At 48.2% G+C, this 288358-nt stretch overlaps 1 pseudogene; it reads right to left on the bottom strand.

Moving 5' to 3' along the window:
* Positions 1-253332: 253332 nt before the first annotated feature.
* LOC146860972 (2',5'-phosphodiesterase 12 pseudogene) lies at positions 253333-266632 on the bottom strand (annotated as a pseudogene).
* Positions 266633-288358: the final 21726 nt, after the last annotated feature.

Here is a 288358-nt window from a genome sequence, read left to right as displayed (position 1 = left end):
GGGGGGAGCTACGGGGAGATGAAGGGTGTGGGTGGAAAGTGAGGGAGTCAGAGGAGGAGGTCACGGGGTGGGACGAACTACAGAGAGCTGAGGAGCACTAGTGGAGAGTGGCAGTGAGGGAAGTCAAGGAGGATGTCATGGGGCAGGGGGAACTACAGAGAGATGAGGGGCACTAGTGGAGGGTGGCAGTGAGGGAATCTGAGGAGGAGGTGGGTCACAGGCTGGAAGGGAACTACAGAGAGATGAGGGGCACTGGTGGGGGTGGCAGTGAGGGAATCCGAGGAGGAGGTCACAGGGTGGGGGGGAACTACAGAGAGATGAGGGGCGCTAGTGGAGGGAGCAGTGAGGGAATCCGAGGAGGAGGTCACGGGGTGTGGAGGGGAAACTACAGACAGATGAGGGGCGCTGGTGGAGGGAGCAGTGAGGGAATCTGAGTAGGAGGTCATGGGGTGGGGGGGCTACAGAGAAATGAGGGGCACTAGTGGAGGATGGCAGTGAGGGAATCTGAGGAGGAGGTCATGGGGTGGGGGGGCTACAGAGAAATGAGGGGCACTAGTGGAGGGTGGCAGTGAGGGAATCCGATGAGGGGGTCATGGGGTGGGGGAACTACGGAGCGATGAGGGGCGCTGGTGGAGGGTGGCAGTGAGTGAATCTGTGGAGGAGGTCATGGGGTGTGGGAGCTACAGAGAGATGAGGGGCACTGGTAGAGGGTGGTAGTTAGGGAGTCTGAGGAGGAGGCCGTGAGGGGGAGTGGCTACGGAGAGATGAAGAGCACTGTTGGAGGGTGGTTGGTAAGTTATCTACAGAGAAAGAGGTCAAAAAGACTTTTGCACCAGCACTAAAGCCGGCCCTGTCAGGGCCTTTCTATTTTTGTTTATTTAATTAACAGTCATGTGATCAGGACAACTGTAGAGCATACTTTAACATGCATGCTGATTACCTTTACTGCTATATTCAATGTTTCAAGTTTGAAGGTGATTTTACTTTTGTTTTTTACTGGGAATAATGAAAGTGGAACTGAATGGTGGCTGATATGGGGCTGGGTCCCAAGGTCAGCTGTGAGATAAGGTGTAATGGAGAGGGGTGGTACAAAAGTGGATAATCAAGCCTGTAAGGGAGTGCGCTGCAGAGTCAGGGGTCAGGTGGAGGTAGTAATGAAGAGGGTTTCTCCCTGAAGGCTCGCACAGAGGGAGCCCGAGTAGAGTCACTTGCTAGATACTCCCACCTTAGAAACCTCCTCTTCCCATCAAAGGGACATTACATGGAAGAAAAGCACTTTTTTAGAGTGATAACATTTAGAAAGAGAGTGTGTTTTACTGTACCTTGTAAGACTAAGGAGAGATAAAAGGAGGGCCCAGAAGCAGGCCTGGCTAGATATATATACGCTAAATCAGGCCAGCAGTGGCCCACCCAAATGTACCTTTGGCCCACCCAAACAAAATTCATGGAGCCGGGCCTGCTACCTACACCCCCCTTTTGCAGGCAACCCTTGGGTTCCTCCTTCCACCAGCGGAGTCCACTGCTGTCGGAGCGAGGTGGTGGTGGTGGGTGGGTGGCTGCTTGCCTGTGCCTGCGAGAGTCTGGCTATGCTAGTGCAGCACTGTGGATATGTGTGACTGTGCTCCCTTTGGTGGCGCTGTTGTGCTGCTTGACTCTTGGGGGTCTGTAACTGGGGCGAAGGTTGGGGTCAGCAAGTCTGCTTAAAATATATTTTTCAGCACAAGCCCCAACTTGGGGCTTGTGCTGAAAAATATATTTGAAGCAGACAACAGGGCTTTCTAGAGTTTATTTATTTTTTAAAAAATTTAACACGACTGAGTCCTTTTGTTTTGTTTTCCACTGGCCACTGCCAGGTGTTGCCACTGGGCTCTGGCACTTGCGCCGCTTAGGCTAACGTGGGGGGCCTTTTTTAGCTCATGTTCAGGACAAAGGCTTTGTCCTGAACATGAAAGATAAGTCTGTTTTTTGGGAAGGAGTCCGAGCCATGTGGATTAGCGAGTTTAGCAGAACATACTGCCAACACGTGGCAGTCAGCCTGGTCGACGCCGCGTTCAATCCTTACATCAGGGTGGTTGTTGTAGTGTAGTCCGCATTGTTTCCTGAATTAGGTTAGATGTTTCAATTCGGTGTCAAATTATTGTGTGGTGCACATGGATTTTTCTTGTATCTAGATGTCATTGTGATTGTGATTGTGCAGTCAGTATTCACGCTAAATAACCAATGTAGTGTGCTGAGAGACAGCGCCCTTAACCGGCTGCTAACACGGTGCCTGATTTTGTATTCGCTGTAGGAAGTGTGCTTCGTATTCAAGGCACACAGCGACAAGATGATTACTTATCTCAGTAATTTCAGCATTGCATCGACAATATCGGCGAGTGACCTCAACTTAGAAGAGGGCATTGCATTGAAACACAGACAGGCAAGTCAAAGGTGGCAGCTGCTTTTCTTTTAAGATGGTGTTTATTTTAGGGCCACACCCTTGCAGCAACATTCGCCTCTCGCTACCATTATGGGGATACATTAAATAAAAACAGTACTAGACAAATCACATCTCTCGGGAGAGCAGCATTTTATTAAAGCACTCCAAAGTGTGCCCCTTGTGCACGTTCTTATTAATAAAGTTTTCACCAACTAATGCGAACAGAATTTGAAGCTAGCCTACAAGAAGGGTCTTATGGGCTCCAGGATCATTCGCGATTCTGATATAGGATTGTAATTTAACATCTTATGGTGCAGGTTATAGAGTAAAGGGATTAGCGCTGCTACCATCTTCTTCAATGTAACTTTTGACCTCTAATGGGCCTTTGTACCCTTGTATCAGTTCCATCTGTTGAAGGTCACCCTCGGTGCGTTCCCTATGTGCTGGCTCAGTTGCTTCATGAATCATGACCTATATTTTGTTTAATTTTCCGGATTTCAGGACGGATTTCACAAGAAAGGAGTTTGCGCTGGTAAAATGCACACTTGCGTGTTCAGTGCTAGTGTCTCTTTTGAAAGTCGCCTCCTGCTGCTAGGGCCTGCTCTTTTGCTGTGTGAGGAAACCGAAACGGCCCCAATCAGTTCCGCTTGGCTAGCGAGTTAGCACTTGGCAGCCATGTGCCAAACAACACTCTCCCTCCTGACCCTGGCACACATAAACAGACACACACTCAGGGAGGCGGTGACGTGCTGGTGGGTGCAGTGAGGGAGGTTTCAGGGGGTGGGGGGTTCAGGGCGTGACTATACCTCCCCCTAGTAGTGGTTGCTCACTGCGCTTGCTCGCTACACACCATGTGGGGGCTGGTCTCACTTTTACTTCTCTCTGGTTTACTACTTGTGCCTATTTTTGGTGCTCTCTGAAAGAATGTCTATGGGTACATATGACTGGGTGGGTAACCTGGTGCTCTTGAAGGTCATCATCTACTATTTACTGTGGTTTGAAAGTTGATACAATTGAATATGTAATGAAACACGTGCTGTAAAATTCACCATTTTGGTCTGTTGTTTTCCAAAATTTTCTTGGGGGGAGCACCCCCACAAACCCCCCTACTAACAGTCGGGCTCGCTCGCTGCACTCGCTATGCGCCTGACGGGGGCTGGTTTGGCAAATTTTGCCAGGGCTGCTTTCAGATCCCAGTCCGGCCCTGGGTAAGAGTCGCTTTGTAAAGGCTGTTTCATGTAATTTGAAGCTAGTGATGAACATTGACAACCTGTGTCAGCTCCTCACAGTGTAAAGAGCTGGCAATAGTGTAGAGTTACATGAAAGAGTTTTTATAGAGCACACTTACACCCAAAGTAAACAGAAGAAACAACACTAATTTTTTTTCTCTAAAGTTGTAGATTTCCACGCCTCAGAGCTCCTAGGAGTGAATGTCAGTATGTAGCTCATTGAACACTAAGGGGCTTATTTACAAGCCCCTTGCACCACTTTTGCGTCACCTTTCCCATGTTACAAATGATGCAAAAGTGGCGCATGGGGCTTGTAAATCTGCCCTTAAATGCTTTGCTTCCTGCGCTGCCTTGCTTTTTCAGACAATATAGTGGAATCATGACAGCTTAGAGAAAACGTAAAGAAAGCGTGATAATAGATGTATCAAGAATGTCCTTCTTTGGTTACCTTTTTAAGAATTTTACTCTAAAAAACACAGCACTGATTAGGAAACAATACACTGATCTGGAGCTGCCCCTTTAACCACAATGAAGCACGGACCACAATAGAGAACAAACCCGCACGTGGTATAACTTTGCACAGAATTGTTTTTACAGTAGAATACCTAGATCCTCATAGGTAGGAAACCAAGAATTCCACTGTTGTTTCCTATTGTTACAGATTAGGAAAGCCCTATGTATAAAACACCGGGCCACATTTACATATGGGTTGTAACTGGGAATCTACCTGCTAAAGGATTAGGAGGATGAGAAACGAAGGAAATGAAAGAGAAGCGTAATGAACAAATGCTAACTTGTACTGGGGCAGAGAAGGAGTGTTAAGAGGAGAGTGACTGGACAGAAGGGAGAGACGAGTGACGGGCGGGGAGGGTGATGGAGACAATAGGGGGCAATGGAATAGGAGAGACTAGAGGGAGAAAGGAGGAAGATGAGGGAACATGCCAGTTACATTTTAGAAAATACCGTTTAGTCTTGAGGCACTCGTATGAGCTACACATTTGAACATTGTTCCAGTTAAAATACTTTCCATTCAAAGGCCTGACAGCCGACCATTGGCTGAAGAGCTAGCCACCAAATTACAATTCCAGTCGTCATCCTCAGACTGCACTCTTGGCACAGTGGGGAGCTAAGGGAAGAAACAGGCATACATTTGATGCTTGGCCAGTTGGAAACTTTGGTTGTTCTTTCAATTGTTAAGAGACTGATTTGAAATAAATAGACAGAAGGCACTATCAACAACATCAACAAGTCGCACAGCCATTTATGATGTCTTTAAAATGTGCATGTCCCCCAGGTCTTTGTAGATCTTCTGCATACACACACTGTATGATACAGGGCTTGGTGCTGCCGCTGTTTAAAATGTTGAGAGCTGTCGGTGGAGAACAAGTTCTGGGCAGCAGGATCACTTACGCACACCCACACAAGAACAAAAGCTTGTAGGGAGGCAGCTCGAGCTTCCTTTAAATACACAAAAATGTTACCCCACGAACAGCAGCAATGACAGTGAGGCTGACAGAAGAGGGCGAGGTGGAGAAAAGTCAAGTTTTAGATGACGAGAGAGGAGGTTGTGTTTCAAAGAGGGGATGTTGAAGCAGAACGAGGGAATGGAGGTAAGTAGTAGTGTGAGAGGGTGAGAGATGGTGAGAGTGAGGAACAGAGATTGAGGATAGTGAGATGAAGAGAAAGAGGAGGTGGGTGAGGAAGAGAGTGATAATAAGGCATGGCAGAGAAACAAAAAGGTGAAGCGAGAGAAAAGAATGAAGTGGAAACAGAAGAATAAGGTGGAAGTGGAAGTACAGTGAGAGGATAGTGAAGTAAATAAAGAAACATTTGAGATTGAGGCAGAAAGAGAGGAAAGTAAGGAGAGAAAAGATTAGAGTAAGGTAGAAAGAGGAGACGGATCACTGACAGAATATCGATGAGGAAAATATCAACCTGACATAATATCGAGGACAAAATATCGAATACAAAAATATCAAATTCCTATCTACAAACAGGTAAGTACAAAAATATCGAATCAAAAATATTGTTGTAAAAAATATAGTTAGTCAAAATATCGAATTTTTTAAAATGTCTTAAAAGTAATTTAAAATTAATGAAATAATAAAAATAATTAACTAAAACATACTTAAAAATACTTAAATAACCTTAAAACAATTAAATAATTAATGTAAGTAAAAAAAAACATACATTTTTATTTTTTAATACATATATATATATATTAACATAATATTAATAAAAAATATTCAATATTTTTACCGTAGGATAGCGAGAGGGTAAAATGTACTAATACCACGCCAGTGGGTGCAACAGTAGGGAAAGCGTTGAATAGCGGGAGGGTAAAAATTACTATTCCCACTCCAGTGAGTGCAACAGTAGTGAAAGCGTTGGATAGCGTAGGGGTTAAAATTACTATTCCCACTCCAGAGAGTGCAACAGTAGGGAAAGCGTTGGATGGCGTAGGGGTAAAATTTACTATTCCCACCACAGAGAGTGCAACAGTAGGGAAAGCGTTGGATAGCGGGAGGGTAAAAATGACTATTCCCAAGCCAGAGAGTGCAACAGTAGGGAAAGCGTTGGATAGCGTAGGGGTAAAAATTACTATTCCCACTCCAGAGAGTGCAACAGTAGGGAAAGCGTTGGATAGCGTAGGGGTAAAACTTACTATTCCCACTCCAGAGAGTGCAACTGTAGGGAAAGTAATGATTCAATATATTAATAAAAATAAATTAAATATCAATACCAATAAAAAATTAATTAAAATTAATTACCAATTACATATGATTTAATAATTATTCAATTATAAATGCAAAACAATATTAGTTATTAAACATTTATTACCTACTCAACTAATTAACAACGAATTAATTTTAAATAACAAAAATTAATAAATAATAAAAAATACCAATTAATAATTAATTAACAGTAAATTAATTATCAATACATAGAAATAATTTTAATATGTAATTAATTACTATTAAATTACTTCCCACCCTATTCCCCTATAAACCCACAACCCGCTACGAAAATTAATTAATACAATTTACATAATTATCAATTAATCAATTAATAAAAATTCATTACCAATTAATAAAAATTCATTACCAATTAAAAATTAATCAACAATAAATTAAAAATCAATACCAATAAATTAAAAAAAATATTTACTTAATTACAATAAAATTACTTCCCACCCTATTCCCCTATAAACCCACAACCCGCTACACAACTAAAACGCAAAATTAAATAAAAAATCAGTAATAATTCCTAAAAATTATTATTTAATTTACTATAATTAAATTACTTCCCACCCTATTCCCCTATAAACCCACCACCCGCTACGGAATTAAATTACACAAAAATTAAATAACATAAAATTCATTAGTTAAAAAAATATGTTACAAAAATAATATACACTTTTAACACATATACTAACATACAAAACACTTTAAAAAATTCGATATTATTAAAAATTCGATATATTTTAATGCATATATTATATACTTCGATATTTTGACAATCGATATTACTTACCTTCAATTCGATATTTTTAACGACTATATGATGTCCATTCGATATTTTGTCCATTCTATATTTTGACTTCGATATTATGTCCATTCGATATTATTTTTTCGATATTATGTCTAGTTACCAGAGGGGACCACTGCAGGGAGACAGGAGATGGCAAAATAGATGTAAGGCAGAGAAAGAGGTGGGTGAGGTGAGGAGAGACACTGATGAGGCAGGATGATGCACAGTGTGAGAAGAGCAAGGTGGGGTGGAGACAGAGAAGGGTGAGGTGGGCAGAAAGGAGAGTGACAGAGCGGGAGCAAAAGAGATAAATAACCTAGGTACCAAATAAACCTTTAGAAAAAAAGTTAAAACTAGTAAGTACTACCCCCACAGTAGGCAGAGCATGCAGCTTATACCCCGGCCCCTACAAGACCATCCGGCATGCCCAAACATAGGTTTCATATACCCAAGAGACGCTACACAAATCCATTTATCATCATGGCCCACCTATCCTTCTTCATGGCCCTTCCTGATCTCGAATCCTGGAGCCGGGCCTGTTCTACTGCTAATTTAGAGGTGGGGTCACTGCTGATTTTCTGATAGCAGAGCACCAGCCAGCTCCGTGCTAGAAACACCTGTTGCATCAGAACCACAGGATCCACGGCACTGGAAGGCCTGTCCTATATAAAGTGGAGCTTGCATCGGTGTTTATTTCTGCCTGGGTCTGATATGCCCGGTATGGCACTGAAGCAGGGGGGAAACAAGCATCGGCAAAGTCAATAGGTCTTGCCTTTTGGACTTAATGACTTTGACAATGTTTTTTAACAATGCTGTGCAACATGGCTAAAGAGTAGACAAAAAACAAAGGCAAAGTGACGAATCTGCCTGCATGCATGTGCCTCGAAAATGACACAGACACCTTTTCTTTTTGTTCACAGATCCAGTTTGGATCAGTAAATAAACATTTTTTAAAGTAGTGCAAAATACTTCCTTTTGAGGTACAGGTTGGTGGGAAGCAAACTGGGGGTGCCAGTGGGGGGAAATAACAATGATGAATGGGTGGGGAAGCAAGCAATATGGGAGACAAAGCAACACGAAGCACAACCATTATAGTATAGCACGTGTGGGAAGAAATATGGAGGGCAGGGGGAAGCAAAATGGCACTAAACAGAGGAACATGGAGTTCGGGGGGAAGGGAAGCACACAGGCTAGAAAGAGGAAAGTGGAGCTGCTAGTGGGAAGCACACAGGTGAGAAAGCAACGTGGGGGAGAGAAGCATAAGAAGGCGAGCACAACACGGACAATGGAAGGGTGAAGTATAGGGGTAAGAGATATCAACAATCAGCGTGGTGGAGGGGAAAAGGTCAGTGCATAGGTCCATTGCTGAAATACACATGGACTCTTGTGGAGTGCTTACATTAAAAAAAAAGTAGTGGTCAAATGTAGGCAGTGGAAGGACACAAGTGATGTGTCCATATTCCAAGGGAGGGACAAACATAAGACGAGGAAGTAAGGCCCACACAAGCTGACAAATAAAAAGCAAGCAAATAAGAGTGACAGCAAAGCCACGCAAAAGCAAACAATGGGTGGGCTCTAAGACCACTGTAAGCTGACAATAAAAAACAAAGGCAACGTGATGCATCTGCCTGCAGGCATGTGCCTCGAAAAAATGACACAGACACCTTTTCTTTTTCTTTACCGATCCAAGTTGGATCAGTAAAGAATTTTTTTAAAGTAGTGCAAAAGCCTTTCTTTTGAGGCACAGGTTGGTGGGAAGCTACACGGAGGGTGCCAGTGGGGGGAAACAACACAGATGAATGGGTGGGGAAGGAAGCAACATGGGAGACAAAGCAACACGGGGCACAACCATTATAGACGGCGCATGTGGGGGAAGCAATATGGTGGGCCGGGGGAAGCAACATGGACGAAAGAGAGGAACATGGAGTTCGGGGGGAAGAGAAACACACAGGCTAGAAATAGGAAAGTGGAGCTGCTGGTGGGAAGCACACAGGTGAGAAAACAGCGTGGGGGAGAGAAGCATACGAAGGCGAGAACAACATACAATGGAAGGGTGAAATATAGGGGTAAGAGATAACAACAATCAGCGTGGTGGAGGGGAAAAGGGCAGTACATAGGGACACTGCTGAAATACACATGCACTCTTGTGGAGTGCTTAAAAAAGTTGCGGTCAAATTTAGGCAGTGGAAGGACACAAGTGATGTGTCCATTTTCCAATAAAGGGACAAACATAAGAAGATGAAGTAAAGCCCACACAAGCTGACAAATAAAAAGCAAGCAAATAAGAGTGACAGCAAAGCCACCCAATGGTAAACAATGGGTGGGCTCTAAGCACAGTGTAAGCTGACAATAGGTCTTTTCGGCAACAAACAGCTTGAGCTGTCTGGTAGGTGAGACTTACAAGTACATTGTTCCCAAAAATCATCAGTAATGTAAAACTATTGATTGATTTGAGTAGTTTTAGCTAGGGATACACAGCTTTGCTATAGTAATTATTTGTGTATCTAAATTGTGCTTGCTCAATCAATCAAGTCAAGTCACTTGTAAAGCGAGACTACTCACCCATAAGGGTCTCAAGGCGCTGGAGGAGGGGACACTGCTGATCTGTCGCAGGCACTGTGTTTCTGTCGAAGAGCCAGGTCTTGAGGTACTTCCTGAATTGGGGCAGTGACGGTGATTGCTTTAGGTGGAGAGGCAGGGTGTTCCAGGTCTTTGCTGCGAGGTAAGAGAAGGATCTTCCTCCGGCCGTGGTCTTGAGAATAAGTGGGATGGCGGCCAGGGCCAGTTGGGCAGCGAGGGTCTCTAGTGGGTGCTTGGAATTCAAGGCGGTGGTTGAGGTATGCAGGTCCTGCGTATTGTAGGGCTTTATGGTCATGTGTGAGGAGCTTGAAGGCGATTCTTTTTTGGCTGGGAGCCAGTGGAGGTCTTTCAGGTGGCTGGTAATGTGGCTGTAGCAAAGGTTATTGAGGATGAGTCTGGTGGAGGCATTCTGGTTGCTCTGCAGTTTCTTAAGGAGTCTCTGGGTGATGCCGCTGTAGAGTGTGTTGCCATAGTCGAGTCTGCTGCTGATGAGTGCATGGGTGACCGTCTTTCTGGACTCGGTGGGGATCTACTTGAAGACCTTTCAGAGCAAGCATAGTGTATGGAAGCAGGATGATGAGACGGCGTTGATCTGGCGGTTCATGGTGAGCGAGGAGTTCAAGATGATGGCAAGGTTTTGTGCGTGGTCTGTGGATTTGGCGGGGATCCAATATCTGCCGTCTACCAGGAGTCCGCCCAGGCAGATGGGGTGGAGCCCGGGATGAGGACTTCGGTATTCTCTGAGGCAGCTGTTTTCCATCCAGGTGGCGATAAACTTCATGCCGTCGTGGAAGTTGGTCTTGGCGACTGTGGGTTTGTTAGTGAGGAGAGGATCAGCTGGGTGTTGTGGGCGTAGGAGACGATGTTGAGTTCCTGACGATGGCTGCAAGCGGGGCAATGTAGATGTTGAAGAGAGTGCAGCTCCAGGAGGAGCCCTGAGGCACTCTGTAGCTGATCTCTGTGTGGTAGCATGACTCTCTGTGTTCGGCCGGTGAGGAAGGAGCGGATCCATTCAAGGGCTTTTCGCCAATTTCGGCGGCGTTGAGTCTTGTGGATAGGGTGCAGTGGGAGACGGTATCGAAGGCGGCCAAGAGGTCCAGGAGGATGAGGGCTGCAGTTCTGCCTTGGTCGAGGAGGGAGCGGACGTCATCTGTGGCAGCAAGGAGGGCAGTCTTGGTACTGTGATTCCTTGGGAAGCCGGATTGGGAGAGGGAGATTGCTGGCTTTTGCATGCAACTCTCTGATTTTGCACTCAAATGGTTTTGGGGCATAGGCCACCTTCAAGTAGTTTTTTTTGCCTGTCCTTTGCACTATTATTGCTTGGGACGTGACTGTCTTACTCTGCGTGAGATTACAAGAAGACATCCAGATTTCTGTTTTAGCTATGTAGTGTTTAATGCAGTTGATTGATACAATATTGCTGATATCTGCACATTGTCTGCATGTTGGTGATATGAAAGATGAAGTGTAATTAGGAAATCTACCAGTGGTTAAATAAACAAGTTAAAAAAGACGAGTGCAAGTACTGAGCCCTGAGAGAAATGAAAATAATTTCTTATAGGCTGCGCGTTGTAAGTTTAACAATTTAGATATGGGTTACTAACATTTTGACTTCTATGTACCCCCACTATATCATTACTTTAGTCAGAGGACCCACACCGAATCCTTATTGGGTCCAGGGCCCCCACTGAGTCATTGTTGGAATTTGGGGACCCGGTCCTAAAAAATGTAGAGGATTTGAACCACAAAACAATACACAGTATTACAGAAACAATCCTTCATCAAACAAATATTTTATTTACTTCTATGTCAGGACTGGAGGTGAGGGTTATACCTTACTTTCTTCACTTTTTTAAGATAGAAGCCATAACTTTAATAACATCATGTCTTCAACAATAAACTACTTTCCCCAAGAACCTCAGGAAAAATTAAAAGTAAGAAAGTCCATCCAATCCCCTTGCTGGGCTTGTCTTTATAGTCCTTGGTCTCCTTCACTCGTCCTCTTTCTTCGCTGCTCCAGCCAGCCAGTTAAGTACCTATTAGAAGGGTCTCCCTGTGACTGGGGGGTTCCTGACTGGTTTGGACTGTGTTAGGTATTTGTACTGTTGTGAACTAACTTGTTGTTGATTACAGATTATCTTGTCTCTGTAGAAGCACTTCTTGCATGCTTCTATGCAGAGTATCAGGCTGACATCGGCCTGCGGGCCGCGTGCAGAGGTGAGGTCCTATGGCCTCTAGAGGGAGCTGCTTCTCAGAAGCACATGGCATGCTCCTCGCAGGATCCGCATGTAGGGAAGAGAGATCAAAGAGATTGCATGCCGATCTTGGAGTCCTGGCTGAAAACGCCCGCTGCCTGGAGTCTGAGGCCCCGTGGGTGTACGTATACATTTCTGAGCTCAGTAGATTTTTCCTGGCAGGCGCTTGGGATACTGATCCAGGCTGTTTATACCCTGTGTATTATAAAAGGTGACTGGTGTCCATGGCAGTAGCCTAATCTGGGCCCCTGTGTGCCCCCATATTCTACTGGTCTCCCAGTACCACTATAACTACATCATGCAAAATACTCAGGTGGCCCCTCTGGGTATGAGGCGGAGCAATACCTCCCCTTTAATGATGATTTCTGCAGGGCAGTGGATGCCTTGATATTCAGGGCGGCCTCATACACCATGGCACTCTATGAGAAGGCTCTACATTAGCTCATCTGACAGCTGCCAGGCACCCCTCTCTTGGAGGGAAGACTCTGCCAGACCTTCTGTACCACTATCTCTAGGGTCGCCAGGAGTGAAGCCTGTTAAGGCGGCTACAAAGCATAAACATGCCAGAGGGTAGATACCAACACTTTTGCTAGGCTTAAGAAATCATTTCTGGCCCTCTGGATTCCCCCTGTTCGATTTTACAACACCAACCCCCTTCACTGAGTGCTCAGACCGAGGGGCCCATGTCCTCGATACATCTAGGGCCCCCTCACTGGATCCGGACGACGCAGATGACTTGATCGGGGATCTGGGACACCCCAGACCATGACACCCATCCCCAAGTGGTTTCACACCGGCTCCCTCCAATGATAGTACATCTTCCAGTCTAATTAGAGACATGCTGGATCCAAAGGACCTCACCCATCCCCATCTTACGACAAAGTGGCGGGGGACAAAGTGGCGGCTTATATTGCATATCATTTGAGGAACCTTCTTGACAAAGAAGTGCACAACTGTCTTAGGGTGGAATGCCCATGCCCATTTCCAAGTTGAGGATCTTCTTCCCCTCTAAAGGGTGGCCACGAAAACAAAGCTCCAGAGGAACCTTCAAGGGGAACGCCAAACAAGGATAGGCCCATGGCAAGATTAACTCTTTATTCCCACTTAAGGGTAGGGGGCAGGTTGGCACTGTTCCTACACAACTGGATGGTGCTCACTTCTGACACCTGGTTGCTGCAAACGGTGCGGGGTTTCCACATAGATGTTTAGGCTCCCCACGCTGGACCAAGTGCCCTCCCCTCCAAGTTCAGTGCACATGATATAGAGCTGGTTGACAGGGAAATCTGGGCACCCCTGGGAAAAAGTGCTATTGCCCGCTGATCCTTGCATCCCACAGGTTTCCTCAGCAACTTGTTTCTGGTGGAGAAAAGAGACGGAAGTCAAAGCCCAGTCATTGACCTAAAGACCTTCAACGAGTGGCGGGTATTCCGCCATTTCAAAATGGAGGGAATTCACTTTTTGAGAAGCCTCTTCTGCCACCAGTATTGGCTCGTCTGACATGATCTCAAGGATGCCTCTCCATCTAGCATTCACAACGTCGATTCCTTCAGTTTATACGTAGAGATCAGGCTTTTGAGTTCACGTCCATTACGTTCGACTTATCTTCCATACCGTGGTGCTTAACCAAGGTACTAAGGCCAGCAATAAAATACTTGCGAGTGCAGGGGATTTGCCTCAACAGTCTTCTGATGAACCAATGCCCAGGAAAACTCCGGAACACTTCCAGCTGTCTGTCTTGTTATTAATTCCCTAGGGTTTATGATCAACAGAGACAAGTCACACTTGACCTCAACCCAGAGATTGACCTCCCTGGGGTTTGTCAGATTCAGTTGATGCAACCGTGAGCCTTTCCTCCAGGTAAGTGGCGGAAATCAAGCAGACACTGAGAAATACCCTCAAGGAGAGAAACTACCTCCACCAACTCGCAAGAATAGCAGGCCTCCTATCCTCATCTATACAGGTCATATTCCAAGGGTTGCTTAATGAGTGTTGCAGCAACTAAAAGTGTCTCACCTACAAAAGAGCCTCACATACTCCCAGGTGGACCCCCTCTCCTTGGAGACTAAAGAAGAAATGCAATGGTGGTTGACTCACTATGAATCCTCGTATGGGAGCACCATATTCGGATCCAACCCGGACATAGTGATAGAATCTGACAACAGTAGTACAGGCTGGGGAGCCCGCAGCAGAGATTTGTCCACAGGCGGAGTCTGGTCATCTCATGAACAGAAACTTCATATCAATTGTTTGGAACGGTTGGCGGGCTCATTTGCTGTCTACTCCTAGACCAGGGGCAAAGTACAGTGTTGTGTATTCTTGAAGATGGACATCGTCTCAGTGGTCTCGTATATTAATCACATAGGCAGGAAAAAATCCAAACCACTGTCGGATCTGGCCAGGAATCTGTGGGAGTTCTGCACAAACAACAAGATCTCGCTGACAGCTGAATATCTTCCAGAGGCACAGAACAAGGTTGCGGATTGGCACTCCAGACATTTCAACTATGTCAGGATATGAAAACTGAATCCACAGATGCTCTGTCTCAGATGTGAAGACTCTTTTCGTGGACCTATTTGCATCCGGCTGGACTTCCAACTGGACAGGCTCTTCAGCTGGAAACCGGACCCTCTGTCAGCGGCAATGGATGTGTTTCTCCACGATTAAAGCAAGGAGAAGGGATACACATTCCCTCTATTCTCTATAAAAACATGGGTATTCGCACAATTAAGGAGACACCAAGCAGAAACAGTGGTCGTGACACCTTTCTAGAGAACTCAAGTATGGTATCCAGAATAATGGAACTTTCCTGGGATTCTCCAATCCGTCTACCCCTGTTTCAGGATCTCCTGCACGATCCATTGGGGAATCTTCAAGGTTGGTGATCAAGGGTTCCATGAAACTGATGACATGGTGGATTACAGGCAGAGATGGAACATCCTGAGACTTTCAGGGCAGGCTCAATACCTTCCTTCAAAGGCCTGGGCAGACGCCACCTGCAAACAGTAAAGATTAGCCTGGTCAAGATGACACGGTTGGTGTGTTCTAAGGGGTATGGATCCTGCGGGGTCTGACATTGTGCATATGCTAAACCTCCTATCAGAGTTGTTGTCACAGGGCATGGCCTACAGGTCTGCAAATGCCATCAGGACTGCCATTTTGGCAGAACATAATCCTATTTATAGTAACTTAGTGGGTGAGCATTCAATGGTGAGGAAGTTGTTGGGGGGCGTATGCCTTGCAGAGTCCTCAACCTGTTCTTATCCTGGCCGAATAACAAGTACCTTTTAAGAAAGGAAATATCAGGTAAGCTAGTGATGTTGCTTTGCCTTGTTGCCTGTAAGAAGATATTGGATGTCAAAGCCATGGATATTACAGGTAGGGTTTTTACTCCGGAGGGGATTACCTTCTATATACATACGCGAACAAAGAAAAACTCTAGGGTGGTGTCCTACCCCTTCTTTCAGGACACAAGCTTTACGTAGTGAATTGCATTAAGGCATAAGAGGAAAAGACAAACGATATCCGTCCTCCTGGGAAACGCCAGCTTCTCATCTCTATGAAGAAACCTTTTGTAAGGAAAAGGGTTTCTGTTGCAGTAACCCCCCCCCACTTTTTGCCTGATAAATGATGCACTTTCCTTGTTGTGCCCTGGGCTCCTGCCAATCAGGTGGCAGGGTCTGTGTTCCTTCCCTAAAAACTGCCTAACAGCCAAAACCCAATTGGCATCTCTGGTCACATGTCAGCCCCTGGTAAATGGTACCCTAGGTACCCAGGGCCTAGTGACCAGAGAAGGCCCCTAAGGGCAGCAGCACTTATTGTGCCACCCTTAGAGGCCCTGTACCCGGGGACACACACACTGCCTTTGCAGGCTGAGTGTCTTGGTGCAGAACAAAACAAAGAGTCGACATGGCACACATCCCTGTGTGCCATGCCCACAACACACACTTCCCTGGCATACCTCAGTCACCCCTCTAGCTGGGTGCCCTATGCCAGTGGTGTGGGCACAGGTGCATGAGCCCTGTGCCCCTAGAGTACCCAGATCCATTCCTGGGCACTGTAAGTGCAGTGCTGCCATTAAGAGTATATGGTGCTGGGAGCTCGTCAACACGAACTCCACGGCACCATGATGGCTACACTGAAGACTGTTAAGTTTGGTATCAAACTTCTCAGCACAGTAAACCCACACTGATGTCAGTGTGGGATTTACTGTAAGATGCGTGACAGAGGGCATCTTAGAGATGCCCCCTGAACCTAACCTACAATCCACGTCTTGTCTGAGGGGCTGCCTAGGCTGCCACAGACCAGACATGTTGCTGGACCCCTGGGTAGAGAGCCATCTGCTCTCCTGGGCCTGCAACAATGCACATCCTGGGTGAGGTGCTAAGTCTCCTCCCCCAGGATGGGCAGGGCAAGCTTCAAAGGCATTCCGCCTTTGTGAGCTTCTCCAGGCCACTTGCTGTACTCAGCAACTGGTCCCTACCGGTTCTGACCCCCACTCTGGCGGGAAGACTGGCCGGAAATCCCAAGGAAGGAAAGGGGGTGTGCCAGCCTATGCCAACCCCATCCCTCAGGTGGGGGAGGCGAGGTGAAGCACATCTCCGGGCTCTCGCCATCTTGAAGATGGGAAGACCTGCCCAATCAGGACTAGGCTACTGCCCCTCTCCCACAGGAGAGTGGCAGGATAGGGGGTGTACCCACCCCAGGGCAGGGACCCATTGGTCCCAGCCCTTTACCTACCTGTAACACCCCTAAATCTAGTATTTAGGGGCACCCTGAACCTTCCTTCATTAGATCCAGATTCTGAAACAGCAAAGAAGATCAAGAAGCAAGAAGACCTGTTGTGCAGCTGCTAACAAGAGGAAGACACCAATTGCTTTGGCCCCAGCCCTACCGGCCTCTCGACCCTCAAACCTGCTCCTGCTAAATCCCAGCATCTCCCGTGGCCAGCAACCTCACAAACCCCGGAGGACCTGGCTACCTTGTGACTCTAAGCATCTGGGACTCCCACGAGCAGTGGTACTGCTCAAAGCAAGTAACTGACCTCTGGCATCAGCCAGGAACCGCGAACCCTGCATACTCTGCACCCACCAAGCCTGGCCTGTGCTGGAGTGGACAAAGACCACGAGGGCATCCCCCCGGAGACTGTGACCCCAAATCCAGCGCCCAAGGACCCACCTTGACGCTCCTGACGAAGCCTGCAGCCTCAGAACCAGGGCCCCCCCCAACCGCGATCAACAGAGGGTAAGATTTCCCGACACCAAAAGGCACCCCTGCACCCGGCGCCCTGCGGCCACCTGTGCCCAACTCCTGGGTACCTACCTATCCTCCACCTACCCAACTTACCTCTCGAAGTGGTGGTCGCACCTGAAGAATCTTCGTCCACGAGCTTGCAGCCTTTGTTCGCTCTTGAGCTTCTCCATTGCAATCCATTGAGCGCCCGACGGCTCAAAAGCACCCTGCACCCAGCCGCCCGAGTGCCCCTGGCAGTGAAACCTCTGCTCCAATCTACTTCCCCATTTGCCCTTAGCAAGTGACCAGGAGCCCAGCTCCCACAGCCGTGTGGCCTGCTAGCCAGCAGCCACCAACCAAGGGCCCCCTGCCTGCCATAAGATAACATTGGGCCTAACTCACTCTGCACCCGGCTGCCCCTGTGCCACTGAGGGTGTAACAACTGTACTTACCTGATCCTGGGAGACCCCGGAGTCTATTCCCAGAACCTTAACTCTGCCAGTCGAGTACTTACCCAAAAGCCGATAACTCACTTTTCTTCCATAGGGTAACATTGACTGGTTTCACTTGAAATTTCTTTTAAGTGTAGAGTTTCTAAACTTTAAAATATTCACCTAAAATCAACCGAGTAACGCAAACGAAAATACTCACCTGCTATCAGGAGAGATCCCAGTGCTGGATCTTGGTGCCCAGACCTGACCCTGAAAAGTAATTACAACCACACTTACCGCTAACTCAATTTTCTTCCATAGGAAACCATTTACTGTTTTTCTGTGAAATTTCTTCTGTCGATTTTTGCAAACTACAAATATTCTTTAAAAATCGCACCAACTGTGAAAACGTAATTACTTACCTGTTTTAGACAGATGTCCCAGTGCTGAACCTAGGAGCCCAGCACTGGATAACAAAAGTAACGAGAACATACTTTACCTGTTACTTGAATTTTCTTCCATAGGAAACCATTGACTGATTTTCTGTGTAATTTCTTCTGTCGATTTTGCAAACGTACAAATATTCATTAAAAATTGCCTGTATAACCTAAACGCATTCTATCAACTGCTTACAGGTGGTACACTAGTGCTGGATCCAGGATTCAACACTGAACTAGAAAAAGTAACAGTTAACCCCACTTACCTGCTAAGTGAATTTCCTCCCATGGGATAACATTGGTGATTCTATTAGAAAAAGTTTCTAAGTGTCAACTTTAAAATACCAAAATATTGCTTAAAAATCACAACAGTAACTAAAACGTATTTACTTACCTGTTTCCAAGAACTGTCCCAGGACTGAATCTAGGATCCAGTCCTGGAGTTAGAAAAGTAATCCTAAAAGTAATCAATTGCATTTACTTAGAAATTCCCATTGAGCTCAATGTATAATTGTGTTTGAATTGTGTTGCCAATTGCAAAAAACTGTAACTATTGCATTCAAAAGTCTATTGCCTATTGCAAAGTATTTAACTAAAGCATCTCATTCTGAGAAAGTATATTTTGATACCTATTGTTGGTTCTAAAATAAAACAATCATATATTTGTATATACAAACCATTGGCCTAGAGTTCAGTTCTTGAGTGTGTGAGAACATTTGCTGACTGAGTGTGTACAACAAGTGCTTTACACTGTCCTCTGATACTGCCTTACTGCTCGACCAAGCTACCACTTTAGAGAGTAAGGTTATATCTAACTTTAGCCTCTGCCAAACCTGGGGACTGTGGACTCTGTGCACACGGTACCTATTTGGGAACAGTATATACAGAGCCACTTTCCTACACCTTTGTAAGGCAGTTTCATCTCCCACTATTGCTACATGGGTTAGATGGATGCTGCAGGAGGCAGGTATTGACACAAGTGTTTTGGAGCCCATTCAGCAAGGGGGCAATGGTGTCTAAAGTGGCAGTCCTGGGCACCAGAAGAAGACATTATGTCTGCAGCAGACTGGTCTTTGTATTCGGTATTTAAACATTATTATTTCTAACCAGTGATGGCTATGGCTTCACTGGTGGTGAGCAAGTTTTAAAGTAGCATAACCCTTGCCTGCGGTCCGGACATAGAGTGTAAAATTTCCTAGCTATTGTAATGGAAAGTTTCAACTCTATAGAGGACACGGAGGCGAGGATTATCCCACCCTGGGATCAGAGACCAAACTACCCTCCGACAACATACAACTAGGGATTGGCATACTGAGGTAGGTTTTTCCTCTCTTTTATGGCATACAGTTTCACGATGATGTGCTTTCTAACAGATTGAGGCATTTGACTATTGGTGCACATTAAGGCATGTTATTGGAAGAGTAAATAAGTTCAACTCGGTAACACATGTCATTTATTTCTAAGGAATGATTAATCAAAACAGGATTAAATGTCACGGCTGGTGTGTTGATGGTCGCGCGAAGAAAGAGGATGAGTGAAGGAGACAAAGGACTCTAAGGACAAGCCCTGCAAGGGGCTTGGATGGACTTTCTTAGTTTTTACTTTCTCTGAGGTTCTTTGGAAAAGTAGTTTATTGTTGAAGACATGATGCTATTAAAGTTATGGCTGCTATCCTAATAAAGTGAAGAAAGTAAGGCACAAGCCTCATCTGCGTGTCCTTAAAAGAAAAAGGTAACTTTCAGTTACGATAGCTAGGATAGAAATTTTTTAATTAACAAATATAGAAAGAAAACTCAATTTTCATTGTAATGGAAGTTTGGAGCGTTTCTAAATTCAATTGAGGCCATCCTTTATCCATACTATATTTTGTCTGATGCACTTGCACTGCTCCTACAAATCATATCTGAAGATATCGGCTTAATTTTTAGCCTCCAAATTTCAAATTCCTTCACATTTACAAAGCATTCTAAAATGTTCAACTTTACATTTAGCTTCGTTATTTTTATTTATTCACACTTTATTAGTCTGTTAATATTATTTAATTTCCCTAGCAGCCACAGACACCCTGAATAGGATTCGCGGACCCTCAGGGGTCTTCGGACCACAGGTTAAGAACCACTAATATGGGCCATTTTAGTTCTCCTAATACTGAAAGGGGGGCAAGGTGTTAGGAAGTAAGCCATTGTTAATTGCATCAAATGTCGCTGACGAGTCCAGTAGGATTAGCAGACAAGCTTCGTCTTTGTTTCACATTTCATGGAAGTCATCAATGATGTTAAGCACAGCCATTTCAGTGTTTTGCCCCGAAGGAAACCCAGCTGGGAAGTGTTCCATAGTTCACTTCATTAAAATATTGGGTAAATTATTTTTCCATTATGTTAGGTATGAAAGGTAACTTGGCAGCCCATGATATGGCAATATTTTTCATTGCCGCCAGTTCCCGCTTTGTTATTATTCAGAATGTGTCCTTTGATGCCTTTCTTTAAGGCAGAGGGAGGTGTCAATGACATTTTTTCAAAGTGGGAGGAAAAATGGAACTGATGGCTGTGCTTAGGTTAGATGAATTAGGGTCAAGAGAGTAGCTGAATTTGAGTTGGTAAAGAAAATGAGATTTCTTACAGGGGGTGAATAGTTGTAATGTCCCACGAGGAAGACACCTGTATAAGTAAAATCTCAGAATTAAGCTAATATTATGAGTGGCATGGTGATATAAAATGAACACCACAGTCAGAATTGCCAATATTGTACGGTATTATATATCTTTATCGGACTGTTCAGACACCGGCAGCAGGAATGGGAATAACATGCAGGAACCGATGAGTCCTCACCACGTCATGCATTTTATTACACATTTGCAGGTAGGTTCTCACCCAGACTTTTAGCATTCTTTGAGCTGATGAAGGCTCTGGGTTGAAACTAAGAAGTCACTGTATATGTTTGCAGCATTCCTGCCTCATTTGCACGCCTGATGCCAACAGTTACTCTCATTTTTGAGCTCATCGATATTCCCGGCTACTTGTAATGAGGGCCATACTTCACGTCAATTTAGGTACATTTGTGGAAACCCGCCATAGAACAGTCTGCACATAGTGCTGAACTGATTTTACTTGCTATGCCACCTGCTTCATTCTAAGACTGGATATCTGCTGCACCTAATTAGGGTATTCGAAAAATGTCACTCTACTATCTTCACCCACAATGGTGAAGATGATGCAGCGGAGTTTACCAGCTCTACACATACATACACAAAACACTCATTTGGGTCCATATACATTCATACACTCAATGAGCTAGCAAATATCCGCTGGTCATCAATTTTGATTTACCTTAGAGAACCTTTATACCAGTATTCTTACCAACCCTGTCTCCTAAGTAAATGTACGTGTCGAAAGATCTAGTAGTAGATTAGAATAGGGAGGAAACGATAATAGTAATAACAATACATTTAACTTTTATTCAAAATACCGCAGACTCAGAAGGAGTTTCAAAGATTTATATGAATTAATAATTTTGTGAGTCAAATCAAAATACAAGTAGATGCACCACAATCCTCCATCAGGTAAAAGTAGTACAGTTAGCTTATAATTCAATTCACGTTAATTAAATTCTTGTGATGACAGTACCTGAGGAGAAAAAGAATAGAGAGCAAATATGTAGCATAACCCCACTGAGCAATATTTACCTAGAATGGTGTGAGGACCTAGACATCAGAGTATCAAGGTTTCAGGATAGGTTCAGGACCGGAAAGGTGATCTCTTCTAGTGTAACGCCAGCGTTACACCCCTCTCTGGTGCTACTCTCTCCGGTTCGGGCTCGTCCGGACCCCTTCCTAGATGTGCCTCCTCGGTTGTTCCGCGATTTTTCCCTAGTGTTAGATTCTTCAGTCAGATTGCAGCAAAATCAGGCAGCATCTCAGCATAGCATTGGCATCAAGTGGGTCAAGTGTGTCTAACTAACTAGAACTTACCTCGGTTATACCAACTCAAATGTATGATCCTCCCCCAAATGTTTCAATTCTATGTACACCCCTCAATTTGATTGGGCCAGGCAGTGGGGTGAGGACATCACCCCATACTAAGTGCAATAACTTTCTTTAGTTCTATTGTCTAACTACCCCGCCCCTTAATTTTAATACCCACAAGCTTTATTCCCACAAGCATTTCATATGTGGATCGATAAATCTGTAATACAATGTTTCGTCTTCTTCCTCTCATAGGGTCATAAGTTGATCTTCCCATGTCCTTGCTGGGCACATGAGTTGGCAGTCATTCAATGTCTCTATCGGTCTCCGAACAAGGAGGTATCATGCATGCGTAGTTGCTGCAAAGGGACAGGGACGTTGGTCACCCTCCAAGGCCCAAATACGAGCTATTAATAAAGTCAGAGAAGAACATGTTAGAATACAAAATTATATGATTTCACTGTATACCGCTTACTTCTACACTAACCCCATTTACTTAATATATCTTTTGCATTAATGGCTTAGTAAAACTTGCATGGGTTAGTTTCAGCACAGCATGTGCGTTGATGCAAGGGTTTCGAGCAGCCATGTTAAAAGCTATTGCGCAGCTGCAAAGATTTCCCACCAAGCGACAGGAGACGTCATACTATGTAGATGTAGTAGACGCATGCGCAGAAGATTTACCGCATTTTTGGCAGCCATTTTAAGGACACTCGGGTTACTTATTAGTAGAGCACATAGAAAAGCTTCCCCTAGATACAATATGTAAAATGTAATGCAAAATTAATATTCACAGACATGTTGATTATAATGTTACAGGTTATTCGAGAGGATTGCATACGAGCAAGTTTCTTTTCTCACGAAACCTTGCTCCATCAAAGATAATAGTGAAACAAGAAAGCACATACTGCAGAGCACTGAAAAGGACATAATGCACAGGCCTTTAGAGGCTACTCAAAAGTTAAAAATGGCACAGCAGGGTACGAACGACAATGGACAAGGGGATGGCTGAAAGGGTCGAACTCTGACAATCCAAAGGCGTCAATACTGCAAAACTAGTTACCTTCCATTATATGATCACCCAGGACTGCCATTACCACAGCTTTAGGGCTCATACCTGGGAGAAAACCCTCTGTGTATGAAACGGCCAGTGTGGGCAGAGTGTTAAATAGGCACTGGTAGGCAGGGCTAGAAGCATGCCATGGCTTGGAGTATGAGGAGAAGGCATTGGTTGGCAGCTTGGAAAAAAGTTATAAATGTCGGAGTTTGAGGTGCTGGCACGAACTGACTGTGCAAAGCAGACACATACCTGGAATATGAGGCACTTATATTGATTGGTTTTGTTAGAAGCATGTGCTGTTGGGCAGTATGAGGTGCTCATGTTCATGAGTTTGAGGACTTAGCACTGGAGGTAAATGTAAGGAGCACACAATGTTCGGAAGGGTGAAATGTGGGCACTGGGAGAAATGGGCACAGGTTGGCAAAATGAAGAATAGCAGGGCCGGACTGAGAATCAAATGCAGTGCTGGCAAAAAAGTCCAGATGGGATAAATGGCCAGTCCAGTTTGAAGGTCACTTATCCAAGGCAGGCAGCGGCGGTTTCTTCATGAGGGTGGGGGAGCCCGCCCCCGCCTGCTGCAAGCTGCGTTAGTGTTAAAAATAAAATAGCAACGAAATTATTTCTTTGCCATTTTTTCCACAAAGGCAAGCCATAGCCGTCCCCCAACACAGAGAAATGGGAGAGAGTACTCTGCTGCTAATTGGCAGCATAGAGGACCAGAGCAGTGGCTTGACTGAACACTCCAAAATGCGCATGTCACTTTGGCCGGCAGTCTTGCACCTGCCAAAGTGACATGCGCACTTTGAAGCTCTCAACCCAGCTGTCTTAGACAGATGGGTGGAGACAAGCACAGGCTTCCAGGGCCTGAAGTAGAGTGTAGCCACCCATCCAATCCAGCGACTGCTCTCATGCTGTGTAGCAGCATTACAGTAACATTATAAATAAAATTATTTTATTTTTATTTATAATGTTACTGTAATGCATGCCAGTGATTTAGTGTTTATTTAGTGTGCATATTTTTTTATTCATGTCTTTTGTGTGGTGGTGGCGCACTTCACAAGCCCTACCACTTTCAAAGGATATCAGCCGCCCCTGCAGGCAGGGGTTGGCACGGTGAGTAACTGGTGCTGGTGAGGGCTCGCACACTAGACAGAAAAAACTTATAAGAAGACAGTGCTACAATAATATGAAAGCAAAGCTTTTCATTCCTGTTAAGCACCAATTTTAATAAAACAGGTTCAATCAGCATTGCATAAAGATATTCCATATGGCATGCAAAACAGTAATGCAATAGCTCCTTTGCACTTTTTCGAAAGCAGGGTGGGTGATGCAGGTGGCCACTGTTCCTGTAATTACATTGCAAGAAATTCTGGCCAAGATGGCGGCCACATTGAACGGTCTGTGCCAGTCCTAACAGTTATCTTGTACTCTGGCGTCATCAGTTTGTTAATGGACCCACCCTGGGCTGCTCAAGCCCTGACGGATGCCCTTGACACTCAAGCTGACCGACTGCCACTGGATTCACCCTAGAAGCATTGCAACAGTGATGGGGTGGCATGTGGCCTTGCAAACTGCAGGTGGAGGCGGTCGGGGAGCTGTGGTGGGGGCAAGCAGCAAACCTGGTGGACCTGAGGTGCTCCTGCCCTGAAGGCCGTGGACCGAGGATCGATTGGTGCGGACGGCAGAGCGGACCTGATGCGGGGGTGGTTCTTTCCCTGGAGGTAGCAATGCCTTGCCTAACTTCGCTGCCTGAAGGTTGTGGAGACGCCTGGGGAGCGACTTGGAGGTGCGGTGTGGCACTGAAGAGCCCCTGTCAAGCGGTAAGCTGAGGCTGGTGGGAGGCAGAGCCGAACCCAACAGAGGGTTTGAGCTGGCCCCAGGCCGAGATTTTGTGGCCGAAGGAGGGCTGGGCTAAGGGCCGGAGCGGGGGAAGCCGGGGGACGGCCCAGTTGCAAGTACTGCTGGGCGCTTAAAGGAGGTGCCGCCCTGCCTGTCTCTACCAGTGCATACTTCGATGGGCAAGCGAATGGCGGCACAGCCTCGGCGGCTGTGGATAGCTAGCAGACCTGCCTGGTAAGGTTGGGCCACAGCATGCCTCCAGTGTCTTCTCCCTCTGGGATGCAGTTGTGGCTGGGGAACAAGGCTTGTGGCCTACAGGGCAATACCTGGTCTGCGTTGCCCAGAGATTGACGCGCTCCTGGGGCACCAGGGCCAGCAGAGAGCCCACCAACAACATCTGGTGACTCAGGCCACTCTGACATCAGCAGGTGTGAGGGGACAGACTCTGTGGCCCCCATAAAAAAATGGGGCCTGTATGCCCCCAGCAGGTGCCACTGAGGGTGCGCAGACCATGAAAGGCCCCTCTAGAGACACAGAGGGATACTCACACCTGCTACAAGTCATGTGAGACACCTGTGATAGCCTTACTGAGCAAGAGGAATGGCCACAGGAGACATCTTCACCCTTACTATTTCTACCCTGGGATTGAACCTTCGGCCATACACAAGGTAGGAGGGCCCCCATTGATGGTGGGTCACTGCTGTGAACCCCCCAAACACCACAGGAACAGCCCTTCTTGAACTGAGGTCTGCCTGACACACCCCACTAGAGATTGGGGGACATTGTGCTGTGTTAACGGACATCCTGTAAGTCTCTCTGCAGCTCTCTGCTCTCTGTGTCAAGCCTGTGATTTGTTGGACTGCTTTCTTACTGTCTTGAGATATTGGCGGGACTGGGTGACACAGCCGACCACATAACATGCCTCTAGTGTCAGAGTGGGGATCTGTCCGCGCCACATCAGAGGAACTGCACGGGATTTACCAGATACCCCCACCTTGTTCGTGATCCTTTATCCCCCACTGCACTGATAGGAAAAGCAAAAGCCAAACTAGCCATGGCCTCATCCGAGGCTCCTGATCCTTCCCGTGGTACCACAATGACTGATGATGATACTGTCCCACCTGTGGACCCCATACGGCTCAGTTGGACAAGATCCTAGCGGCCATAGCTGATAGTAAGGCCACACTTCAGCAAGAAATAGGCATGGTCACGTTGGGCCTTGACCTATTGCAGGAAAAACACCACAAGTTGGCGCACTGAGTCAAAGGGGTAGAGACCTCCATCACAGAACTCCGTCCTGAAGGCACAACACTTACGAGCCAGGTGTCTGACTTGAGGGGCAGGGTGCAGCTCCTCAAAAGGTGTGCAGAAGATGCCGAAGGTCGCAGTAGATGTAATAGCATCAGGGTAATAGGCCTTCCAGAGGGAACTGAAAAAGCCTATCTGGTGGACTACCTGGAGGGCTGGATATGGAACGAGGTGGCCCCAAGATAGCTTATGTCCTTCTTGGCATTGGATCGGGCCCATCAGGTCCCGGTGCAGCCACCGGCCCGGGCAGTCCTCCCAGACTGGTGGTGGCCCAGTTACTACACTTTTGTGACAGAGATACTAAACTGCAGAAGGCACACTCCAAGAGCCCCTACACGGCGGACAATGGCAGGTTCTCCATATTTTCGGACTTTACGGCAGCAGTGCAGGCCAGACAGGCCTCCTTCCTGGATGTCAAAAGAGCTCTCCGTGAATGTGACATTCAGTGCTCCTTGATGTTCTCCTCCAAGTTTCAAATTATTCTCAACTGTTCTACACACCTTTGTGAGGATTCGGAGTCTGCTTGGGCTTGGCAGGAAGCTTATCAGGTGGGGATGGCTCCCCTCACAACACATTTGACTCCATAGGTGCCCAGGCGGAGGGTGCAGAGACACCCGCACAGAGATGCGGGTGGTGGCCCCAGGAATGGTCCATCACCTTCACAGACCAAACTGGAAGAGACAGCAGCTCTGCAGACAGTGGCGGACATAGTCATGAGAACAAGAAAATCTTGGGAGCTGAGCCCTCTTCAGACCACAAATCAGTGCTCAATGTGCTTGCATGGTGGTGACACCGGACTCCCAGTGCTAACACTCAAAACAGCGGATGACCTCTTTTGATATTCTTAGACACATGTGGCCCTGTTGATGCGGGGACAGTGGGGTGTTTGGGGGGGAGGATGGTAAAGGGAGGGGTTTTTGAACTAAGTCCCATATCCTCATGTGTTCCATGTATGCATTCCATGGTATGTAACTCAGATTGATCGCTAGAGAGACTTGTGGACTGATTATCGTGTTCTGAGCCAGTAATGCATGGACTTAGCACACTCGTCTTGGCCCTCACCTCACGGAGACACACTTGTAAGCTGACTGGGGAAGGTATTCATATAGAGTAAGCTTGAAGAATTTGGTTTGGACAGCCGGCCATTGCTGTGCTGCCCTGGGGTTGGGGAGTTCATAGTTGGGGGTTGTTTATGCTTTTCGTTTCTTCTTTCCTCCTTTTGTTTGCACAGGGCATGCACCACATGATACAAGGTTGCAAGGGACGGTGGGGGGACCTTGAGAGACTGTGGAGGAGGTGGCGCTTTGTACCCCCGCATGTCTGACCGCCTACAAGCTCTAACATTCATGCCATTGAACATTAAGGGGATGGGATCGGCCTCCAAAAGATATAGAGTCCATAGATACCTCATATGGAGGGGAGTACAGATGGATATGCTTCAAGGGACTCTCTTGGTTGGTGCTGAGATTGATCGGTTGAAATGCAGGTGGCAAGACCAGCTTTATGTTACTTGCTATTCGGCTTTTGCCAGGGGGAACTCTAATATGGATCAGGGCAGAGGACCCCATAGAGCTCACCCTCTCTATTAGACGGGGATGGTAGATATGTTTTTGTGGAGGGCAGATTGTTTGGGAGGGAGGTTGCACTGGGGAGCATCTCTGCCTCGAACCAGGACGAGATTTCCTTCCTTCACTACTCTCCACCCACATAGCGGGCCTGCCGACTGACAGCCTACTGCTTCGGGGCAATTTTTATTGTGTGTTGGATGTGCTGCTGGACAGCTTGACTCCCCTGCTGGCGGGGGGAGCCAGCTGGCAGGGGGCCTGTGCGACTGGGTGGGTCAGTGGGAAATGGTGGATGTTTGGAGAGCCCAGCATGGAGAGGTGTGTGACTTCTCATACTTCACCCATATTCATACTCTACACACCCAGATAGATTGGTTTGCGTGCTATTAAAGGCTTGCCCAACATGTTGTGTACTCTGATAACTTGGGGCGCACCTTATCCGATCATAGCCCTGTCTTGCTGGGGTTTCAGCCGGTTGGGTAGTGCTTGTGGATCCCCACGTGGAAGCTCAGTCCCACCTCTCTAGAGCACGCTTGCTACCATGATTCCCTGACAGGGTGATCTCCGAATATTTCACCTAGAATCAGGACTCCACATCCTCAAGCATAGTGGAATGGTAGGCTTTCAAAGTTGTGGTCCGGGGTCATTGTATTGGTCAAACGGTTGGAGGTCAAACGTTTCCGAGAGGGAGTTGTGCAGGGAACTCCAGACGCTGGAGGATAAACTACATAGGTAGGATAATGCGCTCGCTACCAGACAGAGATATTGGATGAGCTCCAGAAGACAAGATAACGGTATAATGTTACACTGGAGAGGATGCACAACCACGATTACAAACAGTATATTCACAGGGCACATGATGAGGACGGGAAGTCTGGCTGACTACTAGTGTGGCTCATTAAACCGGAAACCCAGAGGGCCCCATCACGCACATCCAACAGATGGATGGTCAGTCTCTGTATGCGCCCATGTCCATTAATAGGGAGTTTTGAAATTATTACAAGGGATTGTATGTTGCCCCTAGGCCTCTCTCGGCGGAGGCTCAGTCAGCAGGAGATCCGGGTAGCCATTAAGGGGATGGTGGAGGGCAAGACACCAGGTCCGACAGCCTGATGGCTGAGTTTTATGCAGCTTATGCCAGGACTTTGGCCCAGCGGCTGGAAAAGTTATACGCAGATTCTTGGTACACTTCCGGTATACACCAATGGCGCTGTAGTTATTCCCCTTCCCAAGACTCAGACGCAGGGGGCCCGGGTCACCAGTTTCACCCCCTCTCCATGATGAACTTAGACTTCAAAATTCTTAGTAAAGTGCTGGCCCACCGAATACTTCCACGCATGTGGACTCTGATCCATGTGGATCAAAGCAGCTTTATCCCCACCCGTAACACCTCTCAGAATCTTAGAGGGCTTTACCATGTGATGTATCACCCTGAGGCCCTCGGAAAACAGGATGCAGTGCTGATGTCAATGGGCCATGAAAAAGTGTTCAACACAGTGCAGTTGGACTATCTATTCAGGATGATGTCACAAATGGGCCTAGGAGAGAATTGGGTTAAGTAGGTCAAATTGTTTTACACCGCTTCAACGGCATGGGTTAAAACTGGTGCCATACTCTCCCCACAATATCAGGTATGCAGAGGCATGAGGCAGGGGTGCCTTCTGTCCCCTTTGCTGTTCGGCCTGGCCATTAAGCTTCTTGCAGAGCTCTTCAGACAGGAGGGCCGGGGCTCTGGAGTGATGATTGAGGGACGAGAACACATTATCTCCCTCTATGTGGATGATATATTCTTTTATTTGAGAGATGGAACCAAAGGCGTGGCCGAAGCCCTGGAACTCCTACGGGATTTTGAAGCGGTGTCAGGCCTCCAGGTAAATAGGACCAAGATGCATATATTCCCTGTCTCTCCGGGTGCAGCAGAGTCAATGGGTCTTCCTACAGACCTGATGTGGTCGCCTATTTCCTTTCGATATCTGGGGATCCAGATTTTTCATACACTGGAGGATCTCGGGGAAGCTAGTTTAGGAAAAGCTCTTTGCTCTCTGAAGTCCTGTGTCACCTTCAGGCGCTCACTTAAGCTGCCCATCATGGCTAGGATATCGATCACTAAAATGGTCATGCTCCTGAGGCTCCTGTAGTTTTTTTTAAAACCTGCCGGTGGGAATGCCGGTCACGTGGTTCACGCAACTGGATACTTTGTTACGCGATCTGATATGGGATGATGGTCGGCATAGGTTATCCCTGGCTGTCCTCCGGCGGCCCCTGGAAGGCAGAGATCTAAGTGTCTCAGATTTTGAACTTTATTTTTTGGCCTCACAACTCCAGTGGATCACATTGTGGCTTGACAGCGCTAATCAAAAGCAAACTGGGGATGACTGGACTCTCGGCACACATGAAGGATTTACTGGCAAAACTGCTCTGCCCTTCAGTGGCCATCCAGTGCCCAGGGGTGTTACTATCTGCAGCATTGAAATGTTGTCGCAGATGCATTTTAAAGACTGCTGGAACACCATTGTATGCACCGGCATCTTCCTCATGGTGAGCCTCTCTCCTACTTTACTGCTGGGCAGTTGTCGCCATTGACGGATGCTGGGTTGCTTACGGTGGGAGACTGCTACTAGTACGGCACCCTACTACCTCTAGAGGACCTGGCACAAGCGTTTCTCAATTTGTGGGCTGGAGAACGGGAGGAACATGTGACACATGCAGTCCTGCAGTTGTTGGTCTCTATGGGTGCAGCTAGTCACCTGGTGACCTGGTTCTACAGGTCTCTCTCTTCAATGGTTTGTAAACCCTCGACTATTTTGCGGGACAGATGGGAGAAAATACTACAACGGGAACTTTTAGACCACGAGTGGGAGAGAATATTGGCCTCCCTGAAGAAAATCTCCAGGAATACGAGGTCCAACTATCTCCAATTTAACTATATACACGACATGTATGGCACAGCATAAAATCCAGGTGGTCTAAGGAGGCAAGCCTCACCCCTGCCCCCGCTGCGGGCATTTAGATGCTGATTTTACCCATATGGTGTGGTATTGCCCTAGACTGTGACCCTATTGGTAGGCAATACTTGCTGCACTGGAGGCTGCGCTTTTGAGTTTCCCCCCTTGTTCCCTGGAGGCTTGTGTTCTGGGGCTGATCCCGAGGCTTGCTTGAGGAGGGGGAGGTTGAGGTGCCAAGAGACCAGAGTGCCGAGACAGCTGCGGGGTGAACTGGGTCATACACCTAAGACCATGGCTTTGGTACAATAGTTTGCTGTAGTGAACGGGGGCAAATACACCCCCGATCCATATACAGGACAGACGTTGTGGGCATGGCCACAGGGGGCTTTCGTTAAGACGCTGGGAGAAGACTACCCGGTGATAGGTGCCCGGCCCCTCCCCCCCTTCCCCTTGATCGTTGATGGACGCCGCTCACCTGTATTACGGGTTGGCGGTGCAGATTTGACTGAGTCTTCTCTCCGTGCATGGTCACCCTGCTTCCTTCTATTTTTGTTCTTTATATTTTCCTACTCCTTGTTCTATAAATGGCACTTCACTTCTCCTCGAATATTATATTATATTCCTCATTGTAATGTAAGCATACACACCCTTTGTAAAAATAAGGGGATATTATCTGAGAACAGCAATGGTGTAAATGGATAGTTACAGCCAGATAAGACCAAACCCGAATGTTATATATTGATAATGTGGATGGGCTATGTTTTGGTTGGTTTATTATTACGTGACACCCTGTTGTAATTTGATAAAAAGCAAAATGCCAATAAACAGAATAAAAAAAAAACAATGAAAGAAATTCCATTCGTCAGGTTAAGTCCTAATACACCAAAAGGAGAAAGAAAGTTCCTTCCTTCGCATTGGAAGCGCAGAAACTTCAGGAAGGGGGAGTGTCTTACAATTCTAGTTCTCGTCATGGGACTCTTCATTGAAACAATATAAATATCTCTTTGCATGCATGAGATCCAAGTGCACTGCCATTAAAAGACATTTTTTTTAAACAAATACTGGCAAAGTCAATAGGTCTAGTGTTGCTCATGTAAGATTTGCTTTGTCATGGGTTTTGCTGAACTTTGATGGAGAGGCTGCCAGTCCTTGATCAATCTAAATAGACGTTGGCTACAACCAGACATTGCCAAACTAGTCTCTGACGCTTAAGGGAACTACTTTGTGTGTGGATGTACCCTTGTGAAACATCAGTATGCCGTCACTCATACTTAAGATAACAAGTGGCTGACGGAGGCTACCCTATGCTATATGCTGTAATGGGCGGAAGAAACATGTGAAAGGCACAACACTAGACCAACAGTTAAAGAGGACTGGCTGAAAGCCCCTATAAGTATATTATATATACAATTTTAGTAAACACAAAAGGTCTGACTAATGCCAGATCTAAAAAAAGAATGGAGTTTCCATAATATGAGGTAAGATAGAAGCCTTACAGCGCCACCTAATGGTGGCACCAAATTACAAAAAAATGCCCCAAAATGGCCTTGCACCTTAGCTGCTTATAAATAGATACATTTTATCTGTCAGTCAGCTGAAATTAAATCTATGTATTTTTTGTTTACCATTAATCCCACAATAAATCCAAAATACCATGTAGCAGAAAGTATATCTTGTGCACTGCTGTGTGCAGTTTCAAATAAATAAAATAAATCTTTACTTGCAATCCTGGTTCTGTATCGTAGGACTCTTTACTGCAGTAATTAACGTTGAAATAATTCCCTGATGTGTGCTTGTACCCCAAAACACTTCATATTCAATATCTGTCCATAGAATTATGCACATGGCGTGCCACTAACCAAATGTTCATATGATGAGCAGTACCCTTCAGATGTCTATTCAAGGTAAATTGTTTCCTAAATATAAACAGATGTGTACTAAAAATAGAAAGTTGTAGGACAGAGATGAGTATATATATATATATCATGTATTGTTCTATAATTTGCGTAAGTTCTAGAACTCAAGAAGTCTTGCATTTGTGCAAAGTACTTTTTATTCGTTTCTTTGGACAAAGTTCCAATGCATGTGAACCATATCATGAACAGCCAAACGGTGTTTCGCCCCTTCCCGGTGCGCAGTCCTGGAGCTTTCGCAAGGCTGATATCATGGGCAACATAAAGTACAACGAAAGACAACAACATTTATGTACAATAGGTCATGTCAAGAATGAAGCAGACAAGAATGAAGCAGACAGGGGGAGAGAGACAAGAAAAGAGCAGAAAGGAAAATAAGAGCATTCAACCCCAGAGAGTAGGCTCCAACGGTGTAGGGAATATTTAAACAATATGTTGTGGTGTAGCAAGAGCCCAATTATATCACATAAGAAGAGAGATACAGGGCATTAGTGGGTTCACGACAGCCCTTAGTTACTGATAAAATCACAAAATCGGCGTGACACCCCAGTATTTCACTCAGTACGCTATTTAGCTATGCATTAGAGAGAGAGAGAGAGAGAGAGAGAGAGACGTATTGATATCCCAGCAAGCGCAATCTATTTTTCTCCCAGTTTTTTGGCAATTCCAAGAATTGGACGAGGATGGCACACTCACGTAATGCCACATGCTTCATCATTTGCCACCTCGTCCCACCCTGGTAAGATGTTAATAAAGGGTGGACTCAACCTCAGGCTGGGGCTTACCCAAGAGAGTTCTTAGATACTACTTATCTTTTCTGGATAATACTATGATCCAGTTGACAGGTTAAAAATACCTTAGGATAGACCACAAAATTGTCCTTTTATTCAGGTGGTATCCTAGGTATATTTAAAGGTTACTAAAGGGGTAACTATAGGACGCATGTGTGGGTGTAATGCCCACTATGCGTCTCTGTATATAGAAAAGTATCTATACCTCTATATTACAGGTAAATCTTTTTTCCAACATGTTTCTGTCTATGGTTGGCCTAGTCGCCGATGGCATTCAGCAGGGCTGTCTCTGTGAGTCCCTAAACTCCAAGTAGTCAGTGCAGAGTGCCCATAGAGAAAAATATTGTGTTAAATGAAAGGACCTTCTTCTCACATAAGGTTTTTTCGTATTTGGAATAACCTAAAGATCCAAAAGATAAAGCTAAATAGCAAGACACATCATAAATATAATAATAAACAATGAAAGAGGAAGAATAATTTACTCAAATCCTCAAATGTTCGAGGGAGTCAATTAATGCTGTGCCCCGATGTGGATTATAAATTAAAAAACTTAGTGACAGCATACCAAATGTGATCCGGTGATTTACAAAATATATATATTCTTTGACACAACATGCATAAGTGGCATAGCCACACGTGAAGACACAGTGGTTATTTTTACCTAATCTTTTAGCGCTACTTGCTGCATGGTCTGTTCAAGGTGGGTCTCTCCTGTAGTCACACTCTGGTTACAGGGATATATGTGGAGTTGTTAATGATAAAACATGAAGGTTTTTTAAACGTTATCTCAAAACTGACCTCTGTTCCACAATGAGAGCCCAGGGCCTTTGTGTGCTTTTTAAAGATTTTAGTAAAATCATTTTTTTCAACTTACTTTGTCAAGGATGAGTACCCACGTATATCCTACCAGTGCCCCTACGAACAGCCGTCTGTTGGAGGTCCCTACACCGGAAGTGCTTCCTCATGAACTGTCGGTGGTGTAGCAAGAGCCCAACCCAGAAAAAGTAAACAAAGAATCATTCAATATTGAAAGTGCAAGCCAAAGATTTTATCATGTAGCACAGTACAGAGGTCGGTATACAGGCAGTTGCTTCTTTTACAATTTTCATACAAACAGGTGGTGAATTGAAATACCCAAACTGTCTGACTTCAAGAGCTATGCTGACAAATTCAGAGATGTTATATCTGGATGTTGGACTTGCCCCTGAAGTCTGGTGAGGAGATTTGGTTAGTTTGGTAATTTCTTAAGAGGTCTGATTCACAACTGAATCAAGTCCTGGTACTTCAATTGCCTTGGCCAGTCTGGAGTTATCAGAATCATCTACAACCGAGTGTTGCACAATATCAACAGCATCATTTAAATTGGTGAAATCAGTGGAATAATGTGGAGAAATCTCTTTTACCAGTTTATTAAAAGGATACTCCCTGGGCGCTGCCAAGCCACCAAAGATGAGGGACACAATTCCCTGATGTCCCAGCCGCTGCCGAAATGCCCCAAAAACACTGCACACAGTGAACACATGAAAGATACTTTGTCAGTTAACCCCCAATGTGTGATATTCGACCAATGGAGTAAAGAAAAAACTGTCTTAATTCACTGATGCATCCAGATTCTGCTGGAGAGACCGCATTGGGAGTGATTACAAGAGCTAGAGGTCGCAGGAAGGTCATCAAAATGCCAGTGACAAAATGGCAGAAATGGAAAGCAGTATCACATCCCTACAAGAAAAGTGCAAGGACATATAGTAAGAAGAGAAAACATCTGAATTCACGTCATCAAAGAAGACGAAGATTAAGATATTTCATGCTATTAAATTCACTGTTCAAGCAAATACTGCATCTCAAGGACAGAGAAATAACTGCCATTGAAAGAGCCCAAATGGTGATTCCCAAAAGGCAATAGGTTCAACAGAGACTGTGGGACATAGTGGGCAAGATGTCTTGTTCAGGGAAGCAAAAAACAACTTGCCTCTGAGCAAGCAAGGAGCCCCAATCTTTCTGTTACAATATCCAGAACCTTTTAAACTAGTGAAGAGGGAACAATTGCGGGCAACAGAGGAGAGCTGAATAACAGATGTGTCGGATACTTTGTCTTTGTATAAGCTTTATTCGAGACAATTCTCATAAAAGCACATAAAATCAACACAGTTATACAATAATACATTATTACTGATTAAAAAATCATTAAACATAGAGTACAGCTCATACAACATTTGCATATAAAAACCATATTTACAAATAGTATTACATTAATCATTGTTGAGAGGAATACCTTGTTACCTGCTTCCCCCCAGGGACCGTCTTCTAATTGCCCATGCCCAACCCAGGTATTTAGCTACCCCTATGACTATCGAATCCTGAGTTGTTGTACGTAGGATTCTTAGAGCCACTGTGCTGTCTCGTGTCCCCAGGTTTTTGCATACCGGCGAGAGCCATTTTCTCCTCGGATTCACATAAGCGTGGCATACGAAAAGAAAATGGCCTATGCTCTCCTCGGCATTTTCGCATGCTGGACATAAGTTATTGGTGGGTCTGTGCCAGCCAGATGTCAGTTTCTTGAGGGGGATAGATCCTGATCTTAGCTGAAATACAAGTTTCCTGTCCATTGGTACCGTGATGTTGTCCCAGTAATTTTCCAGGGCAGGAAAAAATTTTATCTCCAGGAAGCGACCAGTCATAGAGTCGGCCCTGGTGTCATTCAGCATCTTACCGCCAACCCAATCCCAGTATTGTTCTTTAAGGGCTTCTTTGCTAGGGAAGATCTCTCCCTCAGGGTTATTCCAAAGATTTGAAAACCCTAAGTTTACTAACATGGACTTCAGATGTTTTAGCCATTTTATCTTATGGAAGGTATCTTCCGTGATAATCCATTGAAAACCCTCCGCATATTGTCTTATTTCTGGAGTCGTCCAGAGACGTCTCCAGTAAAGGACTGGGCGCAATCGGGCTCTATCTACAATGGTGCGTCTACCTAACTCCAAAAACAGTGGGGTTAAGGGGGTACTCTGTGGGAGTCTTGTAATCCCTCGCATAAACTTGTTCTCTGAAGTCTGAAGAGCCGCTAAACCATCTCAGGCCCATAGCTCCGCGCCATATAATGTGGCACCCAAAACCTTCGCGTCGTACACTATTAATGCGGGTTTTATGGGTTTTGTTTTGGATTTGCGGTGTTCCCCCCTTAAAGCACCAGAAAGCTGCTGGTGCTTTAAGACCACTTTATCTACATGATGCGTCCAGCCAATGCCCTCTGCGATCTGTACACCCAGGTACGTAAATTCTTTGACAATGTCTAACCTACTGCTGTTTAAGGTTACCTTGGGGTAGTTCCTGCGTCCGGGGGAAAAAGCCATTAGTTTTGTTTTTCCCACATTTACCTCTAGCCCATGCTCAGTGCAAAAAGCATCAAAAATGTTTAATGCACGTTGCAGCCCCATGGGGGTCTTAGACAAGATAAGAGTGTCGTCAGCGAACATCAGGATCGGAACCCTGGTGTCCGCTAACGATGGGGCATCAACACTAGCCTTCAGCATCCTCTCAACGATTCCGTTAATAAATAACGAGAAAAGTAAAGGGGCCATGGAACAGCCCTGTCGAACACCCCTTTCCACTGGGAAATCCTCTGTTGTCTCTCCACTTCCACCCCACTGGACTCTAGCGAAGTTGGATTCGTGCAGTCGCATAATTAATGTTAGCAGATCAGCAGGGATCCCCAACTTTTGCAAAACCAACCATAACTTAAACCGGGGGACTAGGTCGAACGCCGTCCGCAGGTCGACGAACGCGACGTACAGGCAGCCCCTTCCCAGTACAACGGTCTTCCACCTTAATATGGTAAAGCGGAAGACCTGATCGATGGTACTGGTTGCTCGCCTGAATCCCGCTTGGTAAGGAGAAAGGGCGTTGTTGTCTTCAACCCAGTCCATAAGCTGGTTTGTTACCATTCTCCCAACTACTTTCTGTATGGTGGCTATTAAGCTTATGGGCCTATAGTTTGCAGGCAGTGAACGATCTCCCTTCTTGTGGATGGGGATAATGGTTGCGCCTTTCCAGAGGTCTGGGACCACTTCCCCCTTGGCTAGGGCATTCGCTACAAGGAGGGTATATCTCGCCCATCTGGTCATATCGTGTTTAAAAATATCAGGTGGAATGCCATCTGGACCTGGCGCCCTCCCACATTTCGCGGAACCAATGGCAATTTCCACTTCTCTAAGGGAGAACAAATCGTCGGTTGCATAAACCGGTGTTATACAATCAGCTGCCACAGGATGGTTAACTTCCGCGTACTGAGGTCTGAAGTAATCAACCCAAGCTTCCTCTGCTACATTGTTGTCTGGCTTCGCAGGACCGGCTCCACTACCCCACTTGATGATTTTCCAGAATGCCCTGGAGTCTTTACTATCAGAGGCCTCTTTTAGTTCGGCCCAGTGGCCTTCATCCCAATTCTTTTTTGCACGATAGATGGCCATCTTGTACAGTTCCCTATTCTTTGTCACAGCGGCGCGGTCCCTATTCCTTATGGCTTGTCCCAGGGCTAATCGTGCTGATCTACAATGACTATCAAACCACCTTCCCACTTCTTTAGATTTCTTCCCTTTCCTTTTTTTAATGAAGAAGCATGGTCTCAGGAGGGAGAATAACTTATTGTGGATTTCGGTGATTCCACTATCCCCTGGAACCACTGGAACCGCTGTTTCCATCGCGGAAATTGCACAATCAACAGCATTATTGATGTAAGTCATAGTGGCCTCGTTTGCCAGTACCTTGGGCCATTTTAACCTGCGTTCATCATTACTCATAACAGGGGTTTCATCGTATATCACTAGAGGGTTACCCGCACCAGTATTCCACCACCTATGAGTCACACAGAGGGGGTTGTGGTCACTTTCAACCCGGGGCCTAACTGTCATGTCAACAACCCCTTTCCACAGTTGGAGACTGCACAAAATGTAATCGATTCGGCTCCTGTTGATGCCATTGTCAAAAGTGTAGCTGCCCTCCTTGTCCCCAGGTGTCCTCCCGTTCAGTGCTCTTAAGCCATGTTCCATACAAATTCCATTCAGTGATAAGATCTCTTTTGTCCATCTCCTTACAGGTTTTAGGCATAGAGGTGGTACTCCCCAGAGATTGTCCTCTTCGCTCTCCAAGAGGTCATTTGTACAGTCCAGAGGTTCAAATGTCCTGTTGAGGTCCCCTACAAATATCGTTACACTTTCCTGGGACTTGGTCTCAATGGCAGTAGACAACAGCTCAATGGTAGGTAAATTGGTTACGTTGCTACCTCTCACGTAGACATTGTACAAATCTATTAGTTGACCCTTTACTACGGAGATTCTTAATAATTGCAAATCACAATTTCCCAGGTCCAACATTTTGATGTTGACCTGCAGGTCCTGTCTAACCCAAACAGTTAAGCCTCCCTTGGGCCGCCCTCTTCCCCCTTTTGACGCTGGTATACAATAGTTCAAATAACCAAGACAGAAAAGGGGATCACAAGCCCAGGTTTCTTGGAAGCAACAGATGTCATACCCACTTATAAAATCCACCCAGGATTGGGAATCCAATTTACTTGCCAGCCCAGCGACATTCCAAGATAAAAGCGTACCAATGCTAGCATCTAGCCCATCTCGGGTGTTAGTCAATGGAAATACTTGGGCTAACATAGGGCTTTCAGTAGAATTAGTCTGCCTTTCTTGGTCATCTGTCGGATCCACTGTCGTATTGGCTGGGTATGTTATCTTGGCATTTGTATTTAGGGTTCCCAGTCTAAAACCACCTTCTTCGACCAAACCCCCCGTCTCGATGTAATTGACCAATGAGTTTGTAACAGTTGTATTACCATGAACGTCACATTGCCCTTCTGGCTCGTTAGTGTTCCCTCCTAAACTGTCAGTACTGGTTTGTCAATATCCCCATCCCGGCTCCTGCCATCCTACATGAGGGTTGTAATATGTGTAAGTGGTATGATTATGACCTACAGGAGGAGGTGGTAAGGGATTGACTGGCCATGGTACAGTAGGGGGAATAAGGGGTTCATTGAGTAAACTAGTCATTACACTAGTCGGTCGGGGGTAAAAAAAGGTAAGGTCTACAATTCCGATACCTCCCTTATTTGTTCCCCATCCCAGCCTTGTTATCCATCCCGCCACCCTTGGGTCTTGGAAATTGACCACTATGCAATCCCCACCCAAGGTTTTCGATGTATATCCCATCCAATCTATTCTCCTTACCCCTATGATTAGCCCGTCGATGTCACCAGGCAGAGGACGGTTTTCCTTTAGCCAGTGCATGATCTTGTTTTTGAGCATCTGGAAAGTTTCTCTCTGTCCTGGGGGTAATGGTGGGACGTTTATAAGAACTGCTACATAGGGAAAGGAGTCTGGGGTGAGATTAATTGGTGGTTTTCTGTAGGGTTGTTTTGCCACGGGCGGTGGGATAGATTTGGGAACTTGGGGGACATATTGGGGGACAGGCTTCAGCGCCTGTTGTTTGTTATTTATTTGGGACGGTACTGAAGTTTTACCTACCAACAAACCTGTGTTAGCCCTATTCCCTCCCACCGGAATATTCTGAGCTTTCTGCGTGCTATTAGTTACGTTTGCGTTTGTTGGTACTATTCCCGCTTGGTGACGCACTGTAGCCTCAGCACTCGTTGCGATTGGTGGATTTTGTGTCGGGGGGATTGTGGGCTGTGTAGGGTGTATTATGGTCGACTGAGGTAAATCAGGGCCAACGTTTGCTCTCTCTGTTCTGTCTGAGGATTTTGTAATGGCTTTAACTGTAGGTTTGCTCAGTTTGGGAGGTAAAGGAGAGCTATTTCGGGGATTTCTTCCCTTATCCTGAATAACAGGGTTGTTTAGGACCTGAGAGTTTGTGCTTACTTCCACCCTATTCGCTTTAATCAGTGATTTTGTGGAATAAAAATTGTCTAAGGTAGTCTGTTCAAAATGGTTTAGCCTATCTACAAGCTTTGCAATTCTATCCTCAATGGGGGTGAGTAGTGATCTAAACAATTTTTCCAGTTCAGGGAGAACAATTACAAGTGATTGCTCCTTATCTTTACATGGTACAGTGGAGTCGGTACAAGGATTGTCATCTCCGTCCTGGCTGTTCAAGGAGACAAGATTAGTAGGTGTAACACTTTCTGTGCTTTGAGTTTCGTTAGTAGCTACCTCTCCTGTGTTCACGAGTTTATGTAACTTCCTGAGTTTTTGAGGGGGTTTGACCACCCTTTTACATTTTCTTACAGATGCTGGTCGTTTCCGTTTGGACCCGATTTTGGGTTGGGCCAATGTAACCTGGGCGCCAGAATCAGTGAGCGGTGCTGGTAGAATTTTGCCGCCACAAGGATTATTTAGTTCTATCACAACATCCTTGTTTGGTTTTTGGGCCTGGACCTCAAAATGGTCGTTTACAACTGGCAGGTTCACTGATGACAGAGGAGTTACCAGGGTGGGGTAAGCTAGATTTAAAAACTTATCCGTTGAATTCTTAAGTATTTCGATTGACAGCCTACGCTCTGCGCGCTTCTCTGCCAAGGTCAACTCTTTGTCTATTACCAGTGAACGATTAAAGAAAAATTTATCTAAGGGGCCAATTGCCAGTGGACCAGACTCTACAGGAGGAGTTATTTGATGGCTATTTACAGAGTTTGTTGGTGTAGACGTTGCCATGTTAAACACTAAACAAATCCAACTTTTCTAAGCCACTTACTGGAGGTGATACTATATGTCACTGGTAAGGGGGGTGGCCCAGCCCGGCCTCCTTCGGCCCCGGACGGCCACAGACGGTCCCGCCCTTGTCCCGGGCTTCTCCCGCGCGCTCTCCCGCGCTGCTGGAGTACTTGTGGCTTAATAAGGAGTATGAACACAATAGGTGGAAGGGGTAGGAGGGGTCGGGGAGAGCGGCCCAGGTGTAGCTGATCAGGGCTGGCGGGTGCTCCTGGGAAATGCAGTCCCAAGGACCTCACGCACTCGCTCGCAGCCCCGTGCAAGTACTTCCCTCGGTGTCCCCTTCAAGGCGCTGCGGTCAACACTCCTCACGCAGCGGGACCCGCGGAGCGGGTTCCGCAAGAAGTAGGCTGGCAGCAGGCGATTCCAAACGGGCAGAAACAAAAGCAGCAAGGCGTCCCACTCGCCGTCTCAGCGAGAGCAGATGATAAGGGCTCGGTGGAAGGGTAGGAGGGGTCGGGGAGAGCGGCCCAGGTGTAGCTGATCAGGGCTGGCGGGTGCTCCTGGGAAATGCAGTCCCAAGGAGCTCACGCACTCGCTCGCAGCCCCGTGCAAGTACTTCCCTCGGTGTCCCCTTCAAGGCGCTGCGGTCAACACTCCTCACGCAGCGGGACCCGCGGAGCGGGTTCCGCAAGAAGTAGGCTGGCAGCAGGCGATTCCAAACGGGCAGAAACAAAAGCAGCAAGGCGTCCCCAACAAAAGCAGCAAGGCGTCGGATACAGATGGACATACCCTAGTGGGCTTCAGTTAAAAGATGTTGGAGTAAATCACCAAGTCACACCGAAACAAGAAGGCAGCAGCCACTAAAAAACAAGAAAAACAAGCATTGGCATAGTCAATAGGTCTCGCTTTTGGGACCTTATAAGTGTTTAGCCATGCAACAGTTGATGTTGTTGCACCAAGGATATTGTGATGCATAACTACTTATAAGGTCCCAAAAGCGAGACCTATTGGCTATGCCAATGCTTGTTTTGGAAGATGTATCTAGGTAGATAATAATCTATGTGATGATACAGATGTTGCGAGTTGAGTATGAGATCTCTTTTGAGTATGTAGAAAAGACAATGATCCAGAATGTGCAGTACTGCAAATGCAGTGTGTGCTTATTGGGTGGGAAATGTTGGCTACTCACCCAAATATAGCCCTTGTTCTGCTAATTTCCCAAAGCCTTCGTGTTTCCCAGACAGTTGCCCAAAATGTGAGAATGGGATAAGCGGGTCCTCAAATTGTGCGTGGTATGTGCAATATCGTTAAAGGTTTGAATTATTACAACTCATAAGACAATTATTTTGCAATAACGGAGGGATGTTTAAAATGAACAATAAAAGAGTTTATCATCTTCATGAGTACGACTCATAGGATCACATAAAACATGCAAATGTCACACATATGCAAATACGAAGAATGGAAATGTCTCCTATAAGCAAACTGAGAGGTTGGCAGCTGGTAAAACCCACTCACCACGAAGTATTGTCAATAAGAACCTCTACTGCCTCTTGTTCGGCTTGGGCATCAACAATCCTACCTTCTGCCAAACAACGACTGGAACCCTTCAACTGATCTTTATTATATGATTTATTTTGCAAACACAATGAGAATGTATTAGAGTAAAGGTCGCTGACAAACTCCCGTTGTCACTCGTGAAGCTCTGTACTAACATGCCGTGGCCACAGGGACAGCACAGATAACCAAACACAGAAAAGGGACCAACACATCTACGACCCCTGCAACAGTCTGTTTTACAAGATGGCGCCCCTAGACCTGGATAAATATGCGGAGATTAAGCGGCAGTGCAAGCACCTGCCCGAGAACGAATTGAAGGTGAGGTGCCCGGGAGTTCCCGTGGAGGCGTGGGTTCATGGCAGCAAGGATTGAGCAGGTGGAGCTGGGGTTGGGAGAGACACCTCTATAGGGAATGATTTGGTGGCAGGAAAGGGAAGAATGCCTGCATTCTCGACGGGCCAGTGATGAGTGCTTGATGGTCACTACAGCATCAATGGGGCGGGGTTCTTCCTTTGGTATAGATCCTGTGAATGGGTGGATGTAGACGGCAGGGCATCTCTGTTGCCCTGGGAGTGGACTGGATGGTGGTGAGAAGAATATCCCGGTGTCAGGTTCGTATTTACCCCCTCAAGTGGCTGGTCAGGTAGCTCTCCCTGCTCACTTGGTATATGAGGAGCAGGGTCACAGTCTTCTTGAGCGGCAATCAATGAAAGGGGATTGCCCAGCCGCTCCGGTCTCCAAGAACAGAGTAGTCTGTGGTCACTGCTGACTTCACCTGGGATAGTAAGGGCCATCATATGAATGAGGGAAGTAGAGTTGATCTGTTACAAGTAGATTGGCAGTAGACTGCAGAGTTTGAAACGCCCCAGTGAATGTTCTCGTATGAAGGCTATCTCCCTATTGTAGGCAGAAAGGGACCGGGTTCTAAGTGGGATGTAAAAAGTGGATTCTGTAAAAGGGGTGTAATCAGAGGTGTGGTCTATGCAATTTAGGGTGGGTTTAGGTTCTAGGCTGATGTATAATTGGCTCCTTTCAAATTGTGCCGTTGAAGTTATACACATTTACTATGATGGCATGCTATCGACAGTGCTGTTACTAATTTGTTTTGAAAGTAGTCACATTTCATTTAAAACAAGCATTGGCCGCGCGGCCGTAAAAGTAAAGCCGCGCGGCCGCGAAAGTGATCGCGATCACGGTGAAAGCGAAAGTGATCGCGATGACGCGCTCTGTGCCCGCAAAACTGAAATAAATTTTAAAAACGCGAGTGGTGCGCGCGCGCGATGGGAAAAAGTGCTGTGCACGTCGCGCGTGCTTGTGCGCGTAATAGCAAGATGGTGGCCGGCAAGGTAGCACTTTTGAAGCAGGTACTAAGGTGCCGATCACGATCCGACAAAAACCGGGTACGAACCGTCGGACGGAGCATATTCTCCGTCCGACGCGTACCCGGTCGAAAAAATATACAAACATGGAATTACGATTCGCACGGAAACACCATTTCCGTACGAATCGTACAAAACCCCGACCGACGAAAATAAACATACAAATGTGATCCGGGAAAGCGCCGACGTGACGTCGGGACGCACGCAGCCTGCCATTCACGAACCAGGAATCACGATTCGCACCGACGTCATCCCGCACGGTGAATATTTTCCGGCTGCCAAAAACTGCCGGGAAATCAGGACGACGCGAACAAGGAGTACCTGTACGCGACGGACAGACATGGACCCGAACCTACGTGTCATCCCGGCCCTCATAGCAGTCGACCTCCTCTACAGGTTCGGACGCAGACGCCGCAGAAGGTCAGAACAACAAAGGGAGGGGGGTAAGGGGGGGGCAGGACCAGGGGCAGTCCACCAAACCCCCACCAAAGTCACACAGCACACATGCCCTGGACATACCTGACCCCCAGGCCCTGGTCACTACGAGGGGGTGGGGGCGTGTCCAGCAAAGCCAGCGTCCGCCACAACGGAAGTGCTTGACGACGCGAACCGGCAACACAACAATACAGATACGTCCCGTACCCACGCCTTAAGAGCATGGGTACGAGTCTTACCCCGCCCACACCTACGTCATCCCAACAATGGCGGGACGGCTGTACCCACGTGGCAAAGGCCTGGGTACGGGCCGCACAAGCATCACATAGCGTGGGGACGCATATGTACGGACCGTACCCCCACCCCCGTATGCATGGAGCGTACCCCCACCCCAACAGTGTAAGTACGACCCGTACCCTCACCCGCGGATGTATGGAGCGTACCCCCACCCCAACAGTGTAAGTACGACACGTACCCCCACCCGCGTATGCATGGAGCATACCCCCACCCCAACAGTGTAAGTACGACCCGTACCCTCACCCGCGGACGTATGGAGCGTACCCCACCCCAACAGTGTAAGTACGACACGTACCCCCACCCGCGTATGCATGGAGCGTACCCCCACCCCAACAGTGTAAGTACGACCCGTACCCTCACCCGCGGACGTATGGAGCGTACCCCCACCCCAACAGTGTAAGTACGACCCGTACCCTCACCCGCGTACGTATGGAGCGTACCCCCCACCCCAACAGTGTATGTACGACCCGTACCCTCACCTGCGGACGTATGGAGCGTACCCCCACCCCAACAGTGTAAGTACGACACGTACACCCACCCGCGTATGCATGGAGCGTACCCCCACCCCAACAGTGTAAGTACGAACCATACCCTCACCCGCGGACGTATGGAGCGTACCCCCACCCCAACAGTGTAAGTACGACCTGTACCCTCACCAGCGGACGTATGGAGCGTACCCCCACCCCAACAGTGTAAGTACGACACGTACCCCCACCCGCGTATGCATGGAGCGTACCCCCACCCCAACAGTGTAAGTACGACCCGTACCCTCACCCGCGGACGTATGGAGCGTACCCCCACCCCAACAGTGTAAGTACGACACGTACCCCCACCCGCGTATGCATGGAGCGTACCCCCACCCCAACAGTGTAAGTACGACCCGTACCCTCACCCGCGGACGTATGGAGCATACCCCCACCCCAACAGTGTAAGTACGACCCGTACTCTCACCCGCATATGCATGGAGCGTACCCCCACCCCAACAGTGTAAGTACAACCCGTACCCTCACCCGCGGACGTATGGAGCGTACCCCCACCCCAACAGTGTAAGTACGACCCGTACCCTCACCCGCGTACGTATGGAGCGTACCCCCCACCCCAACAGTGTATGTACGACCCGTACCCTCACCCGCGGACGTATGGAGCGTACCCCCACCCCAACAGTGTAAGTACGACACGTACCCCCACCCGCGTATGCATGGAGCGTACCCCCACCCCAACAGTGTAAGTACGACCCATACCCTCACCCGCGGACGTATGGAGCGTACCCCCACCCCAACAGTGTAAGTACGACCCGCACCCCCACCCGTGGACGTATGGAGCGTACCCCCCACCCCAACAGTGTATGTACGACCCATACCCTCACCCGCGTACGTATGGAGCGTACCCCCACCCCAACAGTGTAAGTACGACCCGTACCCTCACCCACGGACGTATGGAGCGTACCCCCACCCCAACAGTGTAAGTATGACCCGTACCCTCACCCGCGGACGTATGGAGCGTACCCCCACCCCAACAGTGTAAGTACGACACGTAGCCCCACCCGCGTATGCATGGAGCGTACCCCCACCCCAACAGTGTAAGTACGACCCGTACCCTCACCCGCGGACGTATGGAGCGTACCCTCACCCCAACCGTGTATGTACGACACGTACCCCCACCTCGTATGCATGGAGCGAACCCACACCCGTGTATGTTCTAAGCGTACATATCGTGAAATAGGAGGGGTGGGTGCAGAGTCCTCCAGGCAGTGCCCAGACACAGGAGGGGTGGGTGCAGAGTCCTCCCAGCAGTGCCCAGAGACAGGAGGGGTGTGTGCAGAGTCCTCCCAGCAGTGCCCAGACACAGGAGGGGTGGGTGCAGAGTCCTCCCAGCAGTGCCCAGACACAGGAGGGGTGGGTGCAGAGTCCTCCCAGCAGTGCCCAGAGACAGGAGGGGTGTGTGCAGAGTCCTCCCAGCAGTGCCCAGAGACAGGAGGGGTGTGTGCAGAGTCCTCCCAGCAGTGCCCAGACATAGGAGGGGTGGGTGCCTATCACTCCCAGCAGTGCCCAGAGACAGGAGGGGTGGGTGCAGAGTCCTCCCAGCAGTGCCCAGACACAGGAGGGGTGTGTGCAGAGTCCTCCCAGCAGTGCCCAGACACAGAAGGGGTGGGTGCAGAGTCCTCCCAGCAGTGCCCAGACACAGGAGGGGTGGGTGCCTATCACTCCCAGCAGTGCCCAGAGACAGGAGGGGTGGGTGCAGAGTCCTCCCAGCAGTGCTCAGACACAGGAGGGGTGTGTGCAGAGTCCTCCCAGCAGTGCCCAGACACAGGAGGGGTGGGTGCAGAGTCCTCCCAGCAGTGCCCAGACACAGGAGGGGTGGGTGCAGAGTCCTCCCAGCAGTGCCCAGGCACAGGAGGGGTGGCTGCCTATCACTCCCAGCAGTGCCCAGAGACAGGAGGAGTGGGTGCAGAGTCCTCCCAGCAGTGCCCAGACACAGGAGGGGTGTGTGCAGAGTCCTCCCAGCAGTGCCCAGACACAGGAGGGGTGGGTGCAGAGTTCTCCCAGCAGTGCCCAGACACAGGAGGGGTGGGTACAGAGTCGTCCCAGCAGTGCCCAGACACAGGAGGGGTGGGTGCCTATCACTCCCAGCAGTGCCCAGAGACAGGAGGGGTGGGTGTAGAGTCCTCCCAGCAGTGCCCAGACACAGGAGGGGTGTGTGCAGAGTCCTCCCAGCAGTGCCCAGACACAGGAGGGGTGGGTGCAGAGTCCTCCCAGCAGTGCCCAGACACAGGTGGGGTGGGTGCCTATCACTCCCAGCAGTGCCCAGAGACAGGAGGGGTGGGTGCAGAGTCCTCCCAGCAGTGCCCAGACACAGGAGGGGTGTGTGCAGAGTCCTCCCAGCAGTGCCCAGACACAGGAGGGGTGGGTGCAGAGGCCCCCAGCATTGCCCATGGAAAAAAATAAGGGTGGAGTACCCACAGATCCAATTGCCACAATTGTCAGTCAGGTGCACAAAGACCCTGCAGTACATGTAACACATGTGTGCGAGGCTGGGAGTACACACATGCATACAGCCTAAAAGGGAACATGTCCACATGAAGTCATGTCAACAGACTACATACACAAGTACAGTGATCACCAAGGATGCCACGAATGATGCAGGTGGAGACATCGCTCTGCATGCATGGCCAAAGTTGAAGGGGTCCGTCACACACCCAGCTAATGTAGACACAGCTCAGCGCTAAATATTGGGAACACCTTGCAGGGAAGATGTCAGGGTACACAGAGGAAGGAATACACCTTGGGACAATTTCACCATGCAGTAACTGCTTACATGAACAGAGAAACCTAGCTAACACCTTGTGATGGCACACAGATACCAGGGTCCCCCCTATGACCAGCACACTACTACATTTCCCACACACCCAACACATGATCACCACCCAAAATCATGTAGCAGCCCCACCAACAGCAACATCACAAAAGCAGTAGTGTTCTAAGGAAAAAAAAAAAAGGCTTTATTCAGCATTTCCAAATAATGTGTGTGGATCAAGTTCAATATTTACAAAGCCTATAGGGCAGTCCATGAGTCACAGCTGGATGGGGGACACAGTGGGACGCGTGTCCCCTAGCTTGCCTGCACAGACTCCTTCGTCTTCCACAGCGGGGAGGGCATCATGTGGGGGGGAAGGACCAGGCACCGCAGGGACATGAGGGCGAAGGGTAGGCGTCGTGGGTGCAGGGATGGAGGACTCCACCACAGGGGGTGGGTCAGGGCCAAAGGCGGAGGCCAGGATGTCGCTGCACACCTTAGCAAGGTCCTCCAGCGTCTCCCCTGCACCCGAAGGAACCACAGGCCCCAAGGAGGGGGGGGGGGAAGGAGGGATGGGTTGCAGCGCCACTGGGGGAGGGTGTGGACAGGGGGGGGGACTCAACCACCCTGACCGGGGACTCCCTTGACCGCTTGCGGGGTGGTGTCACAGTGGGGCTCAGGGACAGAGCAGCCATGAAGGAGTCCTTGCCGGATATGTGGCCAGGAGAGCTGAGGGGAGGGGATTTGGAGGGAGTGGATTTGGTGGAATGCGGACTCCCACTCTGGCTGCGTGACTAACGTTTGCCCCCCGACCCAGTGGGTGTGCCTACTTCACCCTGTGTGTGCGTGCCAGGAGGTGTGCGTATGACCTTCCCTGCTGGTGTGGTGCCTGTGTCTGTTGTGGTGGGTGCATGCTGACGTCTGGGTGTACGTGGGACAGGCATGGGAGTGAGAAGTGTGGATGGGGCAGGGGTAGGGGGTGGGACCTAGCGCTGCAGGAGACCCACTGCTGCAGTCAGTGTCGAGTCTATGGACCTCAGCAAGTTGCGTTGGTCAGCCTGCGATGAAAAAATGCCCTCCAAGTATGCCTCCATGTTGTGCAGCACTTGGCTGTGGCCATGGAGGACATTAAGGATCGCAGCCTGACCAACCTGCAACTGCCGCTGGATGTCCACAGACTCGGCATTGGCGGCAGCAGTGGAGACAGGGGCAGGGGATGCGGTGCCTGGCAGGAAGGAGACATGTGGTGACCGGGCACGCTGGGAAGGGACACGAGCAAGTGGGAGGCGGCTGATGGCAATGGAAGGGGCGGGGTGCGATGTTGTGCCGCTGTCAGCTGCTGGTGCAGCCTCCGCCCACTCGGAGAGATCATCCTCGGACCCGCCAGCTTCATATTCTGTCGTGCCAGTGGACAGGTCCTCGGCCTCACTCTCCTCCGCCTCAGTACCACTCAATGTGCCAGCCACGATGTCAACGCTGGCACTGGTGCTCGGTCCCTCCGCTCCGTCTGTGCTCATGTCTCCCTCCGTGTCCCCCGACGATGCTGTGGGCAAGGTGAAGAGACAGCAATTAATCACACACCTGTATACATATGTCACATGAGTCCAATCTACATAGGTTACAGTGCATAGCCTGCAAAGAAAGATCAGTAACATCTACAAAACAAGGTACAGATGTAGGGCATGCAACACACAGGTGGTTGACCCACCATGCCACTGAAAATCCATGGAGAGCATGACACAATAGCAAATGACATGAAATGGAGTTTGACATAGGAGCCAGGCCCTGGGGACAATCCAGCACTGCATCTGCACCACACAGCGGTGCCGAAAATAGGGATGAGGAGGGACCATATCCATGAACTTGAGGCACATGCTGCATAGGTAATACTGAAAACATGCCCACCATGACTGGCTCACTGCACCTTGAGTGTATGTCCAGACAAACATCACACACTGGCCAGACCTAGCAAGGAGAATTCTGGTTTTGACATGTAGGCTTGGCCCGCACCAACCACCCTCTACATGAGACAATTTGTTGAGACACAGGTGGCACTTACATCTCTTAGTCTGGGTGAAATACACAGGGGCTGCATAAAATAGATTGGACGCCAAATACCCAAGGTGCGCCTGTCCAAATAATCATGTACAAATGGCCATCATCAGATGATTGTAACAAGACACACAGGCACTGGCCACTGTGAGTATGAACAAGGAAAATCAGGTCAGGCTGTACAGTGGACACTTGTACTACATTTCACGTCAATATACATGGTGCCAGGGGACAATGGCACAGAGCACAACCTATGCTGTAGACACTGAGAGTGTCCACGTTTTGTGATGACACACGACACCTATGAAAATATGCCCCAGGGAACAGTAGTGGCCACACAACTCCATGGTCCTGAATGGGAATGACTGCAACACACCCCACCATCCCTGCACTATGCGTATCGCACACTCATGCACATCATGTCACAGGCCACAACATAGGACATGCGCGCTGTAAGGCATGACACTTGAGAGACTAACTCCCATGTCTGGACTCAGCATCAGTGCCAACTGACATGGAACCCACATGTACTGAACTGGACAGGGCACAGGCAAGGTCCCCAAACCTGTAACACACCACCGCCACACATGATGCTACAAGGCATAGTTCACGTTGAGAAAGCGCCAGCCTACATTACCTTGTGAAGGAGTGACTACACACAGACCAGGGAACACATTGCAAGGAGGGGAAGGGAGGCAGGAGAGCACAGCTATACTGTGGGTAACTGGATCTGCACAGCACCTTTAAACCCTGGCAGTGTATCCATGCAACTGTGCACTTACAAATGCTGGTGACACACAACAAACACACATGTGATGAGTACAGGCCCCAGCTAGGCCCGCAGGACACAAGGGTTCGCTCTCCTGCAATGGAATCTATAAGGAAGTTGGCACGGAAACTGCAAAGTACAAAGACAAGGTTTATTAACCCTTAAGGGTGGTCCTACAATCCATACAATACCCTTCAGTATTGCATAGAGTAGCACAAAGAACTTGCATACACGGTCCCCTTTTATACACAACAGAGGGGCTCATAAGTGGGAGGGCACGACATGAGACGAGGAATGTTACCTTTTATGGACATTTGCAATACAAGATCGATATGTGGGCGGAGCTGACAAACTCCTTAAGCCCGCGAAAACATGGTCAAGCAAGGACTAACTGATAACAGATGTGGTCAAGTCTGGGTATGCGCCAGACGGACAAAGGGACTATTTATAGACTGTTACTAGGCAGATTACAAGAGCAACTAACATAAAGATAAGACTCTCCTCGTGTTGAGCACGTGGAGACATGACAATACAAAATGGAGTCCAGACTTCAGTCAACATAACAAAAGGAACATGTGTAAGGGAGGAGAATTCATGTCTTTAGTAAATGCTTAATCACATCGAAGTTGCAATTTACAACAGACGACCCTTTCAGCATTTACTGAAGACATCCGGCTTGTTAGAATAATCATCATATATATCAATTATCATCATCTCTTCTACTTCCTTAGCTAAACGTTTCTGATAAGTGACATCGGCAATAGCTTTCTTATCGGGGATACAAAATGATACACATACGGAACAGAGCAAAGGAAAACATTGAATACAGATACAGCAAGAAAACAGAACTGCTATAATTATGCAGAGACCAGTCAAAACCTTCCAACCCCAAGCAGTGATCAATGCCCAAAACCATCCAGAAAAGGACCAAGTGCCGTTTTCTGTATGGATTTCAGCTGCAATTTTATGCAACCTGTTAATTGCATTGTAGACCGAAGGTGTGTGGTCAGGAATAAACACACAGCAACTACTTCCGATAATTTTACAAGCTCCACCTCGATCAGCTAACATAACATCTAACACCATACGATTCTGCAATGCAACAATTCTGGTAATCTGTAATTCTTCCGTAAGATTCCCAAGAGCAGCAGCGGTTTGGTTTGTCACAGCCTCTACCACTCGTGTTAATCTTCGAACTTTCCTACTATTTAGGGCAGCTCCAACGAAGAAAAACAATCCTAGATTGAAGTCGATATACTGCTGTAAACTGGTGTCAGTTTGATCCACATCATCAATTGATAAAGTACGTTTATACCTATTTACAGTCACATTATTCAACAACTTTAAATCCTTATGATAGGATGCGGGTGCCAGAAATACAAGAGGTAACAAAAATGATACATAACATACTCCAGACCAACCGGCTGGCAAACGATAATAACCCTTAGTTCCACACACGAAGTACGTATTATGGGATGCTAAAAAAGTACTGTTATTCAATCCATCGATGTTTAATATGGTAATACAATCGCTAACACCGACGGGAATATAGCCCACACTTTGGACACACAGGTCCGCTTGAGCTTGTGCCACTTGAATCACAAATGTATCTTTTCCCACAGTGTCTCTGGTGTTCGTAAAAACATATGGAATCGATTCATTGTCTGGTCGATACTCTTCCCATTCCCAAATTGTCCCATTTGCTTGCGGATATCCATCTTTATCCTGATGACATTCTTTATTGAGCCTGAAGAGTAATCGTCCCACTGTGGGTTTCCGTGTGGCAAAAAGCAAAGTGTACCATGCTCTACAAGAGCCATTATGAGAGAAAGGAAGAGGTATAAATGGCGTTCCTCCCTTCTTCTGATGAGCTGGCATCATACCACATATCCAACAGTTCGTAGCATTGGTGGCAACATGGGTATGATGTAACATCTGAATGAAAGTGTTATTCAAATAAGACTGACGATGCTTCAATTCTTGATACGGAAGGGTATAGAAATAGTGCTCCGCAGGCACTGGAGTGGTCAACACAAGCAACTCTCGGGCAGGAGTCACGTTCTCCACAAACCATGTGGTTATCCCAACAATAGTTACTGTGAGCATAAAACCTGTTGCACAGAGGATCTTCTTCTTCTCCATGTCAAAAATAGAAAATCAATATCTTCCTGAAACTAAAGGTTTGTCAGAACTCTTCCCCTTGGGCAGCGGTCGATTTCTTCACCAACGGGCCAAGACGGGTGTCACTACACTAATGCAGGGCTGATCCCCCCCCCTTGCCTCACTGGCTCTCCGTTTCACTAACCCAAGGGCCGCTCTGACAACATGTCCCGATACTGAAGGATTCACTTTCTTGGCCTCAGATGATATCGCCTTCCTCCAGGAGTCGCGTGGTCCGGAAAGAGCTCCTCAGCGTCGTTCGATTCCACAGCACGGCCTTTCTCTGTGGTCAGAATCTCTCGTTGATCGGTCAGTACAGCGGGCTCCACCAATCCGGGCGGTACTTTGCGGCAGTGCAGGGAATGGATCCAATTCTTTCTATTGGAAACTCGCACAGCCGTCCTTGTTGCCAGCAGGACTTGCTCAGGGCCCACCCATCTCGGCTCCAGGCTGTTCGTTCTGTCGAAGATTTTCAGCATGACATAGTCTCCAGGCCGGAGACTATGTCCTTCGCCGGTGGACCGATCAGGGAGCGCCTCCCGGACCTGTTGATGAATAGAAACCAAGTTATCCGTTAACTGTGCCAAATAATCATTCATCATTACGCAAGGTACATCATACACAGTCTTAGGTTTTGGTGGACCCCAAATATTCATTGGACGTCCAAAGACAATCTCATATGGTGTAAGACCGATTCGAGAGTGCGGTACCGACCTAATTGACAACAATGCCAGCGGTAAAGCGTCTGGCCAAGTCAAAGACGTTGAAGCTTGAATTTTAGCGATCTTGAGCTTCAGTGTACCATTATACTTCTCGACTAGTCCCGCAGATTGAGGGTGGAATACTGCATGGAACTTCTGGGTGATGCCTAGACCCTTCAGAACATACTTCATAACGTCCGCTATAAAGTGGGGCCCGTTATCACTCCACAGAAGTCTACAAACGCCATATCGAGGGAAGAACTCCTTCAACAGCATCTTAGCGGTAGTCATTGCAGTATTGTCTTTCGTAGGGTAGGCCTCAACCCATTTGCTGAAGGCACACACCACTACTAGAACATACTTCAAATTGTTACAACGCTCCAGCTGGATGTAATCCATCTGTAACACCTCAAAGGGTGCAGTAGGCGTTACGAACCCTCCTGCTGGGGTCCGAGTCCCCTTTCCTGGGTTGTACCGCAAGCAGATCATACAGGTCTGCACCACTCTCTTTGCCGTGCTAGCAATCTCTGGATGCTCCCAAACTTGGGTAAGCAATTTGACAATTGCGGAAGCTCCAACATGTGCTAGCCCATGTGCCATCTGAACCATAGGTTGTACAAATGCCGTGGGCAATTTCCATCGATCCATCTGCTTATTTCTCCAGCAACCCTCATCATCCAATTCTCCCTCACTGGACCATTGCTCCCGTTCTTTATCAGAAGCGGTCCTCTGTATTTCTCGCACTTCTTCCTTCGCATCATGCCATCTTTCTACTTGCGACTTTACTACGTACATGGCAGTAGCACCGGGCTGCATCGCAGTCTCCCGCGCCACTCGGTCTGCTAACGCATTCCCTTCTCCAACTTTATCGACTATTTTCCTATGGGCGCTACATTTAATGATAGCAATTTTCTTCGGATATGTCAATGCAGTTAAAAGATTATGAACTAACTCTCCATGCATTATTTGTACTCCATGCGACGTTAAGAACCCTCCTTCCTTCCAGAGCAGGCCGAAATCGTGCGCTACTCCGAAGGCATAGCGGCTATCTGTATAAACATTCACACACAATCCTGTACTGAGCTCACATGCTCGTGTTAATGCTATCAGTTCCGCTGCTTGAGCTGATTTCTGTGGTATGCGTGCTGTCTCCACTATTGTTTGCAATGTGGTAATCGCATACGCTGCTGAAGTCGTACCATCTGGTAGCTTCAGGCATGACCCATCCACCCACAGTTCTCCATCTACATCTGAAAAGGGCGTATCCTGGAGATCAATACGACCCTTTGTTTGTTCCTCGGTCATGAGGATACAATCATGTGCTTCTCGTGCCTCAGACCGAGTCTCGGGGTATGGCAACAATGTGGCAGGATTTAACGTCACGCACCTCTTCAACGTGATATGAGGAGCCAAAAGCGTCAGCTCATATCCCGTTAAACGGGCACTGGTCAAATGCTGCGTCTTTGTCTGATTCAGCAGGGCATCAACAGCATGGGGGACTAATACCAACAGCTTATGAGATAACACAATTCCCTCGCTCTGGCGTATTGACACAGCTGTCGCCGCAACCGAGCGAAAACAACCAGGCAATGCTCGGGCAACAGGATCAAGTACAGCCGAAAAATATGCACAAGGGCGCTGCTTATCGCCGTGCATCTGCACTAAAACTGATAATGCACATCCATCTTTCTCATGCACATACAACGAAAAAGGCTTGGTATAATCAGGTGTCCCTAATACTGGTGCTGAACAGAGGGCCTGTCGCAATTTCTGAAAGGCAGTGTCACACTCATTCGTCCAGGGGAGCGGGATAGGTGTATCTTTTGTCAAAAGGGCTAACAATGGCTTGGCTATATACGAAAACCCTAATATCCACTGCCTGCAAAAAGAGATAAGACCCAAAAATGCGCGCACGTCCTTCTGCGTGGACGGCGTCGGTGTATCCAGAATCATTTGAACACGGTCTGGTGTGAGTGCACGTCCCTCCTTAGACAAAAGGTGACCTAGATAAGTCACCTTTGGTCTACAAAATTGCAACTTTTTCCGAGAGACTTTGTGATTGTGGGATGCCAAAAAGGAAAGCAAAGACAACGTACTCGTTTCACACAACTCCGGGGTGTCAGCCGCCAGCAAGATGTCATCGACATATTGAATGAGGGCGACACCCTCGGGCAGAACAAAGGAGTCCAATTGTCTTTTCAAGGCTTGACTGTAGATGCTAGGGCTTTCCGTATAGCCCTGGGGAATTCTACAAAATCGGTAAGACCTATTATTGAGAGTGAAACCAAAAAGGTATCGACTATCGGGATGAATGGGAATTGAAAAGAAGGCATTTTTCAAATCAATGACTGAAAACGTGGTCGCCGTAGGCGGGACCAAAGTAAGCAACGTCGTGATATCCGAAACCACTGGGTACTGAGGTATCACGATCTTGTTTACTTCTCTCAAATCAATGATAAACCGATAGACTTTTGCATCCGTATCCTTTTTCAGAATGGGTAGAATCGGGCTATTACAAACATTATAGGGAACTTCTTCCACCACTCCCACCTTAATCAAATCCTGCACAATCTGTATAAGAGCCTCTTCCCCCTCCTGCGAAATACGATACTGTGGAAGGCGTGGTAACACCGCCCCCTCCTGGACACTAATGTGAACAGGCGGAATCACCATCTGTCCCACATCAGTATCCGAAGTGGCCCACAGAGCACGGGGGAGGGCAGCTAACACAGCATCTTCTGTAGCCACACACATCCGTTCAGACAGGGGGTAATTGTCATTCAATATCACCCGCACTCCAGCAGGGGAACACCGGATCGTAGCTCTGAAGTGCTTCAACATATCAAGGCCCATAATATTATCCGGCGTGTTCGGAGCTAACAAAAACGGACAGGGTGCAGAAAAGGAATTAACCCGAAATGTAAGGGGCTGCGAAAGAGGGCTTCGGGAGAGTGTTCCATCAAACCCTACCGATGTAACCATTAAGCCAGATGGGGGAGCCCTCGGAACCAATTGTTTAGACAGCGCACTACGAGTCGCTCCTGTGTCCACTAGAAACTGATCAGTGGAGCCCAAAACCTCAGCTGATACGTAAGGACCCCTCTGATCAACTGGCACCTCAACTGATTCTAACCCCCATCCAACGCATTCCTATGCATGCTGAGAATCATGATACCCAGACCGGTCAATCCCCGACACTTGATACTGATTTTGTCGATCAAAAACATTAGACCTATCTCGTTGCTGCCCAGCAAGGTCAAAACGAGCGTGATCAGTAGAATTCCCTCTAAAATTCGAGAAACCCCCTCTACCTCTGGGGCCACTCTGAGTGTGTCCCTGACCGTGCCCCTGCCGTGAAGCATGCAACGCTGGGCATTCTCTGGCCCAGTGCCCCGATTGCTTACAATACGCACATTGATTCCTATTCAGATCAGATCGGCCCGAGGGAGGACCATAAAATCCTCCCCTACCTCTATTTACACCCCGTCGGGGCGGACCATATACTTGTGCTAACATCACCTTCGTTTTTAAATCCTTCGATTTCTTTTCCTCCTGTCCCTTCGCTTCTAGCTCCTGGCGCTCATAGTACTGAGCTATAGTCAGAAGGGCTGTCGGGGTCGTAGTGGACCAGGAACTTTCACTCGCTTTGAGGCGAGCTGCAATTGCCGGTAATAAATTCGCCACATATTTGTCAGCAAAAAGGTGCCGACCCGTATCATCCGTAAGAGACTGACCACTAAAATCATGGAACGTCTCCTCAAAACGCGCAAAGAAATCTGCAACTGATTCATCGGCTTTCTGCTTACACGAGGCTAGCATATTCCAGTCAATCTTTTTAGGGGGAATGATGGTCTTCAACTTAGTCAAAATAGCAGCGGGGAGATCTAAAATAATCTGAGGTGGTTTCTGCGCGGGCTTTCTCTCCCTATCCTCATCCTCAAGTTCAGACCATCGAGCCTTAAAAGCGGCAACATCATCTACCTTCCGCACGGATCGCCACATATCTGGTGGTAGAATAAGCCCAAAGAACCAATCTATATCCGCTAAGGTCATAATACAAGAATTCAAGGCCCCCTCGACTTCTTCGTAAAAGGCCGCTGGATTCTTGCGGGGATCAGGCAACGCATTCTTTAATGCCATGACGTCAGCCCTGTGCCAGGGAGTATAAACCCAATTATACACAAAATATCCCTTAGCATCGGCGGAGGTAATATCCGAGCTAGTCCCCGCTCCCTTAGGAGGAACATACAAAGGCGCCGCCTCGCGCATTGGTTTAGCATGCACTGGATCGCTCTTATCTGATTGAGAGATGGATGAATGGCCGCCTCCAGTACGCGAATCCGACCGCCTTTCCTCCTCAAGATGTTGGCGCGCTTTCTCTTTAAGGTCTGCTGCCGCATCCCGCAACGCAAACAGTCGCCGAACCGCTTCAGGCGCCTTAGAGGGAGAGAAAACACCATTACGCAATGCTTTAGCATCCAATACCACATCGTCAGGTTCAAAGACGCTGGAATATTTCCGAAAGGCACCAATCACTTCATCAGAAAAGTGTCCCAAGAAATACAACCTTTCTCTATCCTGCCACGACTCCCAAGAAGCCAACAGTTCATCAAGGGATAACTTGCCCTTACATGCACGATAAGAAACCTGCCGAAGCTCACCAATACGCTCAGTCGATAACATGGACCGCGTGTCTACCTTACTCGAACCCGATCCAGAATCTTGTGGCCTCGGGGCAGGCGCGCCGACATAAGGAGGCGGAGAACGATCTAATAAATAAAAATCATCGTCATGATTATTAAGGACAGGATAGAGTGGCTGACGAACAGCATATTGACCCGAGACTTGTAACCTATGTTCTTTCTCTTGTTTCTCCGTCTGTTCTCTTTCCTCCCGACGCTTTGCTTCCTGTGCTCTCACATGATCATTCTTTCGTTGCTCTTTATCAAACAGCGCTTTCTCGCGTTTCTCTCGCTCACGCACTTCCTTCACCCATAATCGCACACATTCAAACATGTCTTGCCGCGCACGCCGTTTACACATACACTGTTCCACATACTCAATCTTACGTATATCAAACGACCCATACAACGGCCACCGTAACTCAGGATCCTTCTTGGTATATTTCCTCCATACTGTACTGTACATTATGGAGGAAAGACCATGCTTCACATACATATCCCTATTAGGAGTCCCCTCTGGGGGAGCTGGAGCAGATTCCTCGAGGTTTAACCGGTTTCCAAAGCAGCAGCACCACTTACGGAGTGCGCTAAAAGCAGGCATGCTCAAAAATAATGCAGAATATGCAGTATTATCAAAAAAATGGCACTTAAACGTTGTGCTGGTCAAAGTTACACAGTTCCGGAGAAATATCTCCACATTACCTGCCTATATGTGTTGCAACGCATATATTCTCACAATAATCAATACAAGATATGACCGGTCATCACAAATCAAACTCAAATAGCCAACCCAGGCTTCAAAAACTCGGAGCAAGTACCGTACAACGGTTCTTACCAATCAAGAGTCCAGATTCCAACTGCCAAGCTCCGAAATTCACCCAAACGGCTGTCACGGCAGAACCGACAGAAGAGGTCTCAGTCGAGGACCGGCGCCACCCAGATGGTCAGCTCGGAAGGGAAGGAAGAAAAACCTCGGGATGCCAGGACTAAAGTGCCTCTGGCAGTGATCACATCCCCGGCCAAATTCCTCACCTTCGTCGCGACCAATCCTTCGAGCATCCGAGTCGCCGATGAGCCCCACGTGACGGGCGCCAATTGATGAGTACAGGCCCCAGCTAGGCCCGCAGGACACAAGGGTTCGCTCTCCTGCAATGGAATCTATAAGGAAGTTGGCACGGAAACTGCAAAGTACAAAGACAAGGTTTATTAACCCTTAAGGGTGGTCCTACAATCCATACAATACCCTTCAGTATTGCATAGAGTAGCACAAAGAACTTGCATACACGGTCCCCTTTTATACACAACAGAGGGGCTCATAAGTGGGAGGGCACGACATGAGACGAGGAATGTTACCTTTTATGGACATTTGCAATACAAGATCGATATGTGGGCGGAGCTGACAAACTCCTTAAGCCCGCGAAAACATGGTCAAGCAAGGACTAACTGATAACAGATGTGGTCAAGTCTGGGTATGCGCCAGACGGACAAAGGGACTATTTATAGACTGTTACTAGGCAGATTACAAGAGCAACTAACATAAAGATAAGACTCTCCTCGTGTTGAGCACGTGGAGACATGACAATACAAAATGGAGTCCAGACTTCAGTCAACATAACAAAAGGAACATGTGTAAGGGAGGAGAATTCATGTCTTTAGTAAATGCTTAATCACATCGAAGTTGCAATTTACAACACATGTACCTACCCCCTTCCTGCTGCTGCTTCTCCTGTAAGCGCCTCTCCAAGTCTGGAAATACCACCGCCAGCACACGCTTGTGGATGTGGGTCAGACGGCGGCGCCCGCGGTGCTTATGGGTCTCAGGTGAGTTCCCCAGCAGGACCCGTGCGATCCTCCGCGTCCAGCACCGGATATCCTGCCAGCGTTTCCTCACCTGGGCCAGGCGCCGCTTGGGACCATCCGCACTCCTCACGGCACTGACGGCGGTCAGCCATATCTGCTTCTTGGCAGAGGCGCCTACCTGTGAGGATGAACAAGTGACACTACATCAGTACACCAGGCACATATCACAGAGAGACATATTAGAACAAATTTGCTGGTTACAACAAGGCATAGTATGCATCCAACGCATTGCACCTTTGTCATAGGGACATGATCCTCTGGGGAAGGGCAAAAGCAGTACGTGCCTTTGAAAGTACACAGGTGGAATGAGGGCAACTACACAATCAATGATCCAGGCTCACACTGTGCATCACAAGCTACACCAGGATAATGTGCAGCACCTCTAAGCAGTCACATGCCACAGGCCACTGACGCTACCGCAGCAGAGTACACAGACACACACAGGCACAGGACATTCACCTGCCATTGCCAAATGCAGCGACAAACCTCACTCTGCACATGTGCCACTAGACGGGGGGGGGCTCACAGGTGTGGGGCTGGCTCTGCACGTCAGACACACAGCACTGCTCCCTGCTCACATCACATGGGCAGGGTATATCCATCCCTCATGCAGCCCGGGTGCTACACTCCACATATGCACCCACCCACATGACAGGGGACTTACACACACACCGATGTCCAGGGTATGAACACATCATGTGGACACTCTCAGCACAGGTACACAGAACTAACACACATCTGTGGGTACAGTCACCTGTCACACTGGGCTGACCACATAATCACATGAGGACTGTAGAGGCTACATTCCCAGGAGGACAAGACAGGCAGAATGTGGCATGCACCATGCAGTGATTGTCACAGTAAACACAATACTAGTGAGGACGGCAGACATGCACCACAGCATGCTCTGGCTGGGAGACATCAGGCATTCCCCCCCTGGGACCCCCCCCTACAGTACATAGCATGTGTGTCACACCTGGACACAATGGCAGAAGTCACACTCACAAAAAAGGGACACAGTCTGTGCTAGTGGACTCTGCACTCACCTGATACCCTGGTCGCCCATACAGCAGGGGGTACTGTGGGAGGATCACATCCAGCAAAGCCGGGTTCTCCTCCAGGGTGAAAGGCTGTGACCTCTCCACAGACCTTGACATGGTTCCAGGGAATCAGTAGCAGCAGCTGGGTCGTCGAATACAAAGATGTGCAGGCAAGTGCTCCCTCATGGGACCTGGCTGCCTTATATCTGCCTTGCTGGCCTGTTTCATGCACAGGAGTACAGAGTGATTGGTCACTCACATTTGCATCCTATGTTTCCTCCAATCCCTTCAAACCTAGCACAGTCAGTGGGTTCTTATTGTGTTTTTTTCTTCAGCATGATGTCAACTCCAGAAGCACATTGCAACAAAGTAGATTCATTCAAACTGACTACTGCTGTGCACCTGCTTAAAAAAATTCTAACTTTAAACTTGGTCTCCATGAAAACCAGCATGAATGTAGGCCTTTATACTTGTCCCTCATGTGTCCCCTATGTAATTTGGAGCTTCACACACAGGTACGGTGCGTCCCGGGGCCCTAGGGCACCCCAAATGCATATCAGCGGCCCGTACAGGCGTGTGTACGGTCCGTCTCACTATGGGTGTTCTCGCGTATGCGTACTCATAGTGATAGTGAGCGTACAGGCGTGTGTACGGTCCGTACCACTATGAGTACGCATACGCGAGAACACCCATAGTGATAGTGAGCATACAGGCGTGTGTACGGTCCGTCTCACTATGGGTGTTCTCGCGTATGCGTACTCATAGTGATAGTGAGCGTACAGGCGTATGTACGGTCCGTACCACTATGAGTACGCATACGCGAGAACACCCATAGTGATAGTGAGCGTACAGGCGTGTGTACGGTCCGTCTCACTATGGGTGTTCTCGCGTATGCGTACTCATAGTGATAGTGAGCGTACAGGCGTGTGTACGGTCCGTACCACTATGAGTACGCATACGCAAGAACACCCATAGTGATAGTGAGCGTACAGGCGTGTGTACCGTCCGTCTCACTATGGGTGTTCTCGCGTATGCGTACTCATAGTGGTACGGACCGTACACACGCCTGTACGCTCACTATCACTATGAGTACGCATACGCGAGAACATCCATAGTGAGACGGACCGTACGCATGCCTGTACGCTCACTATCACTATGGGTGTTCTCGCGTATGCGTACTCATAGTGGTACGGACCGTACACACGCCTGTACGCTCACTATCACTATGAGTATGCATAGGCGAGAACACCCATAGTGAGACGACTGTACACACGCCTGTACGCTCACTATCACTATGGGTGTTCTCGCGTATGCGTACTCATAGTGGTACGGACCGTACACACGCCTGTACGCTCACTATCACTATGAGTACGCATAGGCGAGAACACCCATAGTGAGACGACCGTACACACGCCTGTACGCTCACTATCACTATGGGTACACATACGGCAGCACTCCCATAGTGATAGGGAACGTACACAGGCCCTCTTAGCAAAAGTACGGTGCCTTTCACACATCACAGTGGTGACAGGCAGCACACAGGAAGGAATAGGGCTGACATACTTGTCCATGGATGGACATCAAGGCATTGTCTGGGCAGTACTACATGTGTGGGGCACAGGTGTGAAAGGCTGTGATGTGGCACATTACTCCTGAGCCGAGAAGGCACCAGATGTATGATGAGATGTGTACAGATGTTATGTGTGACGGTGCAATGTGTGCCAGGCATGCCCTTAACTCCTTTGACATGTGTGCATGTCGTACTGCACACTTGGGATGAGCGTCACTGGCATGGCACGGTCAACAACACACGCAAGTGTCCCCTGATGCCCGCTACAGGGGTTACCACACCAGACATGTCACTACCCACGGTGCACGATGTGACTATGTCATGTATGTGTGGGGGGTTCCCATTAGGTTGATGTTGGAGCTCCCTCAAAAGCATCAGCTGTTGCAGCAACCAACATGTGTCTGTGTGTAGATGGACATGGCACTGTTCCGCACACCAGGCCACATGTGGTATCGGATGTGAGGTGCGTATGTATGCATGGGACACAGAGTAGCGTAACAAGGACATGTCTGCATCCTCTCTATGAATGTGTGGTGAGTCATCACATGTACACCTTCATGGCAAGGTGTGTGGGCTGTCCTAGTGTAATGTCATGTGACCTGTGGCTCTAGTGTTCTGCTACCAGTCTCTGCAATCGACATCCTACTTCTGCTGATGTGTGGATGTATATCAACAACTCAAGTGAAAATGCTCTACCTTGACGTATATGGATGGATCAAAAAGATCTCTCTGATTAAACAGCCAAATCAGCCACCATTGGGAGAAGAACACAAACACATGAATGGCAATAAGGGGTTGATGATAATATTATTATATTTTTATTTTTTTGGATACAAAAGTTCGATTAGTGAATCTACAGATAACTCATAGGTTAGAAATAAACAATACAAAAAGTATGATGATTGATAGTGATATATACACAAAATAATCAAAAATGGGCCCCCATCAGGGATTGAAGAGAGTATATGTACAATTAAATAACAATCATATAATCAGGCATACTATACATTCATACAAAGTCAATCTTAAAGGGTAAAACATACATTTACTCTTCTTAAAAGATAAGAGAAAAGAGGTGAGCAGAGGGAAAATCTCCTCGTAGTGTAAGGGTGTCTCGGAGTTAGACACCGCTGGGTAATTTAAGGGGGATGCGCCAAATCAAAGACAACAGGACACGCCGACGCGCGTTTCGGTGCAATCACCCACTTAATAGGGTGCCACCTTCTTCAGGGCGTTTTCTTTAGTTTCAGGGGGCCCAACTCGAGTTAGAACGAAACCTCAAGGATGGTAGGAATCGGTAGCAACAGATGCGAGGGATAGTTCCACTGGCGATGGGTATCCTTTCAATTTAGGCGGCCGAGTTTATCATAGGAAAAATCTTCGGAGTTCATAGAAATTCCACAAGGTGAGTTGAAAGCGGTAATTGGCTAAGTAGTTACCTAGAGGTAAATATAACAATAGTTAAGAGGCGGCTGTGTGCTCAATGATAAAAACTCTTGAATCCTGAGGGGAATGTCCCCTCGTGTTTGGAGGTCGGCTCCGTGAAATCCGGAGATAGCTTGTGGGAGGACGTACGATGTTCAACGGGCAATGATAATCGTGTTCGGATCACAGTGGAATTGATGCATAGAAAAAACCGGGGGACGGCCACTCAATAGCGGATGATGTTAGTTATCAAGAACGATGAAACTGGATGTGAGCTTCATGATGTCCAGAGCCGACGAGGGGCACACGGGCCGAGGTTCAAGTGGAAAGGTTACCGTAGCCGGGCAAGGTGTGTGGGCTGTCCTAGTGTAATGTCATGTGACCTGTGGCTCTAGTGTTCCGCTACCAGTCTCTGCAATCGACATCCTACTTCTGCTGATGTGTGGATGTATGTCACTCCTGTGTTGCGTCTGGCTGTTCACTTACACTGGGACACAGCTAATCCCATGCCATGGCATGTGGAGGTTCACAATCTCCGTGTGTAGCTGGGTCTTGGTGGGAGTGTCACCTGCCAGCCATACGTGTCCAGGGCATGTGGCACATACCTGACTCCGTATGTCGCATATGTGTATTGACAGATTAACATGTGCTCAGCACCAAAAAATTGTTGTTGTAGTGCACTCACTCTTCCTTGTCACTTCCAAATTACTGCAGAGCGCCGCCTCTTCCCCGAGCACTTCCGGACTTGGCTGACATGCAGGAGAACGGCGAGGCTGGCACCACACCTGCAACCGCTGCACAGGTATCCTACGGCACTGACACCCAAGCTGAAGGTAATGGCAGCCCTACATTTTCTTGCCACGGATACCTTTCAAAATACCATAGCTCATGTTGGTGGCATGTCCCAGAGCATGTTCTGCCGTGTGCTGCATGATTTCTTAGAGGCCATGTTGCTTCATCTGGATGAGTTCATCCATTTCCCAACCCCTGAAATGTTGACTGGGGTCAAGCGTGGATTCTATGCCCTGGGAGGGATGCCCCATGTCATTGGGTCCATAGATGGGACACATGTGGCTTTGGTACCACCACAGGCACAGGAGGTAGTGTACAGGAATCGCAAGCACTACCACTCCATCAATGCCCTTGTGGTGTGTCTGTCCAACATGGTGATTTCACATGTCTGTGCTCGTTTTCCAGGATCAGCACACGATGCCTACATCATGAGGCGTAGCAGGGTGCCTGAAATGATGACGCAGCTGCGCAACGAACGAGCATGTGTTGTTGGTGGGTACACTCTGTCTGTCCTGTATTTTGCGTAGACTTCCAGCACGACCGCTTCTCCTGTCCTACTTATGTCCATGTGGTTTCCATGTAGGGGACGCTGGCTATCCCAACATGCCATGGCTGATCACACCTCTCCGCAACCCCATCACGCCGGCCCAGCTCCGCTACAACACCGCCCATGGCCGGACAAGGCGAGTGATAGAGAAGACATTTGGCCTCCTGAAGAGCCGATTTAGATGCCTCCACAAGACCGGAGGCGCCCTCCCATATGCCCCGGCGAAGGTCTGCAAAATCTTCATGGTCTGCTGCATGCTGCACAACATGGCAGTTGAGAAAGCTGTGCCACTCATCCTGGATCAAGATGATCAGGACCATCCACCCGTGGAGGACGAAGGGCTTGGCAATGAGGCTAGTGATGTGGAGGATGTGGGTCCGCAAGAGGACATCCGGACTCGGCTCATATGCGACTTCTTTGCTTAGTGGTGAGTACCAGTGTCTGTGTGTGCACGCATTGGTCCCCGTGTGGCATGTGTTGCGATGTGTGTGTCCATCTGCATGTATGCCACGTGAGTCAGAGGTGTGTGTGGATGTGTCACTGGAGTGATGGTGCCAGTGATGTGTATTTCCCCAGTCATAATTGTGACCTAGCATGTTGTCATCCTTACATGTGTCGAGTACATGCACATGCAAGTGGCAGTGCTTTTTGTGGCTGACTTCTTGTGTGTCTCTCTTCCCCAGGTACTTGCGCATGCCGTCTGCTGGTTGCATTGTTGTGGCACTGCTATTCCTCATGGACACGTCATCGTGTGCTGACTCAGCGTTACACGCACAGACAAGTTTGGAAGTCTCCTTAGGGTAAGGGATGCATCAGGGGTGTATTGGGTGTGGCAGTTGTATACGATGTATGCACACTGCCCCTGTCGATGTTTGGTTCCTCTGCAGACATGTCGCATCACCATGGTACACATGACATGCAGCTGGGTACACCTGAATAGATGGTCAGACTTGTTGACAGTCATCAGTGATGGGATTGTGGAATGTGATGATGGCATCAATGTGTGTTACACTGCCCTCGGACACATACGGTTTGCATTGGCTTGACATGGTGTGGGACTTCCACATCAGCGGATCAATGGTGTATGGCAGTCTCTCCGTGAGCAGCAGGGGGTGTTTAGCTGTTACCCGACACTTGTGTGCCAGTTCCATGGCTATCACGCATTTGTGCTGCTGAAGGGGGGTGCCAGTGTTGGACCCACATGTTACTCCACATGACCCGTTCATGTGTACTCCGAGTTGCCTCTGCAATCCCGAATACATGACTAATAAAGGTGTCCCTATGCCTCCAAGGTGCCTCTTCTCAGTCAATGCTGGTGTGTTGCCACGGTGCATCCGGCATGTCTGGCATGGTTTTCCGTGATAGTGGCTATGTGTCTATGTGTCGAGTAGCAAGATGCAAGCTGTTTGTGTGGGATTAGACTGTGTATTGTGCATGATGTCCATGACTGTGTGTGTATTGTGACATGTGCCATCCCCATGCATCCAACGTTGGCCAGGCCACCATTCTCTGCATCCATCTGACTCAAGCTTGCAGGACATGGTTCGGCCACCTGTCCACACATATCTGGGTGCCCCCCAGGACACTCCACATGATCCCTGACCTCTGCGCATGGCTGTCGCTGTACTCAATGTGTCTGTCGGCACGGTTGTGCGGCCGCCCCCTCAACTGGTTGGGCCCATCACGGGTGTGTATGGTGCTCCATGTCTGTCTTGCCTAATACAATGTGACCCATGTGTGTCCTGTGCCAGACTCAGGCCCCAGGGTGTGGATGGTTGAAGTCAAATGAGAACTCAGGCATGGTTAGACTTTTCAAGACACATGTAAGGTAATAATGCAATCAGTAGGCATCTTCTCTTTACGGTGTGACTTTTTATTTTGGTTGGGGTAGGGGGGGGGGGGTTGACATGAGGGGCTTTCCGGGTGTGTGGAATCCAAAGTTCACTAGGGGAGTTGGTGTCCTTGCCATTTGAAATCCTCAGAGTCCATGCCACAGTCTTTGTCAACATTGGTCAGACAGAGACCAGCAAGTCCATGTGGCAGAGAATGTCTTTTGCTGCTGTGCTGCTGTTGCTCCAGTGGGCCAGGTGCCAGGCCAGGTGTCCTGGGAGATGGTGCTGTTGCGCCGACCCTCACGGTCTTTTCCGTGGACGACCCGCCCTCCTGCGGGGACCCTCAGAAGCAGGCCGTGACGATGTTTGGGATGCTCCGTCGGATGTCTCCTCCTCCTCCTACTGATCCCTCCCTGTGGGTGGTGATGTTCTACGCCTGATGGCACAGGGAGGGTTGCCCATGTTGTCGGCCATCCGACGGAGTGTACTGTGAATTCCCGTGAACACCGTCACGAGCTCAGCCTGTCTGTCCTCCATCCGCCGTTGGTGTCGCAGTAGACAGGCATGTTGCTCCGCATGTTGCTGGGCCTGCTGGGTCTTGATCTCCTCGAGGATGGACACAACCTGGGCCATGCCCGTGGTGTTTTGCCGGTATGTGTCCAGGATGTTTCGGACATGGGAATATACCGGTTCCCCAGCCAACAGGTCAGGCTCGCGCCTCCGCCGTCCTCCACTCCCACCACCCCTGCCCACCTGCACCTGGCCTGCCCTTGTGGGCACATCGGGTCTCCGGGACCCCTGAGGGGTGGCATTGGCGTTGTCGCCTGCCTCCTCCTGGGTGCCTGGGACACCGTGTCCCTCCTGGCCAGCCTGGCTGCATTGTTGTGGTGGGGCAGGGATCCTGGGTGTCTCCTGGGATGTGGCAGGAGTGGGGGTGGTGGTTGGCCGAGTTGTATCTGATGCAGGTGCTGCAGGTTGTTGGACACCAGAGGGGCCAGGTTGGTCGGGGTCGGGTTCATCCACAGAGTGGTGAGAGTCGTCGCTGCCGGTGGCTCCGTCATCCCGCCGAGCCGGGTCCTGTGAGTCTTCCCCCCCAGTGTTGGGGGTGATCCACGACGTTGACCTGTGTGTGAGAGAGACAATGTTAATTTTGTTCCATGCAACATGCATGTTTCATTCGTTTCAAAGTTGGCACATTTCCTCTGGGAATTTGGATATGTCTTGCATTCCACTCACAGTGCACTTGTGCATGGGTATGTCCCTTGGCCACAGCTTTTGCGACTTTACCTATGTGTGGCACAGTCTTACTTGCTGCGTCAATTGTGACTGCAGTCAGCAGAGGAGTGGGCAGGTGTGGCGAGCCATGCATTGGCGCCTTCCGTGTTGCACTGTACGTGGGCACATGGAGTGGTTCCACACACTTAGATAATGCAGGTAGCTGGCGTTGTGCTCGTGCACAGGTTTTGACATGGCCCTGTGTTTTGCCATGGAGAAGAGGGGGGGTTCTGGCACTGGCCACCCTTGTCTACATGCACACAGTCCACCTGCTGACGAGCAGACATTCCCACACCCCACAAGGCTGATTTGCTCTCCCTGTGTGTCCCTTTCTCGCTCCCTCTCTGTCCCCCTCTCCCTCCCTCTGTGTGTCAGCCTCCTCCCTCTGTCCGTCTCCCTGTGTCTCCCTCCCTCTCTCTCCCCCTCTCCCTCCCTCTGTGTGTCACCCTCTGTCACCTCAGCCCAGCTTCCTAGGCACACACTTTTTGCAGATCTTTGAATGGCCCTTGGCTTGTTGATGTGAGTTTGTTTCTGATCTCCAGGCAGCCATTGGGTGTAGTGTCTGTGTGTGCGCTGCTGCTGTGGTGGTGTGTGCTGCCACTCTTTCACAGTGTTGGCTGTTCATTAGCTGCTGTCATGTGCAAAAAGCGCCTTCACCCCATGTGTTAATGCAAGGCGTGCGCCATTTGCTGGCAAGTCTTTCCTGTGTGGGGACACACTGTTTGTCTGGCTGTGACCTAGGCCATATGGGCAGAGGGCATTGTTGTCTGCTTCTGAGTTGCACTATGTGATTTTTGGGGCCCACACTCCCGCCATCCGGGTTACCGTGTCTTGTGTTGGTGTTTTCTGTGGCCTGTGACTTTGCATTGTCCACCTGGGTGCATGGGGCATGGTGGCGCCAGTGGCATGTGCGTGTTCATGGAGTGTGGTTGAGTCATGCGATAGCTTGGGGTGGTTGCGTGCCTGTTTGTGAGTTTGGTTGTGGATGATGTTCCCCCCATGTGAGGTGAGTTGTTTGTGTACTCACCGGGGTCTCGGAGTCCGTCTAATCCGTCCACTGCCACCACCGGCAGTATGGCCATCACCCTCTCCTCCCAGGGATGGTATTCTACGCGTCTGCGGGGCGGCCCTCCTCCAGTGACGTTGGCCTGGTTGTGTTCGTCGGTCATTTTGGCTCGGACCCTCCTCCGCAGATCGTACCACCTGGCTTGGCATTCATGCCTGGTCCTTCTGGTGGCCGCAACAGCATTCACAGCATCGACAATCCTCTGCCACATGGCTGTTTTATCGGAAATGCTGGTCTGTCTGACCAATGTTCCAAAGAGGTGTGGCTCGACTCTGAGGATTTCGTCGACAAGGACCTCCAACTCTCGGCTAGTGAACTTTGGATTCTTGTTAGTGGGCATGGTGAGGGGTGTGGGTGTGGATGGTTGGGGGGGGTGTGGGTGTGGATGGTTGTGGGTGTGTGTGGTTGTGCAGGTGTGTGTGTGAATGTGATGAGGGGGTGTTTGTGAAGGTGTGTGTGTGAAGGTGTGCAAGTGTAAGGTGTAGTAAAGGTTCAAGTATGGTGCTGTAGGTTGTCTGTGGGGTCTGGCAGCAGTGAGTCTGTTGCAAAGGCTCATGGTTTGTGTGTGTGGGCCCTTTTTATTGGTCCATTGGTGGGTGTGGCTGTGTTTGAACTTTGGGTGGGTGTGTTATAAGGAGTGGTTGTGTTTTGGGCCTCTGTTTGGGATTTTGGCAGTTGCAGGTCAGTGAATGTGTTGTTTTTGTGCTTGTTGGATATGTTTAGTGGCTTTGTGCCATTCGAATGGTGTATTCTTGTGTTGTTTTGCTTTGTCCTGGTTGTGTACGTGCGTTTTTAACGTGGGTACGGTGTGTACTTCGGGCATTTTGTTGTACAGTGCTGTCATTGTGTCTGGCTTGGTACGACTCGTACATGCGCGATGTTGTGTGAAGGTGCTGGTGTTGGGGCCTGGGGTGCGCTCCATGCATACGCGGCTGAGGGTACGGGTCGTACTTACACTGTTGGGGTGGGGGTACGCTCCATACGTACGCAAGTGAGGGTACGGGTCGTACTTACACTGTTGGGGTGGGGGTACGCTCCATGCATACGCGGGTGAGGGTACGGGTCGTACATACACAGTTGGGGTGGGGGTACGCTCCATACATACGCGGGTGAGGGTACGGGTCGTACGGGTCGTACATACACGGTTGGGGTGGGGGGACCGGTCGTACATACACGGTTGGGGTGGGGGTACGCTCCATGCATACGCGGGTGAGGGTACGGGTCGTACATACGCGGTTGGGGTGGGGGTACGCTCCATGCATATGCGGGTGAGGGTACGGGTCGTACATACGCGGTTGGGGTGGGGGTACGCTCCATGCATACGCGGGTGAGGGTACGGGTCGTACATACACGGTTGGGGTGGGGGTACGGTCCGTACATACATGGTTGGGGTGAGGGTACGGGTCGTACATACACGGTTGGGGTAGGGGTACGCTCCATGCATACGCGGGTGGGGGTACGGGTTGTACTTACACTGTTGGGGTGGGGGTACGCTCCATACGTATGCGGGTGAGGGTACGGGTCGTACATACACGGTTGGGGTGGGGGTACGCTCTATACGTACGCGGGTGTGGGTACGGGTCGTACATACACGTTTGGGGTGGGGGTACGCTCCATACGTACGCGGGTGAGGGTACGGGTCGTACATACACGGTTGGGGTGGGGGTGCGGTCCGTACATACACGTTTGGGGTGGGGGTACGCTCCATACGTACGCGGGTGAGGGTACGGGTCGTACATACACGGTTGGGGTGGGGGTACGGGTCGTACATACACGGGTGGGGATTCGACTCGTACATAGGAGGGCTGGGGGGGTGTTGGGCGCGTATGCGGGCACATGTCTCCATGGTTGCTATGGGGGTTCGGTGCGGACAGTGTTTTTTCCATCCGGTTGTAACATTGGACGCACGGGATGGATCGTGATTCCGCGGTCGGACTTCACTTTTCACATTTGTACGGTAAATCGTCCGAGGACGTGTCGGACACAGTTTCCGACCCGAGGACGTGTGGGGAATAATTCCCAATGCGGTTCGTATGGACTTTTTACCATGCGAATCGTGATTGGCAGTTTGTACGGCACTTGTACGATTCGTACGGTAAAAAGACCGGATACGAGTCGTACGGGCAATTTTTTTACCGGATCGTGATCGGCACCTTAATGTCTCGCCAGTGCAGCGCATGCGCTGGCTCAGGCGAGACCTAAAAAGAGCACACCTAAAGGAACTATTACATTGGGGCATATCTGGTGCCCCACAAGACACCTCAGAAGAGAAACGATTCACACAGAGAGCTAGGTCAACGAAAAGAGTACAATTACGTGATTGAGAGGGACATTTTGGAAACTAAGTAGAACAAGACCACGGAAGAGCCATGCAGATTGCTGGCCTGAATGGTATGGCCTGAGATAAGTGGGCCCCAATTACGTGCTTAACCAGGCCGGATTGGAGGCAGGTGTACTCTCAAGTGGATATTAATGATGACTTGCAGGATTACTATACTGGATTAAATGGGAGACGGTCTGGAGAAAGTATGGAAGCTTTTGCCCCTGCAGAGCCTTGATCCAATTGCCGCGGAGGAGCTTGGGGATCCCATTACACCTCAGCAAGTTATGCGACCCAGTACATGGTGCAGGGAAGACGTCTGGATATGATGGCTTACTGATGGAATTTTATTCTGTGTTTGCTAAATTGCTGGCCCCACGGCTAGCTGACATATAATAAAGTACTGGAAAAACGTGAACTTTTGACTAGCAACAGAGATGCACTGGTTCTCCCCCCGCCCCCCCCCAAGACAGCCACGCAGGGGGCACCCACCATGGCATACCGGCGGCTGTTCTTGCTGAACATGGGTTTTAAGATCTTAAGCAAGATTCCGGCATGCGCATAGTCCCGTATATTCAAGTGTCGGTCAACCCCGACCAAGGTGGTTTTATTCCGCAAAGTATTACCTCCCTTAAACTACGCTGCTTGTGCTTTTTGCTCATCAGCAGGATGGAGAGGATAGGGCGAGCCTGATAGCTGCTGACCTAGAAAAGGTGCTTGTACTATCAAATGGGGTAAACAGACATAATATCGAATAAAAAATATCGACCGGACAGAATATCGAGTTTTTAATCTAGAATGGACAGAATATCGAATTGCCAAAATATAGTGGTGAAGAATATCGAAAATCAGGTAAGAAATATCGATTTAAATAATATAGAAGTAAGTAATATCGACAGTCATAATATAGTTGTTACAAATATAGTTTTTTTTTAGTGTTTTAAGTGTTAGTATATGTGTTAAAAGTATGTATTAACCTCTTCCATGCTCATGACGGCTCCCGGCCGTCATGAGTCACGGTGGGCGTGTGCGCACGACGGCCGGGAGCCGTCATGACCACGCCCGCAATTGGAATGTTCAGCACGCTGCGGCGGAATTTGTGCCGCAGCGAAGAGGTTAATATTGGAATGTATGTTTGAATATATTTCCGTAGCGGGTTGTGGGTTTATAGGGGATTAGGGTGGGAAGTAATTTAATTATAGCACATTAAATAATAATTTTTAGGAATTATTAATTATTTTTAATTTAATTTTGCGTTTTACTTCTGTAGCGGGTTGTGGGTTTATAGGGGAATAGGGTGGGAAGTAATTTAATTGTTATTAGGTAATTATTAATTGGTGTTGAAAATTAATTGGTTGTTGATTAATTATTAATTGGTAAATAATTTGTATTAATTGGTAATTAATTTGTATTAATTGTTTAATTGATAATTATGTTAATTGTATTAATTTATTATTTGTATCGGGTTGTGGGTTTATAGGGGAATATGGTGGGAAGTAATTTAATTGTAAAAAAATAATTATTGAAATAATTTTTCAATATTGATAATTAATTTATTATTAATTAATTATTAATTGGTATTATTTGTATTTATACATTTTTGGTATTGAAAATGATTTGGTTGTTAATTAATTATTAATAGGTAATTAATTAAACAAAAATTTATTGATATTTATAACTAATTAATTATTAAATATTGTCTGATTGGCAAATAATTTTAATACTTTTTTTGGTATTAATAATTTATTTATTTTTAATAAAATATTAAATTATTTTCCCTACTATTGCACTCACTGGAGTGGGAATAGTAATTTTTCCCCCTACGCTATCCAACGCTTTCCCTACTGTTGCACTCTTTGGAGTGGGAATAGTAATTTTCACCCCTACGCCATCTGACGTTTTCCCTACTGTTGCACTCACTGGAGTCTGAATAGTAAATTTTGCCCTCCCGCTATCCAACGGTTTCCCTACTGTTGCACTCTCTGGAGTGGGAATAGTAATTTTTACCCCTACGCTATCTAACGCTTTCCGTACTGTTGCACTCTCTGGAGTGGGAATAGTAATTTTTACCCCTACGCTATCCAACGCTTACCCTACTGTTGCACTCTCTGGAGTGGGAATAGTCATTTTTAGCCCTACTCTATCCAATGGTTTCCCTACTGTTGCACTCTTTGGAGTGGGAATAGTAATTTTTACCCCTACGCTATCCAACGCTTTCCCTACTGTTGCACTCACTGGAGTGGGAATAGTAAATTTTACCCTCCCGCTATCCAACGCTTTCCCTACAGTTGCACTCTCTGGAGTGGGAATAGTAATTTTTACCCCTATGCTATCCAATGCTTTCCCTATTATTGCACTCTCTGGAGTGGGAATAGTAATTTTTACCCTCCCGCTATCCAACGCTTTCCCTACTGTTGCACTCTCTGGAGTGGGAATAGTAATTTTTACCCTCCCGCTATCCAACGCTTTCCCTACTATTGCACTTACTGGAGTGGTAATAGTAAATTTTACCCGCCCGCTATCCTACGCAAAAATATTGAATATTTTTAATTAATATTATGTTAATATATGTATCATTTTTTTTTAACTTACATTAATTATTTAATAATTGTAATGTTATTTAAGTATTTTTAAGTATGTGTCAGTTAATTATATGTATTATTTCATTAATTTTACATTACTTTTAAGACATTAAAAAAATTCGATATTTTGACTAACTATATTTTTTACAATGATATTATGGATTCTATATTTTTGTACTTACCTGTTTGGAGATAGGGATTCGATATTTTGCCATTCTATATTTTTCCCTCGATATTTTTGTAGGTCGATATTCTTCTTCTCGATATTTTGTCAGTGATCCATCAAATGGGCCTAACTGGAAGCAGTTATGGTGAGGATGCGGATGAGTGCCGCATGAGACGGACCAGACTGTGACCAACTCCTAAAACATGTGACGCGGTACCAAACAAGGGTGGCTGCTGTCACCGTTCTTGTTTGCTCTTGCATTTGAGCCACTAGCGAAGCTATGCAGGTTACAGGGACAAGGGGGGTTATTCAGTTGGTCGGTTTTGAACATTTAATATCACTATATGCTGATGATTTGTTGCTGTATGTGTCGGACATAGTTGTTCCATTCATGTTGCAGTTTCTGCATGAGTTTGGAAAAGTATCGGGGCTTAAGGTAAACTTGGCGAAGACGGGTCTTCCCAGTGCTGACCCGCTGGAACTGGCTGTGGACTCTGCTGCCAGGAATCAGCTGGGTCCCTTCAATGTTCCAATATATGGGACTCCAAATATAACCCCCCTAGAGGATCTGAAAGAGGGCAATCTGGGGGTGGTGTTACGCTCCTTGCGGGTTGTGTGGCCTGTTGATGATCGCTACGACTCCCCATTATGGCACGGATTGCGCTAGCCAAAATGATTATGTTACTCCGGTTGCTTTAATATTTCACCAAGCTCCCCACCTAGGTGCCTATTGTGTGGTTTCTATAATTAGACTCGTTGTTAATACAGCTTATATGGGAAGGGGGTAGACCCAAGGTGTCTTTGGACACTCTTCGGTGGCCCATTATGGAGGGGGCTTGGAGTGTGCCAGACTTTGAGTTATATCATCTGGCTGCTCTGGTGCAGTGGATTACACTTTGGCTGGATGGTGCAAACCTGGCTGAAATGGGACCATGGGGTTTGTGCCTAATCAGCGAGCGCTCCTGGCTCAGATTTTGCACGAGTCTAGGGGGAGATGGCTTGCTCTTGGCCACAACGCTTCGTAGCTGGAGGTACGGTGTCTGGTGGGTGCTGGGGTGCCTGTTGTACATGCCCACCCTTCCACTGATGGGGCTTTCACATGGGGACCCTCCTTCTTTTTGCTCTGCTGCGCAGCTGGAGTTTTGGACGGAAGTGGGACTGGTGACAGTAGGGGACTTTTATGACATCGCCACATTGCTGCCCTTGGATGCCCTTGTTGAGGTGCAAGATTTCCCCCCTGGTCAATTTCTTAAATATGAGGCATTAGCTTGGGCCTCTCTTTGGGATACAGGGGTGAACCAACCGCAGACGCATAGGGGCCGATTCCGATCCGTTAAAAATGTCCCCCGTACGAATCGTATCCGTTTTTTTTACTGTACAAATCGTACAAGTCCCGTACAAACTGGCAAGTACGATTCGTATGTGAAAAAATCCATACGAATCGCATTGGGAAAATTCCCCGACACGTCCTCGGGTCGGAAAAAGTGTCCGACACGTCCCCGGACAGTTTTACCTACGAATCGGGAAACTGAAGTCCGAGCGCACAAGTACGATCCGTCCCGTCCGTCCGAAGGCACAACCGTATGTAAAAAACACCGTACGGTGCGAACTCCCATAGCAACTATGGAGACGTCCAAATAGTTGCCCGCATACGTGCCGAACACCCCCCCAGCACACCCCCCCACATACGCGCCGTACCCCAGCACCACCCCATGTCCGCGCCGTACCCCCACCCCGTAGGTACGGAGCGTACCACCACCCCAGTAGGTACGGAGCGTACCACCACCCCGTAGGTACGGAGCGTACCCCCACCCCGTAGGTACAGAGCGTACCCCCACCCCGTAGGTACAGAGTGTACCCCCACCCCGTAGGTACGAAGCGTACCCCCACCCTGTAGGTACGAGGCGTACCCCCACCCCCCCTATGTACGGTGCGTTACGTGCTGGGGCGTCCACAGCGTACCTACAGGGGTGGTGGTACGCTCCGTACCTATGGGGGGGTGGGGGTACACTCCGTCCATAGGGGGGGGCTGGGGGTACGGCGCGTACATACGGGGGAGGCGGGTGTACGGCGCGTACATACGGGGGCTGGGGGTACTGCGCGTACATACGGGGTTGGGGGTATGTGCTGGGGGACGGTGCGTACATATGGAGGATGGGGGTACGCACCGTCCATACGGGGGTGGGGGCACACACCGTACCCCCAGCACCCCGTATGTACGCGCCGTACCCCCAGCCCCCCCCATGTACGCGTCGTACCCTCGGTTCACGTATGTACGGCATGTACCCCCAGGCCCCCACACCCTGCCCGTGCCTGTACGCACCCTACCCGAGGGCCCTACACCAGCACCCTCACCCAGCCGTGCGCATGTATGAGTCGTACCAAGCCATAGCAAATGTGAGCACTGTACAACAACATGGCCGATGTACGCACTGCACAGACGCGAAAAACACACGTACTGAACCAAGACACTGCAAAACACCACAAGGAGAGTCAATTCGAATCGCACAACACCACAAAACACGTCCAACAAGCCCAAATACATCCAATACACTGACCTGCAACAGCCAAACAGGTAAACAGAGGCCCAAAACACAACCACCCCTTATAACACCCACCCAAAGTTCAAACACAGCCACACCCACAAATGGACCAATAAAAAGGGCCCACAAACCATGAGCCTTTGCAACAGACCCACTGCTGCCAGACCCCACAGACAACCCACAGCACTAGACTTGAACCTTTACTACACCTTACACTTGCACACCTTCACACAATCACCTTCACAAACACCCCCTCATCACATTCACACACACGCCTTCACAACCACACACACCCACCCACAACCATCCACACCCACACCCCACACCATGCCCACAGACAGGAATCCAAAGTTCACAACAGCGGAGCTGGAGATCCTTGTCAACGAAATCATCAGAGTCGAGCCACAGCTCTTTGGAACATTGGTCAGACAGACCAGCGTATCAGAAAAATCAGCCATGTGGCAGAGGGTCATCGAGAGGGTGAATGCTGTTGCACCCATCCGAAGGACTAGGCATGAATGCCAAGCCAGGTGGTACGATCTGCGGAGGACGGTCCGCCGCAAAATGACCGACGAATACAACCAGGGGAACATCACTGGAGGTGGGCCGCCCCGCAGACCGGTACACTACCATCCCTGGGAGGAGAAGGTGATGCGCACGCTGCCGCCGGTGAGAGTACACGGAGTAGAAGGACTCGCCGAGCCTGGTGAGTACACAAACAAATCACCCCACATGGGGGGAACCGCATCCACAACCCAACTCCCGATAATGCACGCAACTACCCCAAAGCCATCACCGGACGCAACCACATTCCAACAACACGCACATGCCTCTATCGGCTCCATGCCCCATGCACCAAGCAAGGCCATGCCAAGTCACAGGCCACACAAAACACCAACACAAGACAGGATGTCCGTGATGCCGGGAGGGGGGGCCTCCAAAATCACATTGTGCAACTCAGAAGCAGACACCAATGCCCTCAGCCCATATGGCCTAGGGCAGAGCTATACAAACAGTGTGTCCCGACACTGTACTGTGTCGCCTGCAAATGGCGGCCGCGTCGCAGGATGACATGGGTATGAAGGCCCAATTCGCACATAACAGCAGCTAATGAAGAGGCAACACTGTGAAAGAGTGTCAGCACACACCGCCGCTGCAGCGCAGACTCAGACACACTCTGCCCAATGGGGTCCGGGAGATTCTAAACAAAGCCACATGAACAAGCCAATGGCCTTTGAAAGACCTGCAAAGTGTGTGTGCCCAGGAAGCTGGGCTGAGGTGACAGAGGGTGACAGACAGACGGAGGGAGAGGGAGAGGGAGGGAGACAGAGGGAGACAGACAGAGGGAGGGAGAGGGAGAGAGAGGGAGGGAGACAGAGGGCGACAGAGGGTGACAGACAGACGGAGGGAGAGGGAGAGAGAGGGAGAGAGACAGAGGGCGACAGAGGGAGACAGACAGAGGGCGGGAGAGGGAGAGGGAGGGAGAGGGAGATAGAGGGAGGGAGACAGAGGGCGACAGACAGACGGAGGGAGAGGGAGAGAGAGGGAGGGAGACAGAGGGCGACAGAGGGTGACAGACAGACGGAGGGAGAGGGAGAGAGAGAGAGGGAGACAGAGGGCAACAGAGGGAGACAGACAGAGGGCGGGAGAGGGAGAGAGAGGGAGGGAGACAGAGGGAGGGAGAGGGGGAGAGAGAGGGAGGGAGACAGAGGGCGACAGAGGGTGACAGACAGAGAGACGGAGAGGGAGAGAGAGGGAGGGAGAGGGAGAGAGAGGGAGGGAGACAGAGGGCAACAGAGGGTGACAGACAGAGGGAGGGAGAGGGAGAGAGAGGGAGGGAGAGGGAGAGAGAGGGAGGGAGACAGAGGGCGACAGAGGGAGACAGACAGAGGGAGGGAGAGGGAGGGAGACAGAGGGCGACAGAGGGTGACAGACAGAGAGAGGGAGAGGGAGAGAGAGGGAGGGAGAGGGAGAGAGAGGGAGGGAGACAGAGGGCGACAGAGGGAGACAGACAGAGGGAGGGAGAGGGAGGGAGACAGAGGGCGACAGAGGGTGACAGACAGACGGAGGGAGAGGGAGAGAGAGGGAGGGAGACAGAGGGCGACAGAGGGAGACAGACAGAGGGAGGGAGAGGGAGAGGGAGAGAGAGGGAGAGAGAGGGAGGGAGACAGAGGGTGACAGACAGACGGAGGGAGAGAGAGGGAGGGAGAGGGAGAGAGAGGGAGGGAGACAGAGGGAGACAGACAGAGGGAGGGAGGAGGGTGACAGAGGGAGGGAGAGAGAGACACAGAGGGAGACAAAATCACCCTTGGGTGGTGTGGGCATGTCCGCTCATCAGCAGGTGGACTGTGTGCATGTTGACAAGGTCTGGCAGTGCGTGAAACATCCCTCATTTGTTTGGAAAGCACTGGGCCATGTGTCAAACTGTGCACGAGTCGATCCTCGCTGCAGACACAAACCTAACCTCACACCCAGTATACCCACTCACTGTGTTTGTTAGAACCCAGTCACAAATGCATAAGTTTCCTACCTGCATTCTCCAATAGACATGACAAAGCAACATTTGGCCGCGTACAGTGCAACACGTAAGTCGGTTCTGCAGCGCTCGCTACGCATGCTTGCTACACTGCTCACTGCGTTCAAAACTGATGCAACAACAAAGAGTGTGTCACACATAGGAAAAGTGTTGACAGCCGTGGCCAAGGGACATACCCATGCACCATGCACAATGCACAGGGACTTGCCAAGTACAGACAAGGTAGATGACACTTGGCCCTGCTGTAGACAGCACAAGGCAAACCTGTGACCACTGTACACTGAAACACCAACTCCACATGCCACCTACCTACCACAGGAACTCACATTCACTGTCATGCCAGCAGGCACCATGAGGGGATAGACACATCACCTGGTAGACCCAATGACAAATCACACCACACCCAACAGCATGCCCGGTCACACCCCCCCCCCCCCTTACACAAGCACACACCCCCGGGGCAGCCAACACAAATTGGCACTCCCACAATGGATATGTGACACAACAAGACCAATCCATAGCCAAATAAGCATCCCAACACTCATTAGACAGGCCAAATAACCAGGAGTACATATCAATCGGACCCCCGCAACATACCCATCCACAAGTGCACTGTGAGAGGAATGCTAGACATATCCAACTACCCAGAGGAACTGTGCCAACTTGAATATGTATGAAACATGGATGACGCATGTAACACCATTAACATTGTCTCTCTCTCACACACAGGGCAACGTCGTCGATCTCCCCCCAACACTGGGGGGGAAGACACACAGGACCAGGCTCGGCGTGACGATGATCCCACCGGCAGCGACGACTCTCACCACACCGTGGATGACCCCGACCAACCTGGCCCCTCTGGTGCCCAAGCACCTGCAGCACCCGCGTCAGGTACAACTGTGCCAACCACCACCCCCATTCCTGCCACATCCCAGGATACACACAGGAGCCCTGCTCGCACACAACGCAGCCAGTCTGACCAGGAGGGACGAGGGACCCCGGGCACCCAGGAGGAGGCAGGCGACCCCGCAAATGCCATCCCTCAGGGGTCCCGGAGACCCGACGTGCCCACAAGGGCAGGCCAGGCTCAAGTGGGCAGGGGTGGTGGGAGTGGAGGACGGCGGAGGCGCGAACCTGACTAGACAGCTGAGGAACCGGTTATGTCACACGTCCGCCACATCCTGGACACATACCGGCGTGACACCAGTGGCATCAGCCAGGCCGTGGAGGCCCTCAACCAGATAAAGAACGTGCAGGCCGAGCAATATGCCAGTCAACAGCAACACCAAGGGCGGATGGAGGCAAGACTGGCAGAGCTCGTGGCGGTGCAAACGGACTTGACCCGTCGGATTGCCGAAAACATGGGCAACCCTCCCTGTGCCACCAGGCGTAGATCACCACCAGCCACAGGGAGGGATCAGGAGGAGGAGGATTCGTCCGACGGAGCATCCCAGGTATCGTCACGGCCTGCTTCTGAGGGTCCCCGGAGGAAGGTGGGTCGTCCACGCAAAAGACCGTGAGAGTCAGCGGACCATCACCATCTCCCAGGTCACCTGGCCTGGCACCTGGCCCTCTGGCGCAACAGCAGCACCTCATCCAATGACATTCTCTGCCACATGGACTTGCTGGTCACTGTCTGACCAATGTTGACAAAGACTGTGGCATGGACTCTGATGACTTCCAATGGCAAGGATACCATCTCCCCCTGTGAACTTTGGATTCTATTCCCCCGGTACAGCACCTAATTGCATCCCCCCAAACACGTACCCCACCACCAATAAAAATATTAGAAATCACGAGATGATGCCGTCATTTAGCATTATTCCATTACATGTGTGTGTTGGCAAGTCAAACCATGCCTGAGTTTTGAAGTAACTCCAACCATGCATACCCTGGGGTCTGAGTCTGGCACAGGACACACATGGGTCACAATGTATCATCCAATACAGACATGGAGCACCATACTCACCCGTGATGGGCCCAAACAGCTGAGGGGGTGCCTGCACAACTGTGCGGACAGACCTATTTCGAAGAGCAACAGTCATGCGCAGAGGTCAGGGATCATGTGGAGTGTCCTGGGGTGGGAGTCCCAGGTATGTGTAGCCAGGTGGGAGAACTATGTCCTGCAAGCAGGAGTCAGGTGGATGTGGAGAATGGTGGCCAGGCCAAGGTTGGATGCATGGAGATGGCACAATGGGGTCTTGGATGACAGTGCCACATGGTTGTGTTGGGGGCGTGGTCGGGGGCTGCATCCTGAGTGTGGCCGTGGATTGTGAAGGTCATCCTGCAGATGACAGTGATCCATTGCCGCTATCCCTGTTGGACGGTGATGTGGCTGGGTTGCCGGATGTTGAAGCAGAGCTGTGCAGATGCACCCTGGATGTGGACAAGTGTCATGGGAGTTGTAAGGTACTTCTCCCTAGAGTGCAGGGTAGGATTGGACATGGATGTCGAAGTTGACCGGGGGATGGTCTGTCTTGCCTTGAGGTGGATCGAACAGTGGACCTTGTGCATAATGCTGAGTGTGCTAAGGCCTGAGGTACAGATGCTGGTGATCAGCATAGCACATGTGAGCAAGCATTCCATGATGCACACCAGCTTGTGTGTGTGGACACTGTGTGCCTGTGCAGGGCCCTTGCGGGTGGGACACAAGCAGTTGACCTCAGTCGTGTACAAGTCCAGCATCAGGTGGCCAACGTGCAGCCATCTGCCAATGGATACCATGCATTATTCAATATGAGAACTGGCAAGGACTGCGTCTTTGGGGAGGGTTAGGAGCACCTGCCTGTCAATGGGACACCAGATGATGATGAGATGCAGTGCGCATGTCATGGTGTAGAGGGGTATCCTGGACACATTGTAGACTGACACGCTGAGACATGATACCTGTGCCATGTGTCCCACAACGACACCATACTACATGCAGAGGCCTGGAGTACCACTCACATGGCCATGTTGGGGTACAGAGCCGGTGGTGAGTAGGAGGGACATGACCTGGTTGGTGTGACAGGGCCTGGAAGGCGTGCCAGCGCTGTGTAGGCAGTTGGAGTTGCACACTCATTATGCAAAGGTGTTGTGTGGGCGATGAGTGCATGCCTGAGTGCATGCAACAGATGTATTGGATGGACATTGCTTGGTGGGTGGCCTCAACATCATGGTGTAGCGTGATGTGGCACATGCAAGGACATGAGGCACGTGCAATGTGCACGTAGCATGTGCAGACGGTCCAGCCTTTGCCACCGCAACTGTGTCACACACAAGCAGATTACACCAAAATGAATGGGTGGAGGGAGGAAGGGGGTGCGTCCTAGAGGCGTGTGTGTGAGGGCAAATCTAGAAACTCTGTGTGCCCTTGCTGCAGGGCCTGCAGCAGCAGGCGCCATGTCCTGGACACCATGTCACAAGTTGCACACTAACACAAGCATGTCAGAAAGGACTACTGCAAAAGGTGTATGAGAAGGGAGGAGTGTCTGGTTCAACATGGCACACACACAGACAATGGATGCACATGCAGCAAAGTGGCCATTGTGGGGACTGAGATGGCAAAATACCTACACAGCCATGTACATCGTGCACAATACATATCATAATCCCTGACAAACAGCTTGCATCTTGCTACTCTACACATAGACTCATATGCACAATCTGTGACAACTATGCCAGACATGCCGCATGCACAGTGGCAAGAGACCTGCATTGACAGAGATGATGCACCTTGGAGGCTGAGGGACACCTTTATTAGTCATGTTTGCCGGAAGGCAAATGCATCTATATTAACAGATGCACAGGTCATGTGGATGAACATGTGGAACCTACACTGGCACCCCCCTTTGCACCACAGATGCAGGAAGCCCATAGAACTGGCACACAAGTGACAGGTTTGAGGCAAACACCCCGTGCTGCTCACGGAGAGGCTGCAATTCACCATTGAACCACTAATGGGGATGTCCCACACTATGTCAACCCGGTGCATCCCGTATGTTTCCGAGGGCAGTGTTACACACATTGATGCCTTCATCACAATCCACAATCACATTACAGATGACTGTCACCAAGTGTGACTATCAATTCAGGTGAATCCAGCTCCATGTCATGTGACCCATGGTGATTCTACATGTATGCTAAGTAACCAAACATGAACAGGAGCAGTGCACACACATTCCAAACACATAGCACACCCAAAAAGCCGTGGTGCATTCCTTACCCTAAGGTGATTTTTCGACATGTCCGTGCATGTTACGCTGATTCAGCACACGTTGCTGTATTCATGAGGAATAGCAGGAGCACAACCATGCCACCAGCAGACAGCATGCACAAATGCCTGTGGATGAGAGACACACAAGAAGTGAGCCAAAAGAAGCACATCCGCATGCATGGGCATGTACTCGACACGTATAAGGTTGTCAACATGCTAGGTGAAAATAGTGTCTCAGGTAAGACATACTGTTATTACACCATCACTCGAGTGACACATCCAAACACACCTCTGACTCACTTGTCAGACATGCAGATGGACCCACACATTGCAACACATGCCACACAAGGCTCAATGCGTGCACACTCAGACACAGCAACTCACCACTAAGCAAAGAAGTTGCGTATGAGCCGACTCCGGATGTCCTCTTCCTCCTCCTCCTCAACATCACTTGCCTCGTCACCAAGCCCCTCGTCCTCCACGGGTGGATGTTCCTGCTCATCCGGATCCAGGATGAGTGGCACAGCATTCTCCTTCACCGGTGCATATGGGAGTGCGCCGCCGGTCTTGTCGAGGCACCGGAATCGGCTCTTCAGGAGGCCAAAGGTCCTCTCTATCACTCGCCTGGTCTGCCCATGGGCGTTGTTGTACCGGTGATCGGCAGCCGTTCTGGGGTTGCGGAGAGGTGTGATCAGCCATGGCATGTTGGGATAGCCAGAGTCCCCTACATGGAAACATCATGGACAGAAGTGGGTCAGGAGAAGCAGTAAGACAGAAAGATGACGCTAAATACAGGAGTAACAGAGTATACCCACCAACAAGACATGCTCGTTCGTTGCGCAGCTGCAGCATCATTTCAGGCACCCTGCTACGCCTCATGATGTAGGCATCGTGTGCTGATCCTGGAAAACGAGCACAGACATGGGAAATCACCATGTTAGCAAGACACACCACAAGGGCATTAATGGAGTGGTAATGTTTCCTGTTCCTATATGCTACCTCCTGTGCCTGTGGTGGTACCAAAGCCACATGTGTCCCATCAATAGACCCAATGACATGGGGCATCCCTCCCAGGGCATAGAAGTCACCCGTGACACCTGTCAACTGCTCAGGAGTTGGGAAATGAATAAACTCATCCAGGTAAACCAACATGGCCTCTAAAAAATCATGCAGGCCACGGCTGAACATGGTCTGGGACATGCCACCAACATGAGCAATGGTATGTTGGAACGTACCCGTGGCAAAGAAATGTAGGGCTGCCATCACCTTCATCTTGGGTGTCAGTGCAGTAGGATACCTGTGTAGCGGTTGGAGGTGTGGTGCCAGCCTTGCTGTCAAGTTCAGAATCAACCATTGGGTGAAGCGGTAGCGGCGTATACAGTCACGTTCCCTCAGGGCAGCCAAGTCTGGGATTGGTCGGGGGAGAGGCGGAACCCTGCAGTAATTTGGAAGGGACAACGAAGAGTGAGTACAGTACAACAACACTGTCAATGTACTGAGCACATGTTGAACAGCCAATACACATATGCTACATGCAGAGTCGGGTCTGTGCAATATATCCTGGACACGTATGCCAGGCAGGTGACACTCCTACCAAGAGCCATCTACAAACGTGGATTCACAAGCTCAACATGACATGGCATGAGACTAGCTGTGGGCCAGTGTAAGTGAACAGGCAGACGCATTACAGGAGTGACAGACATCCACATGTGTGCAGGAGAAGGATGTTTATCATACAGACAGTTTGCAGAACACTAGAGGCACAGGTCACATGTCCCTGAAAAAAGGACAGACCACACACCTTGCCATGAAGGGGTACATGTCAAAACTGATCACACATACATTGATACTACGCAGATATGTCCTTGTCTCGCAAGTCCATGTTCGATGCATACATACACACGTTACGTCTGATTCCACATGTGTCCTGGTGTGCATAATAGTGTGCCATGCCCATCCACACACATGCACATGTTGGATGCAGCAACTGCAGATGCATTTGACGGAACACCAACAGCAAGCTTATGGGAACACATGACATACTCACATCGTGCAACGCCGGTAGTCACATGTCAGGTGTCATTATCCGTGTACCTGGCATCAGGGGACAGTTGCGGGTGTTGGCGACTGTGCCATGACAGTGACGCAGTGCTCAACAAGTCTGTACTACATGCACACATGTCAAAGGTGTGAAGGGTATGTGTGGCACATAGTGCAGCTTGACACATGACATGTGTACACAGCTCATCACACATCTACTGGGTTCAAACATGAGGAGATTTGTGCCACATCACAGCCTGACACACCTAGGCCCGAGACATGTAGGACTGCACTGACAATGACTTGATGTCCAGCCTCGGCCAATAATGACAGCTCAATTCCTTTCTGTGTGCCGCCTGTCACCAGTGTAAGGTGTGAAACGCACCGTACACACGCTCTGAGGGCATATGTAGGGTCCTTATCACTATGGTAGTGCAGCCGTAGGCGTACGCCATAGTGATACAGTCCGTACACGCGTGTGTAGGGTCCGTACCACTATGGTTGTGTCACCGTAGGCGTATGCCATAGTGATACGGTCCGTACACGCGTGTGTATGGTCCGTACCACTATGGTTGTGTCACCGTAGGCGTACGCCATAGTGATACGGTCCGTACACGGGTGTGTAGGGTCCGTACCACTATGGTTGTGTCGCCGTAGGCGTACGCCATAGTGATACGGTCCGTACACGCGTGTGTAGGGTCCGTACCACTATGGTTGTGTCGACGTAGGCGTACGCCATAGTGATACGGTCCGTACACGCGTGTGTAGGGTCCGTACCACTATGGTTGTGTCGACGTAGGCGTACGCCATAGTGATACGGTCTTTACACGCGTGTGTGAGGTCCATATCACCATGGCGTACGCGTACGGCAACACTACCATAGTGATACGGACCCTACACACGCGTGTACGGACCGTATCCCTATGGCGTACGCCTACGGCGACACAACCATAGTGGTACAGACCCTACACACGCGTGTATGGACTGTATCACCATGGCGTACACCTACGGCGACACAACCATAGTGGTACGGACCCCAAACACGCGTGTACGGACCGTATCACCATGGTGTACGCCTACGGCGACACAACCATAGTGGTACGGACCCTACACACGCGTGTACGGACCGTATCACCATGGCGTACGCCTACGGCGACACAACCATAGTGGTACGGACCCTACACACGCATGTACGGACCGTATCACTATGGCGTACGCCTACGGCGACACAACCATAGTGGTACGGACCCTACACACGCGTGTACGAACCGTATCCCTATGGCGTACGCCTACGGCGACACAACCATGGTGATACGGACCCTACAGACGCCTGTACGGACCGTATCACTGGAGTAGTGGTGCCCTAGGGGCGTGGAACGCTCCGTACCTGTGTGTGTATAGTGAAATTACTTAGGGGACACACGAGGGACAATTATAAGGGCCTAAATGCATGCTGGTTGTCATGGAGACCCAGTTTCAAGTTCAAATTTTTTCATCAGGTGGCCAGCAGAAGTCGGTTGGAGACAATATACAAAGTTGCAAAGTGGTTGTTGACTTGACATCATGCTCATTTTTTATAACATGCAAAGGCACCCACTGGGGTAGGTTTAAAGGGATTGGAGGAAACGTAGGATTCAAGTGAGGTTGACCAATCACTCTGTACTCCAGTAAATGAAACAGGCCAGCAAGGCAAATATAAGGCAGCCAGGCCCCATTAGAGAGCACTTGCCTGCACAACCTTTCATTCCACACCACTGCTGCTGCTCGTGATTCCTCTGGCACCATGTCCAGGTCTGTGGAGAGGGCCCAGCCATTCACCCAGGAGGAGAACCAGGCCCTGCTGGACGTGATCCTCCCACAGTACCCTTGCCTGTATGGGAGACCAGGGGAGCAGGTGAGTGCTGACTCCATTAGCTCAGACTGTGCCTCTTTTTGTGACTGTCACTTCTGGCATTGTGTCCAGGTGTGACAGACATGCAATGTTCTTCAGAGTGGGTCCCAGGGGGGGAATGCCTCATGTCTCCCATGCAGAGCATGCTGTAGTGCATGTCTGCACTCCTCACTTGCATGGTGCTTACTGTGACAATCACTGCATGGTGCATGCCACATTCAGCCTGGCTAATCCTCTTGGGAATGTTGTTTCTACAGTCCTGATGTGATTCTGTGGTCCCCCCAGTGTGACAGGTGACTGTACCCACAGATGTGTGTGAGTTGAGTGTACCTGTGGTGAGAGTGTCCAAATGATGTGTTCGTCCCCTGGACATTGGTGTGTGTGTAAGTCCCCTGTCATGTGGGTGAGTGTCTATGTGGAGTGTTGCACCCCAGCTGCATGAGGGATGCATATACCCTATCCATCTGATGTGAGCAGGGAGCAGTGCTGTGTGTCTGATGTGCTGAGCCTGCCCCACACCTGTGACACCCCCAAGTCTAGTGGCACATGTGCAGAGTGATGTTTGTACCCGCAGTTGCCAATGGCAGATGATTGTCCTGTGCCTGTGTGTGTCTGTGTACCCTGCTGAGGTTGCATCAGTGGCCTGGGGCATGTGACTGCTTTGAGGTGCTGTACATAATCGTGGTGTAGCTTGTGATGCACAGTGTGAGCCGGGATCACCTGTGTACTTCCAATGCCACGTAGTGCATTTGGCCTTCCCCAGAGGATGATGTCCCTATGACAAAGGTGCAATGAGTTTGCTGCATACTATGCCCTGTTCAAACCAGCCAAATTGTTCAAATGTGTGTCTCTGTGACATGGAGCAGGTGTATTGATGTTGTCTCACTTTGTCATCCTCACAGGTAGGCGTCTATGCCAAGGGGGAGATCTGGAAGCAAGCCGTCAGTGCCGTGAGGTTGGTGGAGGGTCGGAGGTGGCGCCTGGCCCAGGTGAGGAAACGCTGGCAGGATATCTGGTGCTGGACCAGGAGGATCGCCCGGGTCCTGCTGGGGGACTCACCAGAGAGCCATAAGAACCGTGGGTGCCGGCGTCTGACCCACCAGATGAAGCGTGTCCTAGCGGTGGTCTTCCCTGACTTGGATAGGTGCTTAGCGGAGAAGCAGCAGCAGGAAGGGGGTAGGTACATGTGTGTTTGTTGTGTGTCACCAGCTATTGGAAGTGCGCAGTTGCATGGATACACTGCCAGGGTTCATATGTGCAGTACATATCCTGTTCCCCAAAGTCAACCGGTGCTGTTCCTCCTCCTTTCCCCTCCTTGACATGTGTTCCCTGGTCTGTGTGTAGTCACTCTTGCACAAGGTTATCTAGGCTGCCAGTTAATCGAAGTGCCCAATGCTTGCAGCATCATGTGTGGGGGTGGTGTGTAACATGGGTTGGGTCCTTGCCTGTGCCCTGGCCAGTTCAGTCAATGTGGGGTCCATGTTAGTTGGCACTGATGCTGAGTCCCGACATGGGAGTGTGTCTGAAAAGTGTACTGCCTTACAGCATGCATGACCAATGTTGTGCACTCAGACATGATGTGCATGAGTGGGAGATATGCATGGTGCAGGGACTATGCTTCTGTTGCAGTCATATCCATCCAGGAACATGGAGGAGTGTGGCCACTACAGTCCCCTGGGGCACCTTTTCCTAGGTATCATATGTGTCATCCAACAATGTGGACATTCTCTGTGTCTTCAGCATAGGTCGGGCTCTGTGGCATTGTACCCTGGCCTCATTTGTATTTACGTTGAGTGTGCTACATGTGTCCACTGTACAGGATGACCCAATTGGGCTTTTGCATACTCACAGTGGCCAGTGCCTGTGTGTCTTGGTACAACTATCTGATGATGGTTGTTTGTCAATAGTATGTGTGGACAGGCGCACGAGGGTTAGTTCGTGTAAATTCAGGATTTATTGAAGGTCATTTTAGTAATCCCCGAGTAAGAGGTGTAAGTACTTCCTCTGTGTCACTCACATTGTCTCAGGTAGGGGGGGGTTTGTGCGGGAAAGGCCTACATGTCCAAACCGTATGTGTCCTTGCCAGGTCTGGCCTGTGTGAAGATCGTCTGAACATACACTCAACATGCAGGGACCCAGTCATGTTGGGCAGGGTTTAATGTATTTGCTAAGCAGCATGTGCCAAAAGTAGAAAGACATGGTTCCTGCTCATCCCTTTTTTGGCTACGGTGTGTGGTCCAGATGCAGTACTCGACTGTCCCCACAAGCTAGCTCCTCTGTCTAATTTGATTTCAAGTTCTTTGCTGTTGTGTCATGCTCTCCATTGTTTCTCAGTGGCATGGTGGGTCAACCAACTGTGTGGTGCAGGGCCTACATATGTGCGTAGTATTGTAGATGTTACTCATGTTGCTTTTCATGCTATGCACTGTGACCTATGTAGTTTTGAATCATGTGTCATATGTATACAGGTGTCTGATTCTTTCCTCTCCCTTCACCTTGCCCACAGCATCGTCGGGGGAAACCGAGGGAGACACTGGCACGGACCTTGAGGAGGGATCCAGCAGCGGTGCCACCAGTGCTGGCGAGTCTGGCTCAGCGAGTGGTACGGAGGCGGAGGGGAGTGCGGCGGAGGACCTGTCCAGTCCCACCACCGACTATGACGCTGACAGGTCCGAGGCTGAGCTCCCAGAGGGGGCGGACGCTGCTCCCAGAGCTGAAAGCAGCACTCCATCTGTCACCACCCCCTCCATTCCCATCACCCGCCTCCCAGTTGCTCGGGTCCATTCCCTCCGTGCTCGGCACCAACAGGTCTCCTTCGGGCCAGGCACCGCACCCCCTGCCCGAGTCACCCCTGCTGCCGTCAATGCCGAGTCTGTGGACATTCAGCGGCAGTTGCAGGTTGGTCAGGCATCGATGCTTACTGTGCTCCATGGCCACACCACACTGCTGACACAGATGGTGTCGTACTTGGAGGGCATGTCAGCAGCGATGTCTGATCAACGGAGGTTGCTGAGGTCCATAGACTCGTCACTGACTGCAGCATTGGATCTCCAGCAGCGCTCCGTCCCCCCCCACCCCTGCACGATCCACACTTCCCACTCCCATGCCTGTCCCACGCACACCCAGACGTCCCCATGCACGCACCCCACCAGACACAGGCAGCACACCACCAGGGAAGGCCAAGCACACTCCTCCAGTCATGCACACACAGGGGGAAGTAGGCACACCCACTGGGTCTGGGGGCAAACGGCAGGCACGCAGCCACAGTGGGAGTCCGCAGTCCTCAAGACCCACTTCCTCAAAAACCACTCCCCTTAGCTCTCCTGGCCAACTGTCAGAGAAGGAGTCCCTCGTGGCCAGTGTGTCCCTCAGCCCCAGTGTGGCACCACCCCGCAAGCGGTGGAGGCAGTGCCTGGCCAGGGTAGTTGAGTCCCCGCCCCTGTCCACACCCTCCCCCAGGAGCGCTGCAACCCATCCCTCCGACCCCCCCCCCCCTCCTTGGGGCCTGTGGTTCATTCGGGTGCAGGGGAGACGCTGGGAGACCTTGCCACCGTATGCAGCGCCATCCTCACCAGCACCTTTGGCGCTGCCCCACCCCCTGTGGTGGAGTCGTCCGCCCTGCACCCACAACACCTACCCTTGCCCCTCCTGTCCCTGCGGTGCCTGGTCCTTCCCCCCCACATGATGCAGCCCCTTCTGTGGATGATGTGGTACAGTGAACTGTGCAGGCAAGCTAGGGGAGACACGTCCCTAAGTGTCCCCCACCAGGACTTAGCATATGGCCTGGCCTATGGGCCCTCTAGTTTGTGTACAATCATTTTGACATTTTTGATTTCTGCTGAATAAAGCATTTTGATTTTCTTTTGCACACTAATGCTTTCCTGGACTTGCTGTTGGGGGTGCTGCTCCATGATTTGGGGTGGTGATAATGTGTTAGGTGTCTGGGAAATGTTGTAGTGTGCTGCTCATGGGGTGGACCCTGGTATCTGTGTGCCATCACAAAGGGCTCTGCAAATAATCTTTGTTCATGTGTGCTCTTACTGTATGGTGATATTGTCCCCAGGTGTCTTCCTTCCTCTGTGAACCCTGACATCTTCCCTGCAGGCAGTTTCCTAATTGTTGTGCTGAGCTGTGTCTACATATCCCGGGTGTGTGACGGATCCCTACAACTGTGGCCATGCATGCTCAGCAATGTCTCCACCTGCATCATTTGTGGCATCCTTGGTGGTCACTGTACTAGTGTATGGAGTATATTGACATGACTTCATGTGGACCAGTTCCTTTTAACGCCCTATGCATGTGTGTACTCCCAGCCTCGCACACATGTATTACGTGTTCTGCAGGGTCTTTGATCACCTGACTGACAATTGTGGGCATTGTCTCTGTGGGTACTCCACCCTTTTCCTTCCATGGGAGGCACCAACTTGTTGGCTGCCCCAGCACCTGTACATTCCTATAAGTCCTGGAATGTGTGTGACAGTGTGTGTTCCCTTTGGGTCTCTTAGTTTAGTAGGGTGGCACATGAGTATACAGTCTTGTTGCATGCTCTCATTGTGTGTATTGTGCTGGCAGCACCAGGGGTGGGTATGCATGTGTCATTTGTCATCACACCCACATGTGGTGTGTCATGCAGTGGGGGATGGACATCCACCCTCATGGGAGTGGGACACTGCTGTCAGTGATGTGTTGCCATGTCACTCTCAATATTGTCGCACTTTGTGTATGCCTTCATGCACCCATGGTGTTTTGCTAATTGTAGGATGGTGTACACACCACCATGTCTCTGTCCACTGCTGGGGGGACTCTGCACCCACCCCTCCTATGTCTGGGCACTGCTGGGGGGACTCTGCACCCACCCCTCCTATGTCTGGGCACTGCTGGGAGTGATAGGCACCCACCCCTCCTATGTCTGGGCACTGCTGGGGGGACTCTGCGCCCACCCCTCCTATGTCTGGGCACTGCTGGGGGGACTCTGCACCCACCCCTCCTATGTCTGGGCACTGCTGGGAGTGTTAGGCATCCACCCCTCCTATGTCTGGGCACTGCTGGGTGGACTCTGCACCCATCCCTCCTATGCCTGGGCACTGCTGGGGGGACTCTGCACCCACCCCTCCTATGTCTGGGCACTGCTGGGGGGACTCTGCACCCACCCCTCCTATGTCTGGGCACTGCTGGGGGGACTCTGCACCCACCCCTCCTATGTCTGGGCACTGCTGGGAGTGTTAGGCACCCACCCCTCCTATGTCTGGGCACTGCCTTGAGGACTCTGCGCCCACCCCTCCTATGTCTGGGCACTGCTGGGGGGACTCTGCACCCACCCCTCCTATGTCTGGGCACTGCTGGGAGTGTTAGGCACCCACCCCTCCTATGTCTGGGCACTGCTGGGAGTGTTAGGCACCCACCCCTCCTATGTCTGGGCACTGCTGGGAGTGTTAGGCACCCACCCCTCCTATGTCTGGGCACTGCTGGGGGGACTCTGCACTCACCCCTCCTATGTCTGGGCACTGCTGGGAGTGTTAGGCACCCACCCCTCCTATGTCTGGGCACTGCTGGGGGGGACTCTGCACCCACCCCTCCTATGTCTGGGCACTGCTGGGGGGACTCTGCACCCACCCCTCCTATGTCTGGGCACTGCTGGGGGGACTCTGCACCCACCCCTCCTATGTCTGGGCACTGCTGGGAGTGTTAGGCACCCACCCCTCCTATGTCTGGGCACTGCTGGGGGGACTCTGCGCCCACCCCTCCTATGTCTGGGCACTGCTGGGGGGACTCTGCACCCACCCCTCCTATGTCTGGGCACTGCTGGGAGTGTTAGGCACCCACCCCTCCTATGTCTGGGCACTGCTGGGTGGACTCTGCACCCACCCCCTATGTCTGGGCACTGCTGGGGGGACTCTGCACCCACCCCTCCTATGTCTGGGCACTGCTGGGGGGACTCTGCACCCACCCCCCCTATGTCTGGGCACTGCTGGGAGTGATAGGTATCCACCCCTCCTATGTCTGAGCACTGCTGGGGGGACTCTGCACCCACCCCTCCTATGTCTGGGCACTGCTGGGAGTGTTAGGCACCCACCCCTCCCCTCCTATGTCTGGGCACTGCTGGGAGTGATAGGCACCCACCCCTCCCCTCCTATGTCTGGGCACTGCTGGGAGTGATAGGCACCCACCCCTTCTATGTCTGGGCACTGCTGGGGGGACTTTGCGCCCACCCCTCCTATGTCTGGGCACTGCTGGGGGTGTTAGGCACCCACCCCTCCTATGTCTGGGCACTGCTGGGGGGACTCTGCACCCACCCCTCCTATGTCTGGGCACTGCTGGGAGGACTCTGCAACCACCCCTCCTATGTATGGGCACTGCTGGGGGGACTCAGCACCCACCCCTCCTATGTCTGGGCACTGCTGGGGGGGACTCTGCACCCACCCCTCCTATGTCTGGGCACTGCAGGGAGGACTCTGCAACCACCCCTCCTATGTATGGGCACTGCTGGGGGGACTCAGCACCCACCCCTCCTATGTCTGGGCACTGCTGGGGGGACTCTGCACCCACCCCTCCTATGTCTGGGCACTGCTAGGAGTGATAGGCACCCACCCCTCCTATGTCTGGGCACTGCTGGGAGTGATAGGCACCCACCACTCCTATGTCTGGGCACTGCTGGGAGGACTCAGCACCCACCCCTCCTATGTCTGGGCACTGCTGGGGCTGATGGCCACACACCCCTATGTGTCTGGCCACTGGCGTGGTACGACCCGTACCCACGTCCTACGGCCTGGGTATGGGCCCTACCCCTACGTCACCCCAACAATGGCGGGACGGCCCGTACCTATGTGTTTTGGTTGTGGGTACGGGTCGTACCCCCATTTTTGGGGTGCCGTAGGGGTACGTACCGTACCCATGCCTTTATGGCGTGGGTACGGCTCGTACCAAGCGTACCCCTACATCACCACTGCAATGGTGGTATGGCCCGTCCCCATGCCTGTGGGATGTGGGTACAGCCCGTACCACCATTGTTGGGGTGACGTAAGGGTACGAACCGTACCCACGCCTTAAGAGCGTGGGTACGGGTCGTACCACGCCCACCCCTACGTCACCCCACAATGGCGGTACGGGCCGTACCCACGTCCCACAGGCATGGGTACGGGCCGTACCACCATTGCAGTGGTGATGTCGGGGTACGCGTGGTACGGCTCGTAGCCATGCTCTGGGGGCGTGGGTACGGCCCGTACCTCCATTGTTGGGGTGACGTAAGGGCATGCACCGTACCCACGCCTTAGGAGCGTGGGTACGGGTCGTACCACGCCCACCCCTACGTCACCCCACAATGGCGGTACGGGCCGTACCCACGTCCCATAGGCATGGGTTGGGGCCGTACCGCCATTGTTGGGGTGATGTTGGGGTGGGCGTGGTACGACCCGTACCCACGCTCTTGAGGCGTGGGTACGGAGCGTACCACAATTGTTGTGTTGCCGGTTCGCGTCCGTGTTGACTTCCGTTGTGAGGCCCTGGTGGAGACGCCCACCCCCCCGAAGTGACCAGGCCCTGGGGGTCAGGTATGTGCAGGGCATGTATGATGTTGGACTTGGGTGGTGGTGATGTTTCCTTCCCCTGCCCCCCCTTTGCCCCTGGGTGTTGTTCTGGCCTTCTGCGGCGTCTGCGTCGGTTCCTGTACACCAGGTGAACTGCTATGAGGGCCGGGATGACACGTAGGTTGGGGTCCATGGCTGTCCGTCGCGTACAGGTGCTCCTTCTGCGCGTCGTCCTGATTTCCCGGCAGTTTTTGGCTGCCGTAAAATATTGTCCGTGCGGGGTGACGTCGGCACGAATCGTACTTGCAGGTTCGTGAAAAGCTGCCTGACTCCGTCCGGACGTCACGTACTTGCCTGTTTGTATGGTATTTTTCCCGGGTACGAGTCGGACGGAGAAAACGCTCCGTCCAACGGTTCATACCCGGGTTTTACAGGATCGGAATCGGCCCCATAATGTCTTACATTTACTATTGACACTGGGAAAGAGTAGACACCTCATAAAATGCCTATATGCTGCCCTTAATAGGATGGTGCAGAAGCCTTTGATTACCTTCAGACAGAAGTGCAATGGAATACTTGGCAGACATGTTTTGGATCAGGAACGAGGAAAGAAGTTGGCTTACCCACAGAGAGTCTCCCAAAATATCTGTTTTAATGTCATAGAATTTAACTACCTCCATCACAACTATCTCACTCCGAAGAATATGACTGCAATAATAGGGGGAGGCTAAACGTTGCCCCAATGTGCACTGGTGGAGGCAGAACGAGATGCACGGCCGTACCGTGCCGTGCCGTATATAAGTATGTTTGCTGAGATCCTTTCCCCACCCAAAACCCAAGACAGACAGGAATCGTTTTCTTGATTTGGCCTTTATATTGGCCAAAAGGCAGATTTCTATGACATGGAAATCAGTGGATGGACCAGTGATAGCCCAGTGTAAGGCCGCTGTCAAGAAATGGGCTCAGGTGGAGGAGCAGGAACTCCACAGAGAGGAGGCACAGGGAGTAAGGAGAAGGCCAATTGCACCTCTTCGGGCAAAAGTACTGGATTCTTTGGGCAGAAGTGCTGGATGCATTTGATATTTCTGGGAGCCAGAGTCACACCCTCGGGAAGGTTGGGGTCTGGGGATGAGTATGAAGTGACTGATTAGGGGCAGGCTTGATGGTATGGCAGAAGCTTCAGGAAGCAAATGGCACTGAGATTGGTTGCGTGTAGCTCCGTCGAGCCGCACTTGGGGTGTGCTGCTGCTTGATAAGGTAGGTGTGAATAAGCCCTATTTTGTAAAACTACACACTGAAATGAGGGGGCTCCACTGGCTCTTTTAAAGTGTGTATGTGTGGCTGGCCACCGCAAGACAGCCGGCCAAAAAGACATGCACACTTTAAACAGTGCATTAAACAGCCCACCATCCTCCCTGCTGCTGTCAGTCAGCAGCGGCCCGCTCCCATCCTGATGCTCGGCTAGTGACTGGGGATGGAAAATAAAATGGGTAATGAGCTATCATTTTATTATTAATCTCTGGGGCTTTGGGGGGATTTTAAGTGGGGTGATGCTCCTCTGCTCCAATGGAGGTGCCATGTTTGACCAAAGACAGTGACGACTTCCTTGCTGTGTTTATTGAACTATAAGAACAAAGACTGTCAAGGAATTACACGTGCCTAAGACTTAGAGCTTATACACCTCTCTGAATAAACTGTACATTAACCAAATTCAAATAGGAAGCCTTTCAGAAGAGTGTCCACCCTTCAGAAGAGAGGGAAGGAGTAGAAGAGAGAGAGAGAAGAGAAGAAAAACGATATAAGGATATGCTTATAAATAATGTAATTTAAGTAAAAATTAATTTAAAAAAGTATTTAAAAAACGTTATTCCACATTGATCTCAATTCTGGACCCATGGACGCCAAGTCTCACCATTGTTTGCTTCAAGATGCTGCAAACAGATCTGTTTTCCTTAGACTCTGAACTGACAAATAAGTGTTCTGGGTGTGCTCCCCATCTAGGTGTGTGCCGCCTAATTTTAACAGCGCATCTGTAACAATAGTCTAAAACTGTGCTAGTGTTTGAAAATGAACTCCCTGTAAAAGATGCCTCTCTCTGCCCCTCTAATAAAGAGATCGTTTGGCTGGTAAAGTCACCAGCAATCTGTCGAGCCATCTGCTGTGCATCATGACTATTGGTTCACAATTAACTACTGCGATGGCCTTGTATGCAATCTTGCATTTGGGACAATGTAAATACAGGATGTGATGGAGTCGAGCAGTGAGGGACGTTGTTGATCCGTTGGTGACATCTGTCCTTGATGAAAAACAGCCTCTTCTCCGAAGGTCAAGCTTTTCCTTTGATGGTATCTACTGTGGGACCTAAATAGGTTAGGCTTTGTACAGCGGTTGCTATTGACTTTTCAGAATGTATTTGGAGACCACATTTTGTAGCAGGGAGACAGTCTTTTGAAAATCCTGTTTCAGTTCCACCCCTTCCAATATAGATTCACTCTGGCCTAACTGTTTGGGCCCTCCTCCTGCCCCGAAAAAGCACATTAAGAGCCTGGGGGTTTGGCTTGATTGGAACCTTGACTTCAAGGAACAAACCCGGAAAGTAGCAGCCAGCTGCTATGGTCTCTTGAGGATGATTAGGAAGATTCTCCCTCTACTACCTTTCACGGCCAGGAGACTGCTAGTTCAAGCTCTGATTTTGTCACAGCTTAACTATGCCAATGCTCTATACTTAGGAGCGCCTCACTCCACAACCAAAATACTGCAGACAGTACAAAACTGTCCAGCCCGTCTGCTCCTGAACATCCCTAAAAGTCTCTCAGCCAAACCTGCCCTGACCTCTTTGCACTGGTTCCCAATTCAGGAGAGAATCCAGATTAATGCCATGTGCATTGCACATACAGCACTTGCGGGAGAAGGATTCTCAATGATTTGTTCTATGATCCACCCATACCAGCCCAATAGAGCCCTGAGATCCGAAATGAAACATCTGGTGACAGTCCCAAAAGTTAAACGGGTTAGAAGTGGAGGCCGTCTTTTCTCATATAATGTTGCTACGACCTGGAACAGCCTCGCCCTCTATATCCATTCGCAGTCAAACTACCTGAATTTTCGCAAGCAACTGACAACTCTACTCTTCCCTTGATATGTTTGGAATGTGTAGGCACTACTTTTAGCGCTGGGATGCCCTCAGGTAACCAGGCGCTCTACAAGTGCTAACTCATTCATTCATTCAGTTTGGACTGGCTGTGGGACTTTGAGAAACCAGTTATCTAGAAATAGATGAATAGGCCTATCCTTAAATGAGCTGCAACTGCTTCCATACACCTTGAGAATATGTTTGGTGCTGACTTCAGGCTGAATGATAGGACTGTGTAATGGAAATGTGAGCGTCCAACCACAAACCTCAAATGCTTACTGTGTTGTTATGCTAATGGAATCCCTCAGTGGCCCTTAATGGTCAAGCCCCATGTTGGGCACAATGCAGTGAACCCCTCACTTAAATGGCACACACCAAGATAGATCTCCTACGTTTACGGGGAATAATAAGTAGCATACCGGAGAAAAGGAGATCTGGCTGGTCTCTCATGCTTTCCTCTACAACCATAATGCCAATTCATATAAGGAGCGTTAGGAGACAGACAACCCTGTTGGACTAACTCATCTGCAGAATGGAATATTGTATATCAATACTGAACCCCTCCCTGCCCCTAGAAATAGATACAGATGCAAATACACATACATTTGTTGGTATTTTACAAAAGTCATTTATTCCATTATAAAACTTGCCTATCAAAATGATGGTAAATATTTGTGACATGTTAACTTCAAGTTTGTCCCTACAGCCTCTCCAATAAATGTTTGCCTATACATATACATGTACAAAAGAATGTGGTTAGAAATGGGGTCTCTAGTTCGCAGAGGTATACACCTTGTCCAAGTAAGGACTACCTCTCTATTGAGGGTAAGCTAGATACACACTGAAGGATATCCTGTGCTCACCCTCTGGTAGCTTGGCAGAGGGCAAAGAGGCAATGTGTGAAATATTTGTGCAACAAGCATACAGTAACACAATGAAAACACAACTAAAATACTCCACACAGATTTAGACAAATAGACGATAATTGTAATTCAAGGCCAAAATGACAAAAATCCAATAGGTAGAACAGGAGTTTTAAGATTAAATCAAAATATAGTGCTTAGAGTCAAAAAGTGCCAACTGGGGAAATCTGATCACGCTAGACCTGTGTAAATCCAAAGTTCAGGCTGACCGCGATGGAGGGCAGACCGGCTACAGGGCTCACGCAGGTCCCAATAAAAAAGATCTTGGATGGAGGAAGCGTTGATGTTAAGGACCTGATGTGAGCAGGGCAGGTGATGCATCAGTTCCGATCCGCGCAGTCAGTGAAGTCTCGTCAACAAACCCCTTTGCGATGCATTGTCAATGATGAGCCGCACAGTACATCGTCACCGAGACACGCAGTCTGTTGAATCGATGTCGCTGGGCAGCAGCTGCGCCAGCAAAGGGCGATGCGTCAGTTTCGGTTGGGCCAGCACAGAAACAAGCACGTTACCTTGGGCCTACCTTAAAGGTGACTTATGTGAGATAAAAAAAGGAGTTTAAGGCTTGGCAAGTAGTTTTAAATACCAAGTCGAAGTGGCAGTAAACTGAACACATAGGCCCTGCAATGGCAGGCCTGAGACAGGTTTGAAAGGCTACTTGTGTGGGTCCACTAGTAACAATTAGGTTACAGGCCCTAGTTATATGGTATATCACTTTAAAAGGAACTTACAAGTAAACTAAATATGTCAATTGTGTATACACCAATGTTACCATGTTTAGGGTAAAAGCAGATGCACTGTAGCACTGGTCAGCAGTGGTAAAGTCCTAAGGCCAACAAAAACAATCACCAAAAAGAGGGGGTAAGCAGGCAAAATGTTTAGGGGAAGACTACCCTAAGGTTAACATGTCTCACACGTGTTCCCACCCAACTGAATGTGGGGACATCTACTCAACCTCCAGGGAGTTCTTACCACTAAAGTGGAAAAACCTGGATAGACCATCAGCATTGGCGTGGTCTATCCCTGGTCTGTGTTCCCCCCTAAAGTCCAAATCCTGTAGGGAAATGGACCACCTCAACAAGTTTTGGGTTCTCACCACTCATTTGCATGAGCCCCCTGAGGGGCTTGTGGTCAGTCTGAATCAGGAAGTGAGTACCAAATAGCTGTGGCACACGACAGCAAACTCTTCTCTTTCTATATCAGTCCACCTTTATTCCCTAGGAGATAACCTCCTGCATATGAAGGCTACAGGTTGATCTAGGGCCTCTTCATTCAGCTGTGAAAGTACTGCCCCTATGCCATTTTCCGAGGCATCTGTTTGTACGATAAACTACTGGGAGAAGTCATGGGCCTTGAGCACAAGAGCTGTGAACATGGCCTGCTTAAGGGAGTAAAATGCTTTTTGACATGCCTCTGTCCAAATCACATTTCTGGGCTGCTTCTTAGAAGTAAACTCTGTCAAGGGGGCAACAATATCCCTTAACAAACCTCCTGTAGTACCCGGTGAGGCCCAAGCATCTTAGACTGGGTTTTGGGGTCTCCCAGGCCATGATAGTCTTTATCTTGGCCTGGAGCAGCTCACCTTATCCCTGCCTACCAGGTGCCCCAAGTACACCGCAGACCCCTGCCCTATTTGGCACTTGGGCTTAATAGTCAGGCCTGCCTGTTGCAGAACCTGGAGCACTTCCTGGAGATAAACAATCTTTCAGCTGCTACTGTAGGCAGCTATGTAATCCAAATAGGCAGCTGAGAAGGCCTCCATACCAGCAAGGACCTGGCTCACCAACGGCTGGAAGATGGCGGGGGATTTTTGAGTCCAAAAGGCGTCACCCTTAACTGGTAGTGGCCCTCTGGAGTGGAGAAGGCTGACCTCTCCTTGGCTCCTTCTTTTAGGGTGATATGCCAGTACTCAGATGTAAGGTTAAAGGTTCTTAAGTACTGGGCAGCCCCTAACCAGACAATCAGCTCATCAGCCCGGGGAATGGGATGAGCATCTGTCTTAGTGACTGAGTATAGCCCTCTATAATCCACACAGAACATGAGTTCAGGAGTGGTGCCCAGTGGGACAGCTTTAGGAACCAGAATCACAGGACTGGAACAAGGGCTACTGGAGAGTTCTATCAACCCTAATTCCAGCATTTTAGAGAATTCGCTCTAAATGATGGCCCTCACCTTATCAGACAACCTGTAGGAGTTATTCTTGATAGGGAGTTTGTCTCCTGTGTCCACATCATGGGTACACAGGTGGGTAGTCCCAGGGTTGAGGGAAAACAGACAGGAGTATGGCTCCAACACTTGGTGGCAGTCCCTCTGCTGTTCAGGAGTCATATTGGGGGACAGGATTACTCCCTCCTTAGATCCATCTTTCTTCTTGGAGTCTGAGGTCAGGGAGAAGTTCACTCTCATCCTCCTCTTCTCTGTCTGTCACCAACATCATGGTGAGCTCTGACCTCTCAAAGTGGGGCTTGAAGTGATGGATATGGAGCATCTTGTGAGGTTGCCTAGGGGTCTTGAGGACCACCAGGTATGTGGACTCAACTTTTCTCTTTCCCTCAAACACCTCACACTTTCTGCCCAGAAGTCAATACCACAGTGGTAGAATTCTGGTCATACCACTGCTTCATGACATCCTGCCTAGCTTCTGAGTTGTTGGAAGCTTCTGATAGCCAGCATATAGCTCACCTCATCCTGGGGAATCTTCCTTGGAGCTTGCTCCCACCCCTCCTTCACCAAACGCAGAGGTCCTCTGACAGGGTGCCTATACAGAAGCTCAAAGGAACTGAAGCCCACTACCTTATGTGGTACCTCCCTGTAGGCAAACAAAAGGCAAGGCAAGAAGATGTCCCACTTACTCCTCAAGGCCTTAGGTAGGCCTGTAATCATGCCCTTCAGGGTCTTCTTGAATCTCTCAACAAGCCCATTTGTTTGTGGGGGGTAAGGAATGGAGAACCTGCAGGTTACCCCACATTTCTTCCACATTGACTGCATATAAACAGACACAAAGTTGGGGCCCCTATCAGACACCATATCCCTGTGGAAACCCACTAGGGTAAACATCCCCATCAAGGCCTTTGCCACTACAAGGTGCAGTCATAGTCCTCAGAGGGACTGTCTCTGGTTACCTATTGGCATGATCCACCAGAACAAGGATACACCTGTTACCTTAAACAGTCTGGGGATCCATAGGTCCAACAATGTTGATGCCCACCAACTCAAATGCTGTGCCAATAACAAACAAGGGATAGGGTGGGGCTTTCAGCCTCTGCTCTGTCTTCCCACTGGCTTGGCAGGTCACAGAAGTCCCACAGAACGCAACTGAGGAAGCACTGATCCTAGGTCAGTAAAAGTAGAGGACACGACTTGCAAATGTCTTCTCTTTTCCCAGGTGACCTGCTAGGGGAATTCCGTGAGCCAGCTCCAGTAGAAAGGCCCTGTAGCATTGGGGACCATCAGGGCCCTTGTTGTCCTATGCACAGTCTCTTAGGCCCTTTGTAAAGGAGGTTGTCCTCCCAGTAAATGTGATGACTCCCTGAGGCATCACCAGCTGCTTGGGCTTCAGCCTGTTGTATCCCACAAGGGTTGAGTGCTCCACCTTTGTGCCCTACAGAACTTCTCCTTGGCGAGTCCTCATTTTATATGCCATGCAGAAAGCTCAGGCAGGTCACCAAAGGGAGCACTGCCCTCCCTTTAGCGGACTCCAGGGCAGCCACTGCAGGTGTCCCATCCATCTCAGTGGAAAGACATTCAGGGGCTGGCTTCACACATACAATGCCTTTTCCCTTCTTAGCAGCTGGCTGGGTCATTCAAGGCACCAGCCCTTTTTACTCTAATCCTGGGTAGCCATGGATCCTGTGGTTGCACAGATCCAATTAGGTAACCCCAACATCTCCACACGAGCTCTACTTCCTTCCAGGCAGTGTGCTCAAGGTAATGATCAAGCAAACAGTCCACAAGCATGGCAGGGCTCATAGCAACCTTCAGAAGACCTGCCCCCCACTCAAATGAACATGGGCCACTGGATAGTGACCCTCTCTGTTGTCAGCCACCAGACCCTGGTGAAGTGCATTGGGAATCACCTGCTCTGGAGACACCAGCCGACTCCATACCATTGTCATTCGGGAACCTGTATCCCTCAGAGCATCCCATTGATGGTGACCCATTGCTTATACTTTGTAGGATTTGAGGGCACATGAATCTTAGGAACCATCTCACTGTCACCCAGAGACACTACGATAAGCCCACTAAACTCTGCCCATTAACTGGAACAAACCCCTCCGCCAGCACTACACTAGCCAACCCTGGAAACCTTCCTCCAATGGGAGGTGGTGCTTTTTGTTTTACACTTAGGATTCCCCTTGTAGTGTTCATACTCAAAACACTCTTGGTGCTTGATGGGCTTGGGCTGCTGACTCTTGTCCGGGTAGTTTTCTTCTATGGCCAGATTGGGAATGCGAACCAGACCCTTTCACCTGTGAGTTGTTTTGGGGGTCTTTCGTGAACTCTGTCTTTTTTATCTCCCCCTACCTCCTTCCTGGTGGGAACCTTGACCACCCTCTTGGGAGTGTCACCCCAGATACCTTCTTGGACACTCGGGTGCTGACCCAGATGTCCGCCTCAGCAAGCTTCCTGGGGTCAATAAGTTTGCTATCAACCAGGTATTGGCGTAGCTATGAAAAACAAATATCAAATATGTGCACCTTTAAAAATAAGTTGTACAGCCCTGAATGATCATCAACCTTGTTGTCCCTCACCCAGCCCTTCAGTGCCTTACTAGCATAATCCAAGAAATCCACCTATGTCTATGTGGAGAGTTTGTGGTTGACCCTGAACCGTTGCCTATAATTTTCAGGGGTCAACCCCAACTTGCTAAAATGGACTTCAAAGCAGTGTAGTATGTCTGGTCCTCTACCTCTTGTGTAAGCAGTGGTGGCTCCTCCGCTAAGGTGAATGAACATCGCCCCACTGCTCTGTGAGTAGTGCAACAAGGAAAAATAAAATAATATTACATTGTTATTATCATTTCATTTTTCTGCACTGAGCCAAGTTGGGACAGGGCTGGGCTGATTCACAGACGGAAGTAGTACTAAGCCACCCTTGAGTGTAAGAAGTGTGTCCCTTCCCACTGTGGGCATATACCTCCATAAACTATAACCCCACAGCTCCTCTGGGACCTTGTGGACTCTCAGAGCGACTTCATAGACTTCAAACCACATATTTATGTCATCCCCCACTTCATAACTGGGCACCAAATGCTTGGGTATCCTGACTCTGGACTAACAAGTGGAAACTGCAGGTATGCTGCCAACCATTGCTGTTGCCAGACCTGACTTGTAGGGCCCAGCTCTCTGAGACTCAGCTCATGGGACATCTTCCTCTCTTCCGTGGATAGTCTCCTCTTCTCCAGAGCTTGCTAATTCTCCAATCTGACAAGGTCCTACTCCTTGTCCACCAAAGTACGTGTTTATGCCTGCTCCAGTTTGGAAAGCTTTAATTGTAGTTTTCTCTCCTCCCTCCTTTCTCCCAGCTCCCCTGAGGACAGGTTTTTGTAGGAGACACTGCGCCCTCCGCTCGGGATCACCACTGCTACCAGCAAGTTGCTGCCCCCCTCTACAAGCAGTTTCAGAGCCACCTCAGACTCCAAAATCAGGTCATCCTCCTCCTCTGGAACTTCCTGATCCTCCTCCTCCCGGACCTCAGTCCCTGCAGTCTGGGCCTCTGCCCAGGCTCTCAGAGCTTTCTACAGCTCTACCTTAAGGGTGAAGCCTCTCTTGGATACATGAAATTCTTTGCATAAATCTTTAAGACAGGCCACAGTATAGGATTCTAACTTGCCCATTTCAAAATTAATGACTCCAGATGCAGGTGTGGCTTTTCCAGAGAGAGACATGGTTTAGCAAAAAACTTTAAAAGGTCAATCAGGGAGAATTGAAAAAGGCTTGATTTGATCTTAGCATGTAGTTGTAGTGAACAAAGAGTTCTTTATTGGTATTACACAAACACAAGTCCTATCCTCACCGCTGATCACCAATGTTGGAAATGGGGTCTCTAGTTTACAGAGGTATACGCCTTGTCCAAGTAGGGACCACCACTCTAGTCACTGTAAGCTAGATACAGACTAAAAGATAACTTGTGCTTACCCTCTGGTAGGTTGGCAGTCAGTTTTTCTGCAACATGTGCACAGTAACACAATAAAAACACCACAAAAAACTCCACACAGGTTTAGAAAAATAAGCAATACTTTTATGAGTAATTCAAGACCAAAACGACAAACATCCAATAAGTAGAACCGTAGTTATGAATTTTTAAAGATTACATTAAAACATAATGCTTAGAGTCATAAAGCGCCAACCAGGGACATTTCATCATGCGAGACCGGGGTAAATCCAAAGTTCAGGCCAATCACAATGGAGGGCAGGCCGGGTACAGGACTCACGCAGGTCCTGCTGAAAAAGTACCTTGGATGGAGGACGCATCAACGTTGAGGAACAGATGCGAGGAGCAGATCAGGCATTGCGTTGATTCCGATCTGTGCAGTCAGTGAAGCCACATCGACAAACTAGCTTGCAATGCAGGTGATACATCGTCATCCAGCCGCACAGTCTGGTAGCAGCTGCGTTGGCGTCAAAGGGCAATGCACTAGTTCCAGTCGGCACAAAGTCGGTGATGCATGAATTCTGCTAGGCCAGCATAGAAACAAGCACTTTTAAGGGCCCAGGACTGGATTGGCACCCATTGGCAAGGCATGACTCACAGACGGCAGAGTCCAGGTGCTGTTGCAGGGTTGTAGGAAGTCTTTGATGGCCCTGAGACTTCAGAAAAGGGGGCACTTCTGCATGCCCTTGGAGTCACTTTGGGTTCAAGTGGGATGGGTCCAGTCCTTTTACTCAGCAAGGCTAGAGGGTGGCAAGCAGCTAGTAACAGGCCCCAAATTAGAGTGAAAAAGCAGTTCTTCCAAAGCAGCAGTCCAGCAGAGTGGCAGTCCTTGTAGCAGCACTTAAGTGCTTCTTCATGGCAGAGTTATTCACAGGTCCAGTAGTGTACTGTCTTGGTAGGGTCAGAGACCCAGTATTGCCCAGTTGTGCCTTTGAAGTGGGGGTGACTTGAAAGAAGGGCCTTTGAAGTGCACACAGGTCCTTTCTTCACAGCCCTAGCTCCAGACTATCAGTAGGGAGTAATCAGCCCTTTGTATGGGAAACATGACACTGTTATGTTATGTTACAAAAATTTATAAAGCGCACGTATACCCGAGGGTGTCTTGGCGCTAGACATTACAGTGACCCGCTGCAACCTAGCCCCTAATGCTGAAAGAGCCAAGTTTTTAGTTGTTTCCTGAAAATCGTCAAGGAGCTGGCATTCCTGAGAGAAAAGGGAAGGGCGTTCCACAGTTTAGATGCTCCGTAATAGAAACTGCGTCCACCCCAGTGGGCCTTAAAGATCCTTGGAACAGCAAGTAATCGAGCTCCAGTGGAACGCAGCTGTCTGGTGGGACAGTACCAAGAAAAATGATCCTGCAGAAAAGCCGGACCAATGCCATGCAAGGCTTTAAAAACAATGCACAAGGCTTTGAAATCAATGCGCTGGGATACAGGGAGCCAGTGAAGATTGCGGATTTCGTTGGAGACTGAGTGGTGTTTAGGGATGTCCAGTATGAGACGAGCTGCTGAGTTCTGAATCATCTGTAGTTTGCGCAGGTGCTGCTTCTGGGCGTTAAGGAATAAACCATTGCAGTAGTCCAGCCTGGATGAAATGAGGCAAGAGACTACTGTTCTCTTGGTGTGATTGGGGATGTAAGGAAAAATGTTCCTAATTTTTTTAATGAGGAAATGCAATGCCGACACTACCGCATTTGTGTGATGATGGAAAGTGAGTTTATCATCCATAAGCACACCCAGGTTCTTTGCCTTGACCACCGGATTGGGCGGGGAGCCCAACTCGACAGGCCACCACAGATCGTTCCAGGGGGGCTGCACACTGCCGAAGATCAGGACTTCCGTTTTGCTGGAGTTAAGCCTCAGGCAGTGTGCTGTCATCCATTTATTGATTGCACTCATGCAACTTCTGAACTGCGTGGCGGAGATTGTTGGGATTTAGAAGCTGTCACCACAATCTGGGTGTCATCAGCATAGGTGGTCAGGCTAAAACCAAATTCCCGAATAAGGGGCGCTAGTTCAGAGACGTATATATTAAATAGTGTGGGGCTTAAAGAGCTGCCCTGCGGCACACCACATGGAAGAATGTAAGGATGTGAATTAAAGCCATCCATGGAAACGGTGGATCTACGATCAGTGAGAAAGGAGGCTATAAGTGCTCGTGCTGTATCTCCTAAACCTAGCCCCTCCAGACATCTCTGCAGAAGGCGATGATCCACCGTATCAAACGCCGCAGAAAGGTCGAGGAGCACCAGAGCTGCTGCACCTCCACAGTCCATAACTGCCATGATCTCCTCAGAGGCTTTGATCAATGCCAACTCCGTGCTATGATCCTTGCGAAAGCCAAATTGAGTGTGATCCAATAAACCATTAGCGTTAATAAATAGAGACAATTGGTTGTTCATTATTTTGTCTACTATCTTTGCTGGCAAAGGCAGTCTGGCAATGGGCCGATAGTTGGTAGGGTTGGTCGCATCGAGAGTTGTTTTTTTAAAAAGAGGTAAAATGGATGTCTCCTTCCAGCTAGTCGGGAAAACACCGGAGGAGAACATCAGATTAAAAATATCGGTAAGTTGAGGACTCACCGAGTTTACCAGTTCTTGATAGAACCTCGGGGGGCAGGGGTCTGAAGGTGAGCTCGATTTAGCTTGAAGGACATAGTTTCTCACTGTGTCTGTCGAAATTGGAGAGAACACAAATGGTAGGTGCTTGTTGATGCTTGGACTGTTTGGGCATAATAGAGGGCTAGAATCAGAAACCTCACTGAAAGCATTAAAAATGTCTAGGACCTTGGATTTAAAAACATCGGCCACCTTGTTGCAGAATTCCTGGTTGACCCTCCTGCCTAAGTTGTTGGGTATCGAGAGCTTATTAATCACTGCAAACAGTTCTTTGGAGGAATTAGCAGCTGACTCGATCTGGGAGGTAAAATATCTTTTTTTTTCAGAAATAAGAAGTTTTTTATATTGTAATAGTGCTATTTTGTACGCTAATTTTTCTGGCTCATCATAGTTTACCCGCCACCGTCGTTCTAGACGGCGACAATGCTGTTTTTCTAGACGGAGACAATCGGAGAACCAGGGGGCGGATGGTGTAGACCTGTTAGCTGAGAGAGTTCTTGGTGGGACTGAAGCATTAACTGCATCCAATATCCAGTTAGTGTAACTAGTCACAGCCAGGTCTACCTGATCCTGTGGGAAGGGGCAGGTGGTTTCTAGCAAAGCATTAAAGGACAATAGGTCTACTTTGTTCCATGCTAACCCGACAGAGGCAGAACATTTACCAGTGACCTCCTTGCCTTCACTAGGAATAGGAAGCGTGAATTTAATTAAGGAATGGTCTGACCAGATTAAAGGAAGCGTTTCCTTGATCATAAGGCCCTGAACTGAGGAAAACACGCCATCTAGTGTGTGTCCAGCTGTATGTGTGGGGTATTGCACCAATTGAGTGAGTCCAAAGGAGCTAAGGATATCCAATAGCTCTGCAGTGTCTTTGTTACCTGCATCCTCTAAATGAAAATTAAAATCCCCAAGGATAGTAAAATCAGAGTTTAAAATAACTGATTCAAACAGACTGTCCAAATTAGTTAAAAACGTAGTGCGAGGGCCAGGTGGGCGGTAGAGAAGAATTCCCTTAAATGTTAATTTGGGATGAAGAGTGAGCGAGAAGTGGAGGCCTTCATAGAAAGGGGAAGAGATGGGATGATGAACTGCCGGGAACTGATCCCTGAAGATAATGGCAACTCCACCCCCACGCTTAACAGACCTATCTTCTCTAATAGCTTTGTAACCCGTAGGTATGGCCGTGGGAAAGTCGGGATCAGATGCAGCGTCAGCCCAGGTCTCTGTTACAAATAATATGTCTAGGGCCAAGCACTCTATCATGTGAGCAATTTCATACTTGTGTTTGCCCAAGGACCTAGCATTAATGAGTCCACCTTGAATAACAGGCTGGACCCGTGCCAATGACTCCTCTAGCCGCTCATGAGCGCGAAATGCCATCACTGGTCTGGTGGGGGGGGGGGGAGTACAAATACACAAACACAACTGGTTGTAGCAGCCCCCGGATCTAAGATACGACATGTCAACTCCTTAGGTTGTCCCAGGGCGTGCAGAGAACTGCTAGTATATTTTAATATTGAAGATGTACAAAGCGGGGCCCAGGGCACGGACTTGGCGCGGACGGGCGCAGACGGGCTTGCCTTAAGCGCGCCTTCAGCGCGCCCGCTGCGCGCGTCCGCTGCGCGTCCGCCCCATCAATGCTTTTAAACCCTTCCGGTGTGCGCCGATAGCGCGAACCACCGGAAGCGGAAGGAAGGAAGCTGCGAAACTGTGTGTTGCGGGGTCCGCCCTCCACTCAATCGGCACAACAGCCGTGGCAGAACGGGGCGGCCCCAACACCAGCAACAATAGGCAGCGCTGAGACGGCTGAGCAGTAAGTAAAGTACAAACTAAAACAAGTTAAAACCACAGTTAAAATATTCAATATAAAATGCTGTTGATAGCCCCGGGCGGCAACAGTTCCCCAAACTTCTAAAAAAGTGCAAGATGGCAGGTAATGTGCAAAATAGCATCGGATTAGCAGCGTAGTCAGGCAAAGTGCGGTACAGTAAAATAGCGTTAGGAGGAGCGCGGTTCGTACAGGGCAGAGTTATGTCCGCTACGCGTCCGCCCCATCAATGCTTTTAAACCCTTCCGGTGTGCGCCGATAGCGCGAACCACCGGAAGCGGAAGGAAGGAAGCTGCGAAACTGTGTGTTGCGGGGTCCGCCCTCCGCTCAATCGGCACAACAGCCGTGGCGGAACGGGGCGGCCCCAACACCAGCAACAATAGGCAGCGCTGAGACGGCTGAGCAGTAAGTAAAGTACAAACTAAAACAAGTTAAAACCACAGTTAAAATATTCAATATAAAATGCTGTTGATAGCCCCGGGCGGCAACAGTTCCCCAAACTTCTAAAAAAGTGCAAGATGGCAGGTAATGTGCAAAATAGCATCGGATTAGCAGCGTAGTCAGGCAAAGTGTGGTACAGTAAAATAGCGTTAGGAGGAGCGCGGTTCGTACAGGGCAGAGTTATGTCCGCCGTCTGCCTAGTCAGGTGTGCCAATTGCACCCCCTCCCTTCCTTATCAGTAAGAACTATCAGAATGCAGATGAGTATGCAGACACACCTAACCTTCCTGTGTTTGTGGCTGTCTAGAAAGAATGCACAAGGTTTAGCTGTCATCAGCCCCAAATGTGTAATAGTAACAGGCTGCAGGCACAGGGAGCAGTAAGAGGAGAGAAATGCTCACTTTCTAAAAGTGGCATTTCTAAAATTGTAATGTTGCATCCAACTTTACCAGTAAAGAGGATTTATCAATGCCATTACAAAGATATAAAACATGATTCTACTACTCCTTTCTAATCATGAATTACAGCTTAAAAGTGTATTAAGGAATTCTCAATGCTAACCTACGAGAGAAGTAGGCCTCACAGTAGTGAAAAATTAATTTGGGTGTTTGTCACTACCAGGACATGAAAAACGTAAAGTTACATGCCTTACCCTTTACTTAACAGCACCCTGCCCTATTGGCTTCCAAGTGCCTACCTTAGTGGTGACTTTAATTAAAGGGGAGTTTAAGGCTTGGTAAGTAGTTTTAAATGACAAGTCGAAGTAGCAGTAAACTGCATACACAGGCCCTGCAACGGCAGGCCTAAAACAGGTTTGAAAGGCTACTTGTGTGGGTGGCACAATCAGTGCTGCAGGCCCACTAGTAGCGTTTAGGTTACAGGCCCTGGGTATATGGTATACCACTTTACAAGGGACTTACAAGCAAACTAAATATTTCAATTGTGTATACACCAATGTTATCATGTTTAAGGGAAAAGCCTATGCCTTTTAGCACTGGTCAGCAGTGGTAAGGTGTTCAGAGTCATAAGGCCAACATAAAGAATCAGCAAAAATAGGAGTTGAGCAGGCAAAATGTTTGGGGGAAGACCACCCTAAGGATGGAAGGTCTAACAAATGTACTTTAAATTGTAACCTTTCAGTTTTTTTTCTGTCAACCTCATGATGGTTACTTACTCTTTTTATCTTTATATGCAATCTTGCACTGTCCACTATTTGCTTATCAATCAAATGTTATGGAAAATTTGTGAATGTTAACTTCATAATATAAACTTTCTAATGTAACAAATCAGAAGCCTCAAGGAAAAGACACACTATTTTCGTGAAATACATGTTGGCTCTTTTCCTTATGAGATATTTGGGTATCATGTAAATTACTGAAAGTTTAAATTCCCAAAATTATCACAGGATGAGGTTTTATTTTGAATTATATGATGAAAACACTAAAATTAAAAAGTATATAAACTCAAACCAGAATCAAATACTAAAAACTGTTTTGACCTCAACTTTCTTTTTGAAAATACTCACATTCTACAGAGTTACTGCATTCAGCATCCTCACTTATGCGGAGACACTAAACTTGTTTATAAAACCAATGGGTCAAACGGTTTGTGCATCATTCTTGAAAATGCTTAAAATCCTTAAGATCATTTATCAGTAGGAGTAAGTCAAGTAAACCGAAGAAGGAGCAATGTAGGCTTTTTATGGCTAACAAAAATAATCATTAGCCAAAAGTAAAGTCTAAAGAATATATAAAAATCGTCAGAAAGAGATGGACAGCATCTTTTGTGAAAAACATTGATGATTCCACAGTAGACCCAACTGCTAGAGCGCAGCAGCACCATGCCTTACCAAATGTCAACCCGGATCCCCAAGCACTATTGCACGCACATGATTCTCGTACAGCCGGAGATAAGAGGGCATGTGGAGACCATTTTGGCAGACATGGGTCAGAAAGTGAAGGAGTTAAAAGTCATTGCAAGACCTGTATTTTTCCTCGATAGTCCACCTACCAGATCAGCTGCCATCCAGAGTGATGCCACACCCGAAGCAAAGGAGGCACAAACAGATTCGCTCTCAACTCACCCTCATCCCTCACAGGAAGCTGATTAGTGTGGGCAGAAGAGGCAATGGCATAACAGGCCACGGTAGGGAGAAGAGGTTGTCTCTGCAACTTCCCTTATTTCCAAATGCTAAACCTCTGCTGCAAGTCTTCTACTACTTCTTTAGATCTGGAGTTATTTAGCCTGACTTGACGTTGACCCCTTCTTTATTTGCCGTTGGTTAGCGAGACTGCACTTTGCGCATATATGTCTTTACTGCATACCTTGACTTCCTTTATGGAAACTCTTGTGCTGTTGCTATATGTGCCTGTGTGTAATCTATGCACACTGATTTTCATGAGGACTCCTGGTTTACTGTGATCACTGCATTAACTGCCCTGGATTCTCAATCTGTTTGCTGGAAACTGGTGATGGCCCTGCTCATGTAGGGTAAAACCATTTTGGAAGGTTGCCCTTAGGGAAACAGAATGCTAGCGGCAGAGCACCATTCCAGGTATGTATACTAATTTTGGGGTACCTAGATGCAAGCAGTGGGGGAGGACCATTATGTTGTGGTCACTCATTATACCTATTATCTTTCCCAAGCTCTCCTGGTGTTGCCATTGTCTTTTTACTTACAACTACAAAGGGGTCCTATAGGTCTTGGCCCTTGTATAGCTTTATTACAGCTCCCCCACACCAAGGTATCTCTTTCATCCCTCCCCAGATTCCCACAATCCACCTTGCCTGAATCTGAAACCAAGGAGGGACAACTTCAAGTGGGGAAGCAGAGTAGATGGCTTTATTGCCTTAAGGTCACCCACATGAGAAGGGAGGAAACATCTGACACTATTTATAGTGAAGAAGAGGACTTCAGAGCACTGGCTAAAAGTAAACACTGAACAGTTGATCTGAGAAGAGATGGCTAACCTGGCAAACGTAACAAGGTCAAAAGATAATCCTTAACTGTTATCACAGCAAGGCCTTGCTGGGCTAAACATAGACAAAATAATAGGATGTCAGATAACTTTGCCTGTAAAGGCTTTATGTTACGCGAAGAGCAACAGACAACATATTTCTCTCCAGAGTCCTGCATATTAAGTGTTGGCCTGGCACTACACTTTCCTCACTCAGTCCAGTGGCAGTAGGATCACTTGGGCACGATCTTTCTTTATCTTTTTCAGCACCGTGGGCAGAAGAGGTACGGTCAAAAAGGCATACAGGAGTCCCCAGTCCCATTTGAGGCGAAAGGGGCACAGAAGGGGGAATCGCCTTGGGAACTCCAATGTGCAAAAGTATGTACAATGGGTGTTCTCTATGGTGGCGAATAGAGCGGACCAGGGTTCTCTCCATTGTTGGAAGATGCTGTGTGCCGCCTCCAATTGTAACTGCCATTCATTATCCGCTAGGTAAAGTTGACTGAGTTAGTCTGCCCTGATGTTTAAAGATCCTGCCAGGTGCTGTGCCGTCACGGAGATGCCCTGCGCTTTCAGAAACTTCCAAAGAAATACATCCTCCTAGCACAGGGTCCACAATCCCACACCACCATGTTTGTTGCAGTACCACATGGCAGTAGTGTTGTCCATGAGAATCTGTAGCTGTTCTCCCTTCATGATCGAGAGAAACACGCCTTCAATGTCAAGCAAATAACTTGCAACTCATGCAAGTTGATTTGCTGGTGAGACACGGCTCTATTGTGATGCTCTTCCAACCAGGAAGATAGTAGGTAATGCGACCTCCCACTGGGCGATCATGTGTTGCTGAGACTTGAACCAGCTTCACAAAGCTGAGGAGCTGAGGCGATGAGGTCTGGGTAGATAATTGCCCTGGGGGCCTGCGCACTGTCAACCGGATCCCCTGCCTCTACCATGAAACGAATGAGTGGTCTGTTGTTGCAGGGGCACTTTCTAATGCTGTCTCTGCTGGTATCTGCTACCAAAGCCTTGAAAGGGGCAAGTTGCTGGGGGAACTAACGAATGGGCAGAGCTTGGTCTAGAGAGCAGGCAGTAGCCTTGCACTCCTTAAATCTTTCCAAAGCCAAGTCCGCCTTTGCTCCAAAGAGCTTTGATCCATCAAAGGACATGTCGATTAAGTCTTGCTGGACATTGTTGGAAAAGCCAGAGGAGCAAATCTAAGGGTGGTGCCTAAGCACCACACTGGTCAGCAGAGTTCAGGCCTGATCATATGGAATACTTTGGCGCCTCATGGCCATCTTGTGTGAGAGTTGTAGGGTTAGTCGAATGACCTCTGGGATAGCAGGCAAAATGTCCAACACTATCCCACAACACATATGCGTAGCTCCCCAGGAGGCAGCTGTTGTTGCTTGACTTAAGGGCAAGGCTGGCAGACAAAAGCATTTGTTCTGTAAACAATTCCGTGCATTTGGACTCCCTATTAGGTGGGGTGGTCAGAAACACATTTGAATTAAATCTGCTTGTGGACACCTGCATAAGCACATTTTCTTTGTGGGATGTTGCGAGAGGAAATCCAGATTCCGAGGGGCACAGGTATGTATGTCACCTTGATACCTGTCTGTTGACTGGAGGGCAAGATACTGGTTTGCTTAGGTGACATCATCACATGTGAAAGAGCCTCATTAAAGGAAGAAGAGGTTCTTGCTAATCTGTCCTAGTTTAAAGACCTCTGTCAAGACATTTGTTTTCACCTCTGTTGTGGGTAAAGTGAAGTCAAATACTTAAGTCTCTCTCCTGCTCAGGGTTGTGAAGGAGGTGGATTCCTCTATTGCCATGGCAGGATTAGGGGTGGATAGGTCAATGTATGGAGAAGTATCCAGATCACAAGCATTTTGTAAATCATGAAAACGGTTTTCATCATAACTGTCATCATCAGCATTATCATCATAAAAATGTGTGGATGTTTCAGTGTCCAAATAGGAGTCAAGGCGTGTTGTTTCTAATCTCAGGTGAGCGGGGGTCAGGGGTTTGAAAACGAGTCTCAGAGTCTGACAAAACTACTGGCTCTGCTTCTGGCGTTGAGGCTCGTACTGGTGGCGTTGGTCGCAGCACTGAAGACAGTTTCAGACATGTTACTGAGGCTAGAGTTGGCAGAGCTAAGGTCGTGAAAAGAGTCAGCATCAGTTTGAGGTCAAATAGCAAGGTCAGCATCTGGGACAGATCCCCATGGGACCTGGAAGTGTACCACAGACCTGGTACATGGCCATTGACAGTTCATAGAGCTGTTCGAGCATCACTGATGGCCCAGGGAAGTTGGGGTGAATCAGGAGCACGGCTGGAATCAGTTCTGAATTTGAGGAATGACACTGTGGCCTCGAGGTACCTGGGACCTTGCATGTTGAATGGCGGGATGAAAGAGAGCTGTGTTTGGGCTTCTCGTGTTTATCGGATTTTTAGATCTTACCTGAGCATCATGACGTAGATGATGATTGGTCATGAGAATGGCCTTGTGAGCAAGAGAGCATCTGCACTCTCAGCTGGGTCTTCTTCAACTTCCTTCAGAGTTCCACAACTGGAAGTTTAGCTTCGCAGTCACGGATGGCTTTTTGGTTCATCTTAACTTTGTCGTGCTTGGAGCCAAGACATCAGAGACAGATGTCACATCTGCGGCAGGATAGATCCAATGCAGAGCTGCATGACACCACCGACAAAGGCGTCAGGGAATTCCTACTTAAAATATTTAAATATCGTCTGGCACCTGGGGCTGAATCTGTGGTTAGAAGTCTCTGTCAGAATTCAAAATCAGCACCGGATCCCTCTCCAGCACATGTGGCATCAGCACAGAGTTGATGAGGGAGAAACTGACGTACATTGTGAAGCTGGGGTGGAAATCTGTACCAGAGTCAGTACGGAGTCCATACTGGGCATAAGGGGTTCAGATGGTGCAGAGGATGGATCTGCTGCCAGTAACACGATTGAGGCCCACTGCAGATCCTTAAGCCCCAAAGGCACACCACAAGGAGCCGAAAGAATGGCAATTTTCTGCAACATGGCTTATTAAATTTATCAATTTGCTGTAAAGCTGCCGATGGCCTAAGAAATTCAGGTGCAACGGGATTAATAGCCGAAACAATCTACTGACTCCGGAGACCTGGAGGGGGACCGACTGACATCATAATGCCCCTTCTCTTTGGATAGAGTGGGGGGGATGAAGTTGAGTCCTGCTTCACCTTCTTGTGATTGCAATGGGACTTCGATTTTGAGTTACTGGAGGACTGTGACTTCTGGAAGCAGCCTCAGCAGTGGAAAAACCCTTGACTTGGACCAACAACTATACCTATGTGAGGTCCACAGCTTCTTGGGTTCAGCAACATCCAGTTTCGCTTCTTGTTCCCAGACTGACTTTGGGTGCATGAGGGCACACTTGTCACACAAATTTGAGCTGTGACATGAGTCCAAGCACCTGAGACACACCTCATGTGGGTCTGGTCAGACATCTTTCTACCATTATAGAATGGTTTAAAACCTGTAGTCTTAGGAGGGGACATTGTTCATTAGCACACTGGATTTCTTCAATTTTCAGCAGTCATTGAAAGGTCAGCGGAATAGGGAGCTGAGCTCTGAAATAGAATCAGAAGGCATGCAAAGAAAGGACTTCACATTAGCACCCAGGTGTGGCCCTTATATGTTGTTCTGCTCTGTCACTTCTCAAGCGGTACAGAGTTAGCGTGGAGCAGCAAGGTGCGACCTAGCAGCGTGCAAGAGCAGGACTAGAAAAAAGTTTGCCTGACCCAGTCTGGCACCTGGGAATTATTCTAAGGTGAAGAATCTTGAAGCTACCTTTTCCTGAACCCCAAAAATCAATACTACACCCTTAATGTTACTTATCCCTAAACACCTGAAGGTCCTAACCACCCTTATCACTAGCCTTTCTTCAACCCTAAAAACTCTTTACTAGTCCCCCGCCCCTTCCCCATCTCACTGTAAATGCTCCTCTAAGTTTAGTAGGAAGATGCCCCCTTCCCCTTTTTCCCATTTTACTTGTCCTTAACACTACCCTTTTCCTCAACCCGAAAATTCTTTACTTGGCCCCGCCCCCTTTCCACGTCACTGTAACTGGAGGATGCCCCCTTCCCCTTCTTCCTAGTATACCTACCTTTGCTTATCAGTCTAATATGTTTGGTAGACAACATTTTTGAAAAGACATTTTTCAGTTCATCTTTTTCTTGCAAACCCCTAAATTCAATGGTGTCACATTCTGATGTTGGATTCGTGCCTAAAGATTGGTGAGGAGGTTCGGTTTCTACTGCAATCTCATGTGAGGCATGAATCACATCTGAAGTCGGCCCGTGTACCTCTGCCAAACTGAAGCTCTTAGAATAAGTTTTTATTTGGTATTGCATAATTTCAAAAGTACCATTGGAATGAGTGGAATTGGTGAGATGGGGTAAATATAGTAAGCTCTTTGACCTTCTTATCAAAATGTATTCCCCATTGGTTCTGGTTCCCTGAAAGCAAAATCTTGCTATTTTTTGTTTTGAGCCACCACATAAAGTAATATTGAGGCATTCCACATTTATTTTTCAAAGTTTACTCATCTAGTACCCATTTATGATTTTCTATGTACAGATGAGAAAGGAAATCTGCTTGTTAAGTGAGTATGTCCGAATAGTGTATGGTTTTAATGGTCAGTCTTCTGCCTATGCCTTTCATTGAGTATTCTCGACCTTGAGCCTCCCTTAGTTTATATAATGCACTGAAATTGAGAAATTCAGGGTTTGGTGTTGCGTTTAAAGCTGAAGGGTTACTGCATTAAATATAGCAGGTGTGAGAAGCTTATCCTCAGCAATCTCAAGCAGACCAGGGACCAAAGGGAGAAATGCCTAGGAGGTGCTCTCACACGTATGTAAAAAGTTGATATGTCGTCAACTGGTCAAAAGGGAGGTAGGAGTGTAAGAGGTAGAAAATCTGCTGCAGATAAAGAATGTGACAATTTTGATGGTGACCTCTTTTTTCTACATAATGTGGGCTCCTTTGAGGAGATGCTGTAGCCTTCTGAGATCTTGGAGCAGAAGACATTACTATTGGAAAAGGCATATTTTGGAATGGCAACAGAGGTTTGTCACAAAACCATGCTTGGCTTTGAAAAGTCCCACGGTTGCATCAGTATTGGTAAAGTACCAAGTTGGGACCAAGGTGAAAGGTTATGTGGAGGAAGAATCTATAATAGGTCCTCAGATGGAATAATAAACTTAGGCACACCAATGAACTTGGTGCTTCATTTTCAGAGAGATGCAGTCTCTTCTTAGGTGTTGATGTGTAGGGTAATTTGAGAATGGTGCATAGATACTGAGGAGATAGTCTTAGCCACCTTAAAGATCAATAGATTTGATGTCAATGGAGATGGAGTCACCATCAATCTATGGTCTTAAGACCTCTAAGAATAATGGGAGAATTTGAACTTGCCTTGACAGCAATGGAGTGGCAGAACTGAGGCAGTGACCATTCTTTTGATGGTGAACATGTCAGAGCCAAGGCTTTCGACACTGACTGGGAGTGACACAGGAAATGAGGGCGAGGGCTATATTTCATGCCATCTTTTTATCTTATTTCCTCAGATCTCCCTATAGGGTGTCTTTGTGAGGTTTACACTTCTTGGGGTTTGGATGATTTCTTATTCTCAGTCATTCTTAGTCTTGCAAAATTCACACTTAAGTAGAATGGGATGATGGTAATCACGTGACACAGGCCTTGTGTGGGTCTGATGCAGCCTTTTTCTTGCCACAAGAAGTCCATTCTGACAGGAAAATGGAGAAAACAGATTCACTCTATAGAGCATAGCTAAAGATGTGGAGTGAAGTTGTAAAAAACTTTTCAGAGAAAACATTTTTGGAAAAATGGAGGCATGAAAACCTAGATCCTTCTTGCACAAGCAGAAGAGTAGACATGACTCTACGAGGTAACTGCCAATGCAATGCATCATGGGAAATGGAAGCTCCTGGAGCCTATAAAGGACAGCAGTCTATTTTAACAGCTCTACAATGCAAGCCTACAAGGTTACACTTTTTCCTCACTGAAAGACAGATTTGAGCTGTTTTACATTTCAGATGCTGTAATGTAGTTTTCATATGAGCTCAGTAGAACATAGGTCAGTCTACATTTCTGATAAATCTTGGATAGGATTCTAAGGGGTGCTCCTTTTCATATGGACAATGGCACCCTGTGTACATAATTTTGTAGAAATACATTGAATATGAAGTTCAAGGGATCCAGCAGAGAATTATTCAACCATTTATACGTTTCAATGAAGATCGTATGATGCAGAAATATATGTAATAATATGTTAACATCACTAGGCAGAATGAGCCCTAGATGAATGAGCAGGGTTCACTGACACAACATCGATGTAAAAAATATCGATGTTAAAAATATAGAGTAAAAAATATAGAAAACAAAAATATCGACTCCTATACTTGAACAGGTAAGTACAAAAATATTGACTAAAAAATAGATGTAAAAAATATAGATGTATAAAATATCATAACACACAAATATAATAATTGATACACATATATTTACTTTAAAACAATTAATAAACTATTATTTCTAATTTATGTTAAAAGTTTAAAATAATATAACAAATAAAAATATATATTGATTTAAAATATAAGAAACAAAAATCAATACTAAATTAAAACATTAAACTATTAAAAATATTTAAACTTACATTTCAAAATACAATCAATGCAACAGTAGGGAAAAGGTTGGACAGCAAAGGGGTAAAAATAACTATTCCTACTCCAGTGAGTGCAACAGTAGGGTAAGTGTTAAATAGCGGAGGAATTAAATGTACTATTCCATCTCCAGTGAGTGCAACAGTAGGTTAAGTGTTGGATAGTGGAGGGGTAAAAATTACTATTCACACTCCACTGAGAGCAACAGTAGTGAAAGAGTTAGATAGCTGAGGGGCAAAAATTACTATTCCCACTCCAAAGAGTGCAACAGTAAGGAAAGTGTTGGATAGCGGAGGGGTAAAAATTACTATTCCCACTCCAAAGAGTTCAACAGTAAGGAAAGTGTTGGATAGCGGAGGGGTAAAAATTACTATTCCCACTCCGGTGAGTGAAAAAGTAGGGAAAATGTTGGATAGCGGAGGGGTAAAAATTACTATTCCCACTCCAGTGAGTGCAACAGTAGGTAAAGTGTTGGATAGCGGAGGGGTAAAAATTACTATTCCAACTCCAGTGAGTGCAACAGTAGGTAAAGTGTTGGATAGCGGAGGGGTAAAAATTACTATTCCAACTCCAGTGAGTGCAACAGTAGGGAAAGTGTTGGATAGCGGGGGGGGGGTAAAAATTACTATTCCCACTCCAGTGAGTGCAACAGTAGGTAAAGTGTTGGATAGCGGAGGGGTAAAAATTACTATTCACACTCCACTGAGAGCAACAGTAGTGAAAGTGTCAGATAGCAAAGGGGCAAAAATTACTATTCCCACTCCAAGGAGTGCAACAGTAAGGAAAGTGTTGGATAGCGGAAGGGTAAACATTTATATTCCCACTCCAGTGAGTGTAAAAGTAGGGAAAGTGTTGGATATCGGAGGGGTAAAATTAACTATTCCCAGGCCAGTGAGTGCAACAGTAGGGAAAGTGTTGGATAGCGGAGGGGTAAAAATTACTATTCCCACTCCAGTGAGTGCAACATTAGGGCAAGTGTTGGATAGCGGAGAGGTAAAAATTACTATTCCCACTCCAGTGAGTGCAACATTTAGGGAAAGTGTTGGATAGCGGAGAGATAAAAATTACTATTCACACTCAACCAGGTAAAAATATATATATATATATATATATATAAAAAATGAAAATAAATAAATAAACAATATTTAAAAATTGAAAATAACACATTAAATAGATAATAAGAAAACATATTATAATATCAATTACATATAACAAAAACCTACAAATGCTATATATAAAATAATAAATAAAATAAAAAATCTTTTGAACTTATAAATATTTACAAACAAAAAAAATATTCAATACATAAATGTATTTCTTTTATTTCCTACGCTATAACACCACACCAAAAAACAAAACACAAACATTTTAAATTAAATTTTACTTTCATAGATAATATAATTAATAATGAATTAAAAGAATATCATAAATATAAAAAACAAAAAAACTTTAATTTACTACACACACTTTAACACTATAATATCCACAACACACACCTAAATTATAGAATATTAAAACACACTTAAAAGTTGTATTTAAATTAAAAACTAGCATTAGGATGCGCCCGCCACACTGGCCGCATTTTTTACATTGCGGCGGGCGGTGCACCTGCCGCAATGTGAAAAATGCATGTTGTGCATTTGAATGCACAACGTGACAGGCACCTTGGGTGCCTGCCACCTTGTGCATTCAAATGTATGGGGGGTATCATAGGTACCCCCCGAACGCAGCCCCCACCCCCGAAAACCCTGGGGGTTTGCAACGGGCCCCCTAAGGCAGAAACCGCATGCCTTTCCATGGCGGCAACACCGCCATGGAAAGGCACGTCTCCGCATTCATCCTAAAATGGATGGCGGTGTCTTACAGACAGCGCTACCATATTTGAGCCCTTTTTCACCCATCGCATGTCTGACCAGCGGAAAACCGGCGGACGGCCTTTCCGTCCGCCGGGGTCCCCTCCGCCATCGTAATATGGCGGGGGGGGAGGGGGGGGGGGAAATGGTAGGCGGGCGGTGGGAATTGGCAGGCGGATCGCCACCGCCACATGGGCGGTGGCGATCCACCCACTATAATAATGACCCACTATATTTTTGCAAACAATATTAAGCACTTCGATATTTTTAAAGTCGATATTACTTACCTTAAGTTGATATTCTTGCTATCGATATTTCTGAACCACAATATTTTTTTACTCCATATTTGTGCCACTCAATATTTTTTATTCGATATTCTGTCTGCACACCAATGAGCAGACATGACTTGAATATGAGTGCTCCATTTAATTATGCATGGTAAATTTTGTCACAAAACATATTGGAATTATACGTTTTTGGCACACACTACAAAACTGCAATTGTCTCCATGTAAATTTTGGCAGGTCAAATCTACTGAAATTTATTGGAAGGAAAAGTGCCCAACAATTACCATAATAAGTGAGTTTTGATGTGACAAGAACCAAAATCCGCTAATTATGCACCATTTTGGGGCAAAATTCATAATAGGCGTTATTTATCGAAACTCAAGAAATTCCGTACCTTACGGTTTCAGATTTTACTGTGTTCAATGATTACTGCTTCTTTCCTCTTCCGGGACACATGGACTCAGAACCAATGAATTTTAGAGAGGCACAGCCAGCAAAACAGATTAATTTGCGAATAGTAATGGGCATCAGGGGATGGGTGCGAGGAGAAGTAGGGCTGCAATGACATATCTGAAGATGTAATGGGAACTGCATACGTTAATTAGCCACTGCTTGTGTTTTGAGGACATATTGCCGGACACACCAACTGGCATAAAGCAGGAAAATTAAGCGGTACACCACTACACGTGTAAGACTGATTACGTGCAGGAGATTAAATGTCCTGTACAGAATACAAAGATCTCGGCCTGAAGAACAAGCTATAAAGTAGTTCTGATCCTACAGTTTGCCTAGGCAGCAGGAACAATTCAAAATGGGGGACTCAGGACAGCAACAAGGAAACAAAATAAGAAGAGTGAAGAAAGAAACAATAATAAAATAGGAGTGAAGAAAGAAGCAATAACAAGACAGAAGATTTGTGCAAAAAGATACAGACCAGGATAGCAAGAAAAGGAACCAAGGGGAAAAGGAAATATAATAGAGCGAATGAGAGAATGAAAAAGCATGGAACAGGGAGAAAAAAACGAAGCCTGGAGAGACAAGAAGAGCATATAGGAGAGTGAAAAGAGACACCTAAAAACAGGAAAGCAAGCAAGCAGCTAAACAGGGAGACAATCAGATCTCTCATGCAGGGGCATCATCACACATCTCGTGGTCAGGTTGAGGTCAGTGTCATGTATGATGGGAAGGCTTAGAACTAGCCTCTAGGTGCAGCTCTTTTCAGATCTATACTGTGTGTATAGCAGCTTATGTGAGCTGCAAAGGCTTCAGGAAGTGATTCTACCTTACAGGAGTCTTCCTACAATTGCCTTAATCAAATGGGAGGAGCCAATTTGGGAACACAAGAGAACTGCCCCAGCTTTTTTGAGAACCTATCAACCCTTGAAAAAAATCTACCCCTCGCCCACTCACTATACCGAGTCAGATTTAATCAGGACAAGTTATTAATATGGCCTATTGGCAAGAGCTTGAGCTGGCAAAGAATAGGTGTGCTGTTCAATCAGAAAGTAAACAAGCAATAAGGCCTCATTTAAATCTTGTGTTTTTTCAATCTTGTCACTATGCTGTGGTCAAATGTCAGTGTATGTCTTCGAACAAAATGCTGCTTATTTTATTTTTGGAATCTTGGAAACTAGTGTTTACTTTTCTTTCTCTGATTGCAAAGTTAGTGGATTTTGTTGAGTGAACGGCCTGACAATCGTGCTGGGTTACAGGGTGTGTGAAACTAAAGGCGGTAGAATGTCAGTCTTTTATTTTTAAACACAGAACATTTAAATAGCTTGTAAATGAACTACACAAATATCTAAATATATCAGCATGTAGGAAAGCACTGCTGTTTGCAATTCTGAAGTCTGATGGAAACAGATTTTAATAGGTTCAAGTTCAAGTTCAATAAAACTTTATTTCGGCAATGAGCCATTAAAGCACAAGCAGAAAATGTACATAAGCATCAAAATTCCTTTGAACACGCATAAAAAGAAGATTTTGTATCACATTTTGGCGAGGTTACAGAAATGCAGAAAGTGCAAAAAAGCTTAAAATACTTTCCGGGACAAAATACATAAGCATCTCTGTAGGAAAAAGTCATGGATACTACTCAAAACAGGGCTTCTATAGACATGAGTTAAAAGAATAGTAAAAAAAAACAAAAAAAAATACAATAAATAGTATTAAAAGCCAATAAAAACAATTTAAAAGGGTGGATTTAGGAAGCAAACCTATACGATTTCATTCATGGGGAAAAGTACAGTTGCAATGACGGCAGGCACATATTGGTAGGCACGCTTAACTATTTCCTGAGCTCTGGGACTCGATAAAAGCTCTACGCATGTACCACATCGCGAACAGGAATCTAGAAATTGCAAAAATGAATAATGGGTGAGGGTCATATTTTAATAGCCTATAGGCCTCCGTATATTCTCTGATTCCCAAATTGTTTACACAGCTGAAGCACCCATTTGGCCCTTGGCCTTTTATAGGCCGGGCAGAAGAGAAGAACATGAAGATCTGTCTCGTCCGACAACCTACACCCTGGACATTCCGACCTGGGGTTACCCTTCCATTTATTGGTGACTGCTCTGAGGGGGGGCACCCCATGTCTAAATTGCAAAAATAATTTTTTAGCAAGAAATGGTTGGATGTTATCAAACTCTGGTTTGAGCTTATATTGCTGTTTGATATCTAGAAACCTATGCGTCAAAGAGCAAGTGTTAGTGCTCTGGAAAAGTTGAGCTAAATTGTATTCTTTGATGGTGAGCTGAAGGTTTTTTTTTTTTAAATAGCATTGCAGGTCTCCTCGGGCAATGACCAAAGAGTTTCCAACCCCAGGATTTGGCAACTCTTTCGGATATGAGATAACCAAGGTATATTTCCTGCTCCTAAAGTGGATAGAACATCCTTCAGCTCCTCGCTATAATTTATTAACTCAGGCGTGCTCCAAAGGCGGTGCCAAAATATAAGCGGGCGGGAAGCAATGATGTCACTTATGGGTCCAATACCCAGATCCATCCTCAGGGGTGTTAGGGGAATACTCTTTGGCAAGTTCAAAAGTTGTCTAAGAAAGGAGTTCTGTTATGGTGAGGGCGTTAGAAGGGCAAAAGCCCCATAATTCAACGCCATAAAGAGAAGCTCTCCTGGCCTGTATTTTATAGATTTCAGCTGGGGACCTACAACTTTTTGGGAACAGCTTTTATAAACTTTGAGAATGCTCCCTATGGATTGTGTGAGTTTAAGGTTTGCCTTCTTTATTTGGGTTACCCAATTCATCTTATCGTTCAGTGTGAGACTCAAATAATCAAAGGTGGAGACCCTTTCTAGGGGCTTGCCGTCTATTTGCGGCTGCGGACAATTTATGGTATTTGCATTGAATACCATATATATTGACAAAATTTGCAGAACTCCTCTAGTACCCGCTGCATTCCCATTGGTGACTTAGAGAGAAGCAGTGTATCATCCGCGAACATAAGCGCAGATATTTTATAGTTCGCTAGCCTGGGTGAATCTATATCTTTTGTTGCCAGCAGGGATTCAATTAAGCCGTTTAAAAAGAGGGAGAACAGGGTCGGTGCAAGCACACAGCCCTGCCTCACCCCTTTCTCCACTGGAAAGGGAGCTGTCAATTCCCCTTTTTTACCACATCTAATTCTTGCAAACGTATTATGGTGCAAACGTTGCAGCAAGTGGCAAAGATACAGAGGTGCACCCATATCCCGAAGGATACCCCAGAGATGATCACGCTGCACCATATCGAATGCAGATTTGAGATCCACAAAGTCAGATATAAACTGCCTCCGGCTAAAATCACAGTCTTCCAATGGATGAGTTTCAGTCTGAACAACTGGTCAGTGGTAGAGATTTTACTTCTAAAACCCGCTTGAAGCGGGGTTAAGATGTTTTTTTCATCGATCCAGGTCTGCAGCCAACCCAAAAGAACGTGACCAAATAGCTTTTGAGTCACATCAATCAAACTTATCGGGCGATAATTAGCTGGGTTAAGCGGGAGCCCTTTTTATAAATGGGAATAATTTCCGCGCCTGCCCACTGCCCATGTTGGGGGCAACTCAGTACCTTGAAGAATAGCATTAATAAATACCCTTAGGTACGGTACCCACACTAATCCTTCACTCTTAAATAAGTCGCCAGGAATTTTGAACAGACCTGGCGCTTTAGCTGGGAGCATTTTGCCCAAAGCTGCAGAGACCTCCTTATCCGTACACGGAGGAGCATTAGTGTCTGTGAGAGTATTATGCACAATAAGAGCGCTAGGTGGTTCAGCTCCGTCCTCAGATCTTGAGTATAATGATTGGGAATGCGACCTTCAAACTTCCTCCCCCAAGTTCGGTTCAATTGCTGAGTTGCCTTCGGACTTCCCAGTTCTCACTAGGTTCCAAAAGCCTCTCGTGTCGCAGTTCTCTAGAACCGTTCTAATAGCTTCCCATTTATCTAGTTCCCAATAAGACTTCGCTTCAGCCACCGTTTTTTTGTATGCAGCCCTGGTTACTTTGATGTGGGAGATATCCTTGTCTTTAACTGCTGACACAAAGGCACTTTTGGCATCCCTGCATGTTTTATTATACCAGGAATGGTTATTTTTAATACCTGGATTATTTTTAGAATCTACATTGTAGAAAAACACTGCTATTTTAGAGAGCATTTCCTGATGGTTTTTGGCTATTTCCTGCTGGAGTTCTAAGGCTTGGCCATTTGTTGATATTTGAAAGGCATATTCCAAATGGGGAATGATTTGTTCGTAAAGGGAGGCCTTTTTATCAATTGACTGTACAAAAGTTCCCCAGCGGACTCTTCTGTCTCCTTCAATTGTTACCAAATTTGGGGTAGCTTGAGCAGGTAGATTTTGAGCTTGCTCAAATTTGGGCAGATTTATTTCTAATGCCAACGGATTGTGGTCACTTTCAGTGCGTGGGGTTACTACAAAATCCACATCAACCAAAACTAAAAGAGGGCTTGGGGGATAAAAGTATCCCAAAGGGAGAACTTGTATACCTCCTGTCGCTGCTACTGGTCCCCATTTTAATATATGTTGGACCGTCCTTCTGTCTCTAAAATGTATCAAAACACAATCCTCTGAAATGTCTTTTTGTCTTTGCCCTAGCTAGCTAACCCTTCGTGTAAATAAGATCTCAGTCTGGGCTTGGGGGGGAGTGGTCTATGTTTGTTCAACCAGTGAATAGTTTTGTTTTTTAACTCTAGGTGGGATTCCCCCTGGCCTGCCTCCAGAAATGGTACGGCGGCTAAAATTACCACGTAAGGTGTAGATTCTGGAGGGAGGTCGATGCGTGGGCATGGAGAGTTAATCCAACTTGGTTTAGATATTGCTAAATTCCTATCAGAGTTTAACAATGAATTTCGAGTCAGATGATCATTAGCTACAACTGAGTTACTCGCCTCAGCCCTATGTGTATGTTCTATAGAGGCTGCTAGGGGGTTGATTTAATTGGGGGGCACCATTGGTCAGAGTGGGCAAAGTCTGTTGTTGAACAGGAATTAAGCCTGCGGTTAAGGCATGCTGTTCGCCAAAAGGCGAGATAACCTGCATACCTTGAGGGGTGGTATCCTTGTTCAGAGACTTTGGGATAGCGTTATTTTTTAAGACAGCATCTATTTTGGTTCCCCATGAATCTAGGGATATTTTTAGGTTGGCAATACCAGTCATTACATCTCTCAATTCAGATTTTATAAGCTGATCTAAGAAGGATTTAAGCTCAAGTTTCAGTGCTAGGGCCCACCCCGGAATTTCAAGGTTTTCCTTTTCTCTAACATCCTGAAGTCCTCCCCCTAGAGTGTTAATGGGGACTGGCCCTAACGAATGCTCCTCATAGGTCCCCCCTCGCAGCACCCTTCTTCCGAGGAGCTCCTTTCCTTTTCTCCCTCCCTCCCGCGTCCGCTCTACTGGTTCTCTTTGTAACTAAGTTTACTTAGGCAGGGGTTAATTCAGGGGAGGTGGTAGGAGCTAATGATTGAAATACTACGGAAGAATCCAACTCCGCAGACTGGGTCATACTTGTCAGTCGTGGGGTAAGGGAAAGACACCTCTCTGTGCGTTCAATTTCACTAGAAACCTGCTGCAGCATTCTATCAATCGCAGTCGGCTGTGCAATGGTAGTATGATTTGGGGAATTCTGCCTATTGTTAGACCTTAGACGAGGGGGATTAGACTTCCCCCATGGTTACAATCTTGCTAAACAAACCAAGGCCTATCGGTGTAAGAACAAAAGTAGTTAGATAATTACAATATGACCGCAATGTTGAACCCTCAATGAGATAAATTAGCATATAATCAATAAAAAGTTTGTTCTCCGAAACCCCCAGATCAAATATAGACCAACAAGGGCAGAAGACAATAGAGTGGCACTCATTACTTTATAATGAAAAGAGGGTGGCCCAGCCCAGTCTCAGACGGGCCCGCCCTTGGTCCAGGCTTCGTCCGGGCTACGTCACGCGCCGCGGGTAGAGAGGCTGCGCTATAAGCGCGTTGGCCCCGCCTCCCCTCACTCACGGCAGCTGCAGGCTGGTAGGATTCACTCTGGGGGCAGTAGTCCTCCCCAGAGTGTGCGTGACGAAAAAAGAGACGCTGCACGAGATTCTGTGGCCCCCGAGTTGCTCCTGGGACCCTTGTCCCACCAGGAGTTGGCAAGTTGACAGATGCTGCGTTACAGGTGCAGGCAAAAAGGACTCAAGGCACGGCTGGCGATAATAACAGGCGAGTGACAGAGTCCCCCACTATTGCGTATGTATCCCTTAGGCTTATGGATTGAGCAGAAAAAAAACGTTTGTGTGCAGCTAGTGTCTCATGGAGGACTGTATAGCTATGTCCTCTAAGGCTCCTGTGCTCTTTCTCTGGTCCGCAGGGCCTCCTCTGACCCAGACTGTGGGCACTTGCTGTTGATGGGGAGGGAAGCTGGGCAAATCTGCCAATACACAAAATCAAAGGCGGAACAGTGGCAAAGTAAATGCACAATCCGCTCGAGGCAGTCAGAAAAAATAAAAAATGGGGGGGCAGGCGAAGGGCCAGGGGCCACGCCGCACCACACCACACCCGCGCTGACTGACCCAGTCCGTTTCCACCGAGTTAGTCGGTCGGTCGGTCCGGCTGAGTCGAGGCTCTTCCGACAATTGCTCAGGCGGTTACCTCGTTATTCCTGGCTTCCTTGGCGTGTGCTGATGTGCCACAAACCTCCGCTACTATCTCTACTACCACTGCCGAAGGCTGTCAAACCGGCAGCGAGTTTGTAATCAAGCTGTGGGCTGCGGAGGAAGCCTGCCTTACTTTCAGTCGCCTCTTACGGCCTCCACAGCCTTTGCGATAATGCTTGCCGAATGCCGATCTCTGCTCTCGGAACTTAGGGGCATATCAACAAGGGCTTTATCTCTGCTTTTTTGGCTTTAAAAGCCAAAAAAGGAGAGATAAAACTAGCGCCCTATCAACAACAGGGTGCTAACATGCAAATTTGCATGTTAGCACCCTTTTACTCTACGCTTCCCCTTGCATCTCTAATGAGATGCAAAGGGGGCGTTCCAGAGTAGCGACATTTCTCCTATTATCAAGAATGTCGCTAACCCTGTTAGAGACAAAAAAAGCAGCGCTAACCGCGGTTAACGCTGCTTTTTTACATCTGGTATTTTTCTGACTTAGCCATGATATCCTATGGAAGGAGGATATCATGGCTAAGTTTGCCTGTCCCTATCAACAAGGTAACGTGAGATTATCGCTGGGTTTCCAGCAATAATCTCACGTTAGCCTGTTAGCGTGAGGATTTTTATCGCTATTAAGATAAGCGTTGCTAATAGCACGCTATCTCAGCGATAAAAATTCACGCTAGCCGGCGATAATTATCCTAGCGCTAGGTGCGCTTAGAGATAATTATCGCCGGTTGTTGTTGATATGCCACTTGGTTCTCAGCCGCGACTTGCGGTCCGCTGACTCTCAACACTCAGCCCGTCTCAGCCCAAAAGCGGCAGGATATTTTAATAGGATCTAACCAAATCAGAGCATTTTAATTGGTGATAGGCAATAGATAAATATTTGCCTAAACCCTATTTCCACATATTACTGTTTGTACGCTATTTAGTTTTATCAGTAAAACTGCATGTTGATGGGAATATTTGTGGCTTTCCATAGGAAAATGGGCTATCTGTAAATAATAATACGCAAACACATCATACATTAGTAATATATATTTTTTTTAAGTCAGAGTTTTTAAACATTAACTGAGAAACATTCCTGAGGTAAGTCAGGGGTCATGTGTACCTCATATGTGGGCTAGATTCTTATTATAAATGGAACAAAAGTTAAGGTTAATAAATCAAGCAAGAGTTTTTTGTACAGCAGACATGCTGAACTTACACGTTTAAAGGTGCTCTCATGTGTGATAATGAAGCAGCTGTCAGTTAGAGGTCTAGAGCTCATGTGCACCCAGAATACCAGGCCTTGCACCAGGGACAGATTAAAAGGAACTCCCAGCGCACGAGAGGAACCATCAGAACTGGTAACCCCCAGTTTCATGCTCTGAGTCAGATCGCTGATTGATACTGCCACCATTATCTAATCAAATGAGCTCTAGAGGGTCCTGTCTGCCGGCTCCATAACAGCTGGCAACAAAGTAGGCAACATGAGAACCCTGAACAACATGAAGATGCCATGCGATCATCAGAAGTGTGGTACAGTGCAAGGTCTGAATAGCACAATGCGAATGCCAGCACTTACATCATTCTCTCAATACATCAAGCTTTACACCAATGGACTTCAATGGAAGCTATGGGTCATATGGCTACAAGTCTTGCTGGCAGCAACCAAAGAAACACATGAAAGAGTGAAACGATTCCTCCAGCTTTATTATGCAGGCAATAAGTACTAACAAAAAATTATCAACATAAATATAAGACTCTAGTGGATAAACTTAGCATGTACTTTGTGCTGCAAGCAGACCTAGATAACAAGATTTCTTCTACTCTGAATACATAATTGTTAGAAATGGAGGTCTCTGGTTGGCAAAGGTAGGTCCATTTTTCCAAATAGGGACCCTTCTTCCAAGTCAGGATAAGGGAGTTACACTCCTAAAATAAGCCCTGCTCACCCCCTTGGTAGCTTGGCACGAGCAGTCATGCTTATCTTAGAGGCAGTGTGTAAAGCATTTGCACATAACCAACCGTAAAACAGCATAAGCACTACAAAAGGACACCATACCAGTTTAGAAAAATAACCAATATTTTTAATATACTTACGACAAGACCAAAACGATAAAAATCCACAATACAGTACTTAAAAATCTTCAGTTGTTAAAATAACCTTGAAATACAGTTCCTTGAAGTCGATAGCTCCGTCCGGGGCTATCATGGCGTTGTGAACAAACATATCCAAACAGTCCTGGCTGACCGCGGCGTCGCGGGCCAACCACGATGTCAGGAAGGCCTGCAAAACAGTACCTTTAGAAATGCAGGGCATCGGCGGCCTCTCGTTGAGCACCGAAAGCACGGCGTCCGCAGTTGACGGTTCCGGAGGTCAGTGCAGGAGTCGTCGGGCCCTTGAAGTCACACACGTTGCAGATCGAACGCCTCGCAGTTGAAGTCAGGATCGCTGGCGTCTGCAGGCATTGGGTGCTGTGGTGCGAAGTGCAGCAGTGCAGGGTGCGATGCACGCAAGCAGCGGCTCGGTGGCGGCATAAGATGGTGTCGTCGGTGAGACCAGGGTCACTGTGCGAAATGATGCGGTGCTGGCGTGTCACGGTGCAAGCAGCGGCGTTGTCATTGCTGAAGCGCTGTCGTCGGCTCACGAACTGGAGACGATGGCGCCGGTAGGCCAAAGCTGCATTGCGGGATGAGGACGGTGTGTCGTGTAACTTACGAGTGGTGCCCTCAAACCACGGTGCAAGCAGCGGCGTCGTCGGGGATACCAAGGCGGCGTCGTGAAGTGAGGCGGTGTGAAGTGCGGTGCCTACAGGTTGCGGTGCGAGCAGCGCCTCAGTGGTGGCGTCAGATGGTGTCATCAGTGAGACCAGGGTCGTGGTGCGGCATTGCAGCGGTGCCTTCTCGACACCTTCTCGAGTCGGCAACGGCATCGTAGACGGAGTCGGGTTGCTTTTTCTTCTGTTGCAGTAACAGGTAAAGGTGCCTTCAAGGGATTTTATTAGCTATTCTCAGTCAAATTTTATACAGGTTAGTCACTTGTGTGTTAAGCCCCAAATGGTGGCTGAACCTAGAACAATCTAAACAACAATGAAGTTATTCACAGCACGAACAATCAATGAAACACTTGTAGACACGGGTATGTCTTTTTTTTGGAAGTACACAATTCTTAATGTGAACAGAATTAAGAAGGGTACATTAAAAACAACACAACACCACGATAGAGGATACACAAAAAAAAAATACAAATCATTGGTGTAACCATCTATTCCAAATGAATACAGGAAAGGAAATTAGTCCAAAACAGCAGATAACAGTTCCTTGAGGGCAGTATATGCTAAGGAAATAGATGTGTTGGCCGACGTATCGGTCTGTTGTGGCAGAGTTGTCCATCAGACCATCTTCAGGACATAAAGTCGATAGTTAAAAGAGACCCTTTGATTAAGATCGGTATTCAATTCAGACCAGAAGGATCAGTGTTTCCAAGCACCAAAGGGGCTTGGCGAATAGGCTCCTGTCATGATGAATATTTATCCCTGTCAGAGGTAAATGTAATGGACGCGTCAATCCGAAAAAAGTTTTAACGGAAGCGCAGTCGTCTCTCTCTGAATTGTGAGGTTAAATGACAGCACTCCGAGAAATTGAGTTAGAAGAAAAATCCTCATCTCACACGCGTCCCGCTTTCAAAAACAGATGGTAGAAGAACTTGAAGTCTTTGCTGTTCCTGAGACTTCTTGATCAGGGGGAAGCTCTACTTCAAGCCCTTGGAGATACTCAAGAAAGAAGTTGCAGAAAGTTCTGTCCAGTCCTTTCACTGCCCAAGATGGAAGCAGCCACTGCAGGCCAACACAGAAAAACACTCAGCAAAGTGGTAGTTCCTCCTCACAGTTTCTCCAGCTCTTCTTCTTGGCAGTCTTCTTGGCCCAAAATAGTTCTTAAGTTCAGGGGTTTGGGCCCCACTTTTTATAGCCCAAAATCCTTTGTCCTCTCAGGCAGAGAGTGTTTGTGCCTATCCAAAACCAGTTCTGTCCTCTCTAGTGTAGCTTCCTGGCAGGAGGTGGAGACTGCATTGTCAGAGGCAGACCAAGCCCATTCAGGTGAAAGGTCCTGGCCTGGCAAGTAGGTACTCTTGCCAAGTCGACATGGCAGTTCCAGATTGCACACAGGCTCGGTAATGGCAGGCCAGAGTTACATTTACAGGCTGCTTGTGTGGGTGGCATAATCTAGTGCTGCAGCCCACTAGCAGCGTTTGATTTACAGGCCCTGGCACACTCAGTGCACTTTACTAGGGACTGACAAGTAAATCAAACATGCCAATCATGGAAACACCAATCCATAATAACAATTTACAACAGGAGCACTTGCACTTTAACACTGATCAGCAGTGAAAAAGTGCGCAGCGAAACTAAACCAGCAAAAACAGAGTCAGAACCGGGAGGTCAGAAATAAAAAACTCAGGGGAAACACACCAAAAGATGCTAAGTCTTACAATAATCCTAATCACCTCCAAGAGTTGCAGCTATAAAAGGAGCTCCTAAAGGCACCAGGAATTAAGGTGTGCTACACTAGCAATAAGCTGAGGCACTGGACTGTCAAAGGCCAGAGCCACCCACATCACAGTCCCTTTAATAGCCGTGCCTACCAAAGATTAGTCGCTCAAAAGAACAATTAATATCACAGCCAGAACTGGTATGCACTGGCCTCCAGTAAGACCCCTGTATCCACGTTTCTGCAGATCTATGGTGGAACAGTGACTGCATCATCAGACAGAGTGCCCAGAAAAGGTTATGAGGTGTTCTTAATGAGGATACAGCAACCACTAGGTGTGCAGTAAATCTGGCATGCACCTCACACATCACCACCTAACGAACTCTGAAGACAAGTAATGTTTTGAACTATCAAGAGGGGGAGAAGTTGAGGAATACATATATCACTTCGACCACATAGAGAAAATAATTACTTCAGCACACACATACTGAGTGCCAGGTGGTGATATGAGGGCTGGAAAAAACTGCTGTCCTCAACAATGGCCCTATTTTGATCACAATGACCCTACTTCAGTATAAGTACAAAGTTCTGACCATCACTATTCATAACCAGATCATGAATACTTGAATGTAAAAACGTGGAACCAATAATTTTAAAAGTATGATTTTGGACAGTCATGCACCACAGTGACCTCTGAGTGAGCACCACTTTTTATGTCACAGAAACAGGCACTTGCATGCTGCTAAATGATAGAGGACCTCTAGTTATTTCATTTTGTTAATGTGGATCAGTGCGGTATCAACAATTTGATTCATGAATATCACATGCTATTCTAGTGCATTTGCTGCCTTAAAGGCAAACTAACCTGACTGCATATTGACCCAACAATTGAGATATCGGATGGCAGGTGGAGAAGGATGAGGTCATCAAAGTTGTCTGTGGACCAACATCAGGGTGTACCAAATCATAGTCCTCTGCAAGACCAATCAGCCTTTCCAGGTCAGAATCAGCACTGCTATGAAACATACAACTATTAAACAGGACCATTACTTGAGAGAGACACAAACAAATGAGGAAGCCCTTATAGACGTTAATAGGATTCACAGGTTCTCCAAAGGTTCTCCAACTGGACCTTAATGTGAGAGCATCACAACATTCTCAATACACCTCAGACTCTTTGGACAATTTCAACTAAAGTGTTATCAGCAGTAAAACTCTTTCGAAACAATATCAGAGAAGTCCTGCCCAAACATGCGGGAGTCTTGAAGGTGTGCTTTGGCATACTGGTCCACACAGTCAGTTGCCTAAATCATCATTGCATACAGTTGTAACTGAAAATAATTTGGTCAGACGTAACTGAAATGAAGTTATTTAGAGTTTAAGGAAGAGGCCAACAGAAGGTCCCCTTCTCATGCATCTACCGGTAATACTCAAAGCATGCATGTATAATGGTCCACAACAGAGTATTATATATTGCATGAATGAGAAACAATAGAAAACAAACTTGGTGTTCCACAAAATGATAAAATGTGTCAACGCAGTGCTTGTGAGGAGTGCAAATTGAGGTGAACATTAAATAAAATCAACAACACAATGCCTGGTGGGGATTCAATTCCATGTCAGGACTGGAGGCGAGGATTATGCGTTCTTTCTTCACTTTAATTGGCATAGCAGCATGAAGGTACAAAAAAAACTACATTTCCCATAAACCATAGGGAAAGTAGTTAAAAGATAAACACATAGTAACATCCAATCAGGACATGAACCAGTGTCCAATCAGGGGCCTTCCAGCCCAACATAGTCCATTGTCAGTGTCCTCTCTTCCTCTTTCTTCGCTGCTTCGCAGCCAGATAAGTGTTTTTCAGTTTTTCTCTGCGTAGTATTTGGCTAGTTAGCACGTTTTCTTTGCTGTTTTTGTATTTAAACGTGTGGCATTATATTTTTTTACGCTTGTTAGCGTGTGGTGAATTTTCATAATATGTAAACGTGTGGCATTGTAGTTCGTTATGCTTGTTAGCGTGTGATCACTTTTCATAGTTGGGCGCTGTTCCTGCGCTTCAAAGGCATTTGTTGCGCAGCTGGTACCGGTTACCCGTCGAAACGCGGCGGTCTGCTGGCCTGAGCACCTCAGACCTCCTGCCGCCAGGAGGCGTGGGAGGCCGTGACGGGCACGTCACGGCGTTTGATCTTCAGGAATTTCATCGCGTGCACGTTCCCAGTCAGAGCCTCTGATCTGAGGAGAACGCCTGTCTTGCGTTGTAGTGGCAGCGGCTTAATTTCCTTACGCTGTCCGCCTTGTTGAACTGACCGCTCTGCTCCCTGCCCACATTATTTGGGACACAGAGTCTGTATTTGGTTTTCTGCTGAACGCCTCACTGAGGTCAGGTATTGGCCATTAGGCATTACGGGGACTTTACCCAGATCAGTTTTTCCCTTGAGAGAGAGTGTTTTTTTCATGTATATAGAGATTCTGTAGCCAGCAGCTTTAGTCCCCTGGGGCTAGAACCCCGTAATTAGCGGTGCTTTCCTGCTCCTAAAGTGTTAGGCTGCCACCCAGCCCTGCATCTAAGGCCCCAGTGGGTTTCCTGCTGTATACTTCTATTTAACCTCGTGTACACCACGTTATGGAGTACTACGACAACATGCAAGATTAGGAGGTACCTCTAGCTGGTATGCCTTGGGGGTTGCCTTTTATGAGGCTGTGGATACTTCTATATATCGGGCGGTGGATATTGCCATCACTCCTTTGGAGGATAGACTTTCCTGCCAGATAAACCCAGGCGTTTGCCCAACTCACACAACAGGTTGCCACACCCCTCCCAAGCCTCGGCGGCACCTGCCCATGATGACCTTGGCCCCCTGCCACCCAAGCGCCCCCGGGAACCCGGAGTGGATGTGGACGCCTTTGAGCGTTTGAGGCAGGCTTTCCTTGATAGCAAGCCAGCGTTGCCCACGGGAAACCTTCATCCCACTAACCTGGTTTTGCCCCCTGTAGATCCAGTCACTGGCGACCCCGATTCCACTCCAGGCCCTTCCAGACCTGGACTCCCTCCACTTCCTGCCCAGGTTCCTCCTAATACCTCTGACATGCTTGACCCTAACGACATTGTACATCCATATTCGTCAGAGTGGGCTCCTGCCGATGAAGTCGCTAGGTACGTCGCAGGGCACATCCGGCGCCTTCTTGAGAAAGAGGCCAGCAATTGCCTACTGGCGGAGTGCCCCCACCCTTCTCTTGAGAGGAAGGTTGCCCTTACTCCAGAAATTGACCCACGTATGGCGACATTCCTCCAAAAGTTTATTAGAGACCCCAAGAAAGGGATAGACAGATCGTGGAGGGTTTGTCAGGACAAGCTCCTGGACGCCCTTGGCCCTATCAGGAAGATCCACGATATGGCGGAGGAGGCTAAGGAGTCTGGCTCCATTATTTCCCCTGAAACCTTGTCCGGCTGGTTGCAGAGGGCGTTGATATTTATGAGCAATGCAAATTGTGCCCTTTCCACCGAGCGCCGCCGGTCCCTCCTTATTAAAATTGACCCGAAATTAGGAGACCTGGCGGACTCGGAGGCGGGCGTCATTGCTCAAGGTGGTCTTTTCGGAGAGCCATTCATAAAGGAGCTCGGCAAATTTGTCAACACCTTTACGTCGTTGGACAAAGCCCAGTCCACGATAAAGAAAGATTTCCCCCGTGTTTTTTGCAGGGCCGGCCAAGGCAGGGGCCGCTCGGCCGGTTGACAGCATCATCAAGCCAACCAGAGAGGCTCCGGACAGTACCAGGACTAGTCCCAGTTCGGGAATTTTTATCCCACAATAGGACACAGAGGAAAAGGGAAAGGCTTCAGAGATGGAGCTACCACATCCAGCCCTGGTGAGTGTTCTCCCTTCTTCCCCACGAAACATAGGGGGGCGGTTGGCAAGTTGTTACCAGGCTTGGTTGGCCATCACACACGATGCTTGGGTGCTGCAAACAGTATGAGGTTTTCACATAGAGTTCAGGGGGAACCCAGTGCGAAGAACCACACCTCTGCCCATTCAGTTTTCTTCTCAAGATGCGGCCCTGGTGGACGAGGAAGTTGCATCCCTCCTCCACAAGGGCGCTATCTCCCTTGCTTCTCTCCATCCAAGGGTTTTTTTAAGCAAGATTTTCTTGGTTGACAAAACCGACGGCGGTAAGAGGCCGGTCATTAATTTGAGCAATTTCAACGAATGGCTGGTGTACCGTCATTTAAAAATGGAGGGGATTCATCTCCTTCGGGACGTGCTACGTCCTCTAGATTGGATGGTCTGTTTGGACCTCAAGGACGCTTATTTGGTGATCTTCCCTCCGCACCAACGTTTTCTGCAATTTGCCTGGTGTCAGCTCATTTACAAGTTCAGGGTCCTGCCTTTCGGTCTCTCCTCGGCCCCTTGGTGTTTCACCAAGATGCTCAAGCCAGTGGTGGAGTTCCTGCGAGCTCAAGAGGTCAGGATGATCGTGTATCTCGACGATCTTTTCCTGATGGCCTCTTGCCCCCGTCTGTTGACGGAACAACTTCGGATGACAGTGACTCTGCTCCAAGACCTCGACTTTGTGATCTACAGGAAATAATCACTGTTACAGCCAGCTCAGGTCGTTACCTTCTTGGGGTTCGTCATAGACTCCACGGCATCAACTCTCAGCCTTCCGGCCAGAAAGGTTGCCAAGATTCGTCACGAGTTGCGACGGATTCTGTCCAAACAACAGGTGTCTCTTCGTCAGCTGGCCCGAGTGGTGGGCCTTCTGTCAGCGTCAATGCAGGCCATTTTTCCGGGACCGCATCACTGCGGGGCCCTTCAACGCCTGAAGGCGTACTTCCTCCGGAAAGGGTATCCGTATTCCCACAAAGTCGCCTTGTCTCCCGAGGCGAGAGCCGAAATTCACTGGTGGATGGACCACATGGAGGCATGGAACGGCCGTGCAATCTTTGGTTCGGCTCCAGAAGACATCGTTATCGAGTCAGATGCCAGAAGGATCGGTTGGGGTGCCAGGTGCAGAGATCTCTCTACAGGAGGGTTGTGGTCACCCGACGAACAGAAGTTGCATATCAACTGTCTGGAACTTGTGGCGGGTTCCTTTGCCGTACGTTGCTGGACGAGAGACTCAGTGCAGTCGTGAGTACTTCTAAAAATGGACAACATATCAGCACTTGGGAGGCACTAGGTCCAAGGCGCTCTCGGACCTAGTAGCGAGTTTTTGGCAGTACTGTCTGGACAGCCAGATCTCGGTCACTGCAGAGTATCTGCCGGGTCGAGACAACCTGGAGGCAGATTTCCAGTCCTGCCACTTTCGGGACTCAAGTCCCTGGCGACTGGACAGGTCGATTTTTGCAAGGCTCCACGACCACTGGGATCCTTTCTCAGTAGACCTGTTTGCTTCCACATTAGATCACCAGACTCTGTGGTTTTTCAGTTGGAGGCCGGACCCCCTAGCAGAGGCCACGGATGCGTTCCTCCAAGACTGGAGTTCGGAGCAGGGTTATGCGTTTCCTCCTTTCGCGATGATCATGCGAACAACAGCGCAAGTCCGCAAGCAGGCGGCAGACTTAGTCCTGATCACGCCGCTGTGGAAGTCTCAAGTTTGGTTTCCAGTTCTTCTGGAACTTTCTTGAGATTTTCCAATCCTACTCCCCGAGTTTCCGACTCTCCTCACGAGCCCGGACGGTACTCCACATCCTCTAGTGACCACACGCTCACTGTGGCTCAGGGGTAGATTTGAGACACCAGGACTTTCGCTAGAGGCTGAGACTTTCATCTCCAAAGCCTGGGCGGACAGTACTGTTAAGAGGTACAGGTCCGCATGGGGCAGATGGTCCCATTGGTGTTTGCGACGGGATTTCGATCCCTTGGTCGAGGACGTGATTCATGTAGTAAACCTCCTGGCTCACTTGGCTTCCAACGGATTGGCCTACCAGTCTATCAACACTTTAAGATCGGCCATTTCTTCGGGCCATGTCCCAGTCAATGGTTCTCCTATGGGTGAGCACCCCATGGTTTGTAAGCTTCTGCGCGGCATTCGCCTTTCTTTGCCACCTCAACCGCGCTATTCTGCGCTATGGGATGTTAATCAGGTCCTCAATCTATTTCTGTCCTGGCAACCTAACAGGTTCCTCTCCAGGAAGGAGCTTTCTACAAAGCTGGCTATGCTCTTGTGCCTGATATCTTGCAGAAGGGTTTCGGACGTTCGTGCCTTCGATATCACCAGTAGGATGTTTACACCTGATGGGGTGACGTTCACGTTGCTCAGGTGCACAAAATGTCACACCAGGATAATTTCATATCCGGAGTTTCCGGATTCTCCAAAACTCTGTGTGGTTAGATTCCTCAAGGCGTATGAAGAAATGACAGAGGAGTTCCACCCCCCAGGAGAACGACAACTACTGATTGCACTCCGGAAACCCTTTAAAGCGGTTTCTTCGCCCACCATCGCCAGATGGGTGAGTTGGGGGATGTAGGAGGCCGGCATCAACATTCGCCACTTTGGGGAGCACTCCGCAAGAGGTGCCATGGCTTATAAAGCTTTCGGCTTGGGTGCCCGCTTAGAGGATATCCTCAACGCGGTGGATTGGTCTCCAGATTCTACCTTTAAGAGGTTCTACTTAAAGCCTGTACTCCATATGGCTACTTTTGTTGTGAGCAAGCTTTAAACAAGCATAATCCTCGCCTCCAGTCCTGACATAGAATGAAAAATTTCCTAGCTAACATAACGGAAAGTTTCAATTCTATTAATAGAATTGAAACTTTCCGTTACGTTAGCTAGGATGTTTTTGATTGTGGTACAGGAAAACTGTAGTCCAACAGATGTGTTACCAAGTCACAAATTACAACATCCAAAACCAAATTCCAGTGTCTGTAAACTATCTTCTTAATATCATTGCTCACTATGCATTAGGTAGTAACGCATACCAATTTCCAGGGTTCAGTAAGAGCTCCCTAGGGTAATACAAAGCCCTTTTCCTAAATGGTTTAAATAGACCATTCGGGTAACCCCTTTCTGATTGTTTCTTAATCAGAAGTTTGGTTCTTGAAAAAATAAATAAATTTGACAACAGTTTCTCCTGACCCTGAGAAATTGTATGGATGGAAGGTTGGCCTGTAGACTGTGTGGATGATTGCTCGCGAATCTTAGTAGAGAATTGCATTATTTTGGCTTTCTATATACTGCAGTGAATAGTTTATTTTCAGAGGGCTCAATATCCAGAAAATCAATCTCAATAGTGCTCTGTGTTAGCGTACATTGCATGCCCAGCATTCTGTCATTAAGCCATCTTAGTAGTAACTCAAGTGTACAGATTTCACCAGTCATGAAGACGTCATCTATGCAGGATTTCCATAATGTAATGTTTTTCAGCTAGGGGTTACTTTTAGGAAAAAGTAGTGGTGTTCATACTGGTCCATGTATATATTACCCACATTCGGTGCGAAGTCTGCCCCCATAGCTTCATCTTTGACTTGGAAGTAGTAAATGTTCTGAAACACAGAAAAAATGAGTGTAAGTGCTAATGCAATGAATAAAGGTATAGAACTGGTGCAAAATGTAACAGGCTGTTCCCTCTTTTCCAAGACGTTTTCCATGATCCTCAAAACCACATCCTGGTGAATGTTTGTGTATAAGGACCTTAAGTATTAGTCAACACCTGTTCTTATTGTAAATAAAATAATTTTCGTCATAGGGAAGCTCTTGGCACCTTCAACTGGTGATCTACTTTGTCTGTGTATTCTCTTCTTGTATGACTTTGAGTCAAGTTGATCCACATTGTTCTTATATGATTCTCACTTTTTATACACGCCATATTTCACTTTTTTCCATTACAGAGGGTGTAATCACCATATATTGTCCTGCTGAAGAACCAGTTTTCAACAAATAAAAATATACCACGGATCGTTATTTGGGAAAAAGCAGCACTTCGATAGAACTACAGTTTGCCTGTACCAAAATTGAATCTACCCATGGTACTGTGTTGACTTTGTAGTTGTTTTAATTTATTGTTCACGTCAGTTTGCACTCCTCAGGAGCACTGCGCTGTCATATATTTTATTATTTTGTGGGACACCAAGTTTGTTTTCTATTGTTTTTCATTGATGCAATATAATAATCGGCTTATTGTGGACCATTATGCATGTGTGTTGAGTATTTTCATTAGCATTAGATGCATAGGATGAGGACCTTTTGTTGGCCTCTTCTTAGTAATGTAATGTAAAGTAAGATGGATTTGTAAAGCACTACTTGTCACCCATGAGGGTATCCATGTGCTGAAATTAAAATATAAATAACAACTTTAAAGTAATTTATGACATAATCATTTCAATTATGACTGTATTCATTGCCTAGATTTCAAGGAATACCATGATACCCCAGTGACACTGTATTTTAGATCCTCATCGGAGGCTAGAGGCAATACTGCAGCGGCTTAAGCAACACAGTTTTCCAGTACACAAAGAGAAATGTGAGTTCCTCAAAAAACCTTCAAAATCTTCAAATATGCAGGCGAGAGAGCACACACCCAAACAGTGTCCAACACCAAAGAATTACTCAATCACATAGCATAGAAAAAAAATTCAAAGCTACCTGGACATTGTTAACTATCATAGCCAATTCTATCCTAACTAGTGATCATTTACAGAGCCCTCTGTGAGCTGCTAACGAGACACACAGAAGTACTTTTACCATGTCCAAACCCAAACAGAGATATTTGATGGAAAGAAAAAGCCCATCAAGGGTGGATGACCACTGTGTTCTTAAGCAACACCTGAGAAACAAAATTTGTACTACAGTCCAGTCAATGCGAGCTGGAGGATGACCCTCATAATCCATGGACTATGACAACCAGGACTCAGTGAAAGTGGTAAAGGAATACTAGCAAAAAAGAAGAAAGCTACTACTACTCCCCGAGAGAGCCAATACATTCACCTTCATATAAATGGGCAAATCCTAATAATCACTTATCACAAGCTGTCTACATCCCTCTTCCAAAGGTCAACCCTAAATCTGCTGTGAATATAGAAATGGATACTGCAATTAATACTGATCAGAGTCCACAAACTCAACTATTACTGGTCTCAACATCCTCAGGAGCTAAGTCAATAAGTAATATCTCACATCACATCACCGAGACTCAATGAGGCCAAAAGGTAGAGCTGCTGCACTCCAAATTGTTCTTGAAGCACATCATAAAAATGACTGGAAATGTGTTCTGGAGAGCCATCAACATAGAACTCTCAGCCTCACGGAGAAACTAATGGCTGCATTGAACAGTCACCAAGTTAAATTAACTACCAAAAAGGAATTATATTAAATCCTGCCCGGAACTCTAAGACTTAAGACATAAAGCATTATATTTAGCTTAAGGCAACAGTGAATGGACAGTCCAAAACAAAGCTGATGTAAGAGAACAAGTAAGATTACCTGTAATGGATGCAGTGGCAGAGAAGAAATCCCAAACTGCCTATTGCGTAAGGCCACTAGATACCCAAACCAACTTGCAACAATGCAAAGCAAAGAATTGAGGGACCTTGGAATACAGTAAGTGCATACAACTGTCCTGCTCTCGATGAAGAGCATCTTCTGGTGGCAATGGATGACTTTTCCAAATATCAGGAAGTTGAATTTCTAAGCAGTGCTGAGGCAGTCATCAACACGTCTGAGAAATGATAGCCAAGCATGCATACTGGAATCAAGATCAGCAATCCGCTGCTCTTCTAAGAAGGAGAACGGCAATTCTTTTAACAGAGAAAAATGCGCTATAAGTGCATAATGCCATTGTGGACCTATGCCAATAGGTACAGGGGGTAATTCATAAGCTCCACCAAGAAGATACTCTGAATAGCTACTGAGCAACAACAGCTCAAAGTTGCCACATGCTCATTTTTGCAGTCTCTAGGGTGCAGCATCCAAACCATCGCTACTGATCCATCTTCATCCCACTCAAGACATGGGCCTGATCTTACTGATGCACACATGGAACCCAAAGGGTGTGTCGGCAAGTTTAGCTTATAGATAGGTGATCAGGTGCTGAATAATGCCAGTAGCCCCCGCCCTCCCCCCCCCATTTTGCCCAGACCTCTCATTTCTGGAATAAAAGTAAGGATTGCTTCGAGCGGACCCAAGGTGGTACAAGGTGATACAGATATGACCAAACTGACCAGGATTGAACTGAACAGTCTGGCTGAAGGACACCCGTATGCCTGTGGTTACCTGTGCGTAACTGGTGCACTGGTGCAAGAGCGGGTCCAGAGGTGTGCAGTGAGCCCCGGTGCCCGGGTTAACAGTCTCAGCGGACCTCCCCAGCCCGGCCAGGTCTGGCCTGGTCTGGCCTGCAGTGCAGACACTGCAATTGATAATGGCATTTGGCGCTTGTTCCGGATCCAGGTTTTCCAAGTCCGTGCCTGGGTGCGATTACCTTCCTGCTGTCTCCAGTTGGCCCCTGCTGTCCACCCACCGAGTATTTGCTGCCGAGCCGTGCCTGCCGTGCCTGCAGCCTACCGCTTGCCGCCTACTTGTCCTCTAATTGCCCTTACTGGTCTTCGGGCGAGGCAAGGCGCCGAGGTAGCACAAAGGCCTGGAGACAGCCCGCAACCCCCCTGATTGCACAAAGGCGGGCGGCGGTGGTAGTGAGACCCCGGTGGCCGGAGGCCGGGGAAGGGCACGAGAGGAGGCGAGACTACTCAGCCCCAAAAAAGCCGGAGTCCCCACAGGAGACATCGCAAGCACGGCTTATCAAAAATAGACGAAGACCACACCTGGCAGCACAATGAGGTCAGGAAGGACAAGGAAAAAACAACCACAACCCACAAAACGGAATAGCAAGACCAAAACAAACATTAAAGGAATAGCTGCCCTCCAGGGTGGCTCACCCAAACCTTTACAAAACTAAGGAGCTGCACTTATATCATCTACTTATTCAATCTTCGGCTCAATTAATTCAACCGGTAAATGTACTTTTTTAAAGGATCCAGTTGCAGCCATCTACTCAATGCCGGAAAAGGTAAACAGCCTTTTAAAACCTCTGACACCGTACAAATCAACCTCCACTCAGAAGGAGGACAAAAAAGCCAACGCGTCGCACATGACAACGGTACCACTTACGAATGTTGTACCATACATTATTGAGGAAAAATAAACACCACAAAAGAGCAAGCATACAGTACAAGAGGTCAAAAAATTGCTCTGTTGGAGCAACAATACACAAACAATCCAAGCACAAGTACACACAAAAACCTGAGCCAACGACAACGAGAAAGCCCCAACACAGAGTAAGAGACCGGACACCACCCTGGGGAATGCGAAGGCAGGTCAAGCCTTAATAACATCAACAACAATTAGCGAGACCAGCTCAAATCAACCAGGACAAGCACACCATCATTTCCAAACAAACCAGGACATAATGCACGGGATAGGTGCAAGAGTCTACAATAACTCGAACACTACCTGCGAAGCAGAAAAACCCAGAAATCAATCCACGCCGAGACAACAGACAAAGCAAATCAATAAAAACGAAGACATCTGTAACACAGATGATTTTAGTGACTCCTGGATGGAGTCCCAATCAATACTGAACAATAAGGAGATATTACAAGCAATAAGTACAACATCCAAATTCATAAAACAAACAAGGAACATATCAACATCAATGCCTCAACCAGGAGAACAAAAATTTTTAGAAGCCACATCATGCTCCCTAGTACAGGCAACACCAAGTGAAAAAAATCAAACAAGCAACTACATCAAACAAATAAACAATTACATACTTAGTAATCTGGTAACAAAATTACAAGGAGACAAAAAAGGCCCAGCAAGCAAAATCAACTCACATCAGCTCAGTACCACGAAAGGGATCGTCAGATAAAAACACACTAGATGGTCATCAAAGGAAATATCTGACATCAGTATCGACAGACATCCAGGGAACAATAATTGACATATCAAGTTCATCTGAACAGCTAGAACAAGATATCATAGAACTAACTTTCAAAACACACAATAAAAAGAAATTTAATACTGAACAGAGGACCCACATGGACATGGACATCGCAGCAGACAAAAAAAGTACTGGTTACCTGCCAAGTAACGATACCGCGTGGAAACACCTGGCACATAACAATATCACCGAACATCTAATGGAGCTGAAACAGGAATCAGAACACAACGTGGAAGCCCTTTCAAATGTACATGCGCCCTAGTTAAAACACTACAAACCTCAATCAGCACCCTCATCATGCAGTCAGACAAACTCGATATCCAATTAAATCGAATGAATGTAATTGCGCAATATATATCAAGTATAAAATATAAACTTGACATCATGATGGGTCTATTAGCAGTTAACAAGGATGCATAAGGAATGCGGGCACAAGCTCCTGACTGTACATGTTGTCCCATTCTGGAAAAACTAAGGGACCTACCAACCATACTAACAAGTATACATCATGAATGTAAACGTGCAAACTGTCCCCTCGAAAATAATATAGCAAATGGCAATAATCCCGGGATCGGAGAAAAAAACTCCCAAAACATTGCCTCACATAACACCGTAAATAATATAGCAAACGGCAAAGAGCCAAAGACCGGAGAAAGAAGTTCCCAAAACATTGCCTCACACAAAACAGAAGAGATCATCCCGCTGCCCACTGGAAAGAAGCCAAAAGCAGGGGAAGCAAGTGAGGATTCATTCTTGGCAGATTCTCCCTCTTTAGAACTAGTCATCAGTACACATGCTCCACGAACTGAAGTGATCCAACAAATGCACAAGCAAATGAATCCAACAAATGACACACCCCCCCCCAGCTCCAACAAAACGACCAAAAAAAACAAGCCAGGAAAGCGAGAAATCGTTTGCACGCGAGTAAAACCTCAAAAACACAGGTATTGGATAACTACCCAATCTTTAATTTCAATGACGGTAAACAGAGATTATCAGTAACATCAGGGAAATATCAAAAACAAAAGGAGGAAGACGAGGCAAGCCGCTCAGACCAGTAGGCGTTAACTGAATCATCATACTAATCGAAATGGGCTTCGTCAGCATCAAACAGCCCGACCTCATCAAACAGGAACTTTGAGAGTTGCGATTTTCAATTAACCAGACTTGACAAAGAAGAACCCAAACCCGGTGTGAGCAGCATAGGACGTCAAGAGGCCACACGAGGCCAGTAAGACTCCAACTGAGAATGACCTCAATTTCACAAGAAAATGGCCATCCCACAACTAGAAAAACAAAGAAGAATCACAATCAGGTGTGAGCAGACTGGGATGTCCAGGGGACATGACAAATAAAATGAATAATGCTAAAGGATCAGTAAGCCTCGAGCGGAAATCGACCACACGCGCACAAGAAAATGACCGTCCCCACAGGAATCGAGGCTCCAACTTACAAGTCCATAACAGCGATAACAAAAGAGATAGGCAAGTCATCTCGAGGACAGACCAGCAATTAGGAAACAATAAGAAAGATCTGCTACTGATTAACATAAAAAGGCAGAGCGATGACGCGAACTAGAATGAAACAGAAGAACTGGGAAGAAAACAAAGGCCCGAGCAGACGTCATCATCTCACCCGCAAGTCCATAACAGCGACAACAGAGGAGATAGGCAAGTTATCTCGAGGACAGATTAGCTACTAGAAAATGGTTATAAAGATCAGCTACTGATTAACATAAAAACACAGAGTGATGACGTGAATTGGAATGCAACAGAAGAACTGGTAAGAAATCAAAGGGCCCAGCAGATTTCATCAACTCACCAGCAAACAAAGGAGAGTAAATTAAACTCAACAAACAGGATTCTTTTCACACCACACTACTCTTCACAAGGCCCCCAAGACTATATAAACAGAGGGAACATTATGTGCCTTATGGCAGTAATTCCAACATTACAATACCTGACATCCACAGATTTAATAGCAATAGAATTTGTCAACCCCGGAAAAAATATAGGAAAGGAAAACACCTTACCAACTTGGAAGAATGAAGAAATAGTAACACACATCTTAAAAGAAACCACAAAATTTGAAGACTGGGGAATATCTCTTACTATCCCAGCAATAAAACGTTATCCATCACCTCTCCTATCAATCAGCATACACCAAAACAACAATTCAACTACAAGCATAGTCCCTTCGGTATTGCGAGGTGCCAAAGGTGCAGACGGTATAAATTCACAACAACCGAGTCAGCAAAAAACAATATACCAAAGATCACACACTCTCGGCCGGAAAGGAGAATGACGCGCTAGTACATCAGGCACAATAGAGCCCTCCCCAATCAAACTTCTGTCTTGGAACATCGCAGGAGCGAAAGGAACCCTACAGGATAAAGGGACTACTGAGAAATGGGACAGCTACAAAATAATTGCACTCCAAGAAACCTGGTTAACAGCCCCGGTAGAGGTCACAGGCAGGATAGTTCACCACGTGAATGCTACACGAACACAGCAATATGGAAGAGCTAAGGGGGGCCTCGCCGTCTATATCTCCACAGCATTGAAAATCTCCTCAATTCAGCTGTCAATAACCACATCAGCCATGCAAATAATAAAAATAGAGCTGGGCCCACACTCAGGGGTAAGCTCCATCATCTTAATCAATATCTACGCTCAACCGAAAACAAAGACAAAAAAAGATCTATTCAATAAACTCATTGCCACCATCGCGGAATTCCGCTTTGTACAGCCAACTTGGGAAATTATTCTCACGGGAGATTTCAACTCAAACCTACTGTACACCCAAGATGAGGAAGATAAAATCACCGCAGCAAATGCTATTTGGGCTGTAGAAACGCAATTGTTTCCCATCCTAAAATGTAATGATAAAGTAGGACAGCGACTCATAAGGGACCTCGAACACCTAGGTATGCGTGCATTAAATGGGAGAATAAACCAGGACAGACCCGCCACTTGTACGTATAATGGCTCTCGCTCAAGCTCAGTTCTGGATTACACAATAATAACCCTCCCGCTCGTAGGCCAAATAAAAAGATTTCAAATCAAGTGTTCCACCGATAGCGATGTCTCGGCCCAGTACATTGAACTTAAAATGACATTTCATAAACTCATAGAAGCGCCAGTAGTAGACGGGTATACATCAACAATTAATCTGAAGCGTCTGCGGTGGACAAGCACCACATTACCGCACATAGCCTCAAAGGCTAAAAATCTAATGATAACCCTCGAGTCACAAAATAACATGACGATTGAAACATGGACTACCTTCCTGGCAAGTTTACCACAAGCAGTAGCAACCACTAAACAGTCAAATAAAAAGTGGACAGATTACAACAGTCGTCTCAGTCAAACGGCACAAATCCTAAGGAAGCCACTGAGAAAAGGCACTTAGGATGGCTCACCATCAAAGCCCATTGTCAAAAGTATGGGAGCATGTACATCTATTAAAGGAAAAATAAAAAAGACAAATCTGGATCAACAAAAAAATTCAAGACAACAACTTTTTGGACAAAGTTATTATACAACGCAAAGAAACCAGTTGCTAGAGCTTTTTGGGATCAGGTGAATTCCATGAACAGAACTTCAAAAATTATAAATATGACCTGTGTCGCTGAGCCAGCCTGGGTACAGTATCTAATCTCCACATTTTCGATTAAAAATGTGGACCAGTCGAACCTCGTTGCAATTACTACAAAGGAAAAGAAAAAATCAGTAATGCCCTTAACTAACCATAGTACCAAGAAAGATAAGTCCACTATAATCATCAAAGTAGCAGGAAACGGCTCACCTCAGACTGAGGACACACCACAATCAAACTTCCGCCATACCGAAGTAGAGATTTTACAAATTATAAGAAAAAGTAGGCTCGATAGTGCGCCGGGCCCGAACGGTGTACCACAGGCAATTTACAAACAAGATCCCAACTGTTGGGCAAGTAAGATGCACAGTCTGTTCCAGCTGATCGGCACATCCAGTCGTATCCCGGAGAGCTGGAGAGGTACAATAATTAATCCAATATATAAGGGAGGGGAGCGCGCAGACCCCGCAAACTATCGTCTGATCGCATTAATAGATGCAGAGGCCAAATATTATGCATCCTTGATCTTAACCGATCTGATAAATTGGTCTGATGAGAACCAAAAAATCCCTCTAAACCAGTCGTGCTTTCGACGGGGCACTGGTACAGTTACAAATGCATTAGCAATAGGGCTAATCACCAACAAAAGTCTACGACAGCGACAAGCACTACATCTATGCTTCGTGGGTTTTAAGGCGGCATTTGACCGCGTCAGTAAACACACACTGTGGTTTAAACTGAAGCAGCAGGGTCTACCGGACTCAATTCTGAATCCAATGATGGATCTTTACACTGTCACCTGGATGCAGGCGAAAATCGCCGACGGCCAGAGGCTCACAAGGAAGATTTACACCAACGAGGGTCTAAAGCAAGGATGTATCTTGGCCCCACACCTGTTCAACCTATTCATGGCCGATCTAACACCAAGGCTAGACGGGGTCAATTCACATCCGCCACGTCTGGGCACATTGCCTTTAAAACACCTGTCCTACGCAGACGACGTTGTCCTCCTAAGCCAGATGAGAATCGGTTTGCAACGATCAATTCATGAATTAGCCGACTTCCCTAAAACAAACTTGATGGAAATAACACAAAAAAAACAAAGCTCATGATCATAACTCACAGTTTACCCAAACAGATGGCATTTACAATTAATAACGCAAAGTTAGAAGTGGTTAACAGTTACAAATATCTTGGGATATATTTGGATCGAAGGTTTTCGTTCTCCACGCATTACGAGACCATACGAAAAAAGGGTAACGCTCTACTGTGTGCATTTTGCAGCTTATCCAAATCGTTAATTGGCCCACTGTTCACTCCACTACTCGCAGTCATCAAAACAAAATTACTTTCAACGATCGCCTACTGAAGCGTGGTCCATCACGGAAACAGCGTAGCAATGCTAGACAACATCCAAAAGCGAGTGTACAAAAGAGTATTTTGTCTGCCACGTGACGCCTCACCAGCACAGTTACATCTAGAGTTTGGACTACAGTAACAAACATTGCATAGAAGATATGAGGCAATCAAAATATGGTACAAAATTTGGCTTAATCGTGGTCTAGAAATCAATTCAGCACTCTGGGAAGCCTTGCAAAACGATCCAAAATCACACTACGCAAAGTACTTCAACGCCTCATTGCAAATAACCAGGATGGCAGACCTCTGGCATCGGAAACTACCCTTGACTTCTTTCCAGCTAATTGTGAAAAAGGCACTCACTAATTGAAGACAAAGCAACGTTAAGTCGACGTGCACACGCATGGATGGTATTATGCTCCTACACCAAGCTCGAGCCAGCGACATACCTGGGCCTCGCTTTTTCCCCTTATTTAAAAACGAAGTTCTTGGAACTGAGCATGGGGAAACTTCCCTCTAATGACGATCTTCCTATCTGGAAGTCCCAGGGCTCAAAAGCATGCAGCCTATGTGGGTCACCAATACAGGACTTCATACATCTAATAAGTATTTGCCCAGTGTTAGGGTACCACCGCCGTCATTTGCTGAGGAGACAGTTTAATGAAAGAGGTATCCGCACCTGCAGATCCGCAATACTAAAAAGTCTGGACTCAAAGGATCCGCAATTAATCTGACAACTGATACAATTTCTAACCTGTTTTGAGAAGTTAATGAAACAAATATACAGGCCATAAACACATCTAGTTGCCCCTCTTGGTCCATTAAGAGTCATATAGCTGTAAATAGAAATAATGAATCAAATTTGAATGTATTGTACAAAGATGTGGTTACCAGTTGTTTACAATCACTCCTCCTTTTATTTTGTTATTTTTTTACAAATTGGGGTATTTTTAACATGTAGAGAAAATGGACCTTATATATTGGAACATTATGATGGTTTTAACTAACTATACAATAAAGAATTTTCACTTTAAAAAAAAAAAACTCTTTGAAGGGATGAGTGGAGCATAATGTACAACATATCATGGTACAAGTGATCTGGGGGCACCGCACTCTGGGATGAAGTGTGCAGAATAGGTTCAGAGCAGACACATGGAAGGGCACGAATATTTATTAAACATCAGACATGCCAATGCCCAGTCTAGGACACTTCCTGAACAACACAATCTCCTTACCCGGGTGGCAGAACATCTTGACAAAAAAGGGGCTGCAGACAATCAGACTTGATTAGTGTGACTCAGGGGCCTGGGGGTCGGAAGAGAATGTACTAACTACAGTACAAGCCTGCACCTGCCACCAAAATGAGAGCTAATGCAACTTGAAGAAGAAGGGATCACCAAACGCAAACAGCTCAGTACTGTATGGTCCCGGTAAACCATCCACCACCAGCCTAAAAGCAAACTTTCAATCGTTCTAGGGGAAAATGTTATGCTGGAGATGGTCAGGGCCCACGGCAACCATGAAGTCAACAGTGTAGGGCTCACACACATGCATGCATGTACTCAGAAGGTCAGGTCTCGCAAAGGGGCCTAACAAAAGGGAAAGCCCCAGACAGTTCAAAACTGGTAAACTGAGTGTTTTGCTGTGCTAGATCCATAAAGGTACGGGAGATGGGAGGAGGGGCAATGGGTGTCTTCCAGCTGCCTCTTATAGCCCGTCGTGACAGGAGGAATTGTTGTTCCCTGCAGCAGTGGGTTGCTGAAGCTCCCCCTAAAAGAAATCCTGCAAATTTCACAAATCGTGCGATAAAATATAAGAGAAGTTGTGAGTCCTTTTCTTCGCAACTGTGCAAACCCCAACTTTGATACAGAAGTAGGACTGCTCAGTTGATGGAGTACAAAGCTCCCTGCTTTAAATTCTAAGTGGGCCAACTTATCACTTCATGCTTGAAGGGAATCTTTGAGTTGGTTAAGTGTTACACTAAAATGTTAGTAACAGTGATATAAAATAACATAGCAGTGGCAACAACGGTCACCTAAAAGAAGGAAATAGACTGCCAGAAATAGCAACATACAGAAAGAGGGAAAGAGGATGGTAGGCAGATAAGCTGGCACATAGACCAACAGATTAATCATAACAAACAGCAATAAGGATTGACAAAGCCAATATGTCTGACTTGCGTTTTGAGTCCTCACTAAATCATTAAAAAGCCTTATGAACTCTAAATGATTTTCTATGGAAGCAGTTGGAGCAAGAATCAGCCTCACCAGCTGCCAAGTACCTCAAAAGCAGCTTGGCGAATACTGGCTTAAATCAGCTTTGGGATACTCCCACAAATTATTTAACGCTTAAAAAACTGGTCAGGAAAGCAATTAAACTTCTTTCGTGGGTTGAAGACAAGGCATCCCTCACAAAAAGGTCACACGGCTGGATGACCCTGAACTCGAACTCCACACCAGCACCACAGAACTACCTTGAATTGGGCTATGCTAAAACTGCTAAAATGAAGTTCTTAAAGGACAGGTTGGGCCTGTTACCCTGTATTCGGCATTTTGCGCATTGACTAAAGGATAAGGCGGGCTCCTCCTGTCGTTTATGTGGTTCAGCACCAGAGAATATGCTGCATTTGTTATGCTCCTGTGACAAACTTTTGGAAGAACGAAAGCATCTGCTAAAATGCCATTTTAATCAGCGAGGGATACGCTCACGAAGACAAGCAGTTCTTGCCTGCTTTGCACCCCATGATCCACAGCTGAACTGTAGTTTTGTCAAGTTTATGAAGGTGGTGGAAAGGAAAATGCCAGGACTTGATTCCTAATTGCCTATAAGATAGTATTATAACACAAAACTGTACTCATTTCCACTTAAGGTCGCCCAAACGTATACATTTTTATGATTTAAAAAAAAAAAAAACTGAAAATTGCAATTTATGTAATACTGTTTTTAACAATGTACGTAGATCTGCTTTTAAGTCTTGATGTTTTGTATTGCAATGGTTTTAATTAACTATGCAAATAAAAATTACTTACTTATGCGGTGAAAAATAGAAATAACAAACTATTATTTTGTGTATATAATGCATCTTTGAGATAATTGTTTTTAATGTGTGATGATTTTTTGTGCTTTTGAGATGTAAAACTATCACCCATGCAGTACAGTGCAGGCACTCCACAGAAGCTGAAATGATACACTAAACAGCCAATAGCATTAGGTGAAAAAGACTTACACTCCCTGGGAGGAGCCAAAACCCACTCTGCATATTGTAAAGCATTGGTAACAACAGGTCTTGGTGACAGCTGCATAAAATAAGAGAAAATAGGAAACAAAGGAATAAAGAAAAAAAGTGTCAGTAGAATGTGCACCAGGAAAGTCTACGGGAGAGGATGAAAACTAAAGAAGATATGCAAAGCTTGAAGACACCAACCAAATTGGGATGAAAACAAAAGTAATTGCTGTTAAAATAGCAATCAATGAAGTAGACAAAAAGCAGGAGATTTGGTTTGATAAATAGTGTGCAGACAGCCAGACACATTCAGCTCCATGTTCGCACATTATCACTGCGCTCACCTTGTAAATCTTGGATGTTCATGCCTAGCGAGGCATGAACATACTTGTTAGGACTGCCGAATGCTACTGGGGCAAAAAAACAAACTGCTTTTGGAAGCAGATAGCCAACAATTAAGAGTTTGAGTAAAGGTTAAGCCAATGCAGGCTCAAGCATGGGGTGGAGGAAGGGGCGCATGCTCTCTGCTGGCCAAGGCATAATTAGACAAGCTCATGGTTGCATAACGTCTGGAGTCTGCAAGTTAATATGGTACTGCTTCAAGCATTACTAAACGCATGAACGGCTCTGTGCACCACCACTGGGGTGAGGACGAGTTAGGCTACAAATAACTTTTTCTTTTGTCCTCTGGTACCCTGCGAAGAAGCCAACTCAGCAAAGTGCTAGCCTGCTTCGAATGCCTGAGGCTGTGCATCCGCAGTGTGTGCTCCCTGTCTGCCATTGAGGTTCAGGGGCACACCCCACCCCACCAGACACTAGCACTACCTGAGGTGTTCATATACTTCCTGCCAGCAGCACTGGCTGTGTTTGTCATCATATCTCACACCTGCACACAGTAGTGCGCGCCACATAACTATACAAATAACCAAGAACACCTGTCCATAGAGAGTAAAACCAATCTGTGGTTATGACATCAGCACGTATTGAGGAAGAACTCCACCCTGTCTGACAGCAGTACAAAGTACACAGCGAGCAAAGGAAAAGCCGGAGAACATCTTGGGTTTCCGAAAAAACACAATGGCTAGATTAGGTAGGTTGGAGTTTCTTAGTCGGACGCAATTTATGGGGCAGAAATGCTAAGGATTCATGCAACACAGTGCAACAAGGCAAGTTGCTGTGCTGCGTTGCGTGAATGAGAGAGAGAGAGAGAGAGAGAGAGAGAGAGAGATAAAAAAATCCATATTTACAGCTCTCTTCCAACACTGGCACACTTGTGGCTGTATAGAGCCCACGCAAGCACCATGAACCTCCACGAGGGAATGAAGGCCGTCGCCGACTGGATGCAGAGCAGCCGTCTGAAACTGAATTCGGACAAGACGGAGGTCCTCATCCTCGGACCCACCCCCTCGGCCTGGGACGACTCGTGGTGGCCGACAACGCTGGGACCGGCACCCACCCCCACCGACCACGCACGCAACCTCGGATTCGTCCTCGACTCCTCCCTCTCCATGTCGAAGCAGATCAACGCCGTCTCCTCCTCCTGCTACAACACCCTCCGCATGCTACGCAGGATCTACAAGTGGATCCCATCCGAAACAAGGAGAACTGTTACACAGGCCCTCGTTGGCAGCAGGCTGGACTACGGCAACGCACTCTACGCAGGAATCCCAGCCAAGCACCTGCATCGACTTCAGCGCATCCAAAACGCCTCCCCACGACTGATCCTCGACCTACCCCGCCGCAGCCACATCACCCCCCACCTGAAAGACCTGCACTGGCTCCCCGTCAACAAGAGGATCACCTTCAAACTCCTCACCCACGCACACAAAGCACTCCACAACGCTGGACCAGCCCACCTGAACGACAGACTCCACTTCTACACCCCCACCCGCCAGCTCCGCTCAGCAAACCTCGCCCTCGCTGCTATCCCCCGCATCCAACGAAAGACCACCGGCGGCAGATCTTTCTCCTACCTCACCATCAAGACCTGGAACATCCTCCCCACCCACCTACGGCAGACCCAGGACTTGCACACCTTCAGAAGACTCCTCGAGACCTGGCTCTTCGAGCAGTAGCGGCCCCCCTCCTCAGCGCCTTGAGACCCTCACGGGTAAGTAGTGCGCTTTACAAATTTCTTGATTGATTGATTGATTGATTACACCATGCTGCACAGGTGCCTGCGTTATGGGCAGGGTTATTTTTGTTCAGGAAGAAATACCTTCTTGCGCAAAAACAACCCAAAGAGGCATTTTCCTCTTTCTATGCATCATGCAGAATGCATGCCGCATAGAAAGAGGAAGTAATGAGGAGAAGTAAACATATTTCTCATTGTTACGGCTTTCTGTGACAGGCATATCCATTCATGCAATGTCAACTTTATAAATCTTAGTAAATCTGGAATTGCGTGAAATCTGTGGGTGGATGCACGGGAACGCCCATGCTCCAGTCATGGAGCACCTAACACTAAGAAATGTAACACAATGCAGTGCAAGCAGCTGTGTTGCATTACATTTCTTTACAAAGCCACACAAGGCGCAAGGCCACACAAATCACGCTTTTCTTTGGAAATCTCATATAGGCCTTTGTGTTGCATTGTGTGTCACCTTGCAAGATGAAAAGGCATTGTTGAATCTGGGCCTATAGTTCTCCTAAGGACGCTGCTTCCCCTTCCGGCGGATTGAGACACTTTCTGTTTTCATAATTTAAGCACACGCTGTGTACTCCTTCTTTAGAACTAACATCAACAATAATTCAAGGCTCTCAGTGCCTTCATGACTTGAGGACATATGGACGGAATTTATCTCCATGCTAGCAAGAATTAAGACTAAGGACCACAGCGTGGGGACACAATGCGTCTTATTATCTAACAGTGGCATGGTAGGTAGGTTTGTCTTTAGAGGCCTACCTTCAGTACAGATGGGGGAGAAGTGTTTCCATGCCCAGTATTACCACAGAGTCATAGACTGTGCAGACGTAACATAACCTCACAAAGCCCACCAGCAGCGTGTCTTCTAAAGGCCATATAAAAATATTAAAGACTCGGTTTGGAATCTTATTTTAATGGCCACAAACCTTTATCAGGGTCAACCACACATTTTATATAGTTCACTTACTTATTTTACCGTTTTGTGCAGAGCTTTACACTGTACAAAATACACCCTGAGAGGGTTAGGAATCTATTACAAGGCTAAATGTGGGGTCCTTGGGCCCAGGTTTGACGCAGTCATAAGTTTCATAAGACTCAAGCCAACCATCCTGATTGTCTCCTTTAGTGGATAGCCCTAGAGTGCCCCTATGAAGGAAACATTGTAAAGGGATTGCAACCGGTATGCACTGGTCTGAAGCTTAAGATGAACTAAGGAAAACACATGGGCAGCCATGCAGCATTAGAGCTGTGTTTTCAGCCCTCGTGTGAATTTTAAGATGCTTTACAGCCTCATAGAGAGGGGTCTCATACATTCCAATATGACAGTACCTTGCACCTTGATAAATCTTAAACTAATATTTTCAGATGTCCCATAAATTTGCAGTAACTGATGCTATATGTATTGCTAATAATTAAGACTAGAAAATCTTAGTCCAATAAGCTGCAGCGTTTCTTTGGACGCTCTGAAGCTTGCAAAGTTTGGGTCCACATAATTGGATACATCTCTTACCATAAGTAAATCTTCCTGTAAAGAATCTCCTTGACTCAAGTCTTCTCCCAAACATACATACCAGCTCTAATTAGTAATCACTTGGACAAGGAAATTGCGCAATGACGCCACACCAGTTGTGGGTATATGCTAATAAAATAAGAAATTTCCAATAAACATTGAATAAAATTCACTGAAACTTAGAAACAATATGGAGAACTGGTCTTTTTTACTATTCAATAGAAGCTATTTGACATCAAAAAAGCAGGTTTACCACCATCAATAACTTGACAAGACCATATATCTTCAAATACTAGACAGATTACTGTTAAATGATGAAGACAGGATCTACTGCATAACATCTGCTGCATAAAATGTTGTGGGAACGCAAAATGGCACCTTTCACCTCTGATTTGATGCACTCAAACAAAAAGAACACAAATATTTCATTCATTTTAGCTCAACCTGGCTCGAAATAGCTTTGAAAACCTGCCTCGCCTTCCTTTTTTCCATTAATGTCTTACTTTTACTGAAAACTGTAGTCGTTCTCAAATTATAGTGTCTGGCGACAGTGTGTCCTGGTCTTGGTGCCCTCACACACTATGTCTATATTGATAGGCTGCTACACTACACTAGACTAGCATTCACCGCTGTTAGAAGGCGACCTCGGAGGGGCCCGGAAGGGGCCCTGACTGCCCTGAGACCCACCCTCGAGGTATCGTAGCCGGGCACTGGCGGGAGACTCCTCAGGGGAGGAACCTCGTATCTAGGATCGTACACTCGGCACCACACGACAGAGAGACACTACACGAGGAGTTCTTAAGAGCAAATCTTTATCAGATCGGAGTGGTAGGATCTTTATGATCAGCAAGGCAAAATATTTACAAGTAGAGCGCGGGCTCACAAAGTCTTGGAGGGGGGTTAGGAGGTAGCGGGACAGTCTTTGGGGATAGGAATCAAATGCAGGAGCGTACCCGGCGCACAGCTCACAATCCTCGAGCTGGGGGATACGCTTGTCGTCGTGGGGTCCGGCGGGACCAAGAGAGTCTGTGGGAGCTGCGAGTCACTCAGCAGGCTCGAGTATAAGTTCGGAGGTCTTACGATCTTCGGGGAGCCGCGAGTCACTCAGCAGGGCTCAAGCACAAGTTCGGAGGTCTTACGATCTTCAGGGAGCCGCGAGTCACTCAGCAGGGCTCAAGCACAAAGTCGGAGGTCTTACGATCTTCAGGGAGCCGCGAGTCACTCAGCAGGGCTCAAGCACAAGTTCGGAGGTCTTACGATCTTCAGGGAGCCGCGAGTCACTCAGCAGGGCTCAGGTGTTTCCAAGGCGAATCTGCCGGACAGTCCCAGAGCACCCCTTGTTATAGGGCGACTCCTCTTTGATGTCCGGAGTCTGTGCAGGCAGGGGTCTTGTCACCTGGGGGTCGCTTGTTGGGGGTTTCCTGCCATTGTCCTTTGATCCTTTCAGGGCCAGGTCGGGAGGAGCCCCAGACACCCAGCAGGCGTGGAGCCAGCCCTCGGGGAGGCCGGCGGGTCGATCGAAACCCACCTTCCCAGGGAAGCGCAGAGGTGTGATGGAAACTACTCCTCCCTTTCTCATCCCAAGGGGAGCGCGATGTCCTCCAGCCGGAGTGGCGCCTATAGGCTAGGGTCGCGCTGGGGCCGGGCGGCCATCTTGGTGCATGAAGTGGGCACGCGGGCCCGGGGTGGCCGAAGGAGGAAGGCCACGGACGGGGGAAGTCTGGGTCGGGTGTGTGTGTTCTGGTGGGAAGGATCGGCTAGGCCGTGGGCTCGGGGCTGGTGTGAGGTGCAGGGGTCAGGTCTGACTATGTTACGAGGGCCGGGTCTAACACGCGTCCCCCCAGCTGAAAGCCGGAGAGAACTACCCATCTTCTTGGGGGTTCTCTTCGCTGAGGCGGAAGAACCGGGGAGGCCATCGGCGTTGGCGTTGTCCGTACCAGGGCGATGTTCCACGGTGAAATCCATCCCCTGGAGGGAGATTGACCACCGCAGAAGCTTGGGGTTTTCTCCTCGCATCTGCATGAGCCATCGCAAGGGGCGATGGTCGGTTTGGACCCTGAAATGGGTGCCGAACAGGTAAGGGCGTAGTTTCTTGAGGGCCCAGACTACGGCGAACGCCTCGCGCTCGATGGTATTCCATCTCTGTCCCCGGGGCAACAGCCTTCGGCTGAGGAAGGCCACGGGCTGGTCTAGACCCTGGTCATTTACCTGGGAGAGGACTGCCCCGATGCCATGCTCGGAGGCATCAGTTTGTACCACAAACTCTTTGGAGTAGTCGGGGGCCTGGAGGACGGGGCCGTACACATGGCCGTTTTCAGGGCATTGAACGCCTCTTGGCAGGCAGGGGACCACTGTACCTTCTTGGGCTGCTTCTTGGACGTGAGTCCCGTGAGGGGACCGACCAGGCTGCCGTAATTCCGGATGAATCTCCGGTAGTAGCCCGTGAGGCCCAGAAAGGCTCGGACCTCTGTTTGGGTAGTGGGGGGTTCCCAGGCTAGGATGGCGTCGATTTTGGGCTGTAGAGGGGCGACCTGCCCGCTTCCGACCTGGTGCCCCAGGTAGGTTACCGAACCTTGCCCAATCTGGCATTTGCTGGCTTTCACGGTGAGGCCCGCCTGGCGTAGGGCGGTTAGCACCCTCCGGAGGTGCTGGAGGTGCTCACTCCATTCGGAACTAAAAACTGCAATATCGTCGAGATATGCAGCGCTGAATTTTTCCAGCCCGGCCAGGACTCTATTTACCAGTTGCTGGAAGGTGGCCGGGGCATTTTTCATCCCGAAGGGCATCACGCGAAAGCGATAGTGCCCATTCGGGGTGGAGAAGGCGGACCGCTCCTTGGCTCCCTCTGTGAGCGCAATTTGCCAGTAGCCGCAGGTGAGATCGAAGGTGCTGAGGAACCGAGCAGCCCCGAGCCGGTCAATGAGCTCGTCGGCTCGGGGAATGGGGTGAGCATCGGCTCAGGTGACTTCATTGAGTCCCCGGTAGTCCACGCAGAAGCGGAGTTCCGGGGCGACCCCGGGGGCAGCTGCTTTTGGGACCAGGACCACGGGGCTGGCCCAGGGGCTGTCTGAGGGTTCGATCACGCCTAGGGTCAACATTTTCGAGACTTCGGCTTGGATACAGGACCGGACCCGATCAGGGAATCGGTAGGCTCGGTGTCTCACTGGCGGGCTGTCCCCGGTATCCACATCATGGACACACCAGTCGGTGACCTTGGAGACCAGGGAGAAAAGGTCCGGAAACTGCCCTAGGAGCTGGCGGCAATCCTCACGTTGCTGGGGAGCGAGAGACGGGGAGAGGTTCACTCCCTCTACGGAGCCGTCCTTCTCCTTGGTGCACAGAAGATCAGGGAGAGGATCTGACTCTTCTTCGGACCCGTCATCAGTGGCCAGTAGGAGGCTCAGCTCCGTCCGCACAAAGTGGGGCTTGAGGCGGTTCACGTGGAGGACCCGGAGGGGGTCCCGGGGTGACTGGACGTCTACCAAGTACGTGACCGGGCTCTTCCGCTCAACTACTTTGAAGGGCCCGGTCCATTTATCCTGGAGAGCGCAGGGTTTCACGGGGCCATGACCCACACCAGCTGGCCCGGCTGAAACTCGACTAGCGCGGCGTTCTGGTCGTACCAGCGCTTCATCTCCTCCTGACTCGCCTCCAGGTTGGCCTCTGCCATCTCCCGGAACCTCCTAGTCTTATTTCGGAGGGTCAGGACGTAACGGAACACATCTCGGGGGGGGGCCTCGGGGCGCCGCCTCCCACTCTTCCTTGACCAGGCTGAGGGGCCCCCTGACGGGGTGCCCGTAGAGTAACTCAAAGGGGCTGAAACCCAAGGATTTCTGGGGAACTTCTCGGTATGCGAATAGGAGGCAGGGGAGCAGGAGGTCCCACTTACGCCGAAGGGGCTCTTCCAGGCCCGCGATCATCCCCTTCAGAGTCCGGTTAAACCGCTCTACCAGGCCGTTTCCTTGGGGGTGGTACGGGGTGGTGAACTTATAGGACACCCCGCACTGTTGCCATAAGAACCTCATGTATCGGGAGATAAAGTTGGTACCGCGATCGCTCACGACCTCGCGGGGAAAACCCATGCGGGAGAAGATCCCCATCAACGCCCGGCCCACCACGGGGGCCGTGACGGTGCGCAGGGGGATGGCCTCAGGGTAACGGGTGGCGTGGTCCACCAGGACGAGGATGAACCGGTGCCCCTGGGAAGTTGGGGGGTCTAGAGGTCCTACAATGTCGATACCGACCCACTCAAAAGGGGTACTGACGACAGGGAAGGGTTGAGGGGAGCCTTGCCCTTCCCTCCACTCTTCCCACTGGCCTGGCATGTGGGACAGGACTTGCAGTGGGCTTCCACATCCGCTTTCATTCTGGGCCAGTAGAAGTGAGTCACGAGGCGACTGTATGTTTTGTCCTGACCCAAGTGGCCTGCGAGGGGAACGTCGTGGGCCAAGCCCAGGAGGAGGTTTCGGAAGCGTAGGGGTACCACCAGCACCCGGCCGGACCCTAGCTCCACCGACTTCTGTTCGCTGTACAAAAGGTCATTCTCCCAATACACCCGGTGCGTCCCCGTCTGGTCGCCTGCGGCCTGGGCCTCTGCCTGTTGCCGGGGCCCGACCAGGGAGGGACAGGTAGCCTGCTCTCGGCAGAACTCCTCTCGGGAGGGGCCCCCCTTGTGGCGCCACTGGGCTAATTCAGGCAGATCGCCTAACTCGGTGTCTGGGGTGGAGTTGGAAGGCGGGGGTTCGTCACTGGCGATCGACTCTTCTGGTGGGGGGATGTGGGGACCCTCGGCCGGGACCATCCCATCTTCAGGGGTCGGGGCGTCGTCGACTTCCCTCAGGGAGGTCAGTCGAGCCGCCATGGATCGAGTAGTGGCGCACACCCACTCAGGGAGGCCCATTATCCCTAGGTGGGTCTTGCGCTCAACTTGTCCCCAGGGGGAACTTTCCAGGTCGTTCCCCAGGAGACAGTCGACGGGCTGGGAGGTTCTCACTGCGACCTTCAGTTTACCGACCACCCCTCCCCACTCAAAGGGCACCAGGGCTACCTTACATAGGCTTTCTGTGTTGTCGGCTGAAATGACAGGGCAAAATACGTTGGAGAGGACCTGGTCTTCGTGGACTAAATGGCTGAGGACACCGGTGATGCTGGCCCCGGTGTCACGGAGGGCTTCTACTTGGTGGCCATTGATTGTTACGAGCTGCCCATATTTCTTTGTGTTAGAGGGCAGGAGGCTCCCAGGGACCATCTCTCTATCTCCTAAGGATACTAGGGCCATAGCGGCGGGTTCCCACTCCTCGGCCTCCTCAACCTCCTCCCCCAGGGCTACATTGGCTATCTGTCTAGCGGGGGGTGCTGCCTGGGTGGTGCGTGGGGCCATGGGGCATTCAGGGTCGTTGGCGTAATGCCCGGGCTTCTGGCAACGGAAACAAGTGATGGTTACCCGGTGCCCCCGTCTCAGGGGGGGCCGGATACAGCTGGTGGGGGTGCCGGGAAAGTTAGAGGTTGGGACTTCGGGGGACTAGCCTGGGACTCTCTCTGCCCTCCCTGGTTTCCCCCCCCCTCTCTGGCGGGGTGGTCCCTGACTGGCTCGGGGATACTCTCCTACAGGGCCCCGGGAGACCCGGGTGTTGGTCCAGCGATCCGCCTCGACAGCCAGCTTTCTTGGGTCCGTGAGCTTGCTGTCGAGCAGATGCTGGCGTAGTTCCACAAAGCAGTTGGCAGCCAGGTGTTCCCACAACATAAGGTCGGTTAGTTCTTCCAGGGTGGTTACCTTGCTGCCCTTGATCCACCCATCGAAGGCGCGGCTGAAGAAATTCACATATTCCACCCAGGTGGTACCCGGGATCTTCCTGCAGTCCCGGAACCGCTGGCGGTACATCTCCGGGGTGAGGTCGTACCTTGTGAGGAGGGCCGCTTTCATGTTTTCATAGGAGGTCTGCATGGAGGTGGGTAGGTCGAGCAGGGTGTCTCTCCCTTCGCTCAGGAATCGTCCCCATAACGCAGCCCCCCAATCCTTCTGCGGGACCCGATGGGAGGTCATGGTGACCTCGTAGGCCCGGAACCACTGCTGAATGTCATCATTTTTGTAATATTCTTTGACCACATCCTTGGGGATGTGGACCTTCTGCTCCGTCGGGGCGGCTGCCTCCCGGTTCCCCGGGGGCCGCGCTTCTTCGCTTCTTGCTTTCAGTTCTATTTCCTTCAAGCTGCGTTCATGCTCCAGTTGAAGTCTCCTTCCTTCGTGTTCTCGTTGGAGCTTCTTCTCTTCTAGTTCTCCTTGTACTCGCAACTGTTCTACTGCTAGCTTTTTCTCGGCTAATTTCAACTCGCCCTCAATTTTGAGTTTGGCTAATTCGAGCTCGTGATGGCGACTTTTTTCTCTGTCTGCGAGTTCCTCCGGGGATAGGCCCCCGTCTGGTACGAAGCCTCGCACCTGGTTGCTGCTGCGTTCTCCTCGGGAGGATCCAGCTTCATCGTGGGGCTCCCCCGCTCCTTCTGGGCGGGAGGCTCCAGAATCCACCCAAGATTTCAGTGCCTTTTGCATATCTTCTTTGGTGTTGAGACCAGTGGTAGCGATTCTGAGTTCCTTACAGAATTGCTTTAGTTCTTTGTGAGTGTACTCTTCCAGCTGTTCCACCTGGAACACGGTACTGGCGTCGTCTTCTATGAGAACCACGGCGTTTCCTTCTGCCATCTTTGTCGGTAGTGCGTCAGCCGTTCACGGTACGATCTCTAGATTATGGGCCCGAATCCCACCGCTGCCACCAATGTTAGAAGGCGACCTCAGAGGGGCCCGGAAGGGGCCCCGACTGCCCTGAGACCCACTCTCGAGGTATCGTAGCCGGGCACTGGCGGGAGACTCCTCAGGGGAGGAACCTCGTATCTAGGATCGTACACTCGGCACCACACGACAGAGAGACACTACACGAGGAGTTCTTAAGAGCAAATCTTTATCAGATCGGAGTGGTAGGATCTTTATGATCAGCAAGGCAAAATATTTACAAGTAGAGCGCGGGCTCACAAAGTCTTGGAGGGGGGTTAGGAGGTAGCGGGACAGTCTTTGGGGATAGGAATCAAATGCAGGAGCGTACCCGGCGCACAGCTCACAATCCTCGAGCTGGGGGATACGCTTGTCATCGTGGGGTCCGGCGGGACCAAGAGAGTCTGTGGGAGCTGCGAGTCACTCAGCAGGCTCGAGTATAAGTTCGGAGGTCTTACGATCTTCGGGGAGCCGCGAGTCACTCAGCAGGGCTCAAGCACAAGTTCGGAGGTCTTACGATCTTTAGGGAGCCGCGAGTCACTCAGCAGGGCTCAAGCACAAAGTCGGAGGTCTTACGATCTTCAGGGAGCCGCGAGTCACTCAGCAGGGCTCAAGCACAAGTTCGGAGGTCTTACGATCTTCAGGGAGCCGCGAGTCACTCAGCAGGGCTCAGGTGTTTCCAAGGCGAATCTGCCGGACAGTCCCAGAGCACCCCTTGTTATAGGGCGACTCCTCTTTGATGTCCGGAGTCTGTGCAGGCAGGGGTCTTGTCACCTGGGGGTCGCTTGTTGGGGGTTTCCTGCCATTGTCCTTTGATCCTTTCAGGGCCGGGTCGGGAGGAGCCCCAGACACCCAGCAGGCGTGGAGCCAGCCCTCGGGGAGGCCGAAACCCACCTTCCCAGGGAAGCGCAGAGGTGTGATGGAAACTACTCCTCCCTTTCTCATCCCAAGGGGAGCGCGATGTCCTCCAGCCGGAGTGGCGCCTATAGGCTAGGGTCGCGCTGGGGCCGGGCGGCCATCTTGGTGCATGAAGTGGGCACGCGGGCCCGGGGTGGCCGAAGGAGGAAGGCCACGGACGGGGGAAGTCTGGGTCGGGTGTGTGTGTTCTGGTGGGAAGGATCGGCTAGGCCGTGGGCTCGGGGCTGGTGTGAGGTGCAGGGGTCAGGTCTGACTATGTTACGAGGGCCGGGTCTAACAACCGCATATTCACCTTGGCCCTGAAGAAGCACTTGAGATCTACTCCTGAGACCATCTATTGAACTAAACATGTTGACATTCAACATGCCCACTAGGGGTATGCTTTTTGTCTAGCTACCGAGGGCCATTATCCCCCTCAAGCAGCAAAACCTTTTGGTTTTTTACTGATTACAGAGGGGTTACTTTCTATTAAATTGACCGGCTACCCCTTCAGCCATCTTTTAACCTGACATTAGGACACCACTGCCACTCACACCTGCACGCACCCATATGGCTTTATCTCAAAAAGATCTCCGACAAAGTGACCCTTCGGGGGACCCATAGGGCATTGCAGCGCCGGCCCGACAAGGAGCACTGACCAATGATGAAGCATGACATCCTTTGGGGTGTGTGAGGGCACCAAGACCAGGACACACTGTCCCCAGACACTATAATTTGAGAACGAATACAGTTTTCTCTGTCTCTCCCACATTATACCTCTCTTTTACAGGAACTGAGACTCCCGCAAAATACAATTCTAGTTTTCAGGAGCATGACCTACATTTAGCTCCTTGCGCCCCCTTCCCCTTATCGTTGTGTTACTTTTACTGAAACAATTGATCCCAAATTTAACCAGAGATAATTTTCGTATAACTATATTCATGACAATGCCATTACCTTTACTCACTAGGCAATATCATTTCAAAAGGCCCATTCAATTTCTACACTAGTCGCATAGTCTCATTGTAAAGCCGTGAAGCACACCAAACATACGACAAATGCTCAAACAAGGACCCTCAAAAGCTTTTATATTTGTGAATTAATATCCATGAATGTAAATGCACACAGATTAGTGCTAAGTGGAGGGGTGGGGTGTATTGGTGTGTGTGTACGAATGTGTTACATTTATGTTGGACCTGGACAGTTTTCCCCAGAGAGATGCCCTGCCAGTGTGTCCTCTTGGTTATCCCGATACCCACTTACACCCTGGTGCCAACCAATTCCAAGCAATATCTCAATACATCCAGGGCACCCATGGCACACATGACTGTCATCTCATGTCCCCAAACTCTCTGCATTCAACCCGAGACAAGTCTACTCTTTCACCCTTTTTTTGGTCTGTGTTCACCCATCTAAAGTTGTCTCCCTTCACCACGTTAAAGATTCTGATGCAAAGTTATCCTCTAAGGGTAGAAGTTCATCCCAGTTTAAGTCTGTGGACACAAACCATTGTTGAAATGTATTGTTATCACATAACTTTCTTGAAGCTTTTCATCCTCCTGTACTCTCTCGAGCCTCATTGCAATGCTTTTTGATGACATCATTATACCTGGCCTTTGTATATCTAAAGACAGCCTTTAAATCGACAAATTTGAGTCTCCAATTGGGCACACTGAAGCATCAGAGACTACCAGACGGGCTGCTGAAGGCATTGATGTGCTTACACCACCAAACAACCGCCAGGGTCAGATATGGAAAAGAAAGTGAATACACAATCACCTTCAAATAGAGGCTAGTGTTTGGCAGGGATAAGTACAGATGACTTGTTGCAAGGCTGGACTAGCCGAACTGGGTACGGGCATTTCCCCAGAAAGCTGGAGCAGGGGGGGCTGGTTTTGTTACTGGGGGCCGGTTTTGCAGCAGAGGCCAGGATAATCACTCACTTCTCACTCTTACTGCAGAGTTCGTAGTATGGCAAAACACACAAAATGATAGGACGGAATGTTGCACATTGGCTAAACATTCACCACCAGTCACAGATCTGGGTTTAATCCATCGTTATTTTGCTCACCACGCCACCCCAGTTCAGACATGGCCATATGCAAATCACTCTTGACCCTGTGCCTCATGGGAACAGTCCATCCCGAACTGCCAAGCCATGTCTTCCCTGGACCGGAATCAAGCATCCTAGGACCGGTTTCTGGGTTTCACCCCTCTTCAGCCAGGATAGCTTGACTCCAGTGACGTAGTGAGCACGGGACCCACGTCTGGGCATACCCTTCCCACATAGGGCGAACAGCAAAACACACAAAATGATGGACGGAATGTTGCACATTCGCAAAACATTCACCCCCAGTCACAGATCTCGGTTTAATCCATCGTTATTTTGCTCACCACGCCACCCCAGTTTTGACGTGGCCATATGCAAATCAGTCTTGACCCTGTGCATCATGGGAACAGTCCAGCCCGAACTGCCAAGCCAGGTCTTCCCTGGACCTGCCAAGCCATGTCTTCCCTGGACCTTCAAACTGGAATGGCATGGTGAGCAAAAAAACAAGGGCTTTAGGCCCAGATCTCTATACTGGGGTGAATGTATGACATTGTTCTGCATTCTGTCCATCAACTGTTGTTTTTGAGTTCCTAGTATGGCCAGCAGTGTTCAAGCAATATTAAAAGTGTCACGACTGATATCTCTGGTGATTAATCTTCCTGCTGGTGAGAGATCTGAGTTTTGTCAAGTGGCAGTTTAGGCTCTTCTAAAGTAGCATAAAGGGTTAATACACTTGCTGCAAGGAACAGGTACCATACAGATAACAGAACTGTGTTTTATGTGCATAGCTCAGTGGGTTACTGATTTTACCACATAGATCATTTTGTTACATGCAGTTCTTAACTAACAATCATAATTTATCACAGTGAGCTGAAAACTGCCATCAAAGCTAACTGCATGGTACAGGTTCGGAAGTTGTGTTTTTTCCCCAGCCTTTCATTGTCCTAATGTTGCTAAAATGGGTTTGTTTGGGTAGAAATACATTCTTATTAGTAAATTCAGCTCCAACTGTGTAACGTTTTGAATCATGAGTTTGTGCTTCTCCAGACCAAGCACTCATAAAAAATGCCTACCTGTACGGATAGCATGTGAATCCTACATATTGTATTCCTTTTTTGTCTTACGCAACATGTTCTGATTAACACACATATGATTCATTGTCTCTGCATGTGTGTGTGTGTGTGTGTGTGAGAGATGTAGAGTGCTCCAACACCCTACACTGGTATGAGAGGCGCTATTAAACAAATGAAATACATGTGAGCGAGGGGCTATGGAGAGATGAGAGGCACTGTTTGAGGGTGCTAGTAAGAGAATAAGGGGAATATGTATCAAGCCCTTTTCCCGTTCGCAAACGGGCCGATTCTCAGAATCGGCCCATTTGCGAACGGGAAAAGGCCTTTTGGGATGCAACATCCCAAAAGGGCATCGCAAATTAGAGAATCGCAAAATTTGTGATTCTCTATTTTGCGATTGCATTTAAGGAATCGCAAATTATGATTCCATAAGTGCGATGTAGAAAGCACCTAAGTTGTGCGAATTTGGCATAAGAAATTGCAAATTACCACCAACTGGCAGTTGGTGGTAATTTGCGAATTCTTTGAAAAAAGCACTTTTTTGCTTTTTTCAAAGTGCCATGTGGCACACATACATGCCCTTGAGGCATGTATGTGCGCCACATGTGCACACATGCTCATTTCAGGGGTGCATCAGGGTGTCCTTATGACACCCTCGCAACCTTGAATTTGCATTCTCAATTTGCGATTCTCTAATTGGTAATCGCAAATTGAGAATGTCTTCCCATTCATTCCTATGGGCCTCTAAGCCCATTGGAAAGAATGGGAAGGTATTCCTTAATTGCGAATCGCGATTTGCGATTCGCAATTAAGGAATTTTAAGGAATCGCAATTATTATTGCGATTCCTACATACATAGCATTTTGCGATTCCTTAATAGCAATTCGCTAAAAATCGCTATTAATGAATCATAAAAGGGCTTGTTCATATATGCCCCTTAGTGAAGGGCCCTAACAAAAATTGTTGTATCCTGATGAACCGTAAGGTGATCAGTTAATATGTTTTACAAGCAAATACAACTGAATATATAATGAAAATATGTGTTGTAAGAAGCACCATTTTGCCGATTTTTTTCAAATTTTCTCCACTAAATCTCCATTGGATTGGTCAGGCTCGCTAGCACCGTACAAGGGCAGGTCTGGCAAAATTTGCCAGGGCTGCTTTGAGTTTCCAGTCTGGCCCTGTACTATTGTTCAACTTATAGATCATTTAAGTGGACTCTTTCCTGACTCTGGATACACCTAAAGCAACCCTTCTCAAAGGAGTAAACCTTGAGTTGAACTGCATAGACAACAGGATCCAATTAAAAGGAGTCCTGTCCTTGACCAGATTGCATGTGAATACCCATGACATACACTATTTGTATTCACTACTTGATATCATGGAGAGCTAAGAAAAGAACCACTTGTTAAACCACAAAAAAAACTCTAAACATAATAGGCTACGTCAACCTCATAGGCAATTAAGTACGTCAAGTTTTGCGCCACTGGCAAGACCGGGATCTCCCACTGATCGCAGAATGGGCTAAGGGAATGTACCACTGCGCCAAAATGGAAGAACTGGTATATAAAAGCTGAGGTGAGTATAGGAAATATGCCAACATATAGTACCTCTGGATAGAGTTCAGTTCTACAATGTAACTCCCTGCTAGTGGAGATTGGTGTTTACACATTTATGTAAAACAAATGCTTTATTGATTTCAAAAACATAAAACAACATGTAACCACATCAACAAACAGCCCAGGTCTTAAGCTGGGCCCAGGAGCAAACACAGTGGAGTTATACAAGCAAAATGTTGTCACATGCTTGACACCATTTCACCAAACAGCTAAATACAGCTGTAATATACAGATCAATAGCACATAATCCACTCAAGAGTATCCATGGTGGGGTGTGTGCCCCGCACTCACTTCCCCCAGGCCACCACAAGCCTCTTGGACACAGAGGGACCGGGACACTCTGCACTAAGGCACAGGTATACAACCGTTCCCTCTAAGGGTTCCGAAGGAGAGGAGTATGGGAGGGCCACATCCCCGACCGAGCCACTCATTCACACCAGGGGCAAGGCTTGACTGTCCTAGGCAGTACAAAGGTCCCCTGCGCCCACGTTAGGGCTTATCTTAGAACCTGCCTCCCAGCAACATCAGGCCCCCACAACAGGGGAACACGGATCAGGAGATGTGTGCAGGGTCAGTCAAGGTGCACACAAGTCATCTCTCACTTCAAGGTTTGTATGGTGTATGTCCAAAATCATTCCCACGGTCCAATCACCACTACGTCTCCAGGGCCTGAAAAAGGTCATCAGCCTCAGCGCTAGCCCACTTCAATAAAGTGCGGAGCCAACATTGCACATCGGGGACCGCATGCGATTTCCCTGACCTAGCAATCTGCCGTTTGAACAGCACAAACACCAGATCTATAAATCTATGCAAATATTTATCCCCCTTGGACCTAGGGCGAATGCAGTGTAGCTGAGAACACCTTGTCGACAAGTGTGGAGGTGGTCGCCACAATCTTCTCCCAGGTCAGCTCAATTGCCTAGCACTACCACAACATAAGGAGGAAGCCCGTATCCGGAGACCCCCACCAAGGGTGCACTGATGAGGCAGTGGGTTCATGTGTGCTATGCGTTGGGGTGTCAGATATGCCTGGTGTAGGTAATTAAAGCGCATAAAGTGAAAGTGTGGATTGCATGGAACCCCTTTAACCTGCTGCAGGGCTTGACACAATTGGTTGTCTGTAAGTGGCATTTGCAGGTCCAGCACCCAGCACTCGCGTATCCTAGTGTCCACCCTACAATTGTGATTCAGCAAAGCAGCGTAGAGGGCTGTTATAAGTCTGTGCGCTCCCCTGCAGGATAAAGCGATGTTTAACGGCATTGCTGTGGGTCACTCAGTACGGCTCCGCCCCCAGTGTGCAGAGATCGGCAGGTACACATCACTATACACCAGAAAGTGTCTCACCGGGATGGTGTGGATGTCCCTAAAATTCTGGAAGGACAAGCATATCCCCTCCCCGAAAAGGTCCCCCATGTGTTCTATTCCCACGTCCTGTTGTGTTTCGATTTAGATACCAGTATATAGGTATCCCTGAATCATGTCCTTATATAGGCACAATTCGCATTGCCCTTATTTAGGCATAGAATCCAATTCCTTATTTAGGCATTAGCCATGCTAACCAAATACAGGCATGGTCACCTACATCCGTCCATCCCACGTTACAACGAGTTCTTAGAAACCAGACCCTTAAGCCGAACGGGACTTTCCCTAGATAGGATAATTGATTTCTCCAAGAACTCATCTATTATGCATGAACTACTATTCCTTAGGGGTTCATCCATGACGTCTTCCTCTGCCTGACTTTACGTCAATGCTAGCATTCCTAACTACCTTCCCGGTATAAATATACCTTCCCTTACCATGGCAAAAGACGGCATGGCATGGCAATTACACCGCATGACTTGACTGCACGGTTCGCCACGGCAAGTTCGGAAGAGACCAGATCCCGGCCTGACGCACTGACCAGATGCTGTCATCCCTGCTCGCAAAGAATCCAGCTTCCAGTGTTCTGACTCCCTTCATGGGGTGTTAGAGTTTGAGACCCGGATAGAGATTCCCACCTCGCTCATTCTAAAGGTATGGAGCCGACTAGAACCTAGAGAGACTCGGCCTACTAAACTTAGTATATACCATACTATAGAAAACAGCACCTACTTTTACCTCGCACCACACTTAGGTTAGGTACACCGGGGTAGGACTATTTAGAAGCATCAGACGAGTATTCACATTTTAGCCTGTGTTATTTAAGTATGTATATATGGTTTATATGTCATAGCTAAAAGACATTGCTATTGCAGTATTATTTCTTCTTACTGCTTACACTGTGCGTATTATATTTTGCCTTCTGTCTAATGATCGTAACAGCTCATATCTCTTACACGAGAAACAAGACTGTTCAATAAACGCTTTTATTGAAACGCCTGTCTTTCTATTTCTGTGTAACTCTGGAGAAACTAAGCATGCACGATTGACTGAGTGAAACTATTATACATTGTTCCCACGATTCTGAGACGCGTTCCGATTCTAAGGGAAACAAAGTTGTCATGTTTATGCGGTTGTCAGAAACAAATTCCTTCTTGTTCATTCGAGAAGTTTCTAGTGACCTCTGAGTTAGCTGGCGCACACAAGTAATTAAGTTTAATGTACTCGATAGAAGCATACTGACCTTAGTCCTATGCGAAAACTATAGTGTATATTATTCCAATGCGCAGAGCCTATAAGGGAAATAGGAACTACACTACATGGTGCCCAACGGTTTGTTAAGGCACTAATTTAATGCTATGTACTGAAGTAACTCAGTCGTACCTTTCTCAGAGACCCCTACTCATAATACTCCATAAGTCTGGAGTGGGTAGGGATAATATCCGCCAGAGCTGAGTAGGACGAGAATCCTATGTATTAGCTGTTTGGTTTGTTCAACATTGAAGGATACAGTGTTCCAAAATATTGTGCAACTTATCTTTGTTTCCTTGAAACTTGTTCTGCATTTTTCAAAAAACACTGTACCAAAATGGGGATAATACAGAGGCTACGGCTGATCCAGTCATAACAACCTCTAATACTACAGGTTTAAATGAAACCGATGAGTGTGTTATACACATCCATCCAAATTTAAGGAGAGCCATCACTCTAAAACTTATAAAACATGGCCTGACACCAAGAGGTGGTAGAGCAGTTTTTGTGATAGAGGCACATGAATCCTTTCAGACAGAGGTATTCTATTTGTGGATTACATTCCAAGAATCAAATCCAGTAACACATGTGTTTCACTTCTTCAAAGAAGATGATCCACCTGAGGAATACATTCCCTTCGAGGATGTTGAAATTCCAGTCACATACCAGGAGCATCAGCTCTGGTTTAAAGGTGCCCAAAAACATTACAATCACATTACCAGGCTCGGTCCACTAGGTAGACCAGGAGCAACATGGCCGATTTTAGCCGGCTACATGCCTCATCCTGACATTGAGGCAATGTCAGATAAGGAATTACTTAATCAAATAGAAGAATTGATAGAATTACACAGTTAAACCACAACTGTCTGAAGGTCCTGAAAAAGACTCAATTAAAAACAGTCCTACATCTTCTAAAAGGAAGCGGGAAAACAAAAAACAATTTTCAAAAGAGAAACGTTCTCAATCCCGAGGTAGGTCTCCCCAAAAGGAGTACTCTGATAGGAGGTATAACCTCAGGAATAGGGATAATTTGAAAAAACCTGACAGTTATCATGATACTGATACACGTTCCTCTCGTATCTTTCAGACATCTTCACAGACATCCGAAAGAGGACGGTCAGATTACAAAGAAGAACGCGTGAAGTCCAGAGACGATCAACACGTTCAGAAAAACAAACCAAATACTCAATTCAACAAGAAAAAGGTAGCAGGTCTGAAGATCAGACATGCCGAAAATCCTGAGGACACAACTCAAGAACGGAGAATGGGTTCAGACAATGCTGGACAGTGCAGCAGAAGTAACAATAGCTTGCCAGAACCTGAAGGAACTTCTGGAGACAGTGGACTTGAATGAATACATGACAGTTGAAACTGTAGACACCAGGGTTAGTTCTCCACAAAAGTTATATGAAATAACACTCCGGATGGAGGGAGACATACCAAGAAAAGTGAAAGCACTCTTTTGGGAGAAACTTTCAAGGGGTTATGATATACTTCTAGCAGAAAAAGACTGGCCACCAGAATTTGTCAGGGAGTGCCCAGACGACGAAGACATCATTATACCAGCCTTCTCCAACCATGTTCCTATACATTTAAAATATACTTATGCCAGGAAATGGGCAGTAGCCCAAGCCCCAGCATTATACAAAAATCATGTAGGATGGGATGAGGACTCACCTCACTATAAAATCCAATTAAAATGTCAACCTACTGTACAAAGGCAGTACCCAATAAGCAAGAAGCTAAAAAAAAACAGGTCAGGGAGATCTTAGATCAACTTGAATACCAAGGGGTGATTGAAACATGCACCTCATCAATTAACAATCCTTTCTTTCCTGTCTCCAAATCAGACAACACATATCGTCTAGTTTTGGATTACAGACACCTGAACACTTGTTCTAAAACATTTGCAGTGCAAAATGCACACAGCACAGCATTGATGAATAACATTGTGCGTAAAAAGATATAAAACCACATTGGATAATTCAAATGGTTTCTTTTGTCAAAACATAGCACCTGAAAGTAGGTACTTCACAGCTTTCTCAATAATGGGGACGCATCGTCACTTTTGTCGACTCCCACAAGGGTTCAAGAACAGCCCAGGGTTATTCTCAGCAAGAGTGACAGAGTTACTACAAATCTATGATGACGAGGCATTGTCATATGTCGATGATATCTATCTGACAGACGATGACCTGGATAGGCACTTGAACAGGGTGAACACCATTATACTAGGCTTCGCCTCTGAGGGCTATAAATTTAATTTAAAAAAATCAAGAATTGCCCATCTCAATGTCCTTTTCCTAGGATATGAACTATCAAGTGAAGGCAAAAGCCTGGCAGCGAACATTTTAGAAAAGTGTGCGCTGCTCCAACCTCCAAAAACTTGGAGAAACTTACAGTCGATTCTAGGTTTCCTGAATTTTGGAAGAACTTACATTCTAAATAACGCAGAAAGGGTTAAACCTCTCTACGAACTAATCAATCCTAATTTCAAAACCAAAGATTGGACACAGGAACACACAGAAATCCTGCGTTCACTACAAGCTGATTTGTTAGCAACAAATCACTTGCAAACACGCGTAAATACATGCAATTTAGTGATCCGAATAATTCCGGGTCAATGCGGATTCACCTACTTAACTTTTAATTAAGGTGAAAAAGTACTGATTGCATACAAATCACATTTGTATACACAAGCGGAAATGGACAGGAGTTCAAACCGCTGTAGCAAAAGAAAGAGCTCTAGCTCAGGGGAAAGGCATTATTGTTGTTACTCCAGTACCAGCCTTGGAGACGGTAACAAAAGCGAGCATTCCACATGCAAAAGCTTTCCATCCAAGATGGATACAATGGGTTAATTCTCTTGCTGCAACAGATGTTGAATATGTTTTTGATCCTTATTTAAAAACACAAGCATTCCTGCAATAAGATCACGAATGTCCTCTGCCTATTGAGATTCTCCCTCTTGACCAGTACGAATTTATAATTTATACTGACGGATCAGCACAACCTACTACGGAAAGTAAGCAAGCTTACAGTGCAGCCTGCGCAATCGTTAAAGGTCGTATTCGCAATGGTAAATTCCGACCGATGGTTACTAAAACACAATTCCTGGGAGATTGTACAGCTCAGCGAGCTGAACTACAAGCATTCAAATTGGCACTTGAAAATACGGATCGCGAATTCCCCACACTTATAGTGTGCGATTCTTTTTACTGTGTACAATCATATAATGAATATTTGCAGAATTGGCTTTAAAATGGTTTCAAAGATGCAATAGGTGGCACAATCAAGCATAAAACGCTTTGGGAACAAGTAGTTCAGTTGCAAAACGGACTACAAAACACTCACGTGATACACACGCTGAGTCATCACCGTGATGGCGTTCACGTTGCAAGGAATTCATTAGCTGATGAAGCCACGAAGAGGGCTGTGCAAACGGTTTCCGAAGCTGCGATCACTCGTTCAAAAACTAAAATAGACAGTGAGATATTGTTGGCTCTCAATGCTTCAAGCAAAGGCAGTGGTGCAACATTACCTAAAAAGTTTCCACTCAAATACTCATATATAATTGATGCGAACAACGTTCCGTTTGCTCGAATCCCTGGAGTGGGGGATAGGGTAATTCCAAACATGGAACGTAGAGCAGCTTTGATTTATGAAGCACATCTGGGAGAGGGTCTGTCACATCACGGGATCTCTAAAACTATTATAACATTAAAAGAGATGTACTGGTGGCCTGGAATGAATACACTTATTCACATCTTCATCAATAACTGCATAGACTGCAATAGAGATCACAGTACAGAACGCCACCATATACCAGACTACGAAGTAGCCTGCCCAGTACAGACACCATTGTTAGACAGCATTAGGCTATCTACGTGCAGGCGTCCTCTTGGACGAATGCAATCCCACAAACATGTTGCAATTTCAACCATTGACAGAACTGCTTCTGGCTACTTCATTAACTTTAATATGTTTTCTGAGGATCCCAGCGAGCCTGAAACGACGCCAGCTAAAAGAACTTTCAAAGAACAAGCACAAGACGTTTTTCAACACGTGAAAAAGACTTATCTGGTTTCACCATGGATTGAACTATGGATTATTTCTGGAATATTTTTCTTTCTGCTTTGGCTAGCTTTAGTAATGACATTGAGCATGCTGATAAATGAAAGATATATTCATTTGGACACAGGAAGTAAAAATGTGAACTTACTTTTGATACCACACAAATCATCCCATCGTGATGCAAGAGACTTGTCAGCAGTGAACATCACAGCCGTTCCTATACAAGATGGTATAGTTTGGGACAAAACGGATTATGATATATTCGGCCCGTCAGAACGTTTGAAGATTCCACACTTATTCAAGATATCATTAAGTGACTTTATTACCTCTAGTACTTATTCTGATGATTGGGACTTTGAGACAGTTAATAACATGAGTTAGACTTTACTACTCCTAAACTGAGAAAAATCCTAACTTTAAGACTTTCGGTATTCACAGAAGGCATTTAGGAGTCCTAAAGATAGGACTACTAACTTCTGTGAATACCGAAATGAGTAAGTGCCTTCTGTGAATATCAAAATGAGTAAGTGCCTTCTTACTAGTAGTAAAGTGGCAAACGACGGCATGGCACGGCGGTTACACCGCACGACTTGACTGCGCGGTTCGCCTCGGCAAGTTCGGAAGGGACCAGATCCCGGCCTGACGCACTGACCAGACACTGTCATCCCTGCTCGCAAAGAATCCAGCTTCCAGTGTTCTGACTCCCTTTGTGGGTTGTTAAAGTTCGAGAACCGGATACAGATTCCAACCTCGCTCATTCTAAAGGTATGGAGCCTACTAGAACCTAGAGGGACTCTTGGCATACTAAACTGAGTATATACCATACTATAGAAAACAGCACCTACTTTTACCTCGCACCACACTTAGGTAAGGTACACCGGGGTAGGACTATTTAGAAGCATCAGACGAGTATTCACATTTTAGCCTGTGTTATTTATGTATGTATATATGATTATATGTAATAGCTAAAAGACAATGCTATTGCAGTATTATTTCTTCTTACTGCTTACGCTGTGCGTATTATATTTTGCCTTCTGTCTAATGATCGTAACAGCTCATATCTCTTACACGAGAAACAAGACTGTTCAATAAACCCTTTTATTGAAGCGCCCGTCTTTCTATTTCTGTGTAACTCTGGAGAAACTAAGCATGCACGAGTGAAACTGTTATCTATTGTTTCCACGATTCTGAGACGCGTTCCGATTCTAAGGGAAACAAAGTTGTCATGTTTATGCGGTTGTCAGAAACAAATCCCTTCTTGTTCATTTGAGAAGTTTCTAGTGACCTCTGAGTTAACTGGCACACACAAGTAATTAAGTTTAACGTACTCGATAGGAGCATACTGACCTTAGTCCTATGCGAAAACTATAGTGTATATTATTCCAATGCGCAGAGCCTATAAGGGAAATAGGAACTACACTTCACCGCCAGCTCTGTATCTCATGGTGCAGGTGAATGCCCTGAAGCGCTGGGGTGTGCCAAATGGAGAGCGGTGGCGAGTAAGGGGTTGGATTGCATTACCACTGATGTATTTCTGCCAGCAGTGACAAGCAGTTGTCATCTGGTGCTTCGCGTGTGGGAGATGCAGCCTAGGGGAGGACAACCAAGTGTATATGTGTGTCCTATTCAGGATGTCAGATCTTTGTCTGTTCAGAGTAAGGGGCAACCCCCAACTATTGCACCAGCAAATGCAAATGCATTATAAAGCTCATAAATAGGGCCAGGGCTTAAAGTGGGATGAAAAAACAGGGGGAGGGGAGTCTCTCATAGGGGCGTGGCCGATGTAATAAAAAGGGCGCGGCTTAAAACACAAAGCTAAAAACCTGTACTTAGCATAGTGTGCTGCCCCAATGGTATTTTGCTGCTTCTGTCTATTCATCCAGATCTATAACACAATAAACGACATTACACCTACAACGAGCCAGGACTATTGCCTTTGTCAATGGTGGAAGCAACAACGATGGCTTTGTTGTATAGAAGATTGAACATGCTTCCGCTCTTGCGGGCGAGGTTGTGGCTAAGGCTAGGGCTGCTGACTTTCGAGCTGCAAAAGCAGGTTCAAGCCTCACGTCGGCTCAATGTCCTGTGATTCAAAACATGAATATGTCCTTGTATAATGTAACTGGTTTGCTTCAAGTTTGCGGAATATAAAACAGAAAAATTTGTCTCTTTGAAGTTACATCAAAAGCAGTGACAGGTGGTAATATTTCAGAGTTAAGTTTTTCATTTTCCTCACCCTGAAGGTAAAAATGGAGAACCTAATAGGGAAGCTTTGTCAAAGGTGGACAAACTCAATGTAGTGTGGTACGGTCAAAATGAAGCAATGTTTGGGAACCCACCAAGTGGGTTAAAAGGCCCCTCACACACCAACCTGGTTGGTGTCATGCTTCATCATTGGGGCCCCAACCGGGTGGCCGAATGCCTCCCGGTTGTGCTGCGACGCCTGACTACAGCGGAGCTGGTGTAGTGCAAAAATGTGATGTGGTGATAATTAAAAAATACCGCTGAGAATCCTTGCCATTAGAAGATTTATTATTGGCGGCTCAGGGTATTGATTAAAAAGATATGTGATGCAACTAAATGGAGAAATAATTATCTGTTAGTTGGCTATGTGGTGGGTCTACATGTTTCAGCTCACGAATAAAAGTAGTAAGGAGCTTTCGTCAGGACCAGTGTGAAGTGAGTGGCAAAAGGTGATGTGCCACGTGGTGAAAAAAATTAAAAATATAAGTTACCTACACACTCGCTAAGGTGTGTGGAACGCGGTGTCAACACAATAGCGGACACTGCGGCGCAAACCTGTGGGAGAAAACAAGACTGCACACAAGACACATAAGAAATCAACATTGGTGCCCTGGATGGCAGGCAACATACAAATAGATTTAAGGTGCTGTGAATAATCAAACCTGTCTTCAATGAACGTACCGTAGGTGACACACATACATATGAGGTGTATCATGCTGCTATGCGAAAAGGCGGAGGCAAGACCATTAGGAATGTTAGGTAGTACGCAAAGCGCTATGTGAACTAAGGGTGCCAAGTGGTAGGTATTACGGCACTACAAAGGACTACTGGTGAATTTCACACGAATAGCGCCAAGTGATTATACTGGCAATAGTTGCGAAACCTCTGCATGAGGTGTGTATATAGTGAGAGGCCCAATCTGCGCTGGTGGGAAGGGGCTGAATATAGCCTCCAAGCGCTAGAGGTAAGTGATGGGCACAGGCTCAATAAAAGAAACACAATGCGCGAAACAGCAGGGGGAGGCAAAAGGGAAAAGGATAATTACACTATGGCTGAGTGAAGGCGCTATGCAGGAAGCGGGAGGGGGCGCCTCTTACAACAATTCTGTAGGCAAAAGAAATAACAAGATTAGAATGCGAGGTAGGCAGGAAAAAGACGGTATCCAGCTAGAGCGAGTGGGAGACACCTTACTTGGTTGTGAAGCTACCATCGCCTTGCACCTACTGTGGCCTCCCGAAGTCCCGGATGCTGACGGACCCCGGGGGAGAGGAAAATAAATAGAAAGGAGCGCCATTGTATACGTGCGTCCGTGCTGGCAAGCTAGGGCGTTGCCGAGTGGACCACGCATGCGTGTGTGTGTAGCGTGAGGCTAGCGCGCATGCGCGTAAGGTCACCAGCGGTTAGGGGCGCCTGCTCAGAGGAGCAGTCGGAGTCCCGCGAGCATGCGTGAAAGAAACAAGTCGCGAATGGTGTGAATAGAGCCCAGGAATACTGGGAACAGCAGAAAGGGCGACCAAGTAACACAAAAACCATGTGCCCACACAGGAGTGAGAGCCTGGTTGGGATTGAGACAAGACAATTCTATAAAGTGCCCGGGAATGGTGTCACGGGTGGGGACATGGGCATCTGCGGCCAGCTGTGTAGTAGGAGCCAGGGCCTGTGCGAAAGTAGAAATGTCAGATGGCCGGATAAGCCGAAACGGGAACGAACGATGGGGGAGCCTATGATGTCAGTACGAGCTACAGATTTAAGCGTAATAAAGTGGTATCAGGTTGTCAGGACTTTCTCAGGCAGTTCCAAGGGATATTATCGTTCAAACCAGTGATGTGGCTCGAAAGACGATATATCCATCTTTGTTCCTGTTCCAGGAGGCGAGTCTGGATGTTGGGAATGTTGTTGTCCAGGGCTTCGAGTATGACCCATCTCATGTCGTTGGTCGTGTGGCCTTTTTCCAAGAAGTGATTTGTCATTTTTGTGGTGTTTTTCTTGCAGCGTATGGTGCTGCGATGCTCACAGATTCGGGTTTTGACTTTGCGGGTGGTCATACCAATGTAGGTCAGATTGCACGGACATATGATCCGGTATACAACATTCTCTGTGTTGCAGTTGGTGTGTTTTCGTAACTCCCATGTCTTCCCAGGTTCCAAATTCAGATATTTGGTTGTCTCTGTGATATGGCATACGCTGCAGTTACCGCAAGGGTAGTGCCCCTTGATGTTGGGGAGGCCCCAGGCGCCTGCTTTCAAGAACTGCTGGTGCTGAGCAGTGGCGGGACCTGGCCCACTTAGAGCCCTGATTAGGGGCCCCAGTCCTCCTTCATGAATTGGTCGGTAAGGATTAGCAAACACTACCTGTGTCTGCCCGTGCAGCATATCAGTTCCACTAATAGCTTATTTAGGTCCATGAAGAAGCGTGCGGGTAGCGTAATGGACTGAGCCGCAAAAAACTACAGCAGATGTGGGGAATGAGCATCTTGGAAATCACCACCGGCTCACGGGTGAGAGTGGGAGTGACGCCCAGAATGGTAGGGAAACTCAGATTGAGCTCAGCGCCCTACCCACGTTACCCTCAATGAGATTGCCGTCTGAGTGGAAGATCCAAATACCAAGTACCTGAATGTGTCAAATGACCACAACACTCCAGAAGGAGATAACAGCCCCTGCACCTTGGCAAAGGTGGAACAGGCAAGACTTGGACCAGTACACCTTAAGGCCTGACACTGCCCCAAATGCATCCAGTAAAGCCATCAAACCTGGGAGTGAGGCCCAACATCATGCAAATAAACAAGGGCATCGTTGGCATATAAGGAGACCATGTGTTGGTGTCTAGTGTCTCAATCGCCCACTGGCAGGCCTGCAATAATTGTTTATAGGCCAATGGCTCCATGGCTAAAGCAGAGATCGAAGGTGACAAAGGGCAACACTGCCGGGTGTAAGCTAGCAGAGAGAAGCTGCCCCGTTTTAACCCACACCACCAGCAGCCCATATAAGGCGTGAAGCCACCGAAGATACCCTGGAACAAAAAAATGCTTTCCTCCAAGGTCACAAATAAGAACGCCCACCCCAGGGTATCAAAGGGCTTCTCAATATTAAGGGAGACTGTCACTGGAACCCCGGTGCCAGCCAGGGGGTCCCTCAGCAACCTTGGGAGGCGACGGATGTTGAGAAAGGTGTTACGTCCAGGAACAAACAAGTTCTGATCTGGTTGCACAATAGCGCAACAACAGGCAGCAATATGTTTGCCAGAACCTTCCCTGGAATCTTGTAATCTAGGCTCAGCAGAGATAGCGGGTGATAGGACCGAACATCCAACAGATTCAGGCCCGGCTTGGGGAGCAGCACTATTAAGGCCTCACAGAGTGAATCCAGCAGCTGACCCCTCTCCCATGCCTCATTATACATCTCGTGCAACTTGGGAGATAGTGAGGCACCGAAAGTGGCATAGTATTCTGTGGAAAGTCCATCTGTACCAGAGGCATTTTTGCAAGCTATCTGCGTTATAGCCAAATGGATCTCCTCCACCTGCAGAGGAGCATCAAGATCTGCACGCTGAAGCTTATCCAGCTGGGGAAGAGGAAGCATCCGTAAAAAAAACACACTGTCTATGAGTAGAAGGGCCCTCTACCTCATCATACAGGGCCTGATAATAGGCTACAAAGGCCTCGTTGATGGCTGCTTGAGTATTGATGACATGCCCCCCTCAACCTTCCCCCTCCATCCAACCTCAGCAATCCAATCGGTGAGCGTGACTGGTCCTCACGGACCAGCCATGCCAGCAACCGGCCTGCTCTCTCCCCTTTACTATGGAGGCAGGCAAGGTGCTGTTTACTTTCTTACTGATGCACCCTACATCGCCGCATACATTTCCTTGGCATAACAACTTACCAGGCACATATCTAGGCTCTTATAGCCAATTTCTAAAAGGTACACTCTGTGAAATCTTTCTCTTTCATATTAGTTTTTATCCAATACAAATTTCACATTAGATAACTTAAACAACTGTTCACTTATTTTTAATTGAATGGGTTCTAACTGAAACAATTTAGTAGATATGTCAAAATTCACAAATACTCCAATGACATACAAATGTATTTAAAAGTCCCCATCGCACCAGCCATCCAATGCTTTAAATACTGCTTGCATCTCATTCGGGCTTGAAAGTCCCGCACATACCTGAAGTTTAACTGCACCAAAACAGAATTTTTGCTATCCACAAGAATAACAAGTTGCAACAACTAGTACAAACCTTGACAGATTTGAACCCCAACTTTTAGCCAGTGCCAAGTCACTCAGATTCACACTGAACACCAAACCTGCCGTGAATATAACAGAGGGTCATTGTGCATGTGGGCCAATAGTGGACAAACTAAGTACTGTACCAGCAATCCTAATGAGTATATTGAATGAAAACAAACTGACCAATAGGTTGACTGCGGCATCTGGATTTCCGCTGCAGGAGATAACAAGAGTCAGTAGAACGATGCCACAAGAAACACAAACAAGCAGGAGACAAAGAGATTTACTCCACTAAATGATCCTAGTTAAATTGATCAGAAATGATTAACATTACCAAACCACCCATCAACATCAAGTATCTTAGCCGTCAGTAACATAGATTCAGCAGAGAAAATGATAAAGCAACATGATGACTCAGGAAAACTCCCAAATTTTCATCAGATTAAAAGGCAAAAGAAATGCGCTAGGAGTCCAGGGAAAATCAGCAATATAAAGGAAGTGTGATACAATTGGCAAAAAGCCTAAGGAGCAAAACTTAACCAATCAGGAGTCCACGGAAGAACGAAATTGCACAATGGTAAATGCTCTGCAATTGGAACAACCAGTTAGTGAAATTAGGACTGAGGAAAAGGCTTGCGAATCGCCAGATAATTCTACAAGATTCACAAAGAGTAATTCAGTAGGAACTAAGACCGGTCCTGCTCAAAGGAAGCAGATCCCTACAATGGCAGGGAATACTGAATGTAGTAACTGATTTAGAACGCATACAGGCATATCTCAAATTGGTTAAAATATAGTGCCCACAGTAGCTGAAGAAATGAAAGAAAAGAATAATTTGGACATAGTCCAAATCCATAAACAAAACAATAAATTCTATGCAAAACAACGAGAAGTGGAATTACAGAAAGTACCCCAACTGAGCCGGGATCTAAAGGAAAGGTTACTAATCAAAATAAATCCATCTGATAGCACCACGATGCAACAATCCACAGGACAACTACCAATGAAAACAGTCTTGACCACACAACCGCTAACTCAGTTAAAAAATCAGGAAACACAGAATGTAAACAATCAGATTATATTAACCCCACAATATATATCAAAAGGTCCACAGGATTGTTTAAACAGATGCAACATCTTAAGTTTAATGGCAGCCATCCCATCATTAAGCCACCTCAATACGACTGATCTTCTTTCTTTCTTTCTTTCTTTCTATTGAGTTTATTAACCAGGGAACTATGAACCACAAAGAGCAAACTCTATCTACTTGGAAGTCATCTGAATTAGTCTCATTGATCTTAAAAGCAGATCAGCAGTTCATGGACTGGAGCATAACACTTTCTAAACCTGCAAAGCAATGTTATCCATTTCCTTTGCTATGTCCACTTAATAATCAAAGACATAGGCAAAGTATAAAAGCAGTTTCTTCTGTACTAAAAAATTCAAAAGTCGACTCGAGATGCGTTGAGTTAGAAACACAAAGAAAAGTTGATGTGGTAAATGGCAGATCGAGAACGGCTAAACTAAGAGACTGACATGATAATGACAGCAATCACGAAATTCAGCCATCGTTAAAACTTCTATCATTAAATATTGCAGGTGCAAAACAAGAACTACAGCATAATCTGGCACCGGATGTTTGGGAAAAGTTTGATCTAATTGCACTTCAAGAAACCTGGCTGATCATGCCAGTACAGATAGCAGGCTACATCTTACATCATGTAGAGGCAACAAGAACTCAACGATACTGCAGGCCAAAGGGAGGCCTTGCCGTTTATATCTCTACAGCATTAAACATTGCATCTGTGCAGTTGCCAGCAACAACATCTGACATGCAGTTGATCAGAATTAGGTTGGGGCACGGCAATGTTATAAATACCATCATCCTTATAAACTTGTGCGCACATCCAATCAGCAAGAGGAAGAAGGCACTATTTAACAAGTTAGTTAATGTAATAACCGAAATAAGGTTCGAGAACCCCTCATGGGAAATAATCATAACAGGTGACTTCCATTCTAACTTGATATTCACACCAGAGGAAGATGGTCACTTAAATGCGGAAAATGCAATCTGGGCAGTGAAAACACAAGCTGCATCATACCTTAAACGAAGCGACTGGCAAGGGCAGAATTTAGTGAAAAACTTAGAACATCTCGGTTTGAGAGTAATTAATAGAAGGACCCAGAGTGATACCCCTCCAAACTTTACATACTATGGGATGAAGACACGGTCCACCATAGATTACACAATACTCACCCTGCCACTGCTCGCACTAGTAAAAGACTATTCCATTAAATATACCATCAAAAGTGATCACTCGCATCAGCGCCTCGAACTACTAATCGCCCCACCAAGGCTTATGAAAGCCCTGCTGTCAGCAGGAGAAATATCAACAATTAATCTAAAGCGTATAAGATGGACGACCGACACCCTCCCTGAGATAGCTGTTAAAGCAAAGGGGCTGGTAACAGCGCACTATCCCAGGGAGGGGTCCTTGATAGCCCACTGGGAAATTTTCCAAAGAAATCTGCTAAATGATGTTCCTACAAGAAATTGTGCCATAAAAATGTGGCACATGCCTCTTAAACGTATGGGGAATACAGCTTGGAATACAAGGAAAGAACTGAGAGCACTGGTAAAATATACAAAGGCAAAACCTGTCTCCAATAGTACATGGGAAAAAAATAAAATCTCTTAAAAAACAGTATAAAAAGGATATTTGGGAGGATAGAAAGATGCAAACAGACAACTTTTGGTCCAAGATGCTTTTCAACGCGAACTAATCAAATGCCAAAGCTTCCTGGGAACAGGTCAACTGCCTAACGAGATCAAAAAAGATAATCAACGCTCCCTGCCTCTCAGACCAAGTTTGGGTAAATCATTTGATAAACACTTTTGGGAAAGCGGAAAACAAGAGAAATGAAGTTATAAACATCATCAAATATTTGCCAATGAAGGATAACAATGCAGCTTCAGAACTAATAATAAGGGACACTGTCTATCCGATTTCCTATAGTAAAACTGGACAGAACAATCCACTATATAACACTGGTAAGACATTGGTAAAATGACAGGATGTAATAGCAATCGCAAACACCACAACTGAAGAGCTACTAAGACAAGATGATGTTTACAATATAATAAGATCAGATAGAATGGATGGTGCTCCAGGATCAAATGGCATCCCACAGACAATTTTTAAATTGGACGCAGATTTTTGGGCCACTCCTTTGTCACATTTATACAACGAGGTGAGTAGCTCTGGTATTTTACCTGAAAGCTGGAGAGGCACCATATTCAATCCTGTGTATAAAGGTGGCAATTTGGAGGAACCAGCAAATTACAGACTGATCTCGCTAATGGACTCAGAAGCTAAATACTATGTCTCCCTGGTTCTTAGAGACTTGGTACATTGGTCGGAAATTAATAACATAATTCCCATCAATCAGTCTGGATTTCGTATGGGTTCGGGCACAATTACGAATATCCTAGCATTGGGCTCAATGGTAGACAAGATCATACAACAGAGGAAAAGCCTATATGTATGCTTTGTAGATTTCAAAGCGGCACTGACTGTGTAGACAGAGGTATACTATGGAACAAATTAAGACAATGGGGGCTTCCAGTACATATCCTCCGAGCCATAATGCAGCTATACACAAATACCTGGATGCAGGTCAAAGTGGCAGATGGTTCTAGACTTACGAGGAAAATACAAACAGAAAACAGCCTGAAACACGGTTGTGTTCTAGCACCTCATCTGTTTAACTTGTTTATGGCCGATCTTTCCCCTAAGTTGGACCAGGCGAATTTACATCCGCCACGCCTAGGCCCCTTACAACTAACACACTTATCCTATGCAGACGATATAGTTTTGTTGAGCCAAACGAAAGCAGGGCTTCAAAGAGGGATTAACATATTGAGTGATTTTGCAAGGGACAACTTATTAGAAATAAATGTAGCAAAAACTAAGGTCATGAAATAAGCCACCACTTGCAGGGACGACAACAATTTAAACTAGGCAGTTTGAAATTGGAGGGACGAACAAATTAAAAATATCTCGGATTAAACATCGACAGCCAATTTAACTTTAGAACACATAATGATGGTTTAATCAAGAAAGGAAACGGACTGATACATCCATTCTGTGTAATAGCGAAGACTTAAAATGGACCGTTGTTTAAGCCACTATTGGCTGTTTTTAAAGCTAAGCTCTTGCCGACTCTAGCTTATGCTACTGAAGTTCAATACGCCAAGGAAAAAGCTGTCCTTGAAAGAATGCAAATTAAGACATATAAAACAGTTTTTGGGTTCCGAGAAACTCCTTCCCAGCGTAGATTCGCCTAGAATTTGGTCTCCTGCAGCAACGTCTAGCAAGAATGTATGCGACAATAAAACTATGGTACAAAATCCGATTAGACTGCCAGAACCTGTTAAATAGTGCCATCTGGGAAGCACAGAAGAACGATCAACGATCTGCTTACCATAAGTATTTGCAGCTATCAATAAAGTTAACAAAGGTATCAGATTTATGGAATCTGAACCTACCATTTACAACCTTCAGACAAATAATAAATAAAGCAGCAAAAAGACAGTCGTTAACGGAGGACAAAATTTAATTCAGCAAGCGCTCTCATGCCTGGATTGTACTACAATCTTATACGATCTTACAACCGGCGGCTTACTTGAACATAACGTACTCTATACATTTAAAAAGGAAACTGCTAGCAATACGTCTTGGGGCACTACCGACTAATGCTGATCAACCACTCTGGAAATATAGTGGCCCGACGTTATGCACTTTATGTGGTGCTCCGAAGCAGGACTTTGTTCATCTGATCTGTATATGTCCCGTTTTAAAATTAAATCGTCTTTTACTGTTAAAAAATCCTTTTAATGCCAGGGGCATACACACTTGTAGATCTGCCATAATAAGGTGTCTTGATCCAAATGACCCGCTACTTAACTGTAAATTGGTAAAAATTTTACTTTTATATGAGAAATGAACTTGAATTGTATTTAAATGGTATTTTATCAAAGAGAGGAATATTCTTGATGCATTGTTTAATACCGTTTTATTCACTGGTAATTGGTTTTTCTGGCGGATCATCAGCAAATCTAACATGCATATAACATTACTGACAATACCGTCTTGATACGATTTTATCAAAAGCTATGAACCCTATTAATGGCAATTAATGATTTTAATATGTATGTTATATTTTCCACTACGGATTGTTGAATTTTATCGAAATTGTTATGGCTTTAATTAACTTAAACAATAAAGAATTTCACAATTTCACTGGACACCAATCTCACACTCGAGGAGCACATCACCAACAAAACCAAAACAGTCTGATACAAGCTCTCTCGCTTTAAGAAAGTAACACCATTCCTCCCAGAAAGTGACTTCAAAACTGCAGTTCAAGCCCTCATATCTGGATGGTAGAAATGATCTGCTCCAAAGCCTCCCAGACTCCTCACTGGTCCACTTAATTAAGGGCATCCAACATGCTGCAGCAAGTCTCACAAACATTCCTGAAGAAAATGGTGCATTTCTCACTTGTTTGATGAAAATCCACTGGCTCCCTTTGCTGACTCACACGATATCCAAAAAGAGCTGCATAATCTACAAAGCCATCACAACTAGCATGCCTAACTCCCTGCATGTCAAGCTCACCATCAGACTAAACAGGAAGTGCAAAAAATAAAGAACAAAGCAACAGGGATTGTCTATCCATACCACGAGGATGTAGAACGATATCCTCTGCGCCAGCAAGACTGCCCCAATCCTGCTCTGACAGAAGAACAAGCTAAAGACTCGCCTCATTAAAGAACACTACATCATGGTGAAGGAATCGTCCACAACCTAATAACTCACCCTTTCACATGTTGACTGTATCTTTGCCTTTCACCCTGTACGGTGGTCTGTGGCATGAAGGCTATGATCATGCTATATAAATACCACATACATACTGAATATTTACTTTTTTCCTTGTGCATACTGTATGGGTGTGCCGTTCAGAGCTTCTGGGATTTCTGAATCACTACTATTTAAAATATTTGCCAGCTCTAACTATTTACGCAAGAGTGAAACAGCACTGTATTTTTAAAATCTCTTCTTAACAGTTGTTAGAATAATGCCCCACTACACTATTTGCAAAAGAAATTCTGCACCGACCAGATTACTACAAATGCATATTACACCATCTTAGAGAATTTGACACTCAACATCAGGAATCAAACGTCTCCAGTGATCTCAATTTGCCATGGTTAAAGATGAAGAGCTGAAAAATGTGCATCTACTGGTAGCTTCGTTTGAAGCGATTGAGAAATCTGTGTTTGTATTTCCCTGAAAAGAAGGCCCATGCCAACCTGTAACTCTACCATACATACATACTAATATTGCTGACCTTTATTTGCCAAAGCATTTCTGTAGTGAGGAATGAGCATTATTTTTACATCTGGAAAGCTCAGCTAGAACGCCGAGAACTAGATTTTCCTTCTAAAGCATCTCACAGACAAAGCCCCCAACCACGATGAGTATGCTTTATTTTTAAAAATGGACCATCAGTGACTTTGTACACCTTCTCAAATTGCGTTCCTCTTATTGGCAGGATTATGGAATTAGGCACAAACGTTTATGTTTTTCCCTGATTCGGTCTCCAAGGCAATAGTCTTGTCGTGAGGTTTGTAGGCCAGTGCACAAACACTTCCACTTTCCATGTTCACGTTTGAAATCGACATCCTTTTAAACAATGACTTTTAGCACACATTTACTTGCACATCAATATGAGATAGTGTACTCAAAAAGAGTTAGCTTACTAATACATTTCTTCATAGGCACATTATCATACCTTAGAACATTCTGTCCAAGGACTGGGCACACTGCGCAAACTGTCCTTGTTTGTTGTTGTCTGTTCAATGACAACTCTGAGTGGGTAAAATCAACAATGACAACCGGACCAGAGCTCAGACACAAAACTAATGGGTCCAGTTTTAATATATAAACTGCACCAAACCTCTGTTCGGCAAAGGAGCATTTCGATGGATGGTTGCGGTTACCCCGTGCCTGAAATCTAGCCCAGCTGAATCCCATCACTATCCTGAGAGGGACGGCAGTCTGCTCGACGCCAAGACTGGCTACCAGATAACACACGCATGCAAGTAAATGGGGAGTTAGACCACTCTAAGGTATCTGGCAGAATCGCATCCACCCTCTTCTCTCTAAGATAGGCAGTGCTAGGCAGGAGTACAATTATATGTATTCATATAATCAATGCAACAATTATAATGGTTGAAGTTTTCATTTTCTTCACCATTATAATGTTGGATTCTATGCTTTGCTTTCTTCTACTAATAATAGCAGCACACATATTTTACACAAGAATCCAATTGCTTCAATAAATGTTTGAAATGCCAATTTGTGTATTTCTTGTGTCTCCCTTTGAGCGAGCCTGAATTGAAACAAAAGGGTAGATATGTTTCCACGATTTCCCTGGGGAAATTAGGGTTGTCATGTTCTGAGGTTGCAGACACAAACAATGCAAGGTTTAGGGGTCCAGATGGCACAATGTGAGCTAGCCAGGAACTAGGTCAACATATTCTGATGGTTTGAGCGGAAACAGTCCCCTATAGTTTGATTCTTATTTAGTAGGAACCATATGATAGTCTGTATAAGAAATGATGAGTGTTTGGTTCTGAAATGAACACTATTGTTAGCCTTTAATTCGAACAAAACTGCAGCAGCATCTTTCCCAGAAAACACCAGATTCACTTTTTTGTCACATATCTAACAGTTTTAACACTTAACAATTGTTAATATGCATACTTCACCCATATTAAGCAATTGGCCCCACTGTCTCATAGTACCTTGCACAAACAGGCAGCTCCCTTGGGATACTAAGGTTCTGGCTTTCAACTACAATACTGTTAAACTCGGGGGGGGGGAGGAGCCAAGATGGCGACCGGGACGGCAGCGTAGACTCCCGGCTCCGTGAACCTCCGCATCCCGCACGGATATCCTGCACGAGATCCTCAGCCTGTGCTATGCGATTGTGTTTCTGAAGGAGAGTGGCACCCGATCGTGTGACTCCGAGGTTTCTGGCTGCGGTATCGCCGGAGAAATGTGCTTTTGAACTTTGCGGCCCGTGCAGCCCTGGAGCCAGGACCTCGAGTGGACGCCTTGGCCGGATGGCAGTTCAACAACAGCGGCCTGTGGTGACTGGGTGGAGTCGGTCCACCGGAGCGGTGCCAAACTCGGCCTACATTTCGTCGTGGTCGTTCCTACTGTCAAGCGTAGCGGACCGAGTGCATGCCCGGGGGTGCAATTCTCAGATCCTCCGGTGATTGCCCCTGCCTTTGATGGTGAGCTGCCCGGACGCCGCCCGTATCTCGCCCAGATCCTTGCGGGCCGCTCCCGGATTTTCGCGGGAGCTGGTCCGTGGTGGGGACGACTGTTGCCCGTGACCACGCAACGGATAACTTTTTGCCTGCCCCCGGAACCCTGTCTCCAGCGACGTGGACCTCGAGGCGCTTGTCCCTGGGTCCCGGCCCCAATACGGGTCGAGCATACTCGGCGGCCATCTTGTTGCGATGCGGCCTACCATCCTGTCCACTGGGTCGCAGCAGGATTGGGAGTGTGTGACTTTTGGGAGTGTGGCGGAGCGATCGCAGAGAACTGTGCTGGGGTACGGCGACCTCCTCGAGGCCCTTGGTGCTCTTCATTCCTCCTTGGTTCATGGCGTCGGGGCCTTGGGGAGTAAGCTCGACGGTGTGGCATCTGCGTTGGGACAGTGGCGGCCCGCCTGTCCTCAGGTACACAGGGACTTCCCACACTGCGCACAGGAGGACACTGTTGCGGCCACCCCTGAGATTAGCGCACAGCTGTACACTCCGGACAATATGCTACCGTGTGATCGGCGAGTTGAGGGTCTGATCTGTCCCGGAGGTATTGGACCTGAGTGGGAGGTGGTGGCCTCGTCCCGTACACAGCCACCGGAGACCCGGGGACAATTCCAGCAACAATTGTCTACTTTGGCTGCTTCTGCCTTCCTGGACCTCGAGTGCAGTGTAGATCCTGGGGCAGCACTGGGAAGCCCGTCCCTCCATGATGCGGACTGTGTTGGTGCTCAGAAACTTCCACCCCACCTGTGTGCGTCGCTTCTCGGTCGTTTTTGGGCACTCCTTTACCTTGGAACATCGGACATGGCGCTGGGTCGAGGGGTAGGCATGGGCAGAATTGCAAAGAGTGGTCAGGGATAAGGCTGATCCTTCAGGGGTGGTCATCTAGTGGACGGGCGGGCTCAGGGGTTGCGTGCTCTCATGGCATAGCTATTAGCATAATAGGTGCATAATGCTCCCCATCTTTCTTTGATACGATCGATTTTGTGCTGTTTATTGTTTACTTTGGGGAAGAAGCCGGGGGTATGTTTTGAAGGCCCTCCTCCAGTTTATTAACACTTTCTATACCCCCCCGTCTGGTGGGGTTCTTTTCCTACTTCTTTTTCCCTATTCTTCTATATTTCGGGTCTGGTTCTAGGGCGACAGGCACACTGCTGGGGGGGGGGCCGTACTCATCTGCAGAGGTGCAGGGTGGGGGGTTGGGGGAGGGGATTCTTTAGTCTTTCACCTCTTTTTCCATGGCCTCCTTTTTCCTCTCTGATTCCTCTTGTTTTTCTTTTTCTGGGATCAGCGTGATACACCTCCTTTGTTATGACTCGTTGCCGTTTCATGTGTGCCACAATTTCCGGGGTGTTCTCTGGGAGTTCGGGCGGGGGACTGCAGGCGCAACTGTCTATGATATTCTTCCCCATCCTGAATTTCCTGTGTCTGCGCCATTGATCCAATAGATTGCTGTTTATTGCTTACGTCTATTACTCTGCATACCTTTTATCGCTGTTGGGAAATTGTTCGGCACCTGATCCTTCTGTCTTGTTCCATTGTAAAATGAAAACCCTTTTTTCTCCTGGTGTCCTACCTGCGCTGTTCACAGTATTAGTATGAAGATTCTGCTCCCCGATGTGCTGCCTGTGTTTACATTTGATCTTTGTTGCTCTGATTGCTTAGCGGCCGGCCCCGGGGGGTTGTAGGCCCATACTTGTTCTTGATTGACATGTCAATAAAGGTTTTTCAAAAAAAAATAAAAAAATAAAAAAAAAAAAATACTGTTAAACTCACAAGATTCCTACAATTGTATTAAAGATTATTTTACCATTACAGATTCAATGTTATTTTGGGCATCCTGAACTGTAGTGCAGCTACTTTCTAATTACTGATATTTACACAACTTTTTTCTTTTTCTTAGCTAGGGTGTCCACTGTACTCTTGGGAATCCCCGTTTTGCCGCATAAAAATGTATAGACCAGATGGATGTAGACACATTTCTCACTTCTACCCTAAAGAGCAGGATGCTAGCCTTCCTGACTCTACCAATTATCTCTTTAACACAAAGTTCACATTGAAGTTAGTGCCTGTGTGACTGTGGGCGTGTGCACCAGTGAGAACTGAATTTTTGTGGTACTGTGTAAAATAATGCCCTTTTTATATGGTCACCTCCACACTTTTTTCTCCAGTGCTGATGGTTTTATCTCTGGAAGTGCACTGAAGCGTGCTAATAAGGCTCCAGTGCTGGTGCTCTCTCTCTAAAATATGATGCATCTGAATTTGTAACCAGTGGTACCAATAGTACCCAGTGCATGGGAGTTAAAGGGGTCACCAGTACCTAAAGCACTCATTGTGCCACCCTGAGTGACCTAAGTAAATAAATTACTGCAGGACTGCCATTGCAGACTGCAGAGCAGTCCAAAATGCTCAAATTCGATGTTGCCCTCACCATCAGTAGCAAGGTCACAGGGCTATTTTTTATATATGTCAGTCACCCCTAAGGCAAGCCTCTTGCACCCAGTAGGCAGGGTGCATTATATTAAAGGTGTGGGTATATAAGTGCAAGCTTATATGTTCCTATAGTAGCCCCCCTTCATTAGGGGCTACTACAAGTGCTCAGGAGGCCATAGGATAACATGGGCTGGCACCAGGGGACCCCCCAGGTTGCCAGCTCCATTATGATCACACTGAAAAGTAGCATGCTTGGTATCAAACATCTTGTCTCATCAAACCCGACTCTTTTCCAAAGTCGGATTTAACATGACAGGCACCCAGGTGGCTACCAAAGAGGTTGCCCACCTGATTGCCCCAGTCTGTCCTGTGCCCTGGCTCACAACCTGCCACTGTTGCCGCCAAGAAAAGACTCTAATCCCCTGCCAGGAGGAATGAACACTCCCAGGAGCCAGAAACAAAGGCCTGCCTGGGCAGGAAGTGCCACCTCTCTCCCTGTCAGGATGGCTGATTAAGTGTCATATCAAGGCAGTGAGCTTCAAACCTTCCACCGCCTTTGATATGCAACCAGGCTTCCTCCCAGAGGGGGGGGAAGCCAACCCCCTGCCCCAGGCATATTTGCAACCTGAGCAGGCAGGAAAATTAGATAGTCAGGAGGCGTATACCCCCCAAAGGCTACCAAACCCCTAAGGTGGGCTGCCTGGTCTGTATAGCTGAAGAAGGGCTATGACTTTTTTTTAAAGGGGCAGACTAGAGGCTTCTGGGAAGAAAAGGTGCAACACTCCTCCGGAAGTGGTCACCTCAGGAGCGGATTAGCCACTGGGGCTAGTTGCCCATTGGCTACTGGCACCCACAACCCTAAATCTAGGGTCCAACCGAGGAATCAACCAAAAGTAAATAGTCTAGTGCATTGTGGAAAACGTAGTCCTAACCTCCAGCAAGTTTCAGGCGGCTAATGTTTTCTCCCAGACTCCAGTACTTTGAAATAACCAAAGACTGGGTTTGCTGACACCAAGGCTTGCTGGTGGCAAGTCAGGTTACCACTACCTTTATTCAACGCTGTGCCTCGAGTAAACCCCACAGCATCTTTAAGCCAATGCCCCAGTTGCTCGGTTGTCGAAATTTTCCACCCCTTTTCTCACCAGCACCATCCAAGCAGCAAAACCAGCCCCCGTGGTTCCCGCGTTCAGCTCCAGGGACGGCCATGATAACTCTGCACCCGGGCCCTTTGAGCCAGGTAAAATTCAACTGACTGTCGAACCCTGGTTCTGGTACGAGCAACACCTTACCACCCAGTAGTTACCACTGAACTTGACCTGCAAGTGACCGAGTGTCACTGGTGTAATTTTCCATTGACCACAATGTTATAGCTTTGCAAGAGCAAAATGCACAGATTTTATTTCACTTACAGATCCATAACTCTGGTTATACTCATCTGATTAAAAATACTGAACAACCCCCCACCTGACCTTAATTCCTTTAATACTAGCTGCCCTGTAGCATAGAACGGGTGATTAACTCGTAATTTCTCCACACATAGATCATTATTTCATATTTCATTAATTTTATTATTCATATTATTAAAAACCATTGATTATAGATCATGATTCTCATTGTAACATTTCCTTGTGACATTTCTTTCACATTCTTTAACATTTTTTCTCATTTCCAATGTTACAAAGACAAAAGAAATTTGGGAAGAGGTTATACATTTTGGTGGGGAATGATCATGGATTCAAGATCCATCTACTATAAATATATATTATCTACTGGCGGTCGCCAGTAGATAGTTATAGTTACAACCTAGTTTCCATAGGAAATGTCAAAATTCTATTTTGAATAACTTTGGCGCCGGTTGACGAATCCTCGCGAAATTTTCAAAACTAATGGGGCGCTCCGTTCAGCTCCTACCCTGAAAGTCTCGGGGTGATTTGTCAAGCGGGCGCCGAGAAAAAGGGGGGGTCCCAAAACGAGTTTTCTTTTTTTGAAAACATATTTTATTGAGCGATTGCACAGATGGTACAGGACCCTGAATATCAGGGTCAACAACAGCATGACATTGCAGTATATCGTCGTAGCAATCTATTTGTGCATTTAGCAAGGATACATATCGAACAATAACAACCCCCCCTAACTCCCCCCACCCCTGCCCCTGTGTCGCACCCTGCCCATGGACTCCCTACCCTCGCCCCACAACCCCGCTGCCACATCATGCCGTAAGAAGAGGAATTCCCCTGTCGTCCCCTCCTACCTGGCACCCCTTCTTCCCGACTAGCCTCCCTAGGCCTTCCACTAATTAATCCACCTCTTCCACTGGTGGCTCCAGCCACAGTCCCCGGTAATCCGCCCATCTTTTCCATATTTTATAGTGCTTGCGTGGACACCCTCAGGCCACAAATATAGGCTGTTCCAGCCCCATACAGAAATCTAGGCCGTTCTTCCATGCTGCAATCGATGGGGCTCTAGGCGCCTTCAACGCCCTGGCAATATCTATTTTCGCCAGCGTAAGGCCTAGCCGCAGTAGGTGCTGCTTGTATATATTGCCCCCAACGCCCTCCATAACATGAAGCAATGCCAGGCGTGGCGTGCGCGGAATCATCCACCCCAGCACTTCAGCTAGACAAGAGATCACCCCCTTCCAGAAGCGGTCCAGTGCTGGGCAGTGCCAAATAGTATGTATAAATGTTCCGTCCTCCTGACCACACCGCAGACAGTCCGGAGCAGCAACCAAACCCGCTCGGAACAGCCTGGCCCGGGTAAAATATACTCTATGCAGATATTTAAATTGTATGAGGCGCAGTCGTATTGCTATAGCTGCCTCCCTTGGGGCTGCCAAGGCCTCCCTCCAGTCGTCCTCATCGAGGGCTCCTACGTCCGTTTCCCAATCCTCCCGCAGCTTCTGAAGCTTCGTAGAGCAATGTATCACTAGGGCCTGATATATCCTAGAGATTTTCCGGGTTCCCAGATCCCCCATAAAGAGTCTCGCTTCTAGTGGGCTGAACTCTGGGAGCGATGCCAGGCCCTCCAGGCTGGGGGACAGAGCATGTCGCAGCTGCAGATCTCTGTAGAACTGCGATTGGGGCATAGAGAATTCCCTTTGGAGGGCCTGAAATGATTTAAGTGTTGTACCATTCATAATATTTCCCAATGTCGAGATGCCAATGGCATCCCATCCGCGGAATCCACTCAGTGCCATTAAGTCCGGGAAGCGCCCATTGCCCCAAAGTGGGGTCTCTTCAGTTAAGACATTCCACCATCCCATCCGCCGCAGTGTTTGTCGCCATATCTGGAAGACCACTCGCGTGACCGATGGCAGACTGCTGCGCCCCGACGCAGAGTACAGAATAGTATGCAAGGTATTAGTTCCCATAAGTAGTCGTTCCAGCGCGTACGCCGGGTCTCCCCTATCTCCGTACCACCACTCATTGAGAACAAGGTGGTGCGAGGCCTGGTAGTAGGACAAAACATCTGAGGACGCAAGTCCTCCGCTATATGTGGATAGGAAACACGTTCGAAGGGCCACCCGCACTGTGCCCCCCTCCCACAGGAACTGCCCCAAAGCGGAATTCACCTGACGAAACCATCGAGGCGGGATCGGATATGGGTAATTCTGCAGCTGGTAGAGCAGTTTAGGTAGCGCCACCATCTTAAATATTGCGGATCTGCCATATAGTGTCAGTGGCATTCGAGACCATGTCTTAAGATCCGTGCGGATCTTTCCCCATACTGGTGTTACATTGCGGTCTCATGAGAGCTCCGGAGCCTCCGACAGAAACACCCCCAAGTATTTCAATCCGCCCACTGCCAGCTGAATATCCTTCGCCCACTCCCCGGGCCCCGGACCGTCCCCCAGCATCCACAGCGTGGATTTAGAGGGATTCATGTACAGTCCTGACGATTCTCCAAAGATCTGCAGAATCCGTAGGAGTCGTGGCCCCGTTGTATCCAGCTCCGTAAGAAAAAATAAGACATCATCCGCATATAGTGCGATTCTGTCCGACACCTCCCGAGACCACTCGAAGCCCCGAATCTGCGCATCCATACGCACCCACGCCGCCAACGGCTCCATGGCCAGTGCGAATAAGTACGGGGACAGGGGGCATCCCTGTCGTGTGCCCCGTTGTATGGGAAAAGCTGCAGACGTCACCCCCGCCACCCGCACCACCGCCGTCAAGTCGGTATATAGGAGCTGGAGGTAGGAAAGGAAGTTCGGGCCCAGATTAAGTCGGCGCAATAGGGCGAACAGGTATACCCAGCTCAGAGAATCGAAGGCCCTGTCCATATCTGCCAACAATAATGCCGCCCTCTCCCCAGTCTGCCGAACCGCCGCCACTGCCACATGCGCCCGTCGTATATTGTGTCTGGTGGCCCTCTTGGGCATGAATCCTGCTTGATCTGGATGGATAAGATTCGAGATGTGGGGCAAAAGGCGATTGGCCAAAGCCTTGGCCAGGATCTTCGCCTCCACGTTAAGGAGAGAGATAGGCCGACACGAGGCCCGCTGCTCCGGGGGCCGGCCGGGTTTAAGGAACACCACCACCTCCGCATGTCTCCAGTCCGGGGGGAGCACACCCCCCTCCCGAGCCTCCTCTACCACCGCTCGATAATAAAGGGCCAATTGCAAACTATAGCGTTTGAAAAATTCACATGGAAACCCATTAGGCCCAGGCACCTTCCCAGAATTAAGTTCCCCCAGGGCCGTGCTGAGTTCATCTTCCGTCAGCGGAAGCTCTAAGCGATCACGCGCGTCATCCGATAGCTGTTTAGGGGGTAGATCCGCTAAAAATCGTTCTATAGTGGCCGGCGACAGGCACTCCCGGGGAGCGTATAGCTCTGCGTAATAAGCAGCAAAGTGTTCAGCTATGAGAAGCTGATCAGTGATCGGGGCCCCTGTATCATCAATTAAGCCCGGGAGGGTCTGAGCGTGGAAGGCACCCTGGCAAAGCTGGAATAACATCTTCCCGGATTTGTCCCCCCACTGGTATATTCTGCTACGTGTCGCTAGCCAAGTTTGGTGGGCTTCGTCCATGAGGAGAGCTGCGCATGCCTGTTGGGCCTGAAGCAGCTGCCTCACCCACTGTCGTCCTCCCTCCCCTCTGGCCTGTCGCTCGAGCGCCTCAACAGAGGCCTCCGCTCGCATCAGTTCTTCCCTACGTTTACGGCGCGCCGCCGAGCACCAGGAGATATCTGCTCCACGTAGAGTTGGCTTCAAGGCCTCCCACAGGGATCCCACACTCGACACCGATCCTTCATTAGAAGCAAAAAAATAGGCAATACCTTCCCTCATATGAGTGCCATAAGCCACATTCTGTAGGTGCCATGGCGACAAGCGCCATCTAAATGTCTGCCGCCCTCCGCCCATATCCAGCACAAGAGACATCGGCGAATGATCCGAGAGGCCGCGGGGAAGGATCTCCGCGCGTACCACTCCACCAGCTCGCACCCGGGGAAGGAATATATAGTCTAGTCTCGAGAGCGTGGCGTGCACTGCTGACAGATAAGTGTACTCCCGCCTATCTCCATGAGTCCACCGCCAGACATCCACCCAATCCAGGCTAGTCACTAGGGAGCTGAGTTTCGTTTGGCCACCTCTCCGCTCCCCGCCCACCCCCTCACTCCGGTCTCGGGCCAAGTCCATGACATCATTCCAGTCCCCTCCCACAAATGACAACATATCCGGCATATCTGCCCATAGGGTCCAGACTCTCTCCACAAGGGACCACTGTAGGGGAGGGGGCGCATACACACTTCCTAAGATCACAGGAACTTCCCCAATCATACTCCTAAGGAATAAATAATGACCCTGCGGGTCCAGCCACTGCTGCGCAAGTATATACGGGACCCTACGATGCACCAGAATTGCCACCCCTCGGGACCCCCTGGTGAACCCCGCATGAAAGATCTGATGGTACCCATAGCGTTGCAAACACGAGGTCTTCGTACCCATATGGTGCGTCTCCTGTAGCATAAGAATATCTGCCCGAGCCCTCTTAGCCTGTTGCAGTATCGCCCCGCGCTTAATTTTATCTAGCGCCCCCCGTACAGTCCAGCTTAGAATACGAAGGAGACCTGGGACCACTGTGCCCCCTATCTGTGAATTAGCCATTGGGAATGAACCTCACCTCCTTTCCCCATAGCCGACTGTATCTAGGTGTAGGGCCAACATCGGAAACCCATCCAGCAAGTACGACACAAAACCAAACACAACTCCCCTCAAACAAACCCCCCACCCCATACCTCAAGAACATTGAAGCATCTGTCGCGGCGGAGCAGGTATCCAGCTCCCAACCGGGGAACTGGTACCGCTCCATCCAATGGATCCCAAATTCGTAGCCCATAGACCACAGGCCAGATCCCAACCCGGACAAGTCCGGCAGAAAGCCAGCCCACTCTTCTGTTTCCCCGACTAGTATATCGCAAGGACTATGGCGAGCACAGTGGGACCCCTGGAAGTCCCCCCTAAACCCCCCAACCAATCTCCAAGCAACAGGATATCAAAAGTCAGCGGCCATGTCCCTGACCTTCTCCCGCCACCCCCTCCCTCGACACCGAGCGCCTCCTGGAGCGCGACCGCCTGTCCCCCATCCGCTGCTGTCTCTTCGAGTACTTCCGGGCCGCCTCTCCGGAGGAAGAATCCGATTCCCTCCTAGGCGGTGTAGGCACCCTCAGTCGCACAGTCTCGTCGGTCCACCTGAAGACCTCCTCTGGGGTATCAAAGAAGTGCGTACGAGACTGGTACACCACCCGCAGGCGAGCTGGGAATAGAAGTGCATATGGTAGCTTAAGGTCTCTTAGGCGAGCTTTGGCAGCCATGAAGGACTGACGCTGCTGCTGCACCAGGCGGGTATAGTCAGGGAAAATGGAGATGCATACATTTTCATATTGCAATGGTTCGTGAGCCCGGGCCTGCTTCAAAACCGCGTCCCGGTCCATATAATTCAGAAATCGTGCTATCACCGGTCGTGATCTCGCTCCCGGCGGCGGCTTCTGCGCCAGCGCCCGATGGGCCCGCTCCACGACGAAGCAGCGCGACAGCGCATCCGGGGGGACCCAGCCTTCCAGCCATTGTGTGAGGAAGCGCTCCATGTTACCCGCCTCGCAGCCCTCCGGAAAACCCACAAACCTCAGGTTGTTCCGCCGGGTCCGTCCTTCTGCATCCTCCACTCGGAGCGCCAAACCCCGCTGAATCTTTTCCATGGAGGCCATTTTTTGTTTCAGTGTGGTAACGTCGTCCTCCACCCCCGATATCTGGGTCTCTGCCTCCGTAATGCGGGATACTGCGTTGCGCAGGTCTTGGCGCAGTAGTGTAACATCGGACCCAACCGCCCCTATCTTGGCATCTAACATATCTCTGGATTGAGTTATGGCCGCCATCAGAGCCGCATTATCCGGGATAGTGTCTGGTGGGCCCCCGGTCGCGCCAGCCGCCGCCCCGGGACCAGTAAACTTGTTGATTGGGCCATGACGAGTGGAACCTCCACCCTTGTCTCTCGTCATATTGTCCTCTCAAAAGCCCCACGAGATCAGTCGTCGTAGGGCCAAGCGCCGTGGCAACCGTCCCGGATCTCTGGTATATTCCTCTGCGAGTCGCCCCCCGCGATCTCCCGCCGAATCCGTTCCTCAGGTCTACAACTAGTCTCGCCAGAAATGGGGGCCCCCTCTAGGGGCCTCGGATGACAGCCAAACAGGAGCAAGCAGCCCCACTGCCCTCAGTGAAGCGGTCCGCTGGGCCCACCGCCACGATCACTCTGCCCCATCCACCGCTCGCTGCTAGTATAGTCCACTGGGTCCCAGGCGCGTCGGCTGCCCCAAGATCGCCACACTCCACTGCGCTGGGCCCACTGTCTGAGCTGTCCCAAGTATCTCTCTTCCTCACTGTATAACTCCGCGGCCCGGTCCGGCCGCCGCAGTTACCGCTCCGTGCAGGCCGCCCTTTACTCCTAACGAGGATCGGGGCCCCGTCAAGCAGCCCCGCCGAGGCCCAGCGTGCCCAGGGGGCCCCAACTACCTGCGCTCCGGATCAACTCCCAACGTCTCCGGCGGCGGATCAGGCTTACAGCGCTCCCTCACTGCCAGTTCTCCGCGCGTTTGTGTGTAAGTCCGGGGCTCCGTCCCTCCGGCGGGCCCCCCGCTTCAATTACCCCTCCGATAGGTGCCAGTCCGGTCCCCGGTATCTCCCCTCCAGGCCCCTCATGAAGCAGCAGGCCCCACTAGATGTCTCCACTGCGGCTCGCCGGCCGCCCGCCTCCAGCGCAGCCCCTCCTCTCACCATTGACGAGGGTCGGGTGCGCCGCGATCTGCCGCCGCCAGGGGCCGTTTGGATATATCTCTCGACTCCCCGGCTCCAGTCTCGCCTCTGGGCCCGAGTCACGCGAGGCGCGACTCCGCTGCCGATAGCGCCCCCTGGACTCTCGGTGTTCCGCCGATCGACTGCACGGTGGGGGTAGCACCTCCGCCCCCCTTCTGGCTCAAAGATGCTGCGGGGAAACCAGGATATGTGAAGGATATCACCGCGGGCTGGACGGAGCTCTTCTAACTCGCGTCCGCCATCACGGCTCGCTTGGCCACGCCCCAGCCAAAACGCGTTTTCCCCATGCATTTTTCCTTAGGACCTTTAGTCGCAGCTACAGCCCGAACGGCTGAACAGAATTACGTGGAATTTGGCAGAGAGGTAGCTATAAGGTCAAGGAAGTGCCTTTTGCAGGTCTGGTGTAAATCTGTTCAATATTTCCTGAGAAAATAGCATTTAAAAGCATATCAATATCTATACGCGCGCACCGTGCGCGCACTGTGGAGCGCAATTCTGATTGGTTGTTAGATGTCGGTAAACATTCGAATCGGTCGAAACCAGGAAGTGTCGGCCGCCATTTTGTCTCTCGCAGTCTGAGGGGGTGAAAAACAAAGGTGGAGAACGTGGGAGAAAAAAAAATGTGTTTTTTTTAAAAATCGCAAAGTGCGTGCACCCTGTGCGGCCTGCGAACCGTGGACGCTCGGTGCGCGCACGGTGTAAAACCTGAAAAAAAAAATAATAAAAACATAACTTAGCATTTAAAAAACCGTACAAATTCACTGAAAAAACCATAGGTTTCACACACGTTATAGTTAGGAATTATCATTTAAAAAACCTTGCAAATTCACTTAAAAAACCATAGGTTTCACACATGTTATAGTTAGCTGGACATTTCACTCGTAAAAAACCAATGAAATTCCACGTTATAGTTAGATCATGTAACTATAACTTGCGCGACCGCAATCCACAATGTGTAATTTCAGATGTCATCATTGATGTCATGAGTGATGTCACTGACCATGTCATGAGTGATGTACTATGTGACGTCATCAGCAGTTTATTGTGGGCGCGCAAGTTATAGTTACCTGATCTAACTATAACGTGGAATTTCATTGGTTTTTTACGAGTGAAATGTACAGCTAACTATAACATGTGTGAAACCTATGGTTTTTTAAGTGAATATATATATATATATATATATTCACTGAAAAAACCATAGGTTTCACACACGTTCTAGTTAGGAATTAGCATTTAAAAAACCTTGCAAATTCACTGAAAAAAACATAGGTTTCACACATGTTATAGTTAGCTGGACATTTCACTCGTAAAAAACCAATGAAATTCCCCCGTTATAGTTAGTTCAGCTAACTATAACTCGCACGCCCGCAATCCACTACTGATGACGTCACATATTACATCACTCATGACATGGTCAGTGACATCACTCATGACATCATTGATGACATCTCAAATGACATCACTGATGGCATCACTGATGACATCATCGATTGAGTATGTGTTTCTGAACAATTTTAATATGTTTAATATATATAGGGAAAGGCCTGTTGAAGAATAAGTGGGTGTACAAGTGTGTAAATGGATGATTTTGTGTGGTGCGTAACTGACTCTAAGTGAGTCATTAAATGTATCTTACTGCAGACTAGTGACTAAACTGTGTAAATGTTTGTATGTGTCTGTATGTTGGTGTATAAGTGGCTGCATGGTTTTGTGAATAGCTATATGAGTGTCTATATGAGTTATTGATTGCTTGTTTCAGTATCTGTATGGGTTCCTGAGTGTTTGTGTGGGTAGGGTGTGTGTTACTCTGTGACTAGATGTGTGAGTGGGTGATTCTATGGGTGCATGGTTTTAAGAGTGCATCTGTGATGGACTGTATGGTTGAGTGAGTGTATGTATGGGTGTGTTAGGGATTGAATGTATATCTCAGTGGTACATTTGTGACTAACTACATATTTGAAAGGCAGTATATATGCGTGTAAGAGTATATAAGTGGGTAGATGTGAGAGTGTGTGATTGTGAGAGTGACTGTATCGATGAGTGTGTGCTTGTATCAATGATTCTATAAGAGCGTAAGAATGTGGTACTATTTTTATGAGTAAGTGAACTTGAGTGTGTATAACCGCATAGGGGAGTAAATGGGAGTGTGATTATTTGCATGACTGACTAGGTGTGAGAGTACCTCTATGGATGATTGGTGGTGTGTGAGTGTCTATATAGGTGTATAAATGCATATGATAGTCTTGTATGGAGTGACTGTAAGTATGAGTGACTGTACAGGTGAATGAGTGGAGGTGTTTGTAGTCCTAAGAGTTAATAAGTGGGTATGTAGTTATTGGTATTGCAGTATGTATGGTTTTGAGAATGGAACTCTGAAATTTTGAGTCGGTGTATCAAAGGTTATATTAGGGTGTGAGAAGATGTGGTAATTTATCACATGGATGACGTCATCAGTGATGTCATTTGAGATGTCATCAGTGATGTCATGAGTGATGTCACTGACCATGTCATGAGTGATGTAATATGTGACGTCATCAGCAGTGGATTGTGGGCGCGCGAGTTATAGTTAGCTGAACTAACTATAACGGGGGATTTTCATTGTTTTTTTACGAGTGAAATGTCCAGCTAACTATAACGTGTGAAACCTATGGTTTTTTCAGTGAATATATATATATATATAAATCATTAACAATTCACTTGTTAGGCACTAAAATCACTTTCCAATCAGAAAACATAAACCAGTTTCCCCAGACTCATACCTCATTCCACTGATTCACACTATTATCACTGACACATACTACACCCATTCATACCCCCCATTACAACACTACATGCACAGATGAAAAATATTAGGGGTGAAAAAACATCAACCCTCAAATGCTGTGCTGATAACTGGGTCCTCATGCTATCTGGTCGACGTACGTTTCAATGGAAGAAATAAATTGCTTCCATCTTCTTCAGGACCATTTAGTTCTCAATTTTCTTAAAGGTGGAAAATGAGGGGAACTAATAATCTAATATTCCATGGAGAAAAATAAATAGCATCATATATTTGACCCGGGAGCTTTATTTCATTTTCCCTGTTATGTTTTTTTAAAAACAGTGAATACTTTCCACCCTTTGGCGTCAATGAAACCATCACCAGTGATTTGCTTTCTGGAAAGTAAAGTAAAAGGGTGGTACCCAAGGTGTCGATCCTAATCAAGTCTGCTACTCACCAAACAGGGAGAATCTGAGGAAAGTTTTAGTGAAAATAAATAGAAAAGACGGTTTGTGTTTAAAAACAAAACTATGGGGTGCGTGGGCAAGATGGAGATGCGAGCAGTCGTGTAGTGTCGGAGCTCCCGCCGACGGCCTGTTAAAAGCACCGACCTTCGGGTCGTCATAGCGCCTGCCGACCCTCGCTGTGGGGCCGGTTGCGACCCGGAATAGTGGAGCTGTTAGTCCGGGGCAACAGTGGTGAGCGGGAGAGCTCAACGTGGGAGTTGCGGCGCAGCATCGGCAGTGGAGTGTGGTGAGGCCCGAAGCGGAAGGCTCGCTCACCGTGAGGCCTGTGAGACGGACAGAGTGACTGCCTGACTGCCGGAGGCGACGCCCGCCCGCCGAGTCGTTGGCCCATTGGGAGTAGTCTGGGAGTGGCGGGGCTGCAGCGATGCGCTTCGTGGCAGGAAGACGGGCGAGGTGCTGTGGAGACGACGGGGAGCCCAGACCGCCAGCTGCGGGGAGGGACCTAGCTGGTGCCCGATTAAGCAGTGACTCTGTGGGCCTCACGAAGGCCTGGATCCGGACGACCCCACAGGCGAAGCGGTCGCCCTGCCGAGAGAGCTGAGTATGGTGAGCGGATGATGGTCGAGCAGGGGGCCCGGTAGGAGGTGTGGTCGGTGCCCGGGTCCCCCCGGATTGAAGGCCTGTGGTGGGTAACGGCCGTCGGAGCAGGCGAGGCTCGCCCTTGGGCACCGGTGAGCGGGGGGCCAGACGGGACTGTAACGGCCAGGACATAGCGGGCATCCTCCTGGGATTGTGAGGGAGGCGCCGCCGGAGACTCGCTGGGGGGCCACGAGTGAGGCGGTGGCTACCGGCAGCTGCTTCTGAGATGACCGCCATCTTAGTGTGCCGGAGGGAAATGGCGGCCTGAAGGATTGCCTGCGGCCCGGTTGTCACGGCTGGTGGCTGGGACCGCAATTGGAGCAGCGCAGGTGCGGACTGTGGGGTGACTTTGGCATCGTTTGGAGAGGGCCTTCCTGGAGTGGACAACGGAGGGGAATGGACCCTGGTGTTTTCTGCCCTGCAAGATCCCCGGCTCTCCTTGGGACAGTAGCGGGCCGAGTGAACCTGGTGAGTGCCTGATTCGCCTCTCCTGCGAGCTGCCGCAATGCATCCGGCGGCTGAGGGGGCTATACCGCGCACTGCCCATGCTGCAGGAGGGGGGGGTTCACCGCTGCAGTGGGAACGGGAGCTGAGGGAGTGAGTGCCCGTCTGGACTGCGGCAGCTTGCTAGACACTGCGGTGAAGCCGCCCGAGGGGGAGGGTGCCCAGCAATCGGACTAGTGCTCTTCCCGGGGGCTTGGGCCACGAAGGTGCTGGGGGGGCGCACACGTCCTACGGGACAGAACAGCAGACGGCCAGCTCTCTACTTCCCCCACCATTTGCCTGCATCCCGGTGTGGATCAGAGGCAGCGACATACCGGAGTTGTGCGGCTTATGGACGAAGGGCGGAGGAGGGGGGCGCCCCCAGTGCATCAGCTGGAGGTCCTGTGAGTGAGTAGGAGGGGCGGACCACACACCGCAGCTGTGGTACTTCAGCGGAAGCGGAGTGCACGGGCGCGCTGAAGGGCCTGGCGTGGGCGGCGTGTGGCTGGCACTCCTGCGGCTGTTGGGCACGGGGTCAAAGTGGATGTCACAATCTTGACCTTCTGAGCCAGTGAGGAGAGCAGAGAGGAGGGATATACCGACGTCTGGAGCTCCTCTTGGTATGGTCCCCCCTGAGGGGCGCAAGGACAAAACTCTGAAGGACCTGTTTGCGAATGTGCAGGCGGGTCAGCACCCAGACGACATGGCGACCGGCGGAGCTCGCCCAGCAACAGAGAAGGGTGAGGGTGCAGAACCGATTACCAAGGCCTTCCTGGAGTCCATGTTTGCAGGCCTGAGGGACGATATTCACACTCTCAATCAGGAGTTCACGGCAGAACTCTGAGAGGTTCGCAGCGATGTGGACAGCATTGGGGAGAGAGTGGCTGAGTTGGAGGGCAAAAGCGACGGACAGGACACGGAGCTGGCGGCGCTACAGCAGGAAGTCCTCAGGATTCACGAAGAGCAGGTAGACCTACAAACTCACGTGGAGGACCTGGAGAACCGGTCCCGGCGACGCAATATATACGGATCCGCGGAGTGAAGATGGACGACGATTCAAAGGACCTTTTTAGGTACACAAGGGAGCTCTTTAATGATATTTTGGGCAGGCCACTCGAGACAGAGCTGCGGATTGATCGAGCTCACAGAGTGGGGCCTCCGCGAGCGCCATCCGCCCCGCCACTGGACATATTAGTGTGCGTCCAAGACTACTGCACCGAAGAGGACATAATGAGAAAGGCCCGCCAGACGCACCCGGTGTCGTTCCGCGACCAACGGCCGGTTTTGTTTCAGGACGACTCTGCCCACACCCTTCACAAACGCAGAACCTTCAAGCCAATTACCACGCATCTCCAGCAACGCAAGATTCCTTACAGTTGGGGCCATCCTTTTCGATTGGTGTTTCGGATTGACAATACGCTCTATCAATTGCGCTCCTTGGCTGAGGCGGGCAGGCTGCTGGGAGTGGAGCTACCAGCGGGTGATAGCGAAGACGACAATCACCCAACGGAGGTCAATGATTCGCGTCCCAGATGGCGTCAGCGGCCCAGAAAACCCCCAATGGCAGAAATACTCAAAAGCCAGCAGGTAGCTCTTGAGTCTGTATCCACGGAACTGACCGGCCCCCAGTCTGGCTGACCCCGGCAGCAGCGAGGGTCTGGCTAGGTAACTGTTCTTTACACGGGTCGTTGGCGGGAGGGGGGCGTCTCACCGCAGGCTACTTACTCCGTGATGCCATCATTCCATTCACCGGGAGGTGGAGGACAATGGGTTACGATACACTTTTCTTCTTGGTTGGTTTTGCTGTTCTTGTATTTGGGGACTTTGTTTGGGGGGGATTCAGGGTTCCATGTCCACCTTAGGGGAGGGGCCACCGGGGCTCCATCAGATGATACTACACACGCGGACTCCTCACTCCGCACTTCTCCCAGGCGTTCTTATGGGTCCTGATCGCGCCATCTGGTTCCTTGAGACACCATAAATGCCGGCTTCCACACTTAAAATACTAACTCTCAATGTTTGGGGTCTCAATAACCCCGTTAAGCGTAGGGCGGTCTTATCATGTCTTGAAAACTCCCAAGCTGATCTATGCCTTTTGCAGGAAATGCATCTACTAGCTAGGGACTAAAAGGTTCTGCAGTGGTATTGGTTCTAGGTAGATGGCGCCACAGAGAGTATTCGCATTTGTAGTGTCCCTAATCGTTTCTTTTACGGTGCTAAAAGGTAGGAAGAACCACAAACCTTCCCAGAAATGTGGGCCAAGGCCCTGTACAATAGAAATCAATCCTTAGCACACGTTTGATTTATATATTGCTAATGAGTATAGCGTGTGTTACAAGTAGACATGTACATAAAACAGAAATTAGTCCTTCTTCTTCTTGGTTGTTCTTTTATTTGTATGACTCTCTTTAGTCAGTCTTAAGCATCCACAAGCCAACACGTGTTTCGTCGCTTGGTGGGAGATTGGTCCCGCGACTTTTTCAAGGCTATTTTCAGATTGTATGTAGCATTTAGTAAGCGGTGATAATTCCAAACCGCAGATTGTTTCTAATATGACGGCGTCACTCTTGTCAAAATTTCCGTATTTTTGCTCAGTGCTTATATCACTGTTATGCTGGTATTTGCGTGACGCCTGTCGAGTGTGTCCGGAGTCGAGTGCACTCGACTCCGGACACACTCGACAGGAAATACGGAAATTTTGACAAATGCTACATACAATCTGAAAATAGCCTTGAAAAAGTCGCGGGACCAATCTCCCACCAAGCGACGAAACACATGTCTACTTGTAACACACGCTATACTCATTAGCAATATATAAATCAAACGTGCGCTAAGGATTGATTTCTACTAGCTAGGGACTGCCACCGTCTCCGTTCACGGGAATTCCCGACGCAATTCTTTTCCTCCGGCCCTACCAAGTCCGCAGGGGTGGATATTTTGGTGGCGCACCGGTTTAAGGGGGAGGTCCTGCGGAAGGAGGCAGAAATAAGGGGTCGGCTGCTGGTCTATTGATTCGCCCTGGACACCATCACTTTCACCGTGGGCTCCATCTACGCCCCAAATGAGGGCCAGGAACAATTCCTCCAATCCGCCCTTACTGACATCACGGCAACGGCAGTCCACCACATTATTATCGTGGGGGATTTGAATCTTGTTTTTGATAATACACTGGACAGATCCTGTCAGCAGACGCATCAAGCCGGAGCGCTCTCGGCACTGGGGATGGAACGATTGCTGGACCTAGGGCTTTGCGAATTGTGGCGCAGTTTCCATCCGCAGGGCCGGGAATACTCTTACTATTCTCACGCCCATAAGACCTATGCCCTGCTGGATTATCTTTTGGTATCTACCTCGGCCCGAGCGATAGCGACAGGGGTTGAGATAGGGGTTGCCTCACTCTCCGATCATGCACCGGTGACTGCTACTTTTACCCTTCCACCCTTGTCACAGCCTGCTAGGATATGGCGCCTTAGAGACACCCTCCTACATCGAGCAGACGTGGTCACACATATACAGAGTTCCATTACTGATTTCCTGTCACATAACGCTAACACTGACACAACTCTGGACACATAGTGGGCGGCACTAAATGCAGTCCTCCGGGGGGAGTTTATTGCCATATCGGCGGCAGATAATGTAGAGTGAAGGCGTAAACGGGACGACCTCACACAATGGACAAGAGAGCTGGTGCAGATGCATTAGAGAACGGAAGCCCCCCCGAGTGTGGCGTCAGCTAAAAGCGATACGCCAACAACTCGCAGCCCTGGATCAGGATAGGGCAGAGTTTGCGGCCCTGAGGTTGAAACATGCCTACTACACGGGGGGATAGGTGCGGGTGCCTTCTTGCCCACAAGTTACGTGAAGTCCGGCAGAAGCAGGGGGTCCGCGAGATCTGCAGAGGAGACGGCACGCGAGTTACGGAGGACGGTGCCATCGCTGAGGCGTTCCGCGATTTTTATGTTACGCTTTATCCTGCCTCCCAGTTGGAAGAGACGGAGGAGGCCGACTTTCTGGACTCTGTCACTCTCCCGGCCCTGACTGGGGCACAGGCCGATCTATTAGATAGGGACATACGAGTCGAGGAGGTAATTGCTGCCATTGCCCGGCTGAAGCTTGCAAAGGCCCCCGGCCCAGATGGCTTCCCAGCCATCTTCTATAAAAAGTTTTGAGCCCGGCTCGCTCCTCTCCTCACCCAACTTTTTAACTCCTTTTCCGAACCCGGGGCGATACCTCAGGCTCTTTTAGAGGCCTCTATAGCAGTAATCCCTAAGCCAGGGAAGAACAGGACTCAGTGTGGCGCGTACCGCCCCATCTCCCTTCTAAATGTACATCTTAAACTATATACAGGGATCTTGGCCAATCGTCTCGCACCCCACATGCCCGGAGTTATTGACCCGGACCAAGCGGGTTTTATTCCGGAGCGCCAAACATCGGACAACACGAAGCGTGCTCTCCATTTAATTGAGAAGGCTTCTCGCACGGATGGAGAGTATATGCTACTCACAATCGATGCTGAGAAGGCATTCGATCGAGTTCATTGGCCGTATTTGGAGCGGGTTTTGCACCGGATGGGCCTGGGAGAGAAATTCTGCACCCACATATTTAAGTGTTATAAGTTCCCGTCTACTTCCGTCCGGGTGAACGGCTACACGTCCACTAGATTTCCGATAGAGAGGGGCACCAGATAGGGGTGCCCTCTGTCACCCCTCCTTTTCGCAGCCTACATGGAACCGCTGACCCAGCGGATTAGGTAGAACCCAGCGATCTCCGGGATCCGGTTCGGGGGCTATGTCCATACCATCAGTCTGTACGCGGATGATGTGTTGATCTCGTTATCTAGTCCGCGCACGGCGTTGCCGGCATGCCCTGCGGATCTGGACACCTTTCAGCGGGCTGCGGGGTTTAAGGTCAATGCCGACAAATCGTTCGCTCTTGATCTCTCCCTGTCACGATCCACTCGGGAATATCTTTATAGTCTACTACCCATTCAGTGGGCTCCGGAAACGATTCCCTAATTGGGGATCCAGTTGGCGCCCACTCTCCCGCAAGTCGTTGCTATCAATTATGCATCCCTGCGTCGGAAAATCCGTCGGGAACTTGGCCACTGGAAATATAGCCCCCTCTCGTGGCTGGGTAAAATTGCAGCAGTCAAGATGACCATTTTACCTCAAATTCTCTATCTCTTTCGCACTATTCCTCTACATCCGCCCACTGGCTGGATGCAGCAGACCCGGTCTGAACTTGCCCAGTTCATATGGTCGGAAGCCGCGCATGAAGCGGATATTGTCTACTCTGCCCCCGGAGGGAGGCGGTCTGGGAATTCCCAATTTACAGCTTTACTACCAAGCAGCCCAATTGCGACACTTGGTCGAATGGAGCCGTTGGGAATCAGAGAAACATTGGTTGTTTCAGGACCAAGCGGTAGCAGCGCGGCCTCCGCAGGAGATCCCCTTTCTACGCAAGCAACATAGGCCCCCTCACCTGTACGCCTCATATATAACCCGTGTTCCTCTTGAAGTGTGGGACCGCACTAATATTAAGCACGATCTTACTACCTTTCCCTCCCCGCTTACTCCTTAGCTGGACAATCCGGATTTCGCTCCGGGAATGGAACAGGTGGCCTTCGCGGCATGGAAACCGGTGGGATGCAGCTTCCTGTACCATCTATATGGATCGGATGGCGTTATCCCCTGAATCGGAAAGGCTCAGGTACTTGCAAGCTCGACATTGGGCGCTTGATGAGCGAGTTTGTCCGACGGCTGATAGACCCTTCTCCCCTTACGAGCGATGGCTCATTACACGCAAGTCGGACAAACAATTAATCTCGGACTTATATAAGATGCTCCAGGTTAGACTTGCACACATCCACAACCCTGGTAGGGCACGTTGGGAGAGGGAGCTAGGCAGGACACTCAGCTACAAGGAGTGGGAGGGTATATACTATAGGGCCCGGCATTCAGCTTATCATATGGGGCTCACCGAGACTCTCACGAAGGTGGTAACATATTGGTACTACACCCCAGAACGTCAACATTCAAGGGACCACACGAGGGAGGTGCGGTGTTGGAGGGGGTGTGACCATATAGGCACATTGGTGCACTTGTTGTGGGAGTGTGAACATATTCATCATTATTGGACACAGGTGATTGATGAGGTAGATAAACACTTTAACACTGTGCTACCACGATTCCCAGTGTACATTTTGCTTGGTCTCCCCAACCCCCTGACTTACCAGCTTCGATCACGTAGAGGTCGGCAAATGGCAATAGCGCTGGGGTCAGCGATACAGAGCATACTTACTCACTAGCGTACCCCCACCGTTCCGACCTTCACGGGTTGGCTGTATCGTTTGTGGTACCTCCTCGAAATGGAGAAACTCACGCTGACAATGGCGGGTGAGGGCTCCAAGTATAGAGAGTTGTGGCAGCCTTTTCTGGCGTTTTTGGCTACTGAATTTCGAGAAGTCACCTGCCCACGTTATCTACGTTTATTACGCCTAGCGGACACACCAGAGACGGAGGGGTGAGGGAGTCACACTATGGGGTCTGGGGGATCTACAGGGTGGACATGGAACAGGGGGGGGGGGGGTTGAGGGGGCTTATGGAAGGGAGGGGGGGTTTTGTGTCTTTTTTTCTCAGGGTATAGTAGCCTTTGCTTCAACTTGGTGTGGTTGACATGCAAGGGCGCATGCCCGCGATCTGAAACGCACTTCTAAGTTGGCTTGTTCAGTTGCATGCCCTATGCCAGTATGGTTTGGATAGCTCACCCGGTCAGAATTGCCTTGTGTGTTTTTGTTCTTTTTGAGAATTCAAGAAAGATTTATACCTAAACATGGAGCGCCTTCCAGAGCCTATAGATCTTAGCGGGTCATTTTTTCAGGGACAGGGACTTATTGCATCTCGAGTGTTTTGCTCGCCTGCTCATGATATTACTTGACGGTTCATTTCCCTTCCTCCATTTTTCAGACGCAGCCGGCCCGGATGGGTTGTAGGCGGCATGCTGTGTTAAAGTTGGAAGTGTCTGCTTTGACTTTTGCTTTGCTTTGCCTTGCTGATATACCTGTGCAGTAGCACGCCGGCCCGCTGGGTTGTAGGCGCTAAGCTCTTGTATCACCGATGGTGTTCTTTCTTTCAATGAAATAGATTTAAAACATAAATACACAACTATTATACTCATAGTCAGGTGGTACACTTGTCTGACACCTCTATTTCTCAGTGTCACCATCACCCTTTTGAGATCGAATGAACGTGCCAGTGCATAATGTACCATTTGCATCGTTCAGAAATAGGTTGGAATATAAAGAGGAAAAATTGGTGAGGAACCGGGAAAAACAATGTAATGACAGAACTTCTTCCCCCTTTGTGATTAGCACAATATGTCCAAATACCTCTTATTTTAGCTCCTATGGTTTCACACTCCAGCCGGAGTGTTGAAGAAACTATTTCATCAATCCTTGATTCAATACTGGTCCCAAGACGTAAGTTTCTGAAGTTTTACCATTTGTCATAAAATAAACAAGGGGAAAAATAAAAGGAAAGTGGCTGTTACTACACTGCATCGGGAGACGCTAGGCTTGGGTAGGTTCTCAGAGTTAATTTAGTTTAGATTTTATTCATAGTTGCTGTATTAGCTTTATCTCCCTATAGGATTCATTGAGTAAAGCAAGGTGGACCGGTAGGCTAAGCCAATTTACCCTGCCTCCCTGTGAAGGCAGGGCGAAACAGATCAGGCTTATTAGTTTAAAAATGGAAGCCCTTAAGACATTTGACTTTACTGATGAAGATTTCACAGCACTTTTGGGTGATACACCCAATACCAACAAAAGGGCAACACTCTCAAGTGCAGACAATAGTGAGTGGAACAAATTACTCAATCTAAGAAAAAAAAAGGGAAAACAATGGAATCGCATGTGACTTTCATGCTCGAGTATCTCCGGGCAGGTGTCATTCCATCTGGACTAAGGGTTCGTAACATACCAGCACTTTTTGTGGAAATACATACATTTCTAGAGAAATGGTCCCATATTGGGAATAGACGTTCAAGAGATTGGATGATGTTGATTGTCAAAACGGCAAGAGAAATAGTGATGGGCCTGAATCAAGAAATCTAGAGGACAAATTAAAAAGTATGACGTCCTTGGAAGATGCCAAACAAAGATTAGAAAGTCTGAATGGTGAGCTGCACGATTTTGAGGAATATCTAATAAAAAAAGACATACAAGTTAAAAAAGGATTTCAGATGGTATACACAAGAAAAAGCGTAGCCATATCTGAGGGCAAATTATTACCAGGAATGGCAGCAGGAGCCTGAGGCCCAATCCTTTAGGCAAAACCAGAGAAAAAAAAGTTCGAACTTTTTCAGACACAAACTCCTCGGATTCAGAAGGAGATAGTTCTAACACATTTGAAGGTTCTAACTCTAATTCTATGTCAGGAGCGGAGGCTTCTGATTAGGCTTATTCTTTCTATTAAAAATTTTAGACATGGCTGAGGACGCCAAGGCCTCTGGCACTCTAATTTCCCCGGACACGCTCTCCGGTTGGGCTCAGAGAGCGATCATATTCCTGGGGAATGCTAATGTGGCAATCTCTACTGAGCGCCGCAGGTCCATCCTCATTAAAATTGACCCCAAGTTAGGGGAGTTAGCCACTTCTGAAGCAGGCCCGATTGCGGAGGGTAATCTCTTTGGAGATCCCTTTGTCAAGGAACTTGGCAAGTTCGTTAATACTTTTAACTTATGGATAAAGCCCAAACGTCAATCAAGCGCATTTTTCCCCCGTGTGTTTTTGGAGCAGCTGGTCGTGGCAGGGGGCGCTCGGCCGGCCGACCCTACAGTACAGCCTCCTTCAAACAAGGCGAATCCCACAGAGGCCAGTATCAGGATCCAGAGAAATTCGGGAACTTCTACCCGACTAGGAGTTTTCCCCGTTGCCGCGGTGGCAGAGGCAGAGGAGACGGTGGTCACAACTATCAGAGAGGTGAGAGATCAGCCTGCGAAGGGTGTGAGGTTGGGGGGCAGACTCCAATTTTTTCTTCACAGATGGTCTTTACTTACCTCCGACGCTTGCGTTTTGCAAACCGTAAGAGAGTTTCAAATCGGGGTAGGAGGGAGGGGGAGTTTGATTGTTTGGCACATTAATGCAAATTGGGGCGCTCTGCCCATATCTCTGTTGATGTTCTGACAGACACTAGACCTGCCACATTCTGGTTTCACCTTGGTACACCTGCATCCTTCAACGCCGCCGTACCTCCGGGTTGACGGCATAGGGCTGTGTGATTCGAGCCAAATGTGAGATATTTATCGCGGCCGGCCCATAAGGGTTGTAGGCTCTCTGCTGTGTACTTTGACTCTTTGAATAAAGGTTTTTCAAAAAAAAATTCTATGTCAGGAGCGGAGGCTTCTGATTAGGCTTATTCTTTCTCCATTTATTACTCCAGCAGCATTTTAAAGAAAAACAACATTCATCTTCTTGAACTACATTTCCCATGGACACAGGGAAAAAAGTGAAAAGCGAAAAAGTCCCAAACAGTATTAACCAATCCCATGTCAGGGCGCCTCATATCCTCCCCTGCGGGCGCTCTATCCTCCTCTTTCTTCTCTGCTCCAGCAGCATTCAGATGAGTGTTTCTTTCTTTCCTTGTGATTTTGCCCATTTTTGTAGTAATTTTGTTGTGTAATGACCTGCGCAACATTAAATTAAGCGTCAAATGTTTGGCGATCACTGTTATTAAATGGTTCGCTTTGTGTGCGTTTCACCGCGGGAGCGTCTCTTCGCTCCTTCGCGGTACCGGTAATCGTCTCAGGCTCTTGGCGCGGTGCGGCCTCTCGCCGCTAGGGGACTGCGCGCCGGATCGCTCACGCTCTGTGAGAGCTTTACCCCCCGGGCGGCCGCGAGTCGTCTAGTTCCGCTCTAGTGATCTCGGCAGTACAGACGGACTCACGCGCCGCGGGGGAAGATACTTTTGCTTGTAGTGAGTGCTTGGGCTGAATTCTCCTTACAAAAGCCCCTGCCTGGAGCCTGAACATACGCGCTGCGTGTAAGAAATAGTTTTTTCTTTAAAGGGACCGGCCTAGGCAGGTTGCAGGTACCTCAGAATACAGAGGGTGATTGGTCCCGAGTGGCATAGTAATCCCATTAAGTGTGGGCTGATTGTTTAAGGGTACTACCCTTTAGTCTATCCCCTAATTGTGTTTGTTTGGACGTCTACCATTGATTTCATCATGGACTACGATGAATATTATGAAGACGAGGAAGAGGTCATATACCTACCAGTTGATGACCATTTTTGTCATGTTATGGACTCCTCTATATTTAAAGCGGTGTCCCAGGTGGTTACGCCACTGGAGAAGAGGATAGACCTGATTCAGGCACAATGTCAACCCCTCACGCAGAGGGAAGATCTCTCAGGCCTTCAGCCCCCTTACCTCCAGGCCAACCTACCGCTAGTGTGGTAATACACAAGCGGAAGCGCTCTAAGACCGCGGAGTGGATTTGGATGCCTTTTCGCGCCTCAAGAAAGCCTTCCTGGAAACCAAGACCCCTGTACCCCCTAGTACTCCGGAGGAGAGTCCGGCTGGGCCCTCTGCGGTTCCGGATGATGTGGCGACACTGGATCCGGATGACTCCCCTCAGACTTCTGATGGAGATGGGGAGTCGGAATGTCCATGGCACCCATCTCACCCTGAACAGTCCACGCCTTCAGACCTCAGTGTAGGCATGCTCAATCCCGACGAACTGTTATATCCTCGCTCGTCGCAATGGGTTCCGGCCCCCAAGGTGGCGGCCTACATGGCAGCCAGGTTACGTAAACCTCTGGATCAAAAGGTGCGGAGCTGCCTGCGGGCGGAGTGTCCGCGTCCTACCGTGTAGGGTAAGGTCGCTGTTACTCCGGAAATAGATGCCAAGATGACCACCTACTTGTCCAAGTTTCTAAAAGACCCCAAAAAAGTGATTGATCGCTTGTGGAGAGCGTGCCAAGATAAACTCTTGGACATGGCAGGGTCTTTGGCAAAAATTTTAGACATGGCTGAGGACGCCAAGGCCTCTGGCACTCTAATTTCCCCGGACACGCTCTCCGGTTGGGCTCAGAGAGCGATCATATTCCTGGGGAATGCTAATGTGGCAATCTCTACTGAGCGCCGCAGGTCCATCCTCATTAAAATTGACCCCAAGTTAGGGGAGTTAGCCACTTCTGAAGCAGGCCCGATTGCGGAGGGTAATCTCTTTGGAGATCCCTTTGTCAAGGAACTTGGCAAGTTCGTTAATACTTTTAACTTATGGATAAAGCCCAAACGTCAATCAAGCGCATTTTTCCCCCGTGTGTTTTTGGAGCAGCTGGTCGTGGCAGGGGGCGCTCGGCCGGCCGACCCTACAGTACAGCCTCCTTCAAACAAGGCGAATCCCACAGAGGCCAGTATCAGGATCCAGAGAAATTCGGGAACTTCTACCCGACTAGGAGTTTTCCCCGTTGCCGCGGTGGCAGAGGCAGAGGAGACGGTGGTCACAACTATCAGAGAGGTGAGAGATCAGCCTGCGAAGGGTGTGAGGTTGGGGGGCAGACTCCAATTTTTTCTTCACAGATGGTCTTTACTTACCTCCGACGCTTGCGTTTTGCAAACCGTAAGAGAGTTTCAAATCGGGGTAGGAGGGAGGGGGAGTTTGATTGTTTGGCACATTAATGCAAATTGGGGCGCTCTGCCCATATCTCTGTTGATGTTCTGACAGACACTAGACCTGCCACATTCTGGTTTCACCTTGGTACACCTGCATCCTTCAACGCCGCCGTACCTCCGGGTTGACGGCATAGGGCTGTGTGATTCGAGCCAAATGTGAGATATTTATCGCGGCCGGCCCATAAGGGTTGTAGGCTCTCTGCTGTGTACTTTGACTCTTTGAATAAAGGTTTTTCAAAAAAAAAAAAAAAAAAAAAAACACAACACAACATGGTCTAACAAAAAAAAAAAAAAAGAGAGTTTCAAATCGAGTACTCAGACATGCCCGTCCAGCCCCTTCGACCCAGACCTATAGCCTTTACTCCGGTTCAGAGTGTTTTGATAGACAACGAAATATCGGACCTACTGAGGAAAGGTGCGATTATTCCCTCCACTCTACACCCCCAGGGGTTTCTCAGCAACATTTTCTTAGTGGAGAAGCGAGATGGGGGCTATCGTCCAGTGATAAATCTAAACGCCATTTCAAAATGGAGGGCATCCACCTCCTGCGGGAACTGCTGCAGGAAGGAGACTGGATGGTCCATCTGGATCTGAAGGATGCTTACCTTACGATCCCAATTTTTGCTCCTCACAGACGTTTTCTTCAGTTCCAGTGGGGCTCGCAAATCTTCAAGTTCACCTCCCTTCCTTTTGGGCTATCTTCCGCTCCGTGGTGTTTCACCAAGGTGATGAAGCCGGTGGTGGAGCGCCTCCGATCGGAGGACATCCGGTTAATAATTTATCTGGATGACATACTCATCCTGAGTCAATGTCCGCGAACGTTGGTGACCCACTTACACCATGCGGTGTCCCTCTTGGAGTCGCTGGGGTTCGTCATCAACAAGACCAAATCGGATTTTCTCCCTTCACAGAGGATGCAGTTTCTGGGATTCATGATAGACTAGGTAGCGGCCACCTTGTCCCTGCTCTCCCGGAAGTTGTGCAAGATCAGACACGAGCTGAAGCGGACTCTCGCGAGGCCCACAATTCTGCTACGACACTTGGCCAGAGTGGTAGGCCTTCTGTCATCATCAATTCAGGCAATATTTCCGGGTCCTCTACACTACAGGGCCCTTCAACGTCTCAAAACCTTACACTTGCGCAAGGGTCTCACCTATTCTCAGGTCGTACCTCTCACGGAGGAGGCCAGAACGGAGTTGCAATGGTGAGTCGAGCATATGGGAAGCTTGGAACGGCAATGCCAGTGGCTCGGGTTGGGGCGCTCGTTGCGGCGAGGTTTCTACAGGCGGAAGATGGTCCTCTTCAGAAAAAACCCTGCACATCAACTGCTTGGAGTTGATGGCGGGTTCGTTTGAAGTGAAGTGTTGGACGAAGGACAAGATCCAAAGTTGTGTTCTCCTCAAGATCGACAATATGGCAGCGGTGCGCTACATCAACCATCTCAGAGGGACTCGGTCCAAAGCGTTATCCAACATAGCCCGCGATCTCTGGGAATATTGTCTTGCCAACCAGATTTCCCTGTCGGCGGAGCATCTTCCGGGATCGTCCAACCAGGTGGCAAATTGGTGCTCTCGCCACTGGAAGGACACCAGCCTATGGCAACTTCTACCCAGTGTTTTCAGAGGAATCCAGGCCCGATGGGGTCCGTTCTCTGTGGACCTCTTCGTCTCCCAGCTGGACGCCCAGCTGAAGAGGTATTACAGTTGGCGTCCGGATCCGGAAGCATTGGCAGTGGATGCGTTTCTTCAGGACTGGAGCAAGAGGCGGGGGTATGCGTTTCCCCCCTTTGCGATGATCATGAGATTGTCCACCAAGGTGAGGAGACAACAGGCGGATCTCTTAGTGATTACCCCGATATGGAGGTCGCAAGCCTGGTTTCCGGTTCTGATGGAACTTTCCTGGGATATTCCAATCCTTCTACCCCTCAGTCCAGATCTCCTCAAGGATCCTCAGGGGAATCCTCACCGCTTTCTGACCACAGGCAGTCTACGTCTGATGGCCTGGCGGGTTACAGGTAACGCTGGAAAGTCCCAGGCCTTTCAGAACACACTGCCATGTTGCTCGCTAAATCCTGGGCTGACAGCACCAATAAGAGATATCGTTCAGCCTGGTCTCGATGGAGTAGTTGGTGTATGCAACAACAGGTGGATCCGGTGGGGGCGGACGTTGGCCACGTCCTTAACTTCTTAGCCTCCCTGGCAAGAAAGGGATTGGCTTATAGGTCAATTAATACTTTTCGTGCAGCGATCTCGGCGGGCCATGTTCCACTGGACAATCGCCCGGTGGGCGAACATCCTTTAGTCTGTAAATTGTTGAGGGGTATCAGATTGTCGTTTCCCCGGAGCCACGTTACTCAGCCTTATGGGATGTGAACAAGGTTCTGCTCCTGTTTCGATCGTGGCCTTCTAACAAATATCTATCACAAAAGCAGATGTCAGCTAAGCTAACAATGTTGCTGTGTTTGATTTCTTGTCGGAGAGTTTCGGATGTGAGGGCCTTGGACCTCTCAGGCCGGGTTTTCACTCCGGAAGGAGTTACCTTTCAAATTTCCAGACCTACAAAGTACAATTCACGCTCGGTGTCCTATCCTGCTTTTCCCGATGTTCCCAAACTGTGTGTGGTCAGAGCTCTCAAAGCCTAAGAGGTTGCAACGGTAGATATACGCCCTCAGGGCGTCAAGCAGTTGTTTATTGCTCTTACAAAGCCACACGGGACTGTTTCGTCCCCTACTATTGCAAGATGGGTTCGCTGGGTTATGCAGGAAGCTGGCATTGATATCTCCCATTTTGGGGCACATTCTGTCAGGGGTGCAATGGCATCTAAGGCTTTTTCCCTGGGAGCTCGGCTGGAGGACATTTTAAATGCCGCGGACTGGTCCTCGGACTCCACCTTCAAGAGATTCTACTTTAAACCAGTGGTGTCCCTGGGTTCTTTAGTAGTCAACAAGCTTTAAACTAGCCTAATCAGAAGCCTTCGCTCCTGACATAGAATGCAAAATTTCCTAGCTAACGTGCAGGAAAGTTTCAATTCTATTAAGGAGGCGGAGGCGAGGATTAGCCCACCCAGTCTTCATTCGAACCCTCCCAGAAATCTACGTTGCTATGGTGAGTAAACTCTTTATGGAAATATTGTATTACAGACTGTGGTAATTATGTTGTTATTCCATACTGTTGGCCTGATTAAATGCTGTTCAATGATGTCATAGGAGATTACTCCCATAAGCTTACTTAGTTTTCTTTTCCGTAGGGTCTGATACTGGCAAGCAGGAATAATTTGAAGACTACCATGAAAGAGTCGCAGGAAGAAAGAGGAGGATAGAGCGCCCGCAGGGGAGGATATGAGGCGCCCTGACATGGGATTGGTTAATACTGTTTGGGACTTTTTCGATTTTCACTTTTTTCCCTGTGTCCATGGGAAATGTAGTTCAAGAAGATGAATGTTGTTTTTCTTTAAAAAGCTGCTGGAATAATAAATGGAGACAGAATAAGCCTAATCCTCGCCTCCTTAATAGAATTGAAACTTTCCTGCACGTTAGCTAGGAAATGTTGCATTATCGAACACAAAGAAGTAGAGGAGGAGATCACTACCAGTATTACCAAGCTCCACCGCCTTTTTTAGCAAGAGGCTGGAACAGGGGCAGAGTCAGATTACAGAGGCAAGCCAGGGAAGGATATCAACAGATGAACCCTCCACCTCCACAAATGTATATGAGGACACGGAACCAACAGTATTGGAGGGCTTAGGCAGCGCTGCAAAGCCAGGGACCAACCCCATTTTTAACCTGTCTAGACACTGCCTTTCTCAAGATGAAACAGCAGTGCTCAGTAAAGGCCTATTGTATGTGCCCAACACGTTGTGTAATAAATTCCAACTGAATCAGGACATGTTTGCTTTTTTCTGAAAGATTTGTCTGAAAAAATATTTTCCCCAACTAGAGACACTAGATGATGAAACTAATTTCTCAGGATGCAAACCTAAATCAATCTTTAGCCCCACTTTGGAGATGGTAGGCCCTGAGATGGTGATTTTTTAAAAAGCTGTGCTCAGTGAGGTACAAAAAATAACCAAACATACGTATACGAGCATTCCGAATTTAACACAATCAGAGAGAGGGGCACCGATCAAACTTCAAAATACCCCCGACCTGACAATAACACCTTGTGATAAAGGAGGGGGTATAGTGATCATGGATACCCCAGACTATAAAAACAAAATCTTACAGATGTTGGCAGTACCGGAGCACTATAGACCAGTGAGGCTGTCATCCCCTACCAGACTAAATGAACAGATTACAACCATTACTGGTAAAGCCTTAGAAAATGGTATTATTTGAACAAAAAGAACATCAATTTCTTATTAAATCCAATCCGGTTACGCCAGTCATGTACGGTATACCTAAAATACACAAGAGTGTAGACAACCCTCCCCTGCGTCCCATAGTATCTTCGATTAACTCTAGCACCGAACCTCTAGCTAAATACATAGATGCGTTTTTATGTCCCTTAACTGCTAATTATAAATCATACATTAGGGACACCGGTGACGTCATCAGTAAACTAGAGCACCTACCATTTAATCCCAATTGTGAGATTTTGGTCACACTAGACATAGAGGCGCTGTATACAAACATACCTCAACAGCAAGCCACTGAAGCAGTAGCAGCCCTCCAAGGTAGGACGACAGGTGACAGGCCGGATCGTTTCATCTTATATTGTCTAGAAAGAGTACTACAGAATAATTATTTTGATTTTCAAGTTAGCATTGATCAAATTAAAGGGACCAGTATGGGGGCTTCGAGTGCCCCTAGTGTAGCCGACATACATATGGGAGAGTATGAACTCAAGCATATTTTCAATGAAATGGCACCATATTATGAAAATGTCAAAAGATGGTACCGATTTATAGATGACATCTTCTTTGTCTGGGAGGGAGATGAACAGACCCTGCAGTCATTTATTTCTTGGCTGAATGCAAGTGACAGTAACTTGAAATTTACAGCCCACTATAGTGTGAGGCAGTGGAATTCTTGGATATAGTCATTATGGGACATACAGAACACATACAAGTCAGTTTTTTTTCGCAAACCTACCGCGAAGAACACCATCCTTAAACACGATAGCCATCATCCCAATAGTCAGAAAGACTCCATACCATTTGGAGAATTTCTGAGGATAAGACGAAACTGTTCGGACATTAAAGACTATGACAAGCATGGTGATGCGCTAAAAGAAAAACTCTTACAGAGAGGATGTCCCAGGCGCTTAATCAGGACAGTATTTAAGAGATCACGATACTATGATCGCGATGCTCTGTTGACAGGGACCACACAATCGAAACAAGAGAATCTGGTTTGTGTGATAAACCATTCGACCCTCAATTATAAGGTCAAGAGAATCTTAGATAAAAACTGGCATATTCTAAATGTACATGAAGATCAAAACAGCCTACAAAAACTAATTGTGGCATATCACAGAAATGCGAATCTAAAAGACAAACTGTTCCACCTGTAAGTGGTAACCACAGATGTGATACTTGTGTAGCTTGTGACTCGGCACTGGTCACTAGCCAGTGGGAGCACAAAGGCAAAAGAGGAACACTGAAGGATTTTACTAACTGTAGGAGCAAAAATATAGTATATCTAATTTTTTGCCCCTGCAACTTGGGATCTGTAGGTGAATCCAGGCCGAGAGTTCAGAATTCGATATTCTGAACACAAATCGGCTATTAGAACCAAGAAGACAGCATCACCGATGGTCCAACATTGTATAGAATCTAACCACAAAGAAAGCGCCCCGACGTGGCTCATATTGGAGAAGGTGAGAGTATACCCAGGACAAGATACTACACAGGTACGGTAGAGAAACCTTCTGGATTTATAAGCTTGATTCAGTTAAGGAAGGATTAAATGAGGAAATTGTGTGGCAGGTCACATGATTACCCATTTCTATCGCCAAATTAAATTGAATATCTTTGCCTGTCTTGATGAAGACTATTGATGCTATTAAAATATCTTACTCTCTCGCTTAGAAATGATGCGGAAGTAAGCCTCTTTTACACTTGGGCACGGATGTAGGTAAAAGCCGTGCATGATGACGCATTTTACATAGCGACAACCCGGCCTGCAGTACTTACACAATTCTGTAGTCTCGCGAGAGGTCGCAATGATTCCCACAAAGACATTTCCGTATGTGTTCAGCCACAATACGGATGAAGAAGCCGAGACCACCGTGCAGAGTGACACGTACTCCAGGTTAGTGTTTTAAGGGGTTGAGGTCAGGAGGAGGAGCACCCATTCCCGCATAGAGAAGACAGAGTCTAGGTCAATTGGGACTTAGCGATATTGAGGGAAAAGCTTATGTCACTCATGTTTAAAAATTGCCCGTAGCATGCTGACAATAAATTAGAGATTACGATCTTGTCAGTAGCATTTTGTAGTATTAACATACTGCTACCAATGTTTAAAAAATTGCCCGTAACATGCTTATAATAAAATGGAGGTTGTGACCTCTTCGTCACCTAACTTGAGTTTGGGTACACCGTTTGGGATCAGAAAAGGAGTTCTTTTTGGCCCTAGTGCATACTATTTTATACAACACAAATATGTTTAAGCGCAATCATTTAAAGTCTATTTCTACTCTATGTTACAGTATGTTTATGGGACGTATGGACATCGTCAACATCAAGCGTGAATTCTCACCGGTTGTCATTTTGGACTTTAAAGAAACTCTGCTAGTGGATTACGAGTTCGCCCCACATGAATGAATAACTTGGTAAATATTACAAAATATTACTTAATACATCTCGTTTCCCTTAGAGGAACAGCATTATGAGTAGAGACACTTTCTCAACTCTGTTTATTTATTTCTATAGAAACATTACGGATTGGACTCCATAAGTCCACCTGCCAGAATTTCTAGGGACTGTACTGTGCGCATATCAAATCGGAAAGATTCTTTGCGGCCAAACAGCAAATAGCTGAAGTGGAAACAACGCATTTGGTAAATATAGACCTAAAAAAACAGTCTTCTCGGTATGAGTATAAAACCACTGATGCAGTGTAGTAACAGCCACTTTCCTTTTATTTTTCCCCTTGTTTATTTTATGACAAAGGGTAAAACTTCAGAAACTTACGTCTTGGGACCGGTATTGAATCAAGGATTGATGAAATAGTTTCTTCAACACTCCGGCAGGAGCTATAATAAGAGGTATATAGAGTCAGGCCTATAATAAAAAAAACTACTGCAGACCCGAAGCTTCTTTCCAATTATCGTCCAATATCGTTGCGCCCCCATTTCGGTAAGATGCTCGAGTCACTGGTCAATAAACAGCTTGTTGTCCATCTTGAGAGCCAGGGACTGCTAGACCCCTCACAAGCGGATTTCAGGGCAGCCCATAGCACTGAAATAGCTCTGCTGGAAGTAACTGACAACATCAGACTGGCATTGGACAGGGGGCAGTCATCTATCCTCGTCCTGCTAGATCTATCAGCAGCGTTTGACACCATCTCCCACAGTATTCTTGAACGTCGGCTCTGGGAGATTGGTGTCAGGGGAAAGGCTTTACAGTGGCTCCAAAACTATCTAACCGATCGTACTACGATAGTACAGGTGGGCAATACCATCTCGTGTAGTAGATCTGTCTGGATGGGAGTACCACAGGACTCTATTTTAGGTCTGACACTCTTCAACCTTTACGTGACCCCCTTAGCCAAAGTGATTAGATCTTATGGCTTTGATGTCGTGTCGTATGCCGACGACACTCATATTCTGATCACTATTGGTCCTGATCCAATGGAAACTAAATCTCGTTTTAGGGACTGTATGTCTCACATTGATAAGTGGATGTGCACCAACCATCTGCAGCTAAATGGAGGAAAAACCGAGATAATGCTCTTTGGCAGGGCTTATGAGCACTGGTCACATGACTGGTGGCCCTTAAGCCTTGGCCCCTGTCCTACTCCAACACAGAAGGCGCGTAATCTTGGCTTTCAAATGGACAATAAATTATCAATGAAAGACCACATTAATAAGACAGTTAGCTTCTGCTTTGGCATCATGCGTAACTTGCACAAAGTTTTTTAATGGATTCCGACGGAGGCAAGAAAACCCCTAGTCCAGGGACTTATTATCAGCCGTATGGACTACGGGAACGCCCTGCTGGCATCCACAAATGATAACCTTCTTTCAAGGATGCAGGTTCTGCAGAATACTGCAGCGAGGTGGTACTCAATCTCCCACCAAGATCCCCATCGGCACCCAATCTGAAACTTCTACACTGGCTGCCTGTGAGGAAACAAATACGCTTTAAGATTCTTTGCTTAACGCATAAGAATATGTACGTGAAAGGTCCAGGCTTTTGGGCCAATAAGTTAAGCTGGTATCAACCTGGCAGAACTTTGAGATCCAGTAATCTAGCCCTCCTTACATCTTCCAGAATTTGTACCACTACTAATGGAGGGAGATCTTTCTCCTTCCTTGCTCCGATGTTCTGGAATAAACTGCCCCTGCATCTACGTACCATAAATGACCATAACTGTGTTCGTAGGAAGTTAAAGATATGGCTGTTTGACATCTAATTGCACCAAATCTATTTCATCTCAGAGTCATCCACCAGCGCCATGAGACTTTCGAGTGATATGTGCGCTAAATAAATATTCCATGATTTGATTTGATATTAGGACATATTGTGCTAATCACAAAAGGGAAGAAGTTCTGTCATGACCTTGTTTTTCCCGGATCCTCACCAATTTTAACTCTTTATATTCCACCCTATTTCTGAATGATGCGAATAGTACATTATGCCCTGGCACGTTCATTCGATCACAAAAGGGTGATGGAGAAAAAGAGGTGTCAGACAAGTGTACCCCCCCTGACTATGAGTATAATAGTTCTGTTTTTAAACACAAACCGTCTTTTCTATTTATTTTCACTAAACCTTTCCTCTCATTCTCTTTGTTTGGTGAGTAGCAGATTTGATGAGGATAGACACCTTGGGTCCCACCCTTTTACTTTTCCTTCAAGATGCACAATAAGCTTTTCTCGAAAACAAATCACTGGTGATGGTTTGGTTGACGCCAACGGGAGGAAAGTATTCACTGTTTTTAAGAAAACATAACAGGGGCAATGAAATAAAGCTCCCGGGTCAGATATATGATGCTATTTATTTTTCTCAACTGAATATTAGGTTCTTAGATCCCCTCACTTTCCACTTTTAAGAAAATTGAGAACTAAATGGTCTTGAAGAAGATGGAAGCAATTTATTTTTTCCATTGAAGTGTACGTCACAGCATTTGAGGATTGATGTTTTCACCCCTAATATTTTCCATCTGTGCATGTAATGTTGTAAGGGGGGGTATGAATGTGTGTTGTATGTGTCAGTGATACTAGTGTGAATCAGTGGAATGAGGTGTGAGTCTGGGGAAACTGGTTTAAGTTTTCTGATTGGAAAGTGATTTTAGTGCCTAACAAGAGAAATGTCAATGAATTTTTTTGTATATATATATTGTAGATGGATCATGATCATTCCCCCCAAAAATGTATAACCTCTCCCCAAAAATGTTTTGTCTTTGTAATATTGGAAATGAGAAAAAATGTTAAAGAATGTGAAAGAAATGTCACAAGGAAATGTTACAATGAGAATCATGATCTATAATGAATGGTTTTTAATAATATGAATAATAAAATTAATGAAATATGAAATATTGATCTATGTGTGGAGAAATTACAAGTTAATCACCCGTTCTATGCTACAGGGTAGCTAGTATTAAAGGAATTAAGGTCAGGTGGGAGGTTGTTCAGTATTTTTGGTTTATTTTACCCCTTACTCCTAGACCTATAAAAATGTGTCCTTCGGGGAGGCGCCTTTTCGAAATAGTATACTCATCTGATTGTTTTCGTTTTGGTGTCTAAAATGAAATAAAAATATACTTTATTCTTTATGAATTGGTGTTGGATTTCTTTCGAGTCGTGTCAATTACTTATTGTCAATGTTGGTATCCTGAAATGCTTAACAAATGTTCCTCTAGTAAAGCCTGACTGCTCTTGGCGACACTACCAGAAGTGAGCTAGAGATTTATTAGTGTTAATCCAAAGGACCTATTGGGGTAGTGTGAAAGTATTGCATAGTGAAGTCTACCCAGCCTCACTGCATTATACTCCACTTTCTTACATACTGGATGTTTAATGTATGTACTTAGTTCCAGTATTTGATGTACAGAGTGCATCCATTGAGTAGTTACATTATTACATGTTTAGTTGTATTTTCTGCATGGTCACTCCAACTTTTTCACCTTGCCCAACCCTATATTTTTGCTGGTTTTAGAACTGTGCACTTCACCCTTGATAACCAGCAGTTAAGTGCATGTGGTCCCCCTTACCCATGGTCGAATGGGCATATTTAACTTATCTACAATTCCCTAGAATATGGTACAGAACGTACCCAGGGCCAGTGTGTTAAATGCCACTACTGGACTGCAGCATCTATTGTGCCATAAGTACAGTGGTTGAGTAATGCATGGCTTCAAGCCTACCATTGTAGCCTGACTGTGGCAGTTTAAAAACTGCAATTCGACCAGTCAAAAGCTCCTATGTAAATATTAATAAGTCACCCAGGTGTAGACCTTGTCACCCATCTGGTGAATGGAAAAAATAATGAGTTGCAAATATAGTTGATGATGCATTTATGTGTCTTCTTCAAATGTGCATTAATAACCAACACACACATTTGCATCTGTATACTGAAGGAGCAAATGCAGTTAAAACTAATTTGCAATGACCTGGTAAATAAAGTGTGTTTTCCTGGCGTATGTTAACTAGGCCTCAGTTAGGTTTCGACGTCATCTTGTTCAAAATGGATGTCAGATAATTTATTGTTTATTTTCTGTTTATAATTCTGCTGCACATAGTCAATCAAAAAAGATTTGGATTTGTTTATTTATGAATGACACTGCTCTTGAGGAACGCCCTCTATCCTACTGTAATAATTTCCCAAGGACTGTCTGCCTGCTTGCAGTATTGCATTAGTTCAAAATGATTTACTTTTATGTAACTAGTTTGTTCTGACACCCCTAGGTAACATTAGATCAGACGGGCTGAATCAATATTCATGTAGTGGGTTAGTGCTAAAGTACTAATGGTGTGGGATGTTTTAAATGCTGTAATTTGATATATTGGAAATGTATTTCTTTGCTCACACCATGGTGATTTTGCAGTTCTAATGATTTTATGTGGAAAACATGACTATACAGCCCGTATCTTCGAACCTAACCATGATAAATTATGTTCCGTTTGTCATAAAATAATCATTACACACCTTAATTCGCAATTGTGAAGCTGCCTGAATCCACTTTTGTTTCCACAGTCCATATGTAAGTTCTACTTGATCTGAGTGTTAGCTGCCGACCTGAAAGCCATATTCTGAATTTCGTTTCTGAGCTTGAACCAAGGGGTTTAGAGAGGCTTGCATAGAGACCTTAACATGGTTTAAGTATGGAATAGGAAGGGAACAAGTAACAAAGACTATGTGGGATGCTAATAACTGCAGAAATAGTCTCCTCATAATTCTACAACAGTAGTGGCAAGTTTTAATGATTACGTAAACCCAGGATTCTTACCATGGAAACAGATGTGGGAATTCATTCTAGGACGTTGGGCATAATTCCCTAACCTTTTTATTTGCCTACAATCAACATTTCTATTTTGGCATCATATCATTTTAAACACATTCGCCTGCATGCAAGCAGTTATGTTGCTAGTTAGACATGAATTTTCAAATCATCTGGGTGATGAAATTTATCTAATCAATACAATATTTGTGTACATTTAGCAGGGGTAAATAACTGTAGCTTCCTATGCTAAACAGGGTCAGCTAATAATCACATGCTGCAGTTAAACAGATTTGGACTCAATGTGGAACCCTGCAGTCAGAACAAATGCAGGATAAACCTGGCCCAAGATATGATGGCAGTGAATAATATGTGTGCTGACAGATTGTTGATCAAAGTTCAATGGCTGACAAGGCAGAAGACTGCCAAAACATCTAAAAAGTTAAGAATCATATAGAAAGATAAAGATAAGCATCTCTGTTCTCTCTGATGTAAGGTTTGTTGTGCAGAGGTTCTGCACTATGGTCTGAAAACAGATTGGTAGACAAGTGAACATTTCCTTTATTATAATCATTAGGGATCATAGATGTTTGTGGTAAATTGAAAGTTAGTGAGATCATCAGCATTTAGGGCCTCATTACAACTTTGGTGCAGTTGCACCAGCTCTCCGCCGGCACGGCTGTGCCAAAGATGCACAAGGACCACAGATCTGATTACCAGTTCAACTCGTGCAGGCAGACATTCCTTTTGCCTTTCCCATTGCGGTGCCAGAAAAGGAGGCATCGCAATGGGACTGGCCAAAACGTTCCAGCACGGCATAGACGATGAAGTCCATGCCGTTAAGGAGGATGTGCATGCTTGTTCGGTGACAAAGTTCATGGCTGTAGAGGCAAGCATGACATCTTTGAAAAAGATAGCCTTGAAGTCAGTGAGGGAGTTTCCAAAGTCATCGGATGGTAAAATGCAAGAAACAGCGGTTGCTACTTTGGTGTTGCTGAAGTTTTGACTAGTCTTGTACTCTTATGGGGAGACGAACTGTCCGGTAGCTTTACGTTTTTTGTCTTACTGAATTATTAGTGAGAAGTTGGAAGGGATTCAAAGAATGCCTAACAGTATTAAAGTTGTCTCTATTGTTTTGGCATTTCTGTTGTATTGTTCTGACACTCAGCCTGCTGCCTTCTTTCACAGCAAACACGTACTAAGGGGATGGCCCACAGAAACAGAACCAGTCACATCCCATCTACCGCTTGCTCTACACTAGGGGGTCGATTCCGATCCGGGTCGGACAGCTCTCCTAGAGCTGTTCGTAGCCTTACCTTGCGACCGACCCTTACCCGGAGCCAGTCCGTCCGGGCGATGAAGTACGATGCGCATAACTGACACAAATCCGACCGACACGTAGGCTGTTATTCAAGCTTCATTCTCTGTCCGAGCCGTACCTCCGAACGCCGAACCGAGTCGCCCGGAAGCGGTATCCACAGCAGTTTCCGGCCGGACAAGTACGATGCGGAAATCATACGCGCCGGACTGGTCGCTACGTACAGCACGTCACAGCATCCGGAAAAGAAGCATACCAGGTACGATTCGTGCCTGTTGCCCATCACTACTGCCACCCGCACCCATAGGGCTTATGTTGCCCATCACTACTGCCACCCCCACCCATAGGATGGTGATGTGCCACACATCCATCATACACCAACATTAGGTATGTCATCAAAATACATCCCCCCTAACATCATGACAACAGTGTGTAGTCTGTGACAAATGCCCACAACAGTGATTATGACTTCGAACATACAATGTAACTACCATCACATGTGTGACCAAAAACTGAGTGTGGCCTACACAAGGCAAGCATCACAATAGCACTGTGCCAATGTAGAACTAACACCCCCTCACTGTGTAGAACAAAAGTTAAGTGTGCGGTTCCAAACTGCAGCAAATGTTGAGCATTGTGGTGATGGAGTCTAAAACCCCCCTCATCACAGTGACCAAAAGGTAAGTGTCATCATGGTCAAAGCTGAAAATGCCAAACAGCATGTATGACTCCTGGTCCCAACACATGAAACACTTTTGTGGCAAAGTAGTGGTTGCATCCCATACCCACAGAGATGTGGTGAGGCTAACAGTGCTGTGAAAACCTAACATACTCTCGGCCATGTGCAGACAAGCACCACCCATGGGGGCTGACATTGCATACAGTGTACAATGACACAAAAGCTGAAGTGACCATCACAAAGCATACACACATCTTGAAAATAGACACACAAATCAAAACATCCTGTGTAGACAGTAGGTGTCAGGTCACAAACTTCCATTCCATGGCAGCAATGGGACCTAACAACCATGATGAATGTGCAGAATGATGTGATATGACTCACAGGGACAGCAGGGAAAATCACCAAAACAACATCCCGACAATGGCCCACAACAGCAATAACAATGCACTGGTGCAGATGCACAAACACAAACAGGCAACCTCACACTGCACATCTGACACAACATGTGTGTGTGTGTCTCAGTATCCCCAGGCAACTGCACAACACATGAGGGGGGCTGAACCACAGTGAGACAGATGTGGACACAGTGCCATACAAAAGTAACCCATCCTTGGGTCCCCGTTAGTGGGCAATTAGGCATTGTGAGATGAGAGGGAGCACAACAGACACATGTGACACAAGCTGGAATGAACAGCAACTAACACAGCAAGAGACTGACACACAACAGCACTACCCCCAGGGACCAGACATTGGGGTAACACAAGCATGCATGATACGTCCACTGTGATGACAAAGGTAGATGTCGTACAAACTGTGAAACCCAGACATGTGTCCTGTGCCACAAACGTACATCACACCTACACAAACACAAATCACTCAGCATGGCACGTCATCCATGGATAAAAGGGAGCTAGGGGCCATCCATGCAAACATTTACATCTGTCCACCCTCAACACCATACACCATGAACTGCACCAATGTGCATCTGTGAAGCCCACATGGACAGGTGACATTGCACAGGCACCCATGACAAACACAGTAATGTTGGGAGGAACTAAGGTGCACAGACTCATCACACAAGGACAGTCTACAACCCTGGTGAATGACAGACATACTGCACAGTATGCAGTACATGGCATTGACGTCAAAGCTCACGTAACCTTCGGAATACCTGCCACAGTCCCAGGACAATGCAGAAGCCAAGGAGGACCACAAGGCACACATGCTGACACCTGCCAACATTGCAGCCCTGAACCGGACGAGTGGCAGCAGTCACACAAACATACACATGTCTCAATCACTGAAAGGTACCACCTAGGGACAACTACATGATATTGTGAACAAAGAAGGGCCTTGGGGACCCCTGACTGTGTCCCATCTGCGTCTGACCTCATCATCACCACTCAGAACTGATAAATCCCAATATTGAAAAACACCAATTAACAGTAGTGTGTCATGCACCCACACATCTGGTAGCCCAGGGCAAAGATGTGGGATGAACAAAGTACAACTCAGCAAGCATCAACAACAGGAACATATCAAGGGAACACTGCCTGTGTATGAAAAGGGATGTGGACACATGCTCACACAACACACACCATGGGCCCAGGCAATGTCACGGAACAACACACTTACTTGAGGGGACTCAACTCCTGTGGAAGCTCAGCTGTGCCAAACATAGTCCCAGCAGCTCTCAGTCATGTCAGCAGAACACTTGGTCAGTCAGCCATCAGTTACCACACAATGAAGGCTCTGGTCACAACAGCCTGGGTACGGGAGTGTCTGCACATACTCAATACATATTTCCAGCAAGTTGCACAGATGACCCAGTTGCTCCACACCTGCAGGTCCAGTGGAGATGCGCCCACAGTCAGGGAAATAGACAAATTGGACAATGGGAAGCACATCATATGTGCATGTGTGCAAGCCACAGATGTGACCATGCAAATGAAATGTTTACAGAGATGTTCACAAATTGTTAATCATGACACACCCAGTTAGCTACAAAGGATGACATGGATACCAACCAGAATAGGATAAATATCTCATGGACCACATGGAGTACCTCACATCAACACCTCAGTATTCAACATTGGAAATCCAGCATTACAACTGCAAGGTCATGCTAAACATCATGTACAGCTAAATCAAATTCACAAGGATAAAGAAAAAGCTTTATTCAGCAATTTTTAAATGCAAAGGCCAGTCCATATCCAAATGTCAACAATGTTATTTGAGTGACATCTGTCACATGTTGCTTGCCTGTACTGGTAAGGACAGGGGACATCCCCTCGGAGGGGCATACATGGGGGCAGGATCAGGGCTCAGCAGAAGGAGGCAGTGAAGGGGTGGTGGATGCAGGCGAGTCACTGGCAACTGCAGTGGAGCTGACTGAAGTAGTGGGTGCAGTCACAACTGTGGGGCACAAGTCAAATGGGGTGGGTGCCGGCACAACTGCAGTGGGCAGGTCAGATGGAGTGGACTGGGTCCCCACTGCAGTGCCCAAATCAGACGGGGTGGTCGTGAACTCCACTGCAGTGCCTAACTCAATGGGAGCAGAATGGGGTTCAGGTGAGGGCGGCAGGACAGAGGGGGGGACACGGTCCCCACATCAGTGGCACAAACTGTCTGACCGGGGGTGATGGGGGTGGAAGAGCAAGTGGTAGGGGGGGAGGGCCTGAGCATTTTGGGGATGGTGTATCTATGGGTGGTGGAACCTGGGGCAGGGTGTTGCGGGGGAACCTGTGGAGTGGTGGCCTGGGGGATGGAGGACAGAGACTTTGTCGTGGAGCTGCGGGGCGGGGGTGGGGTCTTGCTATTCCAACTTGCGGGTGGGGGCCTCAGTCTGACTGCGCCCGGGGGAGGTTGTCCGGGTCTGAGGGGCACTCCACTCTGTGTGTAGGGACTTCCTCTTCCCCTTGTAACCTGGATCTGCTGGGTCGGTGGGGAAGAGGCCAAGGTTACAGAGGAAGAGCTTCTTGGGAGATGGGGTAGCAGGCGAGGCAAGGGAAGGGGGCTGGGAGGGAGAGGTATCTGAGGACTGCGGAGTGGTTGTGGATGACTGTGTGTGTGTTCGCAAACCATCCCCTGTGAGTGTGGTATCAGTCCTCTGAGGTTCCTTGTGTGCACGTCTAGACCTTGGTTTGGGTGTTTGTGTGCTGCCCGTGTCTGTGGTTTTGGGTGAAGGTGCTGGTGTGTGTGTGCTTGGGACAGGTAGGGTGCTAGGAATTGTGGGTGGGGCAGGGGTAGGAGGGGTGCGGGACTGTTGGAGGAGGGACACTGGTGCCATCAGGGAGGAAGCCACGGACTGATTAGTCCTCTTAAGGGCAGACATGCACGATGAAATGCCCTCCATGAACGACACCAGTTGTGTCAACAGACTGGCGTGTGCATGGAGGATACTCAGCATTGATGTCTGCCCTACATGGATCTGTCGAAGCAAGTCTACAGACTCCACACTCAGGGCAGCAGGGAACACAGAGGCAGGGGGTACAGTGCCTGGCAAAAAGGAGACATGCTCCCGAACACGGTAGCCTCCATGGACCTCTGGGATGGGAGCCGATGGGAGGATGGTGATGGTGGTGGTGGCGAGGACAGCCTCAGTAGTTGGGGTTTGGTGGCTGCTGACACCCGCCTCCAGAAGGGAGTCATCCTCTGAGCTGCTGTGGCCCTCAGCTGGGGTGGATGGTGCTGAGGACTCCTCGGTGTGGCTCCACTCGCCCTCCATGCCACTGGGTCCCTCCAACTCCTCACCTTCTGTCCCAGTCAGGCTCTGTGGCTCCTCCTGGTCCGTGGAGCTGTCCCCTCCTGTGGCCGTGTATGTATCTGGATAGAATTAGGAAAAAAAGAACAACATCAGTCACTTGCACTGACTGCACACACCACAGTGAGTACAGCAAATCACAGGGCAAACCCTGGCATCATCAGCTGAACACTCCTCAATGTGCTCACACTGTTTAGAATAAGCCAATTGTCAGTCTCACCATCAACCATGGCACTCATATCCCTCCTGGACTTGCACCCATATGTCTGTTGCATGTTGGATGCTAATACCCCAATGTGCAGACATGCACCACCTACACATTTGTTGGACATGCAAGTGAACATGTAGGAGTATGTCACTATACACACATCACATCTCTTGCCACTGACAGGTGTCAGGATGAAGGGATGGCCAGAGTCTCATTTCACATGCTTGTGATGCATACCAGCAACACACAATATGATGTTCTCATGTCCTGATAGTCAATGCCACAATGGGGTGCATGGAGCACATTTGACCCCAATGCAGGATCACTCATAGCAAGTTAAATGCCATGGCACTGGCATGCCTGGAAAGTCAGTCATCACTGTCTCCTGTCACAAAGGGGCAGGGCATCCAGACAACAACAGTATGCACTGTTTCACAATCATAGCTCATGGGTAAAGCAAACTCAACAGCTGAGAAGTGCACTTGTACATCCCCTGCAAACAACATATCCCGGACACCATATAAAACTGGCATATGAGTCTCTGCGAACACAACTCCCTGAACATGGGCACATCACAGTCTGCTGTGCATGAAACACAGCTGCCTGAAGTTCACAGTTGCATACACCATTGTGCACTGTCAAGTGATCACACACATGTATGTCACACAGATCTTGTCTCTTATAGTCACATCTCAGATGTCCTGCTGACCCTCAAACTCATGAACACCCCAGTTGTCCGGAAAAGGAAGCCACACCACAATGACTTAGAGGCAGACACCTGAAGGCACATGTCACTAAGCACAACCTGTAAGTTGATACACAGGAGTGGGATTACAGAGTGTTTCTAAATACCCTTGAGTAGGCATGACTGCCCAGGTCTACGTGAAACAGTGTATAGCCCTGGACAGTAGTCAGGTGGCTAAGCAAGTGTGACACACTTGATATACATACTCCTGAGGCCCACAAATTGGAGTCCCCTGCTGCATGGGTGTGTTTGAAATACCTCAGGCACATGAGGCGAGTCAGACCAGCAATTGGAATCCATATCAAGGGCACACACAGATCACATGTCAGATCTCAGGCATTGTGTAAACAATTGACCCACCCATGAAACCCACAACAGAGTCACAGTAACAGATGCTGTCCGGAGCCTGAAGCATAACTGACTGCAGGGACACAGTACCCTAGTGACACAAGCCACAGACTGTAGGGTCCACACCTGTGGATCAGATGAGGAGGGTGCATCACACAATTGAGTGACATGAGTCCTGGACTACAAGACCTACGTAATGTGGAAGTGTGACCAGGCCAAAAGACTGCAAATAGCATGTCAGACATAGTACACAGATTAGGTATGGACTTACCCCCTCCTTGCTGCTGTCTGGCCTTCAGCTGCCCATCCAGGTCCAGGAAGACCACCGCCAGAATCCTGAGCATGTGGGGGTCAGGGTCCAGTGTCCGCCCCTCCTGCGAGGAGGCGACAGCTTCAGCTGGACCCTTGTGATCCTCCGGACCCTTGTGATCCTCCGGGTCCAGCCTCGAAGGTCCTGCCATCTCTTCTGGCAGTTGCGGATCCGGTGCTTGTAGACCCCCACCGATCGAACTGCCCGGGCGATGGTCAGCCATATCTTCTGCTTCTGGTGGGCATCAACCTGTGAGGATGACAAAGTTAAAGGTCCATTAACACACATGCCCCATATTTGTGCTGCACACAGTTGGATATACATGTCGTCATCACAAAGGAAAATGAGTTACACAGGTAGTGCACCAATGGAAATGGACAAATGCCCTGCATGTCTGACATGTGAACAATGCCTGGGAAGTTTAAGCTTGCACAAATGCACTTTAGCTGCAGAATACCTGTTCATTACATGTACCTACACACTTTGGGGAATGAAAGTACTCAGTGAGTACGCTTGCCACTGGTGTGCACACTGCTAGTACTGCTAGTCAGACAACATGCACAATTAGGAAGGCAGTGGACTGCACACTCACCTGATCCCCTGGTTTCCCATACAGCTTGCTGTACTGTGGAAGGAGCCCGTCCAGCAGGGCCTGGTTCTCCTCCTCAGTGAAGGCTGGGGCCCTCTCCAGAGTACGTGCCATAGCAGTAGCCAGAGGATGCAGAGACAGCAGCAGTGGTAGCAGAGATGTGGTCCAGTAGCATGTAGTGCAGGCAAGTGAGCTCTCTGGGGGCCCAGCAGCCTTATATCTGTGCTGCAGAGGCAGAATCTGTGCCATGTGTCCCAAGTGATAGGTCCAACATGGTTGCATTCTATGAATCTGACCAATCCATATAATTGTACGACTCGTACATGTCTTCCGCATCGTTGAAATCTTCACCTTCATAAAACCCTAGTAATTGCAACATTGTTGTAGGCATCCAACTGTATTTCCAGCGCACAACTCATACATGTTTTGAATCCGCATCCGTCTCCATGACAGTCCAGAGCCAATGGGTGTGCACGGCTCGGTCAACTGACTGTACAACGCGTAGTTTGAAAATACACACGCACCCGTCTCCATCCGTCTCGGTCCATGATTGCACGACGCGTATGCATGATAGTCACCCGCGTCGGTTCACATTGCAGTCAATGGCTAAGCGTACGCACGGCTTGGTCTATGCCTGCACGATGCGTATGCATGATAGTCACCCGCATCGGTTCGCATTGCAGTTAATGGCTAAGCGTACGCATGGCTCAGTCCTGTACTGTGCAATGCGTACGCATGATAGTCACCCGCGTCGGTTCGCATTGCAGTCAATGGCTAAGGGTACGCACGGCTCGGTCCTGAACTGTGCAATGCGTACGCATGATAGTCACCCGCGTCGGTTCGCATTGCAGTCAATGGCTAAGCGTACGTACGGCTCGGTCCTGAACTGTGCAATGCGTACGCATGATAGTCACCTACGTCGGTTCGCATTGCAGTCAATGGCTAAGCGTACGCACGGCTCGGTCCTGAACTGTGCAATGCGTACGCATGATAGTCACCCGCGTCGGTTCGCATTGCAGTCAATGGCTAAGCGTACGCACGGCTCGGTCCTGAACTGTGCAATGCGTCCCTGTAGAAGTCACCCGCGTCGGTTCACATTGGAGTGACTTTTTGACGGGTTCCACACACAATTACTTGTCAGGGACACAGGTGCACACCTACCACACTACAGCATGTGCCACACTGTGTCCCATGGCATGTTAGGCTGCATTACCTGTGTGTTTTGGGGGGGAAACATTTGGTTTGTTGTGCGGCACTTTTGTGCAGCCACTCCCAGGCTGTGCACGTGTTAATGGGGACCGAATCCTTTGTGTGTTGAGCACATTACCACTGTGATGTGCAACTGTACAGTTATGGTCATCAGTCATGGACACAGTTGCAGGTTGGATATGTTTAGGACATGTCACATACACCCTGAGTCCTGGGTGTGATGGTATGTACGTCACTGTGAGACCTATAGCCCCAATTCTGATGTACACCCACAGTCTGTGTGCATGTTGTGTCTCAGATGAGGCTGATCAAATGTGCCCAATAGGAGACAGTCTCAACATCCATGTGGTTTGTGCATCAACATTGATGGTGTGTGTGTGTCTACGAGACGTCCATGTAGGGCCTGCAGAAACAACAGTGGCCACTACCTGTGGGACTCACGGTTGTTTTGTGGCGTGTACATGATACGTCATGTCATGCCAGTGTCCATGTGGCAATACAGGGACCCTGGGTATCTGCATGTCAAACAGCTGTGATGCCAGGGAGACATCAGGCCTCACTTGTCACTGTGGTGTGTGTTTGTAACGTGACAGCAGTACATAGGTACTGTGACACAGCCCAATGATTGGCCATTGCACTACGTGGAACTTATGTAGACATGTGGACTTGAGATGTGAGTGGATGTGCATGTAGGTGACATATGTGTCAATACCCAACAGCACACACTTCAATATTGTGTATTGTCATGATGTATCATGTGATATTTTGTTTGGTCATAGCCACATGGGTGGGTGAATCGACAATCTTCCTTTGTTCATCTCTGTACTGCAGGGCATCAGCTGTCCATAGACCGTTCCCAGACCTTGAAACCAGGCAGGAACGCGACTGCATCCGACGGTACCGCTTCACCAGGCCACTGATTGAGGAGTTGGCTCCAAATCTGCTACCTGGCCTTACATACCCTACAGCACTGACCCCAGAGGTGAAGGTGATGTCAGCCCTGCACTTCTTTGCTACTGGTACCTTCCACTGTGGCTACTGCTGGTGGTATGTCGCAAACTATGTTCAGTCGTGTGCTACGCAATTTCTTGGGGGGGATGTTGCATTTCCTTGACCTGTACATCAAGTTTCCTAGCCCAGGTCAACTCACTGAAATAAAGGATGCTTTTTATACATTGGGGAGGATGCCGAACGTCATCGGATCTATTGATGGTGCACATGTGGCCCTGGTACCACCACGGGCACATGAGCAGGCATACCGGAACAGGGAACATTTCCACTCCATCAATGCTCTGGTGGTATGTCTTGCAGACATGTGTATCACACATGTGTGTCCACGTTTCCCCGGTTCTGCGCACGATGCCTACATCATGAGGAGTAGTCGCATTGCAACGCTGATGTCACAGATGCCAGACCAGCGTGCCTGGCTTGTCGATGTGTACTGACTGTTTACCATTGTGTGTGTTTGGCAATGTTGTATTCCACCCTCTTTCAAAACTCAGCTAATTGTTCAATTGTTTGTATATAGGTGACTCTGGATACCCCAACATGCCGTGGTTGCTGATACCCGTCAGGAACCCTGTGACACCAGCCGAGATGCACTACAATGAGGCACGTGGTCAGACCAGGAGGGTGATTCAGCGGACCTCTGGTCTCCTGAAAAGTCGCTTCCGCTGCCTGGACAAGACCGGAGGGGCCCTCCCATATGACCCTGCAAAGGTGTGCAAAATTATCCTTGTATGCTGAATGCTACACAACATGGCAGTGCGGAAGAAGCTACCTCTCATCCAGGATGACGATGACCTATCTCCGCCACCTGTGGAGGATCCAGGCCTGGGCCACGATGCCAGTGATGATGATGATGAGGGTGACATCCGCACACAGATCATCAACAACTTTCACCTGAATGTGAGTTTACAGGGTTGTTATGTCAATGTATTGAGCTAGCCTGAAATGTGTTGGGGCTGCTCTGTTGCTGTTTGAATGTGTCTGTGTGCCACTTGACTGGATGCGTGCAGTGATGTGTCCTTTCAGGTGGTCTGTACTCCACAATAGTGTCGAACTGCTAACTTATTTCTGTGTAGGTTTATTTTGACATGTTTTGTGCAAGTGTATTGCATTTCTCTCCTGTTGTGCTGTGCTTTTGACCGTGTCTTGTGTTTGTCCTTCCCAGGGTACTTTGCCTGTTGTTTGGTCAACACTGACCCCCAACACCCAGAATCCAACACCAGTGTCTAAGTTGTCAATTCCCATCAAGTGATGTACCACACACCCCTGGACTTCAATTCTCCAACACTTTGTGACCGTGTGTCCACTGTAACGTACAATTACCTTGCAACTATTGTGGAAAAACATGTTGCTGATGTGTAATGAACCTGTGGTATGGTTTGTTAGCTGCGTTGTCTGTCTTACCACATCTGACTGACATTTGCTTACCTCACCTGTGGGATTGTTACCACTGACTGTGGATAGGTGTGGTGTCTGTGCATTACAATGTATTTCAGGTCAACATCATTGTGTGGGATGAGTTACATGGCCATGGTGAGTATGTGTTGTGGTGCTATAGTGGTGTGTCTCCCTCACATGTGTCACATCCCCATGACTCACATAACGGTGTTCACATTGTTGTAGTATTTGGCATGCACTGTGGTGTTTAGCAGATCAACATCTCCATGACACATGACAAGTTGGAATCACAATAGAGGCAAGTGAAGTGTACCGGTGATTTTATTTACAAACATGTGTGAGGATAGTGCACAGGATGGTGGGTGCTGTACATTGGGTTTTGAATCCAAAGTTCACAGTAGAGTTGGAAGTGTTGGTATCTGAAATGTCCAGTGTAAAGTCCACAGTCATCTGCTGCATTGGACCAACATGAACCCTCCATGTCATGTAGGCGAGTTGTGTTAGATAATACAAGGTGAAAGGTTTGCACACAAAGAACATTGTCCAGAACAGGTTTAGAGGCCCTGGGGTATGTGCATGGATATCTGCATTTCACTTGTCCTTCTTCGGACGACCCCTATTCTTCTTCGGGGGGGGGGGGGGGATCTTCAGGTGCAGGCATCTGAGGTGCAGCGGACACTCCGCCAGAGTCATCCTCCCTCCCTGTGGCACTGGCAGATCGTGTGGCAACAGATGTTGTGGCCACACAGGGAGGTGTAGACATGTTGGTGCTTATCTGGCGGAGGCATTGGAGTATGTCTTGATGCACCGCAGTAAGTGCATCCCACTTTGCCTGGCCGAATCCTCCAGTGCTATCCTAGTACGCATCTATGATGTGTGCCAGTTTGGGGTCATCGTGCAGTCCAGACCCCTCTGCAAGGCGTGCCCTCTGCCTACCAGCACCCCTATCCACTACTCAAGGACCATCACGTTGCTGACACAGGTGTGTCATCCCTATACACATTTGAGCTTTAACAAGGACATACGTGCAGTTCTACTGAGGATATGTTGTAAGATTGGGGCATGTGTGGTAGCAGATTTTGCTAGTCTTTGTTTGTCACATTGGTGTATTGGTACGACATGGTCACAGTCTGGTATGCCTGTGATCTCTTGGGCGAAAGTGTCTTTTTACAGTGTTCCTAGTTCCCATCTCATTTCATACAAGTGATGATGTCACCATCGTTAATGAGTCTGGTGCTGAGTTTTGTATGTGTATATGTGATTTGACTTGTCAATGTTCTCCATGGTGTCATGGATTGGGCAAGGAAGCTCTCTGGCTTTTCAATGCTCATGACAGTGAGAGCCGGTGTTGTGTGTGTTGCAGTTTGGCTGCTGTGAGTAGCATGTCTCCTCCAATGCAGTCCAGGTTAGACCTTGTGTCTACAGTGTCTATGACAGTGAGTGGTGTGTTGTGTGAAGGATGCATATGTTGCAGCACGATGTAGGAGGGGAATGCAGTTCACAACACCACCGATAATGAATGAGACAATGCTACGGTGTCGGCTATATTGGTGTGTCCATTCCATTCACTGTCAGATGTCCCCTGTCAATGATGTATATGTGAGTTCCTGTGTGTTTTGTGCAATGTACTATATATGGATCTCCACACTTGTCATCTGCAAGACACACCTCCACAGCCAGGCCAGGGGGCACCCCTGGACACTGCATCCCCAGTGACTTTGAACAAATGGTTGCAATGGCTATGTGTGCGACCGTGTTTGGTTTGGCCAGTGCACATGTGTGATTTTCAGCCACATCATTTATCAGGCCCATGTGTCAGACATCTTGCCCGGGCATTATCTTTGTGAGTGACTGGTACCACATGTGCAATGTGTTTTGGCATAGAAAGTGTGTGTATGGCCAGCATCGTTGTTATTTGTTTTCAAGTCAGGCCCTCCTTCTCCCCCAGGCCAGTTATCCCATCATGTAGCGTGCCACCATTGCAGTGGGTGCAGGCTAACTTTCAGGATGTCAGTCAGTGCAGTCCTGTTGTTTGTTGGTGCCCAGTTCCCAGCAGGGCCTTGTGCTCCCTACAACAGAGCCCAGTGTCAGACATCTTGTCAGTTCATTTCCACTCCCTGTGAGGTGAGCATGGTTCAGTGTGAGCTTGCTGGGCCATGTGGGTGGGTGGGGATTGTCTGTGACTGCAACTCCCATCATGCTTTTGGCTACACCCCCCTTTCCAGCATGCCCATACTTCCTTCCTTTTGACTCTGCTTCCCTGTGAGGGAGTGTGACAGCAGTGGCAAGATGGCTGACTGTGCATTACTGGTGTTTGTTGGTGCCCAGTTCCCAGCAGGGCCTTGTGCTCCCTACAACAGAGCCCAGTGTCAGACATCTTGTCAGTCCATTTCCACTCCCTGTGAGGTGAGCATGGTCCAGTGTGAGCTTGCTGGGCCATGTGCGTGGGTGGGGATAGTCTGTGACTGCAAATCCCATCATGCTTTTGGCTACACCCCCCTTACCAGCAAGCCCATACTTCCTTCCTTTTGACTCTGCTTCCCTGTGAAGGAGTGTGACAGCAATGGCAAGATGGCTGACTGTGAAGTCCTGGTGTTTGTTTGGCTACAAGTCCAAAGAGAGCCCCTGTGCTTCACACAGCAGCACCCAGTGCGGTGTATCTTTGAGTGATATTTCACTTCAGTGTGAGTCAATGCATTCTACCCGGTGAGTTGTGTGGAGTTTGTGTTGAGGGGTGTGTGTGTCTCCACATGCTGGTAAGTATGGTCAGAGCTGTCAGTCCTCCTTCCCACCCGGCCAGACATCCTACCATGAAACGTGCTTCCATTGGAGGGCGTGCAAGTTGTCTTTCAGGATGTCAGGAAGTGGTGTCCTGCTTCTGATTTGCGCACAACCCCTACCAGGGACTTGTGCTCCCCACAGCAGGACCCAGTGTCAGCCATCTTGTCAGACATTTTCCACTCCCTGTGATGTGGGCATGGTTCAGAGAGGTCTTGATGGGCCAATTTGGAGGGGGAGCATTATCTGTGACTACAAACCCCATCATGCTTTTGGATACACTCACTTCACCTGCATACCCACTATTCATTCCTGTCAGCCAGCTTCACTGTGAGGTAGTGTGTTTGTGGTGGCAAACTGTCTGACAGTGTTTATTTGGCTTTGTGCCACTGCCTTCCTCTATTTGTTGGTAGGTTTGTACATGTCATGACACAGTTACAAGTCACTATGAGATGGCAGGTATTGTGTTTGTCTGACTAGCATACACATCTTGGGATGATTATCTATTGGTTACTGTGGCTTTGCTAACGGTGGATGGTTTCATTGTCCCCTTGCCACACAATATTGAGTATGTTGGTTGTGTACTCACCAGGCTCTGGTATGTCTGCTAGACCAAGGACGCTCTCTGGTGGTAGGATGTCCTGCATCTTCTCCTCCCAGGACCTGAAGTATACTAGTTTGGCAGGAGGGCCACCACCAGTGCGCTGACTCAAGGCGTGATCTTTCTCGATAAGTTTCTTGACCCTCCTGCGCACGTCATACCACCTGTTCTGGATATCGTCCTTTGTGTGCAACGTTGGTGCTTGTGCGTTCACCTTGTCCACAATCCTCGCCCACATCTTTGTTTTCTGTGACATGGGGGTCCTTTGGACCAATGTACCAAACAAATGTGGCTCTACTCTGATGATCTCGTCTACCAGCACTTCTAACTCACTATCTGTGAACTTTGGATTCTTCTTTGGGGGCATGGTGATGGGTGGTGGTGGTGAGTGATGTGTGTGTAAGGGTGGGTGTGTGTCAGTTTTGCTAGGTGTATGTGTGAGTGCTTTTGGTGAGGTGCTAATGGTGTGAAAGTTGTGTGATGGATGAGTTGTGAGTGTGTCTGTGGTTGCTGTGTGATGGTGTTCTCTGCTGGCTTTTGTCTTCAATTTGCAAAGGATCATGGTAGTGTCCTTTATATAGTGGAGTTGTGGGTGTGTCTTTGTTCCAATTTTTTGGGGGGGGGTATTTATTGACTTTGTCATTGCTTGTTTGGTCCTTTTTTTGTATTTTTTCCTTTGGGTTTTCTAGGCATGAAGGAGACGTTCTTCTGACCGAGACAGACGGACGCTGATGTTGGCTCGTGCGGGCTTCTCCGGGTCTTTCACGCTGACTTTTTTCTGTGTTTCATTCGCGTCGGTCACGGAGATCTCTATTGCTTCAGGTCCCTGTTATCTGTGCATGTCGGTCATGCGGCTTGGGCTCCGTGCGAGTCGATCTGGTTTTACACGCATTTCATCGTACTGCGCGGATCGTACATCGCGGGTACGTGTCGGTCGGGTTCATTCCTGGTGCGTGTCGGTCGGCGCAAATCGCGTCCATTTTCCGGGCGAATCAATGTTTTCCCTGCGGCTTGGTCGTACGTCTTGTATTCCGTACGTGTTGGTTGCAATTCACACGCGTTGCATCATACTGCACGGGTCGTACGGCGCTGGTCCGTGTCGGTCGGCCTCCATTCCGGGTCCGTGTCGGTCGGTACGTTTTGCGGCCGGAATCGGAATCGGCCCCTAGGTGAGTCACATGGGGCTGCGCCAAAATCCAAGGAGCTCCCCAAATGTTAGTGATCGCATCATACCACACTTTGACGAGCGGAAGCAACTTTTTAATCGAGATTTTGATTATCCGATTAGCGAGACCTATCCTGCATAATTATATGCGTGTCTCTAAAGCTCCGACATCATCGTATTTGTATACCTACTATCTACACGCTCTGCCGTATTCGAGCATTTATCAGAATATCAACTGACATTATCGACATATTGAGAGTCACAAGTTTTATTCCCTCTCACTAACTATACCTTTGGAAGAAGCATTACGGTGTGACTTAGGAACATCATTTTTCAGACCCACGGGGTTGAAATCGAATAAAAACATCCCCTTCCTTTCTAAGAACCATTGAATAAACAAAGAAGAAAGGATCCATACACATAACAGGAAGAAATCATATCCCTGGTCGATATTGCCCCCAGATACATATGTCATTGATCCACCTTTGTTACCCACATAAATCTGTTGTGGCTACTCCTGACGAAGGCACCCTGTGCCAAAACGCGCGTCGTGAAGATATTTTATGTTCTGCCACTACATGTAATTGATATCATTGAATTGTATTATTGTAAATTTCAATTTTATTGTATATTATCATTTCACTATATGTGATGCTTTTATCTTCTTCCTTTTTTAATTAAAATTGTGAACTACATTATTTGTCTGTTCTACTATTTCTGTGCTTATCAATTTGAACTATTAGTTGTATATGCTTGCCTGGGAACTATATTTTCCATTGTGTCTGTATTTAAAACATAGGTGAAGAAGCCATTCCCACCATGAGCGGCAACGCCACAGAGCTCTTTGCCTAAAAGTATAAGCACAGAGAAGGATATGAATGTCAACAGGGCTCCAAGACAAGTTCCACTTCAGCTGGCAATATTTTCTCATTAGTCGCAGGCAAACATGACCTTTTGACATTTTTACAGAACTTTGTAGACAAATATAACAAACTGAGCAAGTAAGTAACTTCCAGTCTCCAGAGGAGGCAGCTACCTCACTAACTGGGCAGGGTGAGGCATACCTAAGAGGGTTTGCTTGCCAGAAACAGTGACTCATAGAATGCGGTCTAAAAGTGTGAAGAGACAACGAGCAAAGGCACCAGACCTCAGGAGCGGCCTCCACTTCCAGTCACGGAATGTGAAAGAAGCAGGGCATCTGTATGTCAGGAAATTCCATGTGGAACAAAAGCAGGCTCCTACTCGGATAGCCCCAATTTCACCATTTCATTAAAACCACGTCCGAGGGGGAACAGCACTGCACGGTCTCCGTGCTTCCTTTCTATCTTTAATCTAGGCTTATGTAAAAGGAAAGTTTTCATAGAAGAAGTTTTCTGCTAGTTTTGCATCTTCAGTGAGCTGCAAATAACTGCTAATACTGTTGCCCAACCCCATGGTTCTCATCTTATCTTCTAAGAAGGACAAATGGCTGTCAGTCATGCAAGAACACACAAACATTCCAGCATCACACATTAACATGCTGGGTCATTTTAACAGATTTATTTTTTTAAATCTATGCTGTAACACGGTTTTGCACATTTTCATCTCTACTGGCTTATGTCTGGCAAAAACTTGCCTCCATACTCAGAATCACATATGTACTCACAGATTACACTAACCTATTTCCAATTGGAATGATAATTAAGAAAAATAGCTCTATAAAGTATTACCTCCTCGTCCAGTGTTCCTGTCCAATTCCTTAACAGTGAGCAGCTAGTCTGCTCCACAGAAACCTACTACCTAGCAGAGCTTTTCCCTCAACATGGCGCCACCATCAGGTGGCGATAAAAAGGGAAGTGCGTCACAGAACTTACTGTTCTTTTTTTTCTGCCTTCGCAGTCTACTTGTTTCCTAGCAGGAGCTGTTGGGGTAAGTTTTTCTCTCTTTTTGGCCTGCTTTAGCGGCCACCTTTTTTCTTTCATTGCATGTATGCTTTCCTGGGGGTTTGTCACTGTCGCGGTCCACTCTAGCGGCCGCTTGTGCCACTTTTTCAGCCGCTTTCACCTGTGATTGCTCGGCCTGCTTTAGCGGCCGTTTCTCTCTGTGCTGGGCCCAATGCGCCCTGCTTTAGTGGGCGGGGATTCTTCGGCGGTGTTTCCTGCGGCGTGTTCTCGGCTTCCCTTGGGATGTTTTAGGCCGGCCGGCCGGCCGCTTTTTCAGCGTCTGCTCACTTTTCCTGGTCCCACGTGAGGTCGGGTCCTCGGGACTTCGTGCATTTAAAGGCGGGTTCTTTTTTCTTGGTTCCCGTCCTCTGTGGGTGCCTGTTTTGGTCCTCTGTGTTTCACGTGGTGTGTGTTGCTTTGCTTCCATGGACCAGGGTGCCTCTTCTTCCGCTCCTCCTATGGATGTCCTGCGCCTCCTTATTAATGAGGCGGTTGATGCTGCCTTCTGGGCTCGGGAGGCTGCTGGCCCTCCTGCCAAGGTGCCTCGTGGGTCTGTTATTCTACCTGACGCTCCTGCTGATGATTTGGGCCCTGAAGAGGAGGAATGTGTTTGTGGGCGTTTGTTCAGTGTGTGGAGCTCTCTGACTTGTTCGACCATGTGCGGAATAATTTGGGGTTCGCTCCTCCTGTGTCTGATGTCCTGGAGGATAACTTTTTTACACAGTATCACCAGCCGACTCCTGAGTCCTTCCCCTTGCATGGTGCTATGTGCAAGGTGCTGGATCATGAGTGGAAGGAGGTGGATAAGTCCGCCTTCCCTCGCTTTTTGTCTAAGCGTTATCCTTTGGAGGGGTTTACTGCTGAATTTCCCCAGTCCGTCAAAGTGGACAATTTGATGGCTGGTCTTTGCTCGCAGGGTTTGTTTATGTCTGATGACGCCCTTCCTTCTGACGCTGTGGATAAACGTGTTGAAGGGGCGGTGAAGCGTTCCTACGCTGCTTCCAACTTTTCTGTCAGAGCGACTACCTATTCCAATTACTTGGCCCAGTCCCTACTGAAGGATTTCCAGGCCCTGGCTCTTCTTTTGCAGGATGGGGAGTATGCCCCCTCTCTCTTGGCCCTCATGGAGTTGCAGGTGCGCTATTTGTCAGACATTTCTTTTGACAATTTGGGTGCCGCTGCGGCTGCTCCTGGTGCTTCGATTGCTGCATAGCGTCATATCTGGATGCATTCCTGGAAAGCTGAGTCTTCTCAGAAGGCGGTCCTGCTTAGATTGCCCTTTGTAGGGTCCAAGATGTTTGGGCCACAGCTGGAGGACATGATCAAACAGTCGGCGGAGAACCGCAAGCTTGTGGCTCCTGTCCTCCCTCCTTCTTGGGGGTGTGGGTTTGGCTACCGCCATGCCTTTGGGCCTTCTGCTCGGGGTGCTTCGCGGCCCTTTCATGGCAGGGGTCGAGGGGGTTACCGGGGGGTGCCAAGTCCCGTGCCCCTGCCAGTGGTACTGCTCCCGCTCCTCCCTCTGCACAATGACTGTCTGCCTTTTCCGGTTGGGGGACGCCTTCGTTTTTTTCTGCACCAGTGGTTGGTGGTTCCGGATGCCTGGGCGGTGCAGACTGTGGCCGAGGGATATCGGATCGACTTCTCCTCTCCTCCCCCCAGTCTTCCGGGTGACCCCCCTGCCCCGTCATCCTCTGTGGTGGGAGGCCTTGCTGGAGGGTGCGCACCTTCTGTTGAAGAAGGCGGCTATCGCGGAGGTTCCTCCTCTGGAAAGCGGCAAGGGTTGTTATTCGATCCTCTTCCTGGTGTCCAAGAAGGATACATCGGATCTGCGCCCTGTCTTGGATCTCAAAAGGGTCAATCTCTTCATCCCCAGATGTTCATTCATGATGGTGACTTTGTTGTCCATCCTGCATCTGGTGCTTCGTGGGAGCTTCCTTGCGTCCCTGGACCTGATGGATGCTTATCTGCACGTCCCGATCCATCCTGTGGATCAGCAGTATCTCTGGTTTGCTGTTGGTTCCCGGCACTTCCAGTTCCGGGTGCTTCCTTTCGGCTTTTCATCGGCGCCAAGGATTTTCACGAAGTTCTTGGCCCCTCTGGTGGGTATTCTCCATTTCAGAGGTCTACAGGTTTTTCCCTATCTCAATGATTGGTTGATTGTGTCTCCTTCTTTTTCTCAGGCTCTGTCGGATGTGGACCAGGTGTGTCATCTTCTGGGGTCCTATGGGTTCCTCATTAATCACTGGAAGTCCTCCCTGCTGCCCTCCCAGACTCTGAAGTTCCTGGGGGCTCTGTTCCGCATGGATCGGGGATGGTGTATCACTCCCAGGAGTGCCAGTTGACTTTATTCTGTCACCTTTCTTGGGTTCTGTCCCAGTCCCAGATGTCTGCCCGTCTCTGGTTGTGGAGTCAAGGGGAGATGGCTTCCACTCTGCATCTCCTCCCTTGGGCCCAGCTGCATTTGTATCCCCTCCTGCATCATGCCCTGTCCCACTGGGATACTGCCTCTCTGAACTACGATGCCCTGATTCCCGTCACTCCGGGGATTCGGGCTGCTCTTCAGTGGTGGTTGTCCCCTCAGTCTCTTTCCCAGGGGTTCGACCTTCTTCCCCCTCAGAATGTGGTTGTGTTGTCCACAGATGCCAGTGCTGTGGGTTGGGGTGCTGTCCTGGGTGCTTCCAAGGCTCAGGGTTGGTGGTCCCGTTTCGAGTCTCTCCAGTCCTCGAACTGGAAGCAGTCGCGGGCAGTTTGTTTGGCTCTTCTGTGAGTTGCTACTCTCCTTCTGGGCCGTGCTGTCTCAGTTCAGACCGACAACCAGGTTGTTCGGGCTTATGTCAATCGTCAGGGGGGCATGTGCCAGTCTCTGTTTCTCCTTTCCAGGGTGATCGGTCTTTGGGCCGAGCGGAATCTCTTGTCTCTGACAGCTGTCCATCTTCCGGTGAAGGAGAATGGGCCTGCGGACTCTTTGAGAAGAGTGTTCCCTTCCTCTGTGACTATGTGTCTGTCCCTGGCTCTGTTCGATCTGATTGTCATCCGGTTTCGCCTTCCATGGCTGGATCTCTTTGCCTCGGAGGACTCTGCCCTTCTTCCTCGGGTTTGCAGCCTCATTCTCTCCCGGTTGGCCTGGGCGATCGACGCTTTCTCCATTCCGTGGTCGCTGGGGCTCCTGTTTGCCTTCCCTCCGTTTGCTTTGATTCCCCGGGTCCTCCGGAAGATTGGGTTGGACCGGGCGGAGATTCTTCTGGTTGTACCGGAGGGGTCCCATACGCCTTGGTTTTCCCTCCTTCAGACCTTGTCTGTGTGCCCCCATTGTCGGATTTCCTACGCCCGTCATTGGAAGAACTTCTCATCCTGGTGTCTTGGGAAAGGTCTCTCTTCTTCCTCCTGTGAGGCTGTGAGGGTGCTGGACTTCTTGCGGGATGGGTTCGTCCTGGGGCTCGCTGTCTCTTCACTCCGAGCGCAGTGGGCTGCCATTCTTGCATTTCGGGGTTCCTCTGTATCTTCTGTCTCCCCTTTGGTGGCTCGCCTTTTGCAGAGTTTTTTTATTCAGCGGCCTGTCTCTCACTATCCTGTACCGGCCTGGGATCTTCCTCTGGTTCTCCAGGCCTTGATGGAGCCCCCTTTCGAACCTTTGGTCTCGGTGGACCCTAAGTTCCTTTCTGCTAAGATTCTTTTCCTGGTGGCCATTACTTCTGGGCGGAGGGTTGGTGAACTTGGTGCTTTGATGGCTTTGCCCCCTTTTTTGGGTTTCTGCACTGACAAAGTCATTCTCCGTCCCAGTCAGTTTGTTCTGCCCAAGGTTTTGCCCTCTTTCCACTGTCAGGAGGATATTTTTCTCCCTGTTTTTTTCCGGACACTGCCTCCCCGGAGGAGTTGGTCCTCCATTCTTTGGATGTGCTGAGGGCTCTCAGCATCTATTTGGAGCGGACCTGTGATTTCCGGAAGGTTGATTCCTTATTTGTCACCTACGGCCTCTCTGGGAGGGGTCTTTGTCCTTCCTTGTCCACCTTGACTCGTTGGGTCAAGGGTGCTGGTGTTTCGGCCTATGAGTCCCCCCACTGTCCTCTCCATTCTTCGGTTCAGGGTCGGTCGACCAGGGGTGTCTCCTCCTCCTGGGCCATGTTCAAAGGGGCCTTCATGCGGGACATTTGTAATGCTGCCACATGGGCTTCTCCCCATACATTTGTTTCCCATTATCGCCTTCAGTTGGGGATGGCGGCCTCGGCTGCCTTTGGTGCTCATGTTTTGTCTGCTGTACATGGTTTATGATTTGTACTGCTTTGTGTTGATTAAATGGACCTGTTTACCGCAATTGTTTTCTTACAATCACCGTGTGCTTGGGTATGGGCTCACTGTTAAGGAATGGGACGGGAAGACTGGACGAGGAGGTAATGCCCAGTTACTCACCGATAATATTCATTACTCCGAGTCCTGGTCTTCCCGTCCCATTCCTGAGCCCTTCCCTTCCTCCCTGGTTTTTAGGTCTCGCGACTAGCGTTGCAGTGCGCAGCCCTGCTTGCGCGAGACCTCTTGTAAGGGGGTTTTGAAAGCTGACCACACGTTTGTGCGTGCAATCAGGCTTTCACCGGCAGGCATTGGCTTTCGCGTGTTTTTTTTTTTAAAAACAGGCACGCGATTGGGCAAAGGCGGGCGCATGTCCCGCCTTTGCAACGCACCTTCCCACTGGTGGCCAGCACGCGCAGCAGCATGCGTTTGCCTCGCTGCCGCGCCCCCTCCCCCCGCTCCTCTGTGGTGCGCGCGCACCACTGTTTATGGTTTTTTTCCCCCATGAGATGTGACTGCCCGGAGGTCACCTATTTGAATACTGAAGATGACGAAGAATGCCAGTCCGGTTTCTATGTTTACCGAGACACACACACACGACTTAGCGAGCTATCAGGAAGTTAGTTTAATAACACAACGCGACCGTCAGCGGTTCACATTGGATCCCACGTAAGGTGCACGTTAAGAAAGAAAGACAGTGGCTCCTCGTTGAAGACGCAGAGTTCTTCTCTAAACTGGTGAGCGGATTTCATGCTGTAGACCATTACGGGGAAGAGCAGGAACGGACGAGTAAACCGTTCTTTATATTCTTTAGGATCAGCTCTGGCATTACCGGCGTTCTCACAACCTGGGGCAGCTGCTACTCCTCTGGTTAAAGACAAATTAGCCAATTGACCACAAAATACCTTACTTGTGCGCGCGTTCAGTGATCTTCTAAGGCTGTCTGTTTACAGAGTGAGGCCGGATCCACATCAAGGGGTGATGCCTTCTCGCGTGCGGTCACAAGAGCAACAACTCCTTGGCCAATGACAGCCCTGGTAGGAGAGGGTATAATGAAGGGAATATGTATGTGTGCGCGGGTGTGTCTGGGAGGGCTGCATCACGTGCACGAACCCCTGATTGACTAGGTGGTCACCTCACTCCAGAATACCGTATGCCCTTTGGCATTCAGCACCTATTGTCTTCTGGGAGTTGTAGTATTGCTTCTGTTGTGCAAATTGAACTGACACCTCCTTCCTGGGCATGCCAACTCCTGCCCCCTCTGCGCAGTATACCTGGTATTCCCATAACTGGAATTCAGCTAGGAGTGCGCCCCATATTCTTCTATGATATTGTGTGCTGGGTTGTGTCAGAAAAGATGCTCACCCACTTCTCTAATGAAACCCTAGGCCTACTAAGTGTGCTGCCCACCTATAGGGACTTTCGTTGAAGGCCGATAATCACCGTTCTTTCAGGTAGTCTGAGCTGCTGCCTCTGCTGTGCTGCAATAACTGCGTGTGAACCATCCTCACTGAGGGCCACACCAAGCGACGGTGGCAGCATCTCTGCATCGACTAACTAACAAGAGGAAACTGAGGCCCACCAACGAGCTGAAAGGCAGGAAATGTGGAGACACAGCATAAGGCCCTTCCTGGAAGAAAGGTGACCGCTTCATAACCACCGCGCGCTGCTGACCTCAAGCAGGTCTGTGCAAGGCCCTCTCAGGTCGCTGTGTACACAGCGCTCTGCGCCATTGCTGGTCTGTCTCTTTAACCACCTGAGTACTAGGCGTGACTATTGGTTTAACATGGGACTTCTCACACTTTTACCCACAGGCTCGCTATTGAGCTTGTGTGCACTGCACAGGGTAGGCTATTTGCAGTCAGTGACAGTGGCACGCTGGCGATGGATGACACATCAAGGCTCAGATTGGCCAAAGATAGCATGAGAAGAAGTTTAAAGATTCGTATCTCAGCAATAGCCATAGGCTTTGATCTTCATAAGGGCAAAGTATTGCAAAGATGACACTTTAATGGTCTGGTGGCATCAAGCTCTAGCCCAATAGTTCCAGCGCCCTTACAGAGGCCCGAGTATGTTTTAATTCAGCGCCACGATACCCCCGGCGGGTGATAGTGTGCTTTGCAATCCCTTGTGGTGCATGCTAGTGATCATTACACATGGCTTTCAACAGTAAGAAGCAGAGATCGTGCAAATACTTGCACACGCAAAGACACTATCGGAGAATATTGGCCTACACTGTAACCCGGTTTGCCAATTCTAGAACACTATGTCATGATGCATTAACTGTACACAACACAGCTTCCGCTGCTATTACTCGTTTCTCTATGGTTTCAACATTATTTCCTCATTACAATGCACCAAATGTTTTCAAAAGAAGTTTACTACGCCATGCCCCATGGTTATCAAGGTTCTACAATTTAGCCAGAGGGGGACAAGGTTCATACGTCTTCTCACATTGAGATTTGTAAGACTATAAATCTGCTATCCCCATGGCTTCTGCTGTGAGCAGTTATTGCGAGTCTGTGGAGCATATGCCCAGACTTGGTGGCACATTTTGTACTGCTAAAGATAGAATTTAATGTTCTGTTCACATTTGAGGTAGTTTGCCGTGCTAAAGGCACCACTTTCCTTTACGTTAGATTAAAGTATTTGATTTTCAGTTGCTTCCTATCTGACATTGTCATCTATACATCCAGTTTACCGACATTGCTGGTAAATGCCTGTGTCTGTCTGTGCTTGTCTGACGCGTGCACACTTTGGTTTGTATACACTTGCAGGGACGCAGACAAGAGTATGACATTAGCATGTTGACATGTAACATCTCGCCATAGATACATCCACGCGTCCTGCATACACATTAGATGTCGCTCATTGGCTATGGGTTTCTTGTTGCAAGTGCATTCTTACTGTCTACAACCCTTGCACAGCTTACATTTGTGAAGTGAGCATTCACTCCAACTTGCCTCTTTGACCCAAATCGGTGGTGCTCATGTTATCGATCTTGGAAGAAAGAAGGACTGAGAGGACCTGCCAGGACTCAAACCTGTTACCAGGAGGTCAAGCACAAATTACTGCAGTGGATGCATTAGACTGAGCATGGTTGCCCCATTTAAGGGAGACCTCCAACCCCAGAATAGTAACTCTTTTTTTAAACTCAAGAATCCTTGGTCCAGTAACCCCAAAATGTATTTCCTGTCCAACATTGAACCTATAAATGTGAGGCCTTAATTGAAGTTGTCCTTTAATGTTAATCCTATTCTTTCCCTACTCTCCCTTTCCAGTTCCTTCACGTACCTCATGGCTCGTATCCTCATTTCTTCCCTGGACCACTACTATTGTGGGGAAGGCCTCGGTCCGTGTAGCTCTTGCCATAGTTTACAGGCCGACCCCTGCCTCTTTGGTGTCCTCGAGCATTCCTCCCACTTCCTCTCTCTGTTGAACTAGTCCTGGTTTCAGTAGGTCTTATGCCACCCCATATGTAGATGCGTAGACGTGCAGGTTGTTCGATCTGTCATTGCGCAGCACCTGTGACCCTCAACAAGCAGTTCTATAATGCAGAGAGAGTAACTATCCTCAACGCCTACATTTGGTTATGTTCCTCTCTCTCCACTGCACAAATTCCTTCAGCTAACCCCTTTCTTCTTTCCTCCTCGGGCTTCCCTGATTTATTTCTGATCACGGTCTCCTAATACCCCCTTCCGTAGTTTCCCTGTTTAACTCTCTCCTTGTCTGCGCCCTCGCACAAGTTATTTCCTATCATAATCTTATTTCTGCCCCTGAACCCTGAAAGACCCTTGGGCTTGCTTTTCATCTTGATCATCCTACTCATACTCCCCTGCTGTCTCTTCCTTGTCTCCTACGAGGGAAGCTTGTGAACTTTGGGAGGGTCGACTGTTAGTCTGCCCTAGGGCTGCGTTCTTGAATGTGAATTACTGCCCTGAGCACAGTGCCCAGAGGCCGACACCAGCGAGTAACCGCTGAGGCAGCAAGTTTGATGGTCCGAGCAGCAGATGAAATATTGTGTAAGGGAGAATTATTGCTGTCGGTCAGCTGGAAGTGTGCCCTGCCTTATAGCTAGTGATGGTATAAGCAGCGTCATTGGACATCTGTTATGGCCATTACCCACCCCAACCCTCCTCCCTCCCGAAAAACAAAACAAAAAACAAATGTGATCTCCATTTCAAATTTGAAAAAATGTGTATGTTGCCGTTGAGAATTTGTGTTTTTCAGTTTTGCTTTTTTATACCATTGGCAACAGTGCTATGCAAATATGATACCTCCACTGCAAGTAAAAAAACAAAAGTAAAAAACATTGTTATTTTCAACGCCAACAGCTCTAACTTTAACAAATGCGAGACCTATTGCATTGCAAATGCTTGTTGTCTTTGGTGATTGTTTTCCTTTCTGGGTTTTCTTTGGTATTCTCAGGAAGTTCTGTGACGCACTTCCCCCTTTATCGTAACCTGATGGTGGTGCCATGTTGGGGAAAGTGTGAAAAGCTCTGCTAGGTAGTAGGTTTATATGGAGCAGACTAGCTGCTCACTGTTAAGGAATGGGACGGGAAGACCAGGACTCGGAGTAATGAATATTACTGGTGAGTAACCAGGCATTGCGAGTGCGTATTGTTTCTGAAACAGTAAATTGGTGTAATTTCTGCTCGTAGTAGTGTGCTTGGGCTCGTAGTAGTGTGTTTATTGCAGGGTCTGTCGGTTTCTATTGTTTTTTTCCCTTGTCTGTTGTTACAAAACGACACTACTACAGAGTGAGAGGGCAGCGGTTTTTCTAAAGTCAGACAGTTTTCTGGCCCCACCCTTTCCCTCTTACTGCACCCTCCAATCGGGGTTAGGCTCTTTTCTGTGCCCTCCTGCCCCTTGACTCCTTTTCTAACACCTGTAGGTTGCTGTGGCTGACCACCTGGGTTCAGATTGGGATCAAAATTAGGCCCAGGGCACTCCTAAAAAAAAGGGGCCCACATTCCTGAATCGTGCCCTTTCATGAAACACCAATTGAGTATTCTCATTGGGCCAATGTTAATAGAAATGTTTGGTAATTGTAACATTTTATAGCTTGAAGGAACTAGTAACCTGAGTATCAAGCATTTGCAATGCAATAGGTCTCGCTCTTACGAGAGTTTAAGTTATTGGCATAGTAAATGACAATGCCTTTTATTTATGTTTTGGTTTTTAAAACATACATAAAAGGCATTATCATTTACAATGCTAATAGCTTAAACTCTCGGAAATGCGAGACCTATTGCATTGTAAATGCTTGTTTTTCTTGAGTCAGAGGAAGAGCCCAGGCTTCATAAATTGGATGTGAGAAGGGTTCTTCTAATACATCTTGATAAGGTATCCTTCATTGCAACATACCCTTCGTTAACTTTGGGCCAGCTACGAGGGGTGAGAAGCCATTAACTGACTCACTTAGTAGAAGGATTAGATATCTACTATCATTAGCATACAGGGCAACTAGTTACGAGGAGGCTTTTGGGATGCAAGGTAGATCCACAAGGAGGATGTCTCCGTATATGAAAGAAGTCCAGAGGGCATCAATTGCAGAAATATATATACGCCATGTAACTTTATTAACATTTACAGGATAATACAGGATTTGGAACTTAAAGATGTGTTGGTCCCAATGTTGGTCCCAATGTTCTTGCCTCTACCAAGCAATAAGGAGAGTATTATTATTTATTGTGTGGCATTCAATAATTGTGACGATTTTAAAAAACTGATTCAATAAAGTTGTTCACCCAGTCATGCTGTGTATATATAATAAAGAATTTCAACATGCGACCTTAAGTTTCCTGGATTCTTGCTTTCGTATATCTCATTTTGTCATGGAGGGAAGCACGAGGTGGTAATGCCTCAATTACTTACTGGTAATATCATTACTCCGAGCCCTGTCTCCTCACTTTCAGCCACTTCCCTTCCTCCCACCCAGTCCAAGATAAGGGGGTGACTTTATTTCGCCAAACTATGCTGGGATTGTGTCTATGAAGGCATACCTGCCTCATTCTGTATTAGATGGAACCGAGGGAGCAAGACAGAATACATTTAGCCAGGGCTTTAAGTGAGATGAAAAACCTGAGGGGTCCCTCAAAGGTGCGTGGCAGATGTAATTAAGGGTGTGGCTTAAAAACAAGTAAGCTAAAAATCTGTGGTTAGCATAGTGTGTCGCCCGACTGGTATTTTGCTGCTTCTGTCATTGCATCCAGATATATGATACAAGTAACATGACACCTACAAGAAGTCTTACGTTTGGCTTTGTCAATGGTTCTTAATTGCAGGAGATAAATAAGCAACAACTACGGCTTCATTGTATATAATCAGGGCCATTGGAATTATGCGATTGTGCGGCCGTGGCGATTTTCGCATTAGTTTGGATTTTCCGCATTTGCCACATTATCAACTGCTGTAAAATCTGCAGATTTTTTTATTGTTTCTAGCTAAAACGGTTGAAAAGCTACTAAAAGCCTAGTGGACACATGGCAGAAGGCCCTTTGCAAAGCTGGACTGGTCACCTTTTTGTTGCTTATTGCTGTATTTGAATATTAAAATGATACTAATGATGTGCAACCAATGCCAAAGGCAGTAATTAACAAGTGTAAAAACAAAATATGCCGCATAATTAGATTTTTCTTGGTGCATATTTTACTTAACTCTGCCACATAATTTGGCCCTCTGCTGCCGAATAAGTCCAGTGGCCCTGTATATAATATTCAAAATGCATCCGTTCTGACATGATGAAACTGTGAAATCTCAATAACGTGTCTGGTTGGAGTTACATTAAAGGCAGTGACGGATGGTACTACTGCAGAGTTAAGATTTTTTTTCACTCTGAGGGTGAGGGCAGATATGAAGAGCCCCATAGGGACCCGTGTCAGCACCGTTTTTTTTAGAACTGCTGGTGATGAGCACTGGCAGGATCCGGCCCACTTAAATCCCTGCATTTAGAGGTTAGTAATTGAGGCATTTCCACAAAACAGTTTGACCTGTCACTTTCCTGCTCCATTGTTACTGATTGCTGTTCACCGATTCCCATGCTTTGGTTATTTGCATCAGCTGCTTATGTTATTTGGGACTGCCAAATATATTGGTATTTCTATAGCACAATCTTAGTTTATAAGCAGACAAACTTTGGGATGGGTGTGCGAGGTGGGGTGGGGGGTCACGATTGTTTTCATCACAAAAGGGAGGCGGCAACACGTTTCACAATTACGTCATATGACCAAAGGCACACAAACTGATGCGGTTTGCCCAATAGTTTCACAAACACATTCACAGGCATATGAACACTAGTGATGATGCCAGAAGGCAAGTGGCGCAGAGATGAAAACAAGTACTCAGGCTAAAATTACTCAGATCGGTCACTAAACTACACCTCCAATCAACAACATAATGCCAGCATGTGGCCTTGTTGGTACCAATAAGACGCCCAACGCCTTGTCAGTGGTTGTAAGTGCTATATAAATGCAGTTGAAACACAAATAAGGTTGCGGTCACAGCAGACCTGTGCAGATTAGCTCCAGAGATGCAACAGTAGGCCCACCTCTCGCTCACCTGTAAGGCAGTGGCCTTCTGCAGCAGCTGCCCCTTGGCCGCTCCGTAGTCCAACAGTTTCTCCAGCAGCTCGGCGTGCATGGGCTCCGCCAGCAATGCCTCGCTGAGGCAGATGTCATGCTGACTGAGCAGGGTGAGTTGGTCCGGCCGGTAGAAGGTGGCAAGGCCCTCGTGCTGCTTCTCCTTCAGCTTGAAGAGACCCTGGAAGCCGAAAGCATGAAGGGCTGGGCAGAGACTGTCCGTGAAGACAGGACAGTCCACCTCTTGCAGGCAGAGCAGGTTAGCGTTGTAGCCACTGAGCTCCTTGCGCAGTAGGGTCTGCCTGTAGTCCATGTCCAGGGCGTAGGGCGCACAGTAGGGGTACAGCACGACCCGAGAGTGCTCTGTCTGCGCGTACGCGTATGGCCTGGTACTTCCCCCAAGTCCCCTCTCTACCTTTGGTACCCACAGCCCTTGTCCGGATGAGGTCTCCCTCCCTCCTTCAAGGCAAGTATTGAGACCACACCAATTTTGGATTAGGGGGTGTAACCCCCCGGCCGTATTTATTGCAAAATAAAAAAACATTACTAATTAACATTATGTACAATTACGCAGAAAGGCCGGATACATTGTTAGACAGATGATGTCACATGGCTATTCTTAACTCTAATACACACGACACTCCTACCGTAAATCTAACAATGCATATATTCACTTTCTGTGTGTCCCCTCTAGAGCCTACGGCAAGGTCAATGACTGGCAGCCTCCAGATCCCAGCAAACTACGAGAAATTACTTCGTCGGAGTCGGCTTGCGCAGGTGGTACAGCTTATCGGACGGATACATTCCCCCGGGCCCCCCCTACGCCCTGTGCCTTAAATTCCATAATGGGGGCTGCAGAAATTCTGCATACTTGCGCCGTGATGCGCATGCGCGTGCGGGGGTGGCCACAGGCCCACTGGAAAGAATGACTCCCCGGCCCCCGCACCCTGACAGCCTACCTACCGGCTGTCACTGCCCTTGGAGTTACATGGCTCTGACCGCTAAGGACCGAAGACTATGCTTACCAATCATGACCTTGCCGCCTGACCGGAGACACACACACACACACACACACACACACAACTAAATACAACATTATTACCTGAAATCAAATAACATGTACTGACATTTATTTAAACGTTACATTTCAATCACATGACTGTATTAACCAATCATGTATTTGATAAGCTTACAAATAATGACACTTTTATTATACATTCACCAAAACATCATTTTTTCAATAACTCTATCTCCTGAGATACCTGCAATAAAAGTAGACCAACAAAACAAATACATTACTGACAAACACATGTAAAATGTACCAAATCATCCAATTTACATTACTTCTATCTCCTGAGATACCTGCAATAAAATCAAAAGAACAAAACAAATACATTACTAATAAACGCCAGTAAAATTTACCCAATCATCAAGTTTACATTCATGCTATCTCCTGAGATACCTGTAATGAAAGTTTACTAATAGAACAATCAAAATACATTCCTGACCAACACGATTAAATTGCCTGCCTCAGGGGATGGTGGGTGGGGAAAATACATTACGGGCCGCTGGTGGCCCGGGTACTGTGCCCGTGGGGAGCATAGAACAAGAGACTGTTCTGCTCCCCACGCCCCCTTTTAAAAGGGGGGGGCACGGGGGCCAGGCCGGTCTAAACCGTCCGGACCCCCACGCTGGATGCCCGTGTGAACCGGAAGCACTAAAGTGCTTCCGGTTCACACCCCGCAGGACGCCGCCTATTGGATGCCATATTAGGGGAAGGTGGGAGTGCTTCCACCTCCTCCTTTCCCCTGGGGACAGGTCCGACCGCCAGAATGGCGGCGCGCGCTACTTAGCGCTCGGCCTTGCCCATATGGCCTGGTACTCCCTCCAAGTCCCCTCTTTACCTTTGGTACCCACAGCCCTTGTCCGGATGAGGTCTCCCTCCCTCCTTCAAGGCAAATATTGAGACCACACCAATTTTGGATTAGGGGGTGTAACCCCCCGGCCGTATTTATTGCAAAATTAAAAAACATTATTTATTAACATTATGTACAATTACGCAGAAAGGCTGGATACATTGTTAGACAGATGATGTCACATGGCTATCCTTAACTCTAATACACACGACACTCCTACCGTAAATCTAACAATGCATATATTCACTTTCTGCGTGTCCACTCTAGAGCCTACGGCAAGGTCAATGACTGGCAGCCTCCAGATCCCAGCAAACTACGAGAAATTACTTCACCGGAGTCGGCTTGCGCAGGGGGTACAGCTTATCGTACGGATACTTTCCCCCGGGCCCCCCCTACGCCCTGTGCCTTAAACTCCATAACGGGGGCTACAGAAATTCTGCATACTTGCGCCCTGATGCGCATGCACGTGCGGGGGTGGCCACAGGCCCACTGGAAAGAATGACTCCCCAGGCCCCCGCACCCCGACAGCCTACCTACCGGCTGTCACTGCCCCTGGAGTTACATGATTCTGACCGCTAAGGACCGAAGACTATGCTTACCAATCATGACCTTACCGCCACAGGACAGCATAGTTGCCCGACTATCTGTCCTCCCCCTCAGGCCCCCTGTAACTCGCCTTCCCCTGGACTCAACTACAACCCTTCGTCCCAGGCGAGCCGGGTCGTTACCCCCTAGGTGCATGTCCATGTAACTATACTCTCATTCCCAAATTACGCACCATGGCCTCGGGAAACTGCAAGCAAACATGAAAATAGCGCGTCCGTCAGTGTACTGCCCTACTGACAGGCTAAAAACTTGCAGACTAAAAACTTGCACTACTGTGCATGATACTATGTACCAGTGCACTGATGCACACTTCTCCCTGAGTCACAGGGTAAAGAAGCTTACCCCCTAGGAGCAAGATCCGGATTGCTGGTGGTCCCTTACTTTCTATTTCCAGCGTGGCCCCAGTCCCCTGCATGGCCCTGTGCGCCGTCTGCCCTGTCTCTCGTTCCCACCTGAAACTCTATTCTTGGTCCTAACTTACGCACCCAGGCCTCTTGAAACTGCAGGAAAAATGAAAATAGCACATCCGTCGATGTATTGCCCCACTGACAGGCTAAAGTGTACACTACTGCACATGATACTATGTAACAGTGTACTGATGCAAAACTTGTCCCTGAGTCAAAGGTTATAGAAACTTGCAATTCATATGAAACAGAAATCAATGGGCTACAACAAGTTAGCTGAATCCAAAACTGCATCTTGGATTGGCAAAACCTGTAACTCGCCCCTGGACTGGACTCAACTAAAAAACTCTTCACCCCAGGTGAGTCGGGTTGTTACCCCCTAGGTGCATGTCCATGAAACTATAATCTCATTCCCAAATAACGCACCTTGGCCTAGTGAAACTGCAAGCAAACATGAAAATAGCACATCCGTCTGTGTATTGCCCTACTGACAGGCTAAAACCTCCCTACTGTACATGATACTATGTAACGGTGTACTGATGCAAATCTCTCCCTGAGTCACAGGGTAAAGAAACTTGCAATTCACGTGAAACGGAACCAATGGGCTACAGCAAGTCAGCTGAATCCAAACCAGCATCTTGGATGGCAAAAAACCCAGGACTCTTGAACTGAAAGATAGTGAAGTGTAACCCATCGCCACGTAGCAGAAGTGGCCCTGACAGCTCGCCGTCATTGCGGTATGGGTCACTTCCCAGGTGTCACCTTCAAGGATCCACCATACATAAAGGAACCTAAAACACAGATGATTAGTGCTCCTAGCCTTTGGATAAGAGATACCTTCTTGGTCCCTTACGCCTTTTCCTATCCTCAGCCCAGGTTGCAGAGGTACAGTGTGACAACGCGGACATCGAGTGCGCAAGCAAACGGCTGCATAGGTACTGTGTGCCACCACATACGTATCTAGTGCGAAAAGTGTAAAAGCACAGGGTGCGCAGGTATTGTAAGATGTGAAAGGGAAACATAATTAACAATTCCTATTCAAATATTTCCACGTTTATTCCTTAGCGGTCCCCGCATGCTACGGGCTGCATCTAGTCACGGGTCTGCAGCAGCAGCCCACAATCGACTAGCTGACCAGGCGCACTGCCACATCTGCCTCGAAACACACGGGCTAAAGTTTCCACTAATGTATAACAGGCTCATGGTGCAGGGAAGCAGTTGGTTTCTAAAGTCATGTTTTCAAGCGCCTCGCACAGCTGCTAGGAGGGGTTAAGGGAAACACAGATTGAGGTCTGATGGAAATGTAAAAAACGTTTTCCTGCAATGTTTGTTTATGTGATTCTTATAAGGGATAATACGAATAAATTAATATCGACTCCCAGAGTCTTCTCGAATTTTTGATACATTTATGTATTTGAAAGAAGGTGCAAGGTGTTGCTCAGCCTTGGTGCCTCGGTACCGTGCTCAGAAGTCATCGAAGCATTAACAGCCACCAATCAGTGCGGATATACCAGTCCAAAACATACAGAAACGGTCGTCCAAATATAAGGTCAAATCAAACGCCAAGCGACCAACAGGGTCCCTCCTCAAGGTTAGAGAAGTGCATGTAATACAAGCTCATCCTTACCCCCGGCGTGAAGCAGGAATTGCAGTTGACCAAACTATTTGAAAATGTTGCATATTTATATAGCGCGAACTCGACCCGAAGGTATTGGAGCGCTTTACCTGAGCACAGGGTTGACAGTACACATTCAGGCAGGGGGTGATTAAGTGATTTGCTCAAAATCACAGGATGTGGACGCTTGCAGCTGAAAAGTACCGTAGTACCTCGTGTACACGCTCAGTTGCATGAAAGGACAACCCAATGCTGGAAAATGCTATGCCTGTTAAACTTATCTTGCAGTTAATAAAAAAGAGCGAGGGCAAGCCCCACTTCGCTGGTTCCCCTTTAGCACCATCAATAGACAGGCTTGGTTAGAAGTGGGGGCCAAGGAAAAGGGGTGCGTGGGGCTGAAAACGCACCGGTAAGAAAACTTCTCTTGACTCACTAAACGTTAAAGATATTGGGCGCTTTACACACGCACCGATTACCTCACACACAGCTGATCACGCCACACCAGCCTACTCTCCTTAAGCCAGCCTCGCGTTTGCCATCTGCGCTTACAAGTTTTCAGCCACCCCGCAGTAGACTCCTCCGCTGCTCCCGCGCTGCTCACAGCCAGCCCGCTCCACTCTGCCGATAATCCCCCAACAAAGGTAACGAACCGCAGGTCGCCTCCTCGGTCTTCCATAAACTGCTGTGGGAAAAAAGAAAATACGTTACGGGCCGCTGGTGGCCCGGGTGCTGTGCCCGTGGGGAGCATAGAATAAGAGACTGTTCTGCTCCCCACACCCCCTTTGAAAAGAGGGGGGCACGGGGGCCAGGCCGGTCTAAACCGGCCGGAACCCCGCGCTGGATGCCCGTGTGACCCGGAAGCACTAAAGTGCTTCCGGTTCACACCCCGCAGGACGCCGCCTATTGGATGCCATATTAGGGGGAGGTGGGAGTGCTCCCACCTCCTCCTCTTCCCCGGGGACAGGTCCGACCGCCATAAGAGCGGCACGCGCTACTTAGCGCTCGGCCTTGCCCATCCGCCAAGATGTTGTAGGAGACTGTGCGGAGGAGCAACTCTGCACTCACCCACTGCGTGTACAGGTGCCGCTGTTCAAAGGCGCACAACCCGGGCCCAGCCTCCACCATGCAGCTGGTCTCCACCTCCCGGGCGGCGCCGTATCGCGGCGGGTCCACACTGTCCGGGGTGCAGTGCAGCTACATCCGCAGCCCGATGTCCGCGTTGGTCGGTGTGTAGACCCGCTGGCTACCAACGGGGAAACAGCCTCCTGGCTCCTCGGGCGCCTCCTTGAACCAGCAGAAGAGTGAGGCCTCCAGCTGCACAAACTCGATGTGCAGAGCGGGGCAGATAGGTAAGCTGGCTATAGTGTGGAGGGGAAGTTGCGCCTGGCAGAAGGAGGGCGGGTTGCGCTCCACCATATAGCGGGCTTCACTCATGTGCAGAATGGCGGCGTCTCGCCAGGCCTCGGCATTGAGCAGCTCGTCGGGCAGCGGCTTCTCCTGGTAGTAGAGGCGCACGGACGGCTCTTCTGGGGAGCCAGACAGGGAGGCATTTCTGCCACGCTTGCATTTCTTGGCCTTGCTGCTCTGGGCTGCTTTGACGGCGTTGGTTGCGATGCGGGCCAGCGTCCGGCCCAGAGGCTCTGACTGGTCCCGTTGCATGTGCTTCTGACTGCCATCAAGAGTAAAGGAGAGGGTCAGCTTGGGCTCCGAAGCCACACAGCGTACCACAGCCTTCTCCATCCAGCTAAGTGGGCTACAGGTGCTCGAGTAGGTGTAGGGCCGAAGCGGGTGACCCGGGACACACCGCAGTAGCTTCCAGGCTGAGAGCCACAGTATCAACCCGGCGCCCAGTACACAAGGGCGTGAGGATTCTAGCTAACGGGACAAGACAGGAGAGCCATTCATTACCGGCTTCCGGGAATCAATCGCAGTTTGCACCGGCATAGACACAGAAAAAAGCATTGATCTCTTAGCTTTATGGGGCCATGTGTTTCTAATTAGCGTGGAGGCGCGCACTGCCCCCGACCTCGAAACCAAGATTTTTTTCCTTTGAGAGGTCGGGGGCAGAGCGCTCCTCCACGCTAATTAGAAACACATGGCCCCATAAAGATAAGAAAGTGCTTTGCGACAGCAGCAAAGCAGGCGACCCAGTCCGTATCAGAGGCGAAAGGGCGTCAACCAAAAACCCTCATTTCCAATGGCAGGCCTCCGTTTAGCATAAACGGTGACGCCAGCCAATGGAAATGAGGGGCGGGGCTTCAAGCCCTCTACTGAAACTCCTCGTTCACAATAAATCTCGCAGAGCGAGCAGGGCATGCGCTGCAACGCTAGGCGAGACCTAAAAACTAGAAGCAGTGAGTTTTGGCCAGGCAGGCAAGATTAAATATAATGGTCCAAGGGCCAAAAAAACCTGATCTGTTGGGTATTTTAATATACTGGCCTGTACGAAAATGACAAAAATTACCTGAATACAGTATTGTTTCCCCTAATCAGTATGTAGTTTAAACAGAAAATTTAAGGCAAATGCACATTACATTGATTTCTAAAGCTGCCTTAATGATCCATGACGGATCCTCAAATTAACAAAGGCAGAAAAACCATGTTAAAAAGGAATAAGATTTTTAATATATATAAAGATTTGTCTTTAATCATCATGCTCTGGCGTTTGCAGAATTTTTACACCATCAACAATTGCAGGTTATTTTTTTTAATGTTTTTGTGCTTTTATATAGTGTGCACTGGTCCCAAGAGCATTAGATCTATCTCCATGAGCACCAGTTACGTTAGGGGAGATTGAATTCATTTTTATTTCTCAGCCTCGGGAGATTAAGTGATTTGCCCAGAATCACAGGGTGTTAAGCTAACGCTGGGACTCCAACATATTTACCGTGTTCCAAAGTTGGTAGCTCTGTCAAGATAGGCTAACAGCAAGGCCTAAGCAAACACACTGGTGCCACCTCCCCCCCCAATCTTAAATTCACCTCAGAAAGACAATGGGGCTGAAGTGACAGCTCCTGGCCCGCAGCAAAGCCTCTGCCTACTCTCCCCCTCCTCGCCCACCAAGGCCTGAATGTGATGTGACGGCCCAGTGAGGGACGGGCAAGGGGAAAAGCAGTGCTTTTGGGCTCGGTCATACCCAAGGGGGGTGAGGTGAGAATGACCCTACAATTAGAGCAACAACTGGCCCCCAGGGAGGCCGCTAGCCTCTCCAGCTCATTACAGTCTAAGGGCTATTGCTTGGCAGAGGTGGAAGAGGAAACAAAGAACAAAAGCTTCTGGGCTGGCATCGGAGGAGGGGAGGGCAATGGGGGTTGAAGTGAAGCCATATCACCTTCACCTGACACTGAACCCCCCAGCGAGGCTGCTTTGCTCTTCCATATCCCTACTCTGTTTGACAGATTGGCAGGGGAGAAGGATCACAACTTTTGGCTACCTATGCAGCCCCTCAGGGGCTAAACTGAAGTCTGCGATGGCAGGCCTAGTGATGCAAGTCCCTGCCTTGACAGTCAGTCTGCCTTACAATATAGCGGCCCTGCTGGGGACTGACAAAGATAGCAAGGTTCTGTTGCACGAGTGACAGAGGGCTTACAAAAAACAGCCCACAGGTGACCCATAGGCACTGGCCCATTGGCCAATGCCCGACCGCCTGCCATCCCAATCCGACCCAGCTAACCATGTCTCTTGTGGACCTCCCAGCTGGGCCTACTCGTCCATACTCTCCTCCCATGATATCCATCCCAGGTGTTCAGGTAAAGAAAAGGCAATTACGATAATGGTGTCTTCCTTGTCGTCTTTCATTTGAGACTGCTACTGCCAAGTGGGACTAGGACCAGAACCTCTATCTTGTCCTCATTTCTAAGCAGATTCTTTACTAAATCCCTTCTCTCCTACAGTTCATAGAACCTACTAATTATGTTCCTTCAATTACATTACCCTACTCCTAAGACTCTTCTTGGGTGCACCGGAGACCCACTATGCTAATTACCCAGGTTGCTTGAAGGCAGATTCTATATTGCGTCTACACCAGCTGCCAACGGGGTACTCCTCTGACCCTCCTGGGTGGACTCAACATCACTGTCTATGCAGGCCTGTATCCAGAGAATTCCTAGTGGTAGCTCCTTGCTTTTATTTCTGAGTTGACTATTCAGATCATGTTAGAAAGTCATCCTTTTGCCCTGTTCACCCCCATCTTTTTGCTGAATGATACTGGTGGTAACTGACTCCGACAGTGCCCTGAGCTCTGCTAGCAGGCCCAGGCCAGTGTTACGTTTAAAGCACAACACATGTATAGGGTTCACTATGTATTTGGGTACACTTACAATTACCCAATAAGTCCCAAGTAGGTAATACAACAAGGGAGTTTAAACTACCTATAAGACCCTAGTATACAACAGGGCATGGAAGTTTAGAGGCCAGCAGCCTTCTTTGGACCTGTATGCGTGCACTGCTGAGTGACTGGAGTCATTTTAAAAGCAGCCCTGCTCAGCAGCACTGCTTTTTTTTTGTGTTGAAATTTTTGAATGAATTTTATAATGAGAATACATCATAGGAATAAAAATAAACAAGCAAGAAATTGTAAATGAATAATGAATCACAGGCAATATAACAATAACAAATATACAACAATGGATATGTGAATAAATCATGTAAAAAAACGTGAATAAATGAATACAATACAAGTGAATGAGGGAGTAAATGAAGAAACAAATAAATAGAACATAAGCAAATAGATATTGAAAGGGAAAATACATTAAACAAATAGAAGGAAATGAAATTATATAAAAAATAGGAATTGGCAGCACTGTTTTTAAAAGTATGTTCGCTGAAAACTCTGCAAAATTTGATACCATGTGCACTTTAGAAGTGATAATCTACATTATTGTTACATATTAGGTACCCCCCAGCATTCAACTAAGGTGTCCTAGGGGCGGGGGCTCATGTAACTGTAAGCAGGATCCGCATAAAATTGTTTTATATATCTTGGTGAGGGAAATCTACCCATTTTATGTTTTCCCCGTTGTAGATACAGTCCATAGGCTAACACTGCAGTATTGTATGCACACATAATTATTGCTAGGAAGGGAATACAAATATCATTCAAAGACATAGAAGAATGGTATTAAAAAATCCAACAGATTGCCCATATTTTTATTTTTTTTTTTATTTTTTTTGAAACCGTTTATTGCAGGTTGTAAAAGTTACAGGTATGGGCCTACAACCACCCGGCCGGCCGCTAGAATGACAAAAGCATATTGCATACATACAGCAAAAGTCTCTCGGCAGTGCAGAGCAGTGAAACAGGAGTAATCAATGGTGCAGGCCACACAGCTCCAAGCCCACAGTACGGTTCCCTTTTCTTGAAACAAGACAACACCAAAAAACCACACCCGCAAGGCAACCCGCGATCCAAAGTAACAGCACGTGCTCCATAAGTGGGGGATCCAAACCAGCAGCAGAACTCTGAGGAGGGGAATGGGAGTAGGCCAGGGACTGGGGGACCACGCGCCCGCGGCCGAGGGAGGGGGGCCGTCTAGGGAGACGGAGCAGGCGAGGCAGCCGGTAGCAGTGGTGGCTCACAAATACCCCCGCGGTAGGCGTTCCAGGGGCCCCAGAGTTTCACCCACGCCCCAGGCTTACCCCTCGCCACATACACCACCTTTTCACGAAACATACACCAATCCATATGCTCTTTCCAGGCCGACACCGCAGGGGGCCTCTGGGATCCCCACAATTGAGCAATGTCACGCTTAGCTATCATGTATCCCAGAGTCACCCACCGCGTCTGCGGGACCGAATAGTCATTCGGTTCCCATACATTCAGCAAACATCTCCTCGCTTCAGGCAGCAGCGCGACACGCGTAACCACACGCAGGACCTCATGCACACCACGCCAGAATCGCTCCACCTTCGGGCACTCCCACAGTATATGCATGAAAGTCGCCAGCGCACCACAGCCACGCTTACACAGTCCGTCACCAGCAAAACCCATACGCAGAAGCCTTGGCCCCGTCACGTAAACCCGGTGAAGGATCTTGAGCTGGACGAAACGAAGGCGAGCCGGGATGGCCACCTCTTTCGGAGAGGCCACCGCGGAGATCCAATCCTCGTCGTCCAGCTCCAGCCCGTCGGCAACCCAGGCCTCGCGGAGACTAGTCAGCAGGCACGATCTATCGTTGATCAGTTTTTTGTATATGAGGGAGATCGTGCTGTCCGGTACATGGCCGTCCAGCACTCTGTCCTCCAGGGGGGAAGACTCCGGAATGGATGCGACGTCCGGGAAGACGGAGCCCAGCGCATGGCGGACTTGTAGGTACCGAAAGTACTCACTGCCCTGCAGCTGAAACTCCGCCTGCAGCGTCTCAAAAGTTTTGAATCCCCCCCTCGTCCAGAGATCTCCCACCGTGCTGATTCCGATCGTGTCCCACTTCTCGAAGCCCTTCGACGTCCATAGGGAGCCCAACCTCTCAGACGCATACAGCGGTGACGCCCGGGTCAAACGGTCCTTCCACCCCATAGCTGCATTAGCCGCGTGCCAGACACGCACCATAACACGCGTCGGTCCCGTCAAACGGGAGTCGGGCGCGCCAGAGTAGAGCGCGCGATTGTAATCGCCACCGGGTAGGAGCATTTTATCCATCTCAAATGCCGGGTTCAAGGCGGGCCCATAAAGGCCGTGATTAATTGCAGCTAGTTGGGAGGCCCAGTAATACCGTTTAATGTCCGGGAGGGCGACCCCCCCATCGTACCACGGGAGCGTCAATTTAGCCAGAGCAATGCGCGGCCTCCCGTCCCAGAACAGGCGCCGCTGGAGGCCCTCCACCTCACGGAAATAGCGTGCCGGGACCAAGTCCATAGTATTCTGGAGGGCGTAGAGGAATCGCGGCAGGGACATCATTTTGAACAAAGCCGCTCGGCCGAGCGGCGAGAGCGGCAGACGCCGCCAGCGCACCACGTCCTCCCTCAAGCGCTGGAGGGGGGGCAGCAAATTCCGCTCATAGCGGGCCTCCGGGTCAAGTGTGATATAGATACCCAGGTACCGAAAACCTTGGGAGGCAATCTGGATCGGACAGTCCCGTGGTAGGGCCGGAGCCTCCCCGGAAAGCACATAGACACAGGATTTCGCCCAGTTGATGACCAGGCCTGAGTTGCGACCGAATGAGCGCAAAACATCAACCAGGACGATCAGTGAGTTACGCGGGGAAGCGAGATACAGAAGGATGTCGTCAGCGTAGAGGGACACACGGTCCTCATGCTCGGGGGTCCAGCGGAGACCACGGATAGAAGGGTGCCACCGCAGCCACTCCGCCAGGGGCTCCAGGGCCAGGGCAAACAGGAGAGGCGACAGGGGGCAACCCTGCCGCGTACCCCTCCCCAGCGCGAATGGGGCCGAGACTCGCCCATTCACTACCACCTGCGCCAATGGGCCCGAATATAGCAATTTGACCCAGCTGTATGGCCATTCAAGCGTATCAAACGCCATGGTGGCGTCCAAGGACGCCAAGATGGCCGGCTCCCGCACAAACGGGACACGCGCGAGCACCCCGTGCAAGCGCCGCAGATTGAGCGCCGTGTTGCGGTGCGGTATAAAGCCAGATTGGTCTTGGTGGACCAGGTCGCCCACCGCGCCAACCAACCGGTTGGCCAACACCTTGGCCAGGATTTTGGGCTCCGCGTTCAAAAGCGAAATCGGCCTATAGGATGTGACCCGTTCACGGGGCTTCCCCTCCTTGTGGATCACCATTGTGGCCAGGCGCTGGTCCGGCGGGAGGGAACCCTGCGAGTGGGCCGCCAGGAACATCGCGCGCAGGTGGGGCGCCAACACATCCGGGCGTAGCTTGTAGAGCTCGATGGGAATACCATTGGGGCCCATGGCCTTGCCGGATGCAACCGAGCGAATAGCCAAGGCAATTTCGTCCGAGGTGGGAGGGGCGTCCAGCGAATCCCTGTCCTCCACCGTTAGGGAGGGCAGTGCGATGTCCCGAAGCAGGGCATGGGAATCTTCCTCCGAGCAGGGTGAAACCGGGGAGTAGACTTCGCGGAAATAATCCGCGAAGCAGGAGACAATGGCTTCCGGCTCGGTGACACACGCACCATCAACACTCTCAATCAAAGGCACCACGCGGCTCACTCTCTCCCTCTTATCCAACCACGCAATCAATTTGCCAGCCTTATCACCCACATCATACAATCGCCCCTGCTGCTCTCTACTGAGGCCCCTGGCCGCCTCCGTGACGAGGGCCCGATAGGCCGCCTGCTTTAGGTGTAGAACATGCAACTTGGCGTCTGTTACCCCGCTCCCCAGGTCACCCTCCAGTTCTGCAATCTCGGCCTCTACCCGGGTCACCTCCTCCCGCTCGAGCCGCCGGGCATGGGAGATAAAGGAGAGGGCCTCCCCTCTAAGGACTACCTTGAAAGCCTCCCACAGGGAGATGGCGGAGGAGACCGACCCCACATTCTCGTCGAAATATCGCTGTAAGGATTTGATCAAGTCGGCACGAATGGTGGGGTTGCGCAAATACCATGCGTTGATTGGGGCCACCCTGCCATCCCCCCTCGGGAAGACATCGAAATGCAACAACAATGGGGAGTGGTCTGAGATACCCCGCGCTAGATGGCGCACCTCCCCCACCCTCCCTGCATGGGCCGCCGGGACAAGGATGTAATCAAGCCGCGAGAGGCTACCATGGGCACCCGAGTGGAAGGTGTACTGTCGCAATGCGGGATGCTTTAATCGCCAGCAATCCACCAGGCCCAGCGTGTCCAGAAGGCCGGGCAGCCACGCCTGTGCCCGGGGGAGGTCCCTAGGGGGATGGCGATCCATAGACCCAGAGGCCACCGCATTAAAGTCCCCTCCAACCACCAGCAGGCCACTCGGAAGGTCCAGAAGGAGGCGCCCCAGGTCCGCGAATGTGGTGGCTTGTAACCCAGGCGGGACGTACACTGATATAAAGATAAACACTCTACCCTCCATTCTTCCCACCAGAACCGTGTAGCGTCCCCTCTCATCATGGCGCACCTCATCAATCTCCAACGGGAGCGAGTTCTTGATCATAATACCCACCCCCCGCGAGCCCGAGGTGAAGCCGGAATGTGCCACCAAACGATATCCCCGCCGATTCATTGCATGAAAGGAGTTACCTATAAGGTGCGTCTCCTGCAGGAAGACAACATCTGGTGAAATACGTTTTAAGTACTGCAGGACCACACCACGCTTAATCCTATCCCCCAGGCCGTTAACATTCCATGACAACACAGTCAAGTCCCTACCCCCCATCATACGTCGAATCAATCGGTCGTCCCCCATCGAGCATCCTAATAACAACAACATAGTAGCGGGTTTGCCCTGCGGTGCTAACAAACAACACACCCCCCCCACCCCCCGGTCCCAACAGAACTCCCCCCTCCCTGCACCCCTGCATGAGCCCAGACAGCCCCCCCAAAGTGCAGTGTGCCTGTCGCCCCATAGCTAAAATACTAACTAGTCCCCCAGAGGAGGAGGGAAGCCCCCAACAGACCCCACGCGACCTCCATAGGAGGGGAACATGCGCAAACAATAAATGGTGAAGGAACAACGTCCAGAGCAAGGCCTATTCAGTCACCCCTCAATTCTGATCCGGCGGGCCCTCCTCGCCAGCCGCGCCCCCCCCGCCCCCCCGGCCCCGATCTCCAGGCAGAGTGTCCAGCCAGTCCCCAGCCGCCTCGGGCCGGTCGAAGAAGTGCGTGCGACCATCCACCTCTACCCTCAGCTTAGCTGGAAAGAGCATTGAGTACTTGAGGTTCAGGTCCCTTAGGCGACGTTTAACCCCAAGAAAGCTCTGTCGCTGCTTCTGGACCGCCGGAGTAAAGTCTGGGTAGAAATGTATCTCCATGTTGTCAAGCTTGACCGGTCCCTGTTGCCTGGAGGTCTGGAGGATAGCATCTCTGTCCCGAAAATTAAAAATCCGGGCGATGAGCGGCCGCGGCGGGGCACCAGTCTTAGGTCTGCCCCCGGGGACCCGGTGAGCACGCTCCACCGCAAAAAGCTTACTCAGCCCCCGGGGCTGGAGATGGGTCAGGATCAAATCTTCCACGAAAAGATCCGCCGCCTCCGCCTCTCGTCCCTCCGGGACCCCCACAATACGGACATTATTCCTCCGGGCCCGACCCTCGGAGTCCTCCAATCGCCGGTCCATCAGGGCGCTCGCCTGGCCAAGCCGGCGCACCTCCTTCTGGAGGGCCACCACGTCTGTCGTGAGGCTCGTTGTGGTGTGGGCCAGGGAGTCGACTCGGTCGTTTGTTTTGGACAAGTCTGCCCTCACAAGGCTCACATCCACAAGGACCGAGTCTATTTTTTGCGCTAAGGTGTCGAAACGCTGGTCCACCGAGGCCTTCATCTCTGCGATGGCGCCCATGACGTCCCGGAGGGTCAGATCCACCGGATGAGCAGATGCCTCCATCGGGCCCACCGGGGATGCACGCGATGTCTCCGGAGAACCCTTCTGAAGCGTGTAGCGGTCCATACTGTTGGCCTGGTGCGCCGTGCCACGGCGGGTCGTCTTCACCTTCGCCCGGTCGCCATCTTGTTTGGTGGACATGCTGGCTCTTCCACCGTCGTGCCAAGCTCCCCAAACGGGCCGCTATACCAAGTCACGGGTGCCAGGGGGGGGGGGCAGGGGCGACCACCGAACCGCGGGTCAACCCACCGCCGGCGGGTCAGCCGGGCTCCTGGACAAGGCCACCGCACCCCGCTCCGCAGCCCGACCCGGCTTGAGAGCTAGGAGGGCGCAAAAGCGAAAGTGAAAGTGCGGGGTACGCCAGTCGCCCAGCCCCGCTCGCCGCTGTTATTCACTTTGTCCCCGGATCGCCCCACTACTCCAATCCGGGGGGCCGGCGAGGAGAAGGCCGCAACCTTCGATCGATGCTCCCACCGGCGTTCGGGGTCCGATTCGAGCCCAAAAAACGGGTGGCGCCTCAGCTCCGGTTCCCCAACACAGTCCCCTCAACAAGGACAGGATATCGCCAGGATTAATTCAGGAGGTCGCGGAGGTCCTCGAGAGCCTCGCACCTACGCGGCCATCTTGGTTGCGCGCTAGGCTCCTCCAGATTGCCCATATTGAATTGATCATAACTTGTACAGAAAATCCATTATAAGACTTTCTAGTCTGTAAGCCAATCCAGGGAAGAGGCTATCTGCTGGAGAGAGCTCTACAGCTACACAGGAATGCCAGAGCAGGGGGTAGGGGTCATAAAGCATGAGGCTTCAGAGGAGGACAGGACTGGCAGGGAATGCCAGTCCTACCTACCCCGTCCCCTGTGCCCCAGCCAGATATCAAACTTAAGGATGGAATTTGCTGATGTTAGGTGGAGGAGAACTATGGAAATTAGCTACACTGGGAGTTGGTCTAGGTCTTACTGCTCTGCTGATATTTCAACCATGATGGATTTTGAAAGAATAGTGCTTTCTGGGACAAGAAGATGCCACACTTTGGAGGAAGTGGTCACATACCTGGGTGGCACCCTGAATCTCATTGGTCAGGGGTGTCCCCCTCTTGATGCCCTGAAGCTGAGAATAAATATGTGAGAGGGGCATAGCCCCTCAGGTCATTTGCCTGTAACTACAAGGAGAAGAAGGACTGTCCTGCTGGAATCTGAATTTGCACCCCAAGGCCTGCTGCACACTTTGATACTACAGCCCTGGAGACTGTGCCTTGCTTCAAGAAGGATTAAGGAGTGGACTCCCTGCAGATACAGGTTAACAGAGCCCACCTGCATCATCTTCACCCAGAGTCCCCATCCTGGAGTGCGTTCATTGGACTTTTAAGGATTTGGCCAGTTGCATTGCGGGATTATGATACAGACCTTCCAGAGACCATCCTGGTAATTCTAGACCTTTGGATTTGTGCTATGGAGACTTTGAACCTACAAGGAAGACTTCAGGAACGATCTCCTGAAGTATAGAAACTTTTGACAATAAGCTCCATAAGGTGACTGATCCATGTGAGAGTTAAGCAAGCCACCTTTAACCGCGACCTAGCCAGGATTTAAGGTTTGTCCTGCTGAAAAGCTCCAACTTCCACAATTTGACCTGGAGCTCCCTGAAAATCAAGCTGGCAAACCCTCACCAAATCAAGCCTGGTGAAGAGAAGCAATGGCAATCGAAGGAAAAAGCTCCAGAAAATGTTCTAAGTGTGAAGGTAAAATATTGACCGGGCCTCTCACTTAGAGTATCTGACCAGGGCTCCATCGTGGTCGGCCTGAAACTTTGACTTTGTTCCGGTCAAGCATGGCTAGATGTCCCAGACGGACGCTATATGTTTTTCAGCACTATCAAATGGTTAATCTTTAAAAATTCATATCTCCAGTTCCCTAAATTGGATTTTTGTCGTTTTGGTGTCTACGTGTTCATAAAAATATTTACCATTTTGATAAATTGGAGTAGGGTTTTTATTATGTGTTGTGTCCTACTTATTTGATGCATTGGTGTTTTTAAATGCTTTACACTCCTGTCTCCTAAGTTAGGCCTGACTGCTCATTGTCAGCTACCAAGGGTTGAACAAGGGGCTTATTTACGGAGACCTTTACTGGACTCTATACCGTGTCAGGGGGCTTATTACTAGTGGTAGATGTATACTTACCTCCTACCAATAACCCACTTTCAAACAGATCACTTTACTGAGCTGCATGCATCCATTTAATGCTCAGGATCCCCCCCCCCCTCCTCCCACTCCACCCGCTCCTCGACTGTCCTGGGTGGACTATATGGATCCTCTGCCATAGGGATTGGCTCTAAAGAGCATTTACCATGGCTGAGTTTCACTTGGGTGTGCTAGAGGGTTAAGCCTCTGTCACGTCTGGGTGGACTTTATAGAGCATTTACCCTTGTAAGCCTATTCTGAAATCTGACACTATTAAGAGTTAATGAGACTTGCACGAGCTAGATATTAAGCCATCCTTGAATTGTTTGCCTCCTTCCTTTGCATGATTTCTAATTTAATTTGTGTGTCAGCCTGTAGCCCCAACTATGATGGCAAGTCCTGGCTGTCAGAGTATGACTCTGAAGTTCACCTATTTCACACGTAGATTAACTCTACAAATCATTTAACTTGGCTGCCTGTATGCAGTGCATGCCTGAGTGTTACGCTTTGCCACTTATGAATATGCTCCACACAACACTTAGCATGTCTGTATTTCACCTGAGAATGCCAAGGGGTTACTCTTTTATCACTCCTGGTTAGATTATACAGATCATCTGTCATAGCTGCCAGTATCGAGGGCACACATTTGGACACTTCAGATCATTTAGAATGGCTGTCTGTATCCACTGTGCACTTGGATTTGCCTTTGTTGTTTCTGGGTGGACTCTAAATGGCATTTACAATGGCTGCCTTCAAAGCAGCAGATTGCTATGGGTTGGTCATCTGCTACTTAAGTTTCACTAAAACTCATATTTTCTCAGTTTGGGATTGTAGAGAGGCATACAAGCACAGCAATATCTCATTCATTTTCATTCCACTGCATGCAGAAGCACATATTCACAATCTCAGTGGCACAAGGAGTGTATTCCACAACTCATCAGGCATGACACTATAACATTTCCCACTGGTGCCTCACTCATAGCATCAGCCTTCCATTCAGACAAAATAACAAATTAACACACAGCACACACCTCCTTTCCCTCTCTTTGCTAAAAGCTTAAGTGCATTAACATTTGCCAGGGTAAGAGTCCATCTGATAGCTTTCTTGAGGAGTTTGAAGGTATAGAAGCGGGTGGATGCACTTGTGTTGACTTTATTTGACATCTAGATTTGATCGTTAGTCGAGAACCCCAGGTTACTGGCTGAGCTGGATAGGCGGGTGTCAGCCCTAGCTCTGAGGGACACCAGAATGAGGACCAGAGAGGTGTTCTTTCCGAATATGGGCACCTCCATCTAGTCGGTGCTGAGTTTTGTGCAGATGTTATTCATCCAATTTGTGACCTCCGACATGCAGCTGGAGTTCTTTTACTTGTTTGACATGTTCTCAAAAGGGAGAGGATAAGCTAGGTGCTAATGGCGTAAGATACGATGCTGAGCCTGCGAGGTCGGATGATGTTGGTTAATTGGTTTATGTAGAGGCTGAAATGTGTAATGTAGAGTAAGGAGCCTTGAGGGATGCTGCAGATCAGGCTGTAGTCAGTGTCATAGCTGCCAGTATCGAGGGCACACATTTGGACACTTCAGATCATTTAGAATGGCTGTCTGTATCCACTGTGCACTTGGATTTGCCTTTGTTGTTTCTGGGTGGACTCTAAATGGCATTTACAATGGCTGCCTTCAAAGCAGCAGATTGCTATGGGTTGGTCATCTGCTACTTAAGTTTCACTAAAACTCATATTTTCTCAGTTTGGGATTGTAGAGAGGCATACAAGCACAGCAATATCTCATTCATTTTCATTCCACTGCATGCAGAAGCACATATTCACAATCTCAGTGGCACAAGGAGTGTATTCCACAACTCATCATGCATGACACTATAACATTTCCCACTGGTGCCTCACTCATAGCATCAGCCTTCCATTCAGACAAAATAACAAATTAACACACAGCACACACCTCCTTTCCCTCTCTTTGCTAAAAGCTTAAGTGCATTAACATTTGCCAGGGTAAGAGTCCTACCCTGGTCAGTTACCCACAACACCAAAACACTACACAAATAGGTGAAACCCAATTTGATATTCTTACAATCCAGCACTTCCCAGTGGTGCAGTGTGCTACATATTTGTGCCTTGTAGGGTATAACGCACTATGTATAAATGCAATTATGATACAATACTTTTAGGTCACACATTTGGAGTAAAAATGGCAGCTAAATCATGTTTAGATTTTCAAGTGTCGCAAGAGCTGTATGATTACAAAATACCTACTGTGAATTTACAGTGGGCTTACAGCCCACACATTGCTCACCAGTGGTTGACTCTGTTGTATCACTCATTTCCTTGCTTCTTATTCAATCATCTGCCTTCCACTTCCTGTATTTGTCCTTCCCCTAGACCATATCCTCTTTACGATCCTTGTGATTGGCGGACCTGTATCCTTCCACTGCTCACATTTAGGGAGCAATTTCTTCTTTTTCATTCAGCACTCCATATGAGTGGAAGTGTTTTCTAGCTCTCCCTCATGTGCTGCTTCCCCCCTCTTATTCACCCCCGTGCTGTATTGCTCCCCACTCCCTCCTTCACTATCCCCTAGTTTTTCTGCAAAAGCACAGCATATTTATGTGTGGGTATAGCCGAAGAGCAGACTTTAGGGGCTATGTTAAATTATGTTCATTAGTGTGGCGGGCATATCAACAAGGAGGGTAGGCTGGTGCCTATAGAAGGGGATATGCAGCCACATCTGAGGCCAACTGGAAGAACCATGTTTTCAGTTTCTTGCAGAATTTTACAAAGGAGCTGGTGGCTCGGACGCAGTAGGGGAGATTGTTTCAGGCTTTGGGGGCCAGGTAGAAATAGGAGTGTACCTTGGCTCTGGCTCGGTGGATGCAGGGGACATGGGTGAGCAGGAGGCTGGCTCGGCATAGGTGTCTGGTCGGTGGTTGGAACTGGATGCTGCTGTTGAGGTATGCTGGGCCTTGATTGTGTAGTGCCTTGTAGGTGTGTGTGTGAGAAGTTTGAAAAGGGAACGCATTTGTGCACACAATGTCAGGGGAGGTTCTTAAGGTGTTTGGATCTGTGCAGGCGGAGTGGTAGTTTGAGAGTGAGTCTGGCTGCTGCCTTCTGTAGGAGTTGGAGCCTCTTGGTGAGTTGAGTGGAGAGGCTGACGTAGAGAGTATTGTTGTAGTCTAGTCTGCTGGTAATTACAACTTGCATGACAGATCTTGAAATGTCCAACTGGAGCCATCTGATAGCTTTCTTGAGGAGTTTGAAGGTATAGAAGCGGGTGGATGCACTTGTGTTGACTTTATTTGACATCTAGATTTGATCGTTAGTCGAGAACCCCAGGTTACTGGCTGAGCTGGATAGGCGGGTGTCAGCCCTAGCTCTGAGGGACACCAGAATGAGGACCAGAGAGGTGTTCTTTCCGAATATGGCCACCTCCATCTAGTCGGTGCTGAGTTTTGTGCAGATGTTATTCATCCAATTTGTGACCTCCGACATGCAGCTGGAGTTCTTTTACTTGTTTGACATGTTCTCAAAAGGGAGAGGATAAGCTAGGTGCTAATGGCGTAAGATACGATGCTGAGCCTGCGAGGTCGGATGATGTTGGTTAATTGGTTTATGTAGATGCTGAAATGTGTAATGTTGAGTAAGGAGCCTTGAGGGATGCTGCAGATCAGGCTGTAGTCAGTGGATGAGTACATGGCTAACCTGACTGGCTGTGTCTTGAGAGGAAAGCGCTGATCCACTAGAGTGCTGATCCACGGATTCAAACTCACAGAGGCTCTGCAGGAGAATGGGACTGGGAGGTGGTGTCAAATACAGCCAAAAAGTCAAGTTGGAGGAGTGGCGCTGTATCGCCCTTGTCAATGATGAAGCAGATGTTTCGGTGGCAGCAATGAGGGTGGTTTGATGCAGTGGTTTGGTCTCAAGTACCCAGGTCCATTCCTGGGCACTGTAAGTGCAGTGCTGCCATTTAAGAGTACATGGTGCTGAGAGCTCGTCAAACACGAACTCCACAGCACCATAATTGCAACACTGAAGACTGAGAAGTTTGGTATCAAACTTCTCAGCACATTAAACCCACACTGATGCCAGTGTGGGATTTAATGTACAAAGCACCCCAGAGGGCATCTTAGAGATGCCCCCTTAAACCTAACCTACAATCCACGTCTGCTCTGAGGCTGCCTAGGCTGCCACACAGCAGACATGTTGCTGGACCCCTGGGTGGGAGAGCCCCTGCTCTCCTGGGCCTGCAACAATGCACATCCTGGGCGAGGTGCTAAATCTCCTCCCCCAGGATGGGCAGGGGGAAGCTTCAAAGGCATGCCGCCTCTGTGAGCTTCCCCAGGCCACTGCAACACCCCACTCTGGCGGGAAGCTTGGCCGGAAACCCCAAATAAGGACCGGGGATGTGCCAGCCTGCCAACCCCACCCCTCAGGTGGGGGAGGAGAGGTGAAGCACATCTCCGGGCTCTCGCCATCTTGAAGATGGGAAGCCCTACCCTATCAGGACTAGGCTACTGCCCCCCTCCCACAGGAGAGAGGCAGGATAGGGGGTGTACCCACCCCAGGACAGGGACCCATTGGTCCCTGCCCTTCAACTACCTGTAACGCCCCTAAATCTAGTATTTAGGGGCACCCTGAACCTTCCTTCCCCAGATTCCAGATTCCGAAATACAAAGAAGAGCAAAAAGAAAGAAGACCTGCCCTGCAGCTGCTAAGAAGAGGAAGACACCAACTGCTTTGGCCCCTGCCCTACCGGCCTGTCGACCCTCGAACCTGCTCCTGCTCCAACCCGGCATCTCTTGTGGCCAGCAACCTCACAAACCCCGGAGGACCTGGCTACCTTTTGGCTCTAAGCCCCTGGGACTCCCATGAGTAGAGGCTCTACTCAAAACCTACCTCTAATCCCTGGCAGCAGCCCGGAACCGCGAACCCAGCACACTCTGAACCAGCCAAGCCTGGCCAGTGCGAACAAAGACCCCGAGGACGACCCCACGGTGACTGTGACCCCGAGTCCGGCACCCAAGGACCTCCCTCGACACTCCTGAAGAAGCCTGCAGCCTCAGAACAAGGTGCTCCCCCTACCGCGACCAACAGAGGGTAAGATTTCCCGACACCAAAAGGCACCCCTGCACGCGGCGCCCCGCGGCCCCCTGTGCCCAATCCCGGGGTACCTACCTATCCTCCAACTACCCAACTTACCTCTCGAAGTGGTGGTGGCACCTGAAGAATCCTCATCCCCGAGCTTGCAGTCTTTTTCTAAACCGGAGATTTCCCATTAAAATCAATTGAGCGCCCGAAGGCTCAAAAGCACCCTGCACACAGCCGCCCGAGTGGCCCTGGCACTGCAACCTCTACACCTACCTACTTCCCCACTTGCCCTGAGTAAGTGACCAGGAGCCCAGCTCCCACAGCCGCGTGGCTTGCTAGTCAGCAGCCACCAACCAAGGCCCCCCTATCCCTCGTAGGATAACATTGGGCCTAACTCTCTCTGCACCCGGCCGCCCTAGCGTCGCTGAGGGTGAACCAACTGTACCTACCTGACCCTGGGGGACCCCTGAGTCTATGCCCAGAACCTCAACTCTGCCAGTCGAGTACTTGCCTTTAAACCGATAACTCTATTTTCTTCATAGGGTAACATTGACTGGCTTTTTCCTGAAATTTCTTCTAAGTGTGGACTTTTCAAATCTTAAACTATTCACCAAAAATCCGCCGAGTAACGAAAACGAAAATACTCACCTGCGCTTAGGTGAGCTCCCAGTGCTGGATCTTGGTGCCCAGCACTGACTCTGAAAAATACTTACAACTGTACTTACCAGTAACCCAATTTTCTCCCATAGGAAATCATTGACTGTTTTTCTGTGAAATTTCTTCTGTCAATTTCTGCAATCTTTAAATATTCTTTAAAAATCGTATAATATCTGAAAACGTAATTACTTACCTGTTTTGGATAAAGGTCCCAGTACTGAGTCTAGGTACCCAGTACTGGATTACAAAAGTAACGAGAACATACTGTACCTGCAACTTGAATTTGACTGTTTTCCCTGAAATATTTTCTAAGTGTCAACTTTTAAAATAGCTAAATATTGTTTAAAAATCATCACAGTAATTAAAACGACTTTCATCACTTGATTCTAAGTACTGACCCAGGACTGAATCTAGGATCCAGTCCTGGAATTCCAAACGTAATCCTAAAAGTAATCTGTTGCAAATAACTTGAAATTTCCATTGAGCTCAAAGCATTATTGTGTTTAAAATAGTGTTGCCTATGGCAACCACTTGTAACTGTTTACAAAAGTCAATTGCATATTGCAAAAGTATTTATATAAAGCATCTCATTCTGAGAAAGTATATTTTAATGCCAAGTGTTGGTTCTAAAATAAAACAAGGATATATTTTTTTTTATATAAAACATTGGCCTAGAGTTCAGTTATTGAGTGTGTGAATCCATTTGCTGACTGAGTGTGTACAACAAATGCTTTACACTGTCCTCTGATACTGCCTTACTGCTCGACCAAGCTACCACTTTAGAGAGTAAGGTTATATCTAACTTTAGCCTCTGCCAAACCCTTGGGGACTGTGGAGTCTGTACACCCTGTACCTATTAAGGAACAGTATATACAGAGCCACTTTCTCACACATGGCTTTTGAGTAGGGCGGTGGAGTTGGGATCTTTCATGTCATCGAGATGGAAGTTGGGGTCATTAAGTAGGATAAAATCGTTTCAGTTGAATGTGACGGAGGCGATGAAGTCTATGAAGAGATTGCTGAATGTTGCATGTGATCCGGGTGGTTGGTAGGCTAGGGTACCCTTGTTGGAGGCGTGGTTGCTGGTTTTAAGTCAGAAATGCATATGTTCCATGAAGGTTGTGTCTTTGTCGGTGGAGCAGGTGGTGTAGGCGATGGAGTCCTTGTGGATGATGGCGAATCCTCCTCCATGTTTGTTTGGTCTGTCCTGGCACGTGATCTTTTAGCTCAGAGGAATGGCTGTGGTGATGATGGGTGCCGATGCGGGATTTAGCCAGTTTTTTTCCGGAAGTTAATGCCCAGGTAGTGCATCTCAATGGTGTCCCAGATCTCAGTGGCATCTTTATTGAGAGATCTGGGGTTGAGGAGCATGCATGCCAATCAGGGTGAGATGTGTGTGTAACATGAGGGGTACGTCTTGGTGCAGGTGAAATGGCAGTGAACATAAGCAAAACGTTTTACTGTGGAGTGAGGTGAGATGTTGAAGAAGCTGGTGTGGTGGTGTGCGATGTTGAGTACTTGCAAGCTGGTGGCTATGTAGTGGTGGCGCTCGGTCGGACTAGGCTCTTCAGCACTGGGCGCAGTCCAGGCACTGACGGACGCAGATGAGCTTGCCTTTGGTGCACCATTGGCGCACCTGCCATTACGTAAGTCCTGGGAAGGAGCATGGGTTGTGGAGGGTGGGGCTAGGGAAGTGTGAGGTGCACAAGGCAGAAGAAGGTATGAAGGTAAGGAGTGCAGGGAGGCTCGAAAGCGCGGGAAGGGGAGACAGGAAAGTGCCAGAAAATGGGAGCAAAGAAGCGGGACACAAAGAGGTACAAAGTGGAATACTGTCATGTCCCCTCCTGCGCCTTCTCTGTCATAACCCCCTCTTGCATCCTCTGCAAGAGGTCTAGACCACAGGTCTCAAGTTGCTTTACACATTGGCACGTTATAATATCATGACAGATGTTTCCCTAGCATCCTCATGGCTGATGTTGCTTTAACACCTTCATGACTGATGTTCCCCCAGCATTCTCATGACCGCTGTTCTCCCAGCACCCTTATAACTGATGTTTCCCCTGCACCCTCATGACTGATGCTTCCCCACGCCCTCATGACCAATGCTTCCCCAGCACCTGTAATTTCCATTGCGCTTGAATCCCTGCAAGCCTTCCCCAAATCACGTGAACCAATGGATTAACTGCTCTCGCTGTTCCCAGGTCCTTAGCGTGGTTTTCCATTAAATCCATGTAAGCTTCCCCCAGAATCATGTGAGCCAATAGCAAGCCTTGCTCTCTCTGGGGCAGATTTACAATGAAAGTGACTCAGGGTATTCCGCAAGCCATTTGGCTGTGCCGCACTGAGTCACTTTCAAAGCACAGGGATGTGACATATTTACAACAATATGTCGCATCTCTGTGCTTCCCCCTGCGATGGTGCACAAACTGCAGCCATGCGCCGGCGCAGGCACCCTTGCACCATGGTGCAAAGATGCCTACGTCGTGGGAGATTGTTTTTGTGCAGGAAGGGGCATTTACCTCTTTCAATGCGTGCTGCAAAATGCAGCAGACATTGAAAGCGGAAAAAACGAAGAGAAATGAAAATCTCCTTGTTGCGCCTCCCTACTCCTCCCCTGGGGAGGCATAGCATTCACACACATTTCCAGATTTACGATTCCTCAAACATCTGGAAATGTGTATCGTTCCATGGGTGTTACGTGGGAACACCCACAGCAACACCCATGGAACGCCCCTTTCACGCAAAGTGCTGCGTGTAAAGGGCCCATATTGATAAGGACCGGAAAAGCCACGCAGAGTGGCTTTTCCTGTCCTTGTAAATATGGGGCAGTGTAATGCGCTGCCAGTGCGTCACAAAAAGTGACACACTGGTGGCACATGGGGCTTTTAAATCTGCCCCTCTGTTTCTGGGGACTTGGTGTTGTTTCCCAAACTGGTGGTTAAAGTAGCACCAGCTCCCTTGACGTCTTCCTCCTTGCTCCCTCCTGCAGAACTACTCCAGACCCTCAGTGACTCCTCGAGTCAAAGCCTTGAGATCTTCTTCAGGCTTCAGTGAAGTGGAAGAACTAGGCTAAGTACTTGATATCAGGTTAGTGCATGCTAAAACTCCTATGGTAGTAAACATGACCAAGTATCGCCCTCTTCAAAGACTACATATTTTTCCTTCATGTCCTCTCTGTGATTTACTCCAGTGCTTCTTGTGTTTATCCTCCGGACCCTTCGTCCACAGGCTTTGGGTTGCTAGAAGAATTTATCACAATTTAGGGGTGGGGGAGCCCAAAAATGAACGGGGAGAGCCGAGCCAAGGGTCTGGCTCAGATCTTAGAACCCATGCATGAGCAGAGCAATGCATGGGCGCAAGATCGGACCGCCATGAAAAGGCTGTTGGAAACTGACATTCTAATCCTTACGCCACTGACTTCATTGGAGGGATTAGGCTCCGACCGTCGCCCCGACGGACTCCAGGAACCTGTTGGAGTCAGCGGTCTTTCCCCCACCCAAATCACTTCGACCGCCAGCATCATAATCTGGCAGTCAGATCGATAACAAAGGTGTCGGGTGAACCGCCACCGACAGCCTGTCGGTGGCGATCCACCAGACATATTAATAAAGCCTAAGTGATTTGCCTAGAATCACAGGATGTTCAGCCGACATCGAGATCCAAACCTGGTTCCCAAGTTTTATAGTCGGAAGCTATGGCGGTAATACCACAACCCAGGTAGAGGGAGCGAGGCAGAGGCCACATGATAGTTCAGGTCATTATTCGGCTCAAGGTTCCAACAGGACCTTGTGATGAGCAGGAGCAAGGATTCAGGTTCAAGCTTTTATTGGCTCACTCACTTTTATCACAGTTACTTCTACACTGGCAGTGCTCCATGCAGGGGTGGCTGCTTCTTGAAGGCGTGGGGGCTACACCCCCATTTGTGCCTGACACAAAGAGGGAACAATCCTGCAATTCAAAAACTGCTCTGTGCGTTACTAGTTGCAATCTTTTTTTTTTTCAAGTGATGGTTAACACTACGCATGTGTGGAGCGTGTACATAAGTCGACAACCCATTTTCTAGAGAACAACAGAAGTGGCTCCTTTTGATAAAATACATCGAACTGCAGTTGTGCCATTGCCTCCAATTTTAACCATCTCTTGAGCGCAAGAGTACACAGTCCTTGATGCATGAGAGCATTCACAACGTAGAGAATGAGCATGAATAGAGGGGGTTCTTCATAGTTATAGTCCTCCATGGAGATTGTACTTTAGGTTTCATTACAAAGCAATGCACATTGTGCGTATTTAATGGGGATTGGAGAGCTGAAAGTTTCTCTTTAATTTAATTGTATCCTGTGACTAGAGTTCTGTGGCTGCCTGCAGCCGTAAGCGAAACCTGCCAGCAGCGCAGCACGCAAGCCGATATGGGATTTGACTTAAAGGTAAATAAATGGTGATTGTGGGGCAGCTTTGGTTGCTACTAGAGTGCGTATTTTCACTTTTCGATTGTACATTACAGATCTTTTTTGTGTGCTGTTACACGTTAACATTGGAATCTGGAGAAGAGCAAAAGTCAAAATGCATGATTTCCTAGTAAAGAGTTTACAGGCATATGCATCAAAGGAAAACCGGTTGCAAACGGGCAGATTCTCAGAATCTGCCCCTTTGCGACCGGTATTTTTGCATTTAGATTGCATCATCCCAAATGCAAAAAGCGCAATTTAAGGAATCTCTAAATTGCGATTACTTAAATTGCAATTGCATGTAAGGAATCCAAAATTGAGATTCCTTAAATGCAATGCATTAAAGTAAAAAAAATTGCGATTTCGCTAATAAGGGGCGCAAATTACCATGAAGTTGGACTTCATGGTAATTTGCAAAAACTTTGAAAAATGCACTAAAGTGTATTTTTCAAAGTTTCATGTTGCTCACACACATGCCCTTAGGGCATGTGTGTGCACCATATGTGCACAGATCAATTTCAGGGGTGCAATAGGGTGTCATTTTGACACCCTTGCACCCTTGAAATTGCATGAGCAATTTGCGAGTACCTACTGGTACTCGCAAATTGCTCATGCAATCTCCAATTCATTCCTATGGGCCTAGAGGCCCATAGGAATGAATGGGTCGGCATTCCTTAATTGCAACTCGCAATGTGCGAGTCGCAATTAAGGAATGTGTAGGAATCGCTATTTGTTTAGCGATTC

This window comes from Triturus cristatus, chromosome 3_1, assembly GCF_964204655.1.
Source record: "Triturus cristatus chromosome 3_1, aTriCri1.1, whole genome shotgun sequence".
In the NCBI taxonomy this organism is placed as follows: Eukaryota; Metazoa; Chordata; class Amphibia; order Caudata; family Salamandridae; genus Triturus; species Triturus cristatus.
This window is presented reverse-complemented; position numbering and strand designations above follow the sequence as displayed.